The sequence below is a fragment of the Microtus pennsylvanicus genome, chromosome 17 (genome assembly GCF_037038515.1).
Source record: "Microtus pennsylvanicus isolate mMicPen1 chromosome 17, mMicPen1.hap1, whole genome shotgun sequence".
Lineage (NCBI taxonomy): Eukaryota > Metazoa > Chordata > Mammalia > Rodentia > Cricetidae > Microtus > Microtus pennsylvanicus.
The window spans coordinates 37,893,383-38,171,580 of record NC_134595.1 but is presented as its reverse complement, the minus strand read 5'-3'; the positions used below and the strand labels follow the sequence as shown (position 1 = coordinate 38,171,580).

General features: G+C 47.5%; 14 protein-coding genes across 34 annotated transcripts; 9 read left to right on the top strand and 5 right to left on the bottom strand.

The window, feature by feature from the left end:
* The first annotated feature begins 19,025 nt into the window (after nt 1–19,025).
* On the top strand, nt 19,026–26,199 carry Resp18 (regulated endocrine specific protein 18). The gene is made up of 6 exons (XM_075951759.1): nt 19,026–19,199; nt 21,535–21,639; nt 23,279–23,414; nt 23,601–23,640; nt 23,762–23,851; nt 26,042–26,199. The coding sequence occupies exons 1-6, from the start codon at nt 19,094–19,096 to the stop codon at nt 26,090–26,092; spliced, it is 528 nt and encodes a 175-aa protein (XP_075807874.1). The 5' UTR covers nt 19,026–19,093; the 3' UTR covers nt 26,093–26,199.
* An 8,539-nt stretch (nt 26,200–34,738) lies between these two features.
* On the top strand, nt 34,739–50,322 carry Ptprn (protein tyrosine phosphatase receptor type N). Of its 4 annotated transcripts, none has more exons than XM_075951245.1 (23): nt 34,739–34,949; nt 36,611–36,661; nt 36,844–36,957; nt 38,484–38,580; nt 40,509–40,749; nt 40,833–41,187; nt 42,032–42,166; nt 42,795–42,829; nt 43,434–43,711; nt 43,904–43,990; nt 44,220–44,299; nt 44,436–44,500; nt 45,107–45,325; nt 45,812–46,012; nt 46,112–46,259; nt 46,396–46,469; nt 46,675–46,752; nt 46,851–46,970; nt 47,322–47,488; nt 48,816–48,869; nt 49,228–49,292; nt 49,480–49,553; nt 49,754–50,322. In XM_075951245.1, the coding sequence occupies exons 1-23, from the start codon at nt 34,835–34,837 to the stop codon at nt 49,823–49,825; spliced, it is 2,925 nt and encodes a 974-aa protein (XP_075807360.1). In that variant the 5' UTR covers nt 34,739–34,834; the 3' UTR covers nt 49,826–50,322. The 4 variants fall into 4 exon arrangements, with proteins under 4 accessions (XP_075807360.1, XP_075807361.1, XP_075807359.1 ...); XM_075951244.1 differs by having other exon boundaries at nt 34,740–34,949; nt 40,491–40,749; nt 42,035–42,166; XM_075951243.1 differs by having other exon boundaries at nt 34,740–34,949; nt 40,491–40,749.
* Nucleotides 50,323–51,818: 1,496 nt separating this feature from the next.
* Nucleotides 51,819–60,717, bottom strand: Dnajb2 (DnaJ heat shock protein family (Hsp40) member B2). 4 transcript variants are annotated; one of them, XM_075951848.1, is made up of 10 exons: nt 60,589–60,717; nt 60,227–60,324; nt 59,569–59,678; nt 57,696–57,749; nt 57,408–57,530; nt 56,432–56,524; nt 55,944–56,046; nt 55,727–55,797; nt 53,833–54,036; nt 51,819–52,699 (listed from the first exon to the last, which is right to left on the bottom strand). In XM_075951848.1, the coding sequence occupies exons 2-10, from the start codon at nt 60,289–60,291 to the stop codon at nt 52,689–52,691; spliced, it is 834 nt and encodes a 277-aa protein (XP_075807963.1). In that variant the 5' UTR covers nt 60,292–60,324; nt 60,589–60,717; the 3' UTR covers nt 51,819–52,688. The 4 variants fall into 4 exon arrangements, with proteins under 4 accessions (XP_075807963.1, XP_075807961.1, XP_075807962.1 ...); XM_075951846.1 differs by lacking the exon at nt 60,589–60,717 and adding an exon at nt 52,902–52,929 and having other exon boundaries at nt 60,227–60,422; XM_075951847.1 differs by lacking the exon at nt 60,589–60,717 and having other exon boundaries at nt 60,227–60,420.
* A 21,104-nt stretch (nt 60,718–81,821) lies between these two features.
* Nucleotides 81,822–86,208, top strand: Tuba4a (tubulin alpha 4a). The gene is made up of 4 exons (XM_075951844.1): nt 81,822–82,579; nt 84,362–84,584; nt 84,790–84,938; nt 85,167–86,208. The coding sequence occupies exons 1-4, from the start codon at nt 82,577–82,579 to the stop codon at nt 86,136–86,138; spliced, it is 1,347 nt and encodes a 448-aa protein (XP_075807959.1). The 5' UTR covers nt 81,822–82,576; the 3' UTR covers nt 86,139–86,208.
* A 1,305-nt stretch (nt 86,209–87,513) lies between these two features.
* Nucleotides 87,514–90,740, bottom strand: Stk16 (serine/threonine kinase 16). The gene is made up of 8 exons (XM_075951849.1): nt 90,545–90,740; nt 90,187–90,358; nt 89,419–89,638; nt 89,014–89,147; nt 88,745–88,865; nt 88,525–88,620; nt 88,037–88,158; nt 87,514–87,927 (listed from the first exon to the last, which is right to left on the bottom strand). Exons 2-8 carry the CDS (start codon nt 90,270–90,272, stop codon nt 87,789–87,791), a joined length of 918 nt encoding a protein of 305 aa, XP_075807964.1. The 5' UTR covers nt 90,273–90,358; nt 90,545–90,740; the 3' UTR covers nt 87,514–87,788.
* A 35-nt stretch (nt 90,741–90,775) lies between these two features.
* On the top strand, nt 90,776–101,793 carry Glb1l (galactosidase beta 1 like). 3 transcript variants are annotated; one of them, XM_075951841.1, is made up of 17 exons: nt 90,776–91,015; nt 92,091–92,244; nt 92,412–92,578; nt 92,789–92,939; nt 93,262–93,322; nt 96,477–96,571; nt 96,669–96,843; nt 96,920–96,978; nt 97,079–97,200; nt 97,298–97,338; nt 97,528–97,646; nt 97,920–97,994; nt 98,107–98,196; nt 98,336–98,449; nt 98,890–99,021; nt 99,226–99,441; nt 99,596–101,793. In XM_075951841.1, the coding sequence occupies exons 2-17, from the start codon at nt 92,179–92,181 to the stop codon at nt 99,845–99,847; spliced, it is 1,935 nt and encodes a 644-aa protein (XP_075807956.1). In that variant the 5' UTR covers nt 90,776–91,015; nt 92,091–92,178; the 3' UTR covers nt 99,848–101,793. The 3 variants fall into 3 exon arrangements, with proteins under 3 accessions (XP_075807956.1, XP_075807957.1, XP_075807958.1); XM_075951842.1 differs by having other exon boundaries at nt 90,801–91,015; nt 92,103–92,244; XM_075951843.1 differs by lacking the exon at nt 90,776–91,015 and having other exon boundaries at nt 92,052–92,244.
* Ankzf1 (ankyrin repeat and zinc finger peptidyl tRNA hydrolase 1) lies at nt 99,959–106,847 on the bottom strand. Of its 3 annotated transcripts, none has more exons than XM_075951839.1 (14): nt 106,782–106,847; nt 106,283–106,460; nt 104,602–104,708; nt 104,305–104,407; nt 103,989–104,182; nt 103,511–103,623; nt 103,281–103,428; nt 102,827–103,055; nt 102,551–102,694; nt 101,208–101,691; nt 100,957–101,068; nt 100,691–100,858; nt 100,475–100,560; nt 99,959–100,287 (listed from the first exon to the last, which is right to left on the bottom strand). In XM_075951839.1, the coding sequence occupies exons 2-14, from the start codon at nt 106,428–106,430 to the stop codon at nt 100,164–100,166; spliced, it is 2,160 nt and encodes a 719-aa protein (XP_075807954.1). In that variant the 5' UTR covers nt 106,431–106,460; nt 106,782–106,847; the 3' UTR covers nt 99,959–100,163. The 3 variants fall into 3 exon arrangements, with proteins under 3 accessions (XP_075807954.1, XP_075807952.1, XP_075807955.1); XM_075951837.1 differs by having other exon boundaries at nt 106,571–106,809; XM_075951840.1 differs by lacking the exons at nt 102,551–102,694; nt 106,782–106,847 and having other exon boundaries at nt 106,283–106,561.
* Nucleotides 106,848–107,002: 155 nt separating this feature from the next.
* Nucleotides 107,003–117,274, top strand: Atg9a (autophagy related 9A). Of its 5 annotated transcripts, none has more exons than XM_075951832.1 (16): nt 107,008–107,185; nt 108,098–108,152; nt 108,547–108,678; nt 108,786–108,829; nt 109,854–109,918; nt 110,827–110,988; nt 111,103–111,244; nt 111,682–112,430; nt 112,513–112,666; nt 112,772–112,951; nt 113,326–113,574; nt 113,760–113,938; nt 114,042–114,159; nt 115,242–115,464; nt 115,619–115,764; nt 116,216–117,274. In XM_075951832.1, exons 3-16 carry the CDS (start codon nt 108,576–108,578, stop codon nt 116,219–116,221), a joined length of 2,520 nt encoding a protein of 839 aa, XP_075807947.1. In that variant the 5' UTR covers nt 107,008–107,185; nt 108,098–108,152; nt 108,547–108,575; the 3' UTR covers nt 116,222–117,274. The 5 variants fall into 5 exon arrangements, with proteins under 5 accessions (XP_075807951.1, XP_075807947.1, XP_075807948.1 ...); XM_075951833.1 differs by having other exon boundaries at nt 107,055–107,185; nt 108,095–108,152; XM_075951834.1 differs by lacking the exon at nt 107,008–107,185 and adding an exon at nt 107,277–107,511.
* A 403-nt stretch (nt 117,275–117,677) lies between these two features.
* On the top strand, nt 117,678–126,052 carry Abcb6 (ATP binding cassette subfamily B member 6 (LAN blood group)). The gene is made up of 19 exons (XM_075951613.1): nt 117,678–118,541; nt 118,842–118,979; nt 119,570–119,750; nt 119,892–119,993; nt 120,171–120,354; nt 121,690–121,811; nt 122,304–122,413; nt 122,748–122,813; nt 122,973–123,098; nt 123,241–123,317; nt 123,402–123,465; nt 123,561–123,646; nt 123,876–123,933; nt 124,146–124,250; nt 124,806–124,980; nt 125,100–125,212; nt 125,434–125,528; nt 125,613–125,681; nt 125,780–126,052. Exons 1-19 carry the CDS (start codon nt 117,993–117,995, stop codon nt 125,886–125,888), a joined length of 2,529 nt encoding a protein of 842 aa, XP_075807728.1. The 5' UTR covers nt 117,678–117,992; the 3' UTR covers nt 125,889–126,052.
* Nucleotides 126,053–126,167: 115 nt separating this feature from the next.
* Zfand2b (zinc finger AN1-type containing 2B) lies at nt 126,168–129,194 on the bottom strand. 2 transcript variants are annotated; one of them, XM_075951756.1, is made up of 9 exons: nt 128,958–129,194; nt 128,580–128,674; nt 128,242–128,373; nt 127,957–128,108; nt 127,381–127,473; nt 127,242–127,302; nt 127,092–127,159; nt 126,737–126,809; nt 126,168–126,458 (listed from the first exon to the last, which is right to left on the bottom strand). In XM_075951756.1, the coding sequence occupies exons 1-9, from the start codon at nt 129,010–129,012 to the stop codon at nt 126,402–126,404; spliced, it is 786 nt and encodes a 261-aa protein (XP_075807871.1). In that variant the 5' UTR covers nt 129,013–129,194; the 3' UTR covers nt 126,168–126,401. The 2 variants fall into 2 exon arrangements, with proteins under 2 accessions (XP_075807871.1, XP_075807873.1); XM_075951758.1 differs by having other exon boundaries at nt 126,168–126,559; nt 128,958–129,193.
* An 18,475-nt stretch (nt 129,195–147,669) lies between these two features.
* On the bottom strand, nt 147,670–154,025 carry Retreg2 (reticulophagy regulator family member 2). Of its 3 annotated transcripts, XM_075951826.1 has the most exons (10): nt 153,304–153,711; nt 152,946–153,052; nt 151,617–151,647; nt 151,116–151,251; nt 150,842–150,926; nt 150,444–150,587; nt 150,198–150,292; nt 149,762–149,897; nt 148,846–149,129; nt 147,670–148,734 (listed from the first exon to the last, which is right to left on the bottom strand). In XM_075951826.1, the coding sequence occupies exons 1-10, from the start codon at nt 153,567–153,569 to the stop codon at nt 148,510–148,512; spliced, it is 1,509 nt and encodes a 502-aa protein (XP_075807941.1). In that variant the 5' UTR covers nt 153,570–153,711; the 3' UTR covers nt 147,670–148,509. The 3 variants fall into 3 exon arrangements, with proteins under 3 accessions (XP_075807941.1, XP_075807942.1, XP_075807940.1); XM_075951827.1 differs by lacking the exon at nt 153,304–153,711 and adding an exon at nt 153,905–154,025 and having other exon boundaries at nt 147,670–149,129; XM_075951825.1 differs by having other exon boundaries at nt 147,670–149,129; nt 153,304–153,710.
* Nucleotides 154,026–154,960: 935 nt separating this feature from the next.
* On the top strand, nt 154,961–160,033 carry Cnppd1 (cyclin Pas1/PHO80 domain containing 1). Its single transcript, XM_075951828.1, has 8 exons — nt 154,961–155,042; nt 155,508–155,616; nt 156,588–156,669; nt 156,835–156,955; nt 157,040–157,168; nt 158,074–158,135; nt 158,431–158,548; nt 158,797–160,033. Exons 1-8 carry the CDS (start codon nt 154,974–154,976, stop codon nt 159,331–159,333), a joined length of 1,227 nt encoding a protein of 408 aa, XP_075807943.1. The 5' UTR covers nt 154,961–154,973; the 3' UTR covers nt 159,334–160,033.
* Nucleotides 160,034–160,571: 538 nt separating this feature from the next.
* Slc23a3 (solute carrier family 23 member 3) lies at nt 160,572–172,228 on the top strand. Of its 2 annotated transcripts, none has more exons than XM_075951824.1 (11): nt 160,572–162,514; nt 162,605–162,702; nt 162,859–162,932; nt 163,337–163,518; nt 163,854–163,946; nt 164,083–164,085; nt 164,638–164,683; nt 167,541–167,646; nt 167,900–168,064; nt 171,206–171,301; nt 171,720–172,228. In XM_075951824.1, exons 1-11 carry the CDS (start codon nt 162,072–162,074, stop codon nt 172,001–172,003), a joined length of 1,590 nt encoding a protein of 529 aa, XP_075807939.1. In that variant the 5' UTR covers nt 160,572–162,071; the 3' UTR covers nt 172,004–172,228. The 2 variants fall into 2 exon arrangements, with proteins under 2 accessions (XP_075807939.1, XP_075807938.1); XM_075951823.1 differs by lacking the exon at nt 164,083–164,085 and adding an exon at nt 166,825–167,078 and having other exon boundaries at nt 163,823–163,946; nt 164,569–164,683.
* Nucleotides 172,229–172,535: 307 nt separating this feature from the next.
* Nucleotides 172,536–268,067, top strand: Nhej1 (non-homologous end joining factor 1). Of its 3 annotated transcripts, none has more exons than XM_075951713.1 (8): nt 172,536–172,653; nt 177,198–177,374; nt 177,971–178,198; nt 188,179–188,317; nt 189,138–189,196; nt 266,547–266,664; nt 267,152–267,270; nt 267,645–268,066. In XM_075951713.1, the coding sequence occupies exons 2-8, from the start codon at nt 177,198–177,200 to the stop codon at nt 267,717–267,719; spliced, it is 915 nt and encodes a 304-aa protein (XP_075807828.1). In that variant the 5' UTR covers nt 172,536–172,653; the 3' UTR covers nt 267,720–268,066. The 3 variants fall into 3 exon arrangements, with proteins under 3 accessions (XP_075807828.1, XP_075807829.1, XP_075807827.1); XM_075951712.1 differs by lacking the exon at nt 172,536–172,653 and adding an exon at nt 172,737–173,327 and having other exon boundaries at nt 267,645–268,067; XM_075951714.1 differs by lacking the exons at nt 172,536–172,653; nt 177,198–177,374 and adding an exon at nt 172,734–173,327 and having other exon boundaries at nt 267,645–268,067.
* The last annotated feature ends 10,131 nt before the right edge of the window (nt 268,068–278,198 follow it).

Sequence of the window (278,198 nt, the reverse complement as noted above, 5' to 3'; positions counted from 1 at the left end):
AATCACTAAGCAGACAGATATCTGGGGATGTCTATGAGGAATCATCTAGAGCAATGGCTTTCAACCTTTCTAAAGCTGCGACCCTTTAATACAGTTCCTCCTGTTATGGTGACCCCCAGCCATAAAATTATTTCATTACTTCTTCAAGACGGTAATTTTGCTACTCTTTTGAATCTGACATGCAAGATATCTGATATGCACCCCCAAAGGGTTCGTGACCCACAGGTTGAGAACTGCTCCTCTAGACTAAGTTAACTGAGGTGGAAAGACCCACCCCTAAATGTAGTTGGTACTTTTCTATGAGCTACTGGGCCTGGACCGAATACAAGGACAAAGCAAGCTGAGCACAGCCATCCATTGCAATGTCTTTCTCATTGTGGGTGCAATGTCACCAGCTCTGCCTCTACCCCTGGACCTTCCCTGTCAAGGTGAACTCTATCCCCTGGAGCTGGGAGCCAAAATAAACCCTTCCTCGAGTGGCTTTTGTCAGATACTTTCACACAGCAATGAAACAAGTAACAAATATAATAACCAAAACAAATTAAACTGCCCATACTGAGTATTGGTAAAGAGTCATTAGTGGAAATGTAGCTGGCATTGCCGGAGGGCGTCACCCTGGCGTTGTAACACTGTAACCTAGGTGTGCACCCTCAGCGAGTGTGTCTCTGTGTACATCAAGAGACGTGTATAAATGTGTATCACGCTGCTTATGAGTCTTAAACTGGAAACAACCCAAGAGTCCAGAACAGTGCACCTGACATTGCTAGAGACAGCGGCTTTGTGGTGTTGAAAACACACAATTTTGGAGGCTCTGTGTGGGTGATTATGTTCAAAATTACAAATACAAAATTTAGTATTATAGCAAAGTCTTCTTTAGGAGAATATGCTTGAGGAAGACCAGGTATAGTGGTTTGAATGATAAATGTCCCCCATAATCTGTGTTATTTGAATGCTTGGTCCTCAGGTAGTGACCCATTTGGGGAGGCTTAGGATGTATGGCCTTACTAGAGATCATATGTTCCTGGAGGCAGGTGTAGGATGCATGACCTTGCAAGAGGTTGTTTGTTCCTGGAGGCAGGAATTGGGAGCTTAAAGACTTTCACTGTCTCTGCTTCCTGTTTGTGGTTTGAGATGTGAGCTCTCAGCTCATATCTGGTCACAAAACCTGCTCGCTGCCACTCTTCCCTACCGTCATGGTGATGGGCTCTTATCCCTCTGGAACCATAAGCCCAAATAAACTCTTTTCTATACGTAGCGTTGGTCATACTGTTGTAACTCAGCAACAGAAAACTAGCTAATACACCAGGCCTCTGCCCTTCTGGGTTGTAAGAACAGACTTCAGCCTGCTCGTGGGGTGTGAACTGTGACTCCCAGTGAGGCTGAAGATGAAACGAAGCAGAATTTGACCATGATTCATCTCTTGGCATCTGCTTTCCCAGCCGTCGCTTCACTGCATAAACGCAGGCACCCTCAGAAGGTGCTTGTTTATGAGAGCACAAGGCAGAATGATTTCATATGCTGAAGTCCATGGCGTTATTCAACACATTGACTTCTTGACTGAGATGAGCTCAGTCTCCGAAGCCAGATACTGAGGGTGGAGCAATAAACATTCGTGTCCCCTGCTCTCTTGGAATTTAGACTCCAGCCAGGAGACACACATAAATCAGCAAGGGCAAAAGTCGGTGCAAGTAGGGATAGCACAAATTATGGTGTGATAATGACGGGTAAGAGTGGAGCTGGTGGTGACACAGAGATAGTTCTGGAATGGAAAGCAAGGTGACTCCACGTTGGGCCTTTCATGCCAAGGCCAAGTTGGGTCTTAGTCACCGTTTTATTGCCGCAGAGAGACACCACAGCCAAGGTAACTTAGAGAGGAAAGTATTCAATTGGAGGCTTGCTGACAGGTTCAGAAGGCAGTTTATACTCACCATGATAGGGAGTGTGGTGGCGTGCAGGCAGCGATGGAGCTGGAGAAAGAGCTGAGAGCTTTACATCCTGATCCACAGGCAGGCAGAGAGAGAAACACTGGCCCTGGTTAGTCAATCTTCCCCACCAACTGGGGAGTAAGCCTTCAAACACAGGAGCCTGTGGGGCCCATTCTCATTCAGACCACCACAGGGGGTTAACAGTTATTCGAGTGTTAAAGAAATTCTTGAAGAGTGTTAAGCAAGGAAGTGACATGCTTAGATTGGTAGTTTAGAAAGAGTCCCCCTGCTGCTTGTGAAATTATAAGGAGGCAACAGTTGAACAACAAACACTCAACAAATATCAATTCCCTCTGCAGATAGATTTTTTTTTAGTTAATCTATTGATTCTTTTTTCCTCTCTCATATATTACATCCCAACCCAAGTTTCCCCTCCATCCTCCTCCCAGTTCCTCGCCACCACCTCTCCTCTCCCCCAGGTCCACTTCTCCTCCATGTCCCTTCAGAAAAGAGCAGGCCTCCTAGGGATAGCAACCAAACATGACGTAAGTTTCAATAAGACTGGGTACATACCTCATGACTAGGCTGCATGAGGCAACCTAGTAAGAGGAAAAGGGTTCCAAAAGCAGGCAAAAGTGTCGGAAACAGCTCCCATTCCCACTGTTTGGAGTCCCGCAAGAACACCAAGCTACACAACCATAACATATATGCAGAGGAGCTAGGTCAGACCCACATAGGCTTCCTGACTGTCACCTCAGTCTCTGTGCATCCCTATGAACCCTGGTTTAGTTGATTTTGTGGGCTGTGTTCTCATGAGTCCTTGAGAGCCTACTCTTAAGGCTGAATTCACACACACACACACACACACACACACACACACACACACACACACAGAGGAAGCTGGGTTCATGCCTGGAGAGATGGCTCAGTGGCTAAAAGCACTGGCTGCTCCTCCATAGGACCCATGTTCTATCCCCAGCACCCACAGCACCAGGTGACTATCGACAACCATCTGTGACTCCAGTTCCATGGCATCCGACACTCTCTCTCTGCAGGGCACCAAGCATACACATGACTCACAGACATCCGTTCAGGGATAGGCTGATCCAAGGCTTTCCCTGAGGCTCTTCTATATGGCGAAGGGACACAGCTCCTTCTCTAATACCAGGAACATGCTTGGCAGAGCCAGTAATGACCTGGGGCCAGGGCCTTGGGGCAGGACGTTGATCCTGCCAACTGTATATTCCCACCTTATAGGGCTGTGGGTGTCAGTCCAAAGCCTCTGTGAAGCTCTTGAGATGCCCTACAGTCCCTTTGTGCAGCATTGCTTCTTAGCTTCTGCCAACTTCACCCATAGTATAGAAGCTTCCACTGCCTCTGTCCCATTACTCCCCTCCATGTGAGGAAGATGCTGTATTTCGTTCCTTCTTTTATTTATATCATTATATGACTATTTGACTTTTTTCAAGAGAGGGCCTCACTATATAGTCGGTGGTTCTGGAACTCACTATGTAGGGACCAGGCCGGCCTCCAACTCAGAGATCCACCTGCCTCTGTCTCCCCAGTGCTGGGAATAAAGGCATGTGTCACTACACCCAACAATGCTGTATTTCTTTTTTTTTTTTTTAAAAAAAAGACTTATTTCTTTTTATACACATTCATGTTTTGCCTGCATGTATATGTCTGTGTGAGGGTGCCAGATCCCCTGGAAATGAAGTCACAGGCAGTTGTGAGCTGCCATATGAGGTGCTGGGAATTGAACCTGGATCCTCTGGAAGAGCAGCCAGTGCTCTTAACTGCTGAGCCATCTTTCCAGCCCCAGTGTTCTATTTTTTAATAAACTTGATCACATGAGTCATCAGCTTGCGCAAGACCTCCAGACCCCAACTTCGCTATCTTCTAATCTTCTCATCCTCTGGCCAACATCCCCTTAGGATCCTGTCACGGAAGAAGAACCTGCTGGTCCAGGTCAGACGTCCATGCAGGCAAAACATCCACACACATAAAGAGTTCAGGCTGAATATGGTAGCACATGCTGTTAATCCCAGCACTTGGGAGACAGAGGCAGGTGGATCTCTGTGAGTTTGAGGCTGGTCTGGTCTACATAGAGAAACAGTCTAAACAACAACAGGAACAACAAAAGAAACAAACAACAACAACAACAACAAAGATCTGTGCTCTGGCAGGTAGGCAGAAGAGCAGGACTTTCCAGCCTGGTTACTACTGCCATGGATGGGGCCCGCCGTGGGGTGGGGAAGGAGGCACTGTCTTCCATTCTTCCTTAGGAGGTTCAGGCCCTAGAAGTAGGGCTCCCAGGAAGACTGGGGTGCTGCATCTCATTCTGTTTCCTGCTGCCAAACTCCTGGAGACGTGAAGAAGGCATCTGGGATTTTACCAGCTCCCACATGAGAAAGAAACTGAGTGCGGGACGCGGGGCTGTCTCCAGAGATGGTTTGCAGGACGGTGGGTGTCCCTGACTCTGAAGCTCTGGGAAAGGAAAGCTGGTGGGTGTCGTGTAGGCCGAGGTTTAAAATAGGATGATGTGTGTGGGAACTACAAGAAGTGAGTTCAGGTGATGACAAGGGCTTCGGGGCTTCTTCAGAAAGGAGAGAGGAGGAGTGGAGGGACTTGGAACAGACCCCAAGGCCTCGGGAGAAGAAGGAACAGTCACTGAGGCCCCGGCAAGGGTAGGAGCAGGAAGCCCTGCATCCAGTCTGTTTCAGGAAGGGACCCAGGTTTCAAAGGCCTTGAAGGGATGGGCTGTTTGTGAGGGCACAGCATGGGTGAGACAGGAGTAATAACCATCTTCACACCCTACCCCATCCATCCTGGTACTAAAATTTGGTCATTAACACAGGACTTCCTGGGGGAGAGTGGACTGGGAGGATGTAGATAGGCTTATGGAGTGTAGATACGGAAGAAAGTCCTTTGGTCTTCTACCGAGCCACTTCCGACTAGCACCCATCCCTCTGGAGTTTCCCTGCTGGTGAGGAAGGGGTGGTGCCTAGGATCAGCAGGTTCATTTGCTTCCTGGGACCATTGTCTTGGGAACTCAGCTTCCTCCCAAAGCCCTGTCCCTTACTGTAGGACGCTGGGGATACATTGTCTCTTATGATGCTAATTTTTAGCTTTCATTCCTGTTAAGAGACATTGTTTTTTTCTCTTTACACTGGCAAAACCGCCTTTAAAACCATTTCACTAGGCCAAGCTGTCTGAGGCTCTGTGCACCCATCTCTCCCCCGGATGTCTCTGCCCGGTGGCTGTTCTTACCTACCAATCTAGACCCCAGCAGTGTGAGGACCGCGGGATGAAGACACAAAGAAATATGGAAGAGCTTCTAGATGGGAAGTGAGAGGGAGCTGGGGGTGGCGGGAAAGTAGAGGCTTGCTGACTGGGGACCCATAATAGACAGGACGTGGCTCCTCACTACCCGGGACTTTTACAAGGCTCTTGGCCCGTCCCTGCTAGGACAATTCTTGTACTTTTGGAGGACAGACCCAGTCCTGGGACCTGAGCACAGCAGGCCCCTCCCAGAGGTCATGAACTCCACATTTCACACGTGTGGGAGGTGTGTGCCTACACTTGTGCCTCAGGGCAAGTGATGCATGGGTGACCTGGAGGAAAGGGGAGACCAGCTTGACCTTGACAGATCCTTCCTAAAACCTCTCTGCCCGGTCACCCCCACAGCTGGAGCCTCACCTGCCAGGGCCAGCCAGAGCAGGGCAAGATGGGGGCCACTGTACCACCTCAGCGGAAGGCGATTCTCACAATCAGAGGGAAGAGGTCGGTCGTATAAACAGGATTCCTATGGGATTACAGCTGACCTTGCTCAACTGTTATTAGTCAGCCTCAAGGAAGAGTGTCTGCAGGGACAACCTGGATCTTAGGTAGTCTGTCTCCACTGAGCAAACAGTCTCAGGAAGGAGTGAGCACAGGCCCACACACAGCTGCCTCTATCAAAGGTCCCAGCTGGTTTTCCCATTTTGCAGGATCTCCAACCTGTGGGAGATTGCCCATCCGTCGCTGTTTGAAAGGAGCATTCTCATCTGTTGAGCTCGCTCTCTCTCTCTCTCTCTCTCTCTCTCTCTCTCTCTCTCTCTCTCTCTCATAGTTGAAACAAGGTCTCTCTGCATAGCTCTGGCTGTCCTGGAACTCCCTATGGAGACCAGGCTGGCATGGAACTCACAGATATCCTCCTTGTCTTTGCCTCCCAAGTGCTGGGATCAAAGATGTGTGCTGCCATGCCTCTAAAGGGAGGAGAAATTATAGTCACATCTTAGCTTCTGGCACGAGCCCAGCAGATTTCCCCAGTGTTAGTTTTTCCCACCCTTTCACCCCGCAGGGACCCTTCTGGAAAGACATCATTCAAACAAAAGTGGAAACCCAGATAAGGACATGCCCTGGTTTCAGTTCCAGAGGGCTGGGATCCAGGGATCTACAGGTCTCTTCCCCCACAGAACCACCTGGGTGAGTTCTAAGGCTTATGTCCATGCTGCACATGCCCAGTAGACACAGAACGGAAAGGAAATGGGTAAAGGGATTGCTGTTCGGCACTTCGGCGGATAGACCGATAGAGTTCAGACTAGACCCATGATCTCTCATGACAGCCAGGAGCCCCTGGGCCACTGGTGATATGTCCCAAAGAAGGGGGCTGGGACCACCTCTGTCTCCCACTGATAGTCACAAAAAGAAACTTGGGCTCTGGTGTCCTAAGGCGAGATTACATATCAAGTTCGAGAGCCTTCATTTGGGTCCAGCCCTTACTCTTTGGACTTGTTCACTATCTTCTTCTCATCTCTGACTTCTGGCATCCTTATCTCCAAGCTCGGTGACTGACGTGGCAGGGAGCACTGTTTAACTCTGAGGGTTTCAGGGACCCTGAACCTAGATAGGCACCCCAAGACAAAGCCCTCTCAAAGCCCTGTCAGTGGGTGACAGCTGGGCCTCGTCTATTAAAAATGAGCACAGAGTGAGGGAAGAGATTGGTATTGGCTCAGGGAGGTGTGGTAGGGCCCAGCACTACCATTAAAGTCGCAGCATAGTGGAGAACCTTCTGGAAGGGGTGGGGAGTACCTTGTGGGTAGGCTCTAGATTTCCAACCAGAGCGAGGCCATTTCTGACTCTGCTGAGACCGTGGACATGTGACTTCAGCTCTTCAAGCCCTCCGCCACTCAGTAAAGTGGATACTATTGCCTTCCCTGGCAGGCTTAAAGACTATATGGGGGGGGAAGGGGGGGGATGGACAGGACGCACCCGCCTGTCTCTTGCTGACTGCTTCTGGGTGGAAGGAAAATTCCTCATTTGCCCACTAGAGGGCGCCCCACTTCCTCTGCCTCTCAGTCGCTTGCAATGAATGGTCCCTTAAGCAAAGACAAGGCGCTGACTTTGGAGGGACCACGGAAATCCGGAAATCAGCCCCCGAGGTGAAGATTGAAAATGTAGTTAAATTTACCGTGGTTATGTCTAGGCTGAAGGCACACACAGCGACTTTTCTTGTCATTGTCCCCTAAACAGCACAGTTTAAAAACTCATCCATTATGAGCACCCAGAGACGATTTACATAAAAACGGAGAATGTGCAGAACTTATATACAAATGTTGTCATTTCATATAAAACATTTGAATATCCTTGGACTTTGAGCTCTATGGGAAGTCCTGGTGTGTGTGTGTGTATGTGTTTTCCTCATGCCCAGTCTTTGCTTGTTTCTGAATAATGTGAGCCTTTTGAAGACCCAATAAAATGCTATCAGTTTGGTGCCTTCTACCATCTTTATGAAGGGAAACTGATGTCAGGCTGGGCGAGGGTGGAGCTGGACAACGTTTCTTGTCTTCTGATGCTTCTCTGCTTCTTCACACCGTCACACCCTCCTCAAGGGGCCCCAGTGAGAGCAGGCCGTTTACACAGTGGTTCTTCCACACTTACTGAAGCTTCAGACAAGACATTTGAATGTAGACAGCCCAGGGGAAGATCCGGAGCAGAACCCCCACGAGAGACGTTTCCAACACAGTTGCTTAGGTGAAATTCTAGGCCATGTTCAGAGGACTGACAGAGCAGCCGGTGTGGGAAACTGGCTTCCAGAGACCCGGCAGATCTGTGTAGGCCCAGTCTCTGGGGGATCTTTTAGGGTGTGTGATTTTTAATTTGTTGCTGCTGTTGTTTTCAGGGGACTGATTTTTTTTTTTTAATTCCAAGAACACTGGCCAATTCTTGGTAGGTATTTAAGGGACGATATAAAATGTTATAGGAAGATACATTGAAGCAGCCAGATCATGGACCATGAAGCATAAACAGTGTAAATGGGTAGACATATAAGGGGCTCTGGAGTTATCCAGAAGAAACCTGCTGGATCCTGCTCTACAATTGAACAACACAGCTGGAGAATCAGCTGGACTCCACCCAGGTCAGCCTGCTCCCCAGAGACACCCACCCCCCACTTTCCTTTCTGAGAACCGGTCCCCAGCCTTGTCACCATGGCAGCTGGGCTCTTCCGCCTGATCTGATTGGTTGCTGGATTGCATCATCAGTCCTGTGACTGACCCTGTGATGGGACACGGTTGCCATGGTTTCATCAAGTATGCAAACAAGCAGCTGCGGTTCTCCAGGCTCAAGGGACAGGACCGGAGTCCAGCCTAGCTAATGGAAAATCCTTGGAAGAGCTGGAAAGCCTAAGTTATTTGTCTCTGGGCTCAGCTGACTGCGACTGCACCTTGTTCTATCGCTGATGGAAGAGGAGGGGGGGTGGCAGTCCTGCCTCTCCGTGCGTTACCTGAAAATGCCTTGTGTCTTGTTTTGTTCAGAGCTGGAGACATGGCTCAGTGGTTTAAGAGCACTTGCTGCTCTTCCAAAGGACCCAGGTTTTGCACTCAGAACCCACATAGCAGCTACAAACCATCTGTAACTCAAGTTCCAGAAGATCTAACACCCTCTTCTGGCCTCTGAGGGCCAGAAGACATACATATGCCTGCATAGACTTCCGAGTAGACAAAACACTGATACACGTAAAATAAAAATAAATCTTAAAAGAAGAGCCTTCCTTGCTTCTTCCCATTTTAGGACTTCTCTGCTATGGCTGCTCTGAGTCACAACCTCAGCAGAGGAAGGCTGCAATGGAAGCCTCCTCCTCCCCCTCCAGCTTCCTGATATGCGAGTGCTGGTGTTGTGTGTCCTCTCTGTTTCTGCCTCTGTGTCTGTCTTTCTGTCTCTTTCTGTTTGTTTTTGAGATGGGAACTGTTGTAGCCAAGGCTAGCCTTGGACTCTATTCCTCCTGCTTCAACCTCCCAAATGCTAGGGTTACAGGCATGGGTCGCCACGGCCAGCTAAGGTTAGTTTTCAAGCTAACTCTTTTCACAGATGTCTCTGGAGGCAGCATGGGTAAGCTCTGGGCTGGCCAGAGTTTCGGAGACGAGAAGCAGGAGCAAAACACAAGGAAGACCGGGCAGGGGTCCTCAGAGCACAGCCATGGCAGCCTACAGATCTCGTTTCGTATGCTTTTTCCCTCCGGTGTCTTTTCTAAAATGGTGAATAGCAAGCTAGACTCACAGCTGGTCTGGAAGGCAACCTGCTGCACCTTGCTCTTCTCTTTGTAGAAGGCAGCCCTTCCTTCCTTTCAGACCCTAGGTCACCTTTTTTTCTGCTTTCTGAGATTCGCAGCCCCCTCATCACTGATGCTCTCCGCGGGACAATCGTACTGGTCCCCACCTAAGCAGCTACCAAGAGCATTATTTACCAAATACTATGGAAACGTTTATATTTGGTAACTACGAACAGCTGTCCCTGGAAAAGAAGTCCAGCCACCAATGCTCAACCCAACCAAGTTCCAGCATGTTCCAGGCTTCCAATTTCACGTTGCACAAAGTACCTCCACACTCAGCTCATCTTGTCCTCACTAACTGGAGCACACGAACGTGTACTCAGCCCACCTACTCAGGAAATATTTAAAAAGTGAAGCTAAGATCCTTTCATAGGTAGATATGGTTAATACACATCCTCTCCCTTGGTTCTTGCTTGTAAGGATACAGATGAAGGTTACCCTTAGCAAGTCACATTTATTTACATATGGGTCTTAGCAGCTCCGTTGACCGCTAACACCCTCCTCCTCCTCCTCTTCTCTTCTTCTTCTTCTTCTTCTTCTTCTTCTTCTTCTTCTTCTTCTTCTTCTTCTTCCCTCTTCTTCCTCTTCCTCCTCCTCCTCTTCCTCTTCCTCACACATTCTTCTCCTGTTATTCGGCTTGCTTTGTAGAGATCTATACTTCACTCCTTCTGGCCACTGCAATACATGGTCCCTGCCTCAAGGCAACTAGAAGTGCATCAAGAAAGTTCAAAACACACATGTGAACATAAAACACTTTAACTCAACAGGCATTAGGAACCTCTGCAATAGACTCCATAGGTGCCTGCCCAATATACCTTGGTCTGACTCTCAAGTCACCTGCAGTAACAAATGGACTCTCTCAGTACAGAACACGAGCTCCAAATATTAGGAACACTCCACTGTCATTTTGACGATTGTTTGGAATGCCTGACTTGAACATCTGTGCATCAGACAGTCCTGCGGTATCTGGGATTTAACATCCCCTGGCGGCGGGGGTGGGGGTGGGGGGGTGGGGGTGGGTGGGTGTCCAATCCTTTGCTGATTAAAGTCTAGAGGAGCCATGAATATTCACTTTTCCTCCCTTGGTGGGCAGGATTTTGTTTGTTTGTTTATTTTTGAGACAGGGTTTCCCTATATAGCCCTAGCTGTCCTGGAACTTGTATCAAACTCACGGAGATCCACCCACCTCTGCCTGCTGAGCGAACTATCACATCCAGCCATCAGCAGGATTGATTGCTACTTACACGCAACAATGGTCCTCATCAACATGCCCCGCCCCTTTCCTCACTCCATCCTTACTTCAGGATTCCTTTTGGAAGCTGGGGAGGTGGCTCAGTGGATAAAACTCTTATCATGCAAGCATGCCAATAAGAGCGAGTTCAGGTCCCCAGCACAAGGTAAAGCCTGGGTAGGGACGGTTGTCCCCTGTCTTGGTGCTCAGGAGCTGGAGAGATGATCCCCAGGGAAAGCTAGCTAGACTAGCCTAAACCACAAAACTCCAATTTTACCAAGAGACCCTGCCTCGGCCAATGAAGTGGAGGGTGACTTAGAAAGCCACATTTAAGGGGTTGCATGCTGCATACCTGGCAGTGGAAAGGCACCTGGCGGTAGGTGACGGAACTGCTGCCGCTGCCTCGACTTCAGCAGGAACTAATACTACCTGTTAGGTATATTTTTTAAGACAAGCCTCTCCGCCAACACAAATAATTCCAGTTATACCAAATTAGATCAAATCAATGCCCATGTTTAGTGCGGTGCTCCTGGATGGCCTGGAAAAGCCTGACAGGGGGAAAAGAGAGGGGAGACCATGCAAAACCCGGAGACCATTTGTTCTTTCTCTGGGGAGCCTAAATAGCTTGTGGGAGTGGTCCTGACCCTCCCTGGGGAGGGGTCAGGACTTGGCAGCCTTTTTTGGCCCTCCCTGGGGAGGGGTCAGGACTTGGGCTTTTTTGACCCTTCCTGGGGAGGGGTCACTGCTTGGTGGGCTTTCCTGGAAGTGGAATCTGGACCAAAGCAACTCCCAGGCTCCCCTGGACTTGAAATGGATGCCAGGGGCTGGGGTGATGCTTCCAATCAATCATCCCAGACTCCTTGGATATAGGGGTGTCAGAAGGCTGGGATCTCACTTCTAACCAAACACTGCCTATCTAGATTTTTGAGGCAGGATCTCATGAAGCCCGGATTGCTCTTGAACTCACTAAGTGGCCAAGGATGGCCTTGAACTCTCTTGATCCTCCTGACTGCACTTTATAACTGCTAGCATTCTAGGTAGATGCTGTAAGGGCCTGAAGTTGGGCAGAACAAGAGAACAGGTGGAAAGGAGACACCTTGGAGAGAGGGGAAGTGTGAACTGACAGACTTCAGCAAACTGTCTGGGTTCCCATGGAGACAGAAGGGGGGAGAGCCAGACCTAAGCTTGGAGAACTGTTGGCTGGGCAGATAACTGCTCCTGGCAGAAACAGGAGAGACTCGAGAAGGTGCCACGTGGTAAAAGTTGTTTACTGCTAAGAATTAAGGGCACAAGCAAATCCAGGAGCTCAGCTCTAACAACTCTCTCCTCTCTACCATGCTTCCCTGAGTTGTTATCTTCCTATTGTCACTAGACAGCTCCATGATGTGCAAACATGTCAGAATAGTTCCCATAGTAAAGGCAAAAGAACAGCAAAAGTCTTGACTTCGGCCCCTGGAAGTGGCAAGCTGATCATTTTATACCAACCCTCTTGCTGGAGACTTAGCTCCACTCACTGCTCCCCTGAGGGTGCAGGCGGTTTGTGTGAGGCTACTATCCTAAAGCACAGGTGCAGAAGCTGGCATGTGGGCTTCAAGAGCCCGAGTGACCACAGCTGTTCCCAGCGGTCGGCCATTAAGTCCACGCTCTAGGATTGCTTTCCTGTACATTTTCAGGTTCTGATTCTTCCAGCTCTGTTGTTTCTTCTGCTCCTCACATGCATTGTCTCCTGTGTTCCCCTGGGCCAACTTTACAACTCACAAACAACTAACACACACCCATAACAAAAATAAACAACCTACCCATAACTACTAAAGACATGGAAGTCATTAAACTAGTCTCCAGTCCAGGATGGTTTCGCTGGCAGATCCTACCACATATTTAAAGAAGACATGAAACAGGAAGCTGGGAAGATGGCTCAGAGACTGCAAGCACAAAGACCTGAGTTTGAATTTCAGCACCCTTATAAAAATCCTGGCCTGGCTAGATGTGCCTGTAATGCCAGCATTGGAGGCAAAGACAGGCAGATCCCAAGAGCTCAATGGCCAGCCAAGCTAACCAGAGAGGCAAGCTTCCAGTTCAATGAGAGACATTATCTTTTTTAAAATTATTTACTTATTTATTATGTATACAGTGTTCTGCCTGTATTTATGCCTGTACGCCCAGAGAGAGCACCAGATCTCATTACAGATGGCTGTGAGCCACCATGTGGGTGCTGGGAATTGAACTCAGGTCCTCTGGAAGAGCAGCCAGTGCTCTTAACCGCTGAGCCATCTCTCCAGCCCGAGAGACATTATCTTAAGACAATAAAGTAGAGAAATAAAGCAGGACAATCTCTGGCCTCCTCACGTGAGCACAGGTGTATACGCCTTTACATCATGTATCCCTCCTCTCTCTCTCTCTCTCTCTCTCTCTCTCTCTCTCTCTCTCTCTCTCTCACACACACACACACACACACACACACACACACACACACACACACACACTACACACACACACACTTTAAAAGAAGAAATGGCACATCTATACAGTCTCCTCCAGCAGAAGAGGGGAGAATATTTTCCAGCTCATTAGATGAAGTCAGCAGGGTCTTGACACTAGGCCAGGAAAGGCCAGCACAGAAACATGAACCGCGGAAGGGACATCTCCCATGACCATGGATGTGCCGTGAACACGGATGTGCGCTAAGACCTCTCAGGTAAGCAACTTTCTGTGTCATTGATTCTTCTCAATCTTTCCATTTCTGGTTTTATTAACTTATGCTTTTTATCGCTTATTTAAAATAGAGTATCTTTTATCTACTCGTTGACCATTTCATATGCATAAACAATGTACTTGGATCACATATACCCCAACTTTCTCATCTCCAGGATCCCCAGCTCTTCCTCCCGGTAGGTTTTTCTTGATTTGCTTCTTCTGATGACTTTCCCTATGCAATCACTGGATGCCAGCAGCTTCTCCCAGCACTCTGTTCCCTGATCCCACAGGTTCTATGTGCTTTCATCGTCTTTCTGTTTAGAGGACTTTCAATTGGCTTTAAGATTTCCTATCTGAGCCAAGGATTATTTAGAAGTATTCTTTTATTTTTTTTTAAGAGCTAAGTGTTTGGAGACTTCAATGCTATGGATTTTTTTTTTGCAGTGTTATGGTCATAGAACATTTTGTACGGTTTGTCTATAATACAGAATAAGGATAAAGTTTCATTGTGCGCTTGGAACAAGTTTGTACTCCCTGTGTTGGATGGAATGTTCTACAGATGCCAATCAGAAACCCTTATTCAATGGTGTGACTCAGATCCTCTACGCCGGCTGCTCCTGTGTCTGGTACTTTCTCTTGGTTTCTGAGAAGAAACCCACAGTCTCCTACAGACCATGATTTGTCTGCTTCTCTTCAGCACTGTTCATTTTGTGCCATTGTTTCAGGCCTTGGCAGGAACGTGCACAGTAAGAGAGGATGTCGTCTTGATGAGCTGACTTTTTAAATTTTATTTTATATGCACCAGTCTAAGTATGCATGCCTGCATGTATGTGTGAGGGTGTCAGATCTTGGAGTTGCAGACAGTGTGAGCTGCTGTGTGGATGCTGGGATTTGAGCTTGGAAGATCCTCTGGAAGCTTCTCTGGGAGAGCAATCAGAGCTCTTCACTGCTGAGCCATCTCTCCAGCTCCCTGATTTATTTTTAGATAAACTTTTATTATTTTCATTATTTTTATTTTTTATTATTAAGCAGTATTCTCCTTTATCCTCCTGATGGTCTCTGTGTTGAAGTCCATTCGTCTAAAATCAATATGAGTACCTCAGTCTTGGTTTGTTTTGTGTTACCACGATCTTTTCCTATTCATGTATGAGTTTTTATTTATTTGTTTTGCTGGAATTACAGGCCTGCACCACCACTCCCAGTTATGGGGTACTGGAAGTCAAACCCAGGGCTTTGCACATGTTAGGCAAGCTCTCTACCAGCTGAGCTACACCAGCAGCTCCTCGTTTGTGTATCAATTGCTTCTCTCACTGTTATGACCAAGAAGCAACTTAAGGCAAGGGAGGATTTATTTGGCTTATGATTTGAGGGAGCATCACCATGGCAGCAGCAGTCTGGATGCTTGCTCACATCTGGTGAGATCTGGAATCAGTGTCTGTCCCGAGTGAGCCACTTTCTACAGCGAGGCTCCTTTCCTAATCCGCCTAGAGCCTTTTCAGCAGCGGCACCAAGCCAGGTGCTGTAGTGCATGTCTCTAATATCAGAACTTGGGAGGCAGGAGCAGGCAAGTATTTGTAAATTTGAAACCAGCCTAGTTTACATTGTGAGTTCTAGCCCAGCAAGGATGTCACAGTGAGACCCTCTCTTTAAAAAGTTAAAAAAAGAAAAATGTATGTCGAAACAGTACCAGCATCTGGCCACCTTTTATTCAAACACAGGAGCCTAGGAGTATACTTCATATTCCAACCACAGCAAGATATTTTCCCTTTGCTATATGTGTATGTGCATTTTATCTACATGTACGTATGTACTCCATATGTGTGAAATGCCTGCAGAGACCAGAAAAGGGCATTGGGTCCCCTAGAACTGGAGTTACAGATGATTCTGAGCCACCATGTTGGAGTTAGGAGTCAAACCCTTGTCCTCTGCAAGAGCAGCAAGGCTTTTAACCACTGAGCCATCTCTTAAGTCCCTATTTCTCCATTCTTAAATGGCCCCTGAGAGGAACAAACAGAACAGCTACTTGGGGGGGGGGGCAGAGTTTGGGAAATAAACCCAAAATGATTACAGAGGTCCTTGCAGAGAATTGCAAAGGACCTAGCTCTTCTGCAAAGTGCACAAGAAAGACACTGGGGACTTTAGGGGGGAAGAATCCTGTAGAATAGATAAACAGTTTCGGGACTATCTTAGCATTGCTGGAGACTGCACCAGCAAAGGCAAGAGCAGCGTGGATAGATCTGTCAGGAGGCTTTGTCCTGGCTTGAGGGTGGCTGCGGCGGCCCGGAGTAGCGGTGTGGTGCAGCTGGGCGCTGTGGTGCAGCTGGGCGCTGTGGTGCAGCTGGGCGCTGTAGTACACCTGGGCGCTGTGGTGCAGCTGGGCGCTGTGGTGCAGCTGGGCGCTGTGGTGCAGCTGGGCGCTGTGGTGCAGCTGAGCGGTGTGGTGCAGCTGGGCGCTGTGGTGCAGCTGGGCGCTGTGGTGCAGCTGGGCGCTGTGGTGCAGCTGGGCCCTGTGATGCAGCTGGGCGCTGTGGTGCAGCTGGGCGGTGTGGTGCAGCTGGGCGCTGTGGTGCGCTGGGCGCTGTGGTGCAGCTGGGCGCTGTGGTGCAGCTGGGCGCTGTGGTGCAGCTGGGCGCTGTGGTGCAGCTGGGCGCTGTGATGCATCTGGGCGCTGTGGTGCAGCTGGGCGCTGTGGTGCAGCTGGGCGCTGTGCACTTCACTCCAGGGGAGGGGATCCAAGGAAATGGCTTCTGACTTCTGTCGCCATGGCAGATCCGCTGCTCCTGCCTGGATTGGTTGCTGGGGGGATATTAACAGCACCGAGTGACTGATTCCCGCACTGATAACTGGTTGTCATGGTGCTATGAAGTATGCTAATAAGAACCTGCCAGGTTCAAGTGTCTGATCGAGCTCTGCACAGAAAATCAGGAAAGATGAGAGGATCAGGGCGTGAGAATCAAGGGAGGCATGCTGAGTCACTGGGCCTCCAGACAGGCCCGAATCAATACTATTACAGTCCTCTGCGAAGTGGGGTGGGAGAGGGGAGGCCCAATGCACAGGAACTTCAAACCCCATTTTCCTCCCACTTTAAATCTTCTTAGGGCTGTTTCCTTCTCTGAGCAAAACCCTATAGCGGGCTAAGTCTTCTCTACCCTTATTACCCTCTACAAACCAGTCATACGGTAACCTGCTGCTAGATTTGTTTAAATAAAATCGAGTTTTCTTGAAAGCACAAAAGAGGCCTAAGAGGCAGAAGGGCAGGCCCTAGCCAGAACCTCTGAAGTGAGGTTCATAGGGTCAGTGAAGGAGGAGGGGGAGGGGCATCCTGAGGATGAGTGACAACAAGTGAGCAGGCAGCTTCTTGACACAGATGGAGACCAGGGGTCTGAGTGCTCCCTCCTTCTGGACATCATTCCTGACAAGGAACGATCAACAAACCATAGCCTCTCGCCTGCTGCCCGCAGGCAGGTGTTAAATACTTTTTCTTTTCCCCTTGAAGAAGAAAGTTCACCCCTGTGAGCTCCAGGTTCAGTAGGCTTGAGATCCTACCCCATTTTAGGGGTGCTGTTCTCAAGCAGTTACTTTCAGAAGCAAACAGCAAAAAGGAGTATTTGTTTTTTCCCACATCTCTGTTTATTTAGATAAACAGAGTGTCACAGTGTTTCCCTGGCCAGCCCAGAGATCGCCTACCTCTGCCTCGCACATTCTGTGATTTAAGGCATGTCATTGTTATAGCGAGTCCCAGGAGACTGGAACCTTAAGAGGGAGAAGAGCATCCACTAGTGCTCAGACTGACAGGCCCTCTTTCTCTGTGTATTATACCTCTCAAAACAGACTCTCACTCATGTGATCCTATGCCTAAAGTTGTTTCATTTTTAATTACATTTATTTGGTACGTGTGGACACATGCGTGTGTTGTAGATATGAGAACACTTTGCCAGAGGCAATTTTCTTCTTCTACCATATGGGTATGAGCATCTCCTCAGTTGTTCCTATTGCTTATTTATCGGCAGAGAAGGAGGGCCCTATGCATTTGGCCATCCTCAGGGACTTCCTGGAGTTTTTAGGTTGTTTATTCTCTGAGTCTTTAGAACTCTCTGAGTCTTGTGAACATGGTGACACACGCCTTTAATCTTAGCACTCGGGAGGCAGAGGCAGGCAAATCTCTGAGTTCAACGCCAGCCCAGTCTACATAATGAGTTTCAGGACAGCCAAGTGCTGTCTTACAAAACTCTGTCTCAAAAAGTTGAACAAACAAACAAAAAACCAACAACCAAACTCTCTGAGTCTTCACAAGCTCCCTTTACTATTTCTTGAGTCTCATAAGGTTCCCTCCAGGGGGAATATGCCAATTTATGTTCCATAACACCCCTCAAATTGTTCCTATAAATCATTTAAAATGAAATGTTCAGCACACAATCACTGATAATAAGATAAACGTTCAGGTACAGGGCTAGACCATCCTGTAAACTAACACTGACTATATCCATTCCAGACAAAACACAAAGAAAGCTGTATAAAGGCATAGAGTCAAAGCAAAAGGAAGAAAAGGGGTGGGATCATAATCCCTAAAGAATAGAAGCCCCACTAGGTGAGTTCCACATTCAGCGGGCCTTTTCTATCAAGACACTTCACCATTCACGGCAGCACAGGGGGAAAGTAGGCTTGGGCTGAAAATGATGACGTCACTGGTGGACATTGTGGATACTGGGATCCCAAAGCAGCCAGAAATTGAAGGAGAAGTCTGGGGAATGGGTGATCTACAGAGAGAGAATCTAAAATCTGAATATAAGTCCCCTCAAATTCTTAGCTGCCTCCCAGACAGCACATGCCCAGGGTGAGGTTTCAAAGCGCCTAAAGGGAAAGCCAAATATCTGAACAAAGCTTCCAGCAGCTGCCACAGTTCTAGAGGGGCAAAGCCTGGAGCGCAGAACCCACAAAATTAGAGGGCATGCTTCTCACTGAAATCCCCAAAGAGCCTCAGCAGTAACTCCTAAAGAAACATAATGTAATCCAGAGAGTCTGCCATGCACCAATCCAAAACATTCAGTTTTCAACAAAACTCCTACTGCAGCTTAGAAACGACGCACACTGTCCCATAGGAAGCAGAGGGTCAGGTGGTTAGTTATTGAAATAGATTCCTTCTAAAGAGTACCGTGGTTTGGAATAGGGCAACCGCGGTGGCTGTGGGAAATTGAGGGTGAACATTCGATGTTTTGCGGGTTGAATCCACATGGCTGCTAAAAGATTTTAAATGGATGAAAATAAAAAGAGTGTCAAAGGCGATAGATATCACACTGAGTGCTCACTCTTCCCTCGCAGTTCAGATTTAAATATCACAACCAAACCATGAAGTTGGTTTGTTCCCACCCCCATTGTAAAAGCAATCAATTTCTCCCTCCCTGGGGACTGAGAATGAAGGTTTATCTCGAAAAGCGTGTAGAGGGTAAGGGCAGAAATTCCAGAAGGTCGAATGGACAGAGGCCAGAAGGAGATGGCGGACTTGGGAAGGCCTCCGCAGGGGCAGAGCCTGCTTGCGATTGGCCGAGCTGCAGAGGAGGGCTCTGCAGATCCTGGCCCAGCCCCCTGGCTGTTGTTGCCACCGCCACTGCGACCAAGCCCGGGGAAGGAAGCGAGAGCTCGGATCCAGGGAAGATGCAGAGCTCCTTGAGGCCCGAGGGCTCCGGGGGGCTTCAGCTCCTGGTCTGCTTCCTTCTGCTTTACAGTCGCCCAGGCAGCTGCAGCGACATAAATGCCCACGGTCAGGAGGAAACCCGGGGGGTGCGGGCAGGGCCAGAGAGCAATTCTGAGAGCATAGGAACTGATCTTCGAGGCTGAAACTCAGGACAAAAACTGTTAGGGATGACGGAGGAGAGGGAGAGAGAGAGAGAGAGAGAGAGAGAGAGAGAGAGAGAGAGAGAGAGAGAGAGAGAGAGAGAGAGAGAGAGAGAGAAAGGTGTAGTAGTCTTGCGGCTTGTGTACGGGTCTAACCATAGGAGGAGCGGACCCAGAGGAAGGCTGGGGGTTCGGAAAGAGTGGGGAAGACAGAGATGAACGGGTTTAGTATAGGAACAAGAGCGGTTTGTTTGGGTACTTGGTCCGGGATCAAGGGAGTAGGCGAGTGGGGCTGAGAGACAGAGCAAGGCTCAGCCACTGTCCTGCAGAGCCCAGGGGGCTGGGGTCCGGTTTCTGGATGGGGTGGGGAGTGCTAGGTTGGGGTGAAACAGTTTGGAGGGGAAAGAAGACCGTTCTCCTTCCTCTGACTGTTCTGCGCCATCCTGGATGGACCTGGTGCGCACTCCGCAACAGACAGTCGGGGACAGACTGCGCAGTCTCAGAATACCTGCGCAGACACTGCATCCTAGTCTGACGTCCAGTCTCCCGGCGGGATTCTTGGGTTTGGAAGCCAATGCAGGGCATTCGCAAGGCACTGTGGGATGAGGTCTGGTGTCAGACGATGGGAGGGCTGAGGCGGGTGGGGTTGGGGTGGCATGGGGGTGGGGTGTGAATCGCAGATACCGAGGTGTCTCTCCTTACCGCCCACGGTGACCACTCCTGGCCCTCAGCACCACGGAGAGCTCCAGTCATTCTGTGGTCCTGGTGTAGCTCCAAGTCCCCGCAACTCCATTACTGTTCTGGGGACGCTGTCTCAGACAACAACGCCTCTCCTCCGGAAGTTCTCTTTTTCACCAGGGCACTAAAAAGGTCCATTTCTTCCTGGGATCGGGATTGTTCCCGATTGTATTGAGCATCCATCTGAATGGAGTGAGGGGGAGCATTGCACCTTCTCGGAAGACCTATGATTCTAGTACTAAAAAGGTTGAATCAGGATTGAGAATTTGAGGCCAGCCTTCTCCCCCTTTTTTTTTTTTTAATTAGCTGAAGTTGGGTAAGGAGATTTATTCTTTAGCCATAATCACTTGTCTGGAACAAGAACCAGGAGTTTCTTCATCCCTGCCCTTCTCTTACGCACAGTTGGGCAAACTGGGGTTTAGGGAATAGATCCTAACCTTCAGACCCTACACAGAAGAATACAGTCAGCCCTCCCTGCCCACACATTCTCCATCATGGAATTCTGCATCCTCAATTGCACCAACGTGGATTGAATGCAGACCCGCCCCCATCATTATTCTCTAAACGAGGCATAAAGTAACTATTCTCATTATATATTAGCTATTGTAAATAATTGGGAGATTGTTTAAAATACTCAAGAAGGGGCTGGCAGGAGGACTCAGCAGATACAGACATTTGCCACCAAGCCTGACAACCTGAGTTGGATCTTTCAGGCCCACATAGTAGAAAAAGAGAACTGACTTTGGAAGTTGTCCTCTGATCTCCAAACTCCTGTGCTGTGGCACATGCTTTTATCTACGCATGTGTATGTGTGTGTGTGAGTGTGTGTGCAAGCACACACTCACACACACACAAAGTGTAGTCAAAAATAAAGTGTATAGGAGGATATTTGCAAATATACATATAATAAAGCATTTTGTATTAGGGTCTTGAAGATCTACAGATTTTGGAGGGTAGTCTGAGACCCAGCCCCCTGAAGATACTGGGGAGATGGTATTTTCTCTTTCTGAGGATTCCAGTTCTTTTCCCCAGTCCCTCCTGTCTTCAGAGTTTTCCTTAAGATGCGGCTTGTCTGCTTCCCAGATTCCACCTGTCTATCCAACTGCCCACCGTGTGTGCAGGCAGACTCTGCCTGTCTGTCTGACTGCCCACCATGAGTGGGTAGCTCGCCAAGAGTCCTTTTGCACCTGAACTTTCACAGGTTCAGGCCTGTGCCTTTGGTTCTTTCCTGGATATTGATACCAAGACTGAATGGAAGCCAGGTGAGGCAGTGCAGACCTTTAATTCCAGAGGCAGAGGCAGATAGATGGAGCTATTTAATAAAGCCCTATTTCAAACAATGGCAAAACACAAGGTGCCTAGAGTCCAGGGGCTGGTGGTGATGAAGGAAAGAATGGCAGCTCTGACATGGGGAAGGACCTGGCTTTGTGCTAACAACGAGGAAAAGGTAGTGGCTTCCCATCAGCTGGTATTTGGAGTGATTCAGCCCAAAGTCTTTGCTGACAGTGCTATTCTGCCCTTAGATGGTCAGGGCCAAGTAGCAACGGAGCAGTTCTGGTCGTTCCAAGAATTTGCTGCTTCAGTCTCCTGGTACTTACAACTTCTCCTTCAGCATCTCATCCCAGAAGGTAAGCAAAAGCCGGAAAACAGAGATGGGGGCCCAGTCAGATCTGGGGGAGAGGAGCAAGGGACTTTTGGCCAGAGGGTAAGATTTCTCTAGCTTGCATGCCTTTACTTTCTTATCACCTTGGTGGAAAAGGGAACAAGAAAAAAGTGAGGTACAATCTAGATAAAGAGGTTGTTATCACTTGATCACCCTGAAGAGGACAGCATACAAGTCCTTGGGACCAGTCCCTACCTACCTCTGGAACCATCTGGATTTTTCTAGAGTCAGGATTCCTTAATCACTCAGCCAAGAGTACATCTCAGCCTCTGAGTGGAAAACAGGAAAACTATGTAATAAAGTAGAGAGATAGGCGGTCCATTAAAGAAGGACGGCTGATCCTTCTGTTGAGTTTCACATGTGAGTAGATAGGATAGAAAATCTGCCTTGAGTCAACATTACCATACCCAATTCTTTAAAAAGTTCCTAGACCAGCAACACATGGATCATCATCAGGAAATCAGTTAGAAATATCCAGTCCTAGGTCTGGGGAGGTGGCTCAGTTGGGAAATGTCTGCCATCCAGTTAGGAGGACCAGAGTTTGTATCCCATCACCCAGACAGGAGCAGTGGTATGTGTCTGTAAAACCTGTGCTGGGGGTGGGGACACAGAGACAGGGAGATCCCCGGAGCTCACTGAGCAGTCAGTCTCGCCTAACAAACCCAGCGAAAGACCCTACCTCAGAAATATGGTAGAGAGCCAGCGGGATGCCACCAAGCTGGATGAACTAAGTTCAAATCTCACAACCCATGGAAAGGTGAGAGGAGAGAACCAACTCCATAAAATTTACCCTGACCTCCACAGCCATGTGCACACATGCACACACACGTGTGAGCACACACTCACAATGGTGGTGGTGGTAATAAACAGAATGAAATGAAACGTCAAGGAAAAAAAATCACAGACTCAAAAAAAAATAATGTGGGAAGTGATTAAAGAAGACACTCTGGTCTGCACATGCCTGTACACATGCACGCATGCACGCACACACACACACACACACAAAGTAAAATGTAATTATTTAATTTTACCCAACCTACTAAATCTGAATGTGAAAAACAGCAACCTTGTACTAATGAGCCTTACAAGATACTTTAACACACACCACTGTTTGCATAGCTGCATTGGAGGGGTTCTGGTGTTGTTTGGCTTGGTTTAGGTTTGGTTTTTTGTTTGTTTGTTTGTTTTTAGTTATTTGTTTCCATCTTTGACTTCACTTAACCCTACTGTGTCAACAAGAGAGTCAGTAGGGGGCTGGAGAGATGGCTCAGTGGTTAAGAGCATTGCCTGCTCTTCCAAAGGTCCTGAGTTCAATTCCCAGCAACCACATGGTGGCTCACAACCATCTGTAAAGAGGTCTGGCGCCCTCTTCTGGCCTGCAGGCATACAGACAGACTATTGTATACATAACAAATAAATAAATATTAAAAAAAAGAGTCAGTAGATGTATTAGCTAGGATGGGCCCATACTGTGCTCAGCAACCTTTCCATACCACAACACATAACTTTCTCCATTGAATGAATGTGGTTTAATTTAATGAGAGAGAGAGGGAAAGGTCTCTCTGCCCCTGGTGCCGCTTTCACTCCATCCTTTCACCCTGCAGACCTGTTCTGGGTGGATGAAATAGCTGAAGAAGTACTGACCAAGAAGGTGGAGCACCTCAACAGACTCCACCTCCAACATCGGATGTGCCGGAAGGATGCGAAGGCAGTTTCCCCCACTGCAGCCACTGCGGTGAGGTATGGAAACCTTTGCGCGGCCCCTGCTATTTAGGGCACTAGAACTGTGTGAAGACGCTACCGGAAGTATTGTGCTCCATCTCTGGGATCAGTGGGGAATAATTCAATGAGAATAATACTTGTACTTCAAAAAGGGGGGGGGTATTGGCAAGCTGAGGTTCTACCTGTCATCTCTGTCTCTTCTAGGTGTAAACAAGAAGAGAAACTTGGACTCTTATACCCCAAGGTGAGACCATTTGTCCTCCCCCAAACTGTGAACCGTGGCTTTGGATTCCTTTGACTTTCCTGCTCAGATCATCTCCTCCTTCCTGTCTCTTTCCTGACTCCTACCTTCTCTCCCCCGTTAGAGTCCAACAGTCAAGGCGAGCAAGGACCGATGCTTTGTCCCAAAAGTAGTTCCAAAGGCTCCAAAGCAAGAAGCAACTCACCCCACCAAGGTGAGGGTTCAATTCTCCTAGGACACTAGAGTCATCAAAGACATGTTTAAATGGGGTGAGGGCAGGTATAAAAGAGGGATGAAGCAAACTTTTGTACTCAAAGGATAGTCCTGCTTGTTTATAGACTACTATCTAGGTATCCAGATGAGAAGGTGGTGGGTCATGACACAGCTTCAGGGAGCCCCTAAGGAGGACAAAAGCTGAAAGATCATGCATCAGGTTTGAGTTTAAAACGGGAATTGAAAACCGAAGGACTGCCATCTTAGCTAAGAGGAGCTCTGTATATCGTGGAAGCATGGACCAGAGGCTGCAACAGCATCTTCTGCGTTGCTCTGGGATGGCCCAGGCAGACTAGAAGTCACCCATCTAATATCTTTACAGATGGAATTTGGGGCACAGGCTGCTAATAAAGCTTCCTTAGCCTGTCATGCTATGTCCATGCGACTAGACCGAGGCCTCCCAATTTCCAGCTTCCCCTGTATGATTCTTGCCCTCTCACTCGAGGCCTTGGGGTGGGGGTGTTCCAAACATCAGATTCCCCCATATTGAAAAGTCTTGTTTAGGGCTAAGACACAAATGATAAGAGAGTAACCGTCAGAAGACACAAAGGAGGGGTCACTGCAACCACAAATGTCTGGAGGCAAGAATGTCATGGCCAGGCAGAGGAGCAGAGCCTCCAATGACAGAGCAAAAGATGGAGAAGGAAGGCATCATCCAGTGACAGCCAAGGATGGAGAAGGAAGGCAGCATTCAGTGATAGAGCTAAGGATGGAGAAGGAAGGCAGCAGCCAGTGGCAGCTAAGGATGGGGAAGGAAGGCAGCATCCAGTGATAGAGCTAAGGATGGGGAAGGAAGGCAGCATCCAGTGACAGCTAAGGATGGGGAAGGAAGGCAGCATCCAGTGATAGAGCTAAGGATGGAGAAGGAAGGCAGCAGCCAGTGATAGAGCTAAGGATAGAGAAGGAAGGCAGCATCCAGTGATAGAGCTAAGGATGGAGAAGGAAGGCAGCATCCAGTGATAGAGCTAAGGATAGGGAAGGAAGGCAGCATCCAGTGATAGAGCTAAGGATGGGGAAGGAAGGCAGCATCCAGTGATAGAGCTAAGGATGGAGAAGGAAGGCAGCATCCAGTGATAGAGCTAAGGATGGGGAAGGAAGGCAGCATCCAGTGATAGAGCTAAGGATGGGGAAGGAAGGCAGCAGCCAGTGACAGCTAAGGATGGGGAAGGAAGGCAGCATCCGGTGATAGAGCTAAGGATGGGAAAGGAAGGCAGCATCCAGTGATAGAGCTAAGGATAGGGAAGGAAGGCAGCATCCAGTGATAGAGCTAAGGATAGGGAAGGAAGGCAGCCCCCAGTGATAGAGCTAAGGATGGGGAAGGAAGGCAGCAGCTAGTGACAGCTAAGGATGGGGAAGGAAGGCAGCATCCAGTGATAGAGCTAAGGATGGGGAAGGAAGGCAGCATCCAGTGATAGAGCTAAGGATGGGGAAGGAAGGCAGCATCCAGTGACAGCTAAGGATGGAGAAGGAAGCCCACGTAGGGGCCCACAGAGCACACTTTACATTAGGAACAGTGGGGAGTTACTGGAATATTTTGAGGAAGGGAATGTCTTCATGAGACATTTAGTTTTTAAAAGGCCACCTAGTTGTGAGGCATGGTGGTGCATACTGAATCCTAGTATTCAGAAGACTGAGGTGGCAAGATTGTAAATTCAAGGCTACAGAACAAAACTCTGCCCATCTTTTAGAAAAAACACCGGCCTGGAGAGATGGCTTGGATGTTGGGAGCGCTGCCTGCTCTTCCAGAGGTCCTGAGTTCAGATCCCAGCAACCACATGGTGGCTCACAACCATCTATAATGAGATCTGGTGCCCTCTTCTGGTCTGGTGGCATACATGCAGACAAAACACTGTATACACAATGAATGGATAAATCTTTGAAAAAAAACCATTATTTAAAAAAAAAAACCTACAGTGACGATGGGTAATGGGACAGTAAGAACAAGAATAAACATGGAGATGTGAGAGGTGGGCCACTCTGGTCCAGGGAGGCAGAAAGGGCTTAGGTTTGAGTAGTAGCAATGGAGCTTACTCAAACCAAATAGTTATTACGTATTTGAGGGAAAAGGGCAGATAGGGAGGCACAATGTCTCTCCAGCCTGATTTCAATTTCCTTGTTTCTTCTCTTTTAGGGCTTCTTTGGGCCATACCCCACTGTGGGTCTCAACCTTGTTGCTGACTGAGATCTCGTTGTATAAAGTCCCTTTCCCCAAGAGCCTCCTCATTGCCCTCAAAGGGGCAATTCTTGGATGACCCAAATAAGGATAATTAAAGTTGACTTTTATGCAAACGCTTTCTGTGAGCCTGTCTCGAGGCCGGGCCCATGGGACAAGAATTGAACCAAAGTTCCCATGGGAGAGAGGTAGGGGTAAAGGAGACATAGCTCTGAATGCTTGGTCCAAGGCTGGCTTCTGAAGTAGAGACTGTGAGGGGTGACCTTTTCCATTGACACCCTAGTCATGTTGTATGATCTGGTTGCCCAGCCTTCCATGTTATGTGGAAATAGTATCCACATTTCTTCCCTGTCACTTCTTTCCATTCATTTGTTCCTTGCATCCATCAAATCAATTAACCATTGCTAGTCTCCCAAACCTGCTCCTATGGCCTTTATTCTTTGTTTAACCCTGAGAACCATTGTGCCAAGCTCCTGTGGCCTTCTGCTTTTGGTACCTCTATGAATATACCTTATAATCTCGGAGACCTTGAGAGTAGTCAGAGATAGTATAGGTTCATTCAAGCATCTGAAGGAAGCAAACACGGTGGGCATCCCATCCCTTAGCTCCTGACCACATCGTCACAGCAAGTGAATAGTTTCTGTCTCTGCTAACATCTTCCCATCCCAAACTCTGAGTTCTCTGCGTCTCATCTGGGAATTCATAGAATGTACCTTTCTGTGCTTCAGATTGTCCCGAAGGTTCTGGGATTTAATGTTCCCAAGAAGGACTTTCCTCATGGACAGTTCTGAAGAATATTGGATATTCTTTAGAGGATGCCCAGTGGCTGTCAACCCAGTGGCTACCAGCCCCCAGTGGTAACCTGTTCAACACCATGCTTCATACCATAGACCACCTTTTCTTTTCTCTCTCTCTCTCTCTCTCTCTCTCTCTCTCTCTCTCTCTCTCTCTCTCTCTCTCTCTTTCTTTCTTTTCTGAGACAGGGTTTCTCTGTGTAGCCCCGACTGTCCTAGAATTCATTCTGTAGACTAGACTAGACTGACCTTGAACTCAGAGATCTGTTTGTCTCTGCCTCCAGAGTGCTGGGATTAAAGGTGTGTGCCGCCACAACCCAGCTTGGACTTTTCCTCTTTAATAGGATTGAGTTTTCCAGTCCTAATGTGTAGTTTCCAGGACTACCTCACACATAAAATGCAGCTCCCAATTTCTTGTCTCTTTTGAGTTGGCTCCTACTAAGTCTACTGTGTGCTACACACCCCTCTAGGCATGGGCACACACCCTGCTAGGCATGGGTACACACCCTCTAGGCATGAGTACACACCCCTCTAGAAATGGGTACGCACCCCTCTAGACATGGGTCCACACCTTTTAGACATGGGTACAGACCCTCTAGGCATGGATACACACCCCTCTAGAGTGGGTACACACCCTCTAGACATGGGTACACACCCCTCTAGAAATGGGTACACACCCTCTAGGCATGAGTACACACCCCTCTAGGCATGGGTTCACACCCTCTAGGCATTGGTACACACCCTCTAGGCATGGGTTCACACCCTCTAGGCATTGGTGAGCTAGTCATGAATAAAACAACGTATTCACTGTTGGAGAGTTTGGTTACAAATAATTTTCAAGGGAGAAGTCCAAGCAATATGTCTGACTCATGGAGTAGTTAGATTCTTGCCAATCCCTTCAGTCAACTCTGCTTTCCCTTGTACCACACTGCTCTAGCAGCTCAGCCCTAATTGTGCAGGGCACATGTGCCAGGGCCTAAACTTTTCAGACTCTTGCATGCACTGTTATTTTTACACATAGGAGCCTCATCCTTAGCACACCTTCTCAATCATGTCCTGAAAATCAAAGTGGCCCTCTGTGGTCCATTCCCTGTCCCTTCTAATATTTCCACCCCCAGGAAAAAGTGGCAGAGGTTAGGGGAAAACAGTAGTGGAAGTTTAGTCTGCTAACATGAAGCAGAGTGAATGGGTGAGAAAGATGGGAACTTCTCGAGATTTATGTATTTTTATTTTATGTGTGTGAATGTTTGATGTATGTATATGTACCATGTGTGTGCCTGGTGCCTTTGGAAACCAGAAAAGGGTGTTGGATCTCCTGGAACTGAAGTTACAGATAGTTGTAAGGCACTGTGGGAGCTGAGAGCCAAACCCCAGTCCTTGGCCCTCTCTTCAGCCCCACATAGAAACTTTCTTTTCTTTTCTCTTTTTGTTTGTTTTTGTTTTGTTTTGCTTTTTGAGAAAGGGTTTTTCTGTGTAACAGTCCTGGTGTCCTGGAACTCACTCTGTAGATCAGGTTGTCCTCTCACTCACAGAGATCCACCTGCCTCTGCCTCCCGAGTGTGTGTGCCACCTGACTCAGATAAGACCTTTCCGAAGAACGTAGGCCTGATTTTTGTTACAAAGGATAAGGTGACACAGCTTGAATCACACCTGACAGACATAAATGTTTCTGAAAGAGGGAGCAGCGGTGAAAGTTGTAGGAAAGTGAGGTCTTGGGCATCTGCACAGTGGTGGGTTAGGGCGCAGAAAGAGCAGGGACCGCTTCTGGATGAACCAAAAGAGAGAGGCCCTAAAGATGTGTTTATGACCTGACAGCTGCTGTGGTTTGAATTTTTTTTAAATATTTATTTATTTATTATGTATACAATATTCTGTCTGTATGCCCGAAGGCCAGAAGAGGGTGCCAGACCTCTTTACAGATGGTTGTGAGCCACCATGTGGTTGCTGGGAATTGAACTCAGGACCTTTGGAAGAGCAGGCAATGCTCTTAACCACTGAGCCATCTCTCCAGCCCCTGTGGTTTGAATTTTGTCTCCTCCAAACTCACCTTCAAATCTCTAATCTTCAGAACCTCCAGACACGAGCTTATTTGTAAATAAAGCTGTAGAGTTAAAATGAGGTCATCAAATTGAACTTTAGTCCAAAGTAGCTGCTGCCCTTATAAAAAGGGAAATTGGAGGGCTGGAGAGATGGCTCAGTGGTTAAGAGCATTGCTTCCTCTTCCAGAGGTCCTGAGTTCAATTCCCAGCAACCATATGGTGGCTCACAACCATCTGTAATGAGGTCTGGTGCCCTCTTCTGGCCTGTAGGCATACACACAGGCAGAACACTGTATACATAATAAATAAATAAATAAATAAATAAATGGGAAATTGGAGAAAGACAGACACATAGAAAAGATATTAATAGTTACTAACTTCTGAAAAGTAAAACACAATGATGATGATGAGGAGGAGGAGGAGGAAAAGGAGGAGGAGGAGGAAAAGGAGGAGGAGGAGAAACAACTGACCAATAGTTTCCACACAAAAAAAACAGAGGAGGAAACAAGCAAAATCAAATAATGGGTAAATAAATGGGCACCTTACATTTTCTGCAGCTACAATTTTCCCTTCATTAATCTTCCCCTCCTTTTCTGTCCCAGGGGAGCGTTGTGAACGAATATCTCTTCCTCTGGATCTTCATTAGGTTAGCAGGATGAGAATACCTAAAAGGAGATTAGAGCGGAGTGTTGAGGAGAGGCCAGGGTGTTCAATTCCCCAGTCCCCCACCTCCCTGTGAGGTTGCTTCAGGGCACGTATCCCCTCCAACACAGGTGCAACAGCAAACACAGTTCTCAGTTCATGATGACCCATGATGACCCCCACTCGACCGACAGTTTGTGGTGCCATGTTCAGCTCTAAGCCATAAGGGAAAGCAAAGGGACATGGTCACTAAGAGAGTGATTCTAGTTAGCATTGGAAAGGGTAATGGCTGATGCTCAGGGAGCCTCCTGGGGTGCTGGAAATGCTTCCCTTCTGCAACTGGGGGCCTGGGTGGCCAAGAAAACAAGATACTTCCTTTTGTTTTGTATATTTATCTGTGATAGTTAACAATTCATAAACTTTAAAAGGGGAAACAAACGGGATAAAATGGAAGGTGGCAGAGGTGTTGTAGAAGTCACTAGAAGAGTTCTGCAAGCATATCTTATTACATTCCATAGCTTCGCAAAGGGCTCAAAATAAAATTATATAAAGAATATAAAGCATCATCCTATAGCTAAAAATAAACTGAAACAAAAAAATCCTAATTATATATCAAATTGCCAACCATAATTACACAAACAGAAGAGGTGTTTGAAATAATCCTAGAACACAGTATTCTGATTATGCATCCTTAGACGTTATATTTAAAGGCAAAATTTAGGCCAGGTATATATGATGGTGCATGCTTTTAATCCAGCACTTGGGAGACAGAGGCAAGCATATCTCTATGAGTTCAAGGCCAGCCTTGTCTGCAATGGGGAGTTCTATGCCAGCCAAGGCAGATCCTATCTCAAAAACACGTATCCATTGCTTTATTATTTTAGTGTATGAGTGTTTTGTCAGCATGCACCACATGCAAGCCTGGCGCCTGAGGATGTCAGAAGAGGCCAGTGGACCCTCCTGAACGGGAGGTACTGTACAGATGGTTGTGAGTCTCCTTAGGAATGCTGGGAACTGAATTCGAGCCCTCTGCAAGAGGCTACTAGGTACGCTTATGTAACACGCAGGGCCTGCTGCTTGTTGGGGTTTCTGTTTTCCTCCTGGTCCCCCAGCTATTTAGTCCCAGAGAAAATCACACAGAGTTCTCCATAAGTTATAAAACTGATTGGCCCATTAGCTCAGGCTTCATATTAGCTCTTATAACGTATATTAACCCATTATCCTTATCTGTGTTAGCCACACGGCTCAGTACCTTTTTCCGCAGGGCAGGTCACATCCTGCTTCTTTGGTGGTCTGGGCAGGAGTGGGGAGGAATGGGCTTCCTCCTTCCCCGAATTTTCCTGTTCTCATTGCTCTGCCTCTACTTTCTATCTGGTTGACCCGCCTATACTTCCTGCCTAGCCAATCAAGGTTTATTTAACACATGATTGACAGAATACAGACAATTCTCCCGCACCACTCTTAACCCCTGAGCCATCTCTCCAGCCTTCACTGTCTTATTAGTAGGGCAATATTTGTCTTATTCTATGTGCATTGTTGGTTGTGTATTAGATTAATCATACATGTGGTTATTATATGAATGTCACCAGGAACCTCAGTTTCCAGCCTAAGAATAAAGAACTACAAGTGTAGAAAGCTCAGTAAAAATCATCATTAAATGCTAGTTGGAAGACTAGTTGAGATGGCTCAGTGGTTAAGAGCCCTGACTGTTCTTCCAGAAATCCTGAGTTCAATTTCCAGTAACCACGCGGTGGCTCACAACCATCTCCAGTGGAATCTGATGCCCTCCTCTGTCATGCAGGCGTTCATGAAAATAGAGCACTCATATACAAAAAAAAATGCATGAATAAATAAATCTGTAAATACAAATTGGAGTGTGCATGTGTATGTGTGTGTTGTATCTTAATACCCTGGCTCAGCTCATAGAAAAGGTCTAGAGTCAGTGCTCCCCTTAGCATCATTTCACTCCTAACATCCAGATTCTAGCCTCTAAAGTCAGCCCTTACTAAAAGCTACCTTATCTCTTTAGATGAATGGCTGCTTCCATATCAACAGACAGAAAAAGAAAAACCCAGTGCATCTTGGAGTGACAAAAGAGAGAGAAAGAGAGAGAGACTTTAGTGATTGAGAGAGAGAGACAGAGACACAGAGAGAGAGAGACAGCGATTTATGGAATATTTCAAAAGGACATTGAAATCTAATTCAAGAACCTGTCGCTGGCTTACTTGGGGATAATTTGAATTTCAAAAAGTAATTATTGTGACTGATCAATACAATGAACATTGACTATATAAGTAGTAATATTTTAAAAAGAAAAATCACAAAAGTACTCTAATAAAACTCAAATACCATTATTGAGGCAATAATTACAACTACTTCTTAGTCTGAGTGTAAGATCAAAGGTTAAAAATATATTCTAAGGCGGGCGGTGGTGGCTCACACCTTTATCCCTAACACTAAGGAGGCAGAGGCAGGGGGATATCTGTGAACTTGACGCCAGCCTGGTCTACAAAGTGAGCTCTAGGACAGCCAGGGCTACAAAGAGAAGCCCTATCTCGAAAAACAAAAACAGAAAGAGAGAGACAGAGACAGAGACAGAGAGACAGACAAACAGACAGAGAGAGAGAGAGACAGACAGACAGACACACACACACACACACACAGAGAACACATTCTACTTCATTTGTCATTGTATTTCAGGGTAATGACTGAAAGCTGATGAATGTCAAAAGAATGAGAAAATAAAAAATTACGTTTTGCAAACAGGAATGAAATATTTTAGTCAGAAATCACCACTGCGGACCAGGAACGCAGCTCAATGGTACAGAACTTGCCTAGCATGTCAGAGGCTTTCATTCCAAGCAGATACTAAAAGGAGGAGAAGGAGGAAACTAGATGAAAAGTGGATGGTTGGGGAGCTAAATGTTCTCATGGTGCCAGCATATCCCATGGATTTCGTGTTCACGCTCATCACGTTAGGAAACGTGTGGCTGGCTCTACTGTAGACTGGTTATCGGTTTTAACATCCCCCTGTAGTAGCATAACCAGACTTTATGCATCTCCCGGAATGAAGCAATTGAAGGTATTCTGCTTACATTTAAAAAAATACAATCCAACTAACGCTTTAGGGATAATTTCTACTGTACAGAAGGAAATAGAGAGGACGTATGTGATTATGTGATACATACATCAACGCAGGGAAACCCACACTGAGGCAAATCTAGAAGATGAGGAATTCGGAGGAGAAAAATGACATCCTTTCTATCCTACTTGACAATGTGAAAAACGGAGGAAGGGTGATGATTAGTCATCTGTGCTAAGTTTAAAAGAATTAAGAATACAATTATATTTGGCCAGGCAGTGGTCAGTGGTGGAGTAAGCCTTTAATCCCAGCACTCAGGAGGCAGAGGTAGGTTGATCTTTGAGTTTGAGGCCAGCCTGGTCTGTAGAATGAGTTCCAGAATGGCGAAGACTAGGATAAATCCTGTCTTGAAAAAAAAACAAAAATAAAGAAAGAAAGAATATAATTAAATGCAATAGTGACCCTCAATTGATTCCTCTTTGAACAAAAAAGCCGAAAAGACAAGTTGCAAACAATTTGAGACATTTGAATATGAATTGAGCTCTAAGCGACGTTATTGTAGGAAAGTGTCCTTATTTCCTAGAGATGCATGTTGAAATATTTATAAGTGAAATTTCTAATGTCTATCATTTCTATTTAAATATTAAAAGGAGAAAACATCTCCCAAATATCAATAACGATGAAGTCTAGATAAGTGTTTTTTCACCAAACCTCTGTGTGTGTGTGTGTGTGTGTGTGTGTGTGTGTGTGTGTGTTGAGGGAAGCACTCAGCTAGAGATCAGAAGGCAATGTCTTAGAGACAGTCCCCTCCTTCTATCTTTACATGGATTCAGAGGGTCATCAGGTTTGGATAGTGAATGTCTTTGCTGACTGAGTCATCTCACCAGACCCATATTGTCTTAAAAACAAAACAAATAAATAAACAAAGCAGCTAGAAGGCAAAAGAGTAACGTAATCAAATTGGAACGTTAGAAAAGTCCATAGGAAAAAAAGAAAACTCCGTGACCCACTGGATAAATAAAAGTGGCATCAAAAAGCCATGGAGGAAACTTCTGGGCTCGGCTTGAGGAAATGGTCTAACTGAAGCGGTTAGGGTGGAGAGAAGTGGTCTGATGTGTAGCTTATGGTGGAAACCATGGGGTCGTTGATAAGCTTGAGACAGGGGAGGCTAAGGGACCCTCAAAGCCAATGACAAATGTCAGTGCTTGCAGGGGTGCAGCTGGGGGAAGCAAGGCAACTTCTGACATTCTGTAACACGGTAGGGTAACTAACTATCGGTGACAACAATGCATTGGCTATTTCAAATTAGCTGATAGGAAAGATTCTGGGCATTCCTAACACAAAGAAATTATGAATGTCTGGGGGTAATAGTTAAGCCAGATATGTGGATCTGTTCATTGCACACTGCATACATGTATGTGCAGGTACTGAAATGTCACACTGTGATATGTGTATGTTGCTATATATTAACTAAAAGAAAACAAATACCAAAGAAAAAATTTGAAGACAGAATGTAAACGGAAAAGAAGTCAATGCATAGGAGCGGTTGTGATTGCACAACAGGTCTTGGCCCAGAGATGAGTTAACGCATAAATTCTCACCACCACCGCTGGGGCAGGTGCTTTTGCCCCTCCGCTTTACCAAACAAGGTAAGCAACTAGCTCAAGGCTATTCCCGCACACACGCCCAACCATCCCTGATCTTCGGGATGACGCCAGTAGCTGTGATTGGAGATGCGTTACAAGTTCCTATTCTGGTTTCCTACGCTTCTTGTCTCAGGGTGTGTACTCGCTGGCCCACGTATCTTTCCTGTTCACCATAGAACTTGAGTCCTTTTCAATAACCCTGAGCAAAGGAAACAGAGGCGGTGGACCTGAAAAATACAGGTCAGGAGTGGGTGGACCCAGTGGGAATTCTAGAAAGGAAGCTACTATATGGTGGAGGAGACTTAGGTTGAGTAGGTCCCGAGCTAAGAGGGGGCTCTTACGCCAGTGTGACGCAAATAGGCATAAGAGCCGGGGGTGGAGATGTCGTCACCGCACGCCTGCAGTTGGCTAAGTCGCCTCAAGAGGGGCCTGTAGACCCCGCCTTGGAGGTGGGTGGGGAGCGGTAGGCTCCGCCTAGGCTCCTCGGCTGACTCCCGCCAGCGTCCCTGAGACTCTGGCTGGAGAGCGAGCTCACGCAGCCGGGAAGGATGCGGCGTCCGCGGCGGCCTGGGGGTCCCGGGGGCTCCGGGGGCCTCCGGCTGCTGGTCTGCCTGCTGCTGCTGAGCGGCCGCCCCGGGGGCTGCAGCGCCATCAGTGCCCACGGTCAGGAGAAAACTTGATGGGGGGAGAGCAGGGGCCGGGAGCAGAACTCGGTAGTGGTGGAGGGGGGCAAGGGAAGCGTCGCAAAGACAAGAAGCCCAGGTAGACTAAATGTAGCGGGGCGGAGGGGCGGGGGGCGTGAGGGCTACGGGATGAGGAAGATGAGAGGCGAGGCAGGGATCCGAAGGAAGATGAAGATGAGGGCGGCTGCAAGGAAAGGGGCGTAGGCCGGGAGGTGGAGCTGGGATACGCAGGCGGGACCTGGGAGAAGTGGGCTCCAGGGAAAACAAGGTTCGGGAGAAGGAATGGGGGTGTACGCGAGTCGACGGATTTAGAGGGACTACGGGACCGTGGAGAGGCCAGAGACGTCGAGGTGGAGACTCGAACTGAAGAATCGGAAGCCGGGAAGGAGGAAGGAAGGTGGAAGAGGCGACCACCCGGCGGCAGAAGCCTGGCCTCTGTCACCCGGCTCCAGCTTCCCTGGAGGATTGGCTAGAGACCAGGGCTCATTTGCTGCGAGTTGGTCACCTATAAGAAGGGGACACGTGGGGGAGGGAGCAGAAGAGGACGAAAAGGGGAAGGTCCTCTCCTTGTCCCCCTCCCCACAACCAGGTCTGATGCTGACTCACATCTAAGCGGACGGAGTCAGCGCTGACTCACGGGCCCGGGATGGGGGTGGGAAGGTGGCGAGTGGGGGAAGGGGTGCAGCCTCTCCATCTGGCGCCCTCTTTCCCCACCCTGGCTTGGAGGCTAGTGTACGGTACTTCCTGTGAGGCCGAGAGTTAACAAGATAGAGCCGAGGGATGAGATCCTGTGGCGACTCCTGGTCTCGTCACCCCTCCCTTGGTAGCTGGCTCCCCTCCCTACGTACTCTTGGCTCCCAGATTCAGCACCACGGACAGCACCAGCGCCGCAAGCCTGGGATAGGCTGCCACAGAATCAGGCACCTGCACCCCTTCCATATCACGTTGGAGTTTCCGCCTCTTCCGAGTTCCAGGCCACGAGAGTTAGGATGTTTTGCGATATTTGGGAAACTACGGTTTCCTTTTGAATTTAGTCTCAGATTCTCCCACAATTATACATGCTCTCCGCCCCCTTCCTCGCATTGCTCCAACTCCCAGTTAAGCAAATTGAGCCTTTTAAAGACTCAAACTAAGATCTTTAAAATTCAAAGCTAGACCCCATACTTCCTCCGGAGTTTTAGGTCATGGGGCTGGAGAGATGGCTCTGTCAGTAGTACTGCTTGTCATACGAGTATGAAGACCTGAGCTCAGATCTTTAGTACCCATATAAAAAGCCATGCAATGTGATTCATGTCCAACCCCAGGGCTGAAAAAGTAGAGACAGATAAATTTCTGGGATGTGCAAGGCAAACTCCAGACTCAGTGAGAGACCCAGTTTTGAAAATATGAAGTGGGCAACAAGTGTGGAAGATACCCAACATTGACCTCTGGCCTCCAATACACATGAACACATGCATGAACATACATAAATTTGTATGCATACACGAGAGAAAGAGAGAGAGAGAATTCTAGTCCTCTTCCCTGCTGTCCTCCCAACCTAAAGCCTTCCTTAGAATGAAATAATGGGCCACATCTGCTTCCCAGGTTTCCCAGGCATCTAGCCCTTCTCTGTGTTCTGAGCATCTATCCGCTTTTCCACAGGCTGTCTGTTTGACCGCAGGCTCTGCTCACACCTGGAAGTCTGTATCCAGGGTGAGTAGGGCCCTGGCATAGGATTCAAAGGACAAAGATGGGGAGGGAGAGCCCAGATGTCAGGAGGGCAGAAGAGCAGCACCCTAAAGCCAGAGAAGGTGGAAAGAGCATTGTCCGTCTGCAGCCTGGACTTTGGAAGGCCTTCTACAAACCCCATGACAACAGCACCTTTGTGCTTCTAGATGGCTTGTTTGGACAGTGCCAGGCAGGAGTCGGGCAGGCACGGCCACTTTTACAAGTCACTTCCCCAGTTCTCCAGCGCTTACAAGGTGTGCTCCGGCAACTCATGTCCCAAGGTGAGGTCTGATTGCTCGAGGACACAGAGATTGGGACTTGGTTGGTGGGGAAGTAAGGGTGCACCTCATCCAAAAATCTCTTCATACATCTTAATAATTATATTCATTTATGAGGCCCCACCCTCTTAGATCTTGCTGGTTAAGGGTACAGAACAAGGGTAACAATAGGACCCTAGAGGTGAGCTGTTCACATATGAATTATCTAAAGTTACACACAGGAGATCTTCAGCTAAACTTGCTGGAAATTATTTTTTAGGTTTGTTAGGATTTTGTTTGTTTGTTTGCTCTGAGACAAGCTCTCTCTGTGTAGCCCAGGCTGTCCTGGAACTCATGGTGATCCTTCTGCCTTAGCCTTACAAGTACAGGACTGTAGGCATGCACCATTACATCCATATTAAGACATGTCTTAAGAAGCTTTATGCAACAAGGGCAGTGGTGGTGCACATCTTTAGCTCCAGCACTTGGGAGGCAGAGGCAGGTGGATCTCTGAGTTTGAGGCCAGCCTGGTCTACAAAGTGAGTTCCAGGACAGCCAGGACAGTTACACAGAGAAACCCTGTCTTGGAGGAAATAAAAGAAGTTTGCTGCAAAATATTGGCGTGACAGATGCAAGAGGACACAGGTGAAACATTATTGCTGTAAGTGGAAGAAATGACATCATATTTCCGTGCTAAGAGGAATAACTCAGTGGAGAGGAGAAGGATGGAGATAGGAGAGAAATCGGGGAGACTGAAATCTAGGGGTCCCTTGGAGGGAACACAGCAAGTTCTGATGCATGCATGGAACAGCTGCTTGCAGGTCCCAGGATATGAGTCATGAGTAATCCAGATTATAAATCCAGAGCAGGACCTGGGATCCCAGCACTTGGGAGGCTGAGACAGAAGGATCGCCATGAGTTCCAGGCCAGCCTGTGCTACACAGTGAGACCCTGACTCTAAATAAATAAACCCATAGAAGGAAGAATGGAGGAGAGTGAGATGCTGTGCCTCTAGATTGAGTGAGAGATCTTTTCTGAGAGCAGAGCTTCATGGGTAGAGTCAGTCAGAACCCATGCCCCAGGATAAGGGGATGCTGGCAGGAGAACATGGTGGGGATCACGGTGGAGATGGTCCAAGGTTTCGGAGCCCACAAAATGTGTGTTATCCCCACTATACAAAAGACTCAGGCTTAGATGGAGAAATGCAGAGATGGCATCAGCGACAGCATTGCTGAGAGCTCTTCGTGTGACAGAACTATCACCCATGATGTGTTATTTTAATTATCACAGCAGTCTTAGGAGATACAAAGCCCCAGGCGAGAGAGTTGAGGTGCTGGGACACTGGAAGCTTAACAACACCCAAGGCCCCCAGCTCTTCAGCAAACAAAGCTGGGTTTCAGCCCAGGCAGTTTGACTCCAAAAGTTGTACCTGGGGGTAGAGATGGGGAGGCAGCTCAGCTCATCCACTGCATTTCCAATGGTGCAGCCCTGCCAAGCCTCCACTCTGGTACTGGGCCCCCAGTCTCAAGCCCTGTCCTTTCTCCTGACAGGATTGTCATGGCGTGATGACCTCACCCAGCATGTGATCTCCCAGGAGATGGAACGCATCCCCAGGCTTCATCCCTCAGAACTCCATCCAAGGGACAGGTAGGTAGTCTTTCTCAACAGCTGTAGGCTGTTGGGGCCGGTGATCTGTACCTCTCCTTATAGGCAAGGGGGTGGAGGTGCCAAGGTCACCAGGCTGGGGCACAGGTAAAAGAGCATTGAGAATGGTCCCTCTAACGTGTTGACATGGCTCAGAAGGGGCTGAGTTTATCCTAGAGATCCAGCAAAACAGGACAATAAATAAATACTTTAAAAAGAAATGCTGATATTTGATATTTAAAGTCGTTGTTAAAGACAAACTAGAGAGGTGGATTAGAGGCTGAGAGGCTGCTCTTCCAGGGGACCTGAGTTTAGTTCCCAGCAACCGCATGGGGCCCCACAACCATCTATAGTGAGATCTGGTGCCCTCTTCTGGCTTGCAGTTGTATATGCAAGCAGAACACTATATACATAATAAATAAATCTAAAAAAGACAAACTAGAATTTTCTTGGACTTAGTTGTTCCATCGCTGTGTGGAATTGTGTAAGGCAGAAAGTGGCATTGTCTCTCCGTGGTTAGAGCCTCTAAAGCAGGGGTTCTCAACCTTCCTGACGCTGTGACCCTTTAATACAGTTCCTCATGTTGCAGTGACCACCCAACCATAAAATTATCTTCATTGCTACTTCATAACTGCAATTTTGCTACTCTTATGAATCATAATATAAATACCTGTGTCTTCCAATGGTCTTAGGTAACCCTTATGAAAGGGTCATTCAACCCCCAGCGGGTAACCCAGGGGTTGAGAACATCTGCTCTAAAGGCAATTCTCAGACAAAGAAGAACCTGTGGAGGTCAGATAATAATACCAGGACCAATAAGGCAATAGCAGTTGGGCCAAGGCAGTCTTAGTTGTTTGAATATGTACTTAGAGAGCTGGGGTGGGGTGGGCTGCACAGGGACAATAATGCAGAGGCCTCCTAAAGTCACAGTCCATCTTGTATGTGTGTATGCGTGTATGTATGCGTGTATGTGTGTGTATACATGTATGTATGTGTGTATGCATGTGTGTATGTATGCGTGCATGTATGCGTGTATGCATGTATGTACGTGTGTATGCATGTATGTGTGTGTATGCATGTATGTATGTGTGTATGCATGTATGCATGCATGTATGTGTGTATGCATGTATGTGTGTGCATGTATGTGTGTGTGCATGTGTGTATGCATGTATGTGTGTGCATGTATGTATGTGTGATGCATGGATGTATGTGTGTATGCATGGATGTATGTGTATGCATGTATGTATGTATGTGTGCATGCATGTATGTATGCGTGTATGCATGTGTGTATGCATGCATGTATGTGTGTATGCATGCATGTATGTGTGTATGCATGTATGTATGTGTGTATGCATGTATGTATGTGTGTATGCATGTATGTATGTGTGTATGCATGTATGTGTGTATGCATGTATGTATGTATGTGTGTATGCATGTATGCCCCAGATGCCTTCCCCAGCACCCGATCTCCCTTTCATCATCCCCTTGAGCTTCATTAGACTGTGCAAGTGTGTTTTGAGTACGTGGTTGGGAATGTAGCTCAGTGGTAGAGTGTTTGTCTTGCATACACAAGGCCCTGGGTTTGACCCCTAGCTAAACACACACACACACACGCACATGCACACACACACACACACACACACACGCGTGTAAACCCCTGTTCTTTTTTTTACCCAAAGTACCATAGTCACCAAGCCAGAGGGCCTACTCTCACCTCCGTGCCCTCTAGCCCATCTCTCCTCTTCATTTAAGAGGATGAAGCTGTTCTAAATGGCAGACTGTCCAACCTCAGCCTTGAAAACTCTCCACACCTTTGTCTTATACAAACATATAAATGAGTCTCCCCTCTCTTCCCCTCTCCCTCCCCCTCCCTCCCTCTTTCCCACTCCTTATCTCCCTCTTTTCCTCCCCAGGTCTGGTTTGATGCCTAGGAGACCAGGCCCTGCTGGGGAGCTGCTTTCTCAGGGCAATCCCACTGGCTCCTCTCCTGCTGCCCAGGGGCTCCCTCGGCCTCCAGGGGGTGGGAATGGAGCTGGGGTGGGCTCCCCACTGTCCTCTCTGCAGGCTGAGCTGCTACCCCCTCTCTTGGAACACCTGCTAATGCCCCCACAGCCTCCCCACCCTGCTCTGACTTACGAATCCACATTGCTGCAGCCTTACCTGTTCCACCAGGTGAGCTCTTGACTCTGGCCATGACTCAACCACAGTACCCACTCCTGACTTCGATTCTTACCCACATCTCTGGTTTCTTACAGTTTGGCCCCCGAGATGGCTCCCGGAGCTCAGAGAGCTCCCCAGGGGTGGTTAGTGTTGGCCACCTGCCCAAGGCTGAAGCTCCTGCCCTCTTCAGCAGAAGTGCTTCCAAGGCCATTCTGGGGGCTCACTCTGGCCACTCCTTCGGAGACCTTCCGGGTCCCTCACCCGCTCAGCTTTTCCAGGACTCAGGGCTGCTCTACATGACCCAAGAGTTGCCAGTGCCTGGTAGGGCCAGGGTACCAAGGCTGCCAGAGCAAGGGGGCAGCAGCCGGACAGAGGACTCTTCAGAGGGCTATGAGGAGGAAGTAGTAGGGGATCATGGGGAGAAGCCCCCTTCCCAAGCAGTACAACCAGGTAAATGGACCCCCGGCACCCACCTCTGTCTATGGCGGCTTCTCCCTGCCAGTCCTGGAAGATGTCATTTATTCATTTGTTTTTTAAATATATTTTTTATAAAGATTTATTTATTTATTATGTACTCAGTGTTCTGCCTGCATGTATCACTGCTGGCCAGAAGAGGGCACCAAATCTCATTAAAAATGGCTGTGAGCCCATGTGGTTGCTGGGAAATGAACTCAGGACCTTTGGAAGAGCAGGCAAAGTTCTTGACCACTGAGCCATCTCTCCAGCACCTCTTTTGTTTACTTAATTGTACTTTTATTTTGTTTTTCTGTTTTGAGACAAGGTTTCTCTGTGTTATGGTCCTAACTGTCCTGGAACTAGCTCTTATAGATCAGGCTAGCCTCAAACTCACAGAGATCCACCTGCCTCTGCCTTCCAAGGGCTGGGAGGCATGTACCACCATTGCCAGGTTTTTGATTTATTTTAAGAGATCTTGCTATTATTCCAGACTATTCTTGAACTCATTTTTAGCACAGGCTGGACTCAAACTTGCTTCATTCCTCTTGCCTCAGACTACTGAGTACTGAGACTACAGGCATGAACCACCACACTTGGCGTTCTGCCTTTGGTTCACACATTTAAAGTGTCTAGCGACAAGCTGGTGTCCACAGGCACTAACTCCAGTGAAGGCACAGTGGGGTTTGCACCTGGTATACCTCAAGTTGTTCAAAGTCTGAGAATGGGAGGGCATCAGTGTACAGAATTCTCAAATGTGCTTGTCCCCTTCCCCACCCATCTATTTGCATCCCGTCAAGGTATCTTACCATCTGCCCTAAGCTCTTTGTCTGGCTCCCAGCAGATATAACTATGCAGAGATTGGCTGCTGTCCTGGCAGGCTATGGGGTAGAGCTGCGTCAGCTGACCCCGGAGCAGCTCTCCACCCTCCTGACCCTGCTGCAGTTACTGCCCAAGGGCACAGGAAGAAATCTTGGTGAGTGTCCAGGCAGGGAGGGAAGAAACTCCCTGCTCCATGAAAGCTTACTGTCCCACTACTCAAGACTGCAGGGAGGACAGTTTGTGACCTGGAGGGTCACAAGGGGAGAGTTTTTGGTCTTGCTTTTTCTTGAGATGGAGTCTTGCTGTAGGATAGGCTAACCTAATAACTCATGATCCTAGCTGGGCCAGATGATGCACGCCTTTGATCTCGGCACTCAGGAAGCAGAGGCAGGCAGATCTCTAAGTCTGAGACCAGCCTGGTCTACAGAGAAAGTTCTAGAACAGCCAGGGCTACACAAAGAAACTCTGTCTGGAAAAACAAACAACAAAAAAGGACTCATGACCCTTCTGCCTCTGCTTCTAGAGTGTAGAGACTGCAGGCATGGTCTAGCATGCCTGGCTGAAAAGAGAGTTCTTTTACCAACACATCCCAGGAAGCAAGGGGGTAAGACAGGAAGCCGTAGCATTAGACCAGGAAAAGACCAGAGGGTGGGAAGCTCAAGGTGAGGGGGAGACGGAGAGAGGGAGCAGGGGAAGGTATCTGTGTTACAGGGGCTCACAGACAGATCGTGTCCCAGAGCTCTGGTCCTTTCTCTAGACTCTCGCTTTTTCTGTCTCCCCAGGAGGGGCTGTAAATGTCGGAGCTGATGTCAAGAAAGTGAGTTCCCAGCACCTTCCTGCCTCACAAACCCTTCTTGGCTGAAATCTGAATGCCAGGGGTCATGGCTCGGAATCTCTCCTCTGCTCCCTCATTCTGAGGCCCAGGGACTTCAAATCCTCACCCGTGGCCTCACTTCAAGTTGATACAACCAAAAGCCAGAATCTTAACCCACTCCTCTTTTTACCACAATCCTTTCGGATTCTGATGATCCCTATAGTAGGGACTCTGGTGGGGGCTCCCCCCTGTTGTAGCTGCATGGTTTTTCCTTCTGTTTTAGACGTTGGCATCTCACATGTCACCACTGAACAAAATCCTCAAAACCATTGCCTTTCTGTTCATCTTTCCAGACAATCAGGCTCTCCTTGTGAATTTACCACATTTCCCTCATTCGATCCTTTAACCATTCATTCATCCATTTGATTCCCACTCTTTGGATGTGTTCTCCGTGCCCATTGTATGGGATGGGGGGGGGGGGCAGAAAGCTAAACAGTTTCTAAATTCCTCTGTCAAAGAGTTTACAGCCCCCAAAGTGTGGCCCTCCCGTCCCCAGCTCCGAGCCCTTCCACTCCAGGGGTTACACTTGCATCCTGCCTTGTAACAGACAACAGAAGAACAAATGCAGAAAGGGGAAACAGAAGAACCTCGGCCCCCCACACCCTTGCTTCCTGGATACCCCACTGCCAGCCCCACCTTCAATGAAGTTCAGCAGGTACTGAGCCCTGGCATCCCCGAGCCTCCCCAAACAGCTGGTCCTCCTGGAGTCTCATCTGTCCTGCTGGAGAAGAAAAGTCCCTTGAGCCAGAGCCAGAGCACAGCGGTGGAGCAGCCTTCAGCTCGACCATCAGCTGAGGAATACGGCTATATAGTCACTGACCAGAAGTAAGCACTGCTGGGGGGAGGGGGGGAAGCCTTCCTGTCCCCGAGGGGTTGGGCTGGCCTATTTGCAGGAAGCAGAGAGAAAGAATGCAGCTTTCATTTAAAAAAAAAATGGTTCTGTGCCTCTGGAGGTGGCCTATTTCACTAAAGCCTCTGAGCATCCCCTTCCTCCCTCTGCCTGCCCCTCTCCTGCAGACCCTTGAGTTTGGTGGCTGGAGTCAAACTGCTGGAGATTCTGGCTGAGCATGTGCACATGTCCTCAGGCAGCTTCATCAACATCAGGTGGGACCGCCATCCCCGTGAGGCAGCACAGGGGTCTAGAAAGTAGCCTGAGTGAGTTGGCGCTGAAGGGGTCAGGGAGACGCTGCCAACTTGTGGAAGTGCGACAGCCCCCTGTGGCTCTACTGCCAGCCCGATCCTAAATCTGCCTGTGGGAAGAGGTGCTGGCCTCTTTATTTTAGAGGCCGGAATCTCAGGTGGGTCAGGTAGTAACAGACCTCCTATTTGGCAGTGTGGTGGGACCAGCCGTCACCTTCCGAATCCGGCACAATGAGCAAAACCTGTCTTTGGCAGATGTGACTCAGCAAGCTGGTAAATACCATTCTATCCTTGGGCCCAGGCTAAGCCTGACCCCCAACTGCGATTCCCAGGCCTGTGATAATGCTTCCTTAAAATATTTCCAGCCTGTATGGGGCTGGAAAGAGCCTGATGTGAATCCTTCCTGCAGGGCTGGTGAAGTCTGAACTGGAAGCGAAGACAGGGCTCCAGATTCTACAGACAGGGGTGGGACAGGTAAGCACTAACTGTAGGCGCTGACTCTGAACACAAGAGAGGGGGCGAAGGACTGGAGAACTCAAGGAGTTGAAAGTTCTTTTGGCTCTCCAACCTCCTTTCCCTGGCAGCCCCTCTGTGCAGTTCTCATTTCGACCAGCAGATGGCGAAGTGGCTCTTTCCTGGAAGACCATCTTTTTTTTCTTTTTTCTTTTGTGTGTGGGTGGCGGTTTCAAGACAGTGTTTCTCTGTGTAGCTCTGGAGCCTGTCCTGGCACTCGCTCTGTAGACCAGGCTGTCCTCAAACTCACAAAGATCTGCCTGCCTCTGCCTCTTGAGTGCTGGGATTAAAGGCCTGTGCCACCCCTTCTGACCATTCTTGATGGCTAGACCATCATTTTCATACCGACATCTCCTTTTCTCTTTTTATACGGAAACCCTTCTGGTGGGATCGCCCAAAGCTTCTGGCACTTGCGTTGGTCCGATGGGGATTGGGAAGGAGGCTCTCTGCCCTTCTGCATGCCCTGCATGCCCCTACCGTCACAGCTTTGTCCCTAGAGGTGGCCTAAGGAGTCAGGGCCCAGTCCCCCCTGCCGCCATGCCACTGACTCTGGTTTTGTTCCCACAGAGGGAGGAGGCAGCTGCAGTCCTTCCCCGACAAGCCCACGGCACATCTCCCATGCGCTCAATGCTGCTTACTCTGGTGGCCCTGGCAGGTGTCGCTGGGCTGCTGGTGGCTTTGGCAGTGGCCCTGTGTATGCGCCATCATTCAAGACAGCGGGATAAGGAGCGCCTGGCAGCCCTGGGGCCGGAGGGGGCCCATGGTGACACTACTTTTGAGTACCAGGTGTGCAGGTTCATGGAGGGAAGGAAGTACAGGGACTTGAGAGACTTGTTCTTGTATGGGGGGAGGAGGGGAGCAGAATTGGAAGGGGGTGTTGCCATGTACTTTTTAAGTGAATAAGGGGCGGGGATAGCCAGTGCCTGAGATTCCTTTCAAGGCTACGATTCTGGGGTTTCACTTTGTGATATCTGAGGTTGTCATAAGCACCATCCGAGCACCAAAGAAGGGGCAAAGACAGACCTTGCTTACCCCATCGATCAGAGACAAGCCTAAGGCTCCAGACTTGACTCCAAGGCCTTGTCTGTCTGTCTGTCTGTCTGTCTGTCTGCCTGCCTGCCTGCCTGCCTGCCTGGAGCACTGGGAACTGAGCTCTGGGCCTCATTCAAGCTGTGCAAGCATTTCTACCCACCCTACCACTGAGCTGCAGCCCCACGGCCCTGTTGAAGGATTTCTAGGGAATCCCAGCCTCACCCAATGCTCCTTCTGCAGGACCTGTGCCGCCAGCACATGGCCACAAAGTCCCTGTTCAACCGGGCAGAGGGTCAGCCAGAGCCTTCTAGGGTGAGCAGTGTGTCCTCCCAGTTCAGTGATGCAGCCCAGGCCAGCCCCAGTTCCCACAGCAGCACCCCATCTTGGTGTGAGGAGCCCGCCCAGGCCAACATGGACATCTCTACGGGACACATGATTCTGGTCAGGAATGGAGCCAGGCCCAAAGTGGGGAGGGGACAGGCTGGCAGGAGAGGCAAGATGAGCAGTGTGGGCCAGAGCCAGGTGGTGGTACCCCTACAGGCATATATGGAGGATCATCTTCGGAACCGCGACCGGTTGGCCAAGGAGTGGCAGGCCCTGTGTGCCTACCAGGCAGAGCCAAACACCTGCGCCACCGCCCAGGGCGAGGGCAACATCAAGAAGAACCGCCATCCCGACTTCCTGCCTTGTAAGTGAGCAGCCGGCTAGCCTGGCCCCGCCCTGGGCTAGGAGCAATTCGGGGCTATGGGGAAGTGTTGGGGCTCCTGGTCCAGGCTGAGTGGCAGATGCCTGGTGCCAGAAGGCCGTTTGGGGGTTCTGCACAGATGACCACGCCCGCATCAAACTGAAAGTGGAGAGCAGTCCTTCTCGGAGTGATTACATCAACGCCAGCCCCATCGTAAGTGGCTCTGACTTCCACCCTCACCTTGTTCCGTCTGCGATGTCCCTCTTTACTGGAGCCCTGTAGCAATTGTAGAGCCTGGGTCTTCGCATTAAAATAGAGACTTCTCAGCCTTCCCCAGACCCTGGGCCACTCCTAACCCACCTTCCCTCCAAGCTGGCCCTTCCTATTCTGGCTCATGACATATCCTCCATATCCTCAGATCGAGCACGACCCTCGGATGCCAGCCTACATAGCCACACAGGGACCGCTGTCCCATACCATCGCGGACTTCTGGCAGGTGCATCCTTGGAGGGGGATTTCCTAGGAGCCAGAAGCCCTCGGGGCAACCAGGGCCAGGGAGGCTAGAGGGCCGCTTACCCGGGTCTCTGTCCTTAGATGGTGTGGGAGAGTGGCTGTACGGTCATTGTCATGCTGACCCCATTAGTGGAGGACGGTGTCAAACAGTGCGACCGATACTGGCCGGACGAAGGATCCTCCCTCTACCACGTCTATGAGGTCAGCAGGACCCCCACAGTTAGGGGACCGTGAGAGTGGGGAAGATGGATGGCGCTCTAGTGTTTGATATACAAATGTGTGTATAGATGCATACATACATACATACACACATATCATACATGCATGAATATTTGTGTGTTCTGTCTAGCATCAAAAGGCATTTGTAGGGACTTTGATACAGCTCAGAGCCATGAGTATATAAGACAGGGAAAATTAATATCCAAAGACTGAAATTAAGACCGCCTTTAACATCCTGAAGGATTTAGCATTTGGACTGCTTGAGAGGCAGAAGGGTGGGGCCGGGAGAGGAGCGCGTACTGCGCGCGCTCAGACCGGTGGGGTACACGGCAGGTGAACCTGGTGTCAGAGCACATCTGGTGCGAGGACTTCCTGGTGCGGAGCTTCTACCTTAAGAACGTGCAGACCCAGGAGACGCGCACGCTCACTCAGTTCCACTTCCTCAGCTGGCCGGCAGAGGGCACTCCGGCCTCTACCCGGCCGCTGCTGGACTTCCGCAGGTGAGCAGGCTGCCAGCGCCACCCCGATCTTTCTGGGGTCCCTGGTCTGACCTGCAGCCTCCCCCTAACCTCTGTACCTTTCACCAGCCTTTCATGCCCAAACCAGTTCTGGCCATGCCGCCCCAGCCTGGTGCGCTTCTCACACCCACTTTCTCCCAGAGCCTCTCCACTAGCCGACTCCTTTGCGGGCTTCTCTGGAGACCGGGTCCCCTTTCTAGTTCCCTTCTCCCGCCGGCCTCCCGCAGGCTCCTACTTTGATTCCTCCCTCCTGTCTCTTGCCTTGTCCTTCTGGCCCTCAGCTCTGTGCTCACTTGCCCTTTCTCTCTCATCCAGCTTTCATCCTCATCTTTCTTCCTGTCTTTTTGCCTGGTTTTTATTTCTCTCTCTCTCTCTTTCTTTCTTTCTTTCTTTCTTTCTTTCTTTCTTTCTTTCTTTCTTTCCCATCACTGTCCCCTCCTCCCTCCCTCTCTCCCTCCCTCCCTCTCTCCTCTGTCTCTGTCTCTGTCTCTGTCTCTGTCTCTCTCTCTCTCTCTCTCTCTCTCCTCTGTGTGTGTGTGTGTGTGTGTGAGAGAGAGAGAGAGAGAGAGAGAGAGAGAGAGAGAGAGAGAGAGAGAGAGAGAGAGGAGAGAGAGAGAGAGAGAGATCTGTTGATATCCTTCAGTTGAACAGCCACAAAGCTGGTCATTAGCAGGTGTGGCAACCGCCTAGACAGAAGAAACAGGCAGACAGGTCCCTGAGGTTTACACCAGAACTATATAAATTCAGCTGGCATGTGACAGCTAGAACAAAGTAATTGTTGTGAACGAATGCATTTTGATGACCTGACCTCAGGGCTAGTGTGGATTACAAACCTTTCATGACTGTGGAGCGAGCAGAGCTGACCTGAAAGTTCCCAGAACCACTGTTGACATTCCTCCACCTCACTAACTACCACTCGTGGAGCGAGCCTTGGTACGCGAGTTCTTTATGTAGGTTATCTATCCCATGGCATTTTGTAAGAATCCTAAAAAAGCCAGGCAGTGGTGGCTCACGTCACTAATCCCAGCACTTGGGAGGCAGAAGTAGGTGGATCTCTGAGTTTGAAGCCAGCCTGGTCTATAAAGTGAGTTCCAGGACAGCCAGGGCTACACAGGGAAACCCTGTTATTCCAGGGTCGCAGTTTGAGCACATGGCTTCTGAGCGACAAGCAAGCCCAGCGCCATCCACTGCAGCTCTCACAGGGCTGCAGAGGGAGAAAGGCAGCCTGTGAGCGCACGCTGGTGTGCTGGTGTGCGATTAGCGCATCCTCCTCCTGGCTGGCTTTTCTGATCTTCACTTCTCATTGCAGGAAGGTGAACAAGTGCTACAGAGGGCGGTCCTGCCCCATTATCGTGCACTGCAGGTGGGTGGGCCCTGCCGGGCACGCGCAAGCAAGCACACACACACACACACTCACGAATGTCAGCCCACAGCACTGCAAATGTTTTCTCTTTGGCCCTTTCTGTGGCAAGCTGGCTCAACAAAAGCCTAACCCACCAGACTGGAAAGGGCCATTCCCCATCCTACCCTGCTGCCTCCACTAAAAACTGAGCCATGGTTGGACTTTCTAGTTGTCCACATATCTGCCACTCACCATGGCTTACTAATGCTCTTCCGGGGCCAACTCTAATAATCAACCAATGTCCTCACTGCAACCCCCATGTCTGCTCCCTTCCTGCCCTGTCGGAGCTAAGCCTGTCTGTCACCAACTCCTATTTCAGTGATGGTGCAGGGAGGACAGGCACGTACATCCTTATTGACATGGTACTGAATCGCATGGCCAAAGGTAAGGTCTGTTCCCACAGCACCCGCAGCCCCTGGTCCCTCGTGGCTCCCCAGTACCCCGTGGGTCCGAGACCCCACTAGGGGGCATGTGGCCACATCTCTCAGATTTGCCAAAGATGCCCGGCTTTATGGGACTTATTCTCCCCTGGACACGCCTTTAAGCCCCGCCTACTCCACCCTGTCCCCAGGAGTGAAGGAGATCGACATTGCCGCCACCCTGGAGCATGTCCGTGACCAGCGGCCTGGCCTTGTCCGCTCTAAGGTGACAGTACCTCCCTGTCTTTCCCTAGTCACTTCCCTTCCCAAGCACTCTCTTCATGGCCACCATGAAGAAACCAGCAACAGCCTGCCCCTCCTGCATCCCCCAAGAAGCCTCCTCCCTTCCAAATTCCCAGCACCCTCCACCCCTGCCATGTCAGAGGCTAGGTTTCTCCTGACCCTTCTGCCACTGGCCTTGCACAGGACCAGTTTGAGTTTGCGCTGACAGCCGTGGCAGAGGAGGTGAATGCCATCCTCAAGGCCCTGCCCCAGTGAGCCCCCTGGGCACCTCAGTGAGCATCCTGGCCTCTGCTCCTCCTGCCTGTGCGAGCATTCGTGCACCTGCTCTTCAGTCTACCCACCTGCCATCCTGGCCCATCTTGGGCACGGTAGCCCTTCCCAGCCCAGCGTGGAAGTGGGGTGTGGAGGGGCGGATCCACCCAGATTCTTTCATGCTAGAACCAAGGCAGTCCATGGGAGACAGACAGCAGGCAGGGGAGGAGTGGACACCGGCAAGGGTGCCCGAGCCCCATCCTACCTGAGTCTCTGTCTCCCCCTCCCCATGTCTGGATGTCCCCCACTCCCACCAGCCTGCAGTGTATAGACGGAGCAGGATGAGAAGGCCCCAGCTCCCCCAGCCCTGCTACCACTGGCTTGCCACCTTGACCCTGCTCAGCCTTCTCCCTCTAGCACAAGAGAACATTTCTAGAAAAATCTACTTTTGTATCAACGTGAATAAAGTTAGTGTGTTGTCTGTGCGGCTGCAACGTGGACCCCTTTGCCGTTCTGTCTGCTGAGCTTCCAGGCTCCAGCTGTAGCGTCGGCCTGAGCTGCCTCCCTGGAGACACTGAAAGCGGAGACCTACCGGTGACACCGGCTGCGGGGGTGCCATAACTGTCCTTGGTTTGAGAAGTGCCTGATAGCACGGCTTCTAGGTGGCTAGCGGGTTCCAAGGTACCATGTATTAGTTTTATCTTCACAGAACCATGGCCAATGACACCTCCTATACAAAGAATACAGTGTGGTCCTAGCCCAAGCCATGAAACTTGACATGGTGGAGTCCCGATTCAAACCTTGGTCAGCTGGGCCTTCACATAGCCTTTCCTCCCTGTTCTTAGAATGCTGCCTCGTGTCCTTCAGTCTCAGGAATGACATTTTTGTCACACAGGGCTGTGGGACCATCTACCTGCCACATCTCAGATGATAGCTACCACAGCCAACTCTGCCAGTGGGGTGGTGGGGCAAGTCCCCCTGGGCGGGGACGGACACTTTCTCTTTCACCTCATCCTCCTCTCAGCCCATCACCTTTAGGGGTGGACCTTGTGCCCTCTCCTCCACTCCAGGAGCCCTCACTTGAATGTCATAAGAAACCCCAGACAGTGATTCCAGACACAAAGAAGAGCTGAGCTGGGCCTGGGGTCTGGGACCACTCGCTCACGCTGGAGTTCACATAAAAACAGGGTGAATTCTGAAAGCTGGAGCTAAGAAACGACCTCACCCCAGCGTCTGTGCTCTGCTGGGGCTCAGCTCCGGTGTCCTTCATGGCAAAGGCTCCAAGTGGGCAAAGCATCATTCTGCATGTCCCGGCAGAGGCTCAGGATGGGGGCTTGGGAGGGGAGGCTGCTGCTTTAGCTTCGAGAAGTCGGCGAGGCCCTTTGGCCCCCGAAGATGGAGCTGCCGGTAATTTGCAGGGCCATATCCTCTTGTAGAAAAGCACAGAGGTGCTGGTTCTGTGGCTGGTTCCTTCATCCCTGGGCCTGGGCATTGAGTAGAACGGCATTCCACATGCCCCTGGTTCACACCCCTGGAGGGGCTGACTCTAGAGCCCTCGGGTGCTGTTTAAAATCATCAGGGGTTGTCGCTGGTGGTCACACCTTTAACCCCAGCACTCGGGAAGCAAAGACGGGTGGATCCCCATGATTTTGAGCTACACGGAGAAACTGTCTTGAAAACACACACACCAATCAGGTGTCACCATCTGTTCCTTGTGAGTCCCCATGCTTTCAATCAAGTCTTAACTCGGCCTGGGCCTTGCTGTACCACAGAGAACTGGGAACTAGGTCCCCTTACCAGAGGGAACTTCAGGGTCAAGCTAGTTGTGGGGCCCTGGAAGTGATGACACACACCACACTCGGGGAGGACCACCCGATCAAGGCTTGTCCCTCCAGCTGTTTGGCATAGGGAAGGCATGAGGTCTGAAATGTCACCTCATTGTCCCAGAGGGGCCCTCTTAGGCAGTCTTGGGAAGGAGACACGCAGGGCACTAAACTCTCAAAATTCAGCTTTATTAGCTTCCTTTTTCCCTGAGTCTGAGCTCAGTTCATCTGACTTTGACAGGCCTGAGAGGCTCAGCGTTACAGGAGCTGGCCACAGCCTGTCCCACCAATCCCCTCACTGGCCGTGGACTCCCCAGGCAGGAGGACAGGTGGCTCGTGGGGGATGAATGATGGTAAAAAAAAGAATGGGCAGCAAGGTCAGAGGCCAAAGGAAGCCATTCAAGCAGTATGCCCAACACTTCCTCTGCATGCCAGTCTCTGCCATACACACTCCAGCCAAGACAGCCTCCTCTCCCACGCTCTGCCGGCCACAGCCATCAGCCTTCCAGGACCTACACCTACTCAGGCCACTGTCCCACTAGCTTAGTCCTGGAACCCCAGGTTGCCCAAGGGAAACAACCTTCTAGAGGCTACAGGACTCGAACGTGCTCACTCTAACCTGGGTCTAGCAAGAAGTATCAGAACTATGGTTCCGGTCTTTTCTCCTTCATCCACAATTCTCACCACCCCCTTCCAGGGACAAGATGAAAGAGGAGATCTCCCCATTCAGATTGGCAGGCTGGCCAGGGTTGGAACTACATATCCCAAGAAGCACCACTTCCCCTGGGATAAGAGCTATCAGAAACGAGGCCAGGGTGCTCTGGGACTTGTAATCCACAAGAGACAGCACTAAGCACCCAGAGGAGAGAGTTCAGAGGCTAAGAAGACTATGGGTGCCTCCCACTCAGTCCCCACCCACCCCCCAGGCCCCAGCCCTACACTCAGCATAAGTGGGGGAGAGGGATGTAGTGTTCCCTCCTAGCACACTGGGGAGGGCGCTGTCCTGGTGGAACTGCAGCAGCTCTGTATCCAGGGTATCCAGCTCAGAACACATCTGGGGAGAGAGCAAGGGTGGGTGACAGGAGAGAGGGGTCAGCTGCAAGCAGATGCGGGGGGTGGAGCCGAGCATGCACACCTAGGCCAAGCCCTGGGTTCTAATGCGTGATGGACAGGTAGTAGGGATGTAGTCCCCCACCTAGGCCTCCCACTGGGTCACCCTGGCCCTATCCCACCTCTCCAGGGACAGCCAGCCTCACCTCTGCCTAGTCCTGTGGTCAGGGCAGGCTGAGGCAGCAAGGAGAAGGGAAGAGGAGTTGACTCTGGTTGAGACTCTGGAGGGCTGAGAGGCTTCCACCCCACCTAGCTAGCCTCCCCAGAAGATCTCACGGCCCCACTGGCCCCAGCATCTTCCTTGGGCACACTGAGGCTTCAGAGAGGAGGAGGAGGAGGAGGAGGAGGGAGTCCTAGCCAAGCAGCAGTGAAAGCAAGCGATGCAGCCACAGGGAGTTGCGGAGGAGAGCAGCACCAGAGGGGAAACAGAGACAATGACAGGTGAGAACTCAGTTCTGCGCAGACCAGGAGGCCTGCAGCTGGGGTTGGACAGCAGAGGCTCCGCTTGCTCGGCCCGCGCTGCTCCCCAGGGGAGCTGCCAACCTGAGCTCAGGGCATGCCAGGCCAAGGCCTCCTTCCTTGATAGCATCAGCAATACAGATGGCAGCAGAAGACTTGGGCACAAAATACCCAACCCCAAACCACTAATGCCCCTCAGCAGCGCCGGATCCAGCCAGTGCCTCTGGGCTCCACAAGCCCTTTCATGGCCCTGGTACCCCCAATCCTGGGCTTTACCCAGGGATTTATCAGCCCCAAACAGAGCATAACAAATCCCTGGTTCACACTGCAGGATGATGGGCCTGGGAAGGAAACTTGTGGAGGGACAGAGTTTGGGATCCTGTAGCTCAGGCCGCACTCAATTTTGGACTCCCTACAGTGAGCTGGACTCTGGGTCAGACCCTGAATCAGGTCAGGCTCAGCCTGGTCTTCAGAGAATGAGGCATCGAGAGGCCTTCTCCTCTGAAGGGCTGGGTTTGGTTGCCTCGCCCCTCGCCCCCCTATGTGTCCCTCCTATATCAGGGTCTTGGTGCTGGGCCCTGGACTGGCCCTGCCATCCTGGCTGCGCCCCCCGCCCACCTGCTGGCTTCTGCCCAGCTGCTTCCATCTCTGATAGGCTGTAGGCCATGGCAAGCTGCAGGTCCTCGTCCTCAGAAAGGTCGCTGTCAGTGGGACGGGACACAGCGGTCGGCCGGACCTGTGTGCCCCCCAGCCTGGAGGTGCCTGAAGGTTGCTGCTCACGGCGGCTCAGCTCCAAGCCTAGTGCCAGATCATCTGGGACACCTGCGAGAGTCACAGCCACCATCAGGTCCCAAACCCAAGCTGGTGGTCATGCTGGACCCCCTCACAGAGCCTCTCTCTGGAACTAACACACATACGTTAGGTTACAAGGTTATTTAGCATCTTGGGTTGTAGCTCTGCCACCTCAGGCAGAGTATGCAGCCTCCCTGTGCCTCCCTCATCTATGCCGTGGGGATGAGGAGATTGTCTACACATGCAAACTGTCCCAGGGACTAACCCATGTCGATTGCTTGTCACCGTGCTCGCTGCTGGCAGGGAAGTAGCTAGCCACAGCGACAGTCCTTGGGGAAAGAGCTCTACTTTAGGAATCCTGAGTTTGATCCTGGGCTGGTGCTGTAGCCCAGCACGTACAAGGCTCTGCCTTCATACTCCAGTGCCTGTACACACACCACACACCTACATTCACACACACCCCCCACATACACCCTATGCCTTATCTTGATTCTTGGCTTAATTTATCCTTTCTGTATGGTAAGCAGTAGTCTTGAGCTAGAGGCTATTTACAAGTGAGGGTCATTTAAACAAACTTCAGCTCAGGCCCCTCAAATAAAAAACGGACAAATATGACCTACGCTACTTGACTTTTTCTGTTAAGAACACAGGACTGGGGAGATGGCTCAGCTGGGTCAGTGCTTGCTGTGCTAGTGTGAGGACCTGAGTTCAAATCCCCAACATCCGAGGAAAAAGCTGGGTGTGGCAGTGCACCTGTGTAATTCCAGGGCAGGAAGAGCAGAGGCAGGAGGATTCCCTGGGACTCACTGGCCAGCCAATCAAGCCGAATCAGCGAGCTCCAAGTTCAGGGAGAGACTCTGTCTCAAAAAATGAGGGAGGGGGGAAAAAGAGGACATGACGTGGCAGGTGGGACCTGGAAGGAGTAGGAAGATGAGGTGGGGCATGAATATGATCAAAATACGTTGTATGCTTGTATGTCGTTCTCAAAAATACATAAAAAATTGGGGCTGGAGAGAGAGGACCAAAGTTCAGTTCCCAGCACCCACATCAGGAGGGTCACAACTGCCTGGAACTCTATCTCCAAGAGGACCTGGAGATGCCTTGGACCTGTGAGCGCCTGCACAGACACAAACACATATATACACACAGCTACACCTAATTAGTGTATGTGTGTGTGCGGTGTGTGTGTATAATATATATAATATATATACATATGTATATATATAAATTTTAAAAACAAAATAGAGGAAGATGGCAGACCTTGACCTTTGGCCTCCACAGATGCACTCATAGGTATGTACAGAGTCTCTCTCTCTCTCTCTCTCTCTCTCTGTCTCTCTCTCTCTGTCTCTCTCTCTCTCTCTCTCTCTCTCTCTCTCTCTCTCTCTCTCACACACACACACACACACACACACACACAGATTAGAGGGAAAAAGATAGGAAGACAGGAAGAAAAGAAAGGGAAAGAGAAGGAAACCCCCACAGTGGCACTCTATATGAGCAGAGCCTCTAACTCAGTGGCATAGAGTTTGCCCAGCATGCCTGGGTTCAAGGCCCAGTGTCACTCACACAGAGTCAAGAGCCTTGCAAACAGAAGGCATCCCTCTAATCATGATGGTAATTAACTAGCCATCTGAGACTCTTCTCCCCCTGGCCCCTCTCCAAGGGGGGTAGGAGCCATGTGGGTGGGTCTAAGGCTTCCTGCCAGAACCCCACTTACCATTGATTGAAACTGACTTCAGCTGTCCGTCCTCTTCCACCTCTACCCGTTCCTGCCCGTTCTCCATGATTCTGTGGAAGGCGGCACAGTCAGCGAGCAGACTGGTCCAGGCTCTGACCGTTACAGCCATCAGGGCGGACTCCGTGTTCACACAGCACTTGCTTTTACCCCTCACCCCCAGAGCCTCCACCTGTTCAGCCCCAGAAGGAGCGCTCACCTACGCGTGGTGATGCGGCGTCCTTGGACAAAGGTAGTGGATGTTGAAACAGAACGGAAAGCACCAGCCCCAGGGCTGAAGGAGAAAGACGAGGAGGAGAAATCTGGCGTTGGGACAAAGGCAAAGGGGAGGCTATGAGAGGGAGGTTCCTGACTACTTATAGCCATCACCAAAAGCCAGGGGCCTTGGGGCTTCACTCAGACCTGCCCCTGCTAGCAAAAGCCAGGACCTTGGGGCTTCACTCAGACCTGCTCCCCTCACCCCCCTCCTAGCAAAAGCCAGGGGCCTTGGGGCTTCACTCAGACCTGCCCCTGCTAGCAAAAGCCAGGACCTTGGGGCTTCACTCAGACCTGCTCCCCCCACCGCCCCCTAGCAAAAGCCAGGGGCCTTGGGAGCTTCACTCAGACCTGCCCTGCTAGCAAAAGCAAAGCCAATTTCGGGGACTCCAGGACTCACGATTTGCAAAAACAGAAAGGGACAGTGTTTACCAGAGTGGCCAGGAGAGGAGGAAGAGAAGGCAAAGAAAGGACCAGTGGGTCGGGAACCTCGGTTCTGAAGCTCTGAGAAGGGGCCCAAGTCATCTGCAAGAGGGAGATTAGCCACTGGTGAGGAGATTCCCTCCAAAACCATGTGGCTGATGTTTTAAAACCTAGAAATCAAGATGATAAGCAACCGCGTGCACTTCTGATTTTTTTTTTCCGGTTCTGGTGGTGCAAATTTACAAATTTTTAAAACTGTTTTGGAAAGGGGTCTCAGTAGCTCAGGCTAGCCTCAAACTTAATAGATAGATAAGGACGGCCTTGACTGCCTCACCCCGCGCCTCCACCTCCCAAGTTGGGGGATTAGATGTGTGCTCCACCATGTCTGGCTCTCAAGTGTAACCAGGCTTGTCGAAGGAGTCTCCTAAATCACCAAATCTGGTGGTTAATATTTGTGTGTGTGTTTCGTTTTGTGGTGTTGAACCCTGAGATCAGCACCTTGCCCGTGCTAGACAGGCGTCTAGCACTGAGCCCCTTCCTGGTCACCCAGGTGGGATTCTAAGCTGATGTGCATGTGTCTCGTGGGAATTAAAACCCCTCACCTCTCAGGATTTACGAGGCTTAGGGGACGCAGGCTCTTGAAATCTATTAGTCATTAAGAACTGGTGTCTGTTGTTATGTGTAACGCTGCATCAGCTGTCACGTGACACTTGGAGTCTTGTTTCCCTGGTGGCTCCTGTGGAGGTTTAACAATGTGCTCTTGTGTCATTTAATAAGGCCAGCCTGTGAAGTAAGTGTCACTGGTATGTCACGTGAGTCCTGGCATGTGTGAGGTTCTGTCCCAGCTTTCGCCGGACTCACGCCCACGCAACCTCAAATCATCTGCTGTGAAATTCCAGTTCCATCCAAGCCTCTAGCCTGAGAGATCCCGAGAGGACGGACAGCAGGCCGGAGGAGGAGAAGTTGAACTATCCCGCCGACATACCAAAGAGCTCCGAGAAGGGGTCTCCACTCCCGAAGAACTCCCGGAAGACTTCCTCGGGGCTCCGGAAAGTGAATGTGAAGCCAGGCCCCGTCCCACTGGTTTCTGGTTGAGAGGGAACAGTTCCTGCAAGAGATGAGGAAGGAGCTTAGAGGGAACATTTGGCCCTGAGTCGGGGTTCCCCCCCCAAAGGCATGGCTGGGAACCTTAGAAAGAACATGCTCTGCAAGAATTTGCCTGCCCCTCCTTCCTTAGCCCATTTTCATCCTGGCACCCCACCGCTTCACCTACCTGCCCCCGTCAGCCCTTCCCGGCCATAGCGGTCATAGATCTCCCGTTTGTGCTCTGGAAGAAGAGACCTGGTCATTCCTCCCATTAGAGTAGTTAGTTACCTCCCCTCCCGGGCTAGGATAAGCTGCAGAAAATGCAGCTTAGGAGATGGCAGGTGTCTGGGCGCACCATCATAGCAGCTGCCTGACTATACAACACACGCTAATAGCACGTACTTTTTAAAAAATTTCATTTTACATTCCATTCACAATTCTGTCCCCCCCATCCATCCTCCCATCCTCCACCTCCCCCAGCCCACCCATCCATCCACTCCTCCCAACAGGTATGGACTCCCATGGGGAGTCAACAAAGTCTGGCACATTCAGTTGGGGCAGAACCAAGCCCCTCCCCGCTCTGCACTAAGGCTGACCATGGCACCCCACCATAGGGAATGGGCTCCAATAAGCAAGCTCATGCACCAGGGAAAGACCCTGGTCCTACTGCCAGGAACAGTACCTCCTCTAGGCCAGCGAGAGAACTAAATGAGACAACTCACCAAAACTGCCTAGCATAGTGCCCAACACATAACTCAGTAAGTGTAAAGCTCAGTGGTGGAGACCCTGCCTAGCAGGAACAAGACCCTGGGTTTACCGAGGGGCTCCACACAAGTAAGTAAATGGATGTCCGCTAATTACTACCATATTGTACCAACAGGCTTAGCCTGATCCAGCCACTTCCACAGAGGGAACCTGGGCCACCCTCCCCGCTACAGCTGCTCCCCCTTGGAAGGCTCTTTCCAGTGTATAATCTGTCTTTGCATTTACCTGGTTATCGCCAGTCTTCTTTGATCAGAATGTGATAGACCCACATGAAGAGGTCAGGGCCTGCTTTCCCCCCACTGCCTCCCTAGTACCCCAAAATACCTGACACACTAAGTTTAGCGGATATTTTCTGGGATCCTTCGGAGATTTGGTTTTGTTGTTTAGAGACAGGTCTTACTCGGTATCCAGGCTGTCTTCAAACTCGTGCCTATCATCTTCCCTCTGCCTCCTAAGTGCTGAGATTACAGGCGTGAGCCACCACCCACAGCTAAGAAATACAGCTTTTTAAAAAGACACCAGGCTGGTCTTGAATTTGAGAGATGGCCGAAGAACCTTGATCCTCCCATTGCTAGGATTACAGGCAGGGCACCACCATGCCTAGCTTATGTGGAGCCAGGGATTGAATCCAGGCCCTTGTTCATGTTACCAAAGCACTCTGCCAACAAAGTTACATCCTTAGCCAACTGTTTGCTGTTGTTTTGACGTTTATCCACTTATTGAGACAGGATTTCTATATATTTAATCTATATATAATTCATTATTTATTAATAAATAAATATTATTTATTATAATTATATATATGCTGTTGAACTCAAGATCTGCCTAAGTACTGGAATTATAGCCATGTCTAGTCAGAATATTTTCTGAAAGAATGAATAACAGACCTAGGATTGTGTTTAAACAGTAGAACACTTGCCTAGCATGTACAATGTTCCAAGTGCAACCTGCAGCACAGAAAAGAAAAAAATCCACCTGTCAGACCTGGACTCATATTCTAGATCAAGACATGAGCAAATTATTTTGCCTCTCTCGGCCTCAGTTTACCTGCCTATAAAATGGGGGAGATAAGCCTGCTTGGCAGGAAACCCTGTGCCCTTCCCTGGTCAAGACCCAGACTGCTCTCCAGCCCCTGGGAGACAGACAGAACTTGCCATGTCGGAGGAGGCACATTTAAGCTATCTTAGAGAAAAGCAGGGAGGAGAGAGGTGATGGAAGCTTGGCTTTAGGAAGGAGTGCGATGCGCATGATTAGAAATGGGGACATGCTGGTCCCTGCCGGACCCTAAGCCTTACTGTCAGACAGTACTTCATAGGCCTCTGCCACCTCCTTAAATTTTTTCTCAGCAAACTCCTTATTATCTGGGTTCTTGTCCGGGTGCCACTGCAGAGCCTTCTTCCGGTACCTGCAGGAGAAGTGAGAGGAGCTGGAGAGTCAGGGAACTGACGTGGGTTCTTCCCACTAGGCAACTGAACCACACTCTCTTAGTCCACCCACCCTTTCACTGCTCCGATCCAAGAACGCCCCGGGACTGCAGCCACGTTTACAGGGGGTTCTCTCCCAGCTCTGTGCCAGGGATATGAGCCGAGAGTAAGGGTGCCAGAAGAATGTCCCCACCCAAAGCCCTCCCTTGGAGCTCATTGGATAGAGCTATCTAGAGCCACAGAGTGTGGGGACACTGGCCTACCTCACAGAGCCCGGGCATTTTAGCACTGCAACCTGAGCATGCCCACATGGAGGAGCTGGAGGAGAGGAGTATCTGGTGGGTGTGTACAGCGGGCTCTGAGACGGACAGCACTTCTTCCCTCCCTGGCCATGGTCCTCGTAATTTCCCAAGGGTCCCCTCCCTCCCCCCAGGCAGCCCTCGAAAGGGCCCCTGGCGCTGGGGGTGGGGGGTGAGGGTAGTGGGGAAGAAGAGACAGAGGCTTTCTGCAGCACAGTAGAGGCACTTACGCCTTCTTGATGTCATCAGCAGACGCACTCGGCGGTACGTCTAGAATCTCGTAGTAGGATGCCATGGCAACTCAGCCGTCAGGCGGCCCTCCTCCGGGCTGCGGGAGAGAAGGGATCAGGCCGAGTGAAGCACGGCGGCTCCCTGTGCTTGCAGCCCCCGGTGCGGGGCGGGGGAGATGCAGAAGGCGCTGCGAGGTGGATGCCGCGCCTGCAGCTGATGATTAGGCTCCTTCACAGTCTTATCGGGTCCCGCAGGCCCGTGCCCGGGGTTATTTCGCCGCAGGCCTAGAGAGCCCAACCCGAACCCCCTGACTCCAGCAGCCCGATCTGAGGTCCCCAACCTGACCCAGCTGGGGCCGCACCTCCTCTGCCGAGAGTCCCGCCCCTGCCCCCCGCGGGGAACCGCCTGGCACCCGCAGCCCCGCTCGCGGCTGCTGCGTGCGACGCGCCAGGCTGGGTTGTGTGCGCAAGCGTGCGTCAGCACCGCGGAAACTACTAGAGACCTAGAGAGGGCCGGCTCGGCCGGTCACACTGGAGGGGGAGGAAGAGGGGGCGCTGCAGAGACTTCTGGGAATGGGGGAGGAGCCGTCTATTTTAGTTTTGCACCCAGGCAACGTCATTCCCAGGTGGGACTTGGAAGGCTGAAGTTTACTACATCCTCCCAGCCATGTCGCACTCCCTCAAACACAGGCAGAGAGGCCGTCCGCAAACTAGGTGCGGGGCCCCTTGTCCCTCTGTCGCTGTCGTCGAAATATACTTCATTGATCCCTGAGTACTCCCCCAGGCCATCATCACCAGGACTCGCCTGGTCTCTTCTGAGCCTGACTCCTCCCCTTCTTCATAGCCTAGCTCCAGCCCCAAGTCTTCAAAAGAGGCTGCCCTGGCTCTCCTGAGTAGGTCAGACCTGCTTTTTATAGCGTCTCGTGGCATTTCCTTCTCCACTCTTTTCAGAGCCACAAATTAACATTTATTTGATGATTATCCACCTCCTCCACTAGAATGTAAATTCCCAGGATGTAAGAATTGCATCCTCCTCCTCATTGCCCCCCCTCCCATTTAGTCTTCAGTTAGAGTTGAAAAATATCAGCTGGATGGCTAAATAATACTTGGAAGAATCTTGATAACAGTTTGACACATAGGAAAGGGGAGGGCCTAATTAAAGGAAATTACTAAATTCAAAGTTCCTCTTCTACAGCTGGCCCTGAATAGATCTATTCCACCTGAAAATGATTCCTGGATTCAGACCTCATGAAAGAGGGAAACTTCCAGAACCAGCTCTTGCTTTATTCCGTCTGACCAATCCCTGGGCATTAGTGGAGTATCTTCTATCTAGTGGATGCTACCAGAATGTACTAAGAATGGGGACGGGGTGGGTATGGGTAGAGTACTTGCCTAGCAAACATCAGGCCTTCCTTAGCCTCAGTTCCCAGCACTGGGAGAGAGGTAAGGGGAGGGGGCACAGAAAGTGACCTAGTGCCTGCTAAGACAGCAGCCTGTCAGCAGTGTCCCCTGGGAACCTCGGGACTCTAAGAGCTGGGAGACCCGCTGTGTGGCTTGGGGCCGACCGAGTACTGTTTTCCTCTTTAAATATAGGTAGCATCTAGAGCTGTTTGAAAGTCTTCATCTGAAGCATGCTTTATAGAAGGTGTTATTAGTTAGCACAGTGCTTTCTGGGGTCACACTTGACCCAAGCAGTAAGAGTTATATGTACCCGGTCAGGATGAGAGACCTGGGGACATCACATAAATAAAAACAAAACAACAACAACAAAAAACAAAACAAAACAGCTTGAGCAGGACACAAGAGAAGAAGGCATCAATCTCAATCGCTCGTCCGTTTTTCCTGCCTGCCCACCTTCTGAATGACCTGCCTACATTTGGAAAATTCCCACCGACATCCAGGGAACTTTCATTGTTTCAGCCCTAATAAGAGATGCGGCATCTCCCAGGGAACCTTGAGGCTCTCACACGCTTCCCCCAGGGTACGAGCACAAGTCACAAGCTCTGCCAATGAGGTGCCCCTAGTAAGTGGGACTTCAAATCTGGAGCAAGGCAGGGAAAGGGAAGGTGGGTAAGAATTTCTCTCTGTATGGCGCAGGTTGCCATGGGGCTTGCAGCGGCCTCTTGCGCCTGAAGGAGGAAGTGTCCGTCTCCATGTTGAGGGCAGAGGATCCCTGCAGCAAACAGAGGGGACCGTCTTTGGTACTGCTGCTTGCTGGGGTTTGACTGCCAGCCCTTGCACTGACTGAATCAATGTATAAACGCCATACGCTTCTAATTTGAGGGTGATTCGGGAGAGGGAAATGGTTTAGTATAGGGGTTGGGTTGTTTTTTTAACTTGTTTGATTTTGTTGTTGGTTTAATTTACTTGAGTTAGCTTCTGCTGTTTGTGATAGGAGCCCCAACTGACCCAGTGGTCAGGGGCTTATATTTGGTTTAAGCAAATCAAGTGTAAGTACATTACTCCAAAATCTTCCAAGTGTTTGCTATTTTCTTCTACTCTTCTCTCAACAGACAGTTGTCTGGCACCTACCTACCCACCAGATATGTGAAATTAAGAAGAGAAAGGCCAGGGCCATTGAAGTGGCTCAGGGTAAAGGTGCCTGCCACTAAGCCTGATGACCTAAATTCCATGCCTGGGCCCCACAGGGGAGAAGAGAACCGGTTTCCACAAGTTGTCCTCTGATCTCCATTTGGCGTGCTAGGGCTCAGGTGTGCCCACACGCAGAGACACACACACAGCACAGATGTGATTTTCAGCACTGGAGATGAGAGCACCTGGGTGCCGTGGGTTGCAGCTACAGCCTCTGGCCCTTGGGAGGCTGGGGAAGGCAGGCGACCTCAAATTCAAGGCCAGCCTAGGCTAAATCGGGAGTTGCAGGCCAGCCTGGACTGCAGAGTGAGTCCCTGTCAAAAAACAAACAAACAAAAAATCCTCCACCAACAAAAAGAATAAGAATGCAAGAAGAGTATGCAGAGGCCCAGAGTCTGCTACTGAAGGGGACCAGCCTGGGCTATGTAACAGACAGGGAGACAGAGCTGCGACTGAAGAGGACCAGCCTGGGCTATGTAACAGACAGGGAGACAGAGCTGCGACTGAAGGGGACCAGCCTGGGCTATGTAACAGACAGGAAGTCAGAGCTGCGACTGAAGGGGACCAGCCTGGGCTATGTAACAGACAGGAAGACAGAGCTGTGACTGAAGGGGACCAGCCTGGGCTATGTAACAGACAGGAAGTCAGAGCTGCGACTGAAGAGGACCAGCCTGGGCTATGTAACAGACAGGAAGTCAGAGCTGCGAATGAAGGGGACCAGCCTGGGCTATGTAACAGACAGGAAGTCAGAGCTGCGAATGAAGGGGACCAGCCTGGGTTATGTAACAGACAGGAAGTCAGAGACGCTTATATTTAGAACTTGTGCTCAAGGAGATTATATTTTTTTTGACAAGATATAGATGAACAAAAACCAAATGAAAATTATGGAACCTACCTGGCAGAAGCAGATAAAGGCTTAACATTTCTTTGTTCACAAACAAAGCCAAAGAATTTGTAAGACAAGCTTCTTTTTAAAAATTTAATACTGGGGGCACTGGTTCCTCAGTGGTTAAGCATGCTGGCTGATCTTCCAGAGAACCAAAGTTCAATTTCCAGCACCTCACACCTGCCTGTAACTCCAGTTCCAGGGGATCTGACTCCCTCATACAGACACACAGGCAGGCAAACCACCAATGCACATAAAATACAAAGAAATGAATTATTCTAAACAAACCTTAATCCCGGGGATTAAACCCTGGGCTAGCACACCTGCTAGGTGAGTGCACTTGCCCTTCTAGAACTCAGTGTGACTTGTAGAAATCTTTTCTCCAGTGGGGTGGGAAGTGTCAAAGCAGTGTCCAAAAATGGAGTTGTGTGAGGTTTCGAAGTCCCTGTGAGAAACCAAGACACCAAGCCAAGAGTCTCGTGACCTCAGTTCCTTCAAACGACAGCATTTTTTCTTGGGTTATGCTTTCGAGCCCCTCCCAGGCGTAGTGCATAGGAGTGAGTTTGCTTCAGGTAATTCATTACAGCTGCCTGTGGTTATTTGTTCCTGTGCCTCTGAGGAAAGACACATTTCTGCTGAGTTTGGCTTGCCAGCCACATGTGGTTTGCTCTCATAACTGCACGCTTGACTCATGTGACTCCTCTTAACCCTCAGAGTAAAATTTGTCTGATGCTCAGAATAAAGAGTTGGCTATTGCATGAGACTTTAGTCCACCTCATTTACTGGCTTCATTTTCCCAGGAATGGGAAAGGTTGGGACAAGCTCTGTTGTAGCTGAGGCTGGCCTCAAACTTACTATGTATCTGAGGTGGACCTTGAACTCCGATCCTCCTGCCTCCATTTCCCAAGTCTTGGGTTAGCAGGTGTGAGGCACGATGCCTAGAATCCAATGTAATTTTTTAAATTGATAAAGGTCACAGACAGCTCCCAGGGGAGAACATTCTGCCTTATTCATGAAAAGAGCTTCAGTCCCATTATAATGAAAGAGGTAGAAACAAAATCTTCAAGAAAGCACTTTGCTCTTTAAATGATTGACAATGTTCAAAAAGCTTAACACACTGAAGGCAAGGCTGTGGGCGCAGCTAGAGTCAGGCATTTATAGTGGGACAGATGATAAGAGGGAGTCATCTAAAGACAATGATATGGGACACAACAACATTGAAAGTGTAGCATTTGATAGACAAAGCCAATTCTACAAACTTGTGGCTATACATATAAGCAAATAAATATGTTCAAGGACTAATGCATTCTTCTTTTTCTTCTTCTTTGCTCTTTTCTTTCAAGACAGAGTTTCCCTGTGTATCCCTGGCTGTTCTGGAACTCACTCAGTAAACCAGGCTGGCCTTGAACGCAAGTACTGGAACTAAAGGTGTTTGCCTTGGATGCATGAGAAATTAGCAAAGGAAGAATGGAAATTAGCAAAGGAACCATAGGAAGCTGGCAAAGCCTTCCATATATGAATCAAATTCAGGAATGTAAAACCCTCTTCTGGTCCAAGTACAAGTTCCTATAAGTATTGCTCAGTGTGTGCAACAACTAGCAACTGCAGCTTCTTCTTCCTGCATGTGGATAGCTGAGACTGCTCCCCTACAGAGACCTCCTACAGAGACTCACCAATTCCTCAGCCTGCACTGCACCCAAGAGTCACACGGAGTTGTGGGTTCTGGGTTGTGATAGCAATCGGTGCTACTTTATCAGAGTGTGCATAGCTCACCTGAGTCCAGCTTTTCTATGTCTCTCATTTCTTTAGTGTCCTTATCCCTTCCAAGTCAGGGTTCCAGGACCAAGTCTTGAGGGGTGAAAAAGAAGTTGGGGGGGGGATGAAGAAGAGGAGGAGGCATCAGCTAAAAAAAAACCTCATATCTTTAATTCAAAATGGATTATAAGCCAAAATATAAAGCTGCCAAACTTCTAGAAGAAAGTAGCAGAAATTCCAGGGATGAATTTTTGGATACAACACTGTAAGCTGGATTCATGAAAAACTGGATTCATTGACCAAATAGACTTGATTGAAATTCAAAACTTCTCAGCTGGGGGGTGGTTCAGTCATTAGGAAAGCACACTGCTCTTGAGAGGTTCCAAGCTCTGTTCCCAGCACCCACAGTAGGCATTTCACAAACACCTGTAACTCCAGCTCCCAAGGATCCAGCGCCTCCTTCTGGCTTCTGCAGGTACTGCACTCACACATGTATATGCGTTCACACAGACACACATACCTAAATAAAAAAATTTTTTTTTAATGTTTATTTATTATGCATACAGTATTCTGTGTATATGCCTGCATGCCAGAAGAGGGCCCCAGACCCCATTACAGATGGTTGTGAGCCACCATGTGGTTGCTGGGAATTGAACTCAGAACCTTTGGAAGAGCAGACAGTGCTCTTAACCTCTGAGCCATCTCTCCAGCCCCCTAAATAAAAATTTTTTAAAAGAGGTTTAACGTATCCAAATTTTAAAAAATTATTTAGGAAGTCAGAGAGTTCTAAACAGGAATGGGACTGCAGTGAGAGACTTTATTCTATCACAGGCATGCAATACACCTTATCTATGAAATAATACTGAAACAGCTCTTAAAGTTTTTTAACTTTGATGTTTATATAGAACAAAACAGAAAATGAAGAAGTCAAATGTCGGCTCTTTGTAAGGAGCAATATCTGACAGGCCTGTCACTAGCCTGATCATAAAAGAAAGCTGACATCTCCACACCAGAAACTAAAAGATGTTATCACCACAGGTTCTGGAGAAGAACCTCTGATGCACAGATTCAGTGACTTACACAAAACAGGAAAACTGGTCAGAAGGAAAAACTTAGTAAAAGTAATATGAGATAAAATAAAAAATTTCAATAGTCCTAAAGAGATATTAAAATGTAATATCGAAACTTCGAGCCTAGATGTTTTCAGCAGTGAGTTACATCAAGACTTAAAAGCAAAACAAAACAAAAAAATCTCTTTAGAATATTACCTGAAAATAAATTCCAAATGAAGCCAGGCAGTGGTGGCACACACCTTTAATCCCAGCATCGGAAGGCAGAAGCAGGAGGATCTCTTTGAGTTTGAGGCCAGTCTGGTTTACAGAGCGAGCTCCAGGACAGCCAGAGATACACAGAGAAACCCTATATGAGTTTGAGGCCAGCCTAGTTTACAGAGCGAGCTCCAGGACAGCCAGAGATACACAGAGAAGCCCTATCTTGAAGAAAAGAGGGAGGGAGAGAGAGAGAGAGAGAGAGAGAGAGAGAGAGAGAGAGAGAGGCAGGCTTCAGTCTGTGTTTTGCTCACTCTGTAAACTCTGTAAACCAGGCTGGCCTTGAACGCAAGTACTAGAACTAAAGGTGTTCGCCACCACCAACCTGGCTTGATATATTATTCTTTATTCCATAAGATTAGAAACAACCAGCCGGGCAGTGGTGGCACACGCCTTTAATCTCAGCCCTCAGAGGCAGAGGCAGGCGGTTGGTTCTCTGTGAGTTCGAGGCCAGCCTGGTCTACAAGAGCTAGTTCCAGGACAGATTCCAAAGCTATACAGAGAAATCCTGTCTCAAAAAAAAAAAAAGAAAGAAAAGAAAAGAAATAAGCGAAATATCTATTACTGGCCGACTTGTTAAATATATGATGGGCTATTATTACCAGCAACAATGAGGTACTGTTAAGTGTACTGATAAAAAACTTCTGCACAGAAAGTGTAGAATAAATGTATATGCATATATGTTAGATGTGTGTAGGTGTCTAGAAGAAAACAGGGCCGGGGTAGAGCATTTGCTTAGCATGCCAAGACCTTAAAGTTCATCCCCAGAACCATAAGCAGAGGTTTAAAGTACACAATGGGGCCAGGTTTATGTTGGAGTACACCTTTAGTTTAGCACTCAGGAGGTAAAGGCAGTAGGATAAGGCCAGCCTCGTCTACAAAGCAAGATCCAGGACAACCACAATTATTTAGAGAGTCCCTGTCTCGAAAAAAAATGCCGTGGAAAGGATTTACAAAATCAACAGGGGCTGGAGAGATATGTGGTTCAGAGATCTCACTGCTCTTACGGATGATGAGTTTGGACCACAGTATCCGCATCAGGTGGCCACCAAATGCAGCTGCCTGCAACTCCAGCCTCAGATCTGATACGCTCTTCTGACCTCTATGGACACCTGTCCTCACAGGCACTCAAAGAGACACACACAAACATATATTACGTTTTAAATAAGTGTTTTTTCAAGACAGGGTTTCTCAATGTAGCCCTGGCTGTCCTGAAACTCACTCTGTAGACCAGGCTAGACTCAAACTCAGAGATCTGCCTGCCTCTGCCTGCGAAGTACTGGGTTTAAAGGCATGTGCCACCATGCCAGGTTTGTTAAATTAAATCTAAAAACAAACAATAAACATTCAGGTGTGGTGGCACATGCCTATAATCCCAACACCTAATGGAAGCAGGAGGATCGTGAGTTGAAGGTCAAATTAGATTACACAGCAAGAACCTGTCTCAGAAGGCGGAGGGGAAAAAAAGGTAAACACAATGTTAGATACCGTAACTGCCAAGAGGAGATTCTTGCAGTTCATAAAAGTTGTTGGTACCTTTGAATCCTGAAGTGTGTGCACATAAGCATTCAAATACATGTAAAAAGCTCAAACTAGTTGGGGAATTAGGGCAATAAGAAGTCACATAGGTATAACTGTAAAATCACAGACTTGGGCTACGGCGACTCACAGAGACAGACAGAGGAGACCCAGGGAAAGCCAATGAAGGGGAAGCTCCCAGGTTCTAGATGGTTCTGGATGACTGTGACCTACGCTGGAAGGCATGGCAACAGCAACACCAAGTAGAGCAAACAGAGGTGGCGTCTCAAAAGGTGACAAGGAATGCAGCTTTGGAGACAGACACATCTCTGACACAGCAGAGATGTGGTCCAAGGCTGGGCACTGGCTCAGAGTCTGCCTGCAAGAGGTAATTGTGCCCTGACTTTAGAAGTACTCAGGATGAAAGCACTCCTTCACGCTGAGGGAGTCCCCAGGAGCCAGGCTGGGTGGTGCGCACAGCTACCCCAAGGCAGCTGGTTTGCTTCCTTCCCATACCCGTACCCACACCGCATCCAACCCAGGCCTGTCAGTACACGCCAATGGAGCGTGGAGATGTGTGCACGAGCCAGGAGGTATGACTGGAAGGAGATGGCCATGGAGACAACTAGGGTGAGCTAGCTAGTACCCCAAACGGAAAGGAACCCTGTGCCTCTCTATCCATCTGAACACCCAGCTCACTCAGCAAGGGTTGAGTCCTTAGTCCTCCCCTCTGGCCTCTCCTAGACCCTCACCACACCTCCATGAGGTACTAGGAGCCTCTTCCAAAGGCAGCCCAAAGATTGTCCCCAAAGATGCATCTTTTCTGGTTCAGGCCCTGCCTCATCTGGTGCCTTGACACCCTGTATCCCAGAGCCAGGGCAGAGGAGTTGTCAAGCGTCACCCCCTCCCTGCCCTCAAGCTGCCTGAGTCACTGTCTAGGCATCGGGCACTGGCAGGCCAGAAAAGGTGGTGTCTGGCACCACCGTGAATCCAAGCAAAGGAAGCCAGAGCCTCAGCTTCTGTTCAGGCTTGCCTGGGTTTGAGTCCTGATCCCTCCGTGTACTAGGGAGGTAACCCTGGGCAAGACACAGTTTCTTGAAGCCTAATCTCTGCATCTATGAAAACAGGCACCATGTAATACTCCCTTCAACAAATACAGACTAATCCAGCAGGCAACATCTGGGGTGCCAGTAATGGAGTGCCGAACAAGCCTTATCCCCATAGGGTGTGCAGTAGGTATAATGACTATACCCATTTTTGGGTTAAACAATATAAGGTATCCAGGAACTTGTCCAGTGTGTTGGTTGATTTTTATTGTCAACTTGACCCAACCTGGAGTCACCTGGTCGCTAGTCCTTTGTCAACTTGGCATAAGCTAGAACCATCAGAGAGGAGGGAACCTCAACTGGGAAAAGTCTCCATAAAATCAGGCTATAAGGCAAGCCCGTAGGGCATCTTCTTAAATAGTGATTTAATGTGGGAGGGCCCAGCCCATGTGGGCGGGGTCCTGGGTTCTATAAGAAAGCAGGCTGAACTGGCCATGAGAAGCAAGCCAGTAACACTCCTCCATGGCCTCGGCATCAGCTCCTGCCTCCAGGTTCCTGTTTGAGTTCCTTCTTGGCTTCCTATAATGTGAAAGTGTAACCCAAATAAATCCTTTCCTTCCCAACTTGCTTTTTTGGTGTTTCATTGCAGCAATAGAGACTCTTAATTAGGAGATCTGGGAAGAGGGAACGTCAGTTGAGGAATTTTCCAGATGAGACTGGCCTGTGGCCACACCCTCAAGATAGTGTCATGATTGATGTAGAAGGATCCATCCTGTTGAGGGTGGTACCCTTCCTAGGCAAGTAGATCTAGGCTGAATAAAATTAGTGGAGCATGAGCCAGGGAGCAGCATCCTCCATGGTTGCTGCTCTGAGGTTCTGCACTGACTTCCCTCAATGATGTATTGTGGCCTGGGAGTGTAAAAAAATGAAATAAATCCTTCCCTCCCCAGGTTGTTTATGGTTATGGTGTAGTAACATTTGATCAGCTGCATTTAGGGTATTGTTTTATCTTGCCTGGGCATACTTCATACGAGCATTTTTAGCCTGTGGATCACAACCCCTTTCGGGAGTCAAATATCAGACATCCTGCATATCAGATATTTACATTACAATTTGTAACAGTCACAAAATTGCAGTTATGAAGTAGCAATGAAGTAATTTTATGGTCAAGGGTCAGCACAACATGAGGGTCACGAGGTTAGAAAGTTTGAAAACCATGCTTTGCACTGATCTGAAAAGGGATGCGGTGTGACTCCAGATTCAGGCTTGGTATAACCATGAGCTCTAGATCTGGAATTGAAAGCTCTTCAGCAATGCAATAGGTCTGGTGTATGCTTGGGGACAAGGCTGTGACAGTGATCACCATTCATGGTGGTCGCCAGGCCCACAAACACTGCACGGGGTCCATGTTTTCTAAGCGCACTTTCACTAGAAAGGTGGTAAAGGACCCATCTCCTCCATTGATGGCTTTGTCGCTGGGCATCGGCCTGTCTGGTTGGATCTCATGTTCCAGGAAGTAGAGCTCCCAGTGGGCACCGGCTGGCTACACACTGGACTGCCCCAAGTGTACTGAGATGCACTCCCTCTGATAGGGCAGAGGGCAGCTTTGCAGAAACCTATACCTTGCCTGGACACACGTCCAGTCCCTTTTCCTTCTGTGGTTCTCTAGTTGAATGTCAAGGAGCATGGACTTTGCTCTCCTTTCTCTACTTCCTGTGTGACATCGAGGGCCAACAGGGCACTGGCTGTTGGGGCTGCGCCAAAACTCTGGGGGAAACAGATGTGGGTAGATCTAAGAATCTAGGGCCTCACGCAGTGACTAAGCACTCCGACGGGAGACATGAGGGGACCTGACGGGTCTGGCAGAGTATGATAGTAACCCATCTATGTTCAGAAAGAAATGGGGCGCCAACGGTGAGGAAGGCAAGAAAAAACGACAACAAGCAGAGATGCCAACCCCAAATTTGGGATGAGGGTTCTTTCTGACAGAAGGAAGTGGATTTCACTGGAGGCTTGGTAGCCAGTGTTCATGATATTATTCCTTGTCCTTTTTTTTTTCATTACTGTGTTTTGTGGTTTTATTTGTTGATTCATCATTTCTGTTGAACTTAGGGCCTCACACAGGCTAAGTGAGTGCTCCATCACTCTAACTTTGTCCTTAAAAAAGGTTTTTTGAGACAAGATCACACTAAGTTGCCTAGGCTGGTTTTGAACTCATGAGTGTCCCACTTCAGCCTTTCAAATAGCTGAGGTTATAGGCCTATACTACCAGGCCTGGCTAGTATTTTGTAACATTTAATGAGGATGTTTTATTCATAAACCTAACACACCACTGGCTTTTAAAATACGAACTACAGATCCTGACTTATGGGTGAATGGAATTTATCTGGAAGTGATCTGCATCTGAGACCCAGGATATCTCTATCCCTCTTCTATAAGAATATTAACCTTTGTGTTGCCATCCTCCTTATTAGATGGAGGTGAGAATAAGAGCCCTCTCCTGGGAAGAATGGCTATGAGAGGTGGTTAAAAGAATACTTCAAAGCTGCCAATGCCCTTGCCTTACATACACCCTGGGGTGCTTCATACATGTTGGAGATCCCTACCGTTTCTCAGTGTTATGATAAAAGAAGACAAATGAGTCCATCTGTGAGAGATGGGACAGTCAAAGACTCAAGTGCTCCCCAGGTATAGGAGGGAGGGAGTCTGATTTGCCTCGCCCAGTGCCTGGCAAAGTCAGCCCCTGCTGAAGTATCCCTGAGCCTATTCAGTCTCCATTCATGAAATCAGACACAGTCCTGGCCCCAGGAACCACGAGCCTACACAGGGTGTCTGGCTTCTCAGGGAACAATGCTCCAAGCTGTGAGGCTGCAGGTTTGGAACAAAGAACTCGCCCCTGGAGACATGTTTCTTCGCCTCGGCTTCCCGAGCTCCTGTTTCGGTAAACATGGTATAATCTCCTACCCAGAAGGCGTTTTTGTGCTGTTTGGTTGCCATTTAATAAACAAGAGTTAGAGGAGACGCATGGCCTTACAGACTTCTTATACACAGCTCTTCTTCATGGCAATCCCTTAAGTAGCCGCCTCTCCCCCACCACCACCACCCACACTTTACAGTGAAGGAAACCGACCCTTGGAAAGGTTAGGAGACCTCCTCAAGGTCACGAGCAAAAGCAGACATATTCTGAGCAGGGCCAGCCTGGCTCCAACCATGCCTTTAACTCTTCTGTCTTGCCTGGTGGAAAGACAGTTGAAGATATAAAATGCGGCCCATGTACAATGCAGACCAACAGCTCTAGCTGCACGGAGTCCTCCTTTCTCATTCTCTCTCTCCTGCTAATATGTAGCTGAAAGGAGAGGTCAAAGGTGTGACAGATGAGCCAGCAAGTGACAGCTTGTAGAAGGACATCTCTCCAAAGCCGTCTTTTGACAGCTGAAAGAAGGGAACCAGAGCCCCAGGAATCTACATTGGTAAATGGGTGCAGGGTTTTTTGAGGGGGTTGGTTTTTCAAGACAGAGCCTGTCCTGGAACTAGCTCTTGTGGACCAGGCTGGCCTCGAACTCATAGAAATCCACCTGCCTCTGCCTCCAAAGTGTTGGGATTAAAGGTGTTATGCCCAGATCACGGAGTCCCCCCAAAACCAACCAGGAGACCGAGTCCAGTATGTAAAAGCAAAGAGTCTTTATTCTTTTTTTTTCTTTTTTTTTTTTTTTTGGTTTTTCGAGACAGGGTTTCTCTGTGGTTTTGGAGCCTGTCCTGGAACTAGCTCGTGTAGACCAGGCTGGTCTCGAACTCACAGAGATCCGCCTGCCTCTGCCTCCCGAGTGCTGGGATTAAAGGCGTGCGCCACCACCGCCCGGTGAGTCTTTATTCTTACACAAGTTTGCAAACTTGGTCTCTCTGTGTGTCCAACGTATAGAATAATCGAAGAGCCCAAGCTTAGTTAAAGTTGGGTTTTTATAGTAGTAAAGGTGGGGATGAGGGATCTCCAAGGTTCAGGACCCCTGATCGGCTGACATTTTTCTAGGGGTATCCTGGTGAATGTGTGCAGGCAGGTGATCCTATCTACAATGGTTTGGATGGTCTGCTCTTGGGTGGTGCCTGGGTAATCTCAGTTTGTGGTCCTTCCTGCAACCAGCCAGGTATTGCATCAGGGTAAACTCCTGAGACTCAGGCCTCTTTTAAGCTTAGAGGCATGAGTCACCACTGCCTGCCTGGGTGCAGGCTTTGAAGATTCAGCCAGAATGGAAAGTGTCTGCACTTTCTGCTCAAATTCTGGTGTCCTCCCTGCCACTAGTCACCCTTGAATTTTTGAACAGCTCTGCTCCTGAGCCTAGGCTGTCCTACCTCTGGCCATTGCCTGTAATGCACCCCTGTACCAGCAAATACAAATGGAAGTCTCTTTCTAAGCTAACAATTCTTTACTGTGTGCTATAGCTCTATGAACATCTGGACTCTCACGTTTCCTTTAGCCCAGACTTCTGGATCTACTGGGCCACCCATCCCTGCTTACCATACTGCCTGGCCAGAAATGTCTAAAGTCTGATGCCTGTGTGTAGTGATATTGTAACCTAACAAATAAAGCTTGCCTAAAGATCAGCGTGCAGAGCTACGCTACTAGTTAGCCATAGAGCTGGGCAGTGGTGGCGTATACCTTCAATCCCAGCACTTGGGAGACAGAGTCAAATGGATCTCGGAGTTCAAGGCCATCCTGGGCTACACAAGATTGAATCTGTCTAAAAGAAACAGAGCTCACACAAAGGTAACCCCAGAATTTGGGATCACATGCTTTTATCTCAGCACTAGGGATGTGGAGACAAGAATAAGGCTGGGCCGGGCGGTGGTGGCGCACGCCTTTAATCCCAGCACTCGGGAGGCAGAGGCAGGCGGATCTCTGTGAGTTCGAGACCAGCCTGGTCTACAGAGCTAGTTCCAGGACAGGCTCCAAAGCCACAGAGAAACCCTGTCTCGAAAAACCAAAAAAAAAAAAAAAAAAAAAAAAAGAATAAGGCTGGGCGGAGAGAGGAATAGAAGGCATGAGAGGACAGGAGCTCAATGCAGTCTGAGGACTCATAGAGCCAGGATTGCCCCTTCTGTCTGAGCATTGGTAGAGCCAAGAACTCTCTAGTGGCTGGCCATTCTGCTTCTTTGAAACTCAGCATTAACCCCTATATCTGACTCTGGGTTTTTATTATTAAAAACAATTAGAATTCATGCTATACCTGTGCGTCTGCCACTGGGCCGAAAGATCAATCTGCAGTAAGAGACCTACTCCTAATCTACCTCTTCCGATGGCTCTCAGTGGGGAATGTAAAAAACACTGTGTCCCAGGAGAGTTGGCCTGCTGACTGTTACAGAAACAGCAAGCAAGTGCTCAGGAGGCCAGTCTGGGTCCAAACAGGGGAGTTGAGTGGGATGGGCAAAGGTGGGACAGGTAACCACATACAGGTATCCAGGACAGGTCTGTTGCCAGTCACACAGTCCCATTTTCTGGATGACCCTCACAGCTGGCAGAAGACTTTGAAATCAAGCCCCCAGAATGACAACACTTCCTTCTCCTGAGGCTGGCAAACACAGTGAGTGTGGGTGGGATGATGATGCTATCTGCAGCAATCCAGAAATAATGAGTCCTCAAGCAAGAGGTGAAAACCTAGGGCATTCTTCCTTGAAACTCAGAATGCCATGAAATATACGGAGCCAGAGTCTCACAAAGCCCATGTCTAAGACCTACAAGCACATAACTTCTCTGGCCCTGGGCTTCTCATCTGTCCAATGGGGGAGAAGAGTAACAAGAGTTTTTCAAAGGAGAAAAACTTACATAAATGCTTGTCCCAGAAGTGCTGCTGTTCTCTGCCAGCAAAGCAAGATTTTGATTCTGTCCTGGAACTAGCTCTTGTAGACCAGGCTGGCCTCGAACTCGCTGAGATCCACCTGCCTCTGCCTCCCGAGTGCTGGGATTAAAGGCGTGCACCACCACCGCCCAGCTGTTTGGGATAAGGTCTCATTGTGTAGCCCTGGCTGACCTTCCTGCCTCTACCCCCCAAGTGCTGGGGTTGTAGGCATGAGCATCATACTTGGCTTTTGCTTTATAATTCATAATGAAGTTTTGCCCCTGTCTACTTTGATTCCCTCAGCAGCTTTGCAAAGGAGACAAGATGGTCCAACTCTCCCAGGATGAAGAAGAAAAAGAAAATGAAGCCTCTGGTGTCCCACACAAGGTCACAGGGGGGTTCATTAGTGGTGGAATTAAGATTCTTCTGAGACTTGAGCTTAGCTTCTTCTTGCACACGGCAGTGTTCACAGCCCCATAACTGCTCCTATTTCTACTTTAAATTATATATGTGTGGCTATATGCCTTCTTAAAAACACTCCCCATGTCCTTATCTCCTTCCTCCCCAGTCTTGATCCCATGGCAAAATCACTTCCGTACGCTACTCTCAACTTTCTTGCCCCCACTTTGGCTTCAGCGTTTTCCTTCAACTAGACAAGAACCTCTGTTAAATCCATTTCCTCACCAACTCAATAGTGGCTGTAGAGAAACTGAGAGCCTCCCTTACCAATGGGCTCAATTTCCATGAACTCCGGCCCTGTGTGGGCATCACAGTGCATTTTTTCAGCTCATCCTCCGGGTAGAACCACAGCCAGGAATAGGGTGTCACTGAAACTAAAAGTCGTTATCCTTAGCAATTCTGCCCAGGAAGTAGTGGCTAATGTGAAATCTAGCAACTGTGGCCAATGCTAGGAAACTTGTTCTGAGACAGAGGCCTTTTCCAAGACCCTCTTACCACCCAGGTAAGGAACAGCCCAGAATCTCCAGATGTCTACCTACCATTGTGGGTAGGGACCAAAATCTCCAAAGCCAGAATTTTCTCTTTCTTCTGGTCTAATTGAGAAAGAGAGGAAACATTGGCTATGAAAATACCCAGGGTTGATGGGAGAACCTCATGCTGGTCTACAAAGAAACCAGAGACTTTAGGGATTATTAACCAGATGGACACACATGGACTAAGAGGTCTTTTAGGTCCAAAACTCACTTGTATAGCCATTAAACTTCTTCCCGACTTTGCACCTAGATGTCTCAGAATGGGTCTAGTCATTACCAACTCTACTATCCGAATGCCAGGTGGATGTCTTGCAAAACAGTTTAAAGATTCTGAGGGAAAAGACAAGATCTCTTGAGTAAATTGGGAGCTGGGGGAGGCAGGGAAGAGAGTAGAAGGGGAGAGGGGAGGAAGGAGGGAGAGTGGGAAAATGTATAGCTCAATAAAAACAAACAAAAAAGATGCTGAGGGATTTGGGCTTTGTTTTGTGTTGAGACAAGATATTTTTTCTTTTCTTTCTTTTTGTTGTTTTTGAGAGAGGGTCTTTCTTGCTGTATCAACAAGGCTGTCCTGGAACTCAAATTTCCTCTCCTACCTCAGCCTCCCCAATCCTGGGATTACAGATGTGTGCAGTAGTAGTTATTGTTTTTACTCTTTTGCTTTTTAGTGGTTCCTGCCCACCCAGCTCCCAAAATCACACATGAAGGCTTATTCCTTCTTGTGAATGTCCAGCCTTAGCTTAGCTTGTTTCTAGCCAGCTTTTTTCTTAAATTATTCTATCTTTTGCCTCTGGGATTTTACCTTTCTCTATTTCTGTATATCTTTTCTTTTCTCCTTATTTCGTGTCTGGCTGTGTGGCTGGGGGGCTGGCCCCTAGCGTCCTCCTCTCCTCCTTTTCTCGCTCCTTCCTCCTCTTAAGAACCCTAGTTACACATGGTTCCTCCAAACACTTCCTATCAGCTAGTTGCTGACGCAGCTTCCTGACCACAGGTTAATTTTATTTAATCAAACAAATGTAACATGTCTTCGCATCATTAAAAAATATTTCACAGTATAAACAAATGTAACACATCTTAAATTAATATTCCACAACAGTGTGCCACCATGCTTAGCTAGCCCAAAATAGAAATTTTAAAAACATATGTTATTTAAGTTATAAAATAAGAGACAGGGGCTGGAGAGATGGCTCAGAGGTTAAGAGCATTGCCTGCTCTTCCAAAGGTCCTGAGTTCAATTCCCAGCAACCACATGGTGGCTCACAACCATCTGTAATGGGGTCTGGTGCCCTCTTCTGGCCTGCAGGCATACACACAGACAAAATATTGTATACATAATAAATAAATAAATATTAAAAAACAAAAAATAAATAAATAAAAAAGAAAATAAAATAAGAGACAGTCAATATTGGCAATTCCTTTAACAAATACCATTGGGCAGTCATTCTATGCTACAACACTGGCCTGGGCGGAAGGGGTCCAGTAGAGAAGACAAGAAGTCTTTTTTTTTAAAGATTTATTTATTAAGCATACAATGTACTGCTGGCAAGGAAGGCACCAGATCTCATTACAGGTGGTTGTGAGCCACCATGTGGTTGCTGGGAATTGAACTCGGGACCTCTGGAAGAGCAACCAGTGCTCTTACCCTCTGAGCCATCTCTCCAGCCCCGACGAGAAGTCTTTTCAAGGAGCTTGTACGTTTTTTCTTGGGAAAGACAGACAATAAACACAAAACTCAAAGGGCCGACAAGATGGCTCAGCAGATAAAAGCACTTGCAGAACAAATCTGATGACCTGAGTTTGGACCCCTGGATCCCACAGTGGGAGGAGAAAACCAAATCCTGGAAGTTGTCTTGTGACCAACATATTCATCATGGCACATGTGTGCCCACACTCACACCACTCACAATAATAGTAGTAGTTGTAGTAATAATAATAGCAATAATAAATATAAAGCAGCACACAAGGTAAAGAAAAAGATGGGAGACTACTGCTTGAGGTTGAAAAGGAATAGAATAGGAAGACACTATTATAGCAAGTGTGTTTTAATACCAGCACTTGGAAGGCTAAGGCAGGTGGAAATCTGTGAGTTCAAGGCCAGCCTGGTCTACATAGTGAATTCAAGGTCAGCCAAAGCTACGTAGTGAGATTCTATCTTTAAAAAATATATACAACTGATAGACCTGGCTACAGCAGAACGTGTAAAGAGCCTTCTAGCAAGACTGGCTAGGAAATAACAAGCCTGGTGTGTCCAAGGAAGGCGGCAGAGAAAAACAAGAGCAAGACCAGCTCCTAGAGTGAGAAAGGCCTCAAAGGCTCTCTCTGAGGCCCAGTGACCAGCAGGTTTGTGTTTGGGGGCAGGCTTGTTTTGGAGAGATCACAACAGTGTGAGGAATGTGTTATAGGCTCTCAAAGTGGACCACAACGCTGGCTGGGAGGAGACTTCAGGCATTCAGGGAAGAGCGGAGCATGGCTTGGACCAACCGTGCAGAAGGAGGACAGTGAGAATAGTTACCTGCTAAGGCAGGGCACAGTAGCCCTCCTAAACAGCCTTGCGTGTCCTGTCCTGATTCCTCAGGCAGATTTCCTTTTCAGTACTCGCCTTGTCAATTGCTCAAACCAAGGGGTGAATCTAGATCCCTCTAGATCTCGCCTTCCTCCAGAAGTCGGCTGTGGAATGAGCTCGTGAGACCTGAGGATGTCTCTAATGTGTCCTCCCCACCCCTTCCCTTTCCATTTTTCTTGTAGAGGGTTTGCTTTAAAAGAGGGTTTTTCTCTTGGATGAAAAGAGCTATAGGAAACCTTTCTCCTTCCCTGCCTTCATACAGTGTCATATGAGGCCATGATACTTGGAGCTGTGGCAGCCATTTTGTGATCATGTGGGAAGATGTCATCAACCTACTGAGGGTGCCAGAGGAGAAAGCTGGTGATACTGAAGTTCTTGGTGACACCAGTGACTTAACCCTGGACCGGCCCTACTCTGACTTCTAAGAGGGTAATGGATATCTGCATTGTTTAAGCCTTGATTAGACATGCATTCCAATATTTGCAGCCCCCCCAAAAAAAAATTCTAATGAAAGAGCAGGAAGGAAGGCCAGGTATGGTGGCAAACACCTGTATTCCCAGACACCCTGTCTCACAAAAAAAAGAGAGCCAAAAAGAGACAGCCAGAGATGGAGGGGGAAGTAATGGAACATAGTCAGAGGCTCCAGGGATTGGAAAGTGGTTATGAGGGAGGGTGTCATTTTGCTACCACAGTTGTTAAATGTGAACACAGGTCTGGAAAGAACTCCCAGCACTAAGGTAGATTTGACACCTGGGATTTCATATGACTGCAGAAAAGCATTAGCAGAGGAGAAAGGTCTCATTGTAAGGCTGACCCTCATCTGGAACCTGGGACTCTGGTTCTCAGTGTTCACAGTCAACAGTGGGTGGCTATGGATAGATCGCTGTACACAGACTGCATACGCAATATGGTTTGTGCCAGTTACCAAAATCTTAGGATCATAGTGGAAAGTGAGTAAGTGCTAGGCAGAGGTGCTTATGGGGCAAGCCTCCGGGGAAAGTCTCAGCAACTGAGTCTCCAGTGGGTTTCCATGGTTACTGCATCCCTGAAGCTTGGGATGGAAACCTGACTGAGTCAAGTGAATGAATAAATATGTGAGCACTCTGATGGAGACCCACTATTGAAAAACCAGAACCTTAGCACATTTACTATGTAGCATGGGTAGAGGAGTTAGACTCTGTAAGGGAGCACTCTCAACTTATAAGCATCCGCTGAAGCTGCAGTTGCTAGTTTGTGCATACACTGACCAATGGTTCATGAGCATTTACGCTTGCACCAGAGGAAAGTTTTGCCATTCTGAGCCTGACAGAAGGAGGTTTCGGTGCTTTCCTATGGGTCTAGGGTGTTGGTTCTTGACATGGTTGTACCCACGACAGAAATGCACATGCACTCAGGGTGTTGTTCACTCCTTACACGCTCACTCGGGACTGCATCGGCTCCCCACACATGAACAGCAACATTGTAGGGAAATGTTAATAGTCTTTATGTTGAAGGAAGAGGATGCTGTGCATGAACCCTGAGTGTAGAAAGCAAGCAGAGACTTCCCCAGACTCCACCTGTGCCTTTCTCCTTCTGACCCAGTGCCCATCATTACGCCATAACTGCTACCAACCTTAGCCATGACCACAATTACGTGAAAAATCTGTAAGTCTTCTAACTAAGAGTCTAGGGACTCTTCTAACATGAGGGGCACTACAACCTAAAAATCCTCATCTTTTCATATGCTAACACCATGAAGTCTAAATAAAACCTTTCTCCTTTTGTTTGCTTGCTTGCTTTTCGCAGTACTGGGCACCAAACCTAGGGCCTTGCACAGGCTATGTGAGCACTCTACCCCTAGGCTATACCCCCAGCAGAATGAAATAGTCCTGAGAGGGACTTGGCATCTCAACTGTTCAGTTGCAACTCCCTTAGGGCCCCACCCATCTCTGAAGTGTTAACAGTTCATTGAATGAATGCATGCTTAGCAAATGTTCAAGGTACCCATGCTAAGAACCAGGGACTCCAAAAACAAACAAACAAACAAACAAAAAACCTCAATGATGCAACATAGCCCTTGCCTTCAGGGATGTGAGACAGGCTCACAAACAACTAAGACAAGTGTGAACAGAAGCTGTGAGAATGGAGGTGTGCTTCCTTAGACGCTATTCTGCTGGGTGGGTACACAGGCCTGCACCTGTCTGGCACTCACAACTGAAATGGTTAACTCAGTTTTTTTTTTTTTTTTTTTTTTTTTTACAAATGAAGAGCTGCATCCAAAGGTCAAACAAGTTTAGAGTTTTGCCTGATAACTCAGATCTTTTATAGCCCTTCTGCTGTGTGGGCACACAGGAAACAAGGGCTGCAAAGTGGTCACTGTGTCCTGAGATCATCAAGGCTCTTTCCTCTGACCAGACCACTACTCATGTTTGGAAGCAGCCTAATGCCCTTGTTCGTTTTCATTTTATGAATGAGCGCTCCCTACCCCTCCACCCCAACCCCAGCCCGGTGCTAGGGATTGAACTCAGGACTTCACAAATGATGGGCAAGCATGCTACCAACTGAACTACACCATCAGCCTCTCCTGACGAACCTTAATTCTCCTAACCAGATGGAAAGAACTGTGAAAAGTTTGTCAAATTTATTTTATTATTTTCTATGTCTTCTCTAAGTCAAATGCCGTTTGCTACTCTGTTAAAAGAAAGTTACCATCGCTGTGTATTTTGTGGCATTGCGTTAAGTTGTCGAATAGCCCTGTCCCTACGAAGAGGAAGAAAGGCCGGTGAATCTTTCCTAAGTGACTACTAGCCTGGGAGTCAGGTTTCTTAAGGTCATTACAAACCAGTACCTGGGCACTGCCTGATGGATTTTCTCAGTGAGAATAATGTTAAGTCTAAGAAAGCAGAAAAAACTTTAAGAAAGGCCTGTCCTTGTACAAAATGAAAATGAGACCTAAAAAGCAGGAATCTCTTCGGCTGTTTAACGCCAAGAAATCAGTGAAGCCAAGTCATTTGCCCAAGGTTGCAAAGGGCCGCCGGGGTCTGTTCTGGGAGCTCTGGGTTCTGTGCTCCACCGCAGCAGGCAAGCGGTCGTGGCGAGAGCTCACTCACTAATAGTGACGGCGCTGATGACGGAGCCACTGACCGGCGGGTGGCCGGTGAGAGGTGGCAGATTCTCACGTCGGCCCTCAGAGATTGGCCGCGAGACTCGGCGCTACCGCACAATTTACGGGATCAGCAGGCACCCTGGGGCTCAGGCTCTGTAGTTCTCGGTCCTCGGCCTCCCACAGGTGTGGGCGAAAGCCTGCCATCTCGGCCGGGGACCAGCAGGCGGCGGTCTGCACTAAGGGGGTCTCGGGCGACCAGCCCCAGCAACCCAGCCCGCCCGAAGCTCCCGGGAGGCGACACTGGGAGGACAGCGGAGAAGGCCAGGGACAGCCGCTTCTGAAAGATTGTTTAAACCTCATCCTCCCTAAATCGGAACACCTGCACTATGGGCGTCCGCTTGATGCAGGTGCAGTTGAGACACGCCCTGTCACCGCACCCTGCGTCCCTGCTTCGGACCTTCGGAATCCGGGGAGTCGGCTCAAAACTCGGAACGAAAATGGGCCGCTGCTTCTAACCCAAACCCGACAGGTGAGGGAATCCGGCTCAACAGGGGGAGGGGATCAGACTTGGCTTCAAAGATCGTGGCCACCTACCCTGACGGGGGTGTGGTCTTTAGACCGCCCCGCCCCATGGTGGGCGGACTGAGCGCGCGGGTCCCGCCTCCTGCTTATAAGAGTGGTGCGGCACTGCAGCTCCGCAGATCTCACCGAGACCCGTGACCCCGACTCTACGTGAGACGCACAACCCAGACTCATCATGGTGAGTGAGGCCCCACCGGGATCTCTCTGGTCCTGTAAATGCCCCGCTCCTTTGGGGGAACTCCCAATAGAGATGCTGGGGGCCCTTCACTTAGCATTCCGAGTCTCCGGGAGATGCAAGAGTTTTGCACTCCCCCCCTCCCCACTCCTCCTGCTGACTTTGGCCTAGTGTGTTGTACACCTTCTTCAGAGTCTGGGGACCGGGGGAAGGATGCTTCACTAGCAGAGAGGACCCCTGCTGTAGTGCCCTCCTGCCGTACTAAGCGTCTTGTACCCCAACCCTCCTGAGAGGAGTCACGCGGTCCTGCTCCCAGTCCTCCCCTCGGGCGGCGGAAGACCTGCTTGGCTGCCCCCACCACCCATCTCTATCCCCTGAGTCCCTGGAACTGACCAAACACGTGCTTGGCACCAGTTGGTAGAAGGGGTTACTTAGTACGGCACCCCATCTTCCTCTGTGTGCCTCCTTCCCTCTTATACCCCCATACGTGACTCAGCACCCCCTTCTGAGCCAGGAGAGGTGGCGGGAATGGGGTTTGGCCTCGGGAGGCCAGCGGGCCCCTCCTACGGGAGCGCGGGTGCTAGAAGGACGGGCAGAGACAGCTGGCGCTGATCTACAGCCCCGGCCGAGGCCAGGTTGGCGGGGGAGGGGAAAGAGGTGTATGTAGGGGGTTGTATTTATAGCCCAGGAGCGGGGGCAGAAACCCAATCCGGGCTTTCAGCTGGGAAGTAACTGGAAAGACTCCAGTAGGAAAGCAAACGTAGGGCCCAGGTACAGATGGCTCTCCCCTTGCCTGGTGCGTGAGGCAAGGCGGGTTTCCTCAGGGGCCTCCTAGCAGGTTCCGCTTTTCTGGGTACTTAGAAATTGCAAACACCCCCACCCCTACCCCCACTCCAGCCATTTGGTTGTGCGAAGGGTGCTGCAGGGGTTAAATTGTGGACTACTTGACCGAAGCCTCGGGGCTGTCTGCACCAGTATACCTGTATTGCCTGTACCTGCCGTCAGCGCTTACCCGCATTATTGCTGCTATTTCCGTGCGGGCTGAGGAGGCGGATGGAGGTGGTGATGCCGTGCAGAGTGTGGGGGTGGAGGTGGGGAGAGGAGCCAGATGGAATTGATTCCCCAAGGCCAGATGGGATTTAAAGGTGGTGGGGGTTACCGCATCCTGATGGCCGAAATGGTCAGTTGATACCAGATGGAAGGTTGAGACACTTCTTTGCCTACAGGAAAGAAGGGCAGAGGGTTGTGAGAAATTTTAGTTCATTTTCAAGACAAAGGTTAACCAAATAGGAGGGTGCTATCTGTAAACTGTAAAACATATTTTAGAAGCTGCATGAACTGGAAGCAGCTGGAAAGCCTCTCTCTGTGTCTCTCTCTCTCTCTCTCTCTCTCTCTCTCACACACACACACACACACACACACACACACACACACACACACACGCTGCAGCCCTGCCTGTCATGTTTCATGTGTGCATGCCCTCTCGACAGTCCTCTCTGGCTGTCCTGTGGATGGAACAGGATTATACAGCTCTCACTTGATAAATTCTCTATCGAGAACTAGGCTAAGGGGTCGGTCTCCCCTACTGGAAGCCTCTAATCTGGGGAGTCCTGTGCTGAGACTGGAGAGGCTGCCAGCTGCTTCTGACCTCTGTCAGCTCCAACCTTACTTGCCGCACTTGTACTGAGTAACCTTAGCTAATAGGTGTCGGGGTGGGAGAGCCCCTTGGGAAGTGAGGAGTTGTGGATGTGGCACTTACGCTGTGACCTCCTCTGTATCCCTCAGCGTGAATGCATTTCCGTCCACGTGGGGCAGGCAGGTGTCCAGATGGGCAATGCCTGCTGGGAGCTCTACTGTCTGGAGCATGGGATTCAGCCTGATGGGCAGATGCCCAGCGATAAGACCATTGGTGGAGGGGACGATTCCTTCACCACCTTCTTCTGTGAAACTGGAGCTGGAAAGCATGTGCCTCGGGCAGTCTTTGTGGATCTGGAGCCGACTGTGATTGGTGAGCCGGGGGGTGCACTTCTGGGGAAGAGTGTCTAGACTGGGTTTCTGTGATCTTGGAGCCCCTTGACTTTATTTGCTGATGAAGATGGATGCTGACCCCAGGCTGGTTTTTGCATGCGTCTGGCTTTAGCTGCCATTCTGAGGATCTCTGCTTAGCACAGCCTTGTGGTTTGGGCTCAGTAATGTGGTGTATGGTCTTTCAGATGAGATCCGAAATGGCCCATACCGCCAGCTCTTCCATCCAGAGCAGCTTATCACTGGGAAAGAAGATGCGGCCAACAACTATGCCCGTGGTCACTACACCATTGGCAAGGAAATTATCGACCCAGTGCTGGACCGGATCCGCAAACTGGTGAGACTATAGCTTGGCAAGGAGGGAACTTTGGACTCCATGTTCAGGAAGTTTTCAGATCCATTTCCAGGATCATCTCCAGCTTTATGTGTTTTAGAATATGATGCTGTTTAGGGGGTCGTTCAGTCTTTGCCCTAACTTCTGAAATACTTTAGGCTTCATAAAACTAGAAGAAAATTTCTTGGGCCTCTCCCCTACCTATATTGCTTTTTCTTCCTTGCCTTTCAGTCTGACCAGTGCACAGGACTTCAGGGCTTCCTAGTATTTCACAGTTTTGGAGGGGGCACCGGCTCTGGCTTCACCTCCCTGCTGATGGAGCGACTTTCTGTTGACTATGGCAAGAAATCCAAGCTGGAGTTCTCCATCTACCCAGCTCCACAAGTGTCCACAGCTGTGGTAGAGCCCTATAACTCCATCCTGACCACCCATACCACCTTGGAGCACTCAGACTGTGCCTTCATGGTGGACAACGAGGCTATCTATGACATCTGCCGCCGTAACCTGGATATCGAGCGTCCAACCTATACCAACCTCAACCGTCTCATCAGCCAAATTGTCTCCTCCATCACAGCTTCCTTGCGCTTTGATGGGGCCCTAAATGTGGACCTGACAGAGTTCCAGACCAACTTGGTACCCTACCCTCGAATCCACTTCCCCCTGGCCACCTATGCACCCGTCATCTCTGCAGAGAAGGCCTACCATGAGCAGCTGTCAGTGGCAGAGATCACCAATGCTTGCTTCGAGCCTGCCAACCAGATGGTGAAGTGTGACCCTCGGCATGGCAAGTACATGGCCTGCTGCCTGCTGTACCGTGGAGACGTGGTGCCCAAGGATGTGAACGCTGCTATCGCTGCCATCAAGACCAAGCGCAGCATCCAGTTTGTGGACTGGTGCCCCACAGGTTTCAAGGTTGGTATCAACTACCAGCCACCCACTGTAGTGCCTGGGGGTGACCTGGCCAAGGTCCAGAGAGCTGTGTGCATGTTGAGCAACACCACTGCCATTGCTGAGGCCTGGGCCCGCCTGGACCACAAGTTTGACTTGATGTATGCCAAGAGGGCTTTTGTGCACTGGTACGTGGGTGAGGGCATGGAGGAGGGTGAGTTCTCTGAGGCTCGAGAGGATATGGCTGCCCTGGAAAAGGATTATGAGGAAGTAGGCATCGACTCCTATGAGGATGAGGATGAGGGAGAAGAGTAGACAGCCACTTGGAGCCTCTTTTCATTGTGTTTATTGCAAAATCCTTTCGAAATAAAGTCTCCTTGGCACGGTTTCTTGTCCCCTATGTGACTGCTTGAGCTTCTGCTGTGGCTGCTACTTCCCGCTATTTGCCGCCCACCCTTGACTTTTTACCCTTACATGGCTCAAGGTGAGCCCCATATTGAGACCCAGAAAGTATGAACCTAAGGACATTGATGTTAGGTCCTACGGACACCCAGTATAGGAAGGAAAGGAGGACCAAATCCTGGACCTGTCTAGCTACAAACTATTGCAAGATCCAAGTCTTCGCTTTTGCAAATAGGAAATGTCTGGTAGTTTGTGTTGGAAGGTTGGACTGCTTTTGCCCTTGCTGCTGCTTCACTCAACAGCTTTAGAAGCAAGGCTTGGCCCAAGCTTTGTTGTACACTGAGGGTTTGGGAATGGGGGCTGGGCGGGCCCAAAGTTCCTGGGCATAAAGCCACCTCACAGACTTGGGGGATGGGCGGGAACAAGGGCAATCTCCTGGTTGTTTGTGCCATTCACCTCCAGCAGCTTTGCATAGCTTGCTGTCTGTCTTGCTTTCTGGGGCGGGAGCTATGCTATTAAAAGTCAGGACGTCTCCCTTCTGTTTGTGTTCTTTTGGCCTCAGCCTCTGCTCAGGGTGGAAGCCTGCCTGGTCCCTAGGGAAAAATTATACTTCACTAATAGGCACCCTAGGACTCAGGTTGACGTCAGCGTATAGGGGTGGCCATGGCTTGGGGGAGGAAGCTTCAAAATCTCCAGAAGAGCCAACCCTGCCCTTGCCCTTCCCTCCCTGGTGATTCAGGGACACAGTGCCCTTCCCTGAGGAACTGGTTTAAAGCCCAGCTAAGGCTGGGTGCCTGTTTACTCAGCAAACGGGGCAGGAAGTGCCTGCTGGATACCACAGGCCACCAGCCTCATCAATTATTAACTATGTGTGAGCTAGAATAGTCAGGGAGACTGGAAAAAAATGGAGCCCAGTGCCACTCCCTAGTCCTCAGCTGAGGAAAGGAGAGCTGGTGTGCTTCCACCCAGAGGTCATGGACTTGGCAAACCTGCCGGGCTGGGCTGGTCTAAGCTACCCACCTCTGGAATGAATGACAGAACTAGTTGAGTGTGCTTTCAAGGGGCCATGGTCCCGCTTCTTGGCACAGGCAGAAACCAGCTCAGGCTGGAGACTCTTCTGGTTTTGACTAAGGCGAGCTTAAAGACCCCTCTGCTGCCAGAGCAGCCAAATCTCAAGAAGCACATCTGCCTCGACCATCACACCAGTCCCCTTCCAGGCTATTCCCTTGGAAATGGCAGCCAGACAGTTCATTGCTCCTTCCCTCCAGACACATTGACCTAAAAGACACATGGTCTTTTCACTTTATTCTGTTTATGTATTCTCCTGCCCCCAGATTTGGAGGCAGAACATGATGTGTGCCCAGCAGTCCAGCTTTGAGCCCTATTTTGTTTCAGTTTCCTCCAACTCACGCTAGGCTCCTTGCCCAGGTATTGGGATCAGAGAGCAGAACACACAAGGGCCCACCATCCTCGCCCGTAGCTATGAAAGCCATTCTGGGTAGAATGAAAGGAGTTCCAGTGAGATGAAGCCTTCAAGGTTGTCTTCCCAACACGCCCGTTTCATCAGATTTGGGTGGTGTGCTGGCCAGGAGCCGGTGGCTGCAATGCCTCCAACTGACTGAGGAGGACAGGAATGCGAGGGCGCTGCTGGGGGTCCACAGTCATCATAGAAGCCAAAAGCTGCCGCAAAGCTGAAGAATGCCTGTGGGGGTGGAGGCAGAGGAATGGAGGACTCCTACAATTGCTAAGATTCCAACTTGGCTGGCTCTAGGCAAGAGTCTACAGTGCTTGGTGTCTCTCTTGCTGCTCACCTGGGGCTTTGAGGGATGTTGAGTTCATTCTGCACAGCAAGGGCCACACTGTCACCCTTCTGGAACACCATATCATAAGGGCCTTCCCCAAACATCATGGCGTAAAGCACACAGCCTAGGGACTGAGCATAATTTGGTTAGTTACTGGAAAGGGGAAAAATGGTATCCTATTTATTGCTATGGTAAAAGAAGACCACGTAAGCTAAAAGTATGCCAACCTCACCCAGAGGAACTGTGTTAGCAGGAGCTTCTCGAGCCCCTGCTTAGCTATCGCCTCCAGCCACAGTTCACCCAGTTCAGCCACAGAGATGACACCACTTCCTGAGAACAGTACCAGTGACGGTTCCCAGGAAGGAAGTAGAGATATGGAGACATACTGTGGTTCTGGAGATTCATGCAACAGAAACCAAATATCTCCTTCCTTTTCCTCCATAGTAGTACAGAGCCACACCCTTCTCCTCCCAGGTTCCCAGCCACATGCTCCTCACCCAGACATCAGTCCGCTCATCGATGACACAGTGGCTCTGCACAGAGAAAAGCTCAGGTGCCCGGTACGAGATGGTGCACCGCTGGGCTGCCCAGTCCTGGAACAGTGCAACAGCACTCAAAAGTGGAGCACAAGCCATATCACGTGACCCAGTTGGTGTATGCATCAGGAGGAGTTGGGGATGGGAAGGCAATGGCCAAAGAACCTGGAGATTCTCTTACTTGTAGAGTTAAGGCCTGGCGTGAGCCCTCCACCTGGATGCACGCTTGATTCATAGAACCCAAGTCCATTAAAACTGGCTGCCCCTCATCACCAAGCAAAATATTGGTGGGCTTCAGGTCCCTGGAGGGAAGGGAAAATGACCCAAGGATATCCGGTATGGGGAAGCTGGCATCCCAGGGAGCACCATGGGGAGAGTGCAGGGATACCCCAATTCTCTTGGCACAGCTCTTCTCCCCTTGGTGCCATAAGTGCATAGGGTCCCACTGACCTGTGTGCATAGCCTCTGGCATGAATGGCCTCAAGGCCTCTGCAGATACCCAACAACAACACAAGGATTTGGTCCTCAGTCAGGAAGTCGCCTTGGTCCTTCAGCCTTTCTATCTCATTCCACAGTGTACCTCTCTACAACACAAATTTTCCTGGGTTGAGATGTCTTTGAAGGCTCTACTACCTGGGACTCACTTCTGTTCTGTATTAAAGTCTGTTAACCTTCTTCCACATACACCTGTTATTGATCATCTGGGGCTTTGTGGGATGTCGAATAGCCCCAAATTTAAAATGGCCCAAACCAGGACATGTGTTCCTAGCGTATTTATGTCTGACTGCCCACAGAGCCCTTGGGAGAGCCGTGCAATCTGATACAATCCCTTCTGGAATCACCAGCCTTTCTGACCTTGAAGAAAGGTAGCAGCAGCCAGGCTTCCTGCTTGGCACCTCGTTCTTTCAGACAGTAAGCCATGAGGCGAAGGATGTTGGGATGCTGGAAGAGACGATGCATGTCCGCCTCTCGCTGGGCCTCTTCCTGGTCCTGCTGCTCGTGACACAGGATTCGCTTCAGGGCGTAGAATTGTCCGTCATGTAACCCCTCCACTAGGTCCACATAGCTGAACCCACTGTGGGCCAAAGGGGTCAGTGAAGGACCGTCTCCCACACAGCTTGGACCCAGAGGAATTCCCTTGGGGGGGGGGGTGCCTTGCACATGGATGGAGTAGAAACCCTCCCAAGACGTGGCTCGCACACAGTTTCAAGACTCAGGATTTGAGCTCCTCAAGAGCAGGGACACAGAAATCACTACGGTTCTATGGTCAGAGCGCGAGATATTCAACTACTGTCAAGTACCAACCAACGTTTATCGAGAGCCTATGAGCCAGGCACTGGGTGACATATTTTAAAAAATATACTATCTCAGTTCTCCCAAGTTCCTCGGTGAGTCATTATAATCATCTCCATTAAGCAGATGAAGAAACCACAGTTTACTTAAGGTCACACAAGGTGGATCCAGGAGGCCAGGGTCCAGATTCCACTTTCCTGACCCATTCAGCTAAGTCGGGTGAGGTAGAATCTAAGTAGCCTTATGTCTTATGTCTCTTATGTCTCTATCAAGTGCTGGCCATTGTCCCTAAATGACCTGGGACTAGCTAAGTGACTTCCAAACACTCACCCCTCCCCCAATTTCTGGATGAAGAGGTAACGCTTATTGTCAATGCTGACAGTTCCCCGGGAGCAGACACACAGTGCGTGGCCCATGTCTCAGTCATTCTCTTCAAGGATGGTCTGTCTTCCAGGGAGAGTGGGCTCTTCCAGGCGATGGGCTGGGGGTCCAGTGGAGCATGCTGGAATGAAAACAGCAGGTCGAGGGTCAAGAACAATTCTGAGAGCCACTGAGGTACCAATACAGAGAGCTCAGGTCCAGCTCCAGGAACCCAGATTCGCGTCTAAAGAAAATAGGCCCTGGCGACTCCAGCACTAAGAAGGCTGAGTTCTGGCGCTTCAGAGCGTCAAGCCACGTTGCGTCTTACCAGGCCGCTTCCTCCAACCCCGGCACACCTTCGGCCAGGTCCGGCTCTCACGCCCGTCGGGCATGGGGTGGCTGCTTAGGAGGTGCGGGACTCGAGCCCACCTCTGGCTGAGCCCACCCTCCGAAGCCCGGGACCGAGCACAGGATCTGCCAGTACAGACTCTTCACTGACCTGGCTCGGGCCAGAGCAAAGAGCCAGGGACCGGAAGCCACGGTGACATCATCAGTCCGCGTCGAAGTAACGGCCCGCCGTTTCATAGCAACAAGAGGTAGCGGTAGCAAGAGGATGTGGGGACCCGGAAGTGAGAGGCGGGGGCCCGGCTAGACCTGGGGACGTGGAATGGTTCCTGTATCTCCCCGAGGGTTCCCACTTGGCCTTCAGTAGGGGTCAAGACGCAGGGACTTGTACCAAAGGGGAGAAAAGCCGGGCTCTACCTGAGGCCCCTAGGACCTCCGTCTCGCAATGTCGGAGGTAGGAGGCTTCATACCTCCCGCGCGCTGGAGTCAGAAAGTAGCCTACTACAGTCTAGCTTGGAGGAGGGTCCAGGGAGGGATGGGTGCTGACCCTTAGATGCCTGGAGGTCTGATCCCGTAGCACTTTCAGACCTCTGGCCTGTGTTCCATTACCTTAGCTAGTGTCGGAGTGCTCCTTTGAACCAGAGGGCCAGTTTCTAAGTCTGATCCTAATGGTCACACATTAGTGTGACCTCCAGGAAGAGATTTCGCCTCTCAGATTCTCACTCTTCCCCGCTGTAAGACAGAAGTACCTAGGGCTAAGTAAGGGTTGTGAATTATGAGGCCAAACTGACTAGTTCCAATCTCAGCTCTGTTGAACTAATTGTGACTTTGGACAGCCACTTAATTCATTTTCCTCGTATGTAAGATGAGAATGATAATTATTTCCTGACTTTTTTCAAGATTAAATGAAATGTCTTTCGTATATTATATGACACATAGCCTTCAATATGTGTCAATAAACAGAAATCGTCGTGTTTTCTACCCGGATTCTTACATCTACAATTGTGAAGGCGGGAGAAATGGACATTTGGATTTCCAAGTCTTTGCACTATGCAGTTTGTTTTACATCTCTTGCCTAGACAGGCAGATATATTGGAAAGGGATGCATCTCAAAAAAAAAAAAGTGACCAAACAGACTCCTTGTAACCCAGTTACCCCCTTTCATAGTAGTGATCACCATGAAGATTTTCTACGTTTTTCACTGTTTCTTAACCTGTTTTAGCCCTTAGTTCTCACTCATATAGCCACTCATATAAATGTAACCTGATATGTGCCAGATTCTTTGGTAGCCATGAAGATACAAGACATCCTACAAAGTTCAGTGTAGAAGGTCTGGGGTAGGACCGGGGTTCTGCATTCCTAACGAGCTCCCAAGTGATGTTGATGAAGCCAACTAGCGAACAGCACTTTGAGTAGCAAGATGTAGAGGATTTTATAAACTAGCGGAGAGTGGGTGGCTGCAGGCAAAAGGCAAGTCCGGGTTAACTGCCTGAAAACTTGAGGTGGTCTCCGCCCCTTTGCTTGCTGAGGTTCCCTCCCAGGAATCCACCACGTGACGGATTCTAGGAGGCAGCCCTCCTAGAGCAGAAGAAACCTTTAAGTGCCGTGGCTGCGAAGATGCCGCCTTCCCTGCCTTCCCTGCTGCTGCGGCTTGTGATGCTGCTACTGCTGCTACTGTCCCAGGTAAACTGAGAGGTCCAACTGCCTGTCTGGGTGTCGAGGGGAGGGAAACAGAACCGGAAGAAGAGAGACGGTCAACCCACCAACAGGGCCAGTTCAATCTCTTAAGCACTTGGTAGACACTGACCCTTGCTCCAGACATCTGCTGAGCCAGGCTTTCTCCCTTGCAGACAGAGGCTCGCTCCTTCGTAGTGGATCGGCAACATGACAGATTCCTCCTGGACGGAGTCCCGTTCCGCTATGTTTCTGGCAGCCTGCATTACTTTCGCGTTCCGCGGGTACTTTGGGCCGACCGGCTTCTCAAGATGCGTTTGAGCGGCCTCAACGCTGTACAGTTGTAAGAAGTGCTCTCCAGCGCTTGGCGGTCACTCTTTCTTAGAAATGTGTCCCCAGGAAAACAGACTGGGTTTGAAAAGGGTTTGAGCTCCAGGACTTCTTAGACAAGGGTGGGAAGGGCTTCCCTGAACCTCCTCTTAGCTGCTTCTCTCTCTGCAAATCCTGAGTCCCCTAGTTCCCTCTGGGTCCTGTTAACATCTTCCTTTCTCAGTTACGTGCCCTGGAACTACCATGAGCCGGAGCCTGGGGTCTATAACTTTAAGGGCAGCCGGGACCTCGTTGCCTTTTTGAATGAGGCAGCTAAAGCGAACCTGTTGGTCATTCTGAGACCAGGACCTTACATCTGTGCAGAGTGGGAGATGGTGAGTTAGCTGGAGAAGGGCAGAACTAAAGGCGAAGTAACTGTGGGGCTTCAAATACTCCTTTCTGCTCATACTCTAGGGGCCATTTCCAGCACTATACCCAGCTCTCTCCCTTCTTACCTCTCCCATTCCCCCCCCCCCCAAAAAAAAACAAAGCTATCTGCAGCTCAAGGGGTAGCTTATCCTGTAATCCCAGCATTTAGGAGGCTGAGACAGGAAGACTGTTGTTCTTGAGGCTAGCCTGTGCTACAGAGTGAAACCTTGTCTCAAAGCAAAACAAAACCCCTGTGGGCTTATATGTTGCCTTTATGTTTTTCTCAAGGGAGGTCTCCCATCTTGGTTGCTTCAAAAACCTAATATTCGTCTGAGAACCTCCGATCCAGGTGAGTTGAGACAAAAGATTTGAGTGCCTGAACAAGCCTCCCTCACTTGGAGGTCATGCATTTATTCTTTCCTTCATGTCTAGCAGAATGCTAGAAACTGGGAACTGAGAGACTAGTCCCTGTGCACAGTAAACTTACAATGATGTGAGATGCCTAGCACACATGCGATGCACACCTGCAAGCCCATCTACAAGGTAGAGACAGGAGGATCACGAGTTCAAGACCATCCTCTATAGTCTCAATCTGTCTCCGTTTCCCTTTCCTCTTAGTGCTGGACTGTCCTGGGATGCAGTACTTGGATATATATTCTAATTTTGTTCTAAGTGTGGTCATCTCATCCATTTGTGTGACAGAATTAACCCATGAAGTATCTAATGACTCCCAAATATGCAGCTTCCTCCTAAGACTTCCTCTATCCATACTAAATCCCTATGTTGCTTCTCTACCTAGACAAACAAAAGGTGAAGTGATGTAACTGAAACTAAGTTTCTGGCATATCTTGCTGTCTCAGCCAGTGGCGCTGCACCCCACCCGAGCACTCTAAACCCTGTGGTGCAACCCTGCACACCTCTCCTGCATTCCCACTCTTTCGTGTGGCCCTGCATTCAGGCCATCAGAAAATCTTGTCAGTGTAACTCTCAACAGCATTGGATTTCATGATTTCCAATCGCTTCTGCTGGCCCAAACCTCCCCTCGCTGGCATCTCAACTGCACCCTCACTGCCCTTCCTGGTTTGCTCTCCCTCCTGTGTAGTCTGTTCTTAGTCTAGCAGCCAGTGAGCTTCTGTGAAAATGGGTCAGTCATACATCTCAGATCATACCATATTTCCACCTAACCCTCGCTAATAAGCTCTCCTCTCATTCAGAATAGGAACTACATACTCCTTGAAACAGTCCACTAGGCCCTAGGCTCGTCTTCCTGGTATCTGCTGCACTGCCTTGCTCACTTGCCCAACCACACTGCCCTCTTTGCTGTTCTTCAATACTTGCCAGCCTCGGGTTCTAAGACCTTTGCATGTGATGTTCCTGCAGCACCTCTGCAGAAATCACCATCGATGATACTTCCTGCCACCTAAATTTTAAGCATCCCATACTGAACTATCGTATGTTTCCCTTCCCGTCTTGTAGTTTCTCTCGGGTATTTGTCTACCTCCACTCGCAGAAAGGGAATTCACAAGACAGAGGCTTTTTTTCCTGTTTCTGTCCCTTCTATACACCCAGAACAGTGCTTGAAGCGTAGTAAGCACCCATAAATATTTGTTGAATGAATAAATGTGGTTTTATATGTGCTTGGATGGACCTCCTTCATTTGAAACATAAAAAGAAAAATAATTAGGTGCTGGAGAGATGGCTCAGCAGCTAAGAGCATTGACAGCTCTTCCAGAGGTCCTGAGTTCAGTTCCCAGCAACCACATAGCAGCTCATAGCAGTCTTTATAATGAGTTCCAGTGCCCTCTTCTGGCCTGCAGGTGTACATACAGATACAGCGCCATATGAAAACAAAAAAAGAATTAGTTTAAGAATTTTTAAAAAAAGGCGTGGTGGCACATGTCTTTAACCCCAGCACTTGGGTGACAAAGGCAGGCATGTATCTATGAGTTCAAGGCCACCCTGGTCCACATAGAAAATTCTAGGCCAGTCCCGGCTACCTTGTAAGACTTTTTTTCAAACAAAAAATTAAAAAAAAAATGTTTATGGGCTGGGTCAACAAGTAAAGGTATTCGCTTCCAACGCTGCCAGCCTGAGTTTGATTCCCTTGGATGCATGTGGTAAAGGAGAGATCCAACTTCTGCAAGTTAACCTTTGACTTCAACAAGCATGCCACACACACACAATAAATGTCATCACAAACTTCTTTTAAGACAGGTGGTGTGGTGCACACCATTAATCCTAGAGCTTGGGAGGCAGAGGCAGGCGGATCTCTGTGAGTTCGAGGCCAGTCTTATTTATATAGTGAGTTCCAAGACAGTCAGGGCTACATAGGAAGACCCTGTCTATTAAAAAAGAAAAAGATTAAGGCATAAGTAAAGATGCCTGTCACCAAGCCTAATGACCAGAGTTTGATATTTGGGACCCAAATGGTAGGATAAAGTTGACTCCTGAAGGTTGACTTTCATTCATGTGCCACCACACCACATACATTTATACACACACACGCACACACATACACGCACACACACACACGCACACACACGCACACATACACGCACGCACACGCGCACACACACACGCACATATACACACGCACGCGCGCGCACACACACACACGCACACACGCACACACACGCGCACACACACGCGCGCACACGTGCGCACACACACTCACACTCATGTCAGTGTTACTCTCAACAACACTGAATTTAACTACTTCTGGTTAACTACTGCTATCTGCTGGTCTAAACCACCCCTCAGCTGTCATATCATAATAGCATATCCATACACATACAAATAAATAAATGCAAATTTAAAAATATGAGCATAAAGAATTGAGGCATAAATTAACATCAGCTAGAGAAAGGGGGATAGGAGAGAAATGTCAGAAAGAGGAAATAAGATGCATGAAGGTGTTGAGGGGGAAACATAAAAGTAGTAAATAGGAGTTGAGAATGTAAGACATGAAATCACATAGACTGTTCATTAGATCAGAGTCCATACAAGCCAAATGCTACTTTTCTGTGGAATTTCACAGCACTCTTTGGTGTAAGCTGATTATTTAATAGCTCCATATTGTATGTTTAGCCTGTCTTCTTACGTGGAGTCTTTGGAAACACTATAGTTTTCTGTACTCCTAGAGTTTCCGCTGAGAGTCACTGCTCCTGAGTCTAGGCCCATCAGAGCACTGACTTCTAGAGAAGCAGATTTGACTTCCAGCCCCCATGTGGTAACTCATGACCATCTGTAACTATAGTTCCAGAGGAGCCAATGCCCTCTTCTGGCCTCCTCTGCAGTCACCAACACATGGTACAAAGACACAACATGCAGGCAAAACATTCATACACATAAAAGAATAAATAAAGACAATAGAATTCTAAAAGGGTTCAGTTGTGAGCCTGGAGTGTAGCACCGCACACTGTGGAGACTGTCAAGGATGCTGGGGAGGGGCTGGGAGCATCCAGTGGTCCCTAATGAGCAGAGCTCGCTGCTCCTTCCTTTAGCTTTCCTTGCTGCTGTGGACTCCTGGTTCAACGTCTTGTTACCCAAGATATATCCATTTCTCTACCACAATGGGGGCAACATCATTAGCGTTCAGGTATGAATGGGAAGTGGACTGGGCAAGAGAAATGGGTACAAGGTATCCTTAACCTTCATTTCCTCACAGCCGTGACACTTTCTTTGCTTTTTGGCAGGTGGAGAATGAATATGGTAGCTACAGGGCCTGTGACTTCAAGTATATGAGACACTTGGCTGGCCTCTTCCGGGCATTACTAGGAGACAAGATCTTGCTCTTCACCACAGATGGGCCTCAAGGACTCAAATGTGGTTCCCTCCAGGGACTCTATACCACTATAGATTTTGGCCCAGGTCTCCCATCAAGGGTTGGGAGTGGTGTCTGGGCACCTCTGTGATATTTGTTTTTTACCCTTGTTTCTTTTTGCAGCTGACAACATTACCAAAATATTTTCCTTGCTTCGGAATTATGAACCCCATGGGCCATTGGTGAGGGGCCATCAGGAAGGGGAATCAGAAAAATGATCTGCCTGGAATGGGACCAGCTCTGTTCCCACCTCACTGTGGCCCCTTTCACTTCTCCCTCTAGGTGAACTCTGAGTACTATACAGGCTGGCTGGATTACTGGGGCCAAAACCACTCCACCCGGTCCAGCCTGCATATAGCCCAAGGACTGGAAAAGATCCTCCAGTTGGGAGCCAGTGTGAACATGTAACTGGGGACACAACTATGTTCCTGGGAGTTGGGGTTTTGAGTTAAGATTTTATATGTCTGACTTGGTCCTTTCTCCCACCTACCCCCACTTTAGGTACATGTTCCATGGAGGTACTAACTTTGGATACTGGAATGGTGAGAACCGTCCCTGTGGTGTAAGTAGGGAGGGAACAAGGGGCTGAAATCTCAGGCTGGACAGATTAGGGTATTTAGAAGCTGGGTGTTGCTACTGCTTTCCCTCTAATCACAAGGCTTTCTGCACAAAGCTCTTGGCTTAGAACTTATCACCTAAGATGTTAAATTAATTAAATTACTTTAACCCAGGTGCTGACGAGAAGGGGCGCTTCCTTCCAATTACTACCAGCTACGACTACGATGCACCCATATCTGAAGCAGGGGATCTCACACCTAAGTTTTTTGCACTTCGAAATGTCATCAGCAAGGTGCCCTTTTATTAACTGGGGAGAAGGGAGAATGCCCATATCATTAAGGAACCCTACAAAATGGTGGTGTTTGACTGGGTAACAGGGCCCTCCTAGCAATCCATGAAGCATTTACCACTCATAGGATCATCTGGGGGAACTATACGCATGTGAAAAATTATAGGGTCTTCATGGCTCCCTGCAGCCTGTCCCTGGGTTTCAGGTCAAGAACCTTCTTTTAGTGCCTTGGATTATTTTGGTTTTCCTATGACTACTGAGAGAATTTGGGCTCAGTTCCAGGAAATTCCTTTGGGACCTTTACCTCCCCCCAGCCCCAAGATGAAGCTTGGACCTCTGACTATGAACCCGGTAAGTTTCTCCTCCTCTTTCCTGATCTTATACCATTGTTTTCTGAATCACTTATTCTGAGCAGCCCTCAATTCAGACACTTAGCAGTTTGGTTGCTCCTTTTTCCTCACAGGATGGGAATTTGCTGTCTTTCCTAGACTTTCTCTGTCCCCACGGCCCCATCCGTTCAGTTTTGCCATTGACCTTTGAGGCTGTGAAGCAGGTAAGGCATAAACTCACATCTGATGGGAATGGCAGACTCTTTTAATAGCTATAACCAAAAGTTCCTCTAGCTACCAATCTTCCTCAGTGTCCGTCCTCATCACCAGTTCATCTTAAGGTACCCATTCTTCTGTATCTAGGACCATGGCTTTATGCTATACCGGACCTATCTGGCTTTCACTGTTTTTGAACCAACACCATTCTGGGTGCCAAATAATGGAGTTCATGACCGTGCCTATGTGATGGTGGATGGGGTAAGAATCTAAGTCCCAACCAATTTACTATCTCAGTTCCTTCCCTTCCCCTCAAACCCTATAGCTTTACAGTTTCCCCATTTTTAGCCCTTTCCTACCTGTTTGCCCACATGGACAGAGGTTCAGGTAACTATCTAGGATGAGAAAGAAGGTAATTCAGGATGGTTTTACCCAGGGATGTAGTGGGGCACACGTGCATTCCCAGCACTCAGCAGGCTGCAGGAGGGAAGTCACATGGGCTGTATAGTGAGTTTTGGCAGTCTGGACTACATAGAGACCCTGTCTCAAGAAAGCAGAATACCAGAACGGTAGATTACCAACAAGATGAGTACATCGTCCCCCAAATGCAGTGTTCTAGTGTGATTCCCTATTTGGTTCACTAGTGGCCAAGAACTGAATGCTGGGCCTTTGCCTCACCAGAGCCCATCTGTTACCCACAGGTATTCAAGGGTGTCCTGGAACGGAACTTGAAACAGGAACTATATTTGACTGGGAAAGTGGGGACCAAGCTGGATATATTGCTAGAGAATATGGGGAGGCTCAGTTTTGGGTCTAACCACAGTGACTTCAAGGTAAGCTGGTTTTGCCTGTTCTTCCCCAGTACTGACGCCCTCTCTTGGAGAACAGGGCCTAATGGAAGAACTCCATCCTTAGGCTTCGGCAGAGAACAGTGCTTGAGGATGTGGACATGGCCAGTTACATTCCAGAGCTTGGCTGGGGATAGAGTAGGCCCTTGTGTGGACTCAGGAAATCACTTCTCATTTGTCTCCCCACAGGGCCTGTTAGAAACACCACTTCTTGGGCAGACACTCCTCACCGAGTGGACTATGTTCCCTCTCAAGATTGATAAGCTTATAAGGTGGTGGTTCCCCCTGCAGCTGGCCAAAAGAGCACAGCCTCAAGTTTTTTCTGTTCCTGCCTTCTATTCCACAACATTTTCAGTGTTAGGCAAACTTGGAGACACGTTTCTGCATCTATCTGGATGGACCAAGGTATTGCTAATGGTGGTAGTTGAAGTGTGGGGGGCACATTACAAGAAAAACAATCTGGGACTAGAAATTCCTAATCTGATTAGAAGTCTGGAAGGGGCAATTCCACCCCATGGAAAGTTGAACCTTTGTTTTTCCACTCCATCCCTTCTCCCAGGGTCAAGTATGGATCAATGGGTTTAACTTGGGCCGGTACTGGACAAAGCGGGGTCCACAGCAGACCCTATATGTGCCAAGACATCTGCTGTTTAATAGATCGATCAACAAAGTCACATTGCTGGAGCTAGAAAACATGCCGCGTAAGCCCACAATCCAATTTTTGGATAAGCCTATCCTCAATAGCACTTTGCACTATTTTCTCTCAGAAACACAAAGTTCATATGAACCAATGGAGTTAAGTGGGCACTGAAAGAAAGATGACCCTTGAATCTGGGACACAGGGCAAGATCCTTTGGTGCTGGTCACAGTGGCCATAAAGAATCAAAAGCTACAATCCCACCGAATGTAAGGACAGATACAGTTTTCTTGCCAAACTTTATTGTGATTAAAATTCCAAAGATAGTACTGGCTCCACACACCTCTGTAGCCCTGGCTTTGCCCTTGCTCCCGAGTGTCCTTCACCCCCATCTTCCACATAATCTTGAGCTTCATGAGGAGAAAGAAAAACTCTAGGTCTGAATGTGTCCTCTCGGGGCCTAGAGTTGCCCCCAGGTGGCTATAAGAAATCAGGAAGAAGACCTCTCTGCCTGACTGCGATGGTCTCGAAGGCAACGTGTGGAGCAGAAAGAGAAGTCGAGGTAGTGAAAGGGAATGAGGCCTTGGAGGGACACTCCACAACTCCAACAACGTCTGAACAAAAGAAGAAAAATGACTGGACAGGTACCACACAAACTTTCCCCGGCCCGTAAAGGGCCCAGGGAATCTCAAATTCCCTCTGTGATCCTACAGAACACCATGAAGACACTTGTTCTCCTTACCCCTAGTGACTCCTACTACACAGAAGCCCGCCCTTTCACTCATTCCCTGGCCCCCATACCCAGCTTTGCCAACTGCAGAGTCAGGAACTGGAGGGCTGGGGGCTCCCAACTGGGCAGCAAATCGGCGCTCTGCAGCCAGAGCTCTCTGAAAAACAGAGCAGATGTTAAAGAAGAGTCCCAGAGGTGAACAGCACTCCCAGGAAATGACAGCTCAATCTGGGGAGTCGAAGTAGGCTCTTATGGAAGCCTCGCAGGGCAAGACTTGATGGCCTCACCTTCTCTCGGTCACTGAGAGCAGCAAATCGCCGTTGCTCTTCTTGCTCCCGTTCCTCCTGCTCCCTCTGCTTCTGCTGCTGTTGCTCCCGCTGCCATCGAGCTGCCTTCTGCTCCTTTTTCTTTGTAGCCTGCCGGGCCTCCATTTCATGAGTCAGTGGCCCTGGTACCTAGAGGATTTCCCAAAAATATTGCAAAACTGCAAGTAGAAAGGACCTAGTGAGGATCTCTGAAGCCCTCCCACTCTGTGGCTCCTTTTCCAGCTCACCCGAGCCTTGTTGTAATCAAAAGCTTCAGGATTCTTCTCCATGAACCTTCGGAATTCATTACGTGTTGATTTGTCAGCTGCTACGGTATAAGGTGGCCGAGCCCTAGTGTCCCTAAGGACAAAAACCCAAAACCGAATTCAACTTGCCTCCTGCTTTTATTGGCATCCCCCGAGGAAACAGTGTCAGGTGCCAGCGGGAGCTGCCACGTTACACTCTTTAATCCTAACTGGCTCAGGATGGAGATACTTACTGCACAGTGGGGTCAGCGCCTGCCTCCAGCAGCAGGCGAACTACCGCGCCTCTTCCGCATGCGGCTGCTGCGTGCAGGAGAGTAAAGCCACCAGAGCCCAAAGGGGCACTGAGTAGGGACAGAACATCAGGGTCTACAGGCCCAGGAGCTAGCTGCTGCTTTAGCACCTCAACTTTCCCAGCTCGGCAAGCAGATAGAAGCATATCCCAGAGCTCCAGCTGACCAGGGGCTTTGGCCTCATCAACCAAACTGTCCAGTGGGGCTGCAAACACTTGGTCTGGCTGTGACAATGGCGCATCTTCTTGAGGCTGCTGAAGAAGAGTCACATGTGTCCCACACTGCTGGTCTTGATTTCTCTCCTTCTTCTTTTTCCTCCTCCTCCGCTTGGGCAATACTTCAAATTCACGAAGATCCAGGGTCCCCAGTGTCAATTCTACTAGCTCCAACTCTACTTGGGAGCCATCTTCTTCTTGAGACTCTGAACCTAGAAAAAATATGATATTAGATCCATCTAAGGAATAGGGAGAGAGTAGAAGGATGTGGGCATCCTCAATGGGTTTACATTTATAAAAAGATACTCAGATCATCCTGAAATGAAGTGTTTTTATTCTGTCCCTGGACTTTCCCAGCGAACACCATTAGGACAAAGTAGAAGAAAGCACTACCATGGTGGTGCACACTTTACTCCTAGCACTTGGGAGGCAGAGGTAGGTGAATCTCTGTGAGTTCAAGGTTAGCCTGATCTACAAAGAGAGCTCCCGGACAACCAGAGCTACATAGTGATGCCCTGTCTCAAAAAAAAGTAGAGGAAAGCAACAGCACCCAATCAATCTCCATGCTAAGTACCAGGACTATATCTATGAGCAGTAATAAGGTTTGGCAAGGTCACTAGCATGTCTCAGTTGATGGATGTGTTAGTGTATGCCTGTAGTGCCAGCATTCGGAAACTGGAGGCAGAAGGACAGTGAGTTCAAGATCAGCCTGGGCTACATAGAGAGCTCCAGGCCAGCCTGGGCTAGACAACAAAGACCGTGCCTCAGTGAGAAAGCAATTTGGTGTGGTGGCTCATGGGTATAATCCCAGCCATTTGGGAGGCTGAGGCAAGAAGATTATTATGATTTCAGGGCGGTGTGGGCTACACAGTGAGTTCTAGACCAGCCAGGGCTAAAATCAGAACATACCTTATTTTATAAACAGTTGCTGGTAGAGATGAGTGGATGGGTGTGGGTACGGTTTAAAGGCTCACCTATCAGCTGGTAGATAGGTCAGTTATAAAAATTGGTCACTGCATTTCCAAGGCAGACATGCAGATATATTTGACAATTGCCAGATGGTGCTCAAACCTTGCTTGAGTGACTCTTCATCCTGCCCAAGTGCCTTATTTTCATCATTGGGGACCTTTGTTTTCTCTTTATCAGTAGCCTTTTTCCTCTCCTCTCTTACTGGCTCAGGTGAACAAAATCTGACCATTTCTCGAGGGTCTTCATCTGCCATGAAACAAAAAAGTCTTTCTCAAACTTAAGTGTGAAGAAGCCAGCCCAGGTCAACTGGGCTGCAGTTCACAGGCTGGAAAACCCCATGGTCTATACAGGTCTGTGTATGAGGCCTGGAGTACTCACCATACACCTGCAAGGTGGTCAGCTTATGGAGCACACGCTGAAGCTCTCCAAAAGTGGGTCTTCGGGTGGTAAGGGGGATAGCCCAAAGTCGGGAGTCATTCCTTTGCAAGGGTGCCCCCTGGCCTCCAAAGAACAAGGACCGGCCAGAGCGTGGGGCACGTATCAGTATTGCTTCTGCCTCCCTCAGTGCATTAGCCCAGGTTGGCCCTGCCAGCAGGTCACGAACATCCTGAAGAAAGAAATTCTACTTAGCAGCCTGTCTTCACCTGCTCTTAAAAAAAAAAATAATCTCCAAACAAAACAATAGCCGTCTGATCATATGCAGGGAGTGGGAGCTAGAGAGAGAGAAAGAATGAAAATATTCCCAAAGAGCCTTATTCTATTGTCCACCCAGAAAACTAGCAAGACTGAGAGATCAGAGGACTATCACAGAGATTCGTGAGACCTAACTCACCTTATACAGCATGGCTTCATTGTAACGCCTCAAGCTGGCTCCAGCAGAACGTGATGCCTTACCCTGGGCATCCTGAAGCCCCTGCGCTGTGCCCCTCTTGGCCCGCACAGTATAACGATGAAAGGTTTTGTGTGTCACCACTTCTCTTCTGTAGATGACACAAACTCAGTACTGGAGAGCAGCTCTCAGGTTAACAGGGTCCATCCTTACCCCATGCAGCACCCTCTCACCCTTGAAAAACTGCACCAGCAAAATGCCCAGCTGCAGCCATGAGCACCACGTAGTATCTGGGACCTCCACTTTGCAGGTTCTGTATCAGCAAGTCTGCTTTTTCTGGGGGAACCTATATGACAAATGCAACAGAAACATTTCATGTGATGCATACATTAAGAACAAAAAAACGTGTTGCACTTGCGTTATCTCTTTCATTACAACTACCTTAGCCTCATTCCCATTTCACAAAGAAGGATATTTCAGATTTGGAGAGGTAGTGATAGAAGATGGGAATGGTAGAATCACAGTTTAGACTTAATCCCCTTATATTTGACCCTTCCAATATTCTGGCCAGTTTCAATTAAAGACGATGCTGTTGGGTACAATAGCCTAGTCCAAAAGGAAGGGAGAAAATAAGACATGCATTGGCTAGAGGAAACGTAGGCAGAGTGTATAAAAGCTGAGACTGATCACAAAACCTGCACTGTTACTTGCCTGGTGAGGGCCTAGGACGCAGCGATAAGCATAAAAAAACTGGCCCTGGGCATTTTTGAAAAGGACCCGATGTGGGTAGAATCCTCGTGGTCGGTTAGGTTTCTCAAACTCAGCCCTCCCCTCATCCAGTGTCGGCAAGTCCTCTTCACTAGAGGAGTCTGAGTCTTCTGATCCTGAGATGCTGGAAAGATCTCCTGCAGACAGATAAAGGACATAGAAGTCTGACAAGCCATGTTTGACCTTTCTTCACACCCCATGGCAACTCTTCCACCCCCACCTCCTGCTCCCATACAAGTTTTCCCATACACAGCATTACCTGTAGAGCTTTGCTTTTCAAAGTCCAAAGCAGACAGGACAGGCTTGTTCTTGAGACGCTGCTTTAGGTTAAAGCGATGCCAGTCGAGTTTATAATGTTGTCTCTGGTGTGAAGGAAAAGGGAGGAGCAGGTGGCAAGACATTCTACCTTGGCGCTGTACAGTAGGCAAAGCTAGTCACAGAACTCTAGGAAGTTTAACCAGGTAGCACCAAGTCATTAGAGAAAGCAGAGTCTACTTATCCCACCCATCAGGACACTTCTGCTGCCAATGGCTAGCCCTGTACCCATGCCTTTTACCTGCTCCTGGTGGTTCTGGAAGACCTGGTCACAGGCTGAACAAAATAATTTCTCTGAAATATCCAGAGAACTTGGGGATACTTTTCTTCCTGAACTTGTGCTCTCTCCTGAACAGAAGAAAAGGGTAATTGAAAGTAGAAAGTGAACCTACAGTACATAAAATTATAGCAAATACCTATTAAAAAGATAATACAGAAGAAAAAGATAACATGGCCTTGCCTTCCAAGAATTTACGATCTGGCAAATATGAAATAAATGATGATACAGTGTTTTGTATAATAAATATACTTTTAAATCTTTTTCTTTTTGGTGTTGGGGCTTTAAGACCTCACACATCTTTTGTTTGTTTGTTTGTTTGTTTTTGGAGACAGGGTTTCTCTGTGTTGCTTTGGAGCCAGTCTTAGAACTAGCTTTTGTAGACCAGGCTGGCCTTGAACTCAGAGATCCACCTGTCTCTGCCTCAAAAAAAAAAAAAAAGACCCTGTCTCAAAACCAAAACATTGATTCGGATAATGGGCCACCCATTATACCCCCTTGTCCCAATAGTGAACTTGTGGATGTACATAGTGGCCTCTCTGAGGATGAGCAAGCTTACACCCAGGAAAACAAGTCCATGGAGACTCTTTCACCACATCTTGATACCTAAGCAAAACCTTACTTCAAGGTGTTTTAAAGAAAGCTGGACTTCAGTTCCCTGCCCAGTAAGCCCTAAGATAATACTTCTGTAGTACTGGGGATGGAACTCAGGTCTACTACTGAGCTACGTTTTTTCTTCTTCTGTTTTTGTTTGTTTGTTGTTGTTGTTTGGTTTTGGTTTTTGGAGACAGGGTTTCTGTGTAGCTTTAGAGTCTGTCCTGGAGCTTGCCCTGTAGACCAGGCTGGCTTTGAACTCACAGTGCTAGGATTAAAGGCTTGCACCCACGGCTCAGCTTGTTTTGTTTTTTTCTGACAAGGTCTCACTTTATAGTCTAGGTTGTTCTCGAACCCCCACTTCTCCTTCCTGCCTGTTTTCTAGGCGCTGGAATTACAGGTCTGTGCCACGACTCCCAGATTAAAATTACTTTTAACTATATAAAACCAGTTCCTAGGCCGGGCGATGGTGGCGCACGCCTTTAATCCCAGCACTCGGGAGGCAGAGGCAGGCGGATCTCTGTGAGTTCGAGACCAGCCTGGTCTACAGAGCTAGTTCCAGGACAGGCTCCAAAGCCACAGAGAAACCCTGTCTCGAAAAACCAAAAAAAAAAAAAAAAAAACCAGTTCCTAGATACGAATTTACATCTTATCGTTCCAATTACAATGGACAACCTAAAAAAAGTGCAAGAAAACACAACCAAAGACTAACATATAAAATCAGTAACTTTGTATTATTATAAACACAAGGGAATAGATCTGACTAGAGTCCACTTCAATTTGAAACAGACGTAGGAACTGTGTTTTTTAAAGCAATGGTATTAACATGACGAGATATAAAAACTAGAGATTTATTTGGCGACAATTCATGGGCCAGCGCTGTAAACTGCCCAAGGCTGAAATATGTTGGGGGGGAGGGGATGTGTCCAACGGAAAGAATGTGTGGATTTCTAAGCTGGAAAATGACGGCGTGAAAGTCGGCCCTTGTTGACAGACTCCACGGAACCCAGTGACGTTCTTCTTTAGGTCCGCCCCAAAGCATCCCGGATACCTGGGCAGGGAGCACGCGACGCCCCGGCCAGAGCCTCCTCGGGAACTTGGCTCACCAGGCTCAAGTCCCGAAAGAGTAGAGCTTCCGAGCTGAGGTCCAATAGAGAGACCGAGGCAGGAGCCAGAGCTGCACCTGGAGCCGGCGACATGGCTGAAGCAGAACAACTCAAAAGCAGCTCCTGGAGCAGAAACGGAGGGAAGAAACAGTCCTCCAGGACAAGATTCTACTGCCGAGTCTCCAGCCGCCCCGGCTTGGCCATCCCCACTCAGAGAGCCCCTCGGCCCTCACCTGCTACCACGAATCAATTCTGCAGTAAACAGGTGAGGGTCTTATGGAACTGAAACGAAGAGTACCCAGACCCCAATAGAGTCCAGCAGTTACCAGTCGAAGGCTACCCAACCGACCGACTAGCTCCGATGCTGACAGAACCTCGTCCCTCGCCCTCTGCCCTCAGAAGCCGCCCCTAAGGACCGGAGGGCCGAGCCCCAGGCGCGTTTGCCGTTCGAAAGCTGGATTTCTGCAACACTGCAATCTGGTGGCTACGGAGCGGCGAAGGGGACACACAGCGGCGCCCGTAGCCCAACCCCGCACCACGTAGAGCACACTATTGGCCCTCTGCTCTGTAAAACCCGCCTCCAACCCTTCGTCCTGCCCCCTGGGCCAAGAATTGGCCACCTTGTCTCCACCCACTTTGTTCATTGGTCAGACTGGCTGAGGGTGACAGTAAATGACAGACGGAGGGCCTAGCGCTCCCGGTCTTGCCGAGCCCAGCAGAACAGACCGGGCTTCTGGAATCGCCCGGGTCGCAGTTCCTACGGTGACACGCGAGGCTGGTAACTGGAATCCTCAGACCCAGACCCAAGCTGGCCGGGGGGTGCCCACAGAGCCCCAAGTGAGCTCGCGGTGCGTAGCGGAGGAAGGGGAGCCGAGGGCGGGCCGGGGGCGCGCAGTCAGAATGTTTTGATAGAGGGCGCGCGCGGCTGGGGGAGCGCGCGTGCGCCGGGGCCGCGCGCCGGGTTGTCCGCTGTTGGGAGCCTAGCCCCCGGCCTGGGGCCGGGCGACCCTGGGGCGCGCTGTGCTCAGGTCTAGGTGGCTGGGTTTGGGGAGGCATCCCAGCCCATCAGGGATATCAGCTGTAGATCTGGCTCGACCCCTCCACCATCCGTAAACACCCCTGAGCACAGGCCCTTCCTGGGGAGATCCATGGGCCCTGGGTCTACACTGACCAGGTGAGTGTTTTTCCTGAGGCACACCGCTTTCACTAACCAAGGGACTCCCTCTGGGACCAGGTCGGACCAAGATTCACCGTCTCTAGAGTCTTCACAGACTGGGAGTATACCATATCCTTGACCCCACCTGGCTCTAGGCACCCAGGGAACCCACTTATTCAGCTGGGATCTGAAGTCTACATAGACTGGAAATTTCCCATCCAGAAGTCATGCCTGCCTAGATCTCTGATGCTAGGGAAGCAGAAGGGATTGTCCAGAAAAAATTTAAGAGAAGACTCTTGTTGGGCTTTTCTAGACTCTGAAAAGCATGTCTGATTTCTGGAAGTTGAGGTGGACTAAAGGTAAAACAGTCCCGAAGGGCTGTGTAGACTCAGTCTCCCCAGGGTCCAAGCGTTTAGTTATTCCTGGGTATCCTAGAAGTAGATGGCTGGTCCTACATAGAACATCCAGGAAAGGTCTGTCACAGCCGAGAAGGTGCCTCTTCCCCATTGCCATCTCTTAGTGGGGCTCAGGTGGGTGGGAGGGTGAGATTCCTTTGTGTCCCTACTCCCCACCCTTTGAGGCCTGACACCTTTTCCTCCAGCAGCTGTCCAACCAGGGCATCCAGGACTGGCGCGGAGCAGAAACTGTCCATGGAGCTGGTAGGGCCATGTGCTTATCTTAAACATTTGTTTACAAAAATGTTTCCAGACAGTTAGTTTCTAGAGAGACCTGGGTTTCCAGGAGGGGCAGGGGAGGAAACTTTCTCCTTATTGGACAGGAGATGAAACATCCACCCCACACCCAAGGGGCAGATTCTGGCATAGTAACCACCCAGCAAAGGTTCTGGGAATGGATGACCAGAATTAAGGGCCGGTCAAGTCCCAAGCTTCCTGTTTTGGGGTTATTATCCCTGCTCTGCTTTAGAGTCAAAGGGGTTAGTGGTAAAGACAAATCCCAAGGATTCAGTCTTATTCCTTCTGGCCTGGTGGGCAGGACAGCAAATACACAGTGCCCAAATCTAATACAGGTTCTTTTCTTCTTCACCAATGGCAGGTTAACAAGGTGGACAGGGGGCTGCGGTGATGGCACAGTTTGACACTGAATACCAGCGCCTAGAGGCCTCCTATAGCGATTCACCCCCAGGGGAAGAGGACCTGTTGGTGCATGTGGCTGAGGGGAGCAAATGTGAGTTTAGGGGCATGGGTGAAAGTTCTTGGAGGAACACTGAAGGGGCAGGGCGGTCGGGGGATAGTTACTTCGGGAGTTTGACATTTATGCTCCTGTTTTCACAGCGCCTTGGCACCACATTGAGAACCTCGACCTCTTCTTCTCTCGAATATCCTTTGTGTCTCTGTGTTGGAGCTTTTCTCTGAGTTAGGACCCTGATGGGAAATGGGGATGAGTTCCGCTCCAGTCTATAGAAAAGGAAATGAAACTCATTCTGAAACAACAATTGTTTTTCTCGGTTTTTCATGACAAGGTTTCTCTGTCTGTCCCGGAACTAGCTCTGTAAGCCAGGCTGGACTCAGAGATCCTCCTGCCTCTGCCTCCCAAATGCTGGAATTAAAGGCATGTGCTACCACCACCCTGTTGAAATTGTTAAAGTAATTAGCTGGGTGGAGGCGGCACACCCCTTTAATCCCAGAATTCGGTGGGGAGGGGAAAGGCAGAAGCTGGTGGACCTTCAAGGCCAGCCTGGTGGTGCACACCTTTAATCCCAGAATTTGGGAGGCAGAGTCTGGCAGATCTCAGTGAGTTCAAGGCCAGCCTGATCTCTAGATCAAGTTTCAGAGCAGCCAACACTATAAAGAAAAAATTATAGTGATGCCTCATATTTACAGAGAACTATTTGCACTTGTGTTCATTTATGAAGAACTTTTATAGGATGCTAATTTATAAGAACTTTTCTAATAGGATGGTTAATGGTAATAATGTCTTTTTTAAAGATTTATTTATTTATTTATTATATATTCAGTGTTCTGAATGCATGTGTCCCTGCGTGCTAGAAGAGAGCACCAAATTTCATTACAGATGGTTGTGAGCCACCATGTGGTTGCTGGGAATTGAACTCAGGACCTTTGGAAGAGCAGGCAAAGCTCTTAACCACTGAGCCATCTCTCCAGCCCCGGTAATAATGTCTTTTGACTGTCATTTCTGTGTTAAATACTTTGAGATATAAGTATGGCCACTATTAATTTGCCACTGTGGACAAGGCTTAAAGAAGTAACTGGTTAACAATCACACTCCAGAAAGTTATAGAGCCAGGACTTGAGCTCTATAACACAAAGAGCTCTATAACACATCAAAGTCTTGTGTTCTTAAGTGTCTACTTACTGGCCATTTGTTCTTAACACTTACACGTTTATAATCTTCATCAGAAGAATGGCTTCACGTGTATGCTCATTGGAGAGATTTTTGAACTCATGTAAGTATACAAAGGGATGGGTACCGTGGTAAAAAGATGCTTATCCCAGTCTCCCCTCTTGCTCATGCCTGGCCACACCTGCCAGTGCAGCTCAATCCTAGGCCCCAAACTCTGCAAACCTTTACAGCTAAGGACCAGCACGGTATCAAAACTTAGAGCTTCACCTCTTGCATGAAGAGCTTCCCAGATTCTGTGTCTTTCACAAGAACATACAACTCATTCTCAAGACTGTAGGAGGAAATATGTGGTTCAGTAGGGAGGTTTTAGGAAAGAGCCTGTATTCTCTGGTGCAGGGCTAGAGCCTTTTTAGTGGGGAAAAAGTCTAGTGTTGCCAGAGAAGTTAGGAAGGGAGGGGTGTTTGTCCCTAGGCTGACTTTGAACTCAGAAGTTTGCCAAAGACACAAGCCACCACGCCCAGTGGGATGGGAGTTCCTTTTTTTTTTTTTTTTTTTGCTTGTTTGTTTTTGTTTTTCTTAATGATAAGAAAGGAGTTCACTAGCCTGGTGATGTAACTCTACACCTCCAACTCTACACTCAGGAGGTAGAGGCTGCTGGGTCTCTCAGTTCAAGGTCCGCCTGGTCTACAGAGAAAGTTCCTGGACAGCCAGAACTGTTACACCAAGAAACCCTGTTGTGAAAAACCACACACACACACACGCATGCGTGTGCATCAAAGGCTAGAAACCATAGGCCATAATCAGAAAACCCCTAAGAGTAAAATACAGGAGCCAATAGCCATTTGTGCCTAAAAGGTCTTCTGAGATTGAGCAGTAGACAGAGCCCATTAGGAATTCTCTGGCCCCTTTCATTTCCGTCTTCAGTGGTTCCCAGGCTCATTGCTTGCTCTATGGTATTTCACCAGCACCTCCCTGACTCTTGGCCTGCATCCTTTCTTTTCAACTTCCCAGGCAGTTCCTCTTTGTGGTTGCCTTCACCACCTTCCTGGTTAGTTGTGTGGACTACGACATCCTATTTGCCAACAAGATGGTGAACCACAGTCTTCACCCCACTGAGCCCGTCAAGGTCACTCTGCCAGATGCCTTTTTGCCTGCCCAAGTCTGTAGTTCCAGGTAATGATGAAGGCCCTGGAACACCGCTAATGAGCAGAGAACAGAGCGGCCTGTAGGCGGCAACTCACACTTCAGGTCTGTCACTAAGACTCTACCTCTCTTTCTCCTTACCAGGATTCAGGAAAACGGCTCACTCATCACCATCCTGGTCATTGCGGGTGTCTTCTGGATCCACCGGCTTATCAAGTTCATCTATAACATTTGCTGCTACTGGGAGATCCACTCCTTCTACCTGCACGCTCTGCGTATCCCCATGGTAAGACCTAAGACATCTTAAGGATGAGGTGCGTTCCTAAGCATCACATGTCTATAGCTGTCACTCTGGTAGGAATGGTAGTCGCGTTCTGCTAATGGGAAAAAATATCTGAGATGGTCAGCATAAAAAGACAAAAAGGACTGATTTTTGCTGCATTTGATTGGTTTCATTTCTTTGGTACCTGAAATGAGGCAGTATAACATAACAAGAGCACATACCAGGAAGCCTGTTCACTTCATGGCAGCCAGGAAGTAAAGAGGAAGGCAGGAAGGGACAGGATCCAAAGTCCCCATTATCTCATCTAAGATATTAGTACCTCTGGCTGGGGACCAAACCCTTAACACATGGGTCTTTGAAGGGCATTCCAGATTGGAACTAGAACAGCAGGTCAGGTAACATCTCCTATGCTGTCTCTCCTTGTCCACCCTACCCTGCAGTCGGCCCTTCCATATTGCACATGGCAGGAAGTGCAGGCCCGGATTGTGCAGACACAGAAAGAGCATCAGATCTGCATCCACAAGCGCGAGCTGACGGAGTTGGACATCTACCATCGTATCCTTCGCTTCCAGAATTACATGGTGGCACTGGTGAACAAGTCCCTTCTGCCCCTGCGCTTCCGCCTGCCTGGCCTTGGAGAGGTTGTCTTTTTTACCCGCGGTCTCAAGTACAACTTTGAGCTGATCCTCTTCTGGGGACCTGGCTCTCTGTTTCTCAACGAATGGAGCCTCAAGGCCGAGTACAAACGTGGGGGACAACGGCTAGAGCTGGCCCAGCGCCTCAGCAACCGCATCCTGTGGATTGGCATCGCCAACTTCCTGCTGTGTCCCCTCATCCTTATCTGGCAGATCCTCTATGCCTTCTTCAGCTATGCCGAGGTGTTGAAGAGAGAGCCCGGGGCCTTGGGAGCACGTTGCTGGTCCCTGTATGGCCGTTGCTACCTCCGCCACTTCAATGAGCTGGAACATGAGCTGCAGTCCCGCCTCAACCGTGGCTACAAGCCCGCCTCCAAGTACATGAATTGCTTCTTGTCACCGTTGCTGACTCTGCTGGCCAAGAACGGTGCCTTCTTCGCTGGCTCTATCCTGGCTGTGCTCATTGCTCTCACTATCTACGATGAAGATGTGTTGGCTGTGGAACATGTCCTCACGACCGTCACACTCCTAGGAGTCACGGTGACCGTGTGCAGGTGTGCCGGGGCTGTGGGTGGGAACAAGCGGGCTAGCCTTCTAGGAAAGGCTTCTGTCTTACCATGAACTTGATCCCGCCAGGTCCTTCATCCCAGACCAGCACATGGTGTTCTGCCCTGAGCAGCTGCTCCGAGTGATCCTCGCTCATATCCACTACATGCCTGACCACTGGCAGGGTAATGCCCACCGCTCGCAGACCCGGGACGAGTTTGCCCAGCTCTTCCAGTACAAGGCAGTGAGTGGAGCTGGAGTTAGGGCCTGCTAGAGACTGACTGGTGTCTTGGTGATAAGGGCTGGACTGTCTCCGGTTTGCTTGTAACCTCAGTCCCCTCCCTTTTAGGTGTTCATCCTGGAGGAGTTGCTGAGTCCCATTGTCACGCCCCTCATTCTCATTTTCTGCCTGCGCCCACGGGCCCTGGAGATTATAGACTTCTTCCGCAACTTCACAGTAGAGGTTGTCGGCGTTGGAGACACCTGTTCCTTTGCTCAGATGGATGTTCGCCAACATGGTCATCCTCAGGTACTGGGGAGGTCGGGGCAGATGGTCAGGGACAATGGTGGCACATAATCACCTTTGGAAAACTGCAGAAGCTATCCTTTCAGAGCCAGCAAATGACAAAGGTAGCCCTGCCTACAGGCATCCTTGCGCCAGGGACATAGTGGTCACTGGGAATCTGACTGGATTCCAGCCTTGATTTAAACCAGCAACCATGCTCCCTTGAAAAAAGTGCACTACAAATGACTGACCCAGCGGGTGGGCATCGGGGTTTCAGGACCGATGACTGTGAACTGCGGTCACCATCCTCTGGGGCCAAGGCCTCTTCCCAGCAGGGATGGTATGGGAAGAGTTCCTGCAAGCACTCAGGCCTGCTTACTGCCGTCTCCCCTGCACAGTGGCTGTCTGGAGGGCAGACCGAGGCCTCAGTGTACCAGCAGGCGGAGGACGGGAAGACCGAGCTGTCACTCATGCACTTCGCCATCACCAATCCTGGCTGGCAGCCGCCTCGTGAGAGCACCGCCTTCCTGGGCTTCCTCAAGGAGCAGGTGCAGCGAGATGGAGCAGCTGCTGGCCTTGCCCAAGGTGGTCTGCTCCCTGAGAATGCCCTTTTCACGTCCATTCAGTCCTTACAGTCTGAGTCCGAGGTGTGTATCTAGGGCCTGGGTGATGGTGAGCCCAGTGCTCTCCAGTGAGGGGAATAAGCACGGGACACGGGGTGACAGGGTGGAAGGTTTCCTGTCTGTTCAGTCTGGGCCGCTGGGTCCTGAGGTTCAGGACATTAGAGGCCTCACCCTGCCCTGAGAATTCTGCTCACTCCTTTTGTTCATAGCCCCTGAGTCTTATTGCGAACGTGGTAGCTGGCTCGTCCTGCCGGGGACCCCCACTGTCCAGAGACCTGCAGGGCTCCAGGCACAGGGCTGAAGTTGCTTCTGCCCTCCGCTCCTTTTCCCCTCTGCAACCTGGACAGGCCCCCCAAGGCCGGGTTCCCAGCACCATGACAGGCTCTGGGTGAGTGGAGTTGGGTCGTGATGGGGAAGCACAGCATAGCCCACCGAAACACGTGTAGATCTTGAAAATATTGATTGCTGTCTGTCTGTGCTGGGAGGGACAGAGTGGATGCCAGGACAGCCAGCTCCGGGAGCAGTGTGTGGGAGGGACAGCTGCAGAGCCTGGTGCTGTCAGAATACGCGTCCACCGAGATGAGCCTTCATGCCCTCTATATGCACCAGGTGGGTGGCCAGCTGAGCGGCAGTCAATGTCAGCCCTTCCCTGCCTCTTAACTGCTCTGTAATCTCCATTTTCACATATGTGCTTGATGGCATCGTTAGCCAGTAGTGCACTCCTGTTTCCTGGAGTCCTCTCTTCCTCTCTCCCAAGACTTTCTAATGGTTCTCGGTAACAGCCTCCTGTCTTTGATGTACTGAGGACTAGACTTGGCCCTGAACACACTAGGCAAGCCCCAAGCTTATATCCTTACTGTTCTGAGAGCCGTTTTCACTGAGTACCTAGACTAGTTTTGAACTTGTGACCTTCCTTCCATAGTCTCCTAAGTCGCTGGGGTTACAGGCCTGTACCTCCAGACCCAGCTCCTCCTCCTTAATCTTTTCCTTCCCTTCCTTTCTCTTCTCCCCTCCCTCCCTTACTTTTATTATTGACTTTTTAAAACAGTCTGACTCTTGACTATGTAGACCAGGCTGGCCTCGTTCCTGTTGCCCTGAGTTTTCTTGTTCTGTTTTTTTCTCCATAGTCATAGCATCTGGTACTATCTAAGATTAGTTTTTGCTTTTATTTAATAGTTTATGATCAATTTTTCCTCATAACCACCACCACTAGTGTACAAGCCCCACAAGGACTGGTAATTCTGTTTGTTCACTATGTTCCGAGTACCCAAAACAGTACCTGGCATTTAGACACTTTGTTAACTTGTTCCTTAACCAAAGAGTGGGTAAAATGAGGGCTGGAGGTATAGCTCACTTAATAGAGCGCTTACCTAGCATGTGCACAGCCAGGAATTTCATCCCCAGCACTACCTTAATATCTGAAATCTCAGGGGAGATGAAGTCAGGAGGATCAGAAATTCAAGATCATTCTCAATGACACATTGAGTTCAGGGTCAACCTGAACTACTCAAGACACTTTTCCAGAGGTCTCCATAAAGCATCACACCTCTGTTGTACACTGCTAACATCTTAGATGCTGTGTATGTAAGATTCTAGGTGAGGGTTGTGAGTGGGAATGGGAGGTACTGCGGTAGGTACGGCTGTTTCAGATAGAACCCCTCCTGTCCTCAACTAATCCCCCCCTTCTCCAGCTCCACAAGCAGCAGACCCAGGCTGAGCCCGAGCGGCATGTGTGGCACCGCCGGGAAAGTGATGAGAGTGGAGAGAGTGCCCCTGAAGATGGGGGAGAGGGTGCCCGGGCCCCCCAGCCTATCCCCCGGTCTGCCAGCTATCCCTGTGCTACACCCCGGCCTGGAGCACCCGAGACCACTGCCTTGCATGGGGGCTTCCAGAGGCGCTACGGGGGCATCACAGGTATCCGACTGGGGGAATGGAAGCAAAGAGGCCTCCTAGAAGGGTGGTTCTTTAGAAGGAGAAAGACCAACGGGATGGGGTCCAAGGAGACGAACCCTCCAAATAGCCCCCAGAACCTTCACCTTGTTCTTCGTGTTCTTGCTTCTCTCTACAGATCCTGGCACAGTGCCCCGGGCTCCCTCTCACTTCTCCAGGCTGCCCCTGGGAGGATGGGCAGAAGATGGGCAGCCAGCGTCAAGACATCCGGAGCCTGTGCCAGAGGAGGGCTCGGAGGATGAGTTGCCCCCTCAAGTGCACAAGGTAGGGCTCTGAGTGAGGCCAAGAACAGTTGCCAGCAGTAGTAACTTGTAGAGTGAAGTGCACATGATGTTGTCCCCTCCCCTTCAAAAGATACTTTCTTGGGGCTGGAGAGATGGCTCAGTGGTTAAGAACATTGGGTGCTCTTTTCAGAGGACCTGGGTTCAATTTCCAGCACCCTCATGGTGGCTCACAACCATCTGTAACCCCAGTCTCGGGATCAGACGCCTCAGGTCTCCACAGGCACTTCACATATGTGATTCACAGACTTACATGCAGACAAAACACCCATAGACACAAATAAATTTTTTTTAATTTTCTTCTTTTTTACTTTCTGGAATTCAAGGCTTAATCCCCCAGGCTTCCAGCTTTTTCTTTCCCTTATTTCCAGACTCCTGTGGGACAAGAAAATAGCTGAAGATTGTCCCTACCGCCAGTCATTTTCTCTCTGCAGGTATAGACAAGGCAGAAGAGGTCCCCATGCTCCAAGATGGAGGCAACAGCTGCCCTGCCAACCATCTGCCTGCCAGAAGAGGGCTTCTCTGAGTGTTGCCTGGCCCCACGTGTGTGGTGTTTGTGTGTCCCTGCCTGGCCAAGGGAGGTGCCAACACTGGGCTGGCCATGGCCCAAGAAGAATTTGAGGCCTGGAGACTAGGGGCGCACAAGACTCTAGCCTCATCCCCAGGACTCCCTTGGCTCAGAGTGTGGTGCTAGAAACTGGTCCCCAGCCCACTCCCAGTACTGCCATCTTTGCATTCACCCCTGCAAGTCTCCGGAGGGCTTCCTACCACAGAAGCTGCCAAGAGAAGAACTTGTGCCAACTGTGGAGTGGGGAGGCAGGGCCTAGACCCTCCACCCCTGCAGCCCAGCCCCCATCTGGAATACCTGAGCAGCTCAGGCTGTGGCCCTTACCTCACCCCCGTCCTCACCCAGTGCTACAGCCAGCTCACCTCTCTCTGACTCCCTGCACATCACGGGCATGTGTGTGCTGCTTGCTCCTCTTCTGTTCGCTTGCCCCCTTCTGGTCGGCTTTTGCTTTTTGTTGGGGTGAGAGCCATAGCTCTTGGCTCCTCTCACACTTATCTTTGACACTAAGATGGGAGGTTTCTAAATTGCAGGAACGGGATGAATCTTCAACTTTTAGGATGGGCGCTTGGGAATTTGAGGCTTTCCTGGGCCCCACAGCTGCTTATTGTACTCCTCCCACCTGCACCAGGGACTGGCAGGGCAGGATTGTGACCTCAGTCATCTATATCCCAGCCGGAGAGCTCTGCCCCACAACCCCCGGTTCCCTAAAGGAGGGTGCAGGGCGCCGGACTCACCCTAGCCTAGGGCTTTGACATTGCACGCTGGGATTCAGCGCCCACCCTTCCCCTACACCCTTCCCCGGCTCTGCTCGACTGTGGAAGGTAAACTATGCCGAAAGCGGTGGACTCTGCTGTCCCAGTCAGCAGCAGGACAGGGTGGGAAATCCTATACAGCTTGATAACCCTTAATAAAGAAGGGACTTTGATCGGGTTGTGGTTTCTTTTTCTCGTGCTGCAGCTGGGTGGGATCTTCGGCTGGGAGACTCCGGAAACAAGAGAAGGGCTGTTTCCAGTTGCTTGTTGATGTATGAGGCTCTGGGTTCCATCTCTAGCACCGAAGAAAACAAAGTCCTCCTGTTGGGTCATGCTTGAAACCCAGTACTAGGTGGCTAAGACAAGGGAACTGACGCGGGTTCGAGACCAGCTGGGCTACAGTGTGCTAGCTATTTAAAGGGCGGGGGTGGGTGGCGCCGATTCCACGGACAATTCTGTGGAGGTCAAGGTCCGCAGTCAGACTTAGGTCAGATTTCCCGCCCTGAACACGTGACCCAGCCAGCTCTCAGCCCATCTGTCTGCGTTCCTCACGCTTGGCCAATGGGAACACTGGATAGAGCTAGTGGGCGGGTCCTCTGCCGTAAAGGGCACAACATATTTTGTGCGGTGACTCTGGGCCTGAGGGTCCCAGCTGCTAGCGAGTGGGACTCGCCAAGGACGGCGTACGTGGCCTGCGTGAGTGTGCGTGGTGGCGGCGCGTGCGCGAACAGAGTGGGCAGTGTGGCAAGTCCACGTGCGGCTCTCCCCGCGACCCCAGCGGCGTAGCTACATGTCCCAAGACACGCTGGCCTCCACGGCCCTCACTGAGTGGTCAGCCCGACTCCCTGAAACTGCAGTGACCTCAAGTTCGGCCAGCAGCCACACATCGCCATGGTGACTGTAGGCAACTACTGCGAGGCCGAAGGTCCGGTGGGTCCGGCTTGGACTCAGAATGGCTTGAGTCCCTGCTTCTTCTTCACACTCGTGCCCTCGACACTCTTGACGCTGGGGGCTCTGGCCTTGGTGCTGGTTCTGCCCTGCAGGCGTCGGGAGGTGCCTGCGGGCACAGAGGAACTGTTTTGGGCGGCTGGCCCTCGGGTGGCTCCCTACGCGCTGCAGCTGTTTCTGGCCACACTTCAGGTGGCACTACCCCTGGCCGGCCTGGCTGGCAGAGTGGGCACTGCACAGGGGGTCCGCTTGCCAGGCTACCTATTGCTGTCTTCTGTGCTGGAGAGTATGGCCAGCGCCTGTGGCTTGTGGCTGCTCGTGGTGGAACGGCGCCAGGCACGGCAGAGTCTAGCAATGGGCGTCTGGATGAAGTTCAGGCATAGCTCGGGTCTCCTGCTCCTCTGGACCGTGGCATTTGCAGCCGAGAACTTGGCCCTGGTATCCTGGAACAGCCCACAGTGGTGGTGGGGCAGGGCAGATCTTGGCCAGCAGGTGAGGGGCCTCGTAGGGAGGAGGAGAAGCACTGATGTTTGACAAGTACTGTTTCTGGACCTACTGGCTCCATGCTTTAGCATGACTCTTAAGAAAAAAATGGAGTGTCTGCCGGTGGCTGGAAGCTGATAGGCAACTGGTGGGAATTGCTAGCATTGAATGGGGTGTGTCTCTGTGCTGAGTCATTGTGGTTTTTTTTTAAAACCTGTTGCTAGGCCCCTGGGAAGCTTCTGAGTGTTAAAAGAAGCAATACAATGGGGTTTACATTCTGGTTTACACCTGTGCTCGGTTTCATTCTAGGTCCAGTTTGGCCTGTGGGTCCTGCGATATGTGGTCTCTGGAGGACTGTTTACCCTGGGACTCTGGGCCCCTGGACTTCGCCCCCAGTCATACACCCTACGGGTTCATGAAGAAGACCAAGATGTAGAAAGAAACCAGGTATGCCAAGTTTGGTGGCCCATGCCTTTAATCCCATAGAAGGATTTTTGAGTTAAAGACCAGCCTGGTCTACAAAGTGAGTTCTCCCCGTATTGAAAAAACAAACAAACAAACAACAACAACAACAAAAAGAAAAAAGAAAAAGGGACCATGTATATACCTAATTTTTTTAAATCAGGCATGTATCTTCGTGTCTGTGCTGAGGGTAGAATACGGTACCTTGTAAATGTTTAATTTTATTTCCTGCCATCATCCCTGAATGAAAGGGGCACAGCAAAGAAACCAGACAGCCTTTCCGTGGGTGAAAAAGGAAAAGTTTATTCAACTCCCAAGGCTGTCTCTGGGAAAAGTAGAGAGAAGCGACAGGGTAGGTGTGAGAGGATGCCAGTCTCCAGGGTTACCTGAGACCTGGGAGGAAGGGAGTCTGAGCAAGGGCGGGGCTTGTGAATAGGGAGGAGCCTAGAGGCTAACATTGCCGTGCTGATAGGCCCTTGCACCTGTGAACTGTGGTCCCATCTATTATTTCCTGAGAATATACCGGGACAAGTATACTTTATTTCTGACTTCCCTCCTGTATGTCGTCTTCCTAGGTCCATTCCACAGACCGGGTATCCACCTGGAAAGACCTTGGCAGGAAGCTTCGCCTACTGAGTAGCTACTTATGGCCTCGGGGGAGTCCAGCCTTGCAGCTGATAGTACTCATCTGCCTGGGGCTCATGGGGCTGGACCGAGCACTCAACGTCTTGGTCCCCATCTTCTATAGGGACATTGGTGAGGGGGTGGAAGGGTATGTTCATCTTAGTGGCTGGTTGGCCCTTAGCTAAGACGGGATCTGGTGGTCAGAACCTGGGGCAGTTTTGCCTTCGAGAGTCCTGGTTGTTGGACATGAACCCTGATACCTTTAATCCACAGTAAACTTACTGACTTCGAAGGCTCCTTGGAGTTCCCTGGCCTGGACTGTTACCATCTATGTTTTCCTCAAGTTCCTCCAGGGAGGTGGCACTGGCAGTACAGGTATGAGGGACTCTGTTCTTACCCTGGTTGGCATCAGTCTCTCCCATGGAAACGCCCCGCCGTCTTGCTTCTAATTATTCTTTCCACAGACTCCTCGGGCTCAGACCTCTAGCATTTGGTGTTGGGCTGATGTTTCTCATCCCCCAAGACCTACTAAGGCTTCCCTGTTTTCTGCAGGTTTTGTGAGCAACCTCCGAACCTTCCTGTGGATCCGGGTACAGCAGTTCACATCCCGTGGTGTGGAACTGCGCCTCTTTTCCCACCTGCATGAACTCTCGCTGCGCTGGCACCTGGGCCGGCGCACGGGGGAGGTGCTTCGGGTTGTGGACCGGGGCACATCCAGTGTCACAGGACTGCTCAGGTGCGACACCAGTGGGAAGAGTGTGGGAGCTGGGAAGACCCAGCTTGGGCGCCTTGCCCCTCCTACCTTACTTTGTTTCCGGTCTTTTTGGCAAATTACAGGAAGAAGTATTATGTCAAGTAACTCAAATAATGTAGACTGCTCACGTGGTGGCGCCTACAATCCCAGTACTTGAGAGTTAGAAGTAGGAGGGTCAGGAGTTCAAGGCTAACCTCAGCTACAGGAGTTTGAGCCTATCTTGGACAATTTAGGAGTCTGTCTCAAGAAACAAAAGTGGGGGCTGGAGAGAAGGCTCAGCAGTTAAGAACACCTACTGCTTTAGAGAACCTGAATTCAGTTCCCAGCACCACTTGCCTCAGGCAGCTCACAACTAACTGCCTGTTACTCTAGCTAGCTCCAGGAGATCCCACACCATCTTCTGGCCTTCTAAGATACCTCCCAGACCTACCAAACAACATAATTTAAAAAGAAATGAAAATGCAGATAGAACAAACCTTAAGAATTCCATTCATTTTTCAAGTTCCCCTACTATGGTTAGTATGTTAAGCTATGCTTTTGTATTTTGCTTTAAATCTCTGAAGACTCAGAACTAAGGTGGTACTGTTATTTTAAGCCAAAAGATACCATAACATAGGTTCTTTCTCAAAATTGCTTTAGCAAAACTTTGTTTTCTTTCTTTCTTTCTTTCTTTCTTTCTTTCTTTCTTTTTTCCTTCCTTTCTTTCATTTGTTCTTTCAAGACAGAGTTTCTCTGTGTAGTCCTGGCTGTCCTAAAACTCCCTTTGTAGACCAGGCTGGAGATCTGTCTGCCTCTGCCTCCTCAGTGCTGGGATTGAAGGTATGTGCCACCATGCCCAGCTGAGATTCCTTTTCTTCCTTTTCATCCATGCACAAAGATCTCTTATTTGTAATTGATAGGTTATTTTGTTGTTGTTTTGGGTTTTTATTTTTTGGTGTGTGTGTGAGAGAGAGAAAGAGAAAGAGAGAGAGAGAAAGAGAGAGAGAGAGAGAGAGAGAAAGAGACAGAGAAAGATGCAATACTGAAGACTGAACCACCTACAACCTGGCATATGCTAGGGAAACACTCTATCCATATCCCCAGCCCATATCCCTAACCCAGGCAGGCTAGCATTAAACTCTCAGTCTTCCTGCCTTAATCTGTAGAGGGCTAGATTTACAGGCCTTTGCCACCAGACCTTATTAGCTATCTAGCTACCTCTTGAAAGGTAGTTAGATTTTTTTGCTGTTGAAAATGAAACATTACACTAATATAAGTTTATAGAGATAAGATTGCTGGTCTAAATCCTCAAACCTTTTCCTCACTTGACTTTTCTAGCTACCTGGTGTTCAACATCATCCCCACGTTGGCTGACATCATTATTGGCATCATCTACTTCAGCATGTTCTTCAATGCCTGGTTTGGCCTCATTGTGTTCCTGTGCATGAGTCTTTACCTCAGTGAGTGCTGCCTGGGGAAACTGTCTCCCTGAACTGTGTAGGGTGTTCCTTGATCATGAACCCTATCCCCACTCACTTAAGGATTGGCAGGCTTGATTAGGCTCTGTTTACTCCTGGTACAATGGGAAGGTCTACTCCCCTGTCGAGGTTGAATCTTAATTCAACCTAGATGAAAACCAGGGAAAGGCATGTATGTCATTGTATGACATATTCAATGTGGGTCCTCACTGTGTGACCGGTCAGGGAAAAACTCTGTAGCACAATGCATCTTCTTTCCATGTACTCATCAAAAGCATTTTCTACATGAAACTTTACAAGACTACAAAGATACCTTGCATGCAACTCCTTTCCTTGGTGAAGATCTCTCTCTGGGTCTGGGTCCCTGGGTGCTGGCATAGGTTTGGTAGGTGTGGCACAGGGCATGGACATCTATATTTGGTCTCAGCTGTTGGGGATGATGTCTTGTCCTCCCCCCACCCCTTCCTCCTCTAGTACTGACTATTGTGGTCACTGAATGGAGAGCCAAGTTTCGCCGTAGTATGAACACACAGGAAAATGTCACCAGGGCACGAGCAGTGGACTCTCTGCTAAACTTTGAGACGGTAACAGAGGCCCCGAGATGGTGGTGGGGGAGCATGGCTGGGACCATAAAATGATAAAGGATCTGGAGGGGATATTAGAAATTGGGAAGAATATTGGGTGGTGGCGGCGCACACCTTTAATCCCAGCACTCGGGAGGCAGAGGCAGGTGGATCACTGTGAGTCCAAGGTCAGCTTGGTCTAACAGAGTAAGTTCCAGGATAGCCAGGACTACACAGAGAAACCTTGCCTCGAAAAGCCAAGAAACAAAAATAAAATAAATTTAGACACTGGGAAGAAAAGATCAGGACTCTGGAGGAAATGATCCCACAGTTCTGTGCTGTGTGACTCCCCCAGGTGAAGTACTACAATGCTGAGGGTTATGAAGTGGAACGCTATCGAGAGGCCATTATCAAGTATCAGGTGAGGATACTCATGTGAGCTGTCCTGTGTTATTACCAGGGCAGAGAAGAGTGAAATCCAGAGGTAAAGTTGAAGGTGTTTAGACCCAGATTGGGATTTGGTGGTGGTTGTCCCACAGGCCGTTTCTTCCTCCTGTTTTTGTTTGTTTGTTTTCCCTAGAGTTTGGAGTGGAAGTCAAATGCTTCTCTGGTTGTACTGAATCAGACCCAGAACTTGGTGATTGGGCTTGGGCTCCTTGCTGGCTCCTTGCTTTGTGCATACTTCGTCAGTGAGCAGAAGCTGCAGGTGAGGCAGACTCATAAGAGAAAAGGTATAGGACAAAGAGGGGCCCCAGGGGCCATGTGTGAGCCGCTAGGCTCCTGGATGGGATATGGACAAAGTGACTGCAGGCTTCCTGTGACACCTTGCCTCTCGGGGTCTCTTACAGGTCGGGGACTTCGTGCTCTTCGGCACCTACATCACTCAACTGTACATGCCTCTCAACTGGTTTGGCACCTACTACAGGTAACCTGACCCCTGCCTTCATCTGCAGGGTGCACTGCTCCCTCTCAGTTCTTGAGGGAGCCCCAGCCTTCATTCTTTTTGCAGGATGATCCAGACTAACTTCATTGACATGGAGAACATGTTTGACTTGCTGAAAGAAGAAACGGAAGTGAGTAGAGGGAGGAGTAAGACAGGGCAGGGGCCGGTTCTTTGTCTGGGAATCCCAGGCCAGTGATGGGAGCACATGTTGGCTGTGTTCTTCAGGTGAAGGATCTTCCTGGAGCAGGGCCCCTTCGTTTTCATAAGGGTCAGATTGAGTTTGAAAATGTACACTTCAGCTACGCCGATGGGTGAGCCTTGTCTTTTTGTTTTCTTTCCCCCTTATCTATTTGTACACCACCTTCCCGCCCTTCATCCTGCTCTGAACCCCAGCTTTGCAATCCACCAATGCAGTATAGGGGACTGAGAGCTCCTAGACAGGAGAGGGTAAGGACCATCAGTAGCTCTGGGAAGGGAGAATCTGTCTACTAGTGTATGATTCGGTAGATCCACCGCTGAACCCACCATTCTTTCTTGCAGGCGAGAGACCTTGCAGGATGTGTCCTTCACTGTGATGCCCGGACAGACAGTGGCTTTGGTGAGGGGAGACCTAGCTACTTGACCTGAATTCCTTGAGTTTCATTCAGTACTGATGATAGTTCATCATGACCCAGACTAGGCATTTAGAGCCTGGTAACAGACAACAACATTGAATGTAGCAGCCTTCCTGGATCTTGGTGGCCTTTTAAAGAGGGAGCCTTAAAAGCCAGAGAACCTGAGAATTTTCTTTCCATATTTCCAATGTAACAGGTGGGGCCATCTGGGGCAGGAAAGAGCACAATTTTACGCCTGCTATTTCGCTTCTATGACATCAACTCTGGCTGCATCCGCATAGATGGACAGGACATTTCACAGGTGAGGTTGCCTTGGAGAAGACTGATCTCGGGATCCATGGAAGAACAGCAAGGGGTAGGCATGCAAAAAAGCTAGGCCTTGTGTGGTCTGATGGTGCTAGTCTGGGATCCCAGGATGGAGGATAGCTTGGTTAAGCTCTGCCAGAGCTACAAAGGAGTTCAAGGCCAGCCTGAGTAACTCACCCAGACCCTGTCTTCAAGTGAAAGGGGGATAGAGGAGCTGGAGCTTAGTAACCTAGCCAAGGCTCCCAGGCCTACTCACTAGACCTCCAAAATTATAAGAACCTGAGCCTTCTTAAGTGCCATGTGACCAACAGGCACCCAGGGAAGTCATCACAAGGACAGTGTGCCACGGGAGGTCTGCATGTCTGTCTGTGGAGAGGCAAAAGCCATGTTTTCTGTTCATGAATGGGGAGGATTAGGAGAGATTGCGTGATTTGCCCACCCAGCTAGGATTTGTGGTAGCCATGGTGGGAATCTTTCCCTAGACAGCTTATCCCCAGTGCTTCCCAGAAGCCTGAAGGGATCTCACAGGACAGGGTATTTTTGGTCTCAGGTGACACAGATCTCTCTCCGGTCTCACATTGGAGTTGTGCCCCAAGACACTGTCCTCTTCAACGACACCATTGCCAACAATATTCGCTATGGTCGTGTCACAGCCGGGGACAGTGAGGTAGAGGCTGCTGCTCAGGCTGCAGGCATTCATGATGCCATCCTGGCTTTCCCTGAAGGTGAGGTCTTTCTCTCTATCCATTGAAATCCTGTTAATCCCTCAAAATTAGCTCCCCCTTTCTTTGCGTAGAAACCAGGGGTATTTACATTGATGCAAGGGAGGTGCTTATATCCACAGGGTATGAGACTCAGGTGGGCGAGCGGGGACTGAAGCTGAGTGGTGGTGAGAAGCAGCGAGTGGCCATTGCCCGCACCATTCTTAAGGCTCCAGACATCATTCTGCTGGACGAGGTGAGGCCCCAACACTCGCCTGTCATCCTCCCATCTATGCCCAAGCCACTCCCTGAGCAGTTCCCTACTTTGCCAAGGTATCACCAGTACATTTTGACCAAAATCCTATGCAGCAGTTCATGAACCCCCAAACTGTCCTTGAGACCTCCACCAGACACCTGCATCCTCCTCTCCTTGACTCTCTGGGTAGCATAACCATCTCACCCACACTCTTTCCGTAGGCGACATCAGCACTTGATACATCTAATGAGAGAGCCATCCAGGCCTCTCTGGCCAAAGTCTGCACCAACCGCACCACTATCGTGGTAGCACACAGGTACAGGACTGCAGGGCTCGTGTGCCTGGCACTGTGGACCACTTTGGATGGGGGGTAGTAGCTAACTGATGTCTGACCTCTCAGGCTCTCAACTGTGGTCAATGCTGACCAAATTCTTGTCATCAAGGACGGCTGCATCATAGAGAGAGGAAGGTGAGCCATGGACGAGCAGGGTGGAGGCTCCTGGAGAGCGTCTCTGTTTACTTCTGTTCTCTGAGATTGGGGTGAAACCCATGGCTTTATCATCCCAGGCACGAAGCTCTGTTATCCCGAGGTGGCGTGTATGCTGAGATGTGGCAGCTGCAGCAGCAAGGACAAGAAACTGTCTCTGAAGACTCGAAACCTCAGGACACAGCATAGTGACAAAAGTGACCTCTTCCCTTCCAAAAGCTAACTCAGGAGAAAAAGATGTGTTCCCTCTCTGTGGCCTACTTCATCCTGCTATAGGAGTTTGGTGCTCACTGTTGTAAGGGAAAGGGGCCTTCCAGAAAGCACGGTAAGGAAATAAATGGACTGTGCACGGATGGCTGTGGCTTGGTTGTCTGGGAGACCACTGGGCCTCTACCTTTGAGTTGAATGAACATTCCTGACAACACTGGTTATTCTGGGTTGGAGAGGAAAAGAAACACACAGACATACTACTAACTGCCAAAGTCTTTACTCTTCCCAGGCCTCTCTCTGTCCACTACATGTGGCAGCCTGGGGGTGGCGGGGAGGGAAGGACAACATGATGAAGGGTCTGGGGATGGAGTCTACCAAGGTCCCAGACAGAACGGTTTCCCGGCCACCCTTTCTGCAGCAGCAGGGCTAGCAGAGTCTGAAAGGTTTGGCCGCACAAACTTCCTTCCCAGGCTCCGTGGAGTGTCCTCCACGTCACTCCTGCTTGTCTCTGCAATCCGGATTTCTCTGTGCTTCCTTTCCCTGGGTACCCTGGAGATGTGAGGGCCACAGTCCTCAGGTGAGCCTCCCTCCCCAAGCCCAGGACCCTAGCACAGGCTGCAGTTGGACGGCTTCAAGCTACGGCTCTGCGCCTGGAGCAAGGAGAGGAGAAGGAGGAGATAGTGTAAAGTCCAGACAGGAGAGGGCAGGCCCTGTGTCAGGGCTCAGCATGAACTGGCATCACCAGAGGGAAGCTAAGAGATCAACCATGCCAATCCTCTCCCTAACCTCTCACCCCCGACAGGACCCATTCTACCCAGTCCTCATACCTGCTGCTGTTGGTATTCTGCCTCACTGGCTGACAGTGCCTGTGCCAGTGCCAAGTCTTCTTCCTCCTGAGAACTGAGAAGGGAAGAGCTTAAGTTTACGACAGTAATACCTAGGGTCTGAGGTTTAATCTGTTCAGTATCATGGTGTTGATTTCAGTACCTCTTGAGTGAGATCTCAATCTTTACTATAACAGGGTTTGGATATTAATATTGTTGTCATTGGCAGAGAGAAAAATCAAGGCCTTTGGGGATATTTCATCTAATCTGGAAACCAAGTTTTTAGCTAGTGTAGTGGGTTGGAGTGGTCCCACCTCCATCCTTCCAAACAGATCTTCCCCTCATTCAGAGTAGGTACCTTGGAATCTGGGGTTTAGCTTCTGCGAGGGATAGCTCCAGGGCACGCTGCAGAGCCTCATCCTCACTCTGCAAAGGAAAAAAAAAAACACCAGTTTCCTTGGACTTTATGCAGATTTACTTCTGTCTATCTAACTTTTTCCTGACTCACCATTCCGTTCTGCAAAGTAATCACTGGAGGGGATGTCCGGCGTGGAAACTGGGATGTGGCTCTACGGCAGACATTAAACAGACTGTGGTTAGAGATATAAAGGGGTTAAAAGGAGGAGAGGAGAAACAGGTGGACCTACCTGCTGGGAGAGGATGAGGAAGGTAAGGTCCGACTTGGACTGGGGACAGTGCTTGTGGAAGCCAGACCTTGTGCTCTGGAGATAGCAGCAAGCCTGTGGGAAGAAGACATTCTAACACCTCCCAGGATGAGCTTTGGAAGTCAAGTTCCTCTAAGCACTCTACAAAACCATATACTTTGAAAAGGAGTTAAATTGGGTCTAATTTTGTATGTGGTCTATAATTTCACCTACCTGGAAGGCTCAAACAGGAAAACTGTATAGGGCAGAGTGAGTTCAGTGACAGCCTGGGAAACTTAATGGACTCTTGCTTGTCTCAAAGAAATAGAAGGAGCCTGAAGTAATGTATGCTATAATCTTAGAACTTGACGTCTGCGGCAGGAGGATGGCCACAAGTTTGAAGCCACCCTGGGCTAAGAAGTAAAACCTCTCAAATAACAGAAGGCCAAGGCTCAGTGGTGTGTGCAGTGCAAGGGCATAGGCTCAATCCAGAAACAAAAAGTGAAAAGCAGAAAGAAAGACTCCTCTGGTCAAGGCAGACATGGCTGAAGCAAAGCAAGCAGAGTACTTGGCAATTACCCTGCCCGGCTGGTCACATGACCCTCCCCAGAGCAATCATGGTCCAGTGGGTGACGGTGCTTGATGCAGAAGTTTCGGCCACATTGGTCACAGGTCAGTTTCATCATCTCCCTCTGCCGGCAGCCAGAACGTTCACACTTATTGGTGAAGATCTGAGACGAAGCATCGTTTGTTATTTATGAAACTCTTTTTCTCCTTTAGCCCCATGAAGCTAGCCTATAGGTTTGCAGACATCGGTATTCGAAATTGGGGTGTCTATCACTAACCCCTCTATTAATTATTTACCTTGCGTTTTTGCTGCGCGGGATCAGAGCGGCAGTCTCTGTCAATGTGCTCTCCCACTGCCCGGTCAGGAGGCTCCCCTCTGGCCACCGGCACAGGCACATTACAGAGGGGGCACACAGGTACCTGGATATCCTATAGTCAAGGGGCAGGAGTCAGTTCTTAAAGAACCTGGATATACCACTCACAAATACACTAGAAAACAACGTTTCCCAGTACCAAGGCTTAGAAACAAAACAACTAAGAGTGGAAATAAAAGGTAGAAGATGCCTGAAAGCATCTGCTCCTGCTCTCCTCTCATTACAATCCACCCCCTTTCACCCTCACGACCGCCCCCTCACCTTTTGGTAAGCCGATCCACAGTGATGCTGGGCGTAAGCCACATGGTCTGCACAGAAGATGCCGGAGCAGGCATCACACTTGAGTGGCAAAAAATCTACAAGAATGGGTTGGATTGCAAGTTCAAAGGCAAACTAACCTGACTATCCTTTCCCCTAGCTAAAGGCTGCTACTCCGGTAGGAAAAACTCCGCCCTATTTGCCGCACACTGCACCCCTACCACAGTTCACGATCTCTTTGACCACGCCCCCTGGCCTCCGCCCCCAACTCCGAGCCCCGCCCTCCGGGCTTTGCCAGCTCCAGGGCCCACCCTCCCTGCCCCACCTGCAGTCCCCAGCCCCGGCCGCCCGGCCCCGCCCCCCGCGCGCTCCGCCCCTCACCCAAGCGCTGACAGCTAGGCTCGGAACAGTGAGCCCCGAGGTCCGGAAACTCCATCGCCGGAGCGTGCGGAGCCTGCCGCGGGGAAGAAGCAAGCGCTGAGCGTGCCGAGGACTCCCGCTCCAGGTCCGGTCCGCAACCCAGTAACTCCGGGGGGCTCCCTGCCCCGCCCCTTCCTCTCCCCCGCCCAGCACAGGTTACCGAAGCCTGGGCGCCTGCCGGCCCGCGGCCCCTACTCCTCCTCCCGAGGGCGCGCGCGCACTGACGTCATCGCGTTGGGCGGGCCGGTTCCGGGCGGCAGTGAGTTGCAGGCGGAGAATCCCAGAAGAGTTGAGCCACGCCTGGAATCGGGCGTCCTTGGAGCTGGTGTAGCTCGTAGAAGAGTTTTTACTTAGGGGTGAACGAAATGATCAGTGAAGGTGAAGATGGGCGTGTCGGTGAACAGGGGTGGTTTGGAGACAGTTCTGTCTTTGGTCTGCCTTCTCACTGCGTTCCTTTTCCCTGGCCATTTCTCAAGCCCATCGCAAGTGACAGCTACTGTGTTTCTCTGTGGTGCGGATTCCTCTCCAGGTTTTAGATTTGATGTCCATCCTTTAAGGCATCTCTGGCCCTTGTCAGGCCTAGTCACACCTGCTTTGTCATCGCCTTCCTTCCATTCCAGCTCATTGAAATCAGCTGGTCACCAGACTGGCCCACTGGCTTGGTAGATAACGAAAGCCTTTAATCTCAACACTTGGAAGGCGGATAGATGCAGGTGAACTCTGTGAGTTTGATGCCACAACTTCGGAGAGCTACCGTCTGACTTACGAGGGGGGGGGGGAGACAAATTAAAATATGAGGTCATGGACCAGGTCTACCTTGTTTTGTGTTGAGTCCCAGCACCTAACTAACTACCTAGAATCCAGTGGTCTCAGGTGTCCTGTGAAACCTAATCACCTACAAAGCTAGTATAAAGTAGATTCCTGGGTCCTAGAACTTCTGATTCAGTGGGAAGCTCCTGAAGGAATGTTAATACAGATTTCTCATATATCTTTATCTCATTTTGAAAAACATTAGCCTCTCTAGTATGGAAGTCATAAGACTAGTGACCACCCTTAGAAGCCACAGACTAAGATGTTCCCGGTTCTTTTGCTTCTCACGTGGCTTCTCCTACTTGGGACTGTAGGTCAGTCTATCTTCCCATAGGTGTAGACATGGAAACAAGTAAACAGGTGAAGTAAAGACAGTTTCTCCCTCTCCACCTTTCCCACGTCTTCCAACTTTGGTGTTCATTGTGTCTATTTCTTGGACCCTCACAGCTCTAAGGCCAGTAGAAATTAAGGCTGTTTTTCCTGGCTACCTCGGGTAGAAGCCCTATTCTCAGCTCTCACTGTACCCAATCACCATGACTTGGGTCATCTCCCAACCTATGTGCCCGCCACACCTATATGCTTGTTGACTGAGCTCCAGAGGCCTTACAAAAATGCCCTGAGACAGACATGCTGAGGCTAGGCAAGCCACTAAGGTTCACAGGAACTGTCTGCGTCAGGAAAAGCTGACTTTAAAAATGGGCAGGGCAGGTATGGCATAGGGCTTCTGGAGCACCTGCTACATATGGCCAATCAGATTCCTGTTGAGAATCAAGGTCGAGAGAATCAGTGCTCATAATAAAGTTGGTCTGTAACATATAATCTAAGGATGACTGTCTGCCATATTGCCACACTGGAACCCAGCTCCACAGAAAGGCACGATCTTGCAGCTCACACCGAGGATTATCTGACTCTTATCTCCTCTGAGTCTCCAGCCCCCAGCAAAGCTATGGCTGCTAATGGCTATTACTTTATTGGTTTCACCTCTCTCTCTCTCTCTCTCTCTCTCTCTCTCTCTCTCTCTCTCTCCTCCTCCTCCTCTCTCCCCTCCCTCCTTCTCTGTATTTTCCTTTGTTCCTGTCTTGTGGTGTGTGTGTGTGTGAGTCTGAGAGTACACATGCCTTGTGGAAGTCAGAGCAAGATGCCAGATGTCACCTTCTATTGCTGTCTGCCTATGGTCTTGAGATAGGGTCTGTCACGGAACCCTTTCAGCTAGGCAGACTTGCTGGCCAACAAACTCAGGATCTGTGTGTCTCTGTCCCCCTTCCAATGCTGTGATTATAGGCACTTGTAGAGAGAGGTGGGGAGGAGGAACAAGTGTAGAGGTCAGAGGACAAAGTGGGGAGTAAGTTCTCTCCTCCCACCATATGGATCCTTGGGATAAAACTCGAGTGTTCAGGTTTGGCAGTGTCTTTACCCATGGAGCCATCTCATTGCACCCTATCCTGATAGGAGTCCTCTGTGTGCTGCGAATATGTTTTATTACCATTGGTTAATAAAGAAGTTTCTTTGGCCTATAGCAGGGCAGAATAGAGCTAGGTGGGAAAACTAAACTGAATGTAGAGAGACAGTAGGTGAAGTCAAGGAGACACCATGTAGCTGCTGAAGAAGAAAGATACTGTCTACCTTACTGGTAGGCTACAGTCTCATGGTGATACATAGATTAATAGAAATGGGTTAGGGCTAGAGAGATGACTCAGAGGTTAAGAGCACTGGCTGTTCTTCCAGAGGTCCTGAGTTCAATACCCAGCAACCATATGGTGGCTCACAACCATCTGTAATGAGATCTAGTGCCCTCTTCTGGTGTGCAAGCATACATGCAGGCAGAACACTGTATATATAATAAATAAATCTTTAAAAACCTAAAATAGCCCTGGTGGTGGTTGCGAACACCTTTAATCCCAGCCCTCAGGAGGCAGAGGCAGGGGAATCCCTGTGAGTTCGAGGCCAGCCTGGTCTACAAGAGCTAGTTCCAGGACAGCTAGGACTGTTACACAGGGAAACCCTGCTTCAAATAAATAAAAAAAAAATAAAAACCTAAAATAAAAAAGAAATGGGTTAATTTAAGATGTAAGAGCTAGCTAGAAATATGCCTGAGCCGTCAGCCAAGCAGTGTTGCAATTAATATAAATTTTTGGGTCTGGGCAGCCAGGAAACTAAAGTGCATTCTTCACTTACACCATCCACCCACCCCTGCTTTTCTGTCCAGGTTTTTTCTTCTATTTTTCTTTATATGTGTAAGTGTATTCTGTAGCCAGAGACTGCTCCTTCATTTCCCGGCTGCCCAGACCTGAATAATCCACAGAAATTATATATACACATACATACAACACTGTTTGGCCAGTAGTTCAGGCATTTCCTGGCTAGCTCTTATACCTTAAATTAACCCATTTCTATTAATCTATGAATTGCTAAGAGGCTGTGGCCTACCAGGAAGATTTCCTGGCGTCTTCCTCCTTTGGCAGCTACATGACGTCTTTCTGACTCCACCTACTATCTCTATATTTCTGTTCAGATTTCCCACCTGGCTTTATTCTGCTAAGCCATTGCTGAAACAGCTTCTTTTTAACCAATGGTAATAAAACATATTCACAGTATACAGAGATGAATCCCACATCAGTATTTCATGTGTGTGCAGGTGCCTTTGGAAGCCAGAAGAATTTGTTAAACCCTGAAGTTAAGAGTTACATGTAATCACTCAGTTTTGGTGCTGGGGTTATAATTCTGGGTCCTCTAGAAGAACATTAAGTACTTGTAACCTACTGAGCCATTTCTGCATCCTCTACTCTTCAGGGGTATTTTGTTTATTTTTGCTTTTTTTTGAGACAGACTTTCTCTGTAGCTTTGGAGTGTGTACTGGAACTCGCTCTGTAGACTAGACTGGCTTCAGACTCACAGAGATCCTCCTGTCTCTGCCTCCCAAGTGCTAGGATTAAAGGTGGGCACCACCACTGCTCAGCATAATTTTAAGACAGGTTTTCACAGGATAAACCAGCCTGGCCTTGATCTTTCTGAGATTCTCCTGCCTCAGCCTCCCTCATACTGGAAAGGTGTGAGCCACCATGCCTTTTTCTTTCTTTTCTTTTCTCACTGTTTAACAACCCTAGCTGTCCTGGAACCAGCTCTGTAGACCAGGCTGGCCTCAAACTCACAGAGATAACCCCCTCTCTCCCTCCCCAGTGCTGGAATTAAAGCCTTGTGATACCACTGTCCAGTAGTAGACCTTTAAAATTTTCTTTTGTTCTGTAAAAGATGCTTTTGTTCAGGCTAGTTTGAGCAGCTCTTTAAGGCTTTTCAAAAATTTCTGGTCTTGCCTTTAGTCCCAGCACTTGGGAAGCAGAGGGAGGTGGATCTCTGTGAGTTCAAGACCAACCTGGCCTATAGAGCGAGTTCTTGGACGGGCTCCAAAGCTACAGAGAAACCCTGTCTCAAAAAAGAAAAAAAAATCCGATATGTGAAATATCTATGTCTAAGATAGAAGTCCTCTGACTTCTTCATTTTTGGCTAAAGAGCAGAAAAGAGATAACACAGGCCAGTGAGTTGGCTCAGCCAGTGAAGGCACTTGATGACTGAATTCAATCCTCAGGACCCACTTGCTGGAAGGAGAGAGCAGAGTCTGAAAAGCTGTCCTCTGCCCTCCACATGTGTGCTGTAGCACCGGTGTCTGCACAACACAACACTACACTGGAATGTGTAAAATGTAAACATTTTAGTTAAATAAAAAAGATGTAAAGTCAGGCCTGGGGGCACACAATCTCAGCACTCGAAAGGCAGAGGCAGATGGATCTCTGAGTCTAAGGCCAGCCTGGTCTATAAATCAAGTTCTAGGACAGCCAAGGTTGTTACACAGAGAAATCATGTCTGGAAAAAAAAAAGACATAGTAGGTGGGAAATGGGTTAAACTGCTACAACATAGTCCAGCAGCAGCAGAAACAAGAACTTTAATTTCTTGCTTGTATAATCCTGAATCGGTATGACAGAAGTCCCAGTTCCTCCTAATCTGTTGCTCTACCCCTCCAAGGTGCTGCCTCAATCCACGAGTCTCCAAATAAGTCCTTACTTCAGGGAACAGAGTATGGGAAAAGGATGGCATACCTCTGCCATTTGAGGGCCCGACTCCAGTCAGCTTGTACCATTTCTGGACACTTTACATTGGCTAGCACTTAGTCACATGGCCATCCTTGGCTCCAGGGGAGCTGGAAAATGTCGGTGGACCAGATAAAACTTCAGGAAGAATAGATGTTGGTGCAACACTTGGAGTCACAAAGGGAACTAAGGAAGACTTTTCCGGTATTGCGAACATGCTAAACTTGAAGTAATGAAGCAAATGTTAGGTTGTGTAAGGCTTCTGTCTTGGCTTATGAATTTTGATCTGGAGAATAAGAGGATTGAGTATAACTTTGTCAATAATTGTGACGTGGCTCTGTTGGTTGTCCAATATCTACTTCCAAATTCCCTTCTTAAAGGCAAAACCTTAATCACTATATACTGAACAGTTGTGTTTTGTTTTGTTTTGTTTGAGACAGGTTTTCTCTGTAACAGCTCTGGCTGTCCTGGAACTTGATTTATATAGAATGGACTGGCCTCAAACTCACAAGAGATTCACCTGCCTTTGCCTCCCGTGGTGTGTGCTACGACCAATTGGCTAGAGCTAGTCTTGAAGTAGATGTATTTTGTTTTGTTTTTATGGTGGCACAAACCTTTAACCCCAGCACATGGATGCAGAGGTAGGATGATCACTGTGGGTTCAGGCCAGTCTGGTCCACACAGTGAGTTGTGGCCCAACCAAGGCTACATAGTAAGACTCGGTCTCAAAAGGGATTGGGGAGGATAAAAACCATGTTTTGCCAGGTGGTTGGGGCCCAAGCCTTTAATCCCAGCACTTGGGAGGCAAAGATAGGCAGATGGCTTTGAGTTGGGGGCCTGCTTGGTCTACAGAGCGAGTTCCAGGACAGCCAGAGCTACACAGAGAAACCCTGCCTCAAAAAAACAAATCAAACTAATAAATAGATGGATAAAATTAAAAAGAAAAATATTAAAATATGTTTTACCCAGTGTTGTGACCCACTCCTATGATCTCAGCACTTGGGGCTGGAACTGGGATGACTGATTTGAAGTCAGCAGTGAATTCAAATAGTGAGACCTTTAAAAAAAAAAGTAAAGAAAAGACAGGCCTCTAGAGTTCCTGTTAACTTTCAACACATTTTTTAAAACCTGTATTTTATATCCGATATGTACATGTATGCATATATATGTGTGTGTGTGTGTGTGTGTGTTCTCACACAGACACGCACACAGGCACAAAATTAAGATTTGACCTTATTTTTATTTACTTTCCTCTTTATGTTGGATATTCTATTCCATTCTATTCACTTTTTAAAAGACGCTGGTTGCTATATACTATGGATTTTTTTCATCCCACTGTGATGGCTAATTTTATGTCAGCTTGACACAAGCTAGCTCTGTGTGAAATGAGGAACTTCAGCTGAGAACATGCCTCCTTAAGACCCAGCTGTAGGGCATTCTCTTAGTGATTGATGGAGGGGTGAAGCCTATTGTGGATGGTGCTCCCCTGGGCTGGTGCTCCCCTGGGCTGGTGCTCCTGGCTTCCGTAAGAAAGCAGGCTGAGCTATGGTGAGCAGCACCCTGTATGGCCTCATCTGCTGCTGTTTCCAGTTCTTGCCCTCACTGTTTTTGAAGATACAGAACCGTGAGTGAAATAAGCCCTTTCCTGCCCGAGCTGCTCTGGTCACGGCGGGCATGTCATCACAGCTGGGGTGGCCCTGACTAAAACACCACCATCCCATGAACAGTCTGCAACCTAAAACTTTCCACCAAGCCAAGGAAACTACCATCTTTCTCTTTGAGCATGGAATGTGTGAAAAATAATTAACTTTTGGAAAAACGGAAAGGTTGACCACTTTTTTTGTTTTTTAAAGATGCCGCTAGCGCCTTTCCAGGGAGCCGCTTCACTTTCCTCGCCGCTCTTAGACATTATAATTTTGATACAGTGTGCTCGACTGACAACCCCTCTGAGGGAAGCAGTTTGCCCTGCACGAACTGATAAGGGGCCACTCCTGTGTAGCCCCGAACAGGCGTTAACTCAAGATGTCTTCTGGAACTTCTGTTTTGCTTTTAATATTAATTAGTTTACTTTATAAGCTAGTAATTTCAAAAAGATTCATTTCCAGAAAAAGGATGACAATTTTTGTATTCCTCTTTAATTATTTAAATGTTAAAATGTGTGTGTGTGTGTGTGTTTTGCTTTGAAACAAGGTCTTATTGTAACCCGTCTGACTTTAGGCTACCTCTGTGGTCAGTAATGACTTTGAGCTCCTGAGCCTCCGGCTTCCACCTCCCCAGTGCTGGGATAAAAGGCCTGTGACACCACAAAACCAGATTTAGGCAGTATTTTGGAGTGGTGATTAACCTATAGCTTTAACTTGGCCCTGTTTTTTTGTTTTGTTTTGTTTTGTTGTTTGGTTTTGCTAGAGAATATATCTCACTGTGTAGAGATACAGTCCAGAGGGCTAACTTGGAATTCACTACGTAGACCAGGCTAGCCTTGAACTCACAGAGGTCAACCTGCTCTGCCTCTAAAGTGCCAGGGTTAAAGGAGAGCACCATCATGCTCAGCTTGGTGTTTGCTTTGTTTTGTTTGTTTTTGTTTTGAAATAGCCTGGCTTTGTAGCCCAGACCAGCCTTGGACTTGTGGAAAACCTTCTGTATCAACCTCCTGAGTACTGGGATTATAGGATTATACCATACCGAGCTCATACTATCCACTTAAATGAAAAATTATTTTTGCTTTGAAATTACCAACGACATCAATCACTCAGACAACCTTTTAAACAAAGCAACAAACAAAACAAGACAACATTCTAAAGAGATAGAAAAGATAGGTAGGAAAATTCCAGGGTCACTCCTAAAGTTGACTAACCCTGTACATTAATTTGTACTCTTATTGTATAAGGGAATAGATGTCCTTGTCAGCAGGACTGGGTTTTGCAACCCCAAACTCTCTTTTAGATAACAGCTGTTATGGTTAGCTTATCTCAATAAAAATGAGCATTTGCCCAGGCAGAATTCTTCACTGGTTCATGGTCTATATCCTGGTGGTTTTGATGGTAGTTGAAGAACGGTTGCTAAGGTCTGAAACTGGTACCCTGCCGTCACAGGTCTAGAAAGGCTCCCCGTATGATGTAATTATATGGCGTGAATATTCCATTGACTAGGGCTAAGAGTGACCCAGTAGTAAAGTACATGTCTAGCATAAGTAAGGTCTTGGGTTTGAGCCCCACCAACACCAGTACACACAGTATGTATGTATATTCTGTTCATTGAATTTTCTTCAGGTTTGTAAATGCTGTTATTTATTTACTTATTTAGGATTGAACCTAGAACATTGGACATGGTAAGCATACTCTGCCACTGAGATGCATCCCTAACCACTTAACAAATGAATTTAAATAATTATTTAAACTATGATGAGATGGCTTCGGGAGCTATAGTTCTCTCTCTCATACTATGTTCGTCAGTGGTTTTAAAACTGCACGCTTCCAGTTAGAGGAACCTTGGTGGGGGGGGGCGTACCAAAAGGTGAGCACTGTCATTCCCCCACTCCCACTTTATGAATGACCAGAGAGGCTTTGAGAGCTGAGAGAGAGAGAGAGATCTTTGGGGTTCTCTCTTAAGCATGAATCAGAACAGTTTAATTTGGTTTTGTGCGTTTTGTCTGTTCACTTTGTGGTCTATAGTGGTGGACGTGGAAAGTAGGACCTTACACATGCTGAGGAAGCACTCTGCCCCTGAGCTACACCTCAGGCCCTGGGCTAGCATATTTTAGTTGCCAGAGTGGACTTTACTTCAATAAGAGAGGCTGAAGCTCCCAGTGTCTTAGATGCTGTTTTCCTACTGACCCGTTATCACTCACGCAGCTATTGGTACTCATTAGCACTGCCTGCTACTAAGTTCCTTAGTTTTGGAGAGAAGGCTGGCTGGACAAACAGTCTCAGTACCCCCAACACATAGATTGGATGTAGTTTCCTTGGTTCCTAAATAAAGGAAAATGCTGAAGGAAACCAAACAATGATTTACAACTTACACAGCTGTCTCAGCGGTATCAACTGTCAAGTAAACAGTACTGAATCATATCCTTTGTAGATCAACAAAGCATACCAGGACCTGCTTACCGGCTGTGTGCAGCAGCAGTGTTAATAATGACCCACAGCCTTGCAGAATATCAGACACTGGCACTTCTTAAGAGTTGGCAAGTGTAGTCATGGCCAAGCATCTCTAATTTCAGCTTTAGCAGGCTTAAAGCAGACAAGGTCAAAGTGAGAATGACCAACAAGGTTGTCTTGGCCACAATTCTACTCAAGCCGAGACTAAGAGGGATTAAGTTACTTCCTTAAAGAGATAAATCTAAACCCAGATTTTTGTTGTTGTTGTTGTTGTTGTTCTGATTTTTTCAAGATGGGGTTTCTCCATGTAGTCCTGGCTGGCTGTCCTAGAACTCAATCTGTAGATCAGGCTGGCCTTGAACTCACAGAGGTCTGCCTGCTTCTGCCTCCCAAGAGCCATGATGAAAGGTGTATAGCGCCACACTTGGCACCTATTATTTGTTTTGCTTTTGAAGACAGGTTTTCTCTGTGTAACAGCTATAGCTGTCCTGGAACTAGCTCTTGTAGACAGGCTGGCCTCAAACTCACAGAGATCTGCCTGCCTCCGCCCCCTGAGTGCTGGATTAAAGGCGTGTGCCACCACGGCCCAGCCCCACCTATTCTTTATATTATACAATATCACTTCCCAAAAAAACCTACTCTATAATGTCCTTAACAACAAAAAAGATGGAGTTTTTTTTTTTGAAATAAGATCTGGCTATTTATCCCAAACTGATCTGAATCTTGTAATCCTCCTGCTTCAGCATCCTGAGTGGTGAGATTATAGGCATGTGCCACACACACAGTTATTTATTTATTTATTTATTTATTTATTTATTTATTTTTTGGATTTTTGAGATAGGGTTTCTCTGTAGCTTTGGAGCCTATCCTGGAACTAGCTCTTGTAGACCAGGCTGGCCTCGAACTCACAGAGATCCGACTGCCTCTGCCTCCTGAGTGCTGGGATTAAAGGTGTGCACCATCACTGCCTGGCACACATACATACACACAGTTTTTTAAAGAGTTTGTTTTGGTTCACAACTCTAGGTGAGAGACCAACATCTAATAAGGACCTTCTTGCTGATAGAGTTCCAAGACAGCAAGAGTCAGAAAAGCAGGAGAGGCTTAGCCATACATGGTTTTGTAACAGACCAATCTTGAGATGATTCATTACAGTCCTATGGAACTCCCAAATATCCCACTTGACCACAGCTCTTAATATCTCATAATGGGGATTATGCTTTTCTTTCTTACAGTGTGTAACGGACAGACTTTAAACAATCTAGGCAAACACTCTGCCACCAAGCCAATACTCTTTTTTGTTGGTTGTTTGTTTTTTGAAAGAGACAGGGTTTCTCTGTGTAGCTTTGGAGCCTGTCCTGGAATGCGCTCTGTAGACCAGGCTAGTCTCAAACTCATAGAAATCCATCTGCCTCTGCCTCCTGAGTACTGGGATTAAAGGCATGCGCCACCACTGCCTGGCTAAACCAATATTCTTTAGTGGGGATTGACTTTCAATACAAGTTTCAAGATGGATCAGCTGTATATAAATCATAGCAAAGTCTTGTGGAAGGAAGAGTTAGGCTCTCAGACTCCCTCCTAATGATTTAACCCTCCTACCCTGACACGAGACAGGAGGACTATTCTCTGTAGAGTAAATCAGGGGGGCCTTCTATTGAATAATGGTAGGCAGGAAGAGAAACCACAGGCTCTCCTCTCCGGTCCCAGACCAATGTACCAGACTGTATTCTAAGAGTTTTTCTCTAGGGAGCTAAACGGACTTAAAGATCCATGGATATTGTCACTGGAGGTTACCAACAAAATGTTAACCCTGGGGCCTGAAGAGATGGCTCAACAGTTAAGTGTTGAGGGATATTTATTCGCAGACACTCTGACTGCCAACGAGTTTACCTTGAATCAGAGGGTGGAGTCAGTGTTTAGCTGATCAAAATTAGTCATAGAGATTTTGGAGGACCCAGATAGGGGCACAAGAAGAGATAGGGAGGAACTTAGAGAGATTTGAGGCCTTTTCGATTTGGGAATCTAGGCAAGTTGTTCCTCCACCGCTCTTTGGATCTATTAGGTTCCTCCCTCCCCATATCTGACTCCCAAGTTTTTTTTTTCTTTTTTTTTCTTTTTTTTTTCTGACTCCCAAGTTTTTATTGACATTAGAATAACTTAGATAAATGCATTAGTTAAGAGTATTTAATGATCTTTTAAAGGACCTAAGTTTGGTTCCCAGCACTCATATTTGTCAGCTTACAACTGCCTGCAACTCAAGTTCCAAAGGATCTGATGCCCTCTTCCTATACCCACAGACTCCTACATGCATGTGGTGCATTTACATACACCCAGGTACACAAAGAGAGAGAGAGAGAGAGAGAGAGAGAGAGAGAGAGAGAGAGAGAGAGAGAGAGAGAGAATAGGACTCAGAAGGAAGGCTAAGAACAATTTTGAGTTTAGAGAGAAGAAAGATAGCTATACCTTTTATGGTGGAGGTTGCCAAGTAGTCCTATGACAGAAGGAATGGGCGGCTTCAGAGAAAGAGCCAACAGCGTTTGGAAGGAATGCCTAGGCTTTTGTCAGTAACTGAAAGAAAGAGATAATTATTATTCCCACATCCTTAGCATGTGTTCATGTGAATTAGATTTTCTGTGGGGTGGACACCTGGCCAGGTGATTGACAAGCCCAGTTGGATTAACTCTTAGGTAAGGAATCAAATACTGGGTAATTTTCTAATCTTTGGAGCAGAACAAAATGTCATGTCTCCACCCAGGGCCAGAGATATCCCCATTCTTTTGACTAGAAGGCTTACAGAGCAGCGAGGCTTACCTTTACTTTCCTGGTGTTCCAGTCAAATGGGAAGTGAGGTCCAAAACTGATCATGAGGGAAGGCCTCAATGGCCTCTAAGGCTACTGTAACCCATCCTCCCTTCCTCCCTCTGCCTGCCCCCCATTTCCTGAGACAGGGTCTCGTGTTGCCCAAGCTCTCAAACTTTGTATGTTGCCTAGGATGACCTTAAACTTCTAATCTTCATGACTTTACTTCTTGGGTGCTAAGATTACAAATGGAACAGGGTGGTGCCTTTAACCCAGCACTTGGGAGGCAGAGGCAGGTGGATATCTGGTCTATAGAGTGAGTTCCAGGACAGCCAGGAAAACCTTGTCTTGAAAACAAAAACAAATACAAAAAACCAGAGGTGGATGACACCACACCTGTGGGGCCAGCCACGATAATCTAAGTCTGGGCAGGTCACCCAAAAGAAGTTCTTTACTTCCAACCATTATCACCTGGGACTTTGGCCGTCGATAAATTTAAATAAGAGGCCAGAGTCTCAGTAGTTCCTGACTGTCCTGGAACTCACTCTTTAGACCAGGCTGGCCTCAAACTCAGATTCCCCTGCCTCTGCCTCCTGAGTACTAGGATTAAAGGTGTGCACCACCACCACCCAACCTTCCGTTTTTTTTTTCCTTCCATTTTTCTTAAAAAAAAAAAAAACAGCAGCCAGAAAACCACCACCAAATGGATTTAGGGGCCTTGAGAACCAGCCCCTGACTCCTGAAAGTTGTCCTCTGACCTCCACACCTGCACCACAGCAGAGTGCACCTATATTCGACAGGCAGGCAGACAGACAGACAGTTCTGCCAGGGCTCAGATCCCAGTGCTACTGAATACCAGATGCTGCAGATGGACAGATAAGAACACAGTGACCTTTGCCAGCATCTCCTTGCTGATTTGCTTATTTTACAGTGAGAAACTTATTTAGCTGGTGTGGTGCTAGGAATCAAGTCAGTGCTCTACCACACAATAACACCCCCAGCCTATTAACTCGTTCAAGCTATTTGTTTCTGTATACACAGGATATACTGTATATACTAGCCTAAAACTTGTTATATAGCCAAGGATGACTTTACTTATTTTTCCTTTCTCTTCCTTCCTTCCTTTTTTATTTTTGTTTTTGGAGACCAGGTTTCTTTGTGTAGCCCTAGCTGACCCTACTAGCACTGTAGACCAGGCTGGCCTCAGATTCAGAGATCTGCCTGCCTCTGCCTCCTGAGTGCTGAGATTAAAGGCTTATGCCCTTATCAAAACAAAACAAAATACATCTACCTCAAGACTGGCTGTAGTCAAGCAGTGGTGGCACAGGCCTTTAATCCTAGCTCTTGGGAGACAGAGACAGGAGTTTTTCTTGTGAAATTGAGGCCAGCCAATCTACAAATTGAGTTCTAGGACAGCCAGAGCTGTTACACAGAGAAACCCTTTCTCAAAAAACCAAACCAAACCAAACCAAACAAACAAAAAACCACAAACAACCCCACCAAAAAAACTGGATCTAGCTGGAATTCAATGGTCAGTGTATACAATATCAGCTACACAGGATGCTGAGGCAGGAGGATCACAAATTTGAGACCAGTCTGGGCAACTTAGAGCAGGGGCTTTGTCTCAAAATAAAAATAAATAGGACTGGGAGGTGCTAGTACACACCTATAGTGCCAGCACTCAGGAGGCAGAAGCAGGCAATTCTCTGAGTTCGAGCCCAACCTGGTCTACAGAGTGAGTTTCAGGACAGCCAGGACTATACACAGAGAAACCCTATCTCAAAAACCCTGAAAAAAGAACAAAACCAAAATACAATTCAATATATGATGACTAGCTAAGGTTTTGTCTTTAAAAAGGGAGTTTGGGAGTAGATATTGGACAGACAACCAACAGAGCCAGGTCACAATAGATTGACAAAGTAGCCCTCAATCCTGTTGTTCTCCAGGTCAAAATTCATAAGCTAAGGCAGAAAAGCCTTACATGACCTAACATTTGCTTCATTACTTCAAGTTTAGCATGTTTGCAATATCATAAAAGTCATCCTTAATTCCCTTTGTGACGCCAATTGTTGTACAAATATCTATTCTTTCTGAAGGTTCTTTGTTTTGTTTTGTTTTGGAGATAAGGTTTCTCTGTAGCTTTGTTGCCTGCCCTGGAACTAGCTCTTGTAGACCAGGCTGGCCTCAAACTCACAGAGATCTGTCTGCCTCTGCCTCCCGAGTGCTGGGATTAAAGGTGTGCACTACCATCGTCCGGTGTAGTGGGAGCCATGGGCAGGCCTGCTTTTTGTCCCGCCCGGCTCCCACATGGTTAGCTTAGCCCCGGAAATAACATAGAAACTGTATTCTTTTAAACACTGTTTGGCCCATTAGCTCTAGCCTCTTACTGGCTAACTCTCACATCTTGATGAACCCATTTCTATTAATGTGTGTAGCACCACGAGATGGTGGCTTTCCGGGGAAAATTCTAGCCTACATCATAGAGTCTGACTCACTTCCCTTCTTCCCAGCATTCTGTTCTGTCTACTCCACCCATGTTCTGACCTATCAGGCAAAGCAGTTTCTTTATTAATTAACCAATGAAAGCAACACATAGAAAGAAGACCCATTTACATCAGTCCGGCTGGATGAAACTCTTATGAATGGGATTCAAGACTCTAAAAGAAGTACAAAATTGCTGTTTGCCCTTTTCATTTTCATCCTTCTGCCATGTAAGGACACCAGAACCCTCTGGAAGGCTCTCTTGGAAATAGATCTGGCCTTCACCAGACACAGAATCTGTCGGATCCTTGATCTTTTTTTTTTTCTGGTGGGGGTGGGGTGTTTCGAGACAGGGTTTCTCTGTAGGTTTGGAGCCTGTTCTGTCTGAGCTCTTATAGACCAGGTTGGCCTCAAACTCACAGAGATCCTCCTGCCTCTGCCTCTCAAGTTCTGGGATTAAAGTCATGTGCCACCACCGCCCAGCTCAGATCCTTGATCTTCAGACTTCCTAGCTTTCCAAATGGTGAGAAATAAAATTCTGTTGTTTAAAAATTATTCAGACTCAGATGTTTATTACCGTAGCACAAATGACCTGAAGCAGGTGACATCAACATCCAGACCACAGCAAGGATGACACAAACACAAAATTAGATAGCCCAACAAGTTCTCATAAACGAACATTCCCGCAGAACCAGCCTGCAGGATAACTCAGTGGCTAAGGGTAGTGCAGTGATGCCAATACTTACCAAGAATTTGTGGGACTTTTGGTTCAGTTACAGCACCAAATAGAGGGAAATATAGATGTTGAGTTTCAGAAGACCCCTTCAGCCACTGGTTTTCTACCCACAAAGGTAGTTGCTAATATTACATATAGCTTTATACATTTTATATAAATGAAATTATATATGTGATTGTGTCTAGTTTATTTTGCTCAATATTGTTTACAAAATTTCTATTTTGTTTGTAATTACTATTTGCACATTCTATTTACTTGTCTAAATATTTCACTATGTTCTGGATGGTGGTAGTGTACACCTTTAATCAAAGAACTTGGGAGGCAGAGGCAGGTGGATCTCTGTGATTTCAAGACCAGCCTGTTATATATCTATATCTATATCTATCTATCTATCTATCTATCTATCTATCTATCTATCTATCTATATCTAGATACATATATATATATATATATATATATTCCACTGTGTATTTGTGCATGGGATGGTAAACTTCTGCTACATTTAACTGTATTTTGTCACCTTACCTAAAATTTTCTATGTAGACCAGACTGGTCTGAGCTCAGATATCTGCCTGCCTATGCCTCCTGCATGCTGGGATTAAATGTCTGTGCCTTATTTTTTGAGAGTATCTCACTAAACCTGGAGCCCCACCCTCATAGCAGGGTCTCACCATGTAGCACCACACCTGGCTAAGACACAAAACTAGAAACAACTAGAGAGCTCCTGGGTGAAGGGTGAAGAAAAATGAGCCTTTGTAGATTGATAGTGTCAAAAAGCAGAATAAAAAATACAGGAACCGGCTGCTGTAGGAGGCAGGTGGGTGGAATGCAGAATAGAGAGTTCAGTTGTTGATCGATTGAATAGAGGTATCCACAGAGCATTCAAATTCTGGGAAAGGAACTGAACTATGAAATAGACATTATCAGCATATGAGAAAGAATGAAACAGGTGGACGTGAAACTACCCAGGATGAGTGGGCAGAGTACAATGACACGGCCCAGTGACACACAGTGATATACCCGTATTTAAGGTGGGAGAAGCCGACTTTAGTTGGACACAAAAAGCAAAGCAGTATGTATGTTCCCTCCACGATACAATTACTCTCAGAACTGCTGACTTTAAACATCATTTGGGATGTTGGGGTGTTGTTCAGGGGTAGAGTTCTTGCTTTGCCTCACCCCACCCCCATAAAAATCACCAATCTTACCTGTTCTTTGCTCCTTTATGCTTCTGTGTATCTAACACCAGCCCCTCAGAGGCTGAGGCTGGAAAACCAAGAGTTAGAAGGTAGTTTGAACTACAGGAGACACTGTCAAGAAACAAAATCCAAACACCCTGGCCCCCTCCCTGGGCCTCCTCAGACCATTCTGTTTTGCGGTGTGTCTTGGTCAGAAAACTAAATTCTATCTAGTATTTTCATCTATCCATGGCCACTCAATTCATTTCTTCCTTTTGAAGTCTTACTGACAATCCTTCAAACTTTGAAGGCAGGTAATATAATCCAACTCATTTCTTTTTTGGACTAAATATTCCCAGTTCCTTCAAGAATTCTGCCTACAGTATCCAGCCTCTGGCAGTCTTCTCTTGGGCATATTGTAGTCTGTTAATTTGTCAATAAATACAATACACAGAGCCTTCCTTTGTGGAAGCATGCTAATTTAGGAATGACATAGAAGTTTTACTTGCTTATTAAAGACTATATTTCCAGGTTGGAGAGCTGGCTCAGTGGTTAAGAGCACTGATTGTTCTTCTAGAGGACCTGGATTCAATTCCTAGCACCCACATGGCAGCTCACAACTGTCTATAACTCTAGTTCTAGGGGACCCAACACCCGTGGCAAAAAAAAAAAAAACACCAGTGCACATTAAAAAAAAAGATATTTCCAATAAGGCAGACAAGTTACACTATTTACTATTTGGACACGCTAAATTAACAAAACATACAGTTTCCCCTCCCTGAACATGTAACCAATTCATCTCATTAGACCTTCTCCCCCTCTCCGCTGCCAGGACAGTCTCTTATGCAACTCAGGCTGGCCTTAACCTATGCCCAGTCCTTCAGTCCTGCCAGCCTGGTTACTGGCACTATGTGTGTATGTGTGTGTCCTAATAATGGGTTTCACATTTCTGCTCATTTTCCTGACTCAGGAAAAGCTTCTCATGATCTTCAGTAGAACACAAACTGGCCAGGACATCTCATAGTGGACATCATTACCAACAAAACACAGAGAACACATCAGACAATGGTAAGTGTGAAGACTTCAAACCGCAAATATTTTGATCCAGCTACAGTGTTCTAAGTTCAAACTTTGAGATTAACAAGGAAACCGGTTAAGGCAACAGCTCTTTTTGATTGGTTATTTCCTTTTGGGAATGCCTATTCATTGGTTAGATGTTTTTGCATTCTTGGCAGAAACAGAAATCTCTGCATTAGTTCATGTTCCTTCAGCAGTACAACCAGGCCTCAGTCAACACTGACTCTCAAATGTGAAACACCCCAGAAAATTCTCTCATGTATGGGATACACTGGGACATACCTGTCTAGCCACCAACCTCAAAGACAAATTAGGATTACTACATTTGGACCTGCAGCTGAAGGCTGAGGATATGATGAGTCTCATTAAGCAAACCACTGGCTCTGTTCTGAACTGTTCACCACAGCGAAATGACAGCCAAGTGTGCACTCTCCACAAAGCCAAGATACTAGATTGGTGTTCTCAGTTCCTGGCTTTGTTCTGGATGCCCATCATCGGACAAGAGCTTAACTGTGTTTGCTGGCTTCACTTGCCAGGTTTGAATCATGGCTCGATCTCTAGAACCTTGTGGCTCTTCAGGAAGTTAAGCTGTGTTTAAAAATCAAGTTAATAGCAATATTTTTTTTTATCGTGGTAGGCTTGTTTTTGATAGGGTCTTCTCTTTCAGTAGCCCAGGCCTGCCTGAAGCTCATTTGGCCTCAGCCTCACAACTCCTGGGATTACAAATGTGAGCCACAATGCCTAACTATAAGCCAATTCGTTTTAAAAGTTGAGGAAAAGCCCCCAATTATTATTATATATAAATCACTTAGAGTTGGTTCAGTGGTGGTGGCCCATGCCTTTAATCCCAGCACTTGGGAGGCAGAGACAGGCAAATCTCCTGAGTTTCAGGCCAGCCAGGGCTACACGGAGAAACCCCATCTTGAAAATAACCACATAAATTAATTGGAATAGTGCCAAACATGTATTATACTTTAAAAAATGTTAGATACTATTTCTTTAGTCCTTGGCCTGAATTTTTATTAATATTGGTGGTTAGTGGGCCTAGTGTAGACATTAGATTGAGTTGCCTGCATGTAGATAGGTACTTAAGGAGACAATACTAAAGGTTTTAGCATATAGTAGGAACAACTGTTATGGTTCCATGTTTCCATTGACTGGGAAGACAAGGCAATTTCCTCCTGCATGTAATTTATTCATCCATGCTAAGTCTCACTACATACCACACATTCCAGGAAGATGGTTGAGCTGGCTGAGTTGTCAGGATAATCCCTGCTTCTGGCTTTGTTTTACACCAAGGAAAATAACCAACCAGGGGCAGTACTGGGATGAAGGGCATAAAGGTCAGGAGGGGACAAAGTGCACAGTGTGGGAGCAGCTCACAGTGAGGCAGGCAGGCAAGCAGGCAAGAGTTCTAGCCAATCAACACTTTATTTTTCCAGTTAACACCTACACAGATGTTTCTATCCACTTTAGACCCTAGCAGAGTCTCAACTGTGGTCCAGAAGAGTAGGTTTTGTTCTTCCTAAGACAGCAGGGAAGTCCCTCACCTCAAAGAGAGAGAGAGCGTGCTCATCAACCCCAGTGCTGGCAAAGTGCTATGGGACCCTGCTCTCCTGCATCATGAGGGTTGAACCGGGCAAGGGTACAGTGCAGGCTGGAGGCTACAGTGACCTAGTGCAGGACTGCTGGCCTGTCGCCACTCCAAAGAGAACCTGCCCGACAGCTTGGCCAGTGCCTGTGGAAGAAGAGGTTGGCAAAGAGTGGGGATGACGCTGCTAAGGACAGGACACAGCAGGGAAATAAAGCCAAGGGAAGTGTAGGACAGTAGAGAAAATGATAAAGTGCCTGAACTAAACAACCAATGGGACATGAGGGCAGAGCAGCACAGGTCCCTGAGGATAGGAAGAGAGAGAAAGGATAGACCACCAGGGCTTGGGACATAGTAGAATGAGAAGAGATGAGGCAGGGAAGCAAGTGCAGGCTATGGAAGGACTTCCCTAGCCCCATCACATCCACTAGCCCAAATGGAAAATTATTTACAAACTTAAAACCCATCCCAGGCACAGGTACTATACCAGGTCCCAGGATAGCAGGCAGGCAGGCAGACAGGCAGGCAGAGAATGGGCTGGCTTCCATCTGACAGCCAGCTTCTCCACACAGTGCCTTTCCCCAGAGTGGCAGGGAAAGGAGAAAACATGACATCCCTAGTCAGGAAGCCCTACTATGCCTGCAGCTCATTCTGCCATGGCTCATGGCTCAACCGCTGCATGAGCCTCTTGGTCTGACTGTACCAGAGAATGGCTGTCTGGCCCAAGGGGAGGAGGAGGCAGAACATCAGGGGGCTTTGGGGGCATCTCTGGTCCTAAGCCCAGCTCTGCATTCAGTTGCTCCAGCTCCCCTTGATCCAGCAACTCAAAGTCCTCAGTGGTGAGTGCCTCTTCCTCCTCAGGGGCAGCCAGGGGTTGAGGTGAGTCCTGGGGAAGGGATGGGAGCACAGAGGGGGAGAGGAGGGTAACTGGACCACTTTCAGCCGGGCAAAGTGGGGGTGAGAGGGTGCTGGGTGGAGCCATTATGTCAGCACTCACTGCCTCTGAGCTCAGGGTCTCCACTGGTCCTCCAGGGGAGCATTTCACTCCATCCTGGGGGGACCCTGCCCCATTGAAGTGCGTATTCACAAAGTGAAGAGGGGATGAGAGCTGAAGCAAGGTTTCCTTGACTGCAGCCTCTTCTGTATCCAGCGCTTGCTTTGAGAGGGCTGGAGGGGCATTTAGCAGGTCTTCAGGAGGGGCCAGCTCTGTCTCTTCCCCCTCACCCAGTTCGCGGCTCAGAGTCTCTTCGGGCTCACTTGGCAGGCTCTGCTGGTCCAAATCTGTGCAAAGAATAAACGGTTAAGAACAGGTTGGCTTCTCTGGTCACAAAAGCCATATGCTCATAAAGATAACCTGGGAAGCCAGGCCCTGTGGCATATGCCTATTGTAATCCCAGCATCTGGGAAGTTGAGGCAGGAGGGATCAGGAGTTCAGGTCATCCTCTGCTACACAGAATCTGAAGCAAGCCTGAGCTATATAAAAAAATCCTTTCTCAAAAAGCAAAGCAGAGCTAGAGAGATGGCTTGATGGTTAAGAGCACTTGCTGCTTTTGCAGAGGACCCTGATTTGATTCCTAGGACCCACATGGTAGCTCACAATCATCCATAAGTCCAGCTCCAGGAGATCAGTTGCCCTCTTCTGACTTTTGCAGGTACCAGGTATGCATGTGGTATGCACATACATGCAGGCCAAACACTCATACACATAAAAGAAACATCTAAGAACAATAAAAGAACAAACAAACTCCACAAAACAAGGCAAAATGAGGATGGAATACTAAGCTAAGGTCTTCCGGGAGCTTAGGGTAGATTTAGAGAATCAGTGAGCCGGAGGAAGCATTTTTGGAACTCAAGAGAACACAGCAACAACTCGGAATCAGGGAAGATTAAGAGGGGCAAAAGGCTGTTCATACCCTCAGAAACATCTGTCAGTTGTGGGGTGGTGGCCCGAGAAACAGAGAAGCCGCCGCTCTCTAAGATAGAAGCCTCCTCGTCTGACAGTTCTGAGTCTGTAATAGCCAAGGCCAGTGCTGTTTTCTTCACATCCACCTGCAGGAGAACCAGGATGAATCCAAAAGGAGGGAAAAACATTTGACCCCCAAGCCTTCTGGCTTCCACCTACTTGAGAAGTGGTAGCTCGAAAGCAGCTAGATCCTCGCCCCTCCCTCTGCCTTTTTAGTTTTTGGAGATAGGGTCTTATACAGGCCAGGCTGGTATCAAACTCATAATGAAAACTAGGCTGGTCTTGAATTCTTGATCCTTCTGCTTCCACCTCTCAAATAAGTGTGCATCACCATAACTAGCTTCCCTTTGGTCTTCTACTTCACACCCATCTTCCCTGGATCTCACCACTGGAGAGAAGCCCGCCAACTCTGCCTCGCTTTCACTCTCTGTTTCAGCCAGTGGCTCGTCACCTGCTGGGGGAGCATTCTTCCCTTGCCGCTCTAGAGAAGGGTAATAAGGCAACATGAGCAAAGACAATAGCGGGAAACAAATGACTAAGGAACTGGAAATGATTGAAGTTTTAGGACACATCATGAGCTATAAACCTCAGGCCCTCCCCGCCTTTCACCCTAGGTCAAGAGAATCCCTTACTCCTCTTGTCATGTTTGTGATGCAGGGCATCGGCTTCTGCCTTCATGCTGTAGTCCAACTGCATGAGCAAGGGCTCTAGGCGGGTGTACATCCTCTGGATCAGTTCATGATAAACCACCAGGGGCCACAGCAGGATACTCAGCACTATGGATTAGGAAGTCCACTCAGAGCTCAGAATGCCAATTTCCCAAGAGCCTTCATTTAAACTGTCCCCTAAACAGGTGGGTCTAAATAAAGATGAGATTCTTTCTCAAGGCAATGACATCCTCTTTCCCCCATCTACCACTCTCCTCCCCAGATGGGTAAATGATAGAGAAAATGCAGTTTTTCCTTTGGGTCAATCCAGGGAAAGAAGAATAGAAAGGGCTTTGGAAAGGGCAGGGGTAGCCTCCACTCACAGACAATGTAGGAAATCATAATTCCTGGAACATAGTGTCCCAACACAGCTAGCACAGCACAGCCAGAACAGACTCGAGCACAGAACTGCAGAGAAGAGCACAGGATCTATGAAGAACACTGGACTAAACCATGTGCCCAGTCACCTAGGGAAGGAACTACTATTCATCTGGTGGAAGAATGGAACCAATTTGGGAAATTTACAATAGACACTGCTCATATTGCTCCTCTCCCATCCCCTCTGGCTCCAAGGAACTGCTACAGGATGAAGTTTACCTGAGCTGGATTCTGCCTCTTGTACTGCAACAGCTCTTGCAGATGAATCTGGAAGGTGAGCCAGCTCTCAGCCAGGTATCTGCACAACTCGGGCACACTCAGCAGGTGCGGCTGGGCGCCTGACCCCGCACCCTCACTGGGGAAGACACGACATGACCCCTGGAAGCCTCAGAAGCCAGCTTTCTAAGGCACTCACATCACTTTGAGATCGCAGACCAGTTCTTCCATCTGGAGATGTGCAAACCCCACCTCCCCCAAAGGAGGTCCTCCCAGTCCTGGGAAGCAAATTCCCAGGGTACTCAACTTTCTACCTCCACAGGAGAAGGCACACAGCATCTGCAGAGAAGCCTAAGGCCAACACACTTTTGCTTGCTGCACGCCCCTTCACTATACTGGGACCTACGCCTGCAGAAGGGGCAGCCTTGCTCATCTTTGAGCTGATCTGAACATAGCAAGCAGACCACATTTGGGCATTTTCTTTAAAAGGTGGCCTGTACTCACCTGTCAGAGTGTGGTTCCTCAGGGGGTGAAGCTATAGAGAAAAAAAAGGGTGTGGGGGGGAATAAATTAAGAGTGCAAGAAGCACTGAGAGACAGATTCCAAATCAGAAGGAATTGCATCTCCTCAGCATTGCTGGTCTCAAATTTTCAGTGATCCTTATAGGCGTGAACCACTGCATGAGGCCCAGAGCACTTCCTTCGTACACTAATAACAGGCTGTATTACATGTTGTTTCTGTACTCTTTTTTGCAGCACTTGGAACTGAACCTGAAGTAAACACTAGACAAATGCTGTACCACTGAGCTACGTCCCCAATCCTTTTCTTAAAACAGGAGAGGCCTTGAACTTGCCCCCTCCTCTGCTTCAGTCTCTTACGTAACTGAGATGGCAGGCCTGCACCACCAGGCCTATCTTTGCCTCCTTCTTTAGACTTCGACTTTATCAAACACAGGAGCCCACACTTTATTCCTTTGTGTCCTAAACAATTCATACACAGCCCGTTACATAGTTGTTTCAAGACGCACAATAGGTCTTGGAAGCCACGCGGTAGTGGCGCACGCCTTTAATCCCAACACTGGGGAGGCAGAGGCAGGCGGATCTCTGTGAGTTTGAGGAGAGCCTGGTTTAAGAGCGAGGTCCAGCACAGCAAGGCTACAAAGATAAACCCTGCCTCGAAAAACAAACAAAATGGCGCGCGGTGGTGGTGGTGCACGCCTTTAATCCCAGCACTCGGGAGGCAGAGGCAGGCGGATCTCTGTGAGTTCGAGGCCAGCTTGGTCTACAAGAGCTAGTTCCAGGACAGGAACCAAAAGCTACAGAGAAACCCTGTCTCGAAAATCAAAAAAAAAAAAAAAGAAAGAAAGAAAAGAAAAGAAAAACAAAAAAATTTGCAACGCCAACTCCTATCACGTTCTTTGTAGACTAACCTGCCCCTGTGAAGTCCCTGCTTTTGCAGTTCTTTCCAAGTCCATTCACCTGATTAGGTGCTTTGCTACAAATTTTTGAGACAATGTCTCACTTTGTAACTCCTGCTGGCCCAGAACTCACAGAGATTCGCCTACCTCTGTCTGCTGAGCACTGGGATTAAAGACCTGCGCCACCAGTCAGCTCTAAACTCAACAGTTTTCACTACTAACCCCACAGAACGTTAATTTTGGGAGATAGGCGATTCTTGTTTCAGGCAATTTCTTAAAATGGGGATGGACGGGCACAGTGCACGCCCCGGAGGCAAAACGGCCTTGCTGCACCTTCCCTTTACGGTTCAATCTCACGCAGTAGGGTGAAGCACAAGGCATGTGCAGACCAGTGCATGTGGAATAAAGAAACTCACCTGAAACGTCGGGGAGAAAGCGAGGATGCCAGAGATCCAGCAGGAAATAGGTCAAAAGTGAGATGCTGAGCAGGAAGAAGGGCCGGAGGGACGACGAAGACAACAACCTTAGGGAGACAGGCATCTCAGCCGCGAGTGGGTGAGAGGTGCCCAAACCCATCGAAAAGGACAGAAAGATCCACTGACGGGGAGACAGCCCTCTAAGCCTCAGCCATCACCAAGAGACTAAGAAATGGGGCAACCTGATGATGGATCATCGCTCCAGCGGCTGACAGCCCTCGAAGGGAGGGCGCCCCCAGTCCTCCCGCCCCCGCTCTCCCGCGCAGCCCGGCCCCGCCCCCTCCTCCGCGGCCGTTACCAGAAGAGGCCGTTGAGTGCGGCCGCCGTGACCAGGCTGTGCAGCGGCTTCTCCCACACCAGCAGTCGCTGTGCGGCCGCCAGCACCGCCTCCCAGCCGCGGAGCCGCAGCCACAGCGACGTGGCCAGGCGTCCCACCGCCTCGGCCGCGACCGCCTCCTCCTCAGCGTCGCCGGTGGCCTCACCCATGCCGAGGCTCAGCCCCAGGCCCAGGCCCAGCCCCGGGGTCCCACCCGCGCCGGTGTTACCGCCGCCGCCGCTCGCCATCACCGCGCCGCAGCCGCTGCCCGAGCCCGCGAGGAGCCAGGGCTGCGCGGCCACCGCCGGGGGCGCGTCAGGCGGAAGGGGGCGCACACCCAAGCGAGCAGAACCTGCGGACTCGCGTCACGTGACGGAGCGCACGGTCACGTGATGCGACCTAACAGCCCGGATGGGAGGCCCGCGCGTGCGCGCAGGCGGCTGCCGTGATCCTGCACCCACGCAGGTGTGCTTCCAGGCTGCTGGAGCGTTGACCTGGGGCGGCTGCTGAGGCTACGCTGCCTGCTGTCTTCTCCGCGTGTTGTCAGGGCGGCTGGGGAAGCTGCTGGCGACCCGTGTCTCACCTGCGACTCCTCCCGGAGGAAGTGGGCCTCCAGTCGCCCAGGATCCCGGCTAGCATCTCTTTCGGCTCGGGAAGGGCGCGGCATTCCCATTACTCAATCTCGACGCCTCCAGTCCCCTCCCCTCGGAGGATAAACAAACACCAGCGCGTGACTTCAATGACTTAAAAGCAGCCTCACCAACTTAGAAAAGTTGTTTTTTTCCTACTCCGAGCGTCGACGCTCTTTCTTCCCCCAAATCTTTCACCGGCAGATTGGGTGGAAGGCGTTTTTGAAAATAAAAACTCATTTAGATGCTGTTTACTTTTGGGAGACTTGTTAACATCGCCCTTTGAGGCTTCATATCTTTTGAGAATCATTTAATTGCTAGAGTAACCCTACAAAAACACAGTATGCATTTGACTTTTACAGTTTTAAACTCCTAAGGGGCATAAAGGTTCAACAGATTTCCTTCCATCTTGTCCACAGTTCTCCCACGGGTAAGTTTCGTGTTCATCTTTCTTGTGCATTGCAGAGCGCGTGCATCTTTTCCTACCAAAGCCCGGGAAACAACTCGTCTGTCACCTCTTATGTTTGTCTCGTTAATATCTGCACCACTACCACAAGGTCTGGCCAGCTCGTTCACGCTTGGTGTGTCCCGGGCCCCTGGGAACCGTAAACCAAAACTCAGAGCCCGGTGCTTGGGGCTCCAGAGACCCGAGGCTCTCGGCGGGAGGCTGGCCCCGGGCGGCACTTCCTCCCCAGCGGGCTGACTCGCCGGCGACACCGCCCGCCGCTTGTAAACGCCAGGCAGACGCACCGCGGGCTGAGAACACTCCTGGCCCTGGGACCTCTTCTTACTCCGCCTGGTGAGCGCCGCACGGATTGTCGGGCGCCGGGAGGCTCAGTCGCGCGCGGAACAGGAAGAGGCGTCCTGCGGCTGCCGGCAACAGGGGAGGAGACTGCGCGGACCGGGCGGCGGCCCTTTCGGGAGAGGCGGGCAGGTGGGCCAACGGGGGAGGACGGCTCTGTCCGCCACTTACTGTTCTTTTCCTCCCCCTTCCACCTTCACAGGGTGGCGGCTGACGGCACGATGGATCTAGCTGGGCTCCTTCTGGACGAAGAAGGCACGTTTTCCCTTACCGGTTTCCAGGACTTCACGGTGAGAGCACCGTCCTTCTGTCCTTAGCTCCCCCCACCCCCTCCAAGCTGGAAGTCGGGATTCCGGGGCGTTACCCTCTGGGCCCGAGAGGAATGGGAGCTGTCTTACTTGCCATTCCCGGGATTGGGTGGCTATTGAGAGCAATGCCTACTCGAGGCCCGGAGCACTTGGGCCTGGGGGCAAACCCTTAGGTTATAGGAAGGGATGGGCGATTAGACTGGGGTCCATCTGGTTTCTAGTTTTCTCCTAGGAGCCGTCAGTGATGACAGGGCGTCTGTTTTCCACTTCATGAGAACCGGACTAGGGTGCCATTAGCAAAAGACCCTGGGAACGCGGAGCTGGGTGGCGCATAGGCCGAGTGGCAGCAAAGCCAGCTTGCTGCCCTTCACAGCCTTCCATTCCCAACTCAGGACTTCCACCAAGCCCTTCCCTGCCCTTTACCCTCCATCACTGGCCCTGTTTCAGTTCCTTCCAGGACACCAGAAACTGAGTGCTCGAATCCGAAGGAGACTCTATTATGGCTGGGACTGGGATACAGACTGCAGCCTGGAGGAACTCTCCAGCCCTGTGGCAGGTTAGGCTGTGTGTGTGTGTGTGTGTGTGTGTGTGTGTGTGTGTGTGTGTGTGTGACTGAGCACGTAAGAACTTTGAGGGCAGGGTTGTTAGTAGTCACCCAAATGCCTTGACATTTTCCCTCTGAGCTGCACTGTGTCTCATAACTAGCTCAGTTGGTACTTGGTTTGACAATGCAGGCCGCGTTTCACATTCTTTAGCCCACGTGAGTAAAAACAGCTCATAAATTGCAGTCACTTATTTTTAGGGCCTTGTGTATGCTAGGCAAGCATTTTATCATAGAGCTAAACCTCAAGTCCTGGTTCCCCTTTTGGTTTAAAGGTCAGAACTTAAGTTTTCTAATTATATTTGTTGTAGGTCTCCCAAGTAAACAAAGCACGCTTATTAGAACATTAGTGGCCGGGCAGCGGTGGCGCATGCCTTTAATCCCAGAGGCAGGCAGGTCTCTGTGAGTTCGAGGCCAGCCTGGTCTACAAGAGCTAGTTCCAGGACAGGCTCCAAAGCTACAGAGAAACACTGTCTCGAAAAAAACCAAAAAAAAAAAAAAAAGAAAAAAGAAAAAAAAAGAAAGAAAAAAGAAAAACATTAGTGAAAAATAAACATGAATAAGTCAACAGAAGAGCCTTTTCTACTGGAATGTGCTTTTATCTATTTAGAATTGGGGAGAGAGCAAGATGGGGAAACCCAGGGCTGAAGGGTTGAGGCAGAGGCAGTATCTTACTACATAGATCTGACTAGCCTGGAACTCACTGTAGATCAGGCTAGCCATGCAGTAATCCAGTCACCTGTGGGATTACAGGCACATTTCACCATGCCCTTCCAGTTTAGGAGAATTTGATCTCTAGTTTTCTGTGACTGCCATGTCCCCAAGGCCTCAGATACTGCAGACCTAGGTCTTCCCTAACAGTTGTGGGGACTGATGTGTATGTTTGGGGGGCGGGGTTGACTATTCTGCTCCCTTCTCTCCTGCAGACATTACTGTGGAACTTCTTCAGAAGGCAGCACCCAGTCCTATCCGTCGACTCCAGAAGAAATACGTAGCTCATGTGTCCCGGTGAGCCTGGGATTGTGGGGGCGGGGAGAAGGAGGGAGAGAGAGAGAGCACGCGCGGGTTGCTCTTGTTTCTAAAAAGAAAGCATAAAGACAGAGATGAGCATCTCGAGCCTTTCAGGAGCTGAAGGACCCTTGGGTTTAATTACTGGTCCTTTCCACCTCCCAGGGAGGCTTGTATCTCCCCCTGTGCGATGATGTTAGCTCTTGTGTACATTGAGCGGCTCCGGCACCGAAACCCTGACTACCTGCAGCACGTGTCGTCTTCTGACTTGTTTCTGATCTCCATGGTGAGGGGCTCCCTCCTTTTACCTCCCTAGTGAGCCAGGCACCAGCTATGAGCCCTACTGACGCTACTTCTGGCTTCTCTACAGATGGTGGCCAGTAAATACCTTTACGATGAAGGAGAGGAAGAGGAGGTCTTCAATGATGAATGGGGAGCTGCTGGGGGAGTGGCTGTGCCTGCTCTCAATGCCTTGGAAAGGGGCTTCCTGAGTGCCATGGTGAGTGGCTCTTATCTGTCTTTTCGTTCCTTTATTCTTTGTTCTCTCCCAGCTTTCTGTTGTGTTCTGTGTGTGTGTGTACATGTCATGCGCACTCCTTTTATGTGGGATCTCAGTTTCTCATGCTTGTGTATAAGGTCTTTCATAACTAAGGTAGCTGTCAACCTTCATCTAATTTTTTTCTGCCTGGTATGCTTGAGCATGTCTTTAATCCCAGGTAGATCTCTGTGAGGTTGAGACCAGCCTGGTCCATTTCAGGATCGTCAGGGCTTCATAGTCAGACCCTGTCTCTTAATAAGAAAGTTTTAAATTAGGCTGTTGTAGAATTCACTATGTGGACAAGGCTGGTCTTGACCTTGTGATGAGCCTCCTGTTGCTTCTGCTTTGTCTCCCAATGCTGATTGTAGGTCTATGTACTGCACCTGACTTTGCATGTCTGTCCTTCTTGTGTCTTCTTGGCAGGGTCTTCCTTTCCTGTCCATTCAGGACTAGTTTATAGGCTCCTGGAACAGTGAGCCCACAAGTAGCATCTCACCCTCTTCCTTTAGGGCACACTCGCAGGCAGAGCCTGTAGTGTTGGCCTCTGAATATTTGCTTTCAAACTCTTTCTGTCTTAGACTTTGAGCTCCCTGTGGACACTGACCAATCTTGGGTTTATTTTCTCCCTTTGTACTTTGTAGTGGGGATAATTAATTCAAGGTCAGGTAGGTGGTGATGGCGTGATAGAATAAACACAAGCTCTTCGGATAGTAGTTAGCAACTTTTCTTTGACCCAGGCTGGCCTATAACTCACTATGTAGCCCAGGCTGGCCTATAACTTGCAGCAATACTTTTGCTTCAGCCTCCCAAGTACTGGGATCATAGGGATGAACTACCATGCCTGTCTTTCTTCTTCTTGCACACAGGATTGGCGTCTCTATACTGATCCTCGGGAGATCTTTGAGGTGCTGAATTGGCTGGAGAGCTGGTGAGTTCCAGAAATTGTTAAGAGGGGTTTGAGGCATTTAGTGGCATTGGGCAGTGCCATAGGAGCTAGAAATGAGATCTGTGTAACTGGGAGAAAGAAAAGAAAGAGAATTGCTCAAAGTGGTCATCGCCTAACTTTTCTGCCTTCCTTCAGTGGCGGTAGCAGCTTATTTGAAGTTTGTGTCTTAATCTCATCTTCTGGATCATGGGTAGCCTAGGGATCTGTGTATTTGATCAGCTCCTTAGTGTCTTCTGATGGGTCCTGATGGGTGCCCCTGGGCTCTTCTCCATACTAGTGTGGCTGAGCAGCAAGGACGTCGGCGGGGCTGGTACACCTACACAGACCTGTGTGTGCTGCTGGAACAGCCAGCATGGCAGCTGTCTCTGGGCTCCCTCTGCCAGCGACTGGTAAAGGTGAGAAGGGGGTATGAAGGAGAGGGACCTGAGGAGGCTCCCACGAGCATGCGTGTGTGTGTGTGTGTGTGTGTGTGTGTGTGTGTGTGTGTGTTGGAAACCAAATTCTGAAAGGCTTGGAAGAAGTTTGAGAGTAGATGGGAGAGCAGGGGAGGCAGAGGGAGTTACATAGAGCTTCAGCGTGAGCGACTGGGAGTAGGAATAAAGATAGTCAACAGCCTGTGGTTTTCTTATCTTCTCTCTTACAGCTGTCCTGCCTGTTAGCCGTGGCATATGTGAGCAGTGTGGCCCTAGCTGTGGCATCAGTGGCTGTAATACATCAGTCTTTGGGGCTGTCCTGCAGCCCCTCACCAGGTCCTCCTGACCTCAGACTGGTTTCTAAAGGCCTCTTGCAGCCTTGCATACCTTCCCCTGTGCCACAGTGCCTGACTAATGTCTCCAGCTGCCTGGAAGGCAATGTAGAGTTGCCGCCCCTGTGGGGCAGTCTTCTGGCCTCACTGACACCCCTTCCGGTACCTCCCCCAGACCCTCCTGTCCCACCTACTCTTCTCCACAAATGCCCCCTTTGCCAGAAGTTCCAGAGAAACACCCAAAACTGCCATGCCTGCCACCAGCCTAACCATACGGTGTCTATTGGTCCTTCACGGTCCTTTTACCACACCCATGGCCTGGCCCCACCCTGGCTCTGGAGCCCAGCAGCCCCTCCGTTCCTCCAACCCCAGCAATGTTCTCTTTTTAGTGTCATGGAGCTGGCCCGTCTCAAGTCTTTTATTTTCCCAGGCTAGGTAGGGTTCTAAGGAGTGCGTTAAAAGAGGGTTTGGGACTCCCTAAGAACCTGGAAGAGGAAAACTTGATTTAGATTTTTGCTACCTCTCTGGGTCTTTGGCTGGTCCCCTGTCCTCCTGGGTAGGAGCACAAGAGATTATGGGGCAAAGCAAGGTCATTCACTCTCCCAGACCTCAGAGGCTGGCTAGTAGGCTAGAACTCTGATGGTGCCTGGGACAATTTCAGCTCAGTGACCAGGGGCATGTCACCAATGACAGAGAAGCTCCTATCTTTCTGCCTTCCCAAGCCTGGGGGAGTAGACTTTTGCTTTTGAGTTTCCAAAGATGGAAAGGTAAAGGTGGGAGGTGTGGGAAGTGGATGAGAGGAAGGAAGCATTTGTGCGGTTCTGTTCCTGTGATGTCCCTGGGGCAGGAAAACCAGGGGCGGATGGCCCTGAGATGGAAGCGGCTGAGGGAAGGCGTCCTGAGGCAGGAAGCTTGCCACACTCATCCCTTGGATGTAGTTGTCACAACCAGGGATTTCTGGGTCCTTCAACCTTATCCTTTTGTCTTCCAACCTTAGCAGCCTGCTCCAAGGCTTCCCACTTGACCGGTTCTTTTCTAGGTGTTCTCTTTACAGGCTCTCTGGGCACCACTGCTTTGTATCTGAGTTTTTCACGCTTTTGTAGAACTGAGGTTTCAATAAACAGTTTCTGTTGCATGGCCTGGCCTTTTCCTTCTGCATTATCCTTTGAGGATCTTCTCTCATCTGCCTCCCAAGTCAGAGGCTCCATCCTGTTAATGTGTGTCAGCATTCTCTCTGACTCTGTTTCAAAACTCCCTGTTAGTTTGATAGTTATTCCTGATTCAAATGTTCCTGCATTCCTGCCACTACTGCCTCAGAGGCCCTGAAATTGGGGGATGTGGCCTACCATGGGATACAAGCAGTGACTGTCCCAGGCCTGGGAAGGCCTTGTCCGTTGTTACGTATTCTGGGTGGGTACCAGCCTTGTGAATCCTTACGTACCAAAGCATGTCCACTTGAGCTCCTAGAATGCAAGCCCTACTGACCTCTTCAAGGTGACTCATGGAAGTAGCTGGTGTTGAAGAACCAGAGCTGGGTCATCAATGGAAGAACAATCTGTGGTGTATTTGGACTGCTAACTGCCAAAGATTGTGTAGGGAGTGGGGGGTAGGAGTAAGGTCAGTGGGCTGGTGGGTCCCCCAAGGGTCATTGTGATATGTACTCTTTTTTTTTTTTTTTTGGTTTTTCGAGACAGGGTTTCTCTGTAGCTTTGGAGCCTGTCCTGGAACTAGCTCTTGTAGACCAGGCTGGCCTCGAACTCACAGAGATCCGCCTGCCTCTGCCTCCTGAGTGCTGGGATTAAAGGCGTGCGCCACTGCCACCCGGCTTTATTTTGGGGGAGGGGGGTATAGTCTTTGGGAATGCTACTGGCATTTGTTCAGTTTGAGTGGGATGCTAGGCTCCCTAAAGGACTTAAAACCTTTACCATGAAGTTTCTAAGACATCACTGTGCATATAAAATCCTGTTAGCGCCTATTAAAAATGGAGTTAGCTGCCATTGGAAACTGACTCGTGAGGTTCAGGCTGATATGGAACTTGCTTTCCACTTACATCTGCCTTCAGAGTGCTGGGATACAGTTATGTACCACCACACCTAGCCGATTCTAAAGTTATTTTTTAAGTGCAAATGAGACATTTTTGTGCATTTTGGAAAAATCAACCTGAGGACTCAACCCACAAAGAATTAAATGCAACAAAGGGATGCTGGGAGTGGGAGTAAGTCTTCCTCAGTACCAAATGGTCAGCTCTGGAAGTATGAGTAACATACAGACTAAGTAGGTTATAGTTAGTAATACATATGTGTATGTACATATATCCATGTAGTAACAGTGAAAAAAGGGACATGAATTTGAAAAATGAGATGGAGGGGTATATGGGACGGTTTCGAGGGAGGAAAGGGAAGGCAGAAATAATAATCTCAAAAATAAAAAAAAAATTCAATTTTTGTGGAATTATACTTCCATGTAAAGTAAATGTATACTTTGTTCAATGTTTCACCAAAGGTTTGCTCACTATTTTAGGAAACCAGGTTGCCGATGTCAATACTGCTTATGCCATCTGAATTACCAGTAAATGTCATTGGCTGGCAGGTAGCCATCTCCTCCACAGTGACCCTATCTATGGGCATGGGCGGCAGCAGACTGTTCCATTGCCTTCTGGTTTATTTGTGCCCAAGCTTTCGCGTTTTGAAAAGCTTTACTTTTCAAACACATTGCTATTAATTACTCTTGCTTTACAGTGAGTGTGTTATATGTAGTGGTCATTGTCCTATGGGATGTGGGCACGTCTTGTTTGGTTGAAGAATGTGTACCTAATAGATGCTGCTGAATGCTGATGGTGAGAGGAGAGTTTGCAAAATCTAATCTCTTGAGGCTATTCTGATAGGTCTCCCCTAACCCTCCATTTCAGAGTCTGGTAGAAGCAGGGGCATGGGTGAAAATTCTTGAGGGAGGGGTCCAGAACTCAGCTGCTAGGTTAATGGCTGATGGAACTTGCTCAAGAGCTGGGCAAAGGTGAAAGAGCCCTGTCCTGCTCCCAAGCCCTTATTTCTCTCTCTCCGCTTCGTTGACACTCCCACCCCCTCCCCGCAACAGTCAGTGCACTCCACCCACACTCTGACCTCTTTCTTTACTCAACTATCCCGCGCAGCCAAGACACAATCCAGCCAGGCAGCATGAGCCGATCACCTCTCCATCCCGTTCCACTCCTAGCTGTGGGCTCGCAGGATGCCCCTGCTCCCGTGCCACCACTGCTGCCCCCTCTCCAGAATCCCTCCTCCCACTCATGGGCCTCTCGGTGTGGGCCTTCCACCTGGGTCCTCAGCTGTCTTCTGGCTCTACAGGTAGGAGGCAGAGGTGCAGAAGTTGGTTGGAATTGGTATTTGGAGGGAGTCAATGAGTCACGAGAAACCTACAGATGGGTATTTCTGAAGCCTGCCCCTCTGCACTCCTCTCTCCAGCATTTCCTGGTTCTGTCATCTCTGCTCTCTGCCTCCCACCTGCTGCTGCTTCACAGCCTTCCCCCAGGGGGGCTCTCATACTCACCTGCTCAGCTTCTGGCTTCCAGTTTCTTTTCCTGTGGTGTGTCTACGGTCCTGCAAACTTGGATGGGCAGCAGGTGAGGGGAACTCCTTTGAGAGAGGGAAGAGACAAGGGAACCCTGTTGACTGCCACGTTTCCAAACCTGCTGGGGCTGCCCTTCCTACAGGCTGCCTCTAGTCCAGGCTCCATCCTTAGAGTTCCTTATCCCTGCACTGGTGCTGACAAACCAGAAGCCATCTCTGACTACCAAGACCCCTGGAAACGGTGAGTACAGAGTAAAGACAGGCTAGTGGCAGAAGTATGTGCTGGAGCTTGTCGGGTACTGTAGAGAGAGAGGTCTTGGGGGTCATACCAGGCATCAGTCCAGGAGAGCGCTGAGTCTCTATTCCGTTTATACCTCTCTGTATCCCAAACTTTCAGCCTCCCACTCACTGCATCTGTGTAGTTTGTCAAGCTGCCATGGCCTGGAGCTCTGGAACACTTCTCTCCGAGAGGTGAGTGCCTAGAAAAAGACAGCAGAAGGACGGGGTGATCCCAGCCTGGAGACACTCTCATTTCCATTGTGCAGACACCGCTGCTACCGGGAAGGAAGCAAGGCAGAAGCCTGCCCTTGGAATTTGTTAGAAATCCCAGGTTGGGGCTGGAGAGATGGCTCAGCAGTTAAGAGCACTGACTGATCTTCCAGAGGACCCGGGTTCCATTCCCAGCACTCACATGGCAGCTAACAAATGTCTCTAATCCCAGGACCCTCACACAGACATACATGTAGGCAAAATACCAATGCCAATGAAATAAAAGTAAATAAATGATTTTTTTAAAAAAAGAAATTCCAGACTGAAGTAAACTTGATTGAGTAGAACGTCTTCTACCCATCCTCTCCTCTCCTCTCCTTCATCAGGTGTCAGGGGCAGTGGTGGTATCCGGGCTGCTGCAGGGCACAATAGGACTTCTAGGGTTGCCTGGCCGTGTTTTTCCCTACTGTGGACCACTGGTGCTGGCACCCAGCCTGGTTGTAGCAGGGCTCTCTGCCCACAAGGAGGTGGCCCAGTTCTGTTCTGCTCACTGGGGCCTGGCCTTGCTGTAAGTGAGTCCTAACAGGTGTGGGATGGTACTCAGTGGGTGTGCAGACTTGGGGAGGACAGACAGAGCTTCTGCCTTATTAGATTCCATAGCCACCTGGGCAGGGATAGCAGGTTTTAGATTTGGGATCCAAGCCTTTCCTTTAATTCCCTCGGTCTCTCTGATATTCATAGTCACATGCTATGTTACCTCAGAGTCCCTCCCTACCCCTCCATGAGCAGCTTCTGTGATACTCTGCTCCCCAGCATTGCCACCCTTCAGGGTTCTGATGCTTCTGACCCACTGAGCTCCTTCTCTTTTCTAGACTCATCCTGCTCATGGTGATCTGTTCTCAGCACTTGGGCTCCTGCCGGGTACCCCTGTGCTCCTGGAGGCCAGCTTCAACTTCTTCAACTCACATTTATATTCCTGTCTTCCGACTCCTTTCGGTACGTGGGGGCTCTGGGCAGATGGAGCGAGAAGGGCCGACTGATGCACATAGCCAGGTGAGGTGGCACACACCGGTGATTCCCTACCGGGCAGGGGGAGGCAAAAGGACTCAGGAGTTCAAGTTCTGCTATATAGGAAGTTTCAGCCCAGCCTGAAATACATGGACAATAAACATAAGGCATTGCTGCTCTTCTGGAGGACCCCAGTTTGCCTCCCATTACATATGTGGGTGGCTCATGACTGCATGTAACTCCTGCTCCAGAAGCCAAGTCCCTTGTATGGCCTTTAAGCCCGCCCCCAAACATAAATAAAATAGTTGAACCAAGCATGGTGGTGCATGCCTTTAATTCTAGCACTTGGGAGGCAGAGGCAGGAAGATTTCTGTAAGTTTGAGGCTAGCCTGGTCTACATAGAGAGTTACAGGACAGTCAGGGCTACATAGACCCTATCTCAAAATATAAAATATTATATGTATTTGTATTATATGTATATATATATAACCGTCAAAGTGGAAAAGGTGTGTGGGACTGACATGGACGGTTCCTTTGGTCTCCTACTTCTGAGTTTCAGAAGGTTCTGGGGGAGGAGGGAGCTCTTTCCCATCTCAGTGTTGTCCTTCAGGTGCTTACCCCTGTGGCCTGTGTGTGGATCATCTCTGCCCTTCTGGGTCTGAGTGTTATCCCCCTACAGCTGTCTGATCCCACTGAGGCACCATGGTTTTGGCTGCCTCACCCAGGTAGGTTTTCTCCTATGCTCCCATTCTCTTGATCAAATAAAGGTTTCTATTTTTTTTTTGAACTCACAACTTAATAGACTTTAGCCAGGTGAAATAGCACATATCTGTAATTCCAATACTTGGGAAGTGAAGGCAGGAGGATCAGGAATTCAAGGTCATCCGCAGCTACATATCAAGTTTGAGGCCAACCTGGGCTTCATGAGACCCTGTCTCCAAAAAAAAAAAAAAAAAAAAAAAAAAAAAAAGGTCACATAGTCACATAAAAGATTTAATGGAACTCACCTCTCACTTCTGAATTAAATCTGTATTTTCTTAAAACACAGGTGGAGAAACTGCCCACTTGAGGAGTTGCCCCCCACTTCACTGCAGGTGTATTATTTGGGTCAGTGTCAGGAGACATTATACCATATATACTTACTCTCCATCCCTCTGCTTACTCTTGAGATCGCTGACCAACTAGCAACTTTACATTATCAGCCCCTGTGGACATTTCTGTTGGTAACTGTAGAGTTATTGCCTTGGAGTCGGCATATGTGAAACTTTGTCATTCATGTTTATTTGTCATAATGGTAGGGGTCCGTCAATTTAGTACCTCCTGCATACTCGCATACTCAGCAAGGGCATTACACCGAACTCCACATCAGCCCCCTTCATTAACAGCTTAATAATGGCCTGTTGAGTTTTGACCAGGCCCTCAGCACATGGTAGGCATAGTGATGAATACAGGAGTAATAATGTCTGCTTCATGGAGCTGGCAATATATATATATAAAATATATATTTAAGTAAATCTAAAATTATCATTGTAATAAATGTACCTAAGTAAAACTAGGATTTGTAGTGAGAGAAAATTTGATACTATTAGAGGGATTGAGAGAACTTGTTTTTTTTTGTTATTATTTTTTGTTTTGTTGTTGTTGTTTAGATTTTTTTCTTTTTAGAAGTGTTCTTTTTAGGTCGGGCAGTGGTGGCACACACCTTTAACCCCAGCACTTAGGAGGCAGAGGCAGGTGGATGGATCTCCATGAGTGCAAAGCCAGCCTGGTCTACAAGAGCTAGTTCCAGGACAGGCTCCAAAGCTATAGGGAGAAACCCTGTCTTGAAAAAAAAAGTGTTCTTTTTAAATATATTTTAAATTATTTCTTGACATGTTTCATACATGTATACAATACATCTTGATCATATCCAACCTTTCCTCCCACTGCCTCCAACACATCCCCATCCCATCTTCATGTCCTTCAGAAAAATGATTCACTGAGTCTGGTTAGTACTGCCTGTCTGTGCATGGGTGTGGAGCCATCTGCTGGAGCAAGGGCAACCTACTAGGGTCCACACCTCTGAAGAAAGTTGGCTGCCCCTTCCCCAGCAGCTATCACCTAGCTCCTCAGCTGGGGTGAAGCCTCATGAACTTTTACCACACTCCTGCTTCCATGTTTGGATCTCGAATGGCTTGTTCTTGTATAAATCTTGTGCAAGTAGTGGTGGCCGCTGTGAGCTCATGAGTGCAATTGTCATGTCATGTCCAGAAGAGAGCATCTCACAGCACTTTCTCCCCATCCCCCAGTTCTTATATCCTCCCCCTTTTCTGAGATAGGATCTCACATAGCCTAAGTTGACCTTGAACTTGCCTTGTAGTCAACGATGGCCTTAAACTCTCTGTACTTTGCGTGTGTTGTAATTACAGGGATGCATCACCACGCTTGAATGTGGTGGGAGAAATAACCCTTGAAGAAGTGAGATGAGATGTAAGAGGTGGGGAGAATGGGCGCTAGTTGGACAGGATACAGGAGACAGTAGGTAAACAGGACTCAGGAGTGTACTAGGTAAACAGCATATGAAAGGGCCCTGTGGTTGCCAGGAACCCAGCAAGTCCAGTCCCTAAAACAAAGCTAATGTGTTTGAAGTAAGGTGGAATGTGATAAGGAATGAGGCTAGGAACAGAACTGAGAGTCTGAGATCAAGGATTACCCCGTAGATCATAGTGAAGAGAAGGTCTTTAGAGTTCAGTGGTTTTGCCCAACAGTAATATGCTGAACCACTAGAGAGCATCTGGGATTCTTGTGGTACAGGCATTTAGAGGCAGAGGTATGCTCCAGGCTTGAGTCTGTAGATGACTATAGATAACTCCTTCTTCTTCCTCAGGTGAGTGGGATTGGCCCTTATTGACACCCAGGGCCCTGGCTGCAGGCATCTCCATGGCTTTGGCAGCCTCCACCAGTTCCTTGGGTTGCTATGCCCTGTGTGGCCAGCTGTTGCATTTGTCTCCTCCACCACCACATGCCTGCAGTCGAGGGCTGAGCCTGGAGGGGCTGGGCAGTGTGCTGGCAGGGCTGCTGGGGAGCCCCCTGGGCACTGCATCCAGCTTCCCTAACGTAGGCACAGTGAGTCTTTTCCAGGTACGTGGATCTAAGACAGGACTGAGGGGACTGGAGGTACAAGGGCAGGAGCTCATACTGATAGACTGTCAGCCGGGCGAACTCTCAGTCAGGCAGTTCACTGAGGGAGGTGCCTAGAAGTACAAAATGCTATGCATGTAGAGAAACAGGAAATCGGTGTGCGGGTGAATTGGGAGCTCTGCCAAGGCTCATTACAGTTGAAGAATGAGTCAGAGAAAGCCCTGCTCTCTTGGGGACTTCATAAAAAGGAAGTGTATAGCATAGTTTGAGGGTAGTAAACACTGTCCTGAAAGCAGTGGTGTATGGACTGAGCAAAGGTGGTACCTTTGGGTAGAGTGGCTGGGATGCTTAGGAGGGTCACATTTAAGCTGGGATATGAAAGCTGAAATGAAGTGGGCCAAGCAAAGACCTGGTACAGTCCAAGGAGTCGGCTGTGTTCTCTAGTGTCTCTTCTTTATGCAGACTGGTTCACAGCAAGTAGCCCACCTGGTGGGGCTATTCTGCGTGGGTCTTGGGCTCTCCCCAAGGCTGGCTCAGTTATTCATCAACATCCCACTGCCCGTGCTTGGTAAGTGAATAGATGTGAAGAGAGGTATTAGAATACTATTTGGCCCAACCAGCTGGCTAAGCTGTGCCCTTTCTTTCTAAATAGCTTCTTTGAATGGATATGGACATATGCTCTTGTTTTCTCAGCCCAACTGAGTTTCTTGATGAATCACAAACAAGCCTAATGGTTATTTTTCCCCATTACAACCTGCCTACCCTACAAACCCTGAGCTTTGCCCTCTTCCTACCACTGTGTTTTCTTCTGTATGAGGCAGGTGGGGTACTGGGAGTGACCCAGGCTGTAGTTCTGTCTGCTGGCTTCTCCAGCTTCCACCTGGCTGACATTGACTCTGGGCGAAATGTCTTCATTGTGGGATTCTCCATCTTTATGGCCTTGCTTCTGCCAAGGTGGCTCTGGGAAGCCCCAGAGTTCAACACAGGTAGGTGGGGTGGAGAAGAAAAAAAGAGTGGGATTGAGGCTTTAGATCAGTGGTTCTCAACCTGTAGGTCATGACTCCTTTGGGGGTCAAATGACCCCCAATGACCATAGTGGTTGCCTAAGACCATCAGAAAGCACAGATATTTGCCGGGCGGTGGTGGCACTCGCCTTTAATCCCAGCATCTGGGAAGCAGAGGCAGGCAGATTTCTGTGAGTTTGAGGCCAGCCTGGTCTACAAGAGCCTACAAGAGCTAGTTCCAGGACAGGCTCCAAAGCCACAGAGAAACCCTGTTTTGAAAAACAAAACAAAAAAAAAAAAGAAAAGAAAGAAAGAAAACACACAGATATTTGTGGTATGACTCACAAAAGTGGCAAAATTACAGTAATGAAGTAGCAATGAAAATAATTTATGGGCCAGGTGATGGTGGTGCACGCCTTCAATCCCGGCACTTGGGAGGCAGAGGCAAGCAGATCACTGTGAGTTTGAGGCCAGTCTGGTCCACAGAGCGAGTTCCAGGACAGGCTCCAAAGCTACAGAGAAATCCTGTCTCAAATAAACAAAAACAAACAAGGAAATAAGATTTATGTTGGGGGTCAGCACAACATGAAGAACTGTATTAAAGGGTCACAGCATTAGGAAGGTTGGAGCCACTGCTTTAGGCTCTCTGAATTCTTGTTCTCACAATGAGATTTTGCATATACTTCATTCATTTATTTAACAAACTTTATTGAGCACTATGCTCCTGCTTTTGTGCTCTGGGGGAGGGGGAGGCTTATTCCAGGCCACATTCCATCCTGGAGGGAAGCCATGGCAGGAACTCAAGGCAAAATCTTAAAGGCAGGTCTGCTTGCTAATCTACACAGCATTACCTCCAAACAAGGAACTCACTTCACAGCCAGTACCATGGAGGATGCTGTCTTACGCTCAGCTAACTTCTTATACAGTCCAAGACTACCTGTCTAGGGATGGTACTGCCTATGGTGGGCCAGGCCCTACTAACCACCAATCAAAACAATTCCCCCACAGACTTCCTCACAAACCAATCTAATCTAGGCAATTAATTCCTCAGTTGGGACACTCTTCTCAGGTAACTCTAGGCAGTGACAAGTTGACAGTTCAGGCTGGCCAGTTACAAAACTCCTCCCCTCAAATTTTTTTTTAAAGAAAGCTAACTAGGTCAAGACACAAAAGTGCTTCTGGATGGTACAGTGGTATGAAGGAGGGGATTTGTTCAGGAGCATGACAAGGAGGTTAAGACAAGAGCCGTGAGGAGGGCATGGCAGACCATGCCTTAAACCCCGGCTTGTGGGACCTCTGCGAGTTTGAGGCCAGTAGTCTGAACAGTGAGTTCCACGCCAGTCAGGGGTACACAGATTGGCCCAGAGAAAAACAAAAGCAAAGGACCCATGGCACTCAATGACAAGAGTAGCTTCTGACTGAGGTGATTCAGTAGAACCAATTGGTCTTTGAGGATGGAAAAACTTAAACCTATTTGGCAAAGGCCATTTCTCTGTGTGAGAGACAGGGTCTCCTTTTGGAAACTTGTCTGGCTTCAAACTCTTGGCAATCCTCCTGCTTCAGACCAGACTCCCAAGTGACAAGATTATGATGTCAACCACAGGGACAGCTGATAAGGTCATTCTTGGTCATATTTCCACCATCCACAAAGATAAAGGATAGGATTATGGGACCGAAGTAGCGTATCCTGAGAGCCACAAACAGCATGGGTTATCCAGAGCCGTGGTTTTCAAGTTTTGTTCCATGTGGAAGATTTAGCCATGTGTGGAGACTTTTTTTCCCCAGATGTTACAAAATGGGAGAAAGAGGATTTTTTTGTTTGTTTGTTTGCTTGTTTTGAGACAGGGTTTTTCTGTGTAACCACCCAGATGTCTTGGAACTTGATTTGTAGACCAGACTGGCCTTGAACTCTTGAGTCTTCTTGCCTGTGCCTCCTGAGTGCTGGAATTAAAGGCATGCGCTACCACATTCAGTGAGAAAAGGGATTGTTACAGGCATTCGGTGCTTAGAGAGGTTGGTAGACATCCTTTAGTGCACTGGACAGCTGCTCATAGCAAAATTACCAGGCCCAAAGTGTTGTAGGACTGAAGTGTTGAGGCTCAGGCTAGAGCACCAAAGGTCAGAAGTGGAAGAGACAGGGCTTTTTAATCCCAAACTGTTGTAATATGGGGCGACGGTGGGGCTGCGTCCCCAAACACCCCAGCCGCCTGCCCTGCCCGGCTAGCTTATGCCCCAAATAATTACACAGACACTGTATTCATTTAAACACTGCTTTGGCCCTTAGCTCTAGCCCTTACTGGCTAATTCTCACATATTAATTTAGCCCATTTCTAATCATCTGTGTAGCGCCCCTAGGTGCGCTTACCGGGAAGATTCTAGCCTAAGTCCATCCTGGGTTGGAGCTTCATAGCGTGCGTCTTCCCTGGAGCGGGCAGCATGGCGTCTCTCTGAAGTGTCTGCTCCGGAGAGGAGAGCTGTGGAGTCTGACCTCACTTCCTCTTCCTCCCGGCATTCTGTTCTGTTTACTCCTCCCACCTATCTCCTAACCAATGAGAGCCAAGCAGCTTCTTTTATTTTAACCAATGACCTTCCTCCATCATTTCCCCTTTTTCGGTTTAAACAAAAAAAGGCTTTAACTTTAACATAGCAAAATTACATACAACACCAAACTGTCCAGAGAAAGGAAGCCTTGAACATCAGGAATCCAGAGGGTATGTGGGTGCTTAGAAAATATGGTGTTGTCGGGTGGTGGTGGCGCATCCCTTTAATCCCAGCACTCAGGAGGCAGAGGCAGGCAGATCTCTGTGAGTTCGAGGTCAGCCTGGTCTACAAGAGCTAGTTCCAGGACAGGCTCCACAACTACAGCGAAACCCTGTCTCGAAACAACAAGAACAACAACAAAAACAAACAAAAGCAAAAAAAGAAAACACAGTGTTAAGAGGGATCCTCTGGGAAGGGCCTGAGTGTGGGAAAGGGAGTTTGTAGCGGGACACACTGCAGTGGGAGGGAATGATGGCTTAGTGAAAACTGTCCCTGGTCCAAGACTTAATTTAGGTCTGAAAGGGAAGACACATTGCCTTGACAGTATCAGTTACCTTCCTGCCTGGCCCCAATCCTTTGTAGGCTGGAGCCCCTTGGATATGTTCCTGCGTTCCTTGCTGGCAGAACCCATTTTTCTAGCGGGTCTTTTGGGCTTTCTTCTAGAAAACACCATTTCTGGTAAGTTGGGACCAGGGTTGGGTAATGACCAGCCCAGCCCCTCCTTTTACTTATTTTTTCCGAGACAAGGTTTCTCTGAATAACAGCCCTAGCTGTCCTGGAACTCACTCTGTAGACCAGACCAGCCTCAACTTCACAGAGACCCACCTGTCTCTGCCTCCCAAGTGCTAGGATTAAAGTTGTGTGCCACCATGCCTGGCTTACTTATTTTTGAAGATTTATTTTCATTTTAAATTATGTGTATGTCTGTGCATCTGTGGGTATATGCATACGAATGCACATCCTCCCAGATGCAGAGATACAGTTGTAAGCCGTCTGATATCGGAGCTGGGACTCGAACTTGGGTCCTCTGTAAGAACAGTAACCAGCTCTTAACAGCTGAGCTATCCCTCCAGCCTGACCAAACCCTCTTTTGCAGGTACACGGATTGAGCGAGGCCTAGGTCAACGGCTGCCAACTTCTTTCACTGCCCAAGAAACTCAGAAGTCCAGGGAGAGGGCTGCTCAAGAGTATGGGCTTCCGTTACCCATCACAAACCTGTGTTCCCACATCCCACAGCCTCTCCATTGCCTCTGTCCAATGCCTGAAGACTCTGAGGATGAGGAAGGAGGGCCCTCTAAAACAGGAGAGATGGCCGACTTGTTGCCTAACTCTGAGGAGTCATGCCCCGCAGCTAGCAGAGAAGCGGTTAGGTCCCAGTAATTACCATGAGCACCGTTTTTTGTCTTCATCAGTCTAGCAGTAACTCCCAGTTTGCTGGAGTCTCACCTGCGAGGCAATACTTTCTCCCAGTGAGAAGGTGTTTGTGGCCCTTCTAGATGCACCCTTTCCCAATAGAATGGGATGCCTTTCCTTCTCTTAGGCTAACGTGTTCAGAAGCAGGGGCCATGGGTTTAATGGGTCATTAAGCGAATAAATGAGATTTTTTTTTTTGCCTGTGAACTGCCAATGCCACTTGAATGTACTAGCATTCAATTATATTGAGTGCTTCCCACGACCAAGGTCCTGCACCTGCAGTTATGAATATGACAGGGTCCCTGCATTTAAGATTTAAATTAGTAACTAAAATGTGCAGCAAGAGATAGTCTATAATAAAGATGTAAATAATGAAGAAGGGGCAAGGAGGAAGTAATATTTCGTTTCTACTGGAAAGGAATTAGGAAAGCAGCAGAGTAGTCTTGTCAAGTGAGGTTTCGGGTCCCCGCCCGCCACAGGTCTTGGCTCCGCCCCGTATCCCAAGACTCCTCCTTCTCGAGTGTGTGTGGGGGGGTGGCCTCTACCCTAGGCCTTTCAGTTTGCGCACGAGGGCAGGCCCGCCGTGAGGAGGGTGGGAGCTCCCGCAGCCGTTGACGGTAGGTGGGGTCGGTTTCGAGTCGGTGCCGAGATCTGGGTCCGGCCGGACGCCGAAAAGCGGAGAGGAACTTTCACGGTGACCCCCTACCCGGGTGCTTTTTCCCAGAAGGGAGCGCGCGCAGCCCGGGCTTTGGGGCAGGCCTCCAGGAGTGGGCGGTCCTGCGCGTGCGCAGTCCGTCTTCGGCCTCAGTCTTCGCGGGTGGCGAATGAGGCTCCTCCTTAGCTGGGCTGTATTCGGCCCTACCCTTTTTGGGGTCCTGAGCTCATCTGCGTGCAGCCGGTGCTTTAAAAATGAAAGACGGGCTAACGAAGGCCCTGCGGGAGTGGTGGATGGACGCCGGAGGGCGCTCCCGGGGAGGCCTCTGGCTGCAGGGCCTAGGTTTGCCCTCTTTGGTGACACAGGGCGTGTCCCCACCGGCTCGTCTGTTGGGTCTTGCTGCCCTCTGCAGGGTGTTGTAGGAACTATCATGAGAAGACTCCAAGGCCGAGTGACAGACCTTGGGGCAACTTCACTTTCTTACTCTTGAAAGACAACCCGATGAAGTTGGTTAACGTGGTCTTTGAAGACCAACTTGTGCTGGGGAAAGTAAAACCCAGGGGACTTAGATTCCTTCTCCCTCCAAGCTGGCGACGATCTCAGGCTCCAATTCGTTCTACCATTAAGAGGCTCTTGGTATGTTGCTGTCCAAATCAAGATCCTCCTGCCTCAGCTTCCTGTGTGCTAGGATCACAGGCATGCCTCCTCATGCCTGACTCACCGAGTTACACTTACCTCAGTCTAGGCTGAGTGGTAGGAGCAGCCAGCCTGGGTCTGGTGCTGAATGTTTTACACATTTTTATAGGGCCAGCTGTCCCTGACCACATTAAACAACTTCCTTTCCATTCAGACAAAACATCAACTTGTGGGTTTTGACCTTCGAGACTTAAGGAAGGACCAGTTAGGCCAATAAACTCAATTTTGGTGACTTTTAGAGTGCATGCCAGGATGTGCCTATAAGGGAAATTAGAGGGTTTGGCAACTTCATTTGTCTTTCTAATCTTTTCCAATGTCAACTCTTGCCCAGCGAAGACTCTTTAATCATTTCGAGACCAGCCTTCCCTGTTGGAACAGCACGTGATGGAAATGCCCATCTCTGCCCAGACGGTTTCAAGGCTGCTGGAATAACCACCATCTAGGCAGTCCCGTGTCACTCGAAATGCCCATATGCTTTTGAGAGCTGTTATTAGGCCATCTCATCACTGTGCAGATATCACACAGTGCACATACTTGAACCGAGATGGCAGTAATGCCACTAGGTCTGTGTGAAGTCCTTCTGATTATATACATTTATATACCACTAGTTAGTTACAGCCTAAATTAAGGATTGCCATGAGACAGCTTTGAAACCCAGGAAGATGGCTTAGACTGCGTTAGAAATGACAATCAGATTTAAACAGGAATTTCATTATTTTTTTTTTTTTGTAGTTTAAGTTTTCACCTCCTGGCACTTCCCTTCATTTTGTATTTATAGATAAAAATAATGAAGGAAGTTACCTTATCTCCACAGGAAAAATCAGTTCTGTCAGACAGACTTAGTTATTACAAATTTAACTAGTTTGAGGATACAACATTTTGTCAATGATTTTATTTTTATGTGCATTGGTATTTTTCCTGCATGTATGTCTGTGTGAGGATGTCAGATCACTGGGAGCTGTATTAGACAGTTGTGAGCTGCCATGTGGGTGCTGGGAATTGAACCCCAGACCTCTGGAAGATCAGCCAGTGCTCTTAACCACTGGACCATCTCGCCAGACCACAGCATCCTTTATTGGGGTAGAAATGTTGGTCTCTAAGAGTTCCAAGCTCTGCAGAAGGCATGCTGGTATTGTGGGGTTGTGCCCAGTTAGTGAGGTGGGACTGTCATTTACTCTGTGGTGTGAAGTATGCTGCCTGCTCTTTTGCTGAAAGGGACTGGAACATTTCTCTTGCTCCTTCTAACCCTTGGTGTGCCACTGTGTGTCTGTTACGACGCTGTCATTACTGTCGGCTCGTTACTAATGTGTTGGCGGTTGTGGGCATCTTCTATAACGCACGTACACACGAATTTTCCATAACTGTAGAGGATTAACTTGAACAGACTATGAGTAAGGGTTTCTATTATACGCAAGGGAAAGTATGATCAAAGTACATTATATATGTATGAAATTGTGAGAGGATAACTAAATTAAAAGTTCAAAATGAACCCCTGTTTTAGGGATTTTTTTCTTTTAAATTGGGACAGGGTTGCATGTAGTCCAGGCTGGCCTTGAACTCACTATGGAGGTTGAACTTTTGTTTGTTTGAAAATTTTAAAATTTCATTTACTTTTTAATTTTATTTATTCATTTCATATTCTCTTATCTGGGGTAAGCATGTATGTACATGTGTGCGTCACAGTACATGTAGAAGTCAGAAGACAATCTCGGAGGTGGTCCTCAGGCACCTCCTACTGTTTGTGTGAGATAGAGTCTCAGCCTAGAGCTTTGGTAAGTAGGCCTGGGTGTAGCTGTCCCCTTCTTGGCTTCTCCTGGGACTACAGGTGCATACCACCCCACCAGGCTTTTATGTAGGCAAGCGCTGCACCTGTAGAGTCATCTCCTAGCCCAACCTTGGCCCTCTCACCTCCTTCTCCCCAGTACTGGGGTTATAGGTGCACATCACCAAGTCTGCTTTAGGATTTTATGTTTGCTTCCAGATTTCATGTGTTTTGTATTCTTTCTTTCTTTTTTTATTATTATTAAAATCATAGCATGGATGGTGGTGGCACATGCTTTTAATCCAGCACTCGGGAGGTAGAGGCAGGCAAATCTCTGAGTTCAAGGCCAGTCTGGTTTACAAGGGGAATTCCAGGACAGCAGGGCTAAGCGGAGAAACTTCGTCTTGAAAAACAAAACAAAGGAAATATAGCACTTATTCCTGCACATGTGAAGGTCATTCTCTTCTCCACCACGGAAATCCTAGGAATCCAGCCCAGCTCATCAGGCTTGCCACAAGTGCCCTTTGCTACCGACCCATACTTTGCGTTTAGCAACCAAATAATTTAATTTAAGTGTCCTGACCCTCACATTTAGGACTTAAGTTTTATTTATTTAGCATTTTGAGACAGGGATCCTCTGTGTAGCCTTGGCTGCCTGGAACTCACTATAGACCGTGCTGGCACCACACTTGGGGAGCCACCTGCCTCTGCCTCCCAGGTGCTATAATTAGAGGCGCGTTCCACCACCACCCTGACAAATTTTTTTCAAGACAAGAATCATTCTTTTCCTTTTAAAAGTTCTGGGAAAGATAGCATTGACATATATGGGATTTAAGTAAAGATTCAATAGGATTGGCTTGGGTTCCCATATTCAATGCACCAATATGCTGAATTAACACTATGGAAGAAAGAGATCTGCCCTTTCCTCCCCTTTCCTTCTTTTTCTTCCTTTTTTTCTGCTTTTATATCAAGGTGCATCTGACTCATGTGTCCCCAGCCGGTCTGAGGATCCTGAACTCCCAGGCTCCATCTCTCAGTTCTGGGATTACAGGCATGCACCACCATACCTGGTAAAGACATGTTTTCTGTTCTTTAGGAACTTAACGTAAGAAATAATCCGATTTTTTAAAAAATATTTATTTATTTATTACAATATTCTGTCTGTGTGTATGCCTGCAGGCCAGAAAAGGGCATCAGACCTCATTACAGATGGTTGTGAGCCACCATGTGGTTGCTGGGAATTGAACTCAGGATTTTTGGAAGAGCAGGCAATGCTCTTAACCTCTGAGCCATCTCTCCAGCCCCCAATCCGATTTTTTTTTTAAATTGGTTTTTTGAGACAGGGTTTTTCTGTGCAGTCTTGGCTGTCCTGGAACTCGCTCTGTAGACCAGGCTGGCCTTGAACTCACAGAGATCTGCCTGTCTCTGCCTCCTGAGTGTTGGGATTAAAGGTGTGTACACCACCACCCATAAATATTCTGATCTTTAAAAAGGATTTTTTTTTGTTTTTGTTTTTCGAGACAGGGTTTCTCTGTGGCTTTGGAGCCTGTCCTGGAACTAGCTCTGTAGACCAGGCAGGTCTCGAACTCACAGAGATCCGCCTGCCTCTGCCTCCCGAGTGCTGGGATTAAAGGCGTGCGCCACCATCACCCGGCTTGTTTTTGTTTTATGTGTATGAGTGTTTTTCTCCTACATGCATAGATACTAGATGTGCAGTACCTGAGGAGGCCAGAAGAGGGCCGCAGATCCCCTGGAACTGGAGTTACAGATGGTTGTGAACTGCCATGTGGGTGCTGGAAATTCAACCCTAATCCTCTGGAAAAGCAATCAGTGTTCTTAACCTCTGTGCCATCTCTCCAGCCCCAGATTCTAAACTAATTTTAGGTCAGTTGTGAAGGGGTAGTTAAGCTGGCCATGTAAAGCAAGAGTTGTGCTTTTATGTCTGTTTTACTGGGGAGGGTTTTCACACGATTCCAGTGGAATCGTGAGTGGTCCTCTCGGGGGCTGAATATCCTGGAGCCCTGTGCTAAATTAGGACTTTCCTGCAGATGGAAGAACTAGAGCAAGGCCTGTTGATGCAGCCGTGGGCATGGCTACAACTCAGTGAGAACTCACTCTTGGCCAAGGCGTTTATCACCAAGGAGGGTTATGCCTTGCTGATTTCGGATCTTCAACAGGTGTGGCATGAACAGGTGGATGCTTTGGTGGTCAGCCAGCGAGCCAAGGTAAGATAGAAGTGTGAAGAGAAGGATCACTGTGGTGTGGTGTGCTGGCCAGAGGACATTAACATCCGTCAAACTATCTGTCTATACATTGGCAAGGAAGGCTGGATTGGTTTGAGGCAATTATAGACTGAACATCTCTATCCTAAAGATGCAAAAATCTGAAATGCTCTTAAATATGAGCTTTTCACATCCTCTATACTCAAGCACTCAAAAGTTTTAGATTTCAGATTTTGGATTTTGGGGTCAGAGTTGTGTAACTAATAAAAATTTATGCATAGATTCCAAAATCCAAGAAATTCAGAAATCTGAAACATTTCTGGGGGGGGGGCCGAGAGGTTCATTTTTGCATGAACAATAATACATATTCTCATCTATATTACATGATGTATTTACTATAGTAAATTCAGTAAGTTGATCTTGCCCAGGACAGAACCGTGGAGCAAGCTAGTTGATCTTTGCGACTCTTTTTCTTGTCTTCATTCTGCGCCGGTTCTTCCCCTTTGCTTCTCCTTCCTCTCCTGCCCGTTGTCTTCCTGGATTCCCCTTTGCTCTTGCCTTTAAGGAGTTTCTTTACCGCCCTCCCTCTATCTCTCTAGGAGCTGAACAAGCGCCTAACTGCTCCCCCATCTGCTTTCCTTCATCATCTGGAAGAACTGCTTCTCCCACTGTTTAAAGATTCTGCTCAGCAGGACGCCGCTCACCCCAGCAAAGCCGCTTTCTCCTGCGATCGAGTAGCAGAGACCCTGATTCTCCGGGTGCGAAGTGAGCTGTCTGGTCTCCCCTTCAACTGGCATTTCCACTGTGCTGCAGCTAGTTCTGCACAGGTAAGTGCAGTTTAGATATGGGTGCAGATGGGGATCCCAGCCACTTCAGATAAAGATCTGGGTGCCCTGATAGTTCCTGGGATTATTTTTTTTTCTTTTTTCTTTTCTTTTTTCAAGACATGGTTTCTCTTTGTAGCCTTGGCTGTCTTGGAACTCGCTCTGTGGACCAGGCTGGCCTTGAGCTCACAGAGATCTGTCTCTGCCTTCTGAGTGCTGGGATTGAAGACTCTACCACCACTGCCCAGCTGAAATTCTTTTCTAATAAGGGGGAAAAAATCTCCCTGACTAGACCAGAGGCTATGGGGATTTTTGACTGGTATAGTCTTGCCTTGCAAAAGGAGCAGGGTTTGGATCTTCACATTTTATTTGGTGACTTCATCCAATATTATTATTTTAATGACAGGGTCTCATGTATGCTAGGCTATTCTAGGATGACGTCATTCTTTCACCTGTGTGTTAGAGGTACACCACCATGCTCAGATTATGCAGTACTGAGGGGTCGAGCCAGGGCTTTGTGCTGGGCCAGCACTCTACCAATTGAGAGTTTTTCTTGATTTTATTTTATTTTTTATTTTTTTATTTTTTTTGAGATAGGGTCTCACTGTAACCCTGGCTGGTCTGGATCCCACAGAGATCTGCCCGTCCCTGCCTGATACCATACCCACTTTTCTTGATTTTTTTTTCTTTTGAGAGTCTCATTATGCAACCTTAGCTGCCCGAAATCACTGTATAATCCAGGCTTGCCTTGAGCTTGAAGCAATCCTCCTGCCTCAGCTTCCAAAGCTTGGGATTCACCATACCTGGCTTAAAGCAGAGGCTTTAATAGTTCCAAGCTGTGATTCAGCAAAACCACTTGGCTAACAGAGTGCGGTGTGACACTTTCCTGAGCTTTTTTCCTCCTTTTGTCCTTATGCTTTTCCTACAAGATAGATATTATTATTTCCATTTTTCAGAACAGGAAACCAAGATTGAAAGCCCAAAGCCATCCAGCTTATTCATGACTGAGCTGGAAATCGAACTCTGCATTAATCCAGTCAACCTCAAAGCCCTCTTTTACAGACCAGGAGGATCATGCCTTTCTCTTGCTTGTAGCTTTACTGCCCCAAGAAATTTTATTAGTAAATTTAAGAACAAGTAAATTTAAGAACTAGTAAAAAGAACTAGTAAATTTAAGAACAAGTTTTCATGCTGGGCGGTGGTGGTGCATGTCTTTAATCCCAGCACTTGGGAGGCACTGTGAGTTCGAGGCCAGCCTGGTCTACAAGAGCTAGTTTCAGGACAGGCTCCAAAGCTACAGAGAAACCCTGTCTCAAAGATAGAGTTTCAGCCAGGTGTGGTAGCATATGCCTTTAATCCCAGCCTGATCTATGTAGCATGTTCCAGGACAGCCAGAGCTACATAATAGAGAGATCCTGTCTCAAAAAACAAACAAATAAACTCAACAACAACAACAACAACAAAAGAACAAATTTTTAAATCTAGGCATGATTGCACATGTCTGTAAATATAGCACTAGGGAGATAGAGGCAGGAGAAGTATAGCACGAATAATAAAAACCCAGAGACAGACATCGGGGTTCAACCTGAGGATCAGAAGAGCAAAGCAGCCAGCCACTAGAGAGACCTTCTACCTTTACCAATGCTCAGACCAAAGGGGCGTTTCTGGATCAATCTTGTGTAGCCTAGGGTAGCCTTGAACTCACAGAGATCCATCTGCCTCTGTCACCAGAGTCCTGGGATTAAGGGCTTGTATGGCTGACTAGTATGACTGCTTTGCCTTCTGACCTTCAGGCTAGCTTTATTTGTTAAAATACAAATACTATACCATTATAGAGGACTGTAAGTTCAAGGCCATCCTCAGCTACATAGTGAATTTAAGTGTAGCAGGGCTACATGATACTCTGTCTCAAAAACCAACCAACTGCTGGGCATGGTGAACGCCTTTATTCCCAGCACTCAGGAGGCAGAGGCAGGCAGGTCTTTGTGAGTTTGAGGCCATCCTGGACAGTCAGGACAGGTACATAGAAAACCAAAAAGAAAAAGAAAAAAAAAAGAAGGAAGGGAGAGAAAGAAAAGAAAAAAAATCTGACTTTGAACTGTATTTAGTTTATCTGGTTTGAATCCCATCTTCATCTCTTTGAGGATTTGAAATAGTCTATAAAACTTAAACTGTAAGCCTTGAATTTCTTCCAACTATCTGCTGTAACTGATGGGAATGTAAAATAATACAGGCAATGTCTTAGGGTTTCTGTTGCTGTGAAGAGACACCATGACCACAGCAACTGTTACAAAGGAAAACATTTAACTGGGATGACTCACATACAGTTCAGAGGTTCAGTCCATTATCATCATGGTGGGACATGGCAGCGTGCAGGCAGATGTGGTGCTGGAGAAGGAGCTGAGGAGTCTCTTTTCTCCCCTTGAGACAGTTTCTCTGTGGAGCTTTGGAGCCTATCCTGGAACTCTCTCTGTAGACCAGGCTGTCCTGGAACTCTCTCTGTAGACCAGGCTGGCCTGAAACTCTCTCTGTAGACCAGCCTGTCCTGGAACTCGCTCTGTAGACCAGGCTGGCCTGGAATTGCTCACCATGTTTTATGTGGGTTCTGGAGCTACAAGCTCCAGAAGGTCTTTATAATTGTATGACGAGCACTTTACTGACTGATCTGAGCTATCTCTCCTGCCCCCCAACTTTTGTTCTTAAATTGAGCATACCCTACCTAATCCGGCTATTCGATTCCTATATACTTACTTAAGAGTGATCAAAGTACATGTCTGGCCAGGTAGAGTGGTATATGCCTTTAATCCCAGTACTCTGGAGGCAGAGGCAAGAAGAACACCCTGAGTTTGAGGCCTGCTTGGGCTACTTAGTGAGTTCTAGGCCGGCCAGAGCTTCACAGGAAGACCCAGTATCACAGAACAAGAACCAACTCTCTCACTCTCCTTGCCCACACAGAAACACTCAGAGATTTCTTCACAAATGTTCATTGTGGCCTTTTTATTTCATTTTTTTGTTTTTCTTTTCTTTTTTTTTTTCAAGACTGGGTTTCTCTGTAGCTTTGGAGCCTGTCCTGGAACTAGCTCTTGTAGACCAGGCTGGCCTCAAACTCACAGAGATCCATCTGCCTCTGCCTCACAAGTGCTAGGATTAAAGGCGTGCACCACCACCATCCAGCCATTGTGGCCTTTTAAAAACTTTATTTTATGGGTATGTGTTTGGCCTGTATATCTGTCTATGCATCACATGTGTGTCTGATACCTGCAGGGGCCAGAAGAGGTCATCAGACTTCCTGGAAATGGAGTTGCAGATAACTGTGAGCTTCCACATGGGTATTGAGAATTTTTAGAACCAATAAATAGTGCTTGCTGTATTCAGTAGAACTCAGTGATCAGAATGTTCTGTGGGTGGTGGAGGGTGCAGGTTGTCTAGCAGAGCAATCTACAAAACCTTCATTTTCTACTTCCCACTTCAAGATATAATCCACATGAAGTTTCCTATAGGTGATGTGAAAGTTTGGCACCAATAAATGAATGCAGATGGAGTCAGGTGGTGGTGGCGCACGCCTTTCATCCCAGTACTCGGGAGGCAAAGGCAGGTGGATCTCTGAGTCTGAGGCCAGCCTGGTCTACAGAGTGAGTTCCAAAACAGCTAGGGCTACACAAAGAACCCTGTCTTGAAAAACAAAACAAAACAACAATAAAAACAGCAGCAATAATAACAAAAACAAAAAAGAGAGACTATAGATATGACAAGGAACTTTTTTTTTTTTTTTTTGCTTTTTTGTTTTCTGAGACAGGTTTCTCTGCACAACAACCCTAGCTGTCCTGGAACTAGCTCTATAGATCAGACTGGCCTTGAACTCACAGAGTTCTACTGCCTCTGCCTCCCAAGTGCTGGGATTAACAGCGTGTGCCACCACAGCCTGGGGAACGTCTTTATTTTTAAAGTTTTTTTATTTTTAATTATGTGTATTTCTATGAGTGGGTTTATGTGCTTGAGAGACCAGAAGATCTCCTGGACCTGAGTTACAGTGGTTGTGGGGAACCAAACTTGGTGTCCTTTGGAAGAGCAGCAAGTGCCTTGAACCTCTGAGCCATCTCTCTGGCCTGCAAAGGACGTCTCGAGAGACCTTGAGTGCTAGAACTACTCATTTGTCACTGGTTTGTTTGTGGTATTGGGGATCAAGCCCAGGACCTCACACTTGTGGCTCACACTCTACCAGTGAGCTACACCCCAGCTAAAGATGTTCTCTGACGTTACCCAAGGCTGGCCTCCAACTCCTTGGGGCAGGACCACCTCAGTCTCCCAAGTAGCAATGGCTGCAGGTGTGCACCGTTGTGACTGACGTTCTGAGGAAACTGCTAAGGCCCATCCACAGGTCCTGTCCTGTAGTTAGCCCTCACATTTGTTGACTTTAATTGAGTTTCTTGTGAGCGCTTCCATCCTACTTTATATACAGAATTTCATAGTCATTCAGAGCCCCTGATTTTTTTCCAGGTGACACCAGGGGGCACTGTTTCCTCAATGATGCTTCTGGCATCCAACCATTTGAGACCTTTGAGAATCCCTAGCGATAGCTAGTCTCTTCGTGTATTATATAGTCCTACAAATTCAGACTGTTGTAAGTGGGGAGGCATCTGTCCTGGAGATTGGTGAACTCTAGTAATTTCTTCTTTCAAAAGTACAGAGTAAGTCAGGGGTATAGCTAGCTCAGTGTTAGAGCACTTGTTTAACATGGACCAGGAGCTTCAGCGGTGTGTGTGTGTGTGTGTGTGTGTGTGTGTGTGTGTGTGTGCAATAAACACTTGAGTAATGATAAAAAGATAGAGGAAAAAACTGAAGGCTGAGGTAACTCTTTTAGTGCAGCTTTCCAGCTGAGGAACTGTCTGTCATGGGAAAGAAGCTGCAGTGTGTAGAGGAGAATGAATTTTGGTTGGCCACAGGGAGACGTTGGCTTAGAACAATGGTTAACAAGTATATTTTAGTTCAGATAAAGTCCTTATCATGGAACAAAGAAGCCTGTTATCCCAGGGAAACCCCCAGGCTCAGGGAACTTTGCAGGAAAGAAGCTAGAGCTGGTAGACACTATCAGGGATGTAGGCGGCTACTATTTCAGACGGGTGTGTGTCTGTGAGGTCATGCGGTTGGAAGTTTTGCCTGTTACTCATTCTTGCAATAGTTTTCATTTACTTTTTTTTTGAATGGGTAATTCATGCCAAAGACAAACATTTCATGCAGCATTTAAAGATATACAGTTTAAGAAACAAACAAACGTGCTTTCTGTCTACTCTCTTATTTATTCCTTCTAAAGCCATTACTGATTGCTGATAGCAGCTTTTTGTTTATTCCCTCCCCCCCCTCTGTCTTATGTAGCCCAGGCTATCCTCAAAAATCACAGTGTAGCCAAGGACCCTTCAACCTCTCTCCTGCCTTTGCCTCCTCAGCACTGGGATTCCAGGTGTGCTGCCTGGTTCTCTGTGTGCTGGGGATTGAACCCAGGGCTTCATGCATTCAAGACACTCTAAGCTGAGGCACATTCTTGGGCATATTTTCTTCTTCCTTGATGGGATGCTGCTGTGTAGCCCAGCTCAAGTGTGAACTACTTCTGCCTCTCCTGTTTCCCAGATGCTGAGATTTCAGGTGCGAGCCATCACATGTGAATTAACTCTAAGGGACTTAATAGTTCTTAATTCTCTGTCATAATTGTAGAATACAAAAGGCTTTGGGTCTCTGCTTCATGATTCTGCCTCTATTTCCCCTTGTGACAAAATTTACTGCTCCCTTTTTCCTATTGTCTGTTACTTCTAGTATCTAATACAACTTTCCCCTACCTTTTCTGTCTGTTTTAATTCTTTTATTAGATTTATTTATTTTATGTGTATGAGTGTTGCCTGCATGTACGTCTGTGCACCATGTGCATGCTGGTGTCCAAAGAGGTCAGAGATGACATCTCATTTCCTGGAATTGGAGTTACAGACAGCTGTGAGGCACTATATGGGTGTTAGGGACTGAACATAGGTCCTCTGCAAGAGCAGCAACCAGTGCTCTTAGCTTCTGAGCCATCTCTCCAGCCCTTGTGTTTGTGTTTGAGACTAAGCTTCAAAATATGACTCAGACTGTTCTCAAACTTGTGATTTTCCTGCTCCAGCCTCCCATTGCTGAGATTACAGGTATGCATCTAATATAATTCTTGATCTTCTGTATTTTCACTTTCAGATTTGTCACCAGTTTTTTTTTTAAAATAATTCCTAGGGGTCCAGAGTTTCTTAGTAGTAGGAAGAACACAAGCTTCAGAACCAGAAGACGAATTTACAATCAATCCCACTACCTTTAGGTTACACATATTACCTTGGATTAGGACTAGAATTTTTATGACTCAATTTTTCCATCTATCAAACGCTAGTTACAACATTACTATTGTTGTATATATATGAGGATTAAACAGAGGACATGTGCAGCATTACCATAGGCTAAGGACAGTGAAAGCTGAGGTCATATGAGATGCTGGCAGAGCCAAGACTAGGATCTGTTTCCTGGTTCTCCAGCCTGCTGATAGTTCACTTTGCTCTCTGGTACAGCTCGTCTGGGCCAGCTGCCTCCTGCCTAGGACTCATATACATTCAGTAGGAAATCAGAAGACTTTAGGGGGTGGGTTTACAGTGTTTCCCTCTCTGGGGAAGAATGGTAACTTCTATTGTACCAACCACTGCCGGCCTGTCACGGAGCTCTTCACATGTAGAGGCTTGTAAGCACATCTTCATATTTTGCTTTCCATGAATGAAAGGGAATATCCCTTACCTGAAGTACTGCATGGTTTTTCATGTTATGCCTTTGGAGGTATACTGATCTTTTTACATGGTTGCTTGTCTTTTACTTTATTTTTTATTTTGCTACCAATCTTTTTATGGCCATTAATACATATTTTGGGGACTTCCAATCAGCATTCATCACAGAAACCCTCTCAGGCCCAAGAAAAATCATTTTAATGTTCCTCTAACTTTGAAATTAATTATAGCTCAGGAATTCAGAGTGGTGTGAAATTATTTGGGAAGTTGAAATATTTCCCGATTAAAAAACATTTTTTTCTTTTTCTATATAGATGTAATAGATCATTTCAGTTGCCTGAGACCATGATATTCTATTTAAAAAAACATGGCAGTGGTTAAAAACTATTCCTTGCCACATTTCATGTTGTTACATTTAGCATCTCGAAGGTGGTGCTTCCCAGTCCACTATAGTGAGAGATTGGTTATTAACATTAGGAGTTTCTCTTATTTGAGGGGTGCCACCAAAGGGCCACTGTGGCTGCTTGGTTAGCAATGATAATTATTTTCAGTTCAATCCACCAAACCTCTATTGGCTTTCATACAATTATTTGCCTGTTTTTCTAATCTACCTTGACCAGGACCAAACTTATCAAAATAATTCCTAGGACACAGAGTTGAGCCTAGGCCATCTTATTTTTTTTTTTAGTTACTGTTTTGAGTTAATCATCATGTGTCTGCACGAGTGCTGCAGTGTACATGTGGAGGTCAGAGGGCAGCTTGCAGGAATGAGCTCTCCTTCTACCATGTGGGTCTGGGAGACTGAGTTCTGGTCATCAAGCTTGGCAGCTTGCTGAGCACTCTCACAGGCCCAGGATATGGCTTAAAGCCAGGAGTTCTGAGCGGTACTTTTTGGAGGCCTAAGTCCTTCCTGAGGACTTAGGATGGTTTTTTTTTGTTTTTTTTTTTGTTTTTTTTTGTTTTTCGAGACAGGGTTTCTCTGTGGTTTTGGAGCCTGTCCTGGAACTAGCTCTTGTAGACCAGGCTGGTCTCGAACTCACAGAGATCCGCCTGCCTCTGCCTCCCAAGTGCTGGGATTAAAGGCGTGCGCCACCACCGCCCGGCCAGGACTTAGGATGGGCAACAGAACCAGGTTGGGATGTGCCAGTGACAAAAAAATAAAATAAAAATAAAAACTGTCTATAGCTGGACTTGACTCTGGCCTTCTACCCTGTGCCGGATACCTACGAATCTGCCGCTCTTATCTGCCTACCCATACTCCCACATCCAGCCCTTTTTCTCTTTTGACTCATCTTTAAGAGAAACATAGGGACACAAGCTGCACTTTTAGTTTTCTCTAGACTTAATGGGAAGCAAAAACATAGGCATCTGGGGAATCATTTTTTGGGGTTCTAACCCAGGTGAGTCTGCCTGGTGCCTCAGATGGGATGCTTGTATACCTGCTTCGTATTTCAAGCCCATGTTGGGGAACCTTGTCTAAAATGTTCCCTTTTTAGATCTATTCAGGGGTGAGCATACCGTGGTCAGCAGGCTAAGCCTGGCCTGCTGCCTGCTTTTGTAGAGTTATATTGGAGCACAGCCACCTCATTTGTTTACATATTGTCTGTGGCTGCTTGCGCGTGCCGCAACAGCAAAGTTGAGTAGTTGCAGCAGAGACTCCGCGGGCCACAAAGCTGAAAATATTGACTATCTGGCCTTTGCCGAGAAAAGCTTGCTGACCCTCTGATCTAGGGCATCTCTTTTGCTCAGTGTCTCCTTTAGTTCATGCCCTTGGTGGAAGCAAAAGAAGCTGATGGCTTCCTCTAGCCATAGGCTAGTGGACACCTTGCTTAGGTGACTTAAGTGCTTCTGTGTGACCATACGTTATTGTATGTGTAACTGCACTCTGTGAAGTGGGCTGGTAACTGGCTTGCTTTTTTTTTTTTTTTTTTTTTTTTTTTGGTTTTTCGAGACAGGGTTTCTCTGTGGCTTTGGAGCCTGTCCTGGAACTAGCTCTGTAGACCAGGCTGGTCTCGAACTCACAGAGATCCGCCTGCCTCTGCCTCCCGAGTGCTGGGATTAAAGGCGTGCGCCACCACCGCCCGGCTTTTTTTTTTTTTTTTTTTTAACAGTAACTTTAAATTCTGCTGTATGTGGTGATAGGTTGAAACTCTGGCCTCTTACCAGCCCTGAAATGGCTCTTATCTAGATCAGATTTCACTGTTTTCCACTTTCTGTTGGTTTTCCCTCCTGTTGATGTGCTGTCTTAACCACACCCCTTTCTTGAGGATGCCTTGAATCTTCTGCTCTTATCTTTTTTTTTTAATTTATTTATTTATTAAGGATTTCTGCTTCCTCCCCGCAACCGCCTCCCATTTCCCTCCCCCTCCCCCAATCAAGTCACCCTCCCTCATCTGCTCCTATCTTCTATAAAGAATTAAGTCAGCCTGTACCTCTTCTCAACTACATCCCTTTCTTTCTTTCTTTCTTTCTTTCTTTCTTTCTTTCTTTCTTTCTTTCTTTCTTTCTTTCTTTCTTTCTTTTGTTTTTTTCGAGACAGGGTTTCTCTGTGGTTTTGGAGCCTGTCCTGGAACTTGCTCTTGTAGACCAGGCTGGCCTCGAACTCACAGAGATCCACCCGCCTTTGCCTCCTGAGTGCTGGGATTAAAGGTGTGCGCCGCCACCACCACCTGGCTCATTTGTTTATTTAAGACTTTTATTTTGTATGTGCATGAGTGTTTTGCCTTCATGTATGTCTGTGTATCGTGTGCACGCAGGGCCTGTGGAAGCCGATAGAAAGCATATGATCCCCTGATCTGGAGTTGCAGAGTTGTGAGCTGTCAAGTGGGTGCTGGAAATAGAACCCATATCTTCTTTTTTTTTTGTTTTTGAACCCATGTCTTCTTAAGCACTGAATGATCTCTCCAGCCCATATATCTTTTTCTTTAAATTCAAACTGTAACTTTTCTGTCTATTCCTATTCTTGGTTTATTCTTCCCATTCCATATCTGGGCCACAAAAAAATCCCTAAGTTTCTTTAATATGTAAGTTTAACTATTGTATTTGTATTATGTTCATGTAAATGAATTGCTTGTCTATGAATTTGTAAGTTTCTGTGAAAATGTCTATTCCTGAGAGTATTTTTCTTCTAGTAACTAGTGCAGCATTTGGGAGTACTTTACAAGCAATTGTTGACTAATTGATACTTCTTCATCAAAGGTCTCTCAGCATTTGATTCGTCCTCTGATGGGTGTGAGCCTGGCTTTGCAGTGTCACGGGAGGGAGCTAGCAGCATTGCTTCGGATGAAGGACCTAGAGATCCAGGGCTACCAGGAGAGTGGGGCTGTGCTGAGCCGAAGTAAGAGGGCATTGGAGGACTGGGTGGGGAGTAGTAGTCTAAGGGTCTTAGAAAAGGGGAGTATAATTTGCATTAAAAATACTTCTGGAGCTAGGGTGTTGATCAATTGGTGGGGTGCTTGCTTAGCATATGCTAGCTGCTGGGACTGATCCTTAGAACTGCATAAATGGGAGTGCTGGTGTATGCACAGATGGTCCCAGCACTTGAGGTAGGAGCAGGAGGTGGGAGTTTCCTTGGCTACACAGTAAGTTCAGAGTTAGCCTGGGCTTCATTAGACCCTGTCTCAAAACAAAACAAAAACCCCAAACAACAAAAAAATTTTCTCTCCAAGGATAGGTGCTAGGAACTGTAGCAGCTGGGGACTTAATACTGGATGTCCCTTCTACCTGCCTCAGGTACCTGGCTGAGGCCCATGTAGCCAGCAGAAGCCATAGCCAGGTCCAGACATGTCCTAGACAGTGGGGAGAAAAGACTTCAGAAAGGGCCAATAGCTCTTCAACATTGTGTTAGCACAATGTGAGCTCCAGAGCCAAGGAACCGCTATAGCTCCAGTTTCAGAATAAAAGCTCTACACAGCCTTTGTCATTGCAGCAGGAAAATCTAGAGCAAACGCTCCTGCTGAACCATTGTTGCTAATCACCCCAGTTTCTCCTTCTGTCTGTCCTCATACCCTCAACCCTTTCTCTCTCTGACCTAGGGCTCTGTGGGTGTCAGGTCTCTGGCTTCTTTTCCTAGAAGTCCTGGGTTCTCTTCCCTATCATCTGATAGTTATGAAGCCCACCCTTAGGCTCATGTTTCCTTTATCTCTTCTTAATTACAGGTCGATTGAAGACAGAGCCATTTGAAGAACATTCTTTCTTGGAACAGTTTATGGTAGAGGTAAGGTATTTATTCTTTCTCCTCCTCCTCCTCCTCCTCCTCCTCCTCCTCCTCCTCCTCCTCCTCCTCCTCCTCCTCCTCCTCCTCCTCCTCCTCCTCCTCCTCCTCCTCCTCCTCCTCCTTCTCTTATTCTTCAAGTTTGGGCAGAGTGCCTGGGTGGCAACCTGCATTTTGGGCGTTACGTGGCTTGTGTGGTTGGAAAGCCCTTTGCCTGAAAAAGTTGCCTGTGGAAAGTTTGATGAAGCTTGAGATGTGTGTAGAGAAGGTGGGGACAGAAGTGAAAAGGCAAAAGTGGGCTTTTCCTCCTCAACATCACTGTTAAGATGGCATGTGATATGTCATTTAAAATTCTTTAATGTTGGGAAGGTGGGTTGGCCAGTATTAACTTCTGTTGTTGAGATCTGAATTGTGTAGAAGGGTGGTCATTTGTTCGTTGTCTGGTCTCTTTAGCATCCAGCGATAGAGGAAGGTGTAAAAAGCCCAGGGCTACCATTTGGGGACTGTCTTGTGGGCACACCAGGCTGTGGAAAATCACAGTGTTTATACAAGGGGACTGGCACAGGAATGAATGGGGAGTAGATAATTGTGGCCTGTCAGAAGCTTCTGCCTAGGTTTCCCTTCTAAGGATTGAGCTTAGCCAAAAGAAATATTAACTGAATGCCAAACAGTGGGAGTATTAATAATAGTGACCTTTGATAATACCAGTCAATATTGGTCTTTCCCTTCTCGACTCTTCTGGAACTTGTTGGTTATGTGGGTAGTACCTTGGTATTGTTGCTCCATTTTAAATTTATACGTATCAGTTACCCACGTTGTTACTTTATGCTGAAAGCAGACAATGCTTTTATAATATTATATATGGATTGTTCACTTTTATGTTTTGCCATTTAAACTAATTATAAACTTTTCATGGACAAAGTCTATGTCTCATACCTTTCCTGAAGGGGAAAGTTAGCATTTTCCACAGGGAGAGGCATAAAGCAAGTGTTCTTGGTTGAGAACTTTCAGGTCTTCCTCTGAACCATGCCTAAGCTCTCACACCCAGAGTCTTAACGCTCAGAGAAAAAAAGTGTGATGTGGGTTCTCCATCCTTGTACTGGAGCACTCATACTCTGCAGGAGGAGGAGTCACGCGTGTTTTATTTGCTTGTTCGTTTGTTTGTTTTTCTGTTTTTTTTGTTTGTTTTTCGAGACAGGGTTTCTCTGTGGCTTTGGAGCCTGTCCTGGAATTAGCTCTTGTAGACCAGGCTGGCCTCGAACTCATAGAGATCCGCCTGCCTCTGCCTCCTGAGTCCTGGGATTAAAGGCGTGTGTCACCACTGCCTGTTTATGTATTTTATTTATTACTATATGTATGTGTGAATGGTGTACATAAGTGGGGACACATGTTTCCTGGGATTGTGTGACAAGTGCTTTTGTTTGTTTGTTTGTTTGTTTGTTTTTGAGACAGGGTTTCTTGGCCTTGACTGTTCTGGAACTCACTCTGTAGACCAGGTTGTCCTAGAACTCACAGAGATCCATCTGTCTCTACCTCCCAAGTGCTGGGATTAAAGGCGTGTGCCACCACTGCCTGAGGAGGCAAAAGCTTTTACCCAGTGAACCATCTTGCTGGCCCCAGGTGTTAGTTTTTGTTGGGGGAAAAAGATTATTAAACCAGAACTTGTGAGTGATTCTCAAGGCCACCTTTCTCTCAGTGACTTTTTCTCTCTATTAATTTGAACTTGAAAAGAGGTTGATGTAGTCTAACGGTGACATGCTAATTCCTTCCCTCAGTTACTTAGTGAAACTGTACAAAGCTAATTCCCCTGCCTCATACTTTTTCAGCTTAGCTTCTACACATTCTATGTGCTTTCTGTGCCAGCTGTATGGAATGACTTTGACTTTTCCCAAATGCTATTTTCGCTTGCCTGTGTCTTTGCATACATTCTCCCTTTGTTGGGAATGCATAGTACCTTCTCCTTATCTACCCTGTTCTTTCTTTTGGTTGTTTGAGACAGGGTTTCTCTGTGTAGCTTTAGCTGTCCTGGAACTCGCTCTATAGACCAAGCCAGCCTTGAACTCACAGAGATCCACCTGCCTCAGCCTCCCCTGGGTTGGGATTAAAGGTGTGTGCCACCACTGCCTGGTTCTATTTATCTTTTTAAGCATTAGCTTCAGTTTCTTGGGAGGCTTTTCTAGACCTTCCTTGTAGGCATAATCCTCCCCTGCTATTAAAATGCTACTAAAATTCTGTCTCTGCTGCCACTTACTGTTTATGTGTTGTCTGCAAGACTGTAGCTCTCCTCTGCACTGACCTGTGAACATTTCTGAGATCAAGGACTGGATGAATGCATTTCTATATCCTTCACATGGATGGTAGTGGCTAGTAGTAGAGTCTTAATATGTTTTTTGAATATTTTAATTCATTTGTGCCAAGGGGATCTTGTGAAAATTGTGGCAGTGTGTCTCAAGGATGCAGTGTTGCTTATTAGAGTTGTATTTGAGGAAGTCTGTGATTCTCAAGGTTTATTTTATAGTCTGGAACAAATTGCTTCCCTCAGAACCACTACCGTCTCATTTGTAAAATTGAAGGCTCATCTTTTTCATGCTGTCATGGGGGAGAAAGCCCTGTAGAATGGTAAGAGAAAGCATGTAGAATCAGGTGCCCATAGGGTGTTGGTGTGTGTGTGTGTGTGTGTGTGTGTGTGTGTACCACAAAGCTGAAATCCCAGTCCTTGGGAAGCTAAGGTAGGACCATGAGTTAGAGGCAAGCCTGGGCTGCTTTGTGGGTTTAAGGTTAGTCCTAGCTACATAGTGAGAACCTGCTGTTAAAAAAAAATAAAATATAAAATAATAAATAATGAAGGGTCAGAGAGATGGCTTAGTGAGTAAAGAAAGCACTTGATGCGGTTGTAAACCCGATAACCTACATTCAAAGTAGGACCCTCAGGGTAGGAGAGAACCAACTCCTGCAAACTATCCTCTGACCTACACACACACACACACACACACACACACACACACACAATTAAACACACAAACAAACAAATAAATACTATTCTTAAACATCACACTTTTGAAAAACAGAAGGCCCTGGGTGGTGGTGTTAATCCCAACACTGGGGAAGGAGAGGCAGGTGGGTCTCTGAGTTCAAGGCCAGTCTGGTCTACAGAGTGAGTTCCGGGGAAAGTCAAGAATACACAGAGAAACCCTGTCTTGAAACAAACAAACAAACAAACAAACAAAAAACAAAACCAGGAGGCTATAGTCTCCCGACTCCCAGATTTTTTCCTTTTATGTTTTTAATTCTGTGAGACTTGACTGTGATCCACTCAGATCCCAGGAGACCAGAGAGAAAGTGTGTGTGTGGGGGGGGGGGTGTCAGAGGATTTGTAGGAACCATTTCTCTCCTTCCACCGTGTGGGTTCTGAGGGTCGAGGTCATCAGGTTTGCTGGCAACCTCTTTTGCTCTCTGGGCCACCTCACCAGTCTCAGATTTTCTATTTTGAAGATAAGGAAATGAGCCCCAGCAGTTAAGGGGCTGAAGTCTGTATGCTTAAGGCCGTCCCCATCCATCCCTGCTGTATGTATCTCACTAGTCTAACTGGCTGTACACACCAGTCAAGGGAACCATGACCACTTGGGTGATGAGAATTTTTGTGACCTCTGGGGTGCCTGTTCTATCTTCAGAGTGTCCTGTATAGCTGCTAGAATGGGAAGGTTTGATACTGGGCTGTGGAGCTATAGCATCTTTTCAGTTACTGTGCTTGCCCAGGGTCCTATAAACAGGACATAAAAGGGTCAGGAGGTCACCCGAGACTGGACTGAAAAGGATGTGCCATCAAAATAAACAACATTCAATAGAAAATAAACAAACCCAGACGACAGTTTGGGATGAACAGGCAAGAAGGCCAGGCTAGTGTCAACGGCCTTGCGGTCAGGGCCTGGGGCCACTTCTATTCCCATTGGAAATACTGCTAGGCAAAAGGCCTTAGATTCATAGAGGCGGGAGGGCAGAGAGAGTTCTGGGATACTGAAGCTAGAGAAGATTATTTAACCACTGGATGGGGGTTACTTCCCTATATTTGATCTTTTGCTTAATTCTTCCCTTCATAAACCCTTATTTAGCCAGGTACACACCTTTAACCGCAGCACTTAGGAGGCAGAAGTAGGCAGATCTCTGAGTTCAAGGGAGGTCTCCATGGCTCCTTGCAGGCCAGACAGGGCTAAATAGAGACACTGTCTCAAAAAACAAAACAAACACAATCAAACAGAGAAATACAACAATGAGAAATCAACCTCTAAATTTTCACTTTCCGAGAACCTATGAACACCAATATCGCTAATGACCCAACTAAAGGGAAAATTTGCTATGTGGCTCAGGCTGACTTGGAACTCACAGAGATCTACCTGCTTCTGCCTCCTGAGTACTGGGGTTAAAGGTGTGTACCTGACTAAATCAGAGTTTCTGAAGAGAAGAATTAAACAAAAAGATCAAATATGGGGAAGTAACCCTCATCCAATGGTTAAATATCTTTGACATCTTGGAACTCACCCAGTAATGTTGATAGTTCAGGGTTGGGTATGGTGTTTGTTGGGTAATCCTTAGATAGGCTAAGATCCCCCAAGTACACCATTACCCAAGACTAGAGGCTGAGAGGCACCTTTAGGAGTGGAAGAAAAGCCAAGGAATTGGAGACTGTTCTACATGGCACTAGGACTATGTTAAAGACAACACTTAGAGTGATCGGGCTGGTGCAGCCCCTTGCAGGCTGTTCTGCTGGAGGGAGTTCCTTTCCCTGGCCCTGTCCATGCCTTTCTCTCTCCATCTGGTTGCTATCAGCCTGTGCGGCTGCTGGCAGGATCTTTATTTATTTATCCCAGTGTAATGGGGTGAGGAGGGAGCTGGCCTGTGGTTGGTTTTCTGAGGCTATGCCACTGAGCCACAGGCGGTTTGCATGGGTGTGTGAGTCACTGGGGCTGCATGCTGCTCAAACCAGACTCGGCCAGGCTCAGGGACAGCAGGCAGCCCAAAATAGAGCCCCGCCCTCTGCAGCTGGCAACCTCTGGCTAGAAATCAGCCCTGGACACCAAAACCTGGGCAGCTGCACAAAATTGGCTTTCCCTGGGTGGGGGCCCTTAACAGAGATAGAGATTTTGCAGTTCTCTCCTTAGATTTTACTCAAGGATACCCAGCATACCAATGGCTCCCGTGGCCGTATTCTGAGTCTCTCAGAACATTTAAATACTCTCCTCGGTGTAAAATGTTAGCCATGAAGTTTGGGGGTGATCATTAACATTGATCTGACTAGGCATCCTAAATGTAGCCATAGCATAGTCTGGTTCCAGCCTCATTCTAGAGCATTACTTATATAATGAAGATACCCACTGCTGCTCTTCCTAAGCTTGAGTTTATGTCAAAGGCACTGGGAAGACTTGGGGAGACTCGCAACCTGAAAACTGTTATCCTGTTACATACATCCACAGTGTTCTTCTCATTTTCTTTGCATAGCTCCCCCCTTTTGTCTTTGCTACCCAGGGTTGTATCCAAGATGGTCTTATTTGCCATTCTCCTTCCGTCTGGGTAGTCTCACTGGGAGGCCAGTCTCAACATCACCAAAAAGCTCTGATGTTTTTTTCTGCATCCTTGATATTTCCACATGGATTTCTCACAAGTATAATCACATCCCATGCATGTTCCACATGAATTATCTACTTCTCCAAACCCATTTCTTTTGTTGTATCCCTTATCTTGGCAAATTGAGCCATTATCAATCAGTTTTCTTTTTTTATACATTTTTTATTGATATTTATTGAGCTCTACATTTTTCTCTGCTCCCTTCCCTGCCTCTCCCTTTCCCACTGCAATTCTCCCCCAGGATCCCCATGCTCCCAATTTACTCAGGAGATCTTGTCTTTTTCTACTTTCTACTTCCCATATGTAAGTCTCTCTTAGTGTCCACATTGTTGTCTAAATTCTCTGGGATTGTGGTTTGTAGACTAGCTTTTTTTGCTTTATGTTTAAAAACCACCTATGAGTGAGTACATGTGATAATTGTCTTTCTGTGTCTGGGTTACCTCACTCAAAATTATGTTTTCTAGCTCCATCAATTTTCCTGCAAAATTCAAGCTGTCGTTATATTTTTCTGCTGTGTAGTACTCCATTGTGTAACTGTACCACATTTTCCTAATCCATTCTTTGGTTGAGAGGCATTTAGATTGTTTCCAGGTTCTGGCTATGACAAACAAAGATGCTATGAACATAGTTGAGACATGTCCTTGTGGCACGATTGAGCATCTTTTGGATATATACCCAAAAGTGGTATTACTGGGCCTTGAGGAAGGTTGTTTCTTAATTTTCTGAGAAATTGCCACATTGACATCCAAAGGGGTTGTACTAGCTTGCATTCCCATCAGCAGTGCAGAAGTGTTTCCTTTACTCCATAACCTTTCCAGTATAAGTTGTCATCAGTGTTTTTGATTTTGGCCATTCTTCCAGATGTAAGATAGATTCTCAGAGTTGTTTTAATTTGCCTTTCTCTGATGACTAAGGATGTTGAACATTTCCTTAAGTGTCTTTCAGCCATTTTAGATTCCTCTATTGAGAGTTCTCTGTTTAGGTCTGTACTCCATTTTAAAAATTGGATTATTTGTTCTTTTGAGGACCAATTTCTTGAGTTCTTTGTATATTTTGGAGTTCTGACCTCTATCTGATGTGGGGTTAGTGAAGATCTTTCCCCATTCTGTAGGCTCTCATTTTGTCTTGTTGATCATGTCCTTTGCTTTACAGAAGCTTTTCAGTTTCAGGAGGTCCCATTTATTAATTGTTTCTCTCAGTGTCTGTGCTGCTGGGATTATATTTAGGAAGTGGTCTCTTGTGCCAATGCATTCAAGTGTACTTCCCACTATCTCTTCTATGAGGTTCAGTGTAGTTGGCTTTATGTTGAGTTCTTTGATTCATTTGGACTTGAGTTTTATGCATGGTGATAGATATGGGTCTATTTTCATTCTTCTACATGTTGATATCCAGTTATGCCAGCACCACTTGTTAAATATGCTTTCTTTTTTCCATTTGATATTTTTTTGCTTCTTTATCAAAGATCAGGTGTTCAAAGATATATGGATTGATATCTGGGTCTTCTATTTGGTTCCATTGGTCCTCCTGTCTGTTCTTATGCCAATACCAGGCTGTTTTCAGTACTGTAGCTCTGTAGTAGAGTTTGAAGTCAGGGATTGTGGTGCCTCCAGAATTATTGCACAGGATTGTTTTGGCTATCCTGGGTTTTTTGCTTTTCCAAATGAAATTGAGTACCATTCTTTGAGGTCTTTGAAGAATTTTGCTGGGATTTTGATGGGCATTGTGTTGAATATCAGTTTTCTAAGCTAGAAACTAGGGATTCACCTGTATTCCTATGTTCCTCTTGGTCTTTGCATCCAATTGTGACTCACCAGCTATCATGGATTCTGGTTTCCTCTAGTCTAGCTTCTGTTGCCTTAGATAAAGATTACCTTTTTTGCTTTGACCCTGCAGCAGCCTCCATACCTGTCTTTCCATCTTCCCCTTTCTACTCAGCAGTTGAATTTATGTTTATCAGAACAGTCTCTTTGAAGAACCTGATTGTCCTGCTCTCTTGTTTACTATCCTGTAGTGGTTCATAGTGGTTTATAATGGCCTATAGGATAAAGTTCAAACTCCTTGTTCTCTAGACAAGACCATTCATGCCACTTCATCCTGGTCCTCCTTGGCTTTATCCTTGTGCCCTGCACTTGTACACGGAAGCATCAACAGCGTCCCACGTGTACACATCTCATTCCATTTGACTAGTATTTTCTTCTCATGTTCTGTTCAATGTTCCAAGCCCTATGTGTGCATTATCCCTTTGTGGGTCTTCTGTGACGATTTTTCCTTCCCTCAGCCTGATCTTCTTTCAGGCATAATAGTGCTCTTCCTATGCCCTGTGCCAGAACATTTGTCATATGGGAGGATCCAGAGAGCAAGAAGGGAGACAATGGAAATTGAGTTAGCTACCCCTCCATTTAGATTTTTCCTGTATGGTACTTTGTAAGTCTTTTTCCTCACAGTTTTTTTTTTTCAGGCAGTCTCACTAAGAGGCTAAATTGGCCTCAAACTCATTATATTCCTCCATTAGACTCCCAAAGGTTGGAATTACAGGGATATGGCAGGGACACTGCTCAAATTCTTTTCTAATATGGTCTTCCTTCCTTCCTTCCTTCCTTCCTTCCTTCCTTCCTTCCTTCCTTCCTTCCTTCCTTCCTTCCTTCCTTCCTTCTTTATCGAGCCAGGGTTTCTCAGTAGCTATGGAGTCAGTCCTAGAATTCACTTTGTAGACCAGGCTGGCCTTGAACTCACAGCGATCCACCTAGCTCTGCCTCCCCAGTGCTGGGATTAAAGGTGTGCGCCACGATCACCCGGTTCTAGTATGGTTTCTACATTACAACCCTCTCCTCTCTTTCTCACCACCTCATTGTTTGTTTCTCCTCACAAACTTCTGCCAATCACTTGCTGAACTGTTGGAGTACCTAAGGACTCAGTCCTTGGTTTTCTTTCTTCTTTTTTTAAAAATTACTTTATATTTATTTATTCAATATGCATTGGCATTTTCCTTCATATATGTCTTGTGAGGGTGTCAGATCTCCTGGGAGTAGAGTTGCAGGCAGTTGTGAGTGCCATGTGGGTGCTGGGAATTGAACTCAAGTCTTCTCTAGAAGAGCAACCAGTGCTCATAACCACAGAACCATCTCTAAAACTTCTGTCCTTGGTTTTCCTATCTTTTCTCCTTACTCTCATTCATCTTGACTGGTCTCATGGCTTTAAGTATTCTCTGATGGGCCTTCCTCGACAACTCTAAACTGTTTGCTCGGTATTTCCGAGTGAGAGCCTGGCATGGTGGTACATGCTATAGTCCTAGCACTCAAGGGGCTAAAGGCAAGAGGGTGACAGGGAGTTTGAAATCAGCCTGGGCTATAAAGTGAGCTCAAAGCCAGCCTAGACTACTCAGTAAGACTCTGTCTCAAAACAAACCTGAAGAACTCCTAAAGCAAATGCACATAACAAATTAATTAGTATAATCAGTATTTCTCTGGAAATAAGATAGACATTTTATATTCTGTATGTCCTAAACTAAATTCCTAGTCTTACATCCCGAGTTGCATTTCCAAGAACCAAACACCTTCCTATTTAAGTTAGTGGAAACTTCATTATCTTAAAACCTTGATGTCCCCTTTGGTGTTTGCTCTCTTACACCCTCTGTCCATTCCCTCATAAGGAACCATAATGTCACTGCTGTTATCACTGGCCTCCTTACGGGCATCTCTGCTGCTACCTCAGGAACAGAGGAGCACTCAGCTGGCTAGTTCTAGCTCAGAGTTCCCCATGAAGTGGCTAGTTGCCCCATAACCATCATGCCACTACTGCACCAGTAGCTGTAGCTTGCTAGGGTGGTTGGTATTGGATAGCATGCAGGGTCTAGTTAAAAACCTTTGGTGTCTTTTCTCCCCCAGCACCTGCGTAGTGCCTTCTGATACAATGTGAACTAGTCATTAGGGAACAAGTTCCTGATCAGTTCAAGGTTGATCTCTTTATGCCCTGCATCCAAAGAGAGTGGTGTCTTTAGTAATCGGGTCTTATAATCTATTTGTGGTGGACAACCAAGAGTGATGGCGATGACCTGTGTTGTTCTATGTGTCTCTGAGGCCTCCTTAACCAATAACTTATAGAGTGTATCCCATGCCTGACGATACCCTCATTGTCCATTCAGAGAGGGTATTTCTGTTCAAACTCTTTTTTAAGCATATTTTATTTAGCTTGGAAACTGGCAGATTTCTGTAAAATTTCCTCTCTCCACCTAGCCATACCTATCACTTCATTTCCGCCTCCCTAATGCTGGGATTAAAGGTGGGCACCACCACCACCTGGGTGATTTCTCCTTTTTATTCATTCCAGAACTCCAGCCCATAGTGTGATACTGCTCAAATTTGCAGAAGCTGAGCTGACAAATTAACATACCCAGAGGTTTGTCTTCTAGGTCATTCTAGGTCTTGTCAAATGGACACTCAGCATTATCTATGACGGCTTAAGGGATTCCTTCAAGGGCTCATTTGGTCCATTTAGTTTATTTATTTATTTTCAAAACTGGGTTTCTTTGTGTAGTCTTGGCTGTCCTGGAACTCCCTCTGTAGACCAGGCTGGCTTGGAGCTCACAGAGATCCACCTGCTTCTGCTGGTCCAGTTAATTTTACACTTAAAGTCTGAGCCATTTTGATGTTGTACATTTGCCTCTTAGACTCTTTACTCCCAGAGCCCCTTCTGATCCAGTGTAGGTAAGGGTAGGGATGGGACATCACTTGGAGACGCTGATTTAAAGAAGAAAAGGTCGAGGGCTGGGTTGGTCGCACGACTCAGCAGGGAAAGACACTGTTGCCAAGACTGACAACCTGAGTTTGATTCCCAAGAACCACATGGAATCCGCATGGAAGGAGAGAACCCCTCCCACAAGTCGTTCTCTGACCTCACATGTACTGTAGCATACACATGCCCATGTATGCGTACACATACACAGATAATTGTAATTGTAAAAATTAAAAAGAACAAAGGAACTATTAGTTATCCAGGTATGGTAGCTCATGTCTATAATTCTGGCAATGGGAAGAGCTGAGACAGGAAGATTGCCATGAACTTGAGGCTAACCTTGGCTACATTATGAGGCCTTGTCTCAAATAACAGAACTAACTAAAATAAAAAAGGAGCCGTTAGTGGAAGTGGCAGTATTCCTTTGAGAGGTTAAAGGGAGAGCAGGGTGAGACTGTTTAATTTAATACTCTTATATACAAAAACTTACTTTGTGTGTCTGGAGGGCATGTACTAACAGAAAAGATAAACCAAAGAATAACTATCTATGTATATAGCATCATGGGAAAGATTGATACAGTGTAATACACATTTCTATTTCATACAAAGTATATGGACTCTCCCTAAAGCTTTGCTACTTTTTACCTTTTGGTTTTAACAAGTAGCATTCTCAGTGTATATTCAATTTCCCAGGGCAAACAACCTCTGAGGATGTTTCAGTTATTGGAAGAGCATAACTTCCATGTAGTAAGTGGATTTAAATGTTTTCGTTCCTAAACGAACTAACAAAAGTCAGGTTAAAGATGTTAGACCTTTCTATTTTTGCTGGGCAGGAGGACCAGTGAGGTTCCAGGAGTAGCTTTTCCCTGTCTGCCCTTTCCATGGTGATGGAGATTTAAACTCAGGTCTTCCTGCTTGCACAGAAAGTACTCTTACCCACTGAGCCATCTCAACCCCCAGGTAAGGCCTTTCGATCCATGTAATTCTTTCCTAGCCCAGCTCTTTCTCCCACCTCCCTTCCTCTCTTTTCTCTTTCTCTCCTTCTCTATCTCTTCTATGAGGTTCAGTGTTGTTGGCTTTATGTTGAGTTCTTTGATTCATTTGGACTTGAGTTTTGTGCATGGCAACAGATATGGATCTATTTTCATTCTTCTACATGTTGATATCAAGTTATGCCAGCACCATTTGTTAAACATGCTTTCTTTTTTCCATTTGATATTTTTTGCTTTATTGTCAAAAATCAGGTGTTCAAAGGTGTGTGGATTAATATCGGGTCTTCTGTTTGGTTCCATTGGTCCTCCTGTCTGTTCTTATGCCAGTACCGACTGTTTCGGGTAGACAGACGTCTTCTTGTAATGGGCCTCTTACCGCTGCTGTGTCGGTGTCAGTGTGAGCACACGGTGTGTATGTGTGCACATCTTTGTGGAGGGGCCTGAAGCTTCAACTGTGAGTGTTGTCATTCATTCTTGCACTTTTCTCCAGACTGGATGGCCAGCTCTCCTGCCCCTGTGTTAGGATTACGAGCATATGCCACTGCCCTGGGCTTTACGTGGTGCGAGGATCAGACTGGTCCCTGTCTTATACAGTAAGCGCTTTAGCAGTGAAGTCCTCTCCCTAGCCCCCTGTCCCCTTTGGTTTTATTAAAAACACTGCAGATGGTGGTTCCTCTAATTGTATCTTGAGTTTAAAAGTGTCACAGGTGTTTGGAGATTCTTTACTGACCTTGTGCCCTTCTTTAGGGAAGGATGCAGATTCAGTTACATAACTTTCATTGAGTCGCACACATACAGTGAGAAATCCTCCCTCACTTCTGGGGCTTTGCTCGTCTAGAGAAGTCCTGGATAGTGGGTAGAGGTTCTCACTTGGAAGGGATCTGATCCTTCTCCTAACTCACAGCTGCCTTCCTGTAACTTTATTGGCCAGAGAAGGACAAACATCTGTGGCCTTCTGCCTTTTGTTTTCTTATATTTTGGACAGTTTAGGATCTAGTGTTTTATCCCCCCTAATCCTAGAGAGCCCTAACGACCAGAGAATGTTCTAGCTGTACTGACTGCTCAGAACTACCTGGGTGGACCAGCAGCAACATACAGACCATGAGTTGGACTCTCCTGAAACTGCCTGCGGCTGGAAGCCTGAATCAAATGGCCATTGTGCTGCTCCTATCGGGGCTCCCCATGCCAGTGTTCAGCTTGTCCTCACATATAAATATAGGTCTCTCTAGATATAAAAAGTGAGAGAGTCTGTAAATTGCTTTTTTTCTATACTCCCTTTCATGAGGCAAGCTAATGAGATGCATATCGTTAAAGGTCTGATGTTTTGTGGGATGGAGTCTTTTAAACTGGATGTGCCTGGCTTAGTTATGGCAAATATTTACCAAAAAAAAAAAAAGGACATACCATATAAAATTAGAGTTCTGAAAATAGTACTGAGAGAGGGAGGAAAAAAAAAAAACAGGACAGAAAATACAGGCCAGTCTGTTTGGGGAAAAGGGAAAAAGATAAAATGAGAGAAGCGCCGGCAGTAAAAACAGCATCTTAGTAAACAGACTATAAAAAAAATGTGACCTGCTTTCTGGCAACCCTGGCGGCTGTTGAGCGGGTGAAGGTGGCAGAGCTGGCGTCTGTGTGGACACACGGTGCCCGGGGCGCATGGCTCCCCTGGCCTCGCAGGGCGTTAAATTTAGCCACATAATGATGGGCCTGAGTAGCTGCCCCTTGTTGACCACACCATAATTACTGCTTTGCTTTATGAATTTTATTTTGCTTATTCTGTTTCCTCCTTCTTTGGCACAAAAGAGGCCTGGAGTGGGGGGAGTCCCGCCCCCACGCCCCTCCCCTTACTGGACAAATGAGTCTTCACTGAAACTTGGGCTCTTGGGCCATCAGAGTATAGAGTAAGAGCCATTGATGAATCAGAGTGGGAGGAAGGGTTGCTGGTTTCCAAGCGTTTTGCCTCTTTGGTCTTGCTTCTTAGCTCCTGGTGGGTGGGGGGAGATATCCTGCAGACTTTGGCCTGAGGTGGCAGAGCACTTTCACGTGAGTCTAAAATGTCAAGATTTACTCTGTTTTACACCCTCCAGAGTGAGAATCTGCCAGGTGTCATTGGATGCTTTGGGTGTTTGGTCCTAAGCCTTCTCCTAGCTACCTCCCTCCAGTTAAATCCTTGGAAACCTGGAAGATTTGATAGCATTTTGCATCAAGAAAAAGTACAGCTGGGCATAGTAGCACACACTTTTAGTCCTAGCACTTGGGAGGCTGGGGCAGGCAGATCACTGTGAGTTTGAGACCAGCACGGTAAACACAGAGGGTTCTAGGATGGCCAGGGCTACATAGAGACCCTTCCCCCATTTCCAAAAACAAAACAACAGATGCATTGTTTTGAATACTTTAGTTATGGTGATAACAAAACTTTTACATGTCGGTGACTCTTTAGGTAAAAATACATGTGTAGAAGGCTGGGGCGATAGCTCAGCAGGCAAACTCATGAGGACCTGAGTATGTATTTCTTTATGTGGAGGTGGGGAAAAGGGTATGTGGAAGAGAGCAGGCTTGACAGTGTTGGAACTGCCCTTCCACCATTTGAGATGCAAACGCTGGTCATTCAGCTTGTCAGCAGGCACCTTTACTGGCTGAACCATCCCATTGGCCTGGATCATGAGCACCCATGTCAAAGGCTGGGTGCAGTAGTACATGTCTGCAATCCAGCTCTCGGGAGGGTAGAGGCAGGTGGATCCCCGGAGCTCCACCAACCTCATTGAGAGAACCTGTCTCAAAAATGAGATAAAAACTCACTGGGTAAAGGTGCCTGGTGCTCCCAAGCCCGATGACTGGAGTTTGATTCCTGGATCGTTGAAACACACATGGTAGAAGAAGAGAGGTGACTACGGAAAACTGTCCTTGTCCTCTGGCTTCCACACGTGCTACACACACACACCATACACCCCAAATCCAAACATCTAAAACAACAAGGTGGAGAACATCAGAGGAAGGCACCTGGAGGAGACCGCTGGCCTCTGTGGCCACTCAATTTTTCACCCACCTGAACACACATGAACATACAAACACACATGCATACACACAAATTCATATTTCGAACAGAATATTTTGGTGAAGCATCAAGTGTTGTTCTTCTTGCACTTGGATAGGTGCTGCTTGGGATTTAGTTTTCTAGAACATGTCATGGTCTTTGTCAGGGAGATATGCTGAGCCTTAGCCTACCAGCAGGCCCAGAGAAGGGGCCAGAATATTTCTCCTAAGACCAAAAAAATACCATACTAGGGTGAGAACACAGGTTGTAAGGGTATTTGAAGAGTTGTATGGACTAGATACTGGGTCATTGGGGGTGAAGTTCTTGACTGTGACCTAGGCTGACAACTACCTATGGCCCCAGAGTGGCCCTCCAACTGAGGAAGTGGTGGAAAAGGAAAAGTAAACAGGGGTTGTGGTCAGGGTCCTGGCTTATCCACCATTGGCCAAGACTGTCCTATTTGTGTGTTGGGGGAGGTTGGACTCCTCTGAAGCCAGGCATGAACGTGTCAAGGAGAAGCTTCTTGCAGCTTTTGTTTTCTCAAAACAAAGGAAACTCCTTGCATTGCTGGAAGTCGCGTGCTTGGGTGCTGAGTTTGTTATTGCCTGATAACCTGGCCACCAATTCCTGCCCTCCTCTTCACCCCATACAGCAGTGACTTAGTGGGAAGAGCTTCCTGTCCTCACCCAAGGCAGCAGGTTCATTCTCTCCTGACCCCAGTAGAAAGGAAAAGAGGAGTTAGCCTCAGATCCAGGACCTATTGGTGTTCATTGAGACCTTAGCCTCATATCCAGGACCTATTGGTGTTCATTGAGACCTTAGCCTCATATCCAGGACCTATTGGTGTCGTCCCTTGGGACCTTAGCCTCATATCCAGGACCTATTGGTGTTGTTCATTGAGACCTTAGCCTCATATCCAGGACCTATTGGTGTCGTTCATTGGGACCTTAGCCTCAGATCCAGGACCTATTGGTGTCGTCCCTTGAGACCTTAGCCTCATATCCAGGACCTATTGGTGTTGTTCATTGAGACCTTAGCCTCATATCCAGGACCTATTGGTGTTGTCCCTTGAGACCTTCAGCAAGCACTTTTCAAAAATAATCTGGGAGCTGGAGAGATGGCTCAGTGGTTAAGAGCATTGCCTGCTCTTCCAAAGGTCCTGAGTTCAATTCCCAGCAACCACATGGTGGCTCACAACCATCTGAAAAAGAGGTCTGGTGCCCTCTTCTGGCCTGCAGGCACACACACAGACAGAACATTGTATACATAATAAATAAATAAATATTAAAAAAAAAAATAATCTGACCTGTGGTCTTGTTGAACATGAATGATAGGTGGCATGAGCCCCACACGTGTGGTGCAAGGTCAGCAGCACTCAAGCTGTTTGATAGATGCTCTGCTCATTGAAGAGAGTCCTCTGAGCATGTTTGGGTGCTGTGACATAGAAAGAAGTGTCTTATCATACCTCAATTTGTAGATCAGCACCAGTTTTCTGACCATACAATTCATATATTTTTTTAAAGATGGAATCTTGCTGTGTTGCCCAGACTGCCTTTGCACCCAAGGCACTCCCCTTCAGCCTCCTGAGTAGATTGCAGGGATAGAGTGCAAGCCACAGTACCCAGGGTCTGCTCTTACTTTAGATAGCATCAGCCTAGAATTTAGAGACTTTGTGAAGTGGGTTGTGTCAGATTAGATTTGAGAGGCCAATGAAAGAGGATCACAGTAAATTTGAGGTCCTCTTAGCAAGTTCCAGGGTAATCAGAGCTCCATAGGCAGCCCCTGTTTCAGAAAACCAAAATCAACCAAATAAAAGAATCCCGTGAGTGAATTCATCCCTGTTAAGATCTGTCAGCCTAGTGACCCTGCCTTTTTCAAGTTTTGTTGTTGTGGTTTTTGTTTCTTTGTTTTTTTTTTTTGTTTGTTTTTTACCAGCATCTTACTAGTAGGCCTTGATGGCCTAATACTTACTTTGTAGCCCAGGCTGACCTTCAACTTGTGATAGACAATCCTTTTGCCTTAGCCTTCTGATTGTTTGGATCACTGGTATGAGTCACCCTGGATAAAAGACCCTGGCTCAGTGGTTAAGAGCATTTGCTGCTCTTGTAGAAGACCCAGGTTCAGTTCCCAGTACCCATATGGTGCTCACAACCATTTATAAATGGTTTTGGGGGAACTGACACTCTCTTCTGTCCCCCTCTTGCATCGAATACACAACACTTAAAGAGAAAATATTTATATGCATAAAATCTAAATAAATATTTGTTGGGTGTGATGACACACACCTTTAATCCCAGCACTCAGGAGGCAGAGATTAGGTGGGTCTCTGTGAGTTCAGGACCAACCTGGTCTATGTAGTGAGTTCCAGGACAGCCAGAACTATATAGTGAGACCCTGTCTCAAAACAAAAACAAAAACAAAGCAAAACCAAGAAATCCAAAACCAGCCACCCAAAAAGCCACCCCAAACCAACCAACTCCCCTCCCCACCGACACACACAAAAAGAATTTCTAGGAAATTTCTGTCAGCCAGAAGCCCTGAGCCTTAGGTGCCAATTCATGCTAAAGGGGCTCGGACATGAGATGGAAGGGTGAACTAAAGATTTCTTTCTCAATGCCAAGGTTCTGGGATTCTAGGGTTAAAGTGTGAGGCCATGAGATAAAGTTAAGGACCGTGGAGATTTTCCGGTGGGGTATCGATTCTAAGCTTTAACTACCTTCTAAGCGATTTAATGAGGCAAGGAAGAAAGCGAAGGAGTGGAGGCTTTCATTTGGTTTATTTTCTAGTCTGCCACTATCGACTAGATATGAGGTCTTTCTTACACAGATTGATCACATGTTTGGCCAGCATTATCTTAGTCTTCTGTTAGAGGGCCACCAAATTGTTTCTAGAGGTTGAGAGATCTAGGATTGAGGAGAAGAGTAAATATTGACAGAGTTGGTGGAATTCAGGTGAGAGATAAGAAATGAGCTTTGGATTAGAAATGTGGATTATTGTCAGGGTTAGTTGACGGCCCTATTTGGAGGATGGCGGGGGTGAGGAAATAGTCAAGAAAAGAGGCTAAAAGCCCAGGTCAACAGGACAGCCTGCTAGAAGGCACGGGCTACACAATCAAAGGGTTTTCCTTTCTGGGTGGGGGCGGCAATAAGGGATGGAGAGAGAGCCTCTTTGAAAAGTAAACCAAGAGTTTAAAGGACTGGAGAGTCTCAGGAGGAAAGAGGTGGGAACGTGCTGGATTCCACTGTTGCTAAAGCATGAAAAGAAGTGAGTAGTCCCAGCCTGAACCTATGCTTCTACTGATACTCCATTAGCTCAGGAGATCCACAATCAAGAAAAAAAACCAGGTATAAGCTATTGGCCAAAGTGAATCTTAAAAGGTTGGTGGCTTCCAATCACCATTAAGATACAGTCCAAACCCCCTAATCTGTCAAGGCCCTTTAAGATCTAAGAATTATTTTTATCTTCACTTTTATCCCCAATCCACAGTGGTAACCACACCCAGACACCCCTTCTTTTTCAAATCCACACTTTCAGTCCGGGTGGGCTGCTGTCAGTTCCTAAAGCCCATTGTTTTCTTTATCTGTAGTTTTTTTTTTTAATGGTTTTTCGAGACAGGGTATCTCTGTGGCTTTGGAGCCTGTCCTGGAACTAGCTCTGTAGACCAGACCAGGCTGGTCTCGAACTCACAGAGATCCGCCTGCCTCTGCCTCCCGAGTGCTGGGATTAAAGGCGTGTGCCACCATTGCCCGGCCTTTATCTGTAGTTTTTAGCATGTGTTCCTCCTTGTAATACCTCCAGCAGCACAGGCGTGTCAGCAGCAAAGATTTTCAGCTTGTTTTTCTCATGGGAAGCATGCGCTCTACCACTGAACAACACCCTCTGCTCTTGTACATCCTGCCTTCCCTGTGTGCTGCTCTCCTCTGCTGCTGTCATGGCGTCCCAACAGTACTGTAACTGCTGTCTTCTGTGGTCCCCGGAGGCATTACACAGAGTTTAACTTGGCTGATCCATTGAAAGCATTCATTAGTTTTTCTTGTTCCCTCTCCTCTCTCTTCTCCCCTTTCATCCCATCTTTCTCTTCCTACCCTCTTTCTCCCCTCCCAGTCTCTCCCTTCCCTTCTCTCTTCTTTCTTGACTCCCACCAGCTGCCACAGTGCATTCAGAGGACTTTTGACTTTATGACTTCATAGCGACCTGGTAAAATAGGCAGGCTCCATGGAGCCAAACCAGCATAAAATGTTGATCACCTGCTTAGCTAAAAAGAATTAAAAATGAACTGGGTGTGGTAGCACAGGCCTTTTATCTCAGCACTCTGAAGCTGAGGCAGGCCAATCTAAGAGTTCAATGCCAGCCTGGTCTGCAAAACAAGTTCAAGGATAGCCAGGGCTACATAACGAGACCTTGCCTCAAAATAAATAAAATAAAGAAATAAAAATAAAGAACCAGTTTACGTAGTCATTGATTTGAGTCCATAGGCCACTTGAGGCTGAGGAGAGATGATGCTTGGGCTCAGAGAAATTGAGTGACTAAGTCTCACAGGTCACTGTGGTGGGCAGAAGAACCCTATCCTTCGACTTGCTAGTGTAACAATTTCACAACCCCAGCTTGTCTCTGAGGCTCTGTTCTAATGAGATGTATCTGAGGTGGAGAAGTGTGGGATGGGAAAGCCCGGCTGTATCTCGCCGTCAACCTGCCAGTTGAAGTGCAAAGTCAAGGAAAGGGTTAGCTGAAAGGGGATTGGAAGGGCTCCTCTGTCCTGGAGAAGGGTCTAAGAGACACTGACATTTTCAGTTGCCAAATGCGTTCCTTGGGGCTGAGAAAAGATTGGCCAAGTGGGGTGAGAACAGAGGTGGGGCGCATATTTGCCAGCCGTCTTCCAGCACCATCCCTTCTCCTAGATAAGGAGGGCGGAGGAATTACAAGGTATAGTGATGCCTCTGAGTCCTTTTTATCCCTCAGTTTGGGGGCTGGAGTTATGGGTATCATTATCCATTTCAGTGGGAACATAGTCTTTAGGCAGGGTTGGCCATAGGGCCAGGTTAAGAATTTATTCCTGTGCCCCGCTGTGGGCTAGCAGGGATCAGTAGACTTTAGCCTGAGGACCAGACACTCTCTGTCCTGCTGTTTCCCAAGTGTCTCCTGGAAAGTGATTCAAGGCCAAGGTGACAGTGGGTTTGGAGCCCAGATGAAAGGGTTTCGGGGACCACAAGACAAGATCCCTTGTGTGGTGGCCGCTGGAAAGAGGAGGGAGTGTGTGAAGGTCAGTGACGCAATTGCCTTGGCTTGCAGGCAAGGAGGAGGAGAAGGCTCGCAGTGTGTCTCCTTATAAAGAGGGCTTCACCACATGAAGCAGGGGGTGAAGGTGATCCCACTGTGAGTCACCCAGGAAAGGACGCCGTGTGCCTGGAGCCCAGAAGGGAGGCTTTGTGGATTTCCCACTCTTTCCTTCTATGGTCTTGTGCGTAGTTTGGGTTGTTTCAGTCAGGCCAGTTACATTGCTCCTTTTTTGCCTCTGACCACACCCCCCTTTGTACTATTCTTGATATATATGAATTTTGAATCTGTCAATTTGTTTTTGAGTTCCAGTTTTTTTTTTCTACTGAAATTTGGAATCTATTGATTTCAAGAAACCCAAACCATAACTAATTGTGTTTGCCTTTGAGAAGATGGCCTGATGGCTCTTTGCCAAGCACGGTTCTTAGATTGTATTTACTTTCCTCCTTATCTTCAGCCAAGGCAGGTATCACATCCTGGACTGGAATCTGGAGGGATTCTAGGGTGCCCTGAATCCAACTGCCACTCACTTGATGGCAGCTATAGTCTGGCCTTTATTGAGGTTTGGGACTGCAGAGCGCTCTGGGGAGTGTCCCTGTAATCAGCCAGCCACCAGCCCCACACTGCCTTGTAATAAAGCAACTCTATATTTGTTCTGTTTATAGTCTCCTCTGTAATAATGCCACAGCCCTCACTTCTCTTTCTCTTTAGGGAGATTTTCTGGGTAATAGAAAATTCTGAAATGTTAAAAGAGAAATGTAGACTCTGAAGACATTTTTATCTAGACTGTCTTCATCAGGGAAGATGTCCAGGAAAGACGGGCAGTCTGTGCCGTGAGGAAAGCTGTGTGCTGCTGTGAGCATGCATGTGTTCACATGCGTGGGCATGTGTATTGTGTGTGTGCATACAGCACACATGTGTACTGTGGTCAGGAGAATGTATGTATGAAGAGAAGGCCATATGGGAGAAGCTGTGGGTGTATGCTGTGGCTGGAGCACATGCGGGCCCAGCACCCAGGTGGAGAACGTGAGAGGTCTCAGAAAGGGCATGCACAATAATGGCAGCCCCGATGTGGAGTGGTCAGGTGTGGTGAATGGTGCTCAGAGTTTAGCTCCAGAATAGTCTTCAAGCTGCCGCTCCGTTCCTTCTTCCCATGATACTCCTCTTCTCTGTCCCCAGCCTTTTGAGGCCTAGACCCAGTAGTTTTGCTAATGTTCCTGCCTTTCCCTCACCTCCTCTGCAGTTAGCTAGAGACGCACTGCTGGGGAAAGGGTCTGTGTTGTGTTGTGTTCATGCTGTTCCTTACCCCCACAGTGGAGGCTCTGCATTCAGATTTAACCTGGATGGCTGACACTGAGAGTTGTTGTTGCCAGGCTGTTACTAACAATTCTGATTCTGCCTGTTTCCCTCCCCGTCTAACCCCCCCCCCCCCCGGATTCTATAAATACTTTATTATATGGCACTAGTAAAACTTCAAGTATTTCTTTTTATTAGAACCACATAATATGGTAATTGTGTGACAGAACACAGCTCCCGTGAGTAGCCCCCCTTCTTCCTAGGTGTGGCCTCTCACCACCTCAGCTTGGGTTAGGTCCACAGGCCCCTCTGTTCTTCCTGCATGAAGGGGGCTGGGACAGTGTTTTCACACAGAGCTGAAGGGTCAAGGCTTTTGAGCAAGATCAGCCTAGAAGAATGATGAGATGTTTTGTAAGTTTTAAGAATAGTACATCCTAGTGTGTGCATGCAGTGAGAATCTCTTCATTATCATTAACTTTTACTAGTCCAGAGGCTCCTTGATCTGCTTTTCCTTTTAATAAGACTGTCATGTGGCATAGAAGTAGGCTTGAAACTTAGAACCAGGGTGAGGGGCATTAGGGTTCTTTGGTTAATTTTGATTTACAGTACTATTTAAAAGGGGGTGGGGTGGGCTGGAGCCATGGCTCAGTGGTTAAGAGCTCTGCCTGCTCTTAACTTTGCTTTGCAAAGAACCGGGGTTCTATTCCCAGCACCCATCTTTAACATAACTGTTTGAAACCAGGGACCCAAGCTCCCTTATGGTCTCCAAGGGCACTGTACAAACTTAGTGCATAGATATACATTTGGAAAGCACCCGACCTACACAAATTAATAAAATATTAAAAATATTAAATTTAAAAATTAAAATATTAAAAGAGAAATCATGTCTCCTGGCCCAAAATCTATAGGTGTAAATATCTTTTTAAGGTACACACACACACACACACACACACACACACACACACACGAGATTGAACATGTGTGTATTATGCATGCCCAGCAAGCTCTCTACCACTGAAACACACCCAAGCTATAGGTATAAATAGAGATTAACCCTTTCCACTACCTCTTCAGCCTATACAAACAAAATACTTTCATATACTTCCAGGCATTTCATCCATGCTTATAATAGTAATGTTGTGGATGTAAGGGGAGAGACTGTCTTACCTGATAAGACTATCACAGAAGCTTTGGGAAGCCCTTCTCTAATGACAGTGTACCAGTCTCACTTGGGAAAACTAGGAGCTAGATGAGAGGACATGAGTGCCCTATAATTCTATGGCTGACTTTAGTCCCCTTAACGTACCAGTTTCTGATAAGCTCCATTAAAAAAAAAACCCTCTCTCTTCTTATAGAGGACCAGGGTTTGATTCCTAACACCCACATGGTGGTTCACAGCCATCTGAAACACACCCTAGCTATAGGTATAAATAGAGATTAGCCCTTTCCACTACCTCTCCAGCCTGAGAATGTCTTCCCTCTGAAAGTTGTTATCGTTGTCTTTGTTTGCTAATGTGATCTGACTTTGAACCTTGCCTACCCCTCTGCTTTAGCAATTTAATTAGGTCAATGTATTTGTACCAATGCTCCCCCCGCCCCGGATTGTGTGTGATTTAGCTTCTAAATCCTAACTTGCAAAGCAAGAGAATTGGGGATTCCTACCCAGGTAATAGCTAACAGAGCCAGTGCCAGGGGTGTGAAGCACATGTTTAGTCTTTTCTTAATTGCCCACGTGCCCATGTTTGCTTAGAGGCCAACCCCTAAACTGGCCCCTACCATCAATCCATTACTCCCCGTGGGTATGTATGGGCATACGCTCATTCCACCTTTCTGGCCTAGCCAAGGCTAATATTAGACCTTCTAGCTGGGCAGTTATTCCCGAAAGCCACAGGGCGTTGTTAATATTCATGTGACCACAGGGACTCATCAATATTCATGAGGTATCCACAGTCTTCCTTCAAGCTCTTAGCTTGGAGAAAACAGGAATGATTAGAGTTTCTAGAACTTAAAACTAACCCTATTTCCTAGAGTCTTTTGAGGAGGAGGAGACAAACCTTAAGAGTAAATGTCTGGGCCAAAAGTAAAAGGAGTTTTCTTGCCAATATCCTGAACTGGTCTGACAACTTTGTGTTGTTGGACTGGATGGCTACTGTGAATGTTATTGTCCTGACCCAGCATTTAGTGAATGCTACTAGGTTTAGATTTCTCAAGCACAGGTACTGGAATGGGGGATAGGGAGCTAGCATCTTTGGGTATATGTGTCTGTATGTGTTTGCATGTGCATACATCTGCATTTGTGTGCACATGCATGTGGAAACAAGGTCCATGTCCTCAATCACTCTCTTATTTGAAAACATTTTAAAAAAGTTTGTGTGTGTATGTGTGTTCATGTGTGTGTGCACATTCATGTGTGTGAATGGAGGTGCACACATGCTGAGGCATGTGTGCGGAGAGAAGAGTGCCTCTCCCTTGTTTGAGACAGAGTCTCTTGCTTTCTTTCCACTACATGTGCCAGGCTCACTGGCCTGTGAGCTTCTGGGTATCCTCCTCATCTTCCTGTAGAAATGCTGGGATCACAGCAGATGTGTACTACTGTGCCTGGCTTTACATGGCTTCTGGGGACTCACTCAGGTCCTCATACTTGTGTTTTAGTAGCTGAGCCATCCTCTCCTCAACCCTCAAGCTTATGATGATGATGATGATGATGATGAGTCAAGGTCTCTCATTGAGCCTTGAGCTTGCAGATTCACTGGCTAACCAGCGAGCTTCGTGGATCCTCTTGTCTCTGCCTTCCCAGTGCTAGCATTATAGGTACATCCACCAGACCCTGGCATATCTATAGCTCCCTCTGTCTGTCTGTCTGTCTGTCTGTCTACCTACCTATCTGGATTGCATTCAGGCCTTTCAGCTTACATAATAAATACTTTGCCAATGGCGCTACCACCCCATACCCAGAAACTAGCATTTTTAGTACTTGTTAAGTGCTACAGATATCAAGATGACTGACCTGATTCCTGCCCCAAGAATCATGTCTTAGAAGTGGGGTCAGGTATTTATGCACACACAACCCAAGAAAAAGTGCTATCTAGGGAAAATCAAAGTACCTAGTGAGGACAAATAGAGTATTCTCTGTGAGGAAATTAGTGGAGTCTCAGAAAACTCATAAGAAATGGCTAGATCTAAAACAGAAGTTCTCAACCTGTGGGTCATGACCACTTTCGGGGGGTCAAGTGACCCTTTCTCAGGGGTGGCACGTAAGACCATCAGAAAACACAGATAATTACATTTTGTTCTATAGCAGTAGCAAAATTACAATTATGAAGTAGCAACAGAAATAATACAGAGGAACTGTATTAAAGGGCTGTGTAGCATTAGGAAGGTTGAGAGCCATTGATAAGGAAGGTCACTTAGAGGAACCTTCTTCTGGGTTCCCTGCTTGTTAGCCTTGACTGTTGCTGCCTTCATCAGGGGCTCCCTGTCCTCACACCTGTTAAGTAGACCCTCAAAGTATGTACTCTAAGGTGGGGGGAAGTCTGCTGTTCTTCCCTTCTTTTTTCTCCCTTGAAAGAACTTAGTTCTCTCAACTGTGGTCTATTCTTTGTTTTGTTTTGTTTTAAGGGAACTTAGCCTCAGAGTTAGCCATGGTGGGGTGGTGATGCACACCTTGAAGGTGGGGCAGGAGGATTTGGAGCCTACAGTCACCCTCAGCTCCATAGCCAGCTGAGGCTATTCTCAGGATGGGCACACTTGTAATCTAAACATGGTAGGCTAAGACAAGAAGACAGTTGGGTGTTCAAAGTCAGCCTGGGCTATACAGTAAAAACAGTTGTTTTTTGTTTTGTTTCATTTTGTTTTAAAGACAAGATAAAAAAAATCTATTGCTTTTGGATTTTCTGGATTGTTGTCACTTTCTTTCCTTCTTTCTTTCTTTTTTGAAATGGCCTCATGTAGTCCATATTGGCCTCAAACTCGTTAGGTTGTCTTTGGTTTCTTGATCCTTCTTTCTTCACCTCCCAAATTCTGAGATTTTAGGCATGAGATTCTGCCTAAAGAATATAGACTAATAATAACAACAAAATATAAAACAAAAAGCCCAAATCAACCAACTATACAAACAAAATACTTTTATATACTTCCAGGCATTTCATCCGTGCTTATAATAGTAATGTTGTGGATGTAAGGAGAGACTGTCTTACCTGATAAGACTATCACAGAAGCTTTGGGAAGCCCTTCTCTAATGACAGTGTACCAGTCTCACTTGGGAAAACTAGGAGCTAGATGAGAGGACATGAGTGCCCTATAATTCTATGGCTGACTTTAGTCCCCTTAACGTACCAGTTTCTGATAAGATCCATTAAAAAAAAACCCTCTCTCTTCTTATAGAGGACCAGGGTTTGATTCCTAACACCCACATGGTGGTTCACAGCCATCTATAATCCTACTTCCAAGGGAATATGATGCCATTTTTCGGGCTTCGGTAGACACTGCAGATGTGTGTCCCATAGACATATTTGCAGCCAAAACAACCATACATATATAATAACTGAATTTTTAAAAACCCTCTCTTTATTCCATGATGGAATCCTACATATTTTTGTGGTGACATTTGGAGAAATGCTTATTATATACATTTTGAACCATTAATCCCAGTATGGGACAGATCCCTCCCTTCTTCCCACTAAAGACCCTGGGACTAGAGGAAGCGTGTGGCCACTAGAATTGGTTCAGTATTGTGTAGTAGGGGAAACTCAATTTCGGTCTTTAGAGACAAAATCTCCAAATTTTAAATACACAGGTATTCTTTAAGATGGATGAGGAATTTCTATACCTAATATGTCAGTAGGTAAAAGATTCTAGAATGTACAAGAATATAGACCTTGTATCTCTTACCATCCTAGCTTCAGTTCATGACTGGTCCATGGTAGGTACCATAGAGATACCTGGAAAACTGAATTAGCAGATGTATTATCTGTGGGATCAACTGACTTCTCAGTGAACCTGTTACATATCAGAACAAGAGACAGAAACGACGAGGCAGATGAACTGTCTCAGCTTTGCTTGTGGAACACTGTTGTCATTATAGTGTTGGATGAGAAGCCCTTGATCATGTCATGCAGGTGCAAAATCAGAACCTCTGCTCAAAACCCAGAAAATCCAAATAAGGTGCTGTAGAGAAAATTTTAAAATAGACAGACTTATTAACTAGAAAAATACTTGTTGAGTTCTCTCTGTTTTCAAATCCACAAGACTCTTGGAAAAGGAACTTTGCAGACTAATGACTTTAACACTGGAAATAAACACACAGTAAAAGACTCTGGAGAAGTGGCTCTTAACCTGTGGGTCACAGCCCCTTGGGGTTCAAATGACCCTGCATATAAGATATTCACATTACAATTAATAACAGTAGCAAAATTACAATTATGAAATTAATTCCATGGTTAGGAATCACCAGAACATGAGGAACTATATTAAAGGCTTGCCGCATTAGGAGGTTAAGAACCACCGCTCTGGAGGAACCAGAAAGGAAAAGGAATTGGAGTTGGAGTTCCCAAGATGACAGACCTGGGAACTAGAGTGAATTTCTCCAGGGATCACCCTTTGGTAGAAATTAAGCAAGTGCTGCACCACTGAGATATATCCTGGTTTTAGAACTTACAGCTAATATTCTCTTAAACTTTGTTCCTGTAGCATTTGTGATGAAATAAGGAAATTTCAAGCCCATTCTTGTCTACTCAGCTACCAGGGAGTAGACAGCAGGTGGCGCCAAAACCTTGATATATTTGTGTGCCTGGGACTGGTGATTCTGGGAGGGAGGGATTCTCTTGTTTGGGGCTAGGGAGTTGGAGGATTGGTTGCCTGAATGTGGCTCAGATAAGAAAGTTATGTAGGTTTGGTGTCTTGTAGATCCCAATTACCCAGGCATTGAGTCTTGACAGCCTACCTTGGCAAGATGGTTAGTGGGAGGGAGGGATCCCAGCAGTTCCGAGCCGATGAGCCCCATCTCTCCTGACTGTCTCTTCTGAGCCTTGTGCTAGCAGGTACAATGGTTGGTGAGGCCCTGGCCTCATTCTGTGAGCCGTCCTTTTCTCTGTGATTTGTTTGGGTTGTCTTGTTTGTGGTTCTGGGGATCAACTCAGGACCTTGTGCCTGCTAAGCATGTTCTCTGTTGATGACTGACCTTCATCTGCATCTCTGTTTTCTTTTTGTTGTTTTTGTTTTCTGGAGACAAGGTCTCTCTGTGTAGCTCCTCAAACTTGATGTATGCACTTGACTTAGCTCAGACTCACAGTAATCCTGCCACAGTTCCCTAGGCTGTGGGAATACAGCTGTGCACCATCACACCTGACTTGATTCTACTTTATAGCAGTTTTTCTTCCTAGGGTCCTTTTTTTTGTTTTAAGACACTTCCACAGTTTATGGTTCCTGTTCCTTTCTTTTCTTTTCGTACCTGTCCTCAACTCCAGTTTCTCTAGGAGGCTGGGATTGGGGGGGGGGGGTGAGAGGCACACCCTAGTTCCTGGACTAATTTATAGTGGAGATGCTGGTTGCAAGTGTGATACCAGGGAAACAAATTATTAGTGGCTCTTTGTCGCTGAGAAGGAAGCAGTGTCCTGTCAAGACTGTGGAACACCAAAACAGACTATCATAGCTACCAGGCTCTGATCAAACTCTCAAGTTTGGCTGCTTAGCATCCCTGAGCTGGCACAGGCCTAGGCTGCCCCCAGCCCTGATTGATTCCAACAGCCTAGTTGTTAGCTCCCCTCCTTCTAGCATTGTCCCTGAGACGCCCCTAATTTCCCCACTCCCTTGGCAAACCCGCCGGGCTGTCTCCAGCCTTCATTCCTGGAGCTTGTTCCTTGGGCCTCCCCCTTCCCTGAGGCGTGTTTAAGGGCTGGGCGGAGCTGGCCGCCTGAATCCCCTGTGGCTCCTTTGGTTCCTGGTTCTATATATATCCCTGTCCTTCTCTGCACAGGGTTTGATATGGCTTTATGGGCATTTCCATCCGCTTTACAGACACTGCTACCACAGAGGCCTGTTTCACCCGAGAAACCTCAGTGGAGCCCGGCCTGTAGAGCGCTCAGTCTGGTCGCTGAATCAAAGCTCTCTTCTCTTCCTGCCCTCCCCAGCCCTCCTGCCCTCTGCCTCCATCTCCTGGCTCCTTAACCCCAAGTGAACAACAGAACCCTGAGGGAGTGCTCAGGCTCCTTGGCAGAGCCTTTGGAGCCCCAGAGACTTGCGGAGAATTTCTTATTGTCCATTCTTAGCCAAGTTAGCTGGGGGAAGGTCTGACCCTGGTGTTTTAGTTTAGGCTCTGTGGTAAGAGGGCATTTTAGGGAAAGAACAGATGCCAGCAGCATTGGCAGGTTCTCTGGAGGCCTGTGATGAGAAAGCATAGCCTGGGAGGCTGGAGCTGAGAGAGTCTCTGGGATATATGAGGAGATGCAGAAGCAGACATGGGTTCAAAGTGATGAAGAGACCAGGAAATCCAGGCATGGTGATTCACATCTGTAATCTCAGCCCCTGGGAGGCTGAGGCAAGTGGATCGATTGCCAGCCTGAGTTTTCATAATGAGTTCCAGGTCAGCCTGGGCTGCAGAGAGAGACAATGTCTCAGAAAACAAACAAGCAAACAAAAAGACAGTAAAACAGACACCACTGCCAAGAAACTTCACTTGGGTTATTTTTGGTTGGGTCAGTCAGTGGAATCTGGTTTTGAAAGGGGAAGCTTGTACAGAATAAAGGAGAAACCTTGCTGAAAAGTTTAAATTTGTATTAGGAAGAAATAGGAACTGTGACTGTACCCCATTTTCCAGATGTTTAGTATCCCAGACCACAGTAGCTACTATTTTGTGTACCTTTTGTATGCCAGGCACTCAGCTGTGTCTGGGACCACTGCCTTCCATAGTACAGGGAGTGAAACTGAAGTTCAGACTTGGCCTCGTCCCATGAGGGATCAGCTCAGCTGTGTGCAGTTGGGCCCGGCTAAGAAGGCAACTCACTGCTGGTGCCTGGAGGTCTTCATCCCTGCCTACAGACATCCATCCGTTTGTGACATTTGCTGTCCTGAGTGGCCTGGATAGGTATTTTCCTTTCCCTGTGGTGTTGTTTACTGTTCTTTCGTGGGATTTCAGATTTCTATGATGGCAGAAGGCTTGTAAAATGAAAGGGTGGAGAAGGGTTACTGTGGCAGGAGCCAGCGCTGGGCCAGGTTGAGCCAGCAGCACAGACATCTTTTATAATGGTGTATAGGGCTGGGAGGCTTATAAAGGCGATGCAGGCAGATAGAGGGATAAATCATGTAAGCAGTGGGCAGGGTGGTGAAGTCGAGGTTAGGAATTAACTTTGTGTTGGATGGAGCCCAGACTGTGGGATGGGAAGAGAGGCCTCTCCTCTTTTCCTCTCCTCTCAACTCTGTTCTTTGCCTCTTCTTTCAGTTGGCCCTATTCACTTCAGGCTGTGACATGTTTGCCGTAGCCCTTCCTGTCCCTCCTCCAAGTTGCCTGGACTAAATCAACAAGGGAGAGTGTACCCTCGAGCAAGGGGGAGGGAAATATTCCATACTGCCTAATCATACAGCTTGAGTCTTGCACATCTGAGTGGAACAGGCTGTTTCCTTCCCCCCTACACTGTATGCAAAGGTGCCTACCTGGCTCCTTTCTATCTCTTCTTGTGTGTTATGACCTTCCTATAGAAAGAGGCCTTTAATCCTCTGGGATCATAAGGAAAATACAAAATACCCTTCCAGCTGTTCACCTACCTGCTGGTATAAGCTTAAACTTAACTTATTTTGAGAATTGGGGCAAATCCACATCACTTCATTCAGGAATATTTGATGATAGAATGCTTTCCTCCTAAGTCTCTGTGTGTCATGTACAACACTTAGGATCTGAGAGAAGGGCAGAGAGGCCATGTGGATTTATGTCTCTAAAGAAGTGGAGTTTAAAATTCCCAGAACACTCTCGTGTGTGTGTGTGTGTATTTGTATATGTGTGTATATATATGTGTGTGTATGTGTATGTATATGTGTGTGTATGTATATGTGTGTGTATGTATATGTGTGTGTATGTGTGTGTATGTATGTGTGTATGTGTAGTGCTGAGCCTGAGTGGAATCCTTCCCCTCACGGTCCTCTATGTAATGCATTACACATGGTGACTGATCAGTGTGTGCTTCTAACTTTCTGTTCTGGCCCTTGACTTGCAGGATTGGCCAGCCCCAAGCTCCCTCCTTTGCTCCTCCCTTCCCTCCCCATCTCTTCCTATAAGCTGTCCTCTAATCATCACAGCTTTCAAGTGGACAGCTCAGCTCAGGACCGACTGCATCCCTTCCCTCTGGAGCTGTCAGAGGAGCGCCGCTTTTCTTTCTAATTAGGCCCTAATTGAAACCTGGTTGCGTTTGGACTTCTTCTTTTCACTTTTTAGTTCCAGTGGTGGGAAAACATTAAGTTGAGGTTTGGGGTTTTTCCTCCCCATACTCCACCTCCATTTCTCTTCTTCTTTTTAAATACGGTGGGATGATTTTGGGAAAGTTGTCCCCAGCATGTTGGAGCCCTGCTCACAAACCCCAGCCTTCCCCTAAAAGATTGGGTCTTCTCAAGTGGTTTGCATCGAACACGTCCGAGGCCCCTGATGCCTGTGACAGTCTCTGTTAATTATAGAGGCTCTTTCCCCGCTCACATTAGTCAAAGGGGTTTTGTATGTTTTAACAGCGTTTTCCCTGGGCCTGAATAAGACTCTATTCAGACTGTTTCCTGGGGCTGGTGAGTCGGCAGCACTCACAGGTACCCAGTAGCAATGTTTCCTTATTTGCTTCTCTGAGAGCTTCAAAGAGTACAGTGGAAGGTGCTTCCTAGTGTGCCTGCAGTTTAGTCATTTCTGAATTTCCGACAGTCCTAAGGCAGCCAGAAACTTCTGCTGTGCCTGGGTCTCAGACAGAAAGTAGGTCGGCGCCAGTGTGTGAACACATCCACTGTGCCTGTGAGTCTCTCCTCTCTTTCTCTGTCTCTGTCTCTCTCTTTGAGACAGGGCCTAGCTCTGGCTAGCTTAGAGCTCATGACATAAATCACTGCTGGCTTCGAACTCACAGAGATCCACCTGCCTCTGCTTCCCTAGCACTGGGATTAAAGTGGTAATGCCACACATGTAGCTGTAAGTCTCTTCCTTCTGTCACCTTGTCTTGGTCACCCAATTTTCATGTAAGAGCCCCTCCCCTTCTGTTTGGACCCTGTCTCTCATGTTTATTTCTCACGCCTCTATATAAGCCTTCTGTGTTTTACTGACCTATAGAGTACTTACATTGCTATTATATTCAGTATTAAAGTACTTTTGCTCAGAAGCCCCTAGGAATAATATTTTGCTTGCTTAGACTAAGAAATTCTAAATAGAAATCAGTTCTAATGTCACATGATCTGCTTAGGAACATCTCAGAGAGATCAATCTACCACTCTGCCAGAAACAGAGATCACTGAAAACAAATAGTATTCAGCTGTAAATCTTGTGTGGGCTTGTAGTTTTCAAACTGTTCAAGTTGGGTGGACTGAATTTAGTTTATGAAATATCAGGAGGGTCATAGTTGGGGCTGTGGGTAGAACCAGGAGCCCCTGGTAGACAGACGGATCTGCCACATCTTCTGCTGAGTGATAATCATTTGTCTTAGTGTGAACTTTTTTGTTCTTTTCACAGAGTACTAGTTTGTACAAAGTCCTAGATTTCTTCTGAAGAATGTTTTGCTTTATATGATGCTTGTTTCCAGTCCCTGTCCCACTCTTCTCCCTAGGATTTCCCTGTCAGAGTTATTGATTTGCGGGGAGGATATACTCGCTCATAAGTGAATATTAGATATAAAGCAAAGGATAGCCAGACTCCGGTCCGCGACCCCAGAGAAGTTAGCTAACAGCTAGCTAAGGATGGACCCTAAGAGGGATTCATGGATTTCCTTGGGAAGGGGAAATGAATTAGATCTCCTGGATAAACTAGTGGTGGGGGTGGCAGGGAGGGGATGGGGACATGGGCACATGAGGAATCAGTTTGGTTGAGTTGGGGGCAGATAGAGGGGGAGAGTAATGAAAGAGATAACTTGATAGAGGGAGCCATTTTGGGGTTAGGGAAAATCCTGGTGCCAGAGAACTCCCAGGAATCCACAAGGATGACCACAGCTAAGACTCCTAGCAATAGTGGAGAAGGTGCCTGAACTGGCCTCCTGTAATCAGATTGGTGACTACCCTAATATTCAACAGAGAGCCTTTATCCAGTAACTGATGGCAGCAGATGCAGAGATCAACAGTCAAGCACTGGGTTGAACTCTGGGAGTCCAAATGACGAGAGGGAGGAAGGATTATATGAGAGTGTGTGTGTGTGTGTGTGTGTGTGTGTGTGTGTGTGTGTGTGTATGTGTGAAGATTATGCCAGGGGAAAAGAGACAGATCTGAGCTCATAGGAGCTCATGGACTCTGGACTGACAGGTAGGGAGCCTGCATGGGATCCACCTAAGCCCTCTGGTTGTGGATGACAGTTGTGTACCTTGGTCTGTTTGTGGGGCCCCTAGCACTGGGAGCAGGTCCTGTCCATGACACATGAGCTGGCTTTTTGGAACTTATTCCCTATGCAGGGATGCCTCGCCCAGCCTTGATGCAGGGGAGGAGTTTGGTCCTGCCTCAAGGTGATATGACGTGCTTTATTGACTCCCACGGGAGGCCTCCTCCTTTCTGAATGGAGGAGGAGGGGGGAAGGATCTGGAAGAGAGGAGGAAGGGGAAACTGAGGTTGGTATGTAAAATAAATGAAAACTTTAGTAAAAGAAAAGGAGATTCTCCCCGCCCCCGTGCCCCATGTGTGTGATTAAATGGATGGCAATTATAATTTTCTACAAGTATGGAATACCTTGCAAACAATATCCATTCTGGCTATAGTCTAATGGGTTTGACCACAAACTGTAAGCTTATATGGGGGAGGCCAGCTAGCTTGATTTCTCCACATTTTTGTAGAAGAGAGACTACTGAGGCAAGCCATTTGTCCACGAGAAAGACAGGTGTGAGGAGAGCGTTCTCCTGAGTGACTGAACCTGGAGTGCCAGTGTCTTCCTGGCGTCCGTCAAGGGTGACAGAGATTGCCAAGGGTTATAGTTTTGATCAGGATCCAAGGGCGACATCCTCCACCTGCAGCTTAATTCCCCGCCCAGCCCTGTCTATCCCTGTCCATCTGTCCCTCCCCAACTTGTTTCGAGTCTATGCTTCAGCACGTATTTGGTGCAGGGAATGCAAAAACATCTTCCTGCCTTGTGACCAGAGTCTGCAACGTTGGGAATTCTTCCTGAACTGCTGACATGGCTCTGCTGTACAATGTTTGTGTTTTATGACACACGTTCAACAATATAAACTGTAATATATTAAGGTAAAACATTGAATGAGCAAAGCAGAGTCAAAAGACACTAGTGGTTTATATTAGCTTAGCACCAAGAAGGTAAAGGACTTTAATTTAGTCGCCACCTTTTTCAGATGCAAAAATAGTAGCTGCTTGTTTTCTCCAGTTTCAAGATACATAGTGTGAGCAGTACACCACACAGAGGTACAGGGGTACCATGCAAAACTGGCCACCTAATTTTGGGGAAGAAATCTCTAAGTACTTTTTATTTACAATAATTTCTGAAATTTAGTGGGTATGTTAGTCTGCTTCCCATTGCCAAGACAGAAATACTTGAGAAAATGAACTTAAAGAAAAAAAGGGTATTTTTGGCTCAGGGTTTCAGAGGCTTCAGTTGTAGACGTGGCCGTGTTCTTGGGCTGTTAGTGAGGTAGAGCACCATGGTGAGGAACGTATGGTAAAGCAAAGATGCTCATTCCTGATGTCTGTGAGGCAGAGAGAGGAGAATGAGCAGGGCCTGGTGACAAGATATGGCCTCCAACAGCATGCTGCGAAGGCCCCATTCCTAGGTCCCCCCGCCTAAGGTTCACGTCACCTATCAATAGGACCACCAAGTTAGGAGTCCCTTGATGAGGTCAAAGCCTTGTAGGCTAATTAATTATTTCTCCCACAGCCTCCTTCTGATCATTGATTGATTGAGAACCAAACCTTTTTGTTTGTTTTTTCAAGTCAGGGTTTTTTTTTTTTTTTTAATAGCCTTGGCTGTCCTGGAGCTAGCTGTAGACCAGGCTGGCCTTGTACTCATAGTGATCCACCTACTTCTGCCTCCTAAGTGCTGGGATCAAAGATGTGGGCTGCCACCACCACCACCCGACAGGAGGACAGACTTTTAACTCATGAGCCTTTGGGGGTATTTCGTATTCAGACACAGAGTGGGTTTTGGGGGATGTGTGTGGTGACACATGTACGTGAATCTAGACTTTTATGCATCTTGCTATATATGTAGATCATGAGCATAAAGGAGAGCATAAAAGAGGAAGAAGGCAGAGATTCTGAACAAAGCTAATTTTCCCAGTTTCTCTAATGTCTGTCCCTATCTACTGCAAGGGGAAGATCCTTTAAACAGTTCAAGGCAAGGTTAAGCTCTCCTTTGTAGCCTGTGACTTTGCCAGAGGGAGATTTTAGTTTGCCCACAAATTTGGAATATGAAGATAAACAATTAGCTGGCAAGGGATTAATAAAATAAAATCTGCGTGGTTTTTATGTTGGCAAAGTACCCTCACTCATGCTGCCTTCCTTTGATTCTAGTCTTTGTGAATTAGGGCAGTGTTTTTATTAATATTTCTATTTTGTAGATGAGAAACTGGGGGTGATTGAGTTCCCCAGGTTACATATCTAGTAAGTAGCACAGCCAAAACTCAAGCCAGGTCAGTTCATGTTGTTTTCCTAGGTTACTTAAATTGGTCACCTGGTCTACCTTATGACTCTTGGTTTGACCAAGGGCCAGGGTTCAAAAGGATAAGCTGCTCAGTGTTCTCCACATTCTGCTTTAATGTATTCTGCATCTCATTCTTCTTAACAACTTGCCTTCTGCATATTTCTTTTTTCTCCTCTATTCCTATTTCTCTGGCACCTACCCCCACTTTCTGAGTCTCCCTTATTTACTTTCCTAGAAAATCCAGTGTGTAAGGCTTTGGGAACTTTGACTTACCAAGAGTGAGGACATTTCAGAAAGTATTTAAAATGTGTTCTGCTCCTCTCATATTCATCTCCCACCCCCCAAAGTGGGGCCTCACCCCATCCTGCCATCATGCTGGCCAAGCACGTGGGGTAGCTGTGGTCAATCCCATTTATAAAGCTGGTAAATATGGGACCAGTTTCTGTCCCCTCCAAAGGTCAATATTTGTGCAGAGTTTAATTTTAACTTAACAAGCAGTTGTTTTCTGCAGCTGCCCCGCTGTGTTGTGTTGTATGTGTGCTTTCCTTTCCTTGCTACTGACTGTACACGTTTGTGCATGCATGCAGAGCTCCCTCCCCCTCCCCCTGTATGTGTCTTCAGATTCATGCTACAGATTTAGTTCTGGTCTTCAGAGCCTGCTCCACTTGGCTAGTGAATCTTCTGTTTCCCAAAGGACATTAGCTGAAGGGAACTAGATCAAGAGCAGTGGGTGGACCTAGGCTTTTCTAGGGGTGCGACGACCGAAGACACTGTTTGGTCTCCTATGACCCTGATGCCACCACCATATCTTTCCTTGCAGGGGAGTTTCTAGAATGTGGGATTTAGAGAACTGGTCTCCCTTTTTAAAAAGCTGCACCACTATCTTGCTTTCTAATGAGTGTTAACCCTTGCTTAGAAAAGCTGAATTTTAATTTTGCTAAGTGCTTCTTAAGATGAGAGGATTGGGAAAGCTAATCTGTCTTGTGTATTTTTTAGTATTCTGTGATTTTATGATAGGATATTAAAAGCAAATACCTATTCCAGCTTTAGATTTAAAATAAATGATCCCTTCTCTCCTTGCTAGTTCATACCAGCCTGGTCTACAAAGCTAGTTCCAGGATAGGCTCCAAAGCCACAGAGAAACCCTGTCTCGAAAAACCAAAAAAAAAAAAAAAAAAATTGTTTATTTGCTATGTATACAGTGTTCTGCCTGCTCACCAGGAGAGGGCACCAGATCTCATTACAGATGGTTGTGAGCCACCATGTGGTTGTTGGGAATTGAATTCGGGACCTCTGGAATAGCAGCCAGTGCTCTTAACCTCTGAGACATTTCTCCAGCCCCTCCTTGCTAGTTCTTAACTAAGGGATATAGCTTCTATTCTTTACAAGGGTTTTATGAGGATAGATGAGATTCTGTTTAAGGAAACTTTAAGATATTTAAATAAAAAGAAATCTTTAATATTAAGCTCACTTTACCTATCCATGTGCTCTTCCACCAAGCTATTTAAGTTTTTTCTGCTTCTTGGTATGTCCCTGGCCTGGATGATTTAGACCAACAGACATTCAGTCCATACTACCTAGAACCTTAAGATCCAAGACAGGAGGAGCCCTATGGTGGCCAGTGGTGCACAGGCTCAGCTCTGTGGCCACCTTCTTACACTAGCATGTCTAGTGATATGCTAGACCTTCTCATTTGCTCTTACCTCTGCTGGGAATTCTTTCTTCAGATATACACATGGCTCACTTTCTCTTTAAGTTACATTTTTGTTATTCATGTGTGTGGGGGGGGGGTTTGAGGCAAGCACACATCAGGGCATGTTTGGATGTGAGAGGACAGTGAGTCATGTCTCTCCTTCCATCACGTAGATCCTGGGGATTGAACTCAGATATTCAGGCCTAGTTGGTGGCAGGTGCCCTTAACTGCTGACTCATCTTGCCAATGCTTCTTTTTCTTTCTTTAGGTCTTTTCTCAAGTGCTACCTTCTGACTGAGGGTATTCTGACCACCTTATCTACAGTTTCAACCTCGCCTCCATCCCGACACCAGCTAGCGTTGTTTGTTTGAGAGATGGTAGCCTGAATTGGTCTTGAGCTTGCAATTCTCCTGTCTCAACCTCTTGAATGCTTTATTGACGTGCAGCACCATGCTCCCAGATCTTTCTTTCCCTTCCTCACTCTGGTTTTTTGTTTTGTTTTGTTTCTGTTAGCATTTACTAGGGCCTATATTCTGCAGATGCTGCTCTTTAAATATGTTGCTTTTCTTCTCTAGTGGGCTTAGACTCTCAGTGCACGCAGGAATTTGGGTCTGCATGTTCATGCTTGTTCCCATTGCCCCTAGAACAATGCCTGGCTCACAAACTCTCCAGGTGTGTTTGTTGAATATACCTTCCATGGGGAAGGAAGGGAGGGAGGGAAGAAGTAGTATCCCCAAACTCATGGTTCTTCCTAGGGGTATATACCCCACGAAAAGGTGGTCAGAATGATTTGGAAGGCTTTCTAAGCTACTCATACTTTTATCAGAATAACTCTGATATGCACCCCCTTGTCCCAGGATGGCTAAGGGTCATTGCACATTGAATCACAGTAACTAGTGGGAATCTGTGCTGTGCCTCATGAGCATTGGTGGAAAGAAAAGTTGATAACTGCCGACCTAGGAGTCTGATGAGGTCTATTCCCCCGTGAGCTGTGACCAGGGCAGCCTTCCTACTAGGGAGAGATTTGGGGTTTTTCCTTCCCTTTCCCACCTTTCCCTACCTCATGTACACCCCAAACCATGACTCCTTGTCCCTCCTCTTTCCTTTCTAGGTGCCAGACACACAGAGGCTATCTATATGGTGAGCAGTTGTAGTTGGGACACAGAGAGCCCTTGATGGCTGCAAGTGCTTCTTGTGACATCAGCTGTGTGGAAGGAGGCTGTGGCTCTGGGTCCTGAAGGGAGGGGGGCTGTTTTTCTCTTCTTGATCATTCACTTGGTGCCCGTCTGACTTATAAACTTTAATGGCCAGTTTTAAAGGTTACTGCCATGGGGCACCTTTGTTGCCAGTTTTAGTTTTTTAATTTGGAAACTTTTCCCCCCTTGTGGTCTTGGGAGGAAAGATTTGGGGCTGGGAATGGGTATTTGTGGGTGATGATGAGGTAGCGCAGCAACATTCTGGTTCTTACTTCAGAATAACTAGAAACCCTGGCATATAAACCAGTGGCTAACTCGAACCCCAAATGAGAAGACGCCTGGCATCAGGGTGTATAGTGTTGACTGGTCTAAGTCAAGGGATAAGAGGACGGAGACTTGTACTTTCTGGGAAGAATGGTGACCATATCTTGGGAAGGAAGGGACCATCTTACTATTGTTCTACCTTTTCCTTCATCTCTAATCCCTGACCTTTGTTCTGAATATGAACATCATTGACAACCGCCAAATTTAATTGGGATGAATGGGACCAAGGTTTCAGATAATGAATTCATGACGGAGCTTGTGATCCATTGGTGGCTTTCCAGTGCAACTCAGACACAGATCTAACATAAAAGCTTTAGCAAGTCTTTGGGCTAGCTTTTGCCTATAAACACACACTCATATGTATGCATGTAAGTATATATATTGCATCTATATATCTATATCTATCTATGTACCTTTTCTGCTCTCAGGATAACTTCACATTACCTCATATGCCAAAAGATAGCCATTGCCCATTTTAGTGTTCTGCATCTCTGGGGAAAGTATATTATTATAAAATAACACTCATCATAGCCTTTTGAAGTCAGAAGGGATTATTCACAACATTCTCAGAAAACTCATACTCTCAGGGTCTCTGTCTGAAACTAAGAACGTTGAGGATTTAAATGTATTCTGTAGGTGCTAGAGAAGCATCTTGAGAGGTTTAATTCTGGACTTTCATCCTCTCTGATTGCTTCTCTTGTGGACACTGGAGTACACACGGCGAATAAGCTGACAGGCTCAGCAAGAGCATGCAGCTCTGTGAATGCTTAGACACCTTATCTTTCCGCTCTGGTGCAGCCATGGGCTGAACTCGGGATTGCTGTAGAGAGTTCCGGAGGGATGCTCATTAGAGATGAAGCAGTTCAGCCCTCCAGCACGTGCGGTACAAGGCAGTTGACTTTAGGCAACTTCAATACCTTCTACAAGGCATTTATAGACTGGTCTTGGGTTCAGGTCTCACTCCTGGCTGTTCTCAGCTGGACAAAGCTGGATTTGCTTCTTGTTCCTTGTGTTGCAGGGTGGAGGAGGAGGTGTGGAGTTGGCTCAGGATTGGGCCACAATTAGTGACCTGGAAGCTGGGCTGGGCACCCAGAGTCTATAAATAGCAGCTATGGAGCAGTCGCTGAGCAGACTGGAAGCCCAGCCAGACTAGCCGCATTTCAAGTGGTCTGGGTGGGATTTTTTTCCCCCTCTGTTAACCATTTGTACATCTGGTTTCCTTAGCACTGGTGGGAGCAAGAGAGGAGGGTGGAGTTGTGAGCAGAGCCAGTTCGTATGTGGAGTGACTTCTGTTAGCTACGCCATATGTGAAACGTGATGCTTCCAGGGCTCTTGGGACCAGTAAGGCATCTGGGAATGAGGGTGGCATCCCTAAGAGGGGAAGCAGGGCCTAGAGATGGGCATGTTGGTGAGGAATACAGAAGTGACTGACTCAAGATGTCGCGGGTATTCCTGAGGAGGAGGAACTAAGATTCTTTGGGAGAAGGGGCTGCTTATTTCTCATTATTCTATGAGTTACCCCCTCTCTCCCATCCAAATCCACCTCTTATCCCAACCTTACATTTCTTGCATCTTTTCACCTATTCCTATCATTTGCCATGAATTTGAAGCTGAAGTACTTTGGTTTGTATTCTAGTTCTTTCTTTTCTTTTTCTTTATATGTCAACTTGGATATATTAATTAAGATCCCTGGCTTTTGTTTAATTCATCTGTTGAACAAGCAATTTTGATAGCATACACCTTAAATGCTTTTAGCTAATTAATGTTTGTCTTTCTTCTCTAGGAAGCTCAGCTGTGGTGGGAAGTCCTCCTCGGCCTTACCTTCCCTACATTTCACAGCAATTCTATAGTTTATCATATTTCCCCTGTGGCTATTGTATTCTTTTATTCAGTATTTTCTTAAGGTTTTCACGTCCTAGTTTTTTTAAACCTCTCAAGCAGATTACAATGCACAATTATTGTTAGTGTCATAGGAATCTCTGAGGTCCCCTAGAACCCGCCAGAAGGCAGACAGGCAAAGGTTAATGAAACAGAAAGTAGGAAGAAGTGAGTATGTGTTCTGCAAGCTTCATTTTGAGAGGTCATTGGTCCTGGGCAGTGGGGAGTAGTCAATGAGAATGTACCTGGGAGATTTTGCTAGTTTGCACACACATGAGGTTGGGAGATTCAGTTCCATGGCTTTTCTGATCATTTCTCTGTTTTTTTTCCTCATCTTCTCTTGAAGGTATGTTCACTCACAGTGCAGTCATAATCAGTGGGGTTTTAGACACCACTTTAATAATGCTGGGTATAGGACTATATTTTGCATAGAGGGTAAAGGACTTCCTATTCCAAGCATAGACTGTTTACATTAAGGTTCAGTTTTTCAAGCTTTAATGGTCCATCTATATGTACAAAGATCTCCTTTGTGCTTCCTGCTGAGGACAGTAATGCTTGTTGATGTGTATGAACATGTGTATAGCATTGTTTTCTCAGTCCAAAGGGAGCAGTGTGTCTTTTACTTCACCCTCCTGTCATAGGGCTTTGATCTTTCTTCCTGATTTCATTCTTTCTTTTGCTTTGAGCTTGTTGGGCCAGGCTAAACAATTCCTCCCCTTTTAGGTGTTTACACTCTCCCAGTGCTGGCAGAAGGTTATCATGTCTAGTTTCAGGCGTCACTTAACTCATCTGCCTAGCTTGAACACCTGAGCTCTCCCTTTTCACCCCGTTTTCTTCCAGCCCACATCAGTTATGGTACTTTTATTTTGTGTTTTTGTTTTTCTGTATGTGTTGTATGTATGTGCATGCATATTTGCATGTGTGGGGAACACATGCATGTGTGCAAGTGTGTGTGTAGCCTGAGGTCGATGTTGGAAATTGTTCTTCATTGGTCTTTCGCCTTACTAATTGAGGCAGAGGTCTCTCAGTCAAACCCAGAGCTCACCAATATGGTTAGTCTCACTAATGAGCTTGTTCTCTACCGTTGGAAGCTGAAACTATAGTCAGGCCACTGTGCCCACCTGGCATTTATGTGGGTTCTGGGGATCTGAACTCTGGTCCTCACTCCAGCATTTTAACTACTAAGCTATCTCACCAGCCACACTTCTGTTACTTCTGCTGGAACTCCTCAATCTTGTCTCTAAGCTTTGGTGCCAGTATTCAATATTGGGAGCAGGATCTAGGCAAGGTCTTCTGCTCTCTTTTACGTCAAATTCTTCCCACATCTCTTCCTACTGTCCATAGCCCTGCCTCCTCCAAAAAGTCAGAATTAAACCTTTGTCAGTCTATATTCTTCTTTATTCTCTATAGCCTATTACTTGGTCTTTCCATGTCTATCTTGTTATTGTTTGAGACTATATGTATATGTATATATATATATATATATATATATATATATATATATATATATGTATATGTATATATGTGTGTGTGTGCTTAAATTAATTAGGCTGGCCATGAAGTCACTCTGTGACCCAAGCAGCCCTTGAACCATGATTTTCCTGCCTGAGATTCTTGAGTAGCTAGAGTCATTTTGGAAGAGGGAACCACAATTGAGAAGATGCCCCCACCAGACTGATTTGTGGGCAAGCTTGTGGTGCTTGATTGATAATTGATATGGGAGGGCCCAGCACACCCTGGGTGGTGCCAACCTGAGCTGGTTGTAGTGGGTGCTGTCAGAACACAAGCTGAGCAAACCCCTGCTGAGCAAGCTAGTAAGCAGCACTTCACCTTAGCTCTGCTTCATTGACTCTCCAGTTCCTGCCTTGAGCTCTTGTCCTGACTTCCCTCGGTGATGCAGTGTGACCCGGAAGCTGTAAGATGAAGTCAACCCTTTCCTCTCCAAGTTGCTTTTGGTCGTGGTATTTTATCACAGCTATAGAAACCCTAACTAGGACAGTCTGCTTAGAAACAAGGGAAAGGGAAAGATTATTTTTCTATATTCAAGGTATGATGTCTCCCAACCCTGGGATTTGAAGCACCTTAGCTGTGTTGGAATCACCTTTCTTTCAATTCATTTATGTAATGAACACTTGTGAGCATCTAATGTACACTGGTATCTTTTTTTTTTTCCAAGACAAAGTTTCTCTGTGTTACAGTCCTGGTTGTCCTGGAACTCACTTTTGTAGACCAGGTTGACCTCAAACTCACAGAGATCTACCCGCGTCTGCCTCTTCTGGGATTAAAGATGTGCACCACCACCTCCTGGTCTATGCTGGTATCTTTTTTTTTTCTTGGTTTTTCGAGACAGGGTTTCTCTGTAACTTTGGTGCCTGTCCCGGAACTAGCTCTTGTAGACCAGGCTGGCCTCGAACTCCCAGAGATCCGCCTGCCTCTGCCTCCCGAGTGCTGGGATTAAAGGCGTGCGCCACCACCGCCCGGCCTATGCTGGTATCTTATTGGACACCAAAAATATAATTCTATTTTATGAAAACTAGCAGACATTTAAATACTTGTTATTATGTTGGAAGGTGGAGGTTTGTGTTGGGCATGATAGTAATTCCAGAATTTGAAAGATTGAGGCAAGAAGATCTTGAGATCCAAGTCAGCCTGGGCGACATAAGGAAACAAAAGGAGGGAAGAAGAACAGGAGATGATGATGTACAAGAATAGGTTAAATTAGAACCGTGCCCTCCTGGAGCTTATGACTCTAAAGAGTCAGACGAGTAAGCATTATTGCATAACACAGAATGAATGAGCCAGGTCTGGTGATGTGGGCTTTGTAATCTTTGCTACTCTGGAATCTCAGGCAGGAAAATCATGGTTCAAGGGCTGCTTGGGCTACAGAGTGACTTCATGGCCAGCCTTATTAATTTAAGCATAGTTAATTTATATATATAGTCTCAAACAATAACAAGATAGATATGGAAAGACCAAGTAATAGGCTATAGAGAATAAAGAAGAATATAGAACGACAAAGGTTTAATTCTGACTTTTTGGAGGAGGCGGGGCTATGGACAGTAGGAAGAGATGTGGGAAGAATTTGAGGAAGTGAAATTTGAGCTAGACCCTGAAGTATGAGAATCTCCTCAATTAAGGGAAAAGCTATATTAGCTACAACATTCATCCTTATTTCAGGAAATGCTTTTGAAGGAAGGGGTCTCATATTAAGTGAGAACACATGTCCCTTCTGCAAGCCAAGACTTCTGAGTACCTACTGTGTGCCAGTCAGTGTTCTGGGAGCCGTGATAGGGTAATGACCAATACAAAGGACCTTGTTTCATTGAACTGGATGCCAGAATGTGGTATTTCCTCCTCTTTCCCACTGCTGTTATTTACTGTGCTTGTAACAAAGAATAGGCTTTTGTTTGTTTGCTTGAGCATCATCATTTCCTTACTTGGTACCATCTAAGTGTGTCTAGGTATTTCTTCTTTGCCAACTCTTTGACAGGTCAATAACTGAGACCAGATTCTGTACAACCCTTAGACAACAGTGATGATTGGCACTTTTGATGAGCTCCCCATGTTTTTTGGAAGATAATGCAAAGGCTTATATTTTCGTGTTATTTTTATTTTATAATGCATCTTCTAATTCTTTGAAAATTGGTAATCTACATAAGAAACAAATGGTAACCATTAAAGTAGAAAATGTGATTAGCTGGAGTATCTCCTCAATCAACGGGGATCAGCACTCTGTGGGGATCATGTTAGCTGTGGCTGAAGCTTCGCTATCTCCTTCAGTCATGCACTAACTCTTGGTCTGCCTTCTATCCTAGCTGATGTGTGTTTCTCTTTTACCCATGGTCTCTTCATGGCTTCAGGCCATTTTAATTTGGTCAAGTTAAGCCTTTCTTCCCAAGTCTGCAATTGCCTTTGCCTCAATTCTAAGAGAGGCTGACAGTAGGAATGAATCCAAAATTCCATTCATTTTATACTTACCACATCTGGGTTTCTTTTAGCATCATTTTCTCCCTTGAGAACATTTTCAAGGTTTTCCTAATTTTCTAGTGCTTTTTTTTAAAAAGGGGGGTGGCATTGGAAGATTACGCAGAAGTTTCCAGGACTGGTGATCTAGTCTTGAGTCTATTTCTGTGTAGTTCCCTTTCTCAGTCACCTTTTCTCTTACGATACAATTCACTCCCCGGTCCAGTCATCCTCTGCTGGGTAGATGTGTTGTTCTTGGACCTGAGTGTCTGTGCATTGGTTGTCTGCCGAGCAGTCTTGGTAGATGTTGCACACTCATAGGGAATACCCTCGGTAGATGTTACACACTCAGAGGGAACACCCTCGGTAGATGTTGCACACTCAGAGGGAACACCCTCGGTAGATGTTGCACACTCAGAGGGAACACCCTCGGTAGATGTTGCACACTCAGAGGGAACACCCTCGGTAGATGTTGCACACTCAGAGGGAACACCCTCGGTAGATGTTACACACTCAGAGGGAACACCCTCGGTAGATGTTACACAGTCATAGGGAACACCCTCGGTAGATGTTGCACAGTCATAGGGAACACCCTCGGTAGATGTTGCACACTCAGAGGGAACACCCTCGGTAGATGTTACACAGTCATAGGGAACACCCTCGGTAGATGTTACACACTCAGAGGGAACACCCTCGGTAGATGTTGCACAGTCATAGGGAACACCCTCGGTAGATGTTGCACAGTCATAGGGAACACCCTCGGTAGATGTTACATGCTCATGGGCAGAGAAAGCTGTGGTGCTATGGTGTCACCTGATCCTAGCTCAGCAGCTACTCCTGTTTTCTCTCAATTATGGACTTCTAGCTAGACTCTTGCAAAACACAATGCCATTTTCAACCACTAGGGGACACCGTGTTTCTCTTAACTCTTAGCAACCTGTGTGCAGAAATTTTCCCTTTCTTGTAGTCAGTCTCTATATGGTACTAGGGCTACCATGTTGAGTGCCTTGTGTACTATTCACACAAACAAGATGCTCCCGGATGACACAACGCAGTGGTTGTTAGTTTGTCAAGGCAATGCCAAAAAAGAACCCAAAATACCAAGACTATAACCTTAAACATGTTTGGATAGTGAGAAAATCTTCTCAATACTGTCATCATGTTATTTATACAGATGGTGTAAATTATATGAAACAAACAACTGATCTACGGTGCTATAGAGTTAGGCATTCCTGGGTGTGAAGTCTATTTCAACATACTACTTACTTGCCATTCTACTTGGGGTAAGCAAGTTACTTAATCCATCTAAATGGGGGCTTCAAAGTCAGATGCTTTGGGTTCAAAATCTGCCTCTTCTTGGTTACTTATGTATGACTTTGAAAAAGTTAACCTATATGTTTCAGTTTCTTTTTGTGCAATAAAGCTAAATGTTCTTATCTTAGTTAGGCTTTCTATTGCTGTGAAGAGACACCATGACCACACAACTCTTTTTTTAAAATATTTATTTATTTATTTATTATGTATACAACAGTCTTTCTCCATGTATACCCACACGCCAGAGGAGGGCGCCAGATCTCATTACAGATGGTTGTGAGCCATCTTGTGGTTGCTAGGAATTGAACTCAGGACCTCTGGAAGAGCAGCCAGTGCTCGTAACCACTGAGCCATCTCTCCAGCCCGACCACACAACTCTTACAAAGGAAAACATTTAATTGGGGCTGGCTTACAGCTTAGAACTTTAGTCCATTGTCGTCCTGACGGGAAGCAAGGCAGCAGGCAGCAGGCAGTGGTGCTAGAGAAGAGGCTGAGAGTTCTTCCATCTTGATTCATAGGCAACAGGAAGTGGTCTGAGACACTGGGTGGCTTTAGCATATATGAAATCTCACAGTTTGCCTCCACAATGACATACTTCCTCCAGCAATGCCACGCCCACTCCAACAAAGCTGCATCTCCTAATAGTGCCTCTCCTTTTAAGTGCCATTTTCCTTCAGACCACCATGGTTCTCCATAGAGTTGTGAGATCTCAACAGGAGACTAGATGAAGGTACTCTTCTTGGTGTCTGCACATTATTGGCATTTGGAAGTAACAGCTTTTCATGTGACACACTGTTCCCAGGCTTCCTTCCATTTAGAGAGCATTTAATGAAAATTGTATCTTCTTGTTTTATTGCTTTATGCATAAGATAAATTTGAAATCTGTTCTCAGTATTCGTAGAGAGACTTATTCCTTATTCACCATAAACAAGCAATGTTCACATTAAAGCAAGAGTGAAATACCCTTCTATCAGTTAGCAAACATTAAGATCGTTATGACTTTGGCAAGAGAGTGGGATTGGATACTCTATACTTTGGTAGGAAGGCAAATTGATAGCTTTTGTGTGGGAGGTGACAGCATCAGATACGTCTTTTAGTCTAGCAGGTAAGAATGTAGTCTGAACAGTTATTCTTGTGCAAAGACATCTGCTTAAGCATTTTCAAAGTAGCGTTGCTGGGACCAGGGGGATGACCCAGTCAGTAAAGTGCTTTCTGTACAAGCATGAGGACCTGAGTTCAGACCCCAACACCTCCAGAAAAGCCAGGTGCTCCTGTTATCCTGGGGCTGAGGAGGTAGAAACAGGAAGCTTTCCAAGGCTTGCTGGGCAGCCAACCTCATCAAACAGATGAGTTCCAAACTCAGTAAGAGATTCTGCCTCAGAAAGTAATGTGGAGAGCAACTGAGAAGACAGCTGGTGTGGTCTCTGCATACACATACACACACACACACACACACACGTACATACACACACATACACGCAAACACAGCATTGCTTATAATACAGAAAATTAGAAATATGGAAAGTAGCCAGGTGTGGTGGCACACATCTATTACTCTAGCAATCAGGAACCAGAAGCAAGAGGAGCAATGCAAATTTGAGGTTGTACTAGTTAGTCTATGTAGTGAGTTGCAGGTCAGCCAAGGCTACATTGCAAGACCCTGTCTCAAAACAACAACAACTATAAGGAGAAAAAATGAATAAATCATGGTTTATCTATACAGTGGAATGCAGTGAAGTCATTGAAAATAAGATTAGCCTAAATATATTTTCAAAAGATGGCTATGATATATATATACTGTAAAGATGCATAATAATAGACATAATCTAAAACAAAGTGTCAGGGTATGTGCCTATAATTCCAGTCCCCCCTCAGGAGGCTGAGACAGAAGTATCACTTCAAGTCCAAGGCTAGCCTGAACTATATAAGACCTTGTCCCCAAAAAAGAGGAAGAGAAAACAAACAGAAAATCACACACACACACACACACACACACACACACACACACACACACACAGTCTCACTTGGGGATCACTGATTTTGTGTTTTCTGTTCCTCACTCTCAGGTTTATACATGCGTGTCGTGCACTTGGGTCATTTTGTCCTCCTTTTCACTCTCTCGGCCCCTGTCTTACTCACACTGTCTCCCTTCCCACGAGCGTCCCTCATATTTCACCTGCTTTGTTGTATCGCGTCCTGTTTGTGACCCACTTAGTTTAATTAGGATTGCTCGCATAAGCACGGGTGGGAGTTATTTACACCACTGAAGAAAGTGACTCCCCCTTCCCTAGCAACCATTACTAGCTAAGAAATAGTTCCCTAGGGAGGGGTGGGGTCTCATGAGCCCGTTTCCCATCCATGATGAAATACTGATGGGCTGCATCTTACACAGGCCTTTGCAGGTAGCCCCAGCTGCTGGGAGTTTATGGGTCCAGTGGCCATGTCGTGTCCACAAGGTGGTGTTTCACAGCACCTGCCCTCTCCTCATCTCCTAAATTCTTTCTGCCTCCTTTTCCTGATGCTCCTTGAGTCTTGGAGGACACCTGCGCTTGTTTATATGCGATAGAAAAATGCCGTGGAGGGCACACATCAGGTTGTTCACAGTTTCTTCTGAAGCATGGACTGAAGAGGTAGTTGAAATTAAAAGGGTCTCTGGCTTGTTTTAAATTCCTCCATAGGGCTTAAACTTGAGTCTGTATTTTTTTTTTTGTAATTTTTCTAAAGTGCCACAAAGAAGGAATGCAAGTAGCTAGTCTTATTTAGCACTAATTCAACATGTTTTAAAAACTTAAAATTTTTGTTTAGCTATTATTTGTGTTTATATGTGTAGGTGCCTACAGAGGTCAGAAGATGGTGTCAGATTCCCTGCAGATGGAGTTGCAGGCAGTTGTGAGCCACCCAATGTGGGTTCTGGGACTCAAATTCAGGTCCTCTGAGGAGCAGGAAGTGCTATTAACCACAGAGTCCTCCCTCCAGTCCCTAGCTCCATATCTTGTTGGAGTTCTTTGCTGTTTTGTAGCTTAGTTGGCTTACATCGTAGGCTCCTTCCCACAGCCTTTTCGGGCCTGGCAGGATTGTCTGTCCCTCTGGGAATCTGCTTTCTAGTTCTCTTCCACAGAGTGTTGAGCTCTATACAAGTTGTATGGATTTTTTTTTTCATATTTTGTTCTTTGCTCTCTCTTTAAGATCAACCCAATTTCCATCCTTTTATGAAAAGGCGTTTTTCTAAATGACCCAATAATATTACATGTGTTTTGAGGCCTGTTTGAACTCACCTGACAGAAGAGTCACCCATCTTGGAGGTTTTGTTACCTCTCAGACTTTTGGAAACTCCATTCTTACTCTAGATAGAGTTGTCTGTTTGACCGACTTCCTAGTAGTAAAGCTGAGGAAGCTTAGAAAATATCTACTCTGGCCAGACTAGTTCTAGAATAGGGTTGGTGTGATTCCTAGTGGCAGGTGTCAAACTTCCAATTGATTCTTAACTCGACGTCTACATTCTTACAAAAATGATAAAGGTGGGTGTTTTAGTCAGGGTTAATATTGCTATGTTGAAACATCATGACCACAAGCAACTTTGGGAACAAAATGTTTATTTGTCTTATGTATCTAGAGTCACAGTCTTTTTCAGGGAGCCAAGGCAGGAACTCAAATCAGGAAGGAGATGATGCAGAGGCCATGGAGGAGTGCTTTTTACTGGCTTGCTCCTCATGGCTTTCTCAGCCTACTTTGTTATAGAACCCAGCACCAGCAGCCTATGGACTGGGTCCTCCCACATCAATCACTAGTTAAGAAAATGCCCTACTAGCTTGCCTATAGCCTGGTCTTACAGAGGCAATTTCTCAATTAATGTTCCCTCCTCTTAGCTCGTGTCAAGTTGATATAAAACTAGCCAGCACAGTGGGTCATGAGATTGCTTAGTGGGTCAAAAACTTGCTGACAACCTGAGTTAGATCCCTGGAACCCACATGATTGAAAGACAGAACCATCTCTCTCAAGCTTTCCTCTGAGCTCTGAATGAGTGCCATGGTCCAGGTACATGTAGACACACACACACACACACACACACACACACACACACACAGAGAGAGAGAGAGAGAGAGAGAGAGAGAGAGAGAGAGAGAGAGAGAGAATGAGAATTACAAAATTAGATGTAATTAAAAATTTAAACGACAAAAGCTTCCTTCTCTTATTTTAAATACCTGTCCGCTCAATTCCATGGTCCCTTAAGGGGCCTACACAAGATCCCACTGTTCAGTTTGAAGCATCTTATGTTTCTTCTTTCTGACTTGTTCTTTGCTCTGCTGCAGTCTCCAAGCCTGGCTTTCTGGAGTTAATAGTTCATGTTAGCCCAGTTCTCATCTTCTCAGAAGCCTGGGCTCTGTCCTGAGGATGCCTCTTCTCTGCTGTCCTCTCACACGCTGCTCTTTCTCTCTAGCCCTCCTCCCACTGATTATGATCTCCTGGGTTCTGATTATTGCCTCAGGCCACGATCCCGTCCTCTTCCTAGGAAGCCCCAACTTTAGTCTTGTCATTGGATCATCTCATCCATCATGCACTGACTGAGTTGCTCCCTAGCTAGCTCCTGACTCTGCTGCTTTCTCCAGAACTTACCCAGTCATCCTGGCTCTTGCTGTTTCTGTCACTGACTTACTGGATATTCTTTAGAGCAGTGGGTCTCCATGGTGGCATGTTTTGACTTCAGAGACGATTTAGCAACACATGCAGGCATTTTTAGTTGTCTTTGCTTAGGAAGTGCTCCTGACTCTGGTGTAGTAGTTAGACTCCAGGGACACTACTGGGCATCCTAGGATCCGGAAGACAGCCTGAAGTATCATCAATCCACTATTGAGTAGCTCTGCTCTGGAGTCTGCTGTGAGTCTTCTCATCCCAGTGATCCTAACTCCTCCATACCTGAGACATCAGCTCTACACATCGTACCTTTGCCCACTTTCACCTTCTGCTTTTCCACTCTTCTGCCTTGACCCAGCTTTCTTTCAGTCTTGTGGAGCACTGTAGTCTGTGGGTGTTCCCTTCCTTCCATTGTCCTGACTCCTTTGAAGGCCTTCCTTCCTTGCTTCCTTACCTAACTCCACAGTCAATCATTATAACTCCCCTCTTGCATACACTCTTGGTTCTATTGTTCATCTCTGGTATATGATTAAAATGTTTCTACTTCCTTTATACTGCATATATAGCCAGTGTATAGTCAGAACAAAACAAACAAAACATGCTGACTCATATTTTAATTCAAATTCTTGACCGTGCCTAATATGTTTTTAATACTGCCTGGTAAATATATTGCCCTAAGCCATTCATTCTGCCGTCATTCTAGGTGACTGCTTCTCTCCCCTCTAGTTCTCATCACTTTGGCGTTGCTGTCTACTTTGCAGGGGGTGTTGTTGTGGGGGGGTGGAGAGAATCATTCAGAAATTAACTTTTGCAGAAATAAAACTCCACTTTACTTCTCTTAAGTCTCTTAAGACGCTGCCCTTGGACTCCCTTGTCCGTGTGCATGCAGATGCTGCCCTTGGACTCCCTTGTCCATCCGTGTACACGCAGACACTGCCCTTGGACTCCCTTGTCCATGTGCATGCAGACACTGCCCTTGGACACCCTTGTCCGTGTGCATGCAGACACTGCCCTTGGTCTCACTTGTCCGTGTGCATGCAGACGCTGCTCTTGGACTCCTTGTCCGTGTGCATGCAGACGCTGCCCTTGGACTCCTTGTCCGTGTGCATGCAGACGCTGCCCTTGGACTCCTTGTCCGTGTGCATGCAGACGCAGCCCTTGGACTCCCTTGTCCGTGTGCATGCAGACGCAGCCCTTGGACTCCCTTGTCTCTCCCTGTGCATACAGACACTGTCCTTGGACTCCCTTGCCTGGGTAAGTTAGCCACTCTGAGGCTAAAAGTCATCCCCATGTTTGTGTACTAGATCCCTGACTACTTCTACCAAGAAAAAAAGCCTCAATAATTCTCCTCTCCCAAACATTTTGTTTTCCATTTATCTTGCTAGCATAGAGGTGTGCTATTATTTTTCCATTACTAAAAAACTGTTATGCACTAGGCAGGGCGGCTCACACTTGTCCTAGTAGTTGAAGCAGGAGCATCAGAAGTTTAAGATCATACTTGGCTACACAGAGAATTTGAGACCAAGCTGGTCTATATAAGACCTGCCCCTGACACACACAGGAAAATCACGCTGGCCCACGTTGCCCACCTATCAGCACTCTTGTTCTCTGTCCCCCTGTGCTGTAAAGTCCTGATAGAACCACCCATTTTCACTGTGTTCTCTCCTGTTCTTAGTGAAGATTATTTCTGTGGGTGTTTGGCTCTTTCTTGTCGCCTAAAATGATTCCTGAAATGTCTCACTGATTTTCATATTGCAAATCCAGTAGATGTTTCTCATCCTCTTCAGTGTACAAATAGCACTCAGTGCGGTTGGTTATCCAGTCTCTCCTGGCCCATTTCTTCAGTTGATGCCAGAGGTGTACACCTTTCTGACTTGGTTTTCTGCGTGCCAAGTGCCTTTACCCATGGAGCCATCTCCCCAGCCCTCTTTGCCAGTCCTGTCTCTTCTACCACTTCAGGGCCTACCCACTCCTTGACCTTTCCACTCGCTGGTGTCATGGCTTCAGACACCATCTTGATGCTTTTATTTCCACACCTGGGTGGATGACTGCTTAGGCATTTCCACTTGGAAGTCTGATGATGTCAAGTTTACTGTTTAAATTGAGCTCTCGATACCTCCCCTTGACATCTTAAGCGACTCCAACGTCATCCTTCCAGGTGCTCAGGTTGAAAACCTTAGAGGTGTGTTGGATTTGTCTTTCTCTGGTTCCTACTTCTGGTCCCTGAGATTCTGATAGCTCATCTTCCAAAGTTAAATTCAGACTCTTCCTCTAAGTCTACCGCCTTGATACGAGCTACAGTTTCTCTTCCCTTAGGCTGGCTTCCTCCCTGGATGACTTTCCCTCCACAGTGGCCTCCTTGCTGGTCTCTGGACTTTCACCCCTGCTCCTAAATGGGACCTTTCATGTGTATATGTCTGTGCATGCGTGTACATGTGTGCGTGCATGTGTATGACTAGCAATCCCTAGGGATCTTTCTGTCTCCCCATCTTTACTTCATTACAGCCATGAGACCACTCCTGTTTTTTTATGTGGGTTTTGAGGATTTGAAATGAGGTCCTCATGCTTGCATATACTTAAGTTTGACTCCTTGATCCCCGGGCTCTGGATTCCAATTTAGAAAGTACTTCCAGGTGAAGTATAATGCTGTCTACCCAGTAGTCCCTTAATAAGCAAGGCTGTCTTCTCCTCAGTCTACATTTTAGTTGATTGAACCTCTTCTTCTGTTCTATTGATTTGTTTGTGCATGCATGCATGTGCCGTGCATAAGTGGAGGTCAGGGGAGAACTTGCAGGAGTCAGTCCTCTCCTTCCACCATGTGAATTCCAGAGATCAAACAGGCCATCCAGCTTGTGAGCAAGTGCCGAGCCATCTCACTGGCCCACTTCACCAGTTCTTGAAAGCCTCTCTGCCCGGTCCCAGTTCTGATGTCATATCAGGGTTCCGTGTACTGCTTCTCACAGCTCTGCATCTAGCCTTTAGATCTCCTTACTACCTCACTGAAAAGTCTGCCCTTAGCTCTCTAATTGCATTTATTACGCTGCCCACTTTGATAGAGAAAGAAATCCTTGCTCCAGCTGTTGCTGTCTCATTTGGGAATTTGGTAGCTCTCATTTCTATGGTAAGGACTGTCTTGAGCCAGATCAGGCCTGGCACAAGGAGCTGGCAGAGATGAAGACTATTAACTGTCTGCGGTTTTGATTGCAGGGGTGAGGCAGCTACTAGGTGAGCACTAGCAAAGTATTGTGCTGTGCCATATAGAAGCACTCATCAAAAAGAGTAAGTGAGGAGAGGAAGGGAGGGAGTGAAGGAAGGAAGGGAACAATTGAGAGGGAACAGGAGGTGAGATCTCAGTAGTGAGAAGCACCGGGAAACAAATAACCAGTTACCTCTCACAACCATGCTCCCTGCCAAATGAAGCCTGGCATCTTGGGCTGTATCTCTCCCTCCTCCCATGTCCCTTGTAGCTCTACTACTGAGCTACATCCCCAGTGCAAAGCAAAACAAAAAAATCCTCCCTATTTAATTTTTTTTTCAGCTGTGGGTGAGCCCAAGGCCTCACAAATGCTGGGCAAGCACTTCACCATTATGCTACAACCTCAGCCCTTTGCCAGAGTCTCTATTTTATTATGGTGGCCTTTCCCCTGATGTGTCCTTCTTTACATCTTACAGAAGCTGTCTTGGCAGTTAGGGCCCCTGGAGGTGGGAAGAAAGCTCATTTGACCAAGTTTCCTCTCACCCTTCCCCCTTATCCGCTGACCAACATCCCTGCTGGGAGAGATTGACACAAACTCTCACCATGGTAGCAGCATGTTCTGAGTCATTTGGCACTCTCTCTACTAGGTAGTAGCTTTTGGGGTAGACTGTGGGGGTGATTATTCCCTGGGGTGAAAATCAGAGGACATAAAATTCCTCTCTCATCCCTTGCCTCTGCTTCGGTGAGTTAGAGGGCTGAGGCCTTGACAGACAGTGTTTTATTAACAGCAGGTGTTCTAGATGCCCTGTAACCAGAGCCTAGATCTTGTTCTCCCTGCATCCCTCACCTGAAGATGAACCCTGAGGGAGCAGAGCAGCTATGTTGCTTAGGGTCAGCCTGGTGTCACACTGCCTGGTTTTGCCTCCAAGCTTGAGGATGGGGTATTAACAAATCACTGAGGACTGTACACACACAAGCTGTGGTTTACTATGAGAAAGTGAGATGTTTAACTTTTAGGAATGCTAAATTAATAACCTCAGTAAAACCTATGTCCAAAAAACTGTGAGATGCACTATACAAAATCAGAATTGATTTGGGCTTTTAGGATACCTGACTAGTCCCAGGAATAAGGACAGGGATGCAGAAAGTCTGGACTAAAAGGCCAGAAGTCTCGTAAAGTCACCCAGCTCCCAGACTGACCACAGTCTGGTCCATCTTGGCTACTCTGCTGAGTCCTACATCTCTCTTTTCCTAGCCTTTCTCCCAGAACCTAGCCACTGCTCCCCCATAGTACCACAGCCTCCTGTTCTGAAGAACAATTATGCTCTGCATGACTAAAAGTCAACAATGGGCCACATTTCTAATGATGGTCCCTAAGATTATACCATCTGATATCATTGTAGCTCTCTCAGTTTGTGTGCGTACACTGTGGTATTCACACAACGGTGGAACACCTAACAACACATTTCTCAGAATGTGTCCCCATATTAAATGACACATGCCTGAGCATCATTTACTCTTTACTTTGTTTTCCTTTCTATAATAGTTTTCCTCCTGGGAGCTCTATAAATATCTCTATGTTTCCCTAGGTGCTGAGTTTAGGCATTAAGAACAACAGGATTCCAACTGGAAAAACCTTGAGGGTCATGTTCCCTGTTTCACAGAAGTGACTGCAGGCCTCCATAATCTGGTGATGGCTTCGGCATTGGCCTTCCTGTGCTACTTTTATAACAAAAAAATGTTCAGGGCACGGTTTCTCTTCCTCAGTTTTTCCTTCTTCAGTAATTCTGTCTCCCCCTTGCCCTTGCCTTCTGAAGCCTGGAGATATATGATTCAGATAGTTCTGTGACTTCATCGATGATTATTCATCCCGCTCCATTTGTCTGGCGCCCGTGAACTCCATGTATCTCCATGTAGACAGACAGAAGACAGATTTCCCTCCACCCCAGAAGCACTTGCTGTCATTAGTGTCTTCTACAGGAGGTTTATGGGACTCAGCAGCCATGATTCTATGTAACAGAATTACACTCTGAAATAATAATAACAATAATAATAATAATAATGCAATCAGGTATTGATACAGGCCAAACTTCCCGAATCCAGTACCCAAAACACAAACTGTTCCAATACTGAAGTTTGTTTGCTTTGAGACAATCTCGAGTAGCCCAGAATGACTCTGAGCTCAGTGTGTAGCCCAGGCTGGCCTTAAACGTCTGATCCCCTGTTCTCACCTCTCTAGTGTTGGAATTGCAAAACATGCACTACCAGGCTTGGTGCTCTATATCAGAAACTTAACTATATGCTATATTTAATATTTTTACTTGAGAACTTCTTGGATGCATGCAGTGTATTTTGATTATATTCACTCCCCTGAATGTGCCCCTCATCTCACCCCCAGCAGTGGCTCATGAACTTCCCCCCGCCCCGCCCCCGCCGCTCTGCACTGGAATGTTGATTGGTTTGATCTGTGTGATCTTGTGTGACCTCCCACAGTCGCTGTGAGCCAGTGAGTGCCTCCGTTCTGTCATGTCCAGAAGACACTGTTCACCCTGATGCTTTCTGACTTTTGGTCTTACAGTTTTTACCCCCTCTTCCACAATGTCCCTGTGCCTTAGAGAGGGTTGAGAACACTCCACAGAGACTTGATCTCTGCACTTTGGCCAGTTGTAGCTTTCTGAGTTAGCCACTATCCACCACACAAAGAAGCTTTTGTAATGAAGTCAGAGAGTCACGAATCTATGGGACAGAGATATGAGTTAGAGGGCAGTTTAATACTATCTCCATTTAGCAGAATAGTCGTAGTAGGTTCACCCTTGGGGCCTGTGACTTTCCCAACTGGGGGTTCTTGGCCCTAGCTATAGTACCAGGCATATATTTCCTTCTGTGGAGAGGGTCTTAAAGCCAACCAGAAAATGATTGGTTACCTCCATAACATCATGCCACTATTACACCCTCAGGCATATCTGCCTCACCAGCTATTCTTGTAGCCCAGAGTTCACAGCTGGGTAAGAGTGTTGATGAGTTTTTCCCTCAGCAGCCTGCATATCACCCTCCGGCACTATGAAAGCTAGCTAGTGAAGTGGAAGCTTCCTGGTCAGTACCAACGCGATTTCTACACATCTTATGAGAAAAGTGTATGATCTCCTGTCTGAACCTTTTTGAATACTGACTTGGAAAATTCTACACTGACCTCATGGGATGGGTCACAGAATGTATGGGTACTAAAAATATTATATAAAATTGCTTTCAGTTCACCTTCCTAGATATGGACAGAGGGGGGAGGACCTAGGACTTACCACAGGGCAGGGAACCCTGACTGCTCTTTGGACTGGAGAGAGAGGGGGGGAGAGGAGTGGGGGGAAGGGGAGAGGGATGGGAGGAGGGGGAGAGGAGTGGGGGGAGGGGGAGAAGAGTGGGAGGAAGGGGAGGAAAAGGGGAGTCTGGGAGGAGGTGGAAATTTATTTATTTTTCTTTATTCTTCTTTTATCAATAAAAAAAATATTTCTGACAGATTGTCAAAAAAAATTGCTTTCAGTAAGTACATATAATGTATATGTAAAACAAAAAAATTCAGGTTTACTCCATCCTCAAAATATCTTACTATGCATATACAAATATTCTAAAATCTGAAGTCAAAACAACATTTGGTCTCAAGCACTTTGGATAAGAGGTAATCTATCTAACTAAATATACGTAATATAAACATGTATGAATAAAATATTTATCTATAATAGTCTCTCCACAATTAATTTCAATTAATCAACTTACTATTTTGACTTAATAATAGAGATAATGATATATTTATTTCATGTGTGTGTGTGTGAGTGTATGTATGTGTACCACACGCATGCAGATACCTGAGGAGACAGAAGAAGATGTTGGATTTCCTGAAACTGGAGTTTCAGGCATTTGTGAGCCTTCTGATGTGTGTGCTGAGAACCAACCTGATGTTCTGAGTCTTAAATGCTGAATCATCTCTCCAGACGCCTGCCCTTTCTCTTTTGGTGGAGGGCATCTCACTATGTGTAGCCCTGGCTAACATTGAATGTGCAATCTTCCTGCCTCACTGTTGTAAGAGTTGGGATCACAGGTATGTACTATATCATGCCTGACTTCAAGGGAGGCTTTCAGGGAGCATGTCTGAGCTGGTCACCCTAGTTAATTTTATTCTCATTATCTTTGATGTAAAAAACTTCCTTCCTTGGTCATTATTGTATGTATCCATCAAAAAAAATGTGTGCTATAGTCATTGAAGTAACAAGGTAATGAAGTGCATATAAATCAACATGCATCCCAAATGAGTATAGTACTACTTAGTGGTACTAAGTAGCATATTAATATGACATGGAAGGGCAAGACGGCTCAGCAGGCAAAGGCGCTTGCTACACAAGCCTGACACCTGAGTCCAGTCTCTGGAACCCACATAAAGACAGATGGAGATAACTGACTCCCCCAAAATTGTCTTCTGACCTCCACATGTGTGCTATAGCATGCATGTATCCACATACATTATTCACACACACAGTAGTAAAAATTATATGTATGGTAAGAAAACACAGGGATGGGAATAGCAAAGTTTGATGCTGAATGGAGTGTGTGTGTGTGTGTGTGTGTGTGTGTGTGTGTGTGTGTGTGCGTGTGTGTGTGTATCACTAGATGCTGGGAGAGCTACTATTATTCCATATCTATTTTTCTCCAAATTAGAGTTTATTCCAAGATACACCTGTAATAGATGTACTTAGAATGTTGATCTAAACTATGCAAAGTTCTTTTTTTTTTTTTTTTTTTTTGGTTTTTCGAGACAGGGTTTCTCTGTGGTTTTGGAGCCTGTCCTGGAACTAGCTCTGTAGACCAGGCTGGTCTTGAACTCACAGAGATCTGCCTGCCTCTGCCTCCCGAGTGCTGGGATTAAAGGCGTGCGCCACCACTGCCCGGCATATGCAAAGTTCTTATACCAGAACAACGTAATGCCTACTATCTTCCCAAAGAGGATAAGCATAGATTAATGCCAAGGACAAAAAATTTCCTAACCTAGGGCTCAATTTGGAACTGGAATGCAGAGATTTTTCAGAGAATTTCATTTTTCCAAATAGGTGGAGGGCTTGCCTTGAATGCATGACATCCTGGGTTTGATTTCTAGTGTGGAAAAAAAACCATTTCATCTCCACAGGACAGGCTAATATAGATTATTCGCAAACACTGTTCCCCATATGAGACTGTCTCTCCTTGTCAGCTTGTCTGCAGTTGCACCATGAATTCTGTCAGGTTGTTGGCAGCAGTTGTTTGGACCACAACTATTAGCTGGCTGGTTCTGTGGATTTCCTTCCTCTGTTCAACCTAGTATGCTGTTCAGAGTTCATGGGCATGCCTTTATCCCACTCCACCTCCTCCAGAGCCACCCAATGCCATACCGTTCCTTCAGATCTTTTCTGATTCAGGTTAAGGTAGGGAGCTGTGGTGGGGCAAGAAAAACCCCTGACAGAGTTGGATAATCCTATGGGGTTCCTGCTTTCTCTTAAAGCAGACTATGTGAGGACCTGTATCATAGAACTCAACAGATTTTACCAAACACATGGACATTCATTTATTCTTTGTACCCGGAATAGCCTGGTTCAGTAAAGATGCCTGGTCAGTGGTTCTTGAATATTTATTCTATGGTTTGAGGCTTTGTCTCTGATTCTACTTTCAGGACATTATTCCCTGCTATTAAGCAAGGATTTTTTTCATTAATTTTATTTGTTTGGGAGGATGGGGGTTGAGACAGGTTTTTCCACATAGCCCTGGCTATTCTGGAACTTGATCAGGCTAGCCTCAAACTCAAAGATCCACCTGCCTCTACTTTCCGAGTGCTGGGAATAAAGGAGTATATCATCATGTTGCGTAGTGTGATTTCTAACTGATCTTAATAATAAAACCCCAGAGTCAGATATTAGGGTGAGAAAGCCGAAAGAGCAGAGAAGCAGAGCAGCAGCCACGAGTTCTGACCTCTGCAAAATCCTCTGACGGAATGGGTGTCCTGTCTCTGCAAGTTCTCAGACTGAATGCCTCGAGCTCCTGAGGCTGAACGTCTCCTCCCGCCTTATATTCCTCTCTCCACCCAGCCACACCCCTTCTGTCTCCACCTTCCCAGTGCTGGGATTAAAGGTGTGAACCACCACTGCCTGGCCTTGTTTCTCTTTTAGAGTGGATTAATCTCACACAGCCCAGGGTGACCTTGAACTCACAGAGGTCCAACTGCCTCTTCCTCCCAAGTGCTGAATTAAACGTGTGTGCTACCATTGCCTGGCCTCTATGACTAACTAGAGGCTAGCTCTGCACTCTGATCTTCAGGCTTTATTTATTAGATCACGAACAAAATATCACCACAATGCCAGGCTTCATCAATTTTCTATGCACACACCCGCCTTCATTTAATAAAGAACTGGAAGCAGCCTTCTCATTGACCTTGGAAAGCTGTTGTCCTCCGGCCTGGAAAGTGTTCTCTTGTCCTCTCTCCAGGGAGTTGACAATGCATATTTTTACTGGAGTTGAATTCAGCATCTCTCGACCTAGGCTGGTGTAGCAGGAAGCAACCTTTCAGATGAAGTCAGATTCAACGATAGAGGAACTTGGATTGTGAGTAGCCACCACCTGGAGTCTCAGGACATTGCATTTGAAGGGTGTGGACGGCTGCGCATTTTGAGGCTCAGTTATTATATCTGTACAGGACCTAAGGAGATCTTGTTCCACACTTTCTGCCACACGCTCACCCAACAAATATGTCTCTGGCTTGATATCTACCTTGCTTACACCTATAATGCCCAATACACAGCTTTGTAAGGAAAGAGCTTGCAGAAATGACTCTGTGGTGGTACTGTATGCCCTAAGATAAACTTTTGAGCAATGGACATAGATATCCAGGGCCACAGGAAGTACTGTGCCCCCCCCACGCTGTGTTCTAGCTTCTTGCTTTTTTTTAAAATTCAGATGAGTAGTCAAAAACCCATAACTAACCAGGACAGTCAGAATAGGGTTTTCAACCAGAAATGGGTAAACATCCATCTCAGAACTTTTTGTGAATATAGACTGTAAGTTCATTAGCAGAGCAGCCATCTCTCTGCTTCCATCTGGACTTCAAACACCTACTTCAGGGCCTGGCACATTGTCGGTGCTCAGCACATATTATCTGGGCGAATACTTCCTGGATACTAGAGCCTCGCAGCCTTGGGGGAGAAATCAGAAACCTGTGACTGTTGGCAATTGAGGCTTGGCATGGTGGTATATACTCCTGTAATCTCAGGGGGGCTGAGGAAGGAGAATTGAGGCTTGGCATGGTGGTATATACTCCTGTAATCTCAGGGGGCTGAGGAAGGAGAATTGAGGCTTGGCATGGTGGTATATACTCCTGTAATCTCAGGGGGGCTGAGGAAGGAGAATTGAGGCTTGGCGTGGTGGTATATACTCCTGTAATCTCAGGGGGGCTGAGGAAGGAGAATTGAGGCTTGGCATGGTGGTATATACTCCTGTAATCTCAGGGGGGCTGAGGAAGGAGAATTGAGGCTTGGCATGGTGGTATATACTCCTGTAATCTCAGGGGGGCTGAGGAAGGAGAATTGAGGCTTGGCATGGTGGTATATACTCCTGTAATCTCAGGGGGGCTGAGGAAGGAGAATTGAGGCTTGGCATGGTGGTATATACTCCTGTAATCTCAGGGGGGCTGAGGAAGGAGAATTGAGAGTTTGAGGCCAGTTTGAATGTGTGGCCTTGTCTCAAAACAAAAACAAAAGAACTCAAGTAACTAAAAATGTTATAGGTGTTTTGAGGAAAAGAGCAGAATGCTCCAGAAGCAAGTATGACAGATGCTGTGATGGCCAGTGACCTGAGTGGTGAGAAGGTCCCAGCCACTGGAAGAGCAGGGAGACAGGAAAGAGCTGTCCTTCAGACCCTGGCCAGCTAGTAGCAATGCCAAGAAGGAAGTCTGCATGGCTGTTTATCTAGACTTTCATAGGCACTTTGTGAGAAAAGAAGGGTCCATTCACTGCTGCCCCCTCCCCATAGTTTCCTTACATGCCCAGCTTTGTTCCACGACGCCCCAGATCAAAGGCTGCAGTGTGTGGCTGACCATGAGGAACAATGGATTGTTTATGTGTCTGACTCCCTAACCAGACTGTGAGCTTCTTGAGGGCAGTGAAGTTTGTTGCATCCCAGGACACAGCTTGAGACTGCCACACTCAATAATTTTGTTTAGTGACCAAGTAAATAAGAGTTGATATTTATTATGTACTTTCTAGGTACCAGGCACTTCGTTATCTCACTTAATCCCAGTAACTACTCTATAATGAGAATACAACTATCATTCCCTTTACACAGTTGGAGAAACAAAGGTTTTAGAAAGATGAAATAATGGACCTAGAGTTTTAAGTGTTAGCCATTAGACTACAGAACCCCACCATTTTGCTGAAATTAAGTATCTTTCTTGGTTGCCTTCAAGTGTTTGGGGCTCAAAAGGGAGCAGAATAAATACATCACTCATATTATCTTTTTTGACAATCATTGTGATGGCCCTCATGGATAAGGACTCTGTGTGTGTGTGTGTGTGTGTGTGTGTGTATGAGAGAGAGAGAGAGAGAGAGAGAGAGAGAGAGAGAGAGAGGAGAGAGAGAGAGATTGGAGATTAAATGATTAGTACTCACACATGCTAGTCAACTACTCTATCTTTGAGCAGCATCCCTAGCCTTTATTTTGCTAATTTCATTGGGAGAAAGTTGAAGCATGAAAAAATTAGGTTGCTTGGCCAAGATAATATAGCAAGTATCTAGGTGGTGGGTTGCTTTAAAATGATGTCTGAGTCTAGATTCTGAGGTCTTCCACAATTCAACTCCAGTTGCAATTGTTACAATACCAGGCACTGGGTATCTATGCTATTGACTGTGTTGAAGTCCTTTAAAGGCTGTCTCGACCTCTGGGCTGGGAAGATGGCTCAGCTTGTAACGTATTTGCCACATCAAATATGAGGACCTTGATTCTGTCTCCAGTACCCACATAAAAAGCCAAGTGTGGCAGCACTGTAACCCCAGTGTTAGGGAGGCAGAGACAGGGAGATCCTTGGGCTTGCTGGCCAGCTAGGCAGTCTAGCTGAATTGGCGAGCTTCAGGTTCAGTAAGAGACCCTTCCCAAAAAACAAGGTGAAGAGCAATTGAGGAAGACACCCAACATCAATTTCTGGTCTCTGTGTACATGTACATGAATATATGCACACACACACACACACACACACACGAGTGTTTGGACCCCAGAACGCTGGGACAGTTGAGGCAGGAGGAGACTTGTGCTAGTTTCAAGCCAGCCTGATCTATCTAGTGATTCCAGGCTAGCCACAGCTGTGTAATGAGACTCTGTCTCAAAGGGCGGGGAGGCAGCGGGGGCGAAGCTGGAGAGATGGCTGAGTGGTTAAGAGGACTGGCTACTCTTCCAGGTTCAATTCCCAGCACCCACATGGCAGCTCGCAACTGTCTGTAACTACAGTTCCAGGAGACCCAACACCCTTTCACAGGCAAAACAAAATACCAATATACATTAAATAAGAATAAATAAATAATTTTTTAAAAAGCCAGGCAGTAGTGGCACACATTTTTAATCCCAGCACTCAAGAGGCAGAGGCAGGAGGATCTCTGTGAGTTCAAGGCCAACCTGGTCTACAGAACAAGTTCCAGGACAGGCTCCATAGCTACTGAGAAAACCTGTGTCGAAAAACAAAACAAAACAAGACAGTAACAAAAACAAGTTGCTCAGGTCTGACTGAATTGGGGCTCAGCCTGTCTGAACTACTTAGAAGTTGTTCAGGGGCTGGGCATTATGGCCCAGAAGTAGGTGGATTTCTGAATTACCAGGCTTCCCAGGGATACATAGTGAGACCCTGTCTCAAAACAAACAAGTTGTCCAGGCCTGTTGGGGGCCTCACAGGTTATTCCTAAGAGAGGTACCAGAATGGGAAACAAAGCGAAGGAAGGATGGGGTAGTGGAAACTTTTATAATCCTTTAAGAAAATGAGCTGGAGCTGGAGTTAAGAACACTTGTTGCTCTTTCAGAGGACCTGGTATCAATTCCCAGTGTCCACCTGGTGGTTTACAGCCATCAGTAACTCCAGTCCCAAAGGGTTGAACTCTTTTGGCCTTAAAGCACCAGGCAAGCATGCATTGTACAGACGTGTGGGCAAACAAAACATCCATACATATAAATAATTTTTAAAAATTGAGCTATAATGAGAATGAGGTAACATAAGAGAGTACTCAGAAGTTAGGAGCGCTTGTTGTTGCCGAGGACCCAGGTTTGGTTCTCAGTATCTACACGGTGTCTCACAACTGTATGTAACTCCAGCACCAAAGGAACCCAAGACCTTCTTCTGGCCTCTGTGGGCACTGCGCGTATGAACATTCATATGGATAAAATAGTTTTTAAAAAAATAAGTGATTTAAAAAATCACCATTCAGTAATTTAAACAATCACATGACCGTGCAGCTGTATTTTTATCATCCCCGGAGAACTCCACATGCATTTGCAGTTATTCTTTTACCCCATCCCCATTCCCTAGAAAAGAATCTGCCCATTCTGCGTACTTTACGTGAGTGGAGCCCTGCTGTGGTGGCCTTCTGTGTCTCGTGAGTGGAACCCTGCTGTGGGTGGCCTTCTGTGTCTCGTGAGTGGAACCCTGCTGTGGTGGCCTTCTGTGTCTCGTGAGTGGAACCCTGCTGTGGTGGCCTTCTGTGTCTCGTGAGTGGAACCCTGCTGTGGTGGCCTTCTGTGTCTCGTGAGTGGAACCCTGCTGTGGTGGCCTTCTGTGTCTCGTGAGTGGAACCCTGCTGTGGTGGCCTTCTGTGTCTCGTGAGTGGAGCCCTGCTGTGGTTGTTCTGTGTCTCGTGAGTGGAACCCTGCTGTGGGTGCCTTCTGTGTCTCGTGAGTGGAACCCTGCTGTGGTGGCCTTCTGTGTCTCATGAGTGGAACCCTGCTGTGGTGGCCTTCTGTGTCTCATGAGTGGAACCCTGCTGTGGTGGCCTTCTGTGTCTCGTGAGTGGAACCCTGCTGTGGTGGCCTTCTGTGTCTCGTGAGTGGAACCCTGCTGTGGTGGCCTTCTGTGTCTCGTGAGTGGAACCCTGCTGTGGTGGCCTTCTGTGTCTCGTGAGTGGAACCCTGCTGTGGTGGCCTTCTGTGTCTCATGAGTGGAACCCTGCTGTGGTGGCCTTCTGTGTCTCGTGAGTGGAACCCTGCTGTGGTGGCCTTCTGTGTCTCGTGAGTGGAACCCTGCTGTGGTGGCCTTCTGTGTCTCATGAGTGGAACCCTGCTGTGGTGGCCTTCTGTGTCTCGTGAGTGGAGCCCTGCTGTGGGTGCCTTCTGTGTCTCGTGAGTGGAACCCTGCTGTGGTGGCCTTCTGTGTCTCGTGAGTGGAACCCTGCTGTGGGTGCCTTCTGTGTCTCGTGAGTGGAGCCCTGCTGTGGGTGCCTTCTGTGTCTCGTGAGTGGAGCCCTGCTGTGGTGGCCTTCTGTGTCTCGTGAGTGGAACCCTGCTGTGGTGGCCTTCTGTGTCTCGTGAGTGGAGCCCTGCTGTGGTTGTTCTGTGTCTCGTGAGTGGAGCCCTGCTGTGGTGGCCTTCTGTGTCTCGTGAGTGGAACCCTGCTGTGGGTGCCTTCTGTGTCTTGCCTCTTTCACTTAGCATTGTGCTTTCGAGGTCCATGTATTGAAGCAAGTATCGGAATCCCATGCCTGTTTATGGAAAAACAAAACTCCAATATATGGATTTTTGGCATATTTGGGGGTTATTTTGTTTGTTTATTTGAGACAAGGTCTCATTGTGTAGCTCTGGATGTCCTGGAAGTCGATGTATAAGCCAGGTTGGCCTGCAAATCCCAGACCTGCCTGCCTCTGCCTTCTGAGTGTTGGAGTTAGTGTATGTGTCAGCACACTCAACAGAGGGGTATTTTTAATTCATTCTGTTTATCTGTTTGTGTGTGTGCAGAGGGTGCTAACAAGCCTATGGAAGCCCGAGGACAACACGCAGGAGTCAGTTGGCTCTTTCCGTCATGTGGGTCTCAAACTTCAGACTATGTTGTCTAGCTTAGTGGCCCCTTTAAAAACCTTTAATTTTTTTATATTTTTAAATTATTATTGCATATATGTAAGTATGCTGTGACACAGTGTTATGGGCATGGATTTCATGGTGTACATGTGGGGGTCAGAGGACAACTTTGTTGAGTCGGTTCTTTCCCACTGTGGGTTCTGACAGCTGAACTCAGGTCATCAAGCTCACATGTGGTAAGCACCTTTACCCACTGAGCCGCCGTCTCCCCAGCCCAGATCTGCCATATTTTTTGTTTATCCTCAGTCTGTTGATGGGCATTTCCGTTCCGTCCACCTTTTTGACCATTATGAACAATGCCACTGTGAATGTTTGTGTACAGTTTTGTGGTGCTGAGGTTTGAACCCAGGTTACACTCTACCACAAACCCACATCCTCAACCACATCCCCCAAAATGTACACGTTATTGTGTGACCATGTCTGTTCAACTTTGAGCAAATGAGTCATAGAGTTAATCTATTGTTTCTTTGAGGAATTGCTTGCTTTCAGGAGTGTTTTTTTCCCTTTTATTAATAAATATTTTGAATCAAAATATAAGATGTGGCTGGACATGGTAGTACCTGCCTTTAATTCCAACACTGATGAGGCAGATGCAAGTGTTGCTCTATGAGCTCGAAGCTAGCCTGCTCTGTGTAAAAGCTCTAGGCCAGTCAGGTCTACATAGTAGGACACTGTCTCAAAACAAGAAAACCACTTAAAATGTAGGATGCATATTTTTAAAATGTCAATAAGCACCTAACTTGGAGAACTGTTGCAAAATGAACAGCAGTGTAACCAGCACCCAAATCAAAAATTAGAATTTTGGAGGCTGGAGATATGGCTCAGCAGTTAAGAGCACTGCTTCTCTTCCAGAGGACCCAGGTTCATTCCCCGGCACCCACGTGGTGGCTCACAACCATGGCTCCAGTCCCAGGGTGTCTGATGCCCTCTTCTGGTCTCTGTGTAGACTGTACAGACTGTGGTAACAGACATATATGCAGGGAAAACATTCGTATGTACAAAATAAAATACATAGTCTCAAAAATCTTAAAAAGAATTAGAAAATTTCAGTCCTCAGAAGTACTCCTCTTCTGCTTCAGAAGAGTATGTTCTGGCTTCTCATATACTCATTACTTTCGCCTGTTTTAACTTTTATATAAATGCAGTCATCTCACGTACATTCATTTTTGTCTGACTTCTTTCACTGTTTATAAAATTTATCCATTGTATGCATATGACATGTTTTTCATTTCTGTGTACTGTTTCACTGCGAGACTGTGCCATGGTTTGTCCCTTTGTATTTGAATAAGCACAATGAATTGGAATGGTTGACTCACAGGTAATATATGAATATTTAAAATTAGTAGATACTGCCAAATCATTTTTCAAAGTGATCACATCAGTCTATTCCCATAAAGCAGTATTGTTTTTTTTAATTTTTACTATTGGTGTGTGTGCATGTGTGTGTGGGGGGGGTGTGGAAATCAGAAGACATCTTTCAAGAGTCAGTTTTCTCTGTCCACTGTGGACTCCAGGGATTGAACTCGGGTTGTCAGGCTTGCAAGTGAAGGCACTTTTACCAGCTGAGCCATCTTGCTTGCCCTAATATTGTGAGATATTATATCACATATTTTTCAGTGCCTGATGAACACGTGTGTGAGCACATGTGCTAGTGTGCATGTTTGGGAAAGTGGTACATCTTCCAGTGGAATAGAGTTTCTCCAGGAGAAGACGCTGGCACCCTACAGCGAGCAGGCAGCAGGCAGGTGAAGGCAGGAAGCCCTTGAGCCCTGCCACAGGCTGTGTTCCCAGCTGTCAGGCATGTAATCCGGTGAAAGAGAATCTCCCTGGCGGCAGAGGTCTTGCAGAGAACACCACTGGTCCTCCACTTCACCTTTGCACCTGCAGGCCCAGCTGAGCGTCCCCTTACAAAGCCAGGGAAGCAGAGAAATCTGCACAGGGCTGGGATTCAGGGCCGAGCTGGGGCCTTTTGGGACTTGGAGCTGTGAGTTTGTTGTAAACTTGACGTTTTTCCCGTTCTGATTCCACTACACCGGTTCACTTCCATCTGAGGAGGGATGTTGAGGTAGCGTAACATGAATGAGGTGATAACCTGATGCTGAGGCTGCCCATCCCCCGTGAAGCCAGCCAGAGCCAGAGGGACAGGAGCTGCTTGTTTTGGGCAAGGGGGCGGGGGTAAAGCAAGGGAAAGGGAGCTGGAGTTGCGATTCCCCTTTCTGTGAGACTCAGAGGACTCATCCCCCCAGGAAACCACTCTGGTCCCTCGAGCCTCTTTGCCACTCATTAGTTGCTCTGCAGACTAGAAAGCCATGGTTTGTGCTGGGGCTGGGTGGAGCTCCAGGGACAGTTTGGGCTCTGGCCCTCCACAGGGGAGGGGGTGGTTGGAGTGAGTGGAGGGTCACAGCTCAGTCTGTGCCATTTGCTTGTCACCTTGAGAAGTTCCACCTTGTCTAGCAAAACCTCCTTTCAGAGGCAGCCACCACAAAGGGCTCTTATGAGAGCAGCTGCCCCGCCCCCACCTCCACTTCCACTCCCTCTGCCATTATTTTTCTTTGGGGCCTTCCTGCAATGACTCTGAGAGGCCGAGCTTCTTTCTAAAGGCGATTCAGAGTCTAGAGTCTCCCTGGGCCGCAGTCATTTTGTGACTTTCTGTGCCCTGGGAGGCAGTGTGGGGTTAGCACAGCTCACCTCCTCAAGGAGGCATCCGTTTCTTCCCTCTCTGCAGCTTGGGCCATTTGGGGCCTTGAAAAGGAGTCAGAGCTAGCTCCTAGTAGCTTCTGGACCCCAGTAGGAACCACCTCCTGTCAGAGGAGAAATGGACTTGTCCATGGTGGTTCTGTGAGGCCTTCTGCCTAGTGGGCCATGGCGAAGTTCTGAAGGCCACCTCTTTGGGTCTTCTGCCTTCTCATTCTGCTGTGCATTGGGAGAGCTAATTAATCCTTGACCCTTTGTTTTTTTCCTATATGAAATGAGAATATTTTACTGCCTGACTGATAGGTAAATGTGGAGGCTAATTTTTAAGTTAGTTAATTTTGAGAGCAGCTAAGTAACTTGGTGGTAGAAGATGTGGTTAGCGTGTGTGACCCTCCAGCATCACATGGCTTTTGAGGTGAGCCAGGTGTGGTGACAGTCACAAAACCATCATAGGCAAGTTCAAGACCAGCTACCCAGTGAGACGCTGCTTCAAGAAAATCAAACCAAACCAAGTCTTGAAAGTACTGTTTCATCCTTTTGCTTGGACCTTTCCTGTGTAGGCTGTCTTCCTTTCCTTCTTCTCACACTGAACCAGATACGACCGTCTACCTGGAAGTGTGTTAACTCTTCACCTGTGTTAACCTCTGTTGTAGGTCCAGCATGGGAGAGAACCGGATGTTCACAATATCCTAGTCTCAAGAAAGGCCTCAGAAAGTGCTCAGGGAACTTGCCTGACTGAGACACGTGACGCTTGCATGTGCACTGTGAGCATGCCTCCGTTCTCCCATCTCATCATGACAGCGAAAGGGGAAAAGTAGACTATAGGTTAAATAATTCAAGATCCCTAAGCCACAATTAATTTGTAAGGTTTCTAAACACAAGATTGTGCCCAGATTGTCCAGTGTTATGTTTCCCTCCAGCCCAGCGCTGTGTGGTCGGCGGTGGCAGGGCAGAGTGGTCAGAGGTGGCCTTGTGACAGGCCCAGACCCAAACAAAGCTAAGTCAGACCAAACACTGAGCAGAGTCAGCTGTGTTGTTGATCTCACACGTGGCTCTTCAAGGACAGTGTGCCCTTAGGATGCTGTGTGTTCTTTCCCCAAGACACCGAGGTTTCTCATCTCAGCAGATAGGTCGATTTTTTTTTCCCTTCACAAGTGACTATTATTTGTAGGAAACAATGAGTTTCATCATGACATTTCCATACGTATGTACAGAGTACTTTGGTCATATTATCTGATATGGGACTGTTAATACAGTGAGGGACAAAACAGGAACCCCTCATGGTAAGGTCTTGCCTTAAACTCAGAAACTGTTTATCTGCATGAACTGCTGTGGGAAAGCAGGATGGGGGAGTTGGCATCTGAAGCCTCGGCATCAGCGCTGTGTTACTGCTCTCTCCACCCTCCTCATGCCTCCCTCGATACTCTGAGGACTCCAGGAGAGTAATCCCACCCAAAACATTTGTGACGGGTTGGAGGGCATGTTTTTCTGTTTCCCAAATAGCCCTTATGGAGCCTTGTTCAGAGCAGGAACTATCAATAGTCATGAGAAAGCATTCCCACCTGAACTTCTAGGTAACTTGGGTTCTCTTAATATTCAAAAATCATTTAAATTGTGTGTGCATGTGTGCGCACACATGTGCATTCATGCCATGGCATGCCAGTGCAGGTCATGCTTTGCATGTTTCGTGGAGAGAGTTATAACTGAATTTTGTCCCTGTTTCCTCCCTACAAAGGTCAAATGGAATGAGGGCAAAGCCTTACTTTGAGCAGGGCCTGAGAAATGGGAGAATTAACAAGAGTTGGCCTGGGGAGAGCTGGTATCCTTTACAAACACTAAGAGATGGCTCGCCAATTAAGAACACTTGCTGCTCTTGCAGAGGACCAGAATTTGGTTCCCAGGCCAGATGGACTCACTACCTTGTATAATTCCAGAGGATCCAGCATTCTTTTCTGAATTCCGCAGTACATATACTCCACTTGTATAGATCTTCCCTCATGTATCACATAATTTAAAAAAATAAAAATAAATCTTTTTAAAAAAGCAATATTAATCATCTTCCAGGATCCGTGCTTCCACAGTAGGTAGCTTACTTTTCTGGTGAGGGAACAGGGGCTTTCAGAACAGCAGCTGGTAACACAGCAGGGCACTGGCAGAGGCAGGATCTAGATTCAGGCCTTCTCATGCAGACACCTCACTCTTTTGGTCTTCAGAGACTGAGGAATAGGCTGCCATGGTGGCCAGAGACAGTGAAGCTGGGCTCTCTCCCTCATCTGCCTCTGCACTAATCACTGAATTGTTTGGAAATTCTGTGCTTTGGGAGGCCAGGTGCAACAAGTTAGTGAGAGTGGACCCTCTTTCTCTCTATGTGTTATCGTTAGGACGTGCCTTGAGCCAGCTTGGCATAGAAACAGGACCAGGCTAGAGAAGACTCAGAAGTTGGCCCCACATGGTGGTGAATGCTTATAAGGGAAGTGGGGGAAGAAGGATCAGAATTCCAAGTCAGTCCCTGACACATCGTAACCCACATGATGCCACCCTGAGCTACATACTACCACCCCAGTGTGCCCGGCAAGGGGAAGAACATCCATTTCCGGAGTAATTGCTATCTTCTCTAATTGATCGGAGTCTCAGCCTCCCTCCATCCCCTCTGTCTTTTTCCCCTTCCCTGCTTTCTTGAAACAAGATACTAAATGTAGAAGATGGGTGTTGTGGGCCAGCAGTCAGCTCAGATTGCTTCCTTTTTATTGTTTCTTATACATTTCTGCGGATAGAACTTAGGGCTTCATCCTGCTAGACAAACATTCTACCCCTGAGCTATGCTCCAGCCCCAGCTTACCTTTACTTAGGGATTTCAGTTTAGGTTTCTGGATCATTCCTGTTATATCTGCCCTGTGTCTGACTGCTGTCACATGACACTTGGTCCATCAGATGGAAGGTGTGTGCGCCACCCTTTTAAATTCACCCCGAATCTGCCTGCCTGCTCTGCTCACATCCGCCATACCGTGCAGCCTCTAAGCAGCTCTCTTCTTTCTCCTCACTCAGAGTGACCCTTCTGAACATAGAGCGGGCCACGTCAGCCTCTGCTGCGTCATGTCACGGTTCCGTGTGCCTGCCGTGCTCGTCCTCTCATGCAGAGTGACCACCCAATTTGTCATTCATGTCGAGACACTTGTAAAAGAGAAGGAGGCTCTAATAATAATTAGATGGTAAGCTTAAACTGGACCATTCCAGGAAAACCGGAAAGAACTCCACCGCATGGTTTACTCTCTCACATCCAGGTAGTTTTTTTTTTTTTGTTTGTTTGTTTTTTTGAGATGTACTGCACGACACCTTCCTTGATCTCTATTTAAAACTATATAGGGCTGGAGAGATGGCTCAGCACTTAATAGTTTGCAGCTCTTCCGGAGAATTGAACAGGGTTCCCAGCACCCATGTCAGCTGGCTGCAAGCAACTGCCTGTAACTCACCTAAAGGGAATCTGACACCCTCTTCTGACCTTTGGGGTCATGGACACACACGCATGCACACACACACACAGACACACACACAGATACACACACGCATGCACACGCAAATAATAAAGTAAATCAGTGTGTGTGTGTGAGAGAGAGAGAGAGAATTTAGGGTGACAGTTATGCCGTGGTACCCATGTGGAAGTCAGAGGACAATGTGTGGAAGGTGCATCTCTCCTACCATGTAGGTTCTGGGCATTGAACTCAAGCCATTGGACTCGGGGGCAAGTGCCTTTATCCTGCTGAGCCATCTTGCCAGCCCTTGAGAGTATGAAATTAGCCCTGTGTTTGTTGTTGATCTTCTCTAGAGTGTAAACCTCAAGAGGGCAGCACCTGCACAGTCTGAGCGCCTTAGTAGATGTCCGTATTTTTTAGACTTGACTAGGCTGGTAGTGGGGTCATGTTTCTTGAAGAGACTTTCTCATTAGATGCTTCTAAATCATTTGTCACGTTCCCATCTAGTTATTTTGGCAATCCTTTTCGCGGATAAAGCCTTCGAAGAATTTCCTGATGCTGTTACTTGTCTCTAAGGGAAGCTAGTGGAGAGTGTCTCCAGAGTCCCAGTCAGAGGCCTGGGCTCTGTGGGAGACAGCGAGAACTTCTTACCTTTAGAGAAATCACACGTTGGGGACCTGATCTTGGTGGCTGTGACAGGATGAGAGTTAGTCCCTGGGCCTTGGAACTATGCTAGTTTCTAGGACAAATGCCAGAAGCAACCCAAAGGAGGATGGAGGGTTCTGTTAGCTTGTTTCTCCTTGTCTCTCTATCTACTAGATCTGTCCTTAGACAGAGCTACTTATCCAGGGGCAGCTGTGTATTAGTGTGAACCTTTCGTGGGACTCTGCAGGTTTCTTTTCTGAATCATCTCAGAAGAAAGAATGGAGGAGCAGACCACTTACCTCAGGTGCAAGTGCCCATTGGGATCTTGCCAACAAATCCTTCTAGGAATCCTTGACTTTCTTCACCATTGGGTATGTGTTTTGGACTTGATGAAGGTGGGAGAGACCACAAAAGAAAGTGGGCCCCAAAATGGGCTGCAACAAGGGACAAGAAAAGGAAATCTGGAGGTTCTGTCACTTTGGTTTTCCCAAAGTTTCTGATAAGGTTTAAACCAGAGTCAGTGCCCTCGTGAACTATCTCAGGAGGGTAAACACTTGTTGGTGATGGAAGGTTATGCATTGGCTGATGGGAGGGTTATGCAGTGGCTGATGGGAGGGTTATGCATTGGCTGATGGGAGGGTTATGCAGTGACTGATGGGAGGGTTATGCAGTGGCTGATGGAAGAGTTATACAGTGGCTGGTAAAGTTTTACATTGGCAAAGGGAGGATTATGAATGGATGATGAGGTTATGCAGTGCTGTGTCTATTAAAGTCAATAATGAAGAAGGACTAGGAGCTGAAATAAGTGTAACAGAAAATCTAAAAGTGTAACCTGGAGGAAGTTGGGTCCACATCATTGTCTCAGTATTACTTGGGCGCCAAGGAAGCTATTGCAAACACTGTCAAATAAGAAAGCCAACCATGAAGCACAAGGAAGCCTCCATGGGCATGACCCTGATTCAGAGAAAGTGGGCTGCAATCCAGTGGGCATGAGCTTAGCTCTCTGGTTGCACTCTGCATGACACACTCATCTCTTCACAGTTTCACACCTCACACATTTCCACTATGCTCACAGTCTGCCTTTCAAGGCTCACCTTGATGTTACCACTTCTGAGGTTTTTTAAATTTAAACTGTTTTTTTAATTGTTTATTTATACATTTATTTATCTATTTTTAAATTGATTTTATTGAGCTATGTTTTTCTCTGCTCCCCTCCCTGCAGCTCCCCTTCCCTTCTACCCTTTCCCATGGTCCCATACTCCCAATTTACTCAGGAGAGCTTGTCTTTTTCTACTTCCCATGTAGATTAGATCCATGAATGTCTCTCTTAGGGTCTTCTGAGGCTTTTTTTTTTTCAGGACTCTGAGTTCCTGTCACCACTGATTTATAAGTCTGTTACTACATATTACTTGAAACACAAAACCAAATAAAAATATCTGCCTGTCACACACATGCAAATGTGAATCTCGAAGGTAGGACTTTTATTTTTGGCTGTGTTGTTGGCTCAGATCTGCTCTGAGGAGGGAAGACTGAGGTGTCCGTCCCCTGCACCTCCTCCTGCAATGCCTGCCTGCTATCTATAATCCCAGTCACTTTTTCCCTGGCTCGAATTGTCTCTGGGCTAATCAGGTGGACGGGTAATGCAGTAGGCTCACCTGACTCTTCTTGCCCTGCCATTCTGGGCAGTGACCCGCTCTATGCTGGTACACAGTGCTCCTGGCTAGCATACTTTCAGAAGGAGACACTATTTACTTTGCTTAGTTCCAACTCCAGCATTCTCGCTTTGATCTCTGTGGCCTGCCCCACCTCGCCCCTACCATTGTCCTGTCCTGGGAGCTAATGTTGCTCCTTTCCTAACTCAGGTGGCCACATAACTCTCCTCTGGCTATTCTGAGAGGATGCCCAGGGACCCAGTCATGCCAGAGAGCCACTGTAAATAGGCTATGGTGGCCCAGCCTTAAGGGCTCCAGTCTGTACCAGTTGCTGCTTTTACTTCCCACATTTAGTCGCTTCTTTTTTATCTGTTTTTTTTTTTGTCACCTTAGTGATAACAGATAAACTGTGATGTAAGAGATTGTGGATTGTGATCCTGATAAAGTCTTGGTTTCCATTTTGACTAAATCTGCCATTCAGAGAAGTAAGTAGTGGTTTTTGTTTATATTCCGAAGACAAACTGCCTATAACTCCGCTCTGTTCTTCTGCTTACTAGTTGTGGCTGACTGTCTTAGTCAAATGGGGTCTTACTAGTACCTCCTATGTCCATTCATTCACAAACAGTTGAGCTCCCAGCAGGTGAGAAGCTCTTCTGGGTGACAGAAAAATGGTAATGAAGAAGATTTAAAAATTGGGTAAATATTTAAAATACTTAGAGCAATGCACCAGTGGGCATTTAGTAAATGTCATGGATGGTACTGCTAGTGCTTTCCTGAGGCTAGAGGTGCGAGAGGACAGCCACTGGCAACTGCAGGACCACATCTCTCTGAAAGGGGAGAAGAGAGGACGGACCAAGATTAGGTTCTAGACTTGGATTTAGGCCCAGGGTAGCCAATGCTTGAATGGCTCTTACTTGTAGCACTTTATTTATGAGTTAAAGACACAAGCTGCATAACTGTCAGCCTAGAAAATGAGTCTGTTTCCTTCCATAGAAAGGGCATCAGTCAGTGACCACGGGCTGCCTGTATCTGCCAAGCCTGTTTGTGCAGACTGTGCACAATAAATCATACGGGAATGACCCAAGAAGAGACACATTCCTTGAACGAAGAACCCAGACACTGAAGGAAGGAGGGCACCTCTTGTTCTCTCTGCCGCCAGGGTCTGCTGCCCATCTAGTAGAGGGCTATCTTTTGGGAGAGGTAGCCTAAGGGTTAGAGAGTTGAGTCTAGTCGAGAGGTGGAGTAGAGGCGCTGTGGTCTGCTGCTTTGCCTTCAGTTTCAGGTCACTCCTCAGGGAGTGTTGCTGAAGATGGCGTGTATGATAATCACCGGGATTACTGCTGGAGGCAAAGTTTAGACTCTAGGCTCCCTGATTTGTTGTCCCTGGTTACCAGTGAAAGTCCAAGTCTTATTGAAACCTGGGTTATATTGCAGTAAGGAGAAAGAAAGTCCAAGCCTGAGGCGGTCTTCATGGAGGTGAGGCTGCCATGAGATGAAATGTTTTTATCCCATGTGGATCAACAGATTCTTAACCTCTGTCCCACTCAAGGAGGCTAGCCATAACCCCAGTGATCCCGTACCCACTCCACTGCTTCCCACAAATTCTGTTTCGTTCTTTCCCCACAGTGGGCTTCAGAAATGATGTCAGGCTGAGGCTGTAGCTTCAGTGGTAGAACATCACCTAGATATGTGAAGCCTTGGGTTCAGTGCCCGGCACCATAAAGAAAAAAAGTTCTTATAGCACAGGAAAGGTGTTTGACATGAGCTATTATGTTCAGGCTGAGGAAATTAAGGTTATTTTTCATGAAAGCTTTCCGCCTAACTACTCTTCTGGACGTCTCAGTTTGCCTGGGACCCATCATTGTTGGCATGCATAGGGACAGACAAAGTACTTTCTGGACCCATTCCAGGACTGAAGTACGGCTAGATTCGAGACCACCAGAAGCCACACTCTCATCACATTCTTATTGCATTAGTTCAGTCTTCCGTCCTTTTTTCAGTTCAGTTTAGCTGAAAAGAGAATTAGGCAAGTGCGTAGCTGTGAACGTGTCCACAGCCTGTCCTGTGACGAAGGTAATGCAATTACAGCAGATCTCAGCTCTCATGTCGTTATCATCTCCTTAAGGAATCTTTCAACTTTTCCTAATCACTCCTCTCAGGAAATTATACTTCCACAGATTTACCAAAATCTATTTATGGAGCCTGTAAGATGACTTAGTAGATAAAGGCACTGACTGTGAAGTCTCATGACCTGAGTTCCATCCCAGAGGTCATATGACGGAGGAGAGAGCCACCTCCCACAGGTTGTCTTCTGACCTCTGCATGTGTGCTTGCATATATGCATAAGCAAATGAATGCAAAGATAGCATCTATGGGAAGTAGAAAAAGACAAGATCTCCTGAGTAAATTGGGAGCATGGGGACCATGGGAGAGGGTTGAAGAGGAGGAGAGAGGCAGGGAGGGGAGCAGAGAAAAATGTAGAGCTCAATAAAAATCAATTTAAAAAATGATAACATGATGTGGGATTTCCCTCTGTGTGCTGTGATTACCATTGATAAATAAAGGAACTGTTTTGGGCCTATAGCAGAGCTATAGGGGAACAGAGCTAGGCGGGGAAAACTGAGCTGAATGCTGGGAGAAAGGAAGTGGACTAAGAAGCCATGTAGCCTTTCTGGAGCTGGGTGAAACTTTACCCAGTAAGCCACAGCCATGTGGCGATACACAGATTAATGGGGATGGGTTAAATTAATATGTAAGAGTTAGCCAATAAGACGCTAGAGCTAATGGGCCAAGCAGTGTTTTAATTAATACAGTTTCTGTGTGATTATTTCTGGGCAGCTGGGAAACAAACAAGTGGCCCCCTCCTTACAACATAACATCTATGTGCTATATTTGTCCTTATGTTAAGGTACTATAAAAGAGGAACTTTTTTTACTCCTCAAAAAACTTCTCACCCCCTTGGGAGAAGTATCGCCCCACTGAGGGGCTTGAGGAGTAGTAAGCACAGTTGGATTGCAGGTCCAAAATAGAAGATGGCAGGTGGGTCTCCAAAGCTCTGCCCACTGGGGAGAGAGAGAGAGAGAGAGAGAGAGAGAGACCTTACCAGTAATCCACAGCCTCATGGTGATACATAGATTAATAAAAATGGGTTAATTTAAGATGTAAGAGCTAGACAGGAATATGCCTGAGCCATCAGCCAAACAGTGTTATAATTAATATAGTTTTCTGTGTGATTATTCTGGACGCTGACTGACATCGTGCCACCATCATTTATGTTTTGCTTTGTTTTTTCCGAGATAGGGCTTCACTGTAGCTCCATTGTCCCTGTTTTATTCCTTTCCCCCTTCTGGACTTCATTCTTTTTCTTTCTCTACTGTGGAAGTTCAGGAGTAAACTTACTTAAGACAGCAAACTGATGATCAAGGATGCTTAGGACAGCTAATGTCCTTTGTGTATGGAGCTGCTGCTGGGGACTGAACCCAGGGACTTGTGCCTGCTAGGCAAGTACTCTGTCAATGAACTGTACCCCCAGCCCAGGAAGATTGTTTCCTAAAACAACGCCCCAAGAGGTTATCTCATAAGAAGAAAGAGGCCAGAGGCCCATGGGGTTTTCACAGTAAAGCACAATTAATTTCACGACTGGAGGAAACACCAGAGTGACTTCAGAAGAGAGTGCATGGGAAGTCCCTGTGCCAACAGTGAGCCGCAGGCTTTCAAATGGAAGCCCTGGATCAGATGATACTTCTTCAAACAGATTTGCTTGGGGTTGATGGCAGTTCTGTCAGTGGGATATCAGCTCTCTTTTCTCTAGCCAGGCAGACCAGTGACAATGTCACCTTTCCTCTAGAAATTGCCAGAGGCGTGCACTGTTGGTGATGGAAGGGCATTTGCCTTGAGTCTGCAGAATCTGTATGTGGCAGTCACCAAACAGCAGATACAAGCCGGGCAGAAGCGTCAAGGCTCTGGTGAGTATGCCCAGTCACAGCTGGTCTGCTTGGAGTAGAGTTGGAGCTTAGCAGTTCTAACCAAATCATCTATTTACATTTCAATGGATATAAGCTAAATAAAATTAAAACTTCTTTTCCGTATGTAGCTTAGTCATATTTCAAGTGCTCAGTAGCCGTGTGGTCAGTGCAGACACAGAACACGTACCTCACCACAGAACATAACTCCTGGGTGCTTAGGAGTTAACAAGAGAACTAGCCAGAGAATTCATCCCGGGGATGCACAGAGATTTGTTCAGCTTCTGTGAGTCAAGGAAACAACCTACGTGCTGGAAGTGGGCTTGGGAGTCTTCATCGGAACAGGGTTAAAGTCAGCTGGAAGCTGGCTCCTTCAATCTGTTAATATATTAATAGCAAACTCTGCCCTTCGTCCGAATGCTTAGTGAATGCTTCTGTTCTCCTGAGAGTAGGCATTTCTCTCTGCCTTCTGTTGATTTTCTGATTTCAGGAGAGACACAGACATCAGGCAGCCCCACCTCTCAAGGAACTGATAGCCAGCTTCTGAAACAGCCCGAACAGCCAGTGTCATCTACTCCAGCCCTCTCAGAGCCTGAGCCTGAGCCCTTGGTGAGTCACACATGAGAGAAGCTGGCACCTGGAGCCTTGCAGCCATGGTCTCTGCAGCTGCTGCCTGGTTGACACTGCCTCGATAGTCTGAGAGACTGTGAGCTGCTGCCAAGTCGTAGAGCACTGTGCTTTCCCACATCCTCCCTTGCCATCTCCTGCCATTCTTGAGCTGAATGATGAACCTTGACCCCCCCCCTTATACCTTACTTCCGGTGATGGCCCATGAGGGATATGCACACTTAGAATCTTATAGCACTTCCTAAAATAGACCTCACAACATCGACATCAGATACTTTAAGAAGGCTTCATACCAGCCAGGAGTCATGAGAGATATGTTTCAAAACTCCAATTAACTGGGATTCCTTTTCCTCTAGGGTGCTTCAGGCCCTGTGCAGAGACCTCAACTGGCAAAGGCCAAGAGGAAGAAGCTGAGAGGACTCTTCAGTTGACTTGCTGTGTCTCTGCCACCGAGAAGGGCAGAGCAGCTTCCCAGCATCATCTGGGACAAAGCTGCACAGCAGGGCGTTCCACGATGGAGCTGCAGTCGGGGACCAGCATTTGTGTTGACAGCTCCTGATTGGAAGCTCCCTCACCTGTGGAAGCGTGGCTCCGGCTCCACTCACTGCCACTGGCAATCCACCCACTAGCGAAGTTGTTTCTCTAGAACTAGTATCCTGTGTGAACTCAAGTAAAGCAGGTCTGTAGAGAGACACATGCCCTCAGAAAACCCTTTTCTCCTACAACAGAATAAAGGGCACTCACGCTCCCCTGCTGTTGAGGTGGCCTGTGTGTGGTCTCTAACCTGTTCTCACCCACAGTCCCTGGTTGTCTCTGGGTCATGTCTGAGCTGTCAGTCCCGTCTCTGATGTGGCTGAAGTCAGTCCGTTAGAAACCTTGGTCTTGAGAACTCTCCATGGTGCGCAAGACAGATTGCTACTGTTGTCTGTCAGGCTTGGGTGTGTTTTCTCTGTCTCCTTCTAAAGCAGAGAACAGGTTAAACCATAGTGTCAGATAAAAATTACAAATGACTGCAAGTACTAGGGGTGACGCCAGGTCCCAGGGGTGGGAGAAAGGGAATCCGACTCTCTCTCTCTTGTTCTCACTCTTGCTCTGTGTGTGGGGGGGGTGTAGTCTTTATCTTTCTTCAGCCCCACCCCCCTCCAACCCAAGACAGGGTCTCACAGTGTAGCCCCAGCTGACCTGGAACTCACTGTGTGGACCAGGCTGCCTCCCAAGTGCTGGGATTAAAGGCGTGTGCTGGCTTGAACTCTGAACAGGAGGATGGCCTTGAACTTCTGGTCCTGTCCACAGAAGCACTAAGTCCTAGGATTACAAGCGTGTGTAGCACACCTGGTGTCTGCAGGGCTGGAGATCAAGTCCAGAGCTTCCTGCATGCTATGTGAGGACTCTGCCTAGTAGGTCACACCCCTAAATCTGACTTCTCTTTCTTTACTTTAAATAATGTAGTAAGTATAGCTATGGTGCTAGGGGAGAGGAACCCCAAAAGTCCTAGCCTAGAACATAACTGGTACCTACAGTGTTTAGTAGGAAAATGTAGTAAGGCTAGGATGCCCTAGAAGATTGCTTTGAGTTCAAGGCCAGCTTGGGCCACAGAATAAGATCTTGTCTGAAAACAAGGAAAGGTTATGTAAGACAGACAGAATCCAAAAGTCACTCTCGGGCACCCAGGCTTGTCTGCATAGCATCTTGACCTTCTCTACCATGTCTTCCTCTAGAGTAAGACCATCTGAAACTTGACTTGGGTTGAAAGCAGTGGAACGTGAACTCAGATGTTCACTGGGAGCACTTAGGTAGGTAAGGGGAGGGCAGATGCAGAAGCCATTGTGGTGTGCTTGCTTTGGAGGGCTTCCTCAAATCCATGTCTCCTCCCTCTCTCCCTGAAACTGATCTCTCTGCCCGGATGTCAGTCCAGGGAGACAGGCTCACACAAGCCAGGCTAAAGCACTGATTCCTGCAACAGTTAGAATGGTGATAACAAGCGGCTAGCTGTTATCGAGCAGTTCATGTACTGCGTAGTCCGTCCAAATGAGCACCTCACAGCATCGTCTGAAGAGGAGACAGTAACCTGGCAGGACACCTAGTCTTGAAAGTCATGCAGCTGGTAAGCGACAGGTAGAGCTAGCGAACACCTCAGCCAGTCACAGTTATTAGATACTTGACTGAAAGTCTTCCAGAAAGATTTAGCATCCTCTTGCAGTCTTTCACAGTCTGCACCTCTATCCTGGACCCTGCTGTCAAGCAGGGTGCTCTCCTCTGTGCAGACTCACCAGGCAGGAGCCCCTGAGGAGCCGCACGGCTCCCGCTGTTGCTCCCTCCTTGAGGCCACACCTCCGGTGTTACCACGGTGAAGCTCTGTGTCCTGTGCTGGCTGATCCTTCTGCCCATGGCAGTCTCCAGCAGGCATTCCTAATCACGAATCCCCTAAAATTGCAAGGAAAATTCCCCAAACATAATTTTGTTCATTTTTTTCATGAGATTGTGGGACTCTCTTCCCTAGTCACCCTTCAGTCCACTGCTTCTGTGTTCCTAAAAGCTGCTCCTGCCTTGGGGGTATTGCTCAGATGTTGTTGGGGAAGCATTACTGCTAGAGGCCCTGGCTCAGGCATCATTGAAACCCTTACCTCTGAGCTAGGGTGGTGTTTGAGAATCATTCATCCCAGGGCAACTCCAGGGAAATCCCCGCTTTGACAAATTGGCCTAACCAGGCTCTATTCCAGCCCTGCCCCCTGGCTTGGGCCCCTCCCTGAGGCCCCCAGCCTGGCCCAACCCCCACTGCCCATGCACATAAAAGGGTCGAATTCTCGTGGCTGCTCCATAAATTTTATTCCGTAAATATTAGTTTTCCCTGTGTTTAATAAAGCAGTGGCCCACCTCCCCGCCTACCCGCCCGCTCCCCGGGGCCGGGGCTGGGGCCAGGGCTGGCTGGTGGGAGAAGGGACTCTTTCAATTGCTTTGGAGTATTTTTAGAAAAAAAATAATATAAGGTGGTTTACACGAGAAAGCCAGCAAGCCAGGAGCAGGGCTTGGTACCTCGAGGAAGTTCTTGCTACAACTGGACCTAAAAAGTAGAGAAACAGCGCCACCTAGGTCGCGAGGCCTACTTGGCCTTGCTGGTTGATTCCCCGGAGGAAGCTAGGGACCGGTCAGATATCACAGGTCACGCCTTGCTGAAGGAGATGTCCTCTCTGTACCCCAGCTGGGTAGAAGCCCCTTACTTGGTGTCTCGTGGAGTTTCCCAGCGGCCCTTACAAGCAGATCCCAAGCTGGATCTTGAAAAATCCCACCAGCATCGTTCCTTTTTCTTGACACCAGGAGCCAGCCTCCCAGTCCAGGGGTGTTTCCAAGGGAGAGTGAAGTAACTGGAAAGAAGGGAGCCTCCTTCTCTTTGTCGTCCCTGGAATTCCTAGATCCCACGGTGGTAAAGAGAGGGCTCTGTGCTTCCGTGCTCCAGACTAGCAGAGTTCAGGCTAGACCAAGATCTTTGCGGGAGGGCTGCAGGGTTCATCCTGGGCTCTGGGGGAGGACATTCCTTGCTCATCTACCCCCCCCCCATCTCCCAAGCCCTTAGGGCAGCTGCTACAGGTGGGACCCATCAGGAGAGTCCCAGGGGCACCTGTGTCTGCTGCAAAGATGGCAGTGGGGATGGGAATTCGGAGGAATTGCACCCTTCCTCCTCCCTTTCCCTGGACTGATTCTTTCTCCATCATTCTGATGTTGCCTGGGACAATGTTCCCTTTCTCTGCTTAGTCTTTTATTTCCTCCTCCTCCTCTTCCTCCTCCCAAAACTACAAAGATTTGCTCCACAGAGTGCAGACCCTAACTCCTCTAACTTCATCCTGATGTGAGCTAGCCTCTGCTAAGCCCATCATCACCGTGTTATTAATGTAACCTGTGTCAAGACACTTTTCTCATGGGCTTGGTTTTCCCCTTTTCACGTGGGAAGAGTTTTTGACTCTAACTGGAAAATGTCGCTGCAGTGATATCATAGTAAGCACTCAAGGAATAGCTATGATGAGAGTCTCTTAAGCAATCAGAATGTATTTTTCTAAGTTCTCTAAGTAATTTGTCTTTTGTAATATTCTTAGGTGTGAGAGGAGCCTATTCAAAAGGAGTAAGTGGCATGTTGTAAGGAAGCCATCAGCCATGGTTACTAGTCCCTGTTACCTGAAAAAGTTAGAAGAGATCATACTAGGCCTTTAGATACAGGATGTCTCAGCAAAGGAGGAAGTTGCCTTGGAGGGGTCCCAGTTGTTGACCCCAAGGATATTGTATGATACTCAAGTTCAAGTTTCTTTGCTGCTCTCGGTCCCTTCTGTGGTCCACTGCCCTAGGTCTCAGAAAACGCTCCTTGTGGAACATTGAGAGTAGTGTGAGGCAGCTTGTCTGCGCGAGGGCTGGGACCCCGGGGTCCTGGAGAGGCGGCAGGGACATCTTCACACAGACCCTGGTGTCATGGCAGTCCTTTGCATGTCCTCCAGTTCCGTGCTGTCCACCTGCACACGGGATGTCATTAGATGGTACCTGAGACTCCCTTCTCTGGGCTGCTAAGTCCCACACTCCCACTCAGTATTCCCGCCTGGACCCCAACACCTTTGGTGGCTTTTACAACCTTGGACCATTGTGAATGAGAGCTGGCCTCTGGGCACCCGACTCTCATGGACTTCTGAGAATCAGACCAACCTACCAGGGGAACCCGGAAGAGGCATTAAAAGAACTCCAGGGTGTGGGGAGCACACAGCCATTGACTCACCTGGGAAGACTGTGCCAGGATTACTTGTCCGCTGGGCCAAGGGCCAGTAGTTAAAGGAGCATGCAGTACCATTCTACCTCCTTGAACTTTGGGGCCCCAAGCAGTGGCAGAGCTGGAGGAACTGGGGAGTAGAACTTGGGGGCTCTGGGAGTCTCTTCTGAAATCTGGGGGTTATATTTACTTTTTCATATTGGCAGCTGGAAGGGGAAGCCCATCCCAGCTCAGCATTGTTGTCTAACATGGTTAATCAGATCCTATAATCCTGCTGTGGAAATATTGGGCCTCACTCAAAACAATAGAGACCAAGAATATTGTGGTTAAATTTCAACCAACTGCCTCCCTGGCCTGTTTGCCTAACCCCTACCCCCCTCTCTCGGGCCAGAGTCCTCCCAGCTTTATGGACCCCTGATAGGATCGTCAGCCTGGTCAGAAATCGGTGACAAGAGAGGGGGACTGGAGTAGGGGAGAGACAACCCTCTTGACTGCCATTCCATCCTTCTTTCCCTCCCTGCCCAGGACTGGAATGGTGAACGGGAGTGATTAAGAGGGGTCAAGAACAGTACTGCTTGGAATCATGGATGGTAAAGAAATTCCATATTCAAGACATGAGCAGGAAAGACTTCTGATGTCATCATTGCCAGCTGATGCTCCCAGGGCACAGAGCAGTACCAGTTGGTCTTGCACCACTCACAGGAGGAAGGGGAAGACACTGGTTGGGAAGGTGGAGTGTTAATAACCCAACAGGACAGCAAGCTTAGTACCAATATCCCAAAGATCTGTGTAGGTGATGCTAATGACAGCGTGGGTGGTTTCATGGAGTGGCTAGCTCCATTGTGTCGCTGACCTTGATAGCTGTGAATTAAATTAGCAAGATAATTTAAATAATTATAATCTCAAGCCAAAGGAGTACATCTTAGAGGAAGAAGAAGAATCAGAAGCAAGAGGAGGAGAAGGAGGAGGAGGTGGAGGAGAAGGAGGAGAGTGAGTTTTGAATTGAAAGGGAAGAAGCAGTGCCTAGATTGTGATCTGCCCATCCAAAGACAGAGAAAGTTCCCTTTGCAGACTGGAGTCTCTCTAGGTTCACACTTGGTTGTTTACACCGCAGATATGCAGGCCACAGGTGTCACCAGTCAGTGACGTGAGCTGCTGTGAGGCCCCAGTTCCAGCACTATGGACTATTGAACGGTCAAAGTATACTTGCATTTTTAGGATTTGAAGACTGGAAATAGCAGACCAGTGCCAAGTGAAACTGTATTAATCTGTTCATATAGGGCGGGGCGGTGCACAGTGAAGAAGTCTTGAAACTGTTTTTTTCCAAAGGGTGCTAAGTGATGATCCGGGAGTGCCAGGGTTCCCGGGGAGACATCTTCAAAGTCACTGTAAAACAAGCACTCCTCAGTGGGCTCTGAGCTTCCCACCAGAAAGAGGCCCGGAGAGCAAGCGACTCCTGGGAAGAAGCGTCTAAGATGTTCATGGACATCTGGGTGGGAGTCCCCAAAAGAACTTAATGTGATCCACAGCTGGGCCCGAGGCAGGTAGAGGCACCAGCACCTCAGTAAACCAAAGATGACGGGAGCACATTGACATCCAAGTGGCTGAGATGGTGCGTGGGGATAATTCAGTGGGAGCAAGGTCCCCGTGGAGGCTCTAGACGGTGAGCCATATCACTGACCAGACAATAGAATGTGAGAGGCCAGAATGGCTATTCAGACCTCATGGTGCCCATGGACGTGACCTGGGGGTGGAAAAGACCAACGGGAAAAAACTGCAGTTCAGATCACTACAGAAGACTTGAAGGGGCCGACACAGGTGTGTTGGTAAATTGTTGGGGATAAATAGAAAACAGGAATTACTAACTGGTACTACATTGCCTCGGTGTGGCCACATAGACACATGCCTTGTTTTCAATAGCCCTGCACAAACCCAAAGCAGATAGCAGGTATTTAAAGGATAGGTTTTTATCCCCTCAGGTTACTCAAGCAAATGAAATAGAGTCCCCCTCTCTTCTCTCATTTCAAAATCTTCTACATAACTACTATTGTGTCCCTACTCTGAACATTTACATGTTAGTACCTTTAAAGAGTAAATTATCTTCACTTTGAGCTTCATAAAAAAAAGTTTGGAAACCACCTTCAAGGACTGGAGGTCAGAGGTACAGCACCTGCCTTGCACGCACAAGGCCCTGGGCATGGTGGAGGAGGGGAGTAAGGTGGAATTTTTAACAATAAAGTTGTTAAAATTTAGTTAAATTTAAAAACAAAGCATTTCAAAGGGAGGAGGAATAGCAGCAGAGGCAGAGGAGGCCAGAAAGCCCCTGGATCAGAAAGTTAAAAGGCAAACTCACTCACTGGGTAACCTCCTGCCTTTCTCAGTCACAAGGCTTCGCTCTCTCACGCACGTCACGCGGCCCAGGGCCCCAATCTAGGCTGTCCTGTCTACTTAAATTACTCCTCCCCCAGCTTTGTGCTTGAGCCAAACCTTCGGTTCTTTCAGGTCTTTGCAGATCGCCCCTTCCAGGTGAGATCCACCCTCAACCTAATGCCCTCCCTCCACTCCCTTCCCAACTGGCCGACCCCCAAGCCTGTGAATATATTTTGTTCAATAACCTTCCTAAGTTTTTTTCTAACACAATGTAAATTTTACTCGATTGTGTTTGTTTTTTATTGTCTATCTCCCCGATTCCTTCCACTAGAATAAAGTTCCGTGATATCCAGAATCTGGCTGTATTTGTTTGTTTTAATTTGTCCCCACTCAGTGGATAAGCTCACTTGCCACCAAGCTCGACAGCCTGAGTTTGTTCTCTGGAGCCCTCCTGGTGGATGACAAAACCAAATCCTGAAAGTTGGCCTTTCTGACCTCTACACACGCACCTTCTCTCTCTCTTTCTCTAATATATTTTTAATGCAACAATTTTTATTTTCTCATATCCGAGAAACCAAGAACAATTATGCATTAAGTAAATGTCTTTTTGTTGAATTAATAAGTGAAAAAGATTCGCACACATTCCCAATTTCATATTAATGGGATCTAGGAATGTCTTAGAAACTTGTGGCTATAACCACTATCCTTTGTATCAGGGGAAGTCTGATGTATGGTGGGCGTGGGGGCCAAATATCTTTTATCAGCTATTACTGTGAAGGAGAGTGGGTGGGTTTGTAGAAACGAAGACTATCAGCAAGCAGGTAGAAAGCGTGCACCATCTTGCTTTTGTTACTCGAGGTCAGCAGGTCCAACCCGTGCACATGAGTCACCTAAGACCATCGGAGAACACAGACACTTACATTACGATTCATAACAGTAGCAAAATTACAGTTAAGAAGTAGCAGTAAAAATGTTTTTCTGGTTGGGGGTCACCACACGTGAGGACTGTGTTCAAGAGTCACAACATTCGAAGCTTGAGAAGCACTGCTCTAGGTCCTCAGCATCCTCCAGGTGATGGCTGCCAAGAGGGACTGGGTAGGCGTGGGAATGAGAAAATACAAATCCAGCACAGAACGCTGGCAGGCAGGAAAGGCAACACTCTAGGGCAGAGCGGTGCCCCTTGCTGAGCATTCGCTGAACTAGCATTTTCCAAGATTTTCTCTTGAGCAATTAATTTCAGATAGAGGCACTAGGGCACAAGTTAGGCCCATTAGCAAGCGCACCATCATCCTGTACGGAAATATATTTTAAAGTCAGCACACAAGGAACTGGAGAGACAGGTGGCTCAGTGGGAAGAGCACTTGCCCCCTCAGAGGACTTGAGTTTGGTTCTCAGCACCTGCATCAGGCAGATGGCAACCACTTTTAACTCCTGTTTCGGGGAATATGATGCCCTCTTCTGGCTTCCACAGGCTTCTGCGTTCTCTCTCTCTCTCTCTCTCTCTCTCTCTCTCTCTCTCTCTCTCTCTCTCTCTCTCTCTCTCTCTCTCTTAAAAGTTAGAATACATAGTAAAGGATTTCATTATGACGTTACATTTTTCTTATTCTTTCTTAGTCCTCCTCCTCCCCACCGCCACACTTTCCTTCTCTTGCTTGATCCCTTTGTCCCCCCAAATACCCTGCACCCTTCCCACTGCTGCTTTTATGTCGCATGCATTCTGTTACCCTCTCTCCCCCCCTTCTCCATTTATTTTATTTTTGCAATAGTGGCGATTGAACCTTGGCCTACACATTCTAGGCAAGCCCTCTACCATAGACCTTTATCAGTCTCTTTCCCATTTTCTTTTGAGATGGCGTATCATTGTGCTCTATGAAATGACCTTGACTATCTCCTGCCTCAGTTTCCTAAGGAGGTAGGTTGCAGGCCTGTGGCCGAGAAATAATTTATATGTATGTGTATCTGCAAATGTCTGTCCATACGGTGGCTTTCCCGCTGTCTTTGTCTCTGACTTGATAGGTAAACACTGTAACTAATTCTGCTGCCTTTTCATGCCGTTTCAAAGTCATCAAAGCAAAGTCTTGAATGCCCTAGTCTCTCTGAAGTGCCTTGTAATGAGCTTATTGTTTGGCCAAAGGTAACTTGACATTCTCATTTCTAATCAATAGCTAGATTTCAAAGCATTGTTAGATTTGAGTGGCTCTAATTGGGTCTCTAAATGTGTTCTGAACTGATTTGAAAGTTGAAAGAGAAGCATGCTTCTTTCAGATAGGTCAAATTTGTTGAGAGTTCCTAACCTCTTCCAAAATAAAATAGGAGTCAAAGTGACCCCAACCAGCCAGGTGAAATAAAGTATGAGGGCTCAAAAGCCTAAGGTAACAGGTCTTGAAAGGAGAAAACAGTTTTCTAGATTACACAGAAAAAAATAATAACTGGCTTGAACTAGTATGTCAGCATACTAGCATGCTTGCCCCAGGAATCACTCACCAAGAAAGCATGTCCTCGTGGAGGCACGTGGGACTTGGTTCCGACGCCCACTCCCTCTCCTCTTGCAAACGGTTTCCTCATCTATACAATTAAGACAATGGCGTCAGCTTTCCTAAGACGTTTGTACATGTCCCCTTGCCTAGGTCACTGACTTGACGCTTCGTCATTGCTAGGCTGCCATTTTGTTTGTCCCACACCTTCGAGTGGCCTTTTCACCCAGCCGCTGCAGCCATCTGTTTCCCTCCTTCAAAACGGATTTTGCCCAGCAAGTCTCTAGCCCCTCGCTAATTGTTTCTTGATTTCATATTTTCCTAGATGAAATTCATTTTACCTGTTAGCCTATCTAGTTTATAATGCACTTTCCTTAGCTAATTTATGAACGGCATTTGGGCCTTTTATTGGAATGGTTTCTCTGGAGGGTGAAATAAAAAGTTTCTGGGGACAAGACTTCTGTTTTGCCAGTTGCCTCCCCTTTCCCTCCATGCCTGTTACACTACCATGTCCAGGTAGACATCACCTAACGGAGACACAGGACCTGGTGATGGGGAGGTGGCTCAGTGAGTGACGTGCTTGCTTACAAGGTGAGGGTCTGATTTTGAATCTGCAGAATCCACACACAGTTGCTCATGGGGCTCCTGCAAGGAGTTGGGAGGTGAAAACAGGAGAGTCCACAGGCCAGCTAACCTGGTGTACCCACCAGCAAACAGCCAAGAGACCCAGCCGTAAGCAGTTTGCAAGGCAAAGACTAAGACTCAGACTTCCCCTCGGACCTATGCATGTACACCATCGCTCCTGTTCTCACATATGAACACGTACATATGCTTGCATACATACACATTACACACGGACAACTAAGCTTTGTTGTTGTTGCTATTTTGAGACAGGTTCTCTTTGTGTATTCTGGCAATCCTAAAACTCTCTCTGTAGACCAGGCTAGCCTCAAACTCAGAAATCCACCTGCCTCTGCCTCCAGAGTGCTGGGGTTGAAGGGGTGCACCATCACTGCCTGGCTTACACACCTAAGGTTTTAAAAAGGAAGTTGCCAGGCCAGCTAATGACCACTGCCGTCAGAGCACACAAACCCAGCAACCCTAACTGTGTCCAGTAGAAAGATTGCAGAAGACAGGGCAGCTACTGCCCTTAGCGAAGGCAGCGGAGAATCAACACAACTGACAGCGAACATCTGTTCCTGTATGCTTTTATTTTTCAAGCCTCTTAACAACTCCGTGAGGTAGGGGTTGTTTTTTGTTCTTGTTTTCGATTTTTTGAAATAGGCTGTTGCTTTGTAGCTAGCCGGGAATTCATGATTCTC

Coding starts and splice junctions, on each gene's coding strand:
- Ankzf1 (XM_075951839.1), bottom strand. CDS start 106,430: ATGTCGCCGGCTCCAGGTGCAGCTCTGGCTCCTGCCTCGGTCTCTCTA. Junction 104,183..104,304: donor TGAAAAGCAAAGCTCTACAG/GTAATGCTGTGT, acceptor ATCTGTCTGCAG/GAGATCTTTCCAGCATCTCA. Junction 101,692..102,550: donor TGAAGAGTCACTCAAGCAAG/GTTTGAGCACCA, acceptor TATTTTTTCTAG/GTTCAGAGTCTCAAGAAGAA.
- Glb1l (XM_075951841.1), top strand. CDS start 92,179: ATGCCGCCTTCCCTGCCTTCCCTGCTGCTGCGGCTTGTGATGCTGCTA. Junction 97,339..97,527: donor TAACTTTGGATACTGGAATG/GTGAGAACCGTC, acceptor ACTTTAACCCAG/GTGCTGACGAGAAGGGGCGC. Junction 98,197..98,335: donor CCTTTGAGGCTGTGAAGCAG/GTAAGGCATAAA, acceptor TTCTGTATCTAG/GACCATGGCTTTATGCTATA.
- Cnppd1 (XM_075951828.1), top strand. CDS start 154,974: ATGGATCTAGCTGGGCTCCTTCTGGACGAAGAAGGCACGTTTTCCCTT. Junction 155,617..156,587: donor ACTCTCCAGCCCTGTGGCAG/GTTAGGCTGTGT, acceptor TCTCTCCTGCAG/ACATTACTGTGGAACTTCTT. Junction 158,136..158,430: donor CTGAATTGGCTGGAGAGCTG/GTGAGTTCCAGA, acceptor TCTCCATACTAG/TGTGGCTGAGCAGCAAGGAC.
- Slc23a3 (XM_075951823.1), top strand. CDS start 162,072: ATGAGCCGATCACCTCTCCATCCCGTTCCACTCCTAGCTGTGGGCTCG. Junction 163,519..163,822: donor CACTGGGGCCTGGCCTTGCT/GTAAGTGAGTCC, acceptor TCTCTTTTCTAG/ACTCATCCTGCTCATGGTGA. Junction 168,065..171,205: donor AGCCCCAGAGTTCAACACAG/GTAGGTGGGGTG, acceptor AATCCTTTGTAG/GCTGGAGCCCCTTGGATATG.
- Dnajb2 (XM_075951845.1), bottom strand. CDS start 60,291: ATGGCATCCTACTACGAGATTCTAGACGTACCGCCGAGTGCGTCTGCT. Junction 57,750..59,568: donor CTATGAAGTACTGTCTGACA/GTAAGGCTTAGG, acceptor CTCTTCTTCCAG/AGCACAAACGGGAGATCTAT. Junction 57,531..57,695: donor GGAAGGGCTGACGGGGGCAG/GTAGGTGAAGCG, acceptor CATCTCTTGCAG/GAACTGTTCCCTCTCAACCA.
- Stk16 (XM_075951849.1), bottom strand. CDS start 90,272: ATGGGCCACGCACTGTGTGTCTGCTCCCGGGGAACTGTCAGCATTGAC. Junction 89,148..89,418: donor TGCTGCTACCTTTCTTCAAG/GTCAGAAAGGCT, acceptor TTTGTGTTGTAG/AGAGGTACACTGTGGAATGA. Junction 88,159..88,524: donor ATGAGCGGACTGATGTCTGG/GTGAGGAGCATG, acceptor AATTATGCTCAG/TCCCTAGGCTGTGTGCTTTA.
- Tuba4a (XM_075951844.1), top strand. Junction 84,585..84,789: donor TCTGGAGCCGACTGTGATTG/GTGAGCCGGGGG, acceptor ATGGTCTTTCAG/ATGAGATCCGAAATGGCCCA. Junction 84,939..85,166: donor TGGACCGGATCCGCAAACTG/GTGAGACTATAG, acceptor CTTGCCTTTCAG/TCTGACCAGTGCACAGGACT.
- Nhej1 (XM_075951712.1), top strand. CDS start 173,193: ATGAAGTTGGTTAACGTGGTCTTTGAAGACCAACTTGTGCTGGGGAAA. Junction 177,375..177,970: donor TGGTCAGCCAGCGAGCCAAG/GTAAGATAGAAG, acceptor CTATCTCTCTAG/GAGCTGAACAAGCGCCTAAC. Junction 266,665..267,151: donor GCAGAAGCGTCAAGGCTCTG/GTGAGTATGCCC, acceptor TTCTGATTTCAG/GAGAGACACAGACATCAGGC.
- Zfand2b (XM_075951756.1), bottom strand. CDS start 129,012: ATGGAGTTTCCGGACCTCGGGGCTCACTGTTCCGAGCCTAGCTGTCAG. Junction 127,303..127,380: donor TCCTCATCCTCTCCCAGCAG/GTAGGTCCACCT, acceptor TGTCTGCCGTAG/AGCCACATCCCAGTTTCCAC. Junction 127,160..127,241: donor TTACTTTGCAGAACGGAATG/GTGAGTCAGGAA, acceptor TTTCCTTTGCAG/AGTGAGGATGAGGCTCTGCA.
- Retreg2 (XM_075951825.1), bottom strand. CDS start 153,569: ATGGCGAGCGGCGGCGGCGGTAACACCGGCGCGGGTGGGACCCCGGGG. Junction 153,053..153,303: donor GCACTCAACGGCCTCTTCTG/GTAACGGCCGCG, acceptor TGTCTCCCTAAG/GTTGTTGTCTTCGTCGTCCC. Junction 150,293..150,443: donor TCACAAACATGACAAGAGGA/GTAAGGGATTCT, acceptor ACCCTTCTCTAG/AGCGGCAAGGGAAGAATGCT.
- Abcb6 (XM_075951613.1), top strand. CDS start 117,993: ATGGTGACTGTAGGCAACTACTGCGAGGCCGAAGGTCCGGTGGGTCCG. Junction 125,213..125,433: donor ACATCATTCTGCTGGACGAG/GTGAGGCCCCAA, acceptor CTCTTTCCGTAG/GCGACATCAGCACTTGATAC. Junction 125,529..125,612: donor ACTATCGTGGTAGCACACAG/GTACAGGACTGC, acceptor CTGACCTCTCAG/GCTCTCAACTGTGGTCAATG.
- Resp18 (XM_075951759.1), top strand. CDS start 19,094: ATGCAGAGCTCCTTGAGGCCCGAGGGCTCCGGGGGGCTTCAGCTCCTG. Junction 21,640..23,278: donor TCAGCATCTCATCCCAGAAG/GTAAGCAAAAGC, acceptor TTCACCCTGCAG/ACCTGTTCTGGGTGGATGAA. Junction 23,641..23,761: donor TTGGACTCTTATACCCCAAG/GTGAGACCATTT, acceptor CTCCCCCGTTAG/AGTCCAACAGTCAAGGCGAG.
- Ptprn (XM_075951243.1), top strand. CDS start 34,835: ATGCGGCGTCCGCGGCGGCCTGGGGGTCCCGGGGGCTCCGGGGGCCTC. Junction 41,188..42,031: donor TTCCCAAGCAGTACAACCAG/GTAAATGGACCC, acceptor TCTGGCTCCCAG/CAGATATAACTATGCAGAGA. Junction 46,971..47,321: donor CCCTCTACCACGTCTATGAG/GTCAGCAGGACC, acceptor GGTACACGGCAG/GTGAACCTGGTGTCAGAGCA.
- Atg9a (XM_075951836.1), top strand. CDS start 108,576: ATGGCACAGTTTGACACTGAATACCAGCGCCTAGAGGCCTCCTATAGC. Junction 113,939..114,041: donor AGCACCATGACAGGCTCTGG/GTGAGTGGAGTT, acceptor TGGGAGGGACAG/AGTGGATGCCAGGACAGCCA. Junction 115,465..115,618: donor GCGCTACGGGGGCATCACAG/GTATCCGACTGG, acceptor TTCTCTCTACAG/ATCCTGGCACAGTGCCCCGG.